Genomic DNA, 288,358 nt, shown 5'->3' on the forward strand with positions numbered 1-288,358 from the left:
TGAATACCTTGTGCGTTTTACCTCAGAAGGTAAGCGCCTCCCTACTTATTAACCCCAACGGATGTAACCACAAAACAAACCAAGTCACATTGAGGTCAGCTATACACTCACGTGACTACAGTATGACCCAGTGATAGATCTTCATGAAAGTATTGTAAGCAGAGAGTAGTTTGGTGAGTCCTCTCCCCATTTTTGATACTGCTGTTATCACAGGGCATAACAATGGTACTGAGTCACACACCTTGAGCACTGCTTTCTTGCTGACTCTCTCCAACTTATGATATACTAAATCAGAGAAATTATGACATAAAAGTTTTTTTTTTTTTTTTTTAATTATCTTCAATCTTTTATTATCAAAAATAGTCAAAATTTCATACTTCACATTCAATTTCACCCAGGAGAAATTACTATATCAATGTTACAATCAAACAAAACAGACATAAAATAATTGACCAAAACTAACAAATTATGCTAGAAAACAATTAGAAAAACAGAGACAAATATAATGCTGACAACAGTACAATACACGTCAAACATCTGTCTAAGTTCCCTCATTAGCTCCAGGGAATCAGAGCTAAAGAGTCAAAATAAATGAAAATCATCCTCTTATACTGTAGAAACTGTGAATTTTAAAAGTCAAACATAAATTGAACTGTTCATATGTCATACGCCTATATAAAGTGTTATACTAAGGCAATTCTATTTGCAAACATGTGTGCCCTCATGTGGTCTTTTAATATATTACAAAATACTTATGTCACCTATTCACATTGCGTTGATTCTCCCTCTCTTATTTTTCTCCCTTCACTGCGAGTGTAGATGGCAAGATAAAACCACCACAGGCTTGTTTGTCTCTGGCTCAGTACTCACCCAATTCCACGGCCTGAGTCTGGCCCATAAAACAGCATGATTATGTCCACATCTGGACCAATTCTAATGCATGCACAGAAAAATCTTCTGGCTGCTGGAAGATAACAACCAGACTCTATCGAGATGTTGGCAGACGATGTAGACATATGTTGGGCCAGAAGTTTTGTTTTGTCATCTTTCACAACTATGCAGAAAAGCTAAAATGTTGAAGACAGCATTTTTTTTTTTACCACAAATAATCATCATTGCCATAAATACATTTCTGCAGTATTAGTCTCTCTTTTCACTTTCTTTTTTTAACTAGATGTCCACTAAGCTTAGCCTCTGGTCTTTGCTGTATTATCAGTGTCAGATCAGACTTGCCCTTCTTTATAAAGTGGGTATTTCTGAACGTTGAAGCTAATTCCCCATGCTCCCAGTCTTTCTGCTAAGATAGGCTTGATACATGCAGGCGTTAAGTCCAAACTTAACAGGCGTGAAATGGATAATGATTTCCTCAGCTCTCAGAAAGAAATCAAATAACTGAATTTCCTAAGATACTGAATTATACCATTAACATCTGCTTATAATTGTCCCGTTTGACAGTAATGTGTTTTTGGAAACAAATGTCATGATGCACAGATTTCATTCATGGGATAATTTAGCTTCAAATATGAAACTGACATGACATTTTACAATGGTGACTCAGCCAGCGCTTTGGCAGATCCCTGAAATTAAAACAGCTAATTGGAATTCAGCCATCGTTCATTTTATTACTTCCACATGACATGTCAAAAAAAGCACATAGTCTGGATGGATGGGTGAAAAAAACACGTTACTTAGACACAGAAGACAAGTTCCTGTTACAGTAGTAAGCCATACTCATATAGACTACACATGTGGATGAGAGGAATTGAAGGGTAGCCATACTCTCCACAAGAGGTCCACACAGTAGGTTATCAAAAGCTGTCATTTTTATTTATGCAGTGCAGACTGCATCACGATAGGAGTGCACTAATATTCATTGTGTCCCCAACAGGCAGGGTTACAAATACTGATACCTCAAAGTCACAGATCAAAACTTAAGAGAGGACAATGCTTTTACTTTTTGAATGTTTACTATGTATTTCGACACACCTGCTTCGGCCAGAAGAGCCACAGTTCTTGAACAATCGGTGTAGAGGCAAATTTGTGCCCTCATTTTTTGATTTTTTCACAATAAGCTGCAGCTTTTCTTCCCGCAGATAGAAAAGCGACTCTAAAGCGAAGAAACATGAGTGAAGTGTGTGTGAAGCTTTTCCTGTTTCCATGTTCCCATTCCACTGGCTGTAGTTACTTCTTTCAACCACAGGATGGCACCAACTGCTGACTTTTGTAGAGATTGAAAACGGAAACTAAAGAATGTAAAAGCCTTTATCAGATGAGAGAAACCTTCCACTAAAAACTTGGTGAACTCTGACAACAGATGTTATATTGAATAACTCATCTGGCTGTGATGTAACTTGATAAAGAAATAAATCTATGTTTCGGTGTGTTTTGTTTTACGTAATTGAGTTCACTCACTGTTTGCACTGGTTTGTCAGGACATGATCTAACCTCCCTGCAGCAGTAGTAGGAACCTGCCAGATCATTTTATCAGTAGGACGGTAGGGGATGGTGGAGACCACCCATCTTGAGCCTTGCTCACATTCCAGCTTGGACACAGGGGACGGCCCTGTCAGTAACCTGAGAGTTGAGAAGACGACAGGCCATCTTTGATGTCTAAATTCAGGATGGAGTCTCCAAGATAGTCCATTTAACTGATTTTTGGGAAATACAGTGTGGAATACAGTTGGTACTAATGTAAATTAATGTTTTTGTTTTGTCTTATTTGAATAAAAGGATATAGGCTATACATGAGAAAGAATGTGTATACTTAAAGTGAGAAATTACATTTTGTAGGTAGTTTTGCCGTTGTAGCCATGTTCACCTCAGAGAATAGTTTAGTTTTCTAAATTGTGCCTGTGTTAAAAATAAAACCAAATCACTAATAATTGTGAAATCCAGGCCTCTTCAACATGATTATGTTTCACTGACATTTGGTGTAATAACCCCCTTATATAAAAGGAAAGCATTATCAGCCCCATGTATGTTTACAAAAGAGTTCAAACAAAGTGACTTCCTTGATTCCTTCATTTTGGACTCTTCCTTTTTAGGGAATGGGCTGCTGCCTTGCAGTCCCTCTTGGGATTCTGTGGGAATTCCTTAGCTGCTTTGCCTGGCAGTTGGTTTTCAATCCTCAAATATTGTTATTTCAGGGCGTGAGGATGGGACAGAGAAGGAATTGAAAAAATGTGCCATGCTGGTTTGGACAGTCTTGACAAAGCTTGGTCCGGTCCGGTTTGTTGTAAACAACTGTGAGGGGCTGGTGTTGGCTATAATAAGTGGTAGCCTATAGTAATTTTGGCTCTCACTGATGCTCTATGATCAAAATCCATTAAGACTAAAATACATGTTCATACTCTAGATAGTAATTCATTATTGAGTAATGAGTAGATAGCAAAACTGGTTCTGAGCAGCCTATATATCACATTTCCCCTGTTATGGGTATCTTAAGTTAAGTTTTCTTAAGAATTTCCTAATTTATGACGTTTGTTTTCAGAGTGGTCTGAAATCTGATCTCACGTCAGCCTACAGTAGGTGCCAACAGAGCCTGTCTGACTATGTAATTTACAGCTGCAGGAATCTACTCTTCGTGAACAGTAGACACATATTTCCCTTTTTAGGGCATGAGGATCTATTACGTAATTTTGGGAGCACTCGGATTTCGAGCAAACTCGCCTGTGTGGAAGCGGGAGGTGCCCGACGCAGAGTGGCACCCCCGATCGACCAATCAGACGCCAGGGTGCCTTGCCTTCCCGCTCGCTGATTGGCTAGAAGGCGGACGTAACCGGTTGACGTTTATGCTCCTCGCGCCCACTCTCTGGCTGGGAGCTCTTCACGTTTATGGTTTGACGGGAGTAGTTGTAGTTCTCACACCGGAGGGTGAAACTGTCCTGGAGAAAAGAAAAAAAAGCTACCGGGATTGTTTTTTAAAGGCTTTTCGGGAGTAAAACCGCCTTAAGTGGTCGGAGAGCTTATCTTTTCTCTCTTGGATAGTGGTCTAAAGTTGTCACCATGCCGGTTTTTCACACGAAGACGATAGAAAGTATCCTGGAGCCGGTGGCTCAGCAGATATCCCATCTGGTGATAATGCACGAAGAAGGTGAAGTTGACGGAAAAGCTATACCAGATCTGTCGGCGCCGGTTTTAGCCGTCCAGGCGGCTGTTAGCAACCTTGTCCGGGTGAGTAGCCTAACTTTGTTCCCTTTGGTAAAATAAAATTTAAAGAAAAAGGCATGTGGTGAAGTCCCAGCGTGTGTTGCTGGCTACCTGTCGCTCTTTGTCCCACACCGTCCGCTCTCAAATTAACTTAAAACACAGTGGGCTGCTACTTTACTTTAGTGCGAGTTTGTCTAGCTGCGTGATGTGTATTTCATTGCAGGGAGGATGTATGGATGCTATCAAAGTTTCTTGAAGTTGTTTGACTTGGGGCAAAGGGCAGTTACGCCCTTTTCCCCTTGAAAATATGCCCTGCCTCCTCTTGTAGCTGACTGCCATATCTTGACGTAGGCAGTGCACCGCCGCTGGTTTGTATGAGCCAGGTACCGGAGCAGGATAGAGACTATTACTAAACCACTACCACCACCCCGCACAAAAACCCACTGACCTGGCTTTTCTGTGAAATCAGAAGTCTGAATGAACTTCACAAATACACATCATGTTTGATTTACTCCAACCTCAGTTCATGCAGGAGGCGGGACAGTTCATTGCCCTGCAGGAGATTTGCAACACAAGCTTCCTAGCAGGCCCACTTACTGTTGCATGGGACTGTTTAAAGAATGGTCAAGCAAAGATTTATCACACAAGCACAGATCATAAATATAACACATTAACTGTCAGCAGTGTTCTGTTTTAAAGCTATAGCACAGAAACCACTAAATTAACCACAACCGATAACACCTTTTTGCAAAAAACCTGCAAACCCTCTTAATATAGGCTAGTATGCACAGTAGCTGCTGCTTTGAGTTACTTTTGATGCACTATAACAAGTGCTCATGCATTATTATGTCTAGCTGCTACCCATGGTGTTTTTCTCACCACACAGAGCACTTAAACTGTCTTTGGACCTATTAATTATGCATTTTTTTCCCTCCAAAAACATGAAATTAGATGCATCCCTCGACTAGATGCAGCTGCAGACTGCAGTTTTAGGTATTTTTAGAACCAAACTCAACCAAACCACAATGGTGTTCCTCTGAGCCACAATGTCGGTATCATAGTACAAAACTAAGGAAATGTCAAATGCAGTTCCTAAAAAGTATGTTGTCTAAAATACAGACTAGTGCATTGCAGCTTTCTCCTAAAGGAAACAAGGAAATATAAGGGACACGACGGATATTGTGGCTTTTAAGGATAGGAAGAGATAGGCTATATTAAGGCAGGCCTGGTTCCTGTGCTTTCTCCTTTCTATCAGCCTGGTGAAGCACACACAGTCCCTGGCAGTTGTTGGGGCGATAAATTTGGACGATTGCTCCGGCGTCTCCTGTCAGCAAAGGAATGCTTCATTTAGAGGAATTGCTTCCCATTGGCCCCCCGATTTATTTACCGGTAGTGGGTTTTCATGGTCCACAACCATTTCATGCCAGTACACTTCATTCTGCACCTTTTGTTTTGTTTGTAGGTGTGCACCCCTCTGTGGGTGTTATTTGTATGTCGACACCAGCCAGACTTCCTTCCTCTTAGGAAGATATGGTTTTGTAAGAGCGTCTTATGTGTATGTTTAATTTTAAATACAGTATGTTGACAGAGAGTCTTGTCTACTGAAACATACTTATTAATGTCAGTGTTTTTGTTTCCTTGGGTGACAGTGCAATAATACGGTAACATTTGGTTACACCTTGTAAAACATCTGATTCACTGTAAATCAGGGCACAGTCAAACAAGTTAAAATGTCATCAACAAAGAATACAAAGGCGTGGCTTGCTCTGATGTACACACAGAGAATTAAGAGCTAACTCCTATGCTTTACTGATATACTAGATATACTATACTTTGGATGCACATTTGCAGTGTTCAAATAAACCCCACTGTGTGCTACCTGCCCGGTACCAGTAACTAGGCAGCAAAGAAAGTAGAGGATATAAACAGCCAGAGATCAAACCACAGCTAAAAGGAGAGTGACTGTTGGACTTAACATTCATCAAGTGAAATCATGACTTAAAATAATGTTAATGTTAGCAGATGTGTAGGGCAAATTTCAGCTAACCCAGCAACATAAAAGGACGCTAATACGTCAGAGCTGGATGTCTGTCAGCATGTTGGAAAGTAACTCAGCCCCCAAGTGCCTAGAAACCCAATTATTGCATCTTTAGATACAGACACATTGTTGCAGACCAATTTATCATGAAAGCAGTGCTTGTCAACTTCTCCCGACACGTGAAAATATCTTTTGCAACCTCCGCTAGCTGGGGGTGAAATGATCCAGGCGCTCTGGACACTCTGAATTGTGATCAGATGTTTCCAACAGTGTGGCATGAATGAATGGATGGATATGGCTGTAATTATTTCCAGTTGCTGTAGCAACACTACAACATGGACAGTGTTATGAGTTCATTGAAGTTAAGGATGAGATGTAATTTCGTCTGGTTTGAGTCCCACAAGTTGTGTGAGTCATACATTGCGAAGCTCAAATGAGAAATCGTGGCTCGTGGCTCATATCTTTTACTTCTTTGTTTTCTGATGACCGTTGAATACTATCAGGAAATAAGCTTTTGTTTCTTTGCTTACTGTGTTGGTGTTGCCATTTTTGCCCATGCATGTTTCATTGTTTCCAAAAATGAATGTGCAGTAGTCAGTTTTTGCATCTGTTAAGTCACTTGCAACTAAACGAGTGTATTGGTGGAAAAAGGGATCATCCTTGGAGGGGAAAAGGATAAGGTTGTCTAATTGCATTTCACCAGACTTTCCCAGGGTGGGGCTGTGTCAGAAAAAAAGCTATTTACCTCATTGTGTTGCAAGGAAAACCACATGTTGCACAGACTTCCTGCTTTATGGATTCAGTTTAAAAAAAATCTCTTGAGATAGAAGCATAAAAAACAAGGTGGATTTTGGATTTGAATGGCCTGAATATCTGCCCAAAAGCCAGTTACAGATAATTGTACCTTTAAGACTTCATATTCTGTTGGTTGTGTCAGGTTTCTTCCCAATTGCCAGACAAAGAAAACAACGATGGGCTTTCAGGATGCTCTTGTGTGTGTAAGCCTGAGGAGATCTGGTGCATTCACTGTGATAAGTGTGTAGACCTTGTAAATTATTAATTTGAAAGGGCCTAATCTTATTATTCCAGATGCATGGAGATTAAAGTGTAAACTGACCCAGTGTTTTAAGCGTAGCACGACTGCAAAGCATTGTGAAGTAGTAAATGTGTTCAATCTGACCGAGACCCTTCACAAACCATCAGCATCTTAGACCTCAATGTTTTCAGACCTCAATTAAAGATAAATATGAGGAATGCGAAGAATTCCCAGCGAGCAGGAATGCATCCTGGCCTGATGGGGGTGGTGGGTGTGGGCTGAGCTGATCCTTTGAATAAAATATTGAGTAAGAATATCTGTGAGCAAGCGTTTCCTGACAAAAGTCTGAGTTCACAGAACAGTTCACACTAGGGTCTTTCATCTCTGTTTCAACTCTCAAGTAGCTGTAAGTTGGTATAGGGCTCTTAACCACAGGAAGTGGTTGTTATGGGTAAATGGTGTATTTGGAAAAGTATAAGAGTTGTTGTGCATGGTGTTGCTTATGCAATAAGCAGGGTAACTATAAAGTCAGAGCAGTTACCAAACTGGTGGCAGGGTCGGTTCAAAACCTTCTGAGCTGTATGTAGAGAACAAACTCCAGTGTTTCTCCATGCAGCAATGGAGCCTGGGAAGGCAGTTAGTCTAGTTTTTTTTTTCTCACACCTTTTGAGGTAGAAGTTTCAAAGTGAGAATGTGTTTCTGAGTCACAATGAAACCATTACACATTTAAATTTGGAGTTTAACTAAGTTATCGCTTGATTAAATGATAGTTCAAATATTTTCCTACTGGGATAAATGCAAGAACAGCACGCTATGTCAGTAGTCATTCCTTTGAGTTGACAAAACAGGCTCTTTTTTTTATTTCAGGCCTGTTGTACTTCATTATTTTTATTGCCGTTGGATAAAGAAAAGAATGCCAGTGATGTAGAGTCTTGGAACGGATAAAGTCATAAGTGTTTGTCTTCCTGTTTGCGCTGATCACAAGGCTCACATGATCTCTAGAGATGCTCCTGTGTGCAGATCACTAGGTGACTGTACAGTTGGTGCATTGCTGCTGCTTTTAAGAAATACCACTTTTTATGCAATAACACCACCGTCTTTTCTTTGGGTTTGTTCTGTGTAAGAGATGACTTGCATATCACTTGTTGGTCAGGAAACGTAAACAACACACTTGGAAATGTTCAACAACAGTTTCTTTAAAGTTAAAAATACACATACAGTAGAAACAGAAAAGCAGATGGATGGTTTTTAACGCTAAATTCTGGTAAGAGCTGTATTTGATGAAGTCATAGCCTAAATAGTCATCTCAGTCAATTACATGTTGAATCCATAACAGATGGGAAACAAATGTGTTCATTAAGCAAAGGGCTTAAGGGCATACAAAGAAAAGGCTTCCTATTACCTGGCACTCCAACTTCCTGTAATTTGTCAGGGGTAATGTTTTCGAAATGCTTGCCATTTGATTTTGTCACCTTGGTAACAATACAAGGACGTGAGGCATTTGTGTCGTTCCCAATGAGAGGAGATAATCTCATCTTTACAGAACGGATTCATGATGCATCTGAAGACTATTTTTCACGAGTTTGATGAAACTTTTATCAGACCGGGCGGCTGCCGGGGAGTGTTGAAATGATGAGGAAACGCCGGAAGCCAAGTCAGGAAGACCCAGCAGCTGTCGGCCCCTCTTAGGAACGGGAGTGCGAGCCAACGAAGGGAAACCCCTCTCCTTTGGCAGTGGGATGTTTATGGCTACAGGCCGTGACAAAGAATCCAATCCACTAGGGCTGTTGCTTTTTCCAAATATTAAAATGCCAAACTCAGATGAATGAGAGGTAACGAATGACGCTCCTCTGATTGGTGGTGCTCCTGCTGCCTCACAAAAGCAACAAGCTAACAAACACATGCCTGATGATTAATTTAAGCATATGAATTACTTATATGGGATATAAAATATGTAATTAATGTGCAGGATTAATCCAGAAATGTACCCCTGGAAACCTATTGAGCTTTCTGCAGATGGCTAGTTCATGGAGAGACTTTTTATTTTTCAAACACAAGCAGAAATCTAAGCTATTATCCAGCTGCTCTCCAGTTTGAGACCACAAATTGGACGACCCACAGAAACTGTACATTTTTGTTCTTCTCTTGCAGTTTTTTTGAACAGGAAGCTGTTTCCCAACAATTGACATACACTTACTGTACTGTTTTCTTAACACCAGTCACATAGAATATATCATGCCACCTGGAACAGTTTTGAGCAATACAAAATGATACTTCACACTCATTGTTCTTCAACTCTTGCCAAAGAGGACCAATGCAGGACTACATTTTTACCTTAATTAAACAGCTTCAGAGTAATTGTGATGGTTTAATAAATGACTTGTAACTTGTTACAGGGAGAATGGAGGCTGTCTGCCTTCCACCTAGCATCTCTTGGCTGAAAACCAACCTTGTAAGATCAGAGCCGCCGCCCCGGTGTCCTAGCTCCCGTCTCTGCGGCAATGCGACACAAACACGCTACATAATACGTAATCTCTTCTTTATGACAGATAAAACAACACAAATATACATATTGTAACATCAACTGCTCTATTGATTGAGTTCTCCCTGGCTTTGTTGTAAACAAATGCACATGGCCAGGAGGAGGGTTAGCAAAACAGCAGAAAAGCGACCAGACTTACGTAGTTCCCCTTTAAAGAGGTGAGCAATAGTTGAATTTACTGATAAATTTAAGATAGTTGACTCTATTGATGGGCCTTGGATCTGTTTAATGTAGGCAATGTAACATTATTTTCAATTGGAATAGTATTTTTTTTTTTTTTGCAATATTAAGGATTGACACTGATCAGGATTTGGATCTCTTAGAAATTCAACAGCCGTAAAAACACCTCAGTGGATAACGGAGTGTGATGTTCTTTCCTCCTCAACCCTCAGTTGATGCAATGAAAATAATATGTCTTCTTTTAGCAACCCTTGTTCTGGTGGATGACAGCTCATCTATGACCAGCCGTGTATTGACTCACTCTTCTTTTTAAAAGGGAAGCTTCCCACCGATGAGCGCCGCTCCCTAGTAACACTGTATGAGCTGCTAAGCTCCTGTAACATGAGATAGATAGTTGTGATATTATTCTCTCTGGCTGCAGAGCTTGTTTTGCCACGGCCAAGCAGGCCGTTTGATTTGTGACTTTTCATCACCCTGGACACCTCATGTGTAGCCGCTTCCTGAACCAAATTAATAAACCCTGTTTGACACCGCTTGACGGATGCATTATAAAGGTGTTGACCTTCAGAGCAACCTCTTTGCTGGCCCTGAGTCATGATTAGTCAAGAAGAGCTTCATGCTATCTCAGAACGCTGCACTTGCTGGATTTGAGATTATTGATCAAGTGTAGCTAATGGACTGCTGTGGCCAGGCACGTGCACACATAGGGCCCAAAGGGTGCTTGAGCCCCTGCCCTTTTTGCCTCGTATTAAAAAGTGCCCTTTTTTTAATGTTTTATTTTCAATAAATGCATTCCTGTTGTGCATGAGGATGTAAACAACCGCGCTGTAAAAATGCCACGGTTATCTACCGTACGCATTTCCTTGTAATATACACGGTATTGTGTACGTTGGTGTGTGTGTTGTCCGCTGCTGCTCCGCTCTGTCTCTCACTGAGGGGCGGGGCTGCCCCGCGGTGCGCGCTCCCTCACATGCACGTCCAGAGAGAGAGAGAGAGAAGTAGAAGCTGCTGCCTCATTGATAACTCTGTGTGTGCCGCACGTATGAGACGTGACAGTGGAGCGACTTGTGTCGAATCTTGTGAGTTAATCCACCAACATAACTTCCTTGTCGGTTCTGACAAGTCGCCGTCCACTTATTCAACGAGCTTATGAGTCATATTTCAGAAAAGCGCCCATTTGTGTTTGTTTAGCTGACTGCTTGTTAAGAGTTAAGCCCCACCCCGTCCTCTGTCTAACATCACCTGAATGTAGTGAACAACAACAGCAACAGGAGGAATCACTCACTCAGCTTGATTTCACTGACTATTTGTTTCCAGATATTGAGTTACTGGTAATTGTGACTTTGCTGTTGGTAAATATTGCTGCTGTTCTGAAATATGCACAGTAGCAGTCACAGTAGTCATTTCTTGGTTTTGTGTGTGTAGCCTGTAGGCTTAGCCTACTTCTATTTTGCACTTGCACTCACATGATTTTTTTTCTGCAATGTTAATGTGCACCCAATACCATATTAGCCTCAGCCTACCAGTTCAGAAGTCATGACTCTGCTTCGGGAAGTTGGGAAATTGGTCCAGCATGTTGACTGCAGTCCTGAAGGCGTGCAGGCGTTCTCTACCGACTAAATAGTAAATGTAATTTATTTTAATTTATTTATTTTGATATTAAGGCCTGAAAGAATTGTAGATACTGCCCTTTTCTGATGTTGAGCCCCTGCCCCTCTATAGTCATGTGCACGTCCCTGGCTGTGGCATCAAGTTATGACAGCATGTCTCATCGGGTTGCAGTGCAAAGTTGGGAGTAGGAATCATTGTGTCTGAGTCGCACTTTGAGCGATTACTGTAAACCTGCAAGCAGAGTAGCACGGTTTATTTGTAGGACATCGCTAAGGGCAGCGGTGACGGCACTTGCCAGAATCTTACCATCGTAGATCCCTGCAGTCGCCACGATTAACGCAGCATTGTGCTAAAACTGCCCAACATGTGAAAGGCAGGCTGTGTCTTGGCAGCCTTGAGGCTTTCAGAGTGGCCTTTCTTCTCCGGGGCAGAGCGATGGGCTGCTGTCAACAAAGCCAGGTCTGTTCTAAAGGAGCAGCCACTTTATCAAGCTACTTCTCAACACAGGGTTTCCACACAGCTTTCTTGGATGGTAAAAAGGACTGTCAGTGTTTTCCACTCCAGATAAAAATGGTAAAGGAGACTGTCAGCCAGTAGCACAGTATGTGTGAACCAAGCTTTAAAAGGAACATGGAAGTGACGCATTTGCTCGAATCTGTTCAAGGAAGGGGATATTTGTGTTGTGATTTGTCAGCCCCCCCTGATTAAGAACGAGCTGAAACTGAACAGCCTCACATCATCACTTCCTTTCTGGCTCCGTTTTCTGTCTTCACTATCATTTTATCAAACAAAGAAACCATGCCAAAATATTACTTATTTTACTGACCTGCTATTTTTTCAAGTTTTATATTATTGTAGATTGAATATCTTTGGATTTGGAGATGTTATCCCATTCTCTGGGAACTAGAGAGAGAGTCCTCTAAGATGTTATAGAGCAAACTATTAATCTTTTAAGCCCATAAAAACAAAACGCATGAATCAGAAGTTAAAAATAATCTCAAACCCTAATGTTGAGTCTGCTCAGTGTATCATAAGTACTGTATGTAGTCCAAAATCATGACAGAGGCTGAAAATAGGGAAGACGTCCAGGCACCACAAACTGCTTGACAACAACAGCCATAAACTTGGGTCCCTGTTCTATTTTTGCAGTGAATTGTTTGGATCGCTGTTCAGCTGTGGACTGTTTTTGAACTTCAGACAGCAGGAAGAGGCTCCTCAGGGAGCAGGAAAAGGAAGATAGCAGTGACCTGTTGAATGCCGTAAAGAGTCCTCAAGAACAGCTCGGGGTTTTAGACACTCTGCGTGATGCTCTAGGGGAGAAAATGAGTCAGCGCCCATTAAACGCTGCTCGCGCTTTAGCGTTTGGCCTCCACATTGTTCGCCTATAGCGCAACCAATCCTTCTTAGGTCTTTTGTTCGGTTTAGGTCACGTCTAAACTTGACTTTACTCTCATAAATCTTACTGTTGTCCCAAATCTGTTCCTACACGAGCAAGTGCGTTGAGTTTATCAGGCTGAGCTGCAGCACAGGAGTGCATATTGAGTCATTTAATCCATTGACTGTCAATGATATGGCAGTGCCTCAAGGGATTTGCTTCATCTGATCTAAAAAACAACAACTATAACCTGTTTTTACAGGTAATTAACCAAATGAGGCTTTCCCTGCTGTTGCAGTCCAGCCAAAAAACAATCCATGCATGCTGCAATAGGTTATAATCTGCAAATCTTTGCTATAGGTACTTGCAAATCAACAAATCAATGAAACAAGGGGCTCCAGTAGCTGTTGGGGTGCATGCAAAGGCAATTTTAGTAGTTCAGTCAGTGCAAGCCCGGAAAAGTAAAGTTCAGAGTTGGTTTCAACATTTTGCTTGGCTTGTGTGACAGTCACGGCCAGACGGTGGTTTTACTTTCTTGAAGGAGGCTAATGTGTGTGGTTTAAATTGTTGGTAAGGCTATAAGTTCTCTGTGTTACTTCCTCCCTCTCCACTTCTATTTACTTCTCTGTCTGTCTGTCTGTGCCCTATATTCCTCCTCTGTAGCCCTGGCCGACTGCCCTTTAGTTGAAATGGGACAGAACAGCTTTAGTTGTTGTCGTTGGCTTTTGTTCAGAGCCACTCATTGGGGGAATGTCAGGGTGGCATGTGTACACTGCCACTTCAGTCTGAGATGGACACCCTCCGCTCGGCTTTAGTTTTAGTTTAGCACAACCTTTGGCCCTAATTTATAACCCCTCAGTTACTCAGAGTCCCTCCGCTCTAGTGAAAAGAGAGTGAAGAGATGTGTGTGATTGTGTGATTGTATATATATGTGTGTGTGTGTGTGTGTGTGTGTATTCTCTGCTCCATTTCAGCCTCCACGTCAACTATCTGGAATGGCTCTGCTACTGCCTGTAGTTGATCAGATTGACGAGCACTCTGGGACCGCTCACCACAGCATCATGACTCCATAATAAATAACCAAAATATAAGCAGTTTCTACTTTTAAAAATAGTTTGAACTTGTGCTTTTTTGTTCTTTTTTTACCCAAGCCTACCCTAATGTTTCTTATGAATTGCTTGTTTTGTCCGACCCAGTATAACCAGTCTCCACCGTTTGTTATATTTTGCACATTTTGCACATTTCAAATGGTCTAAATGACTCTTTTGTCTTTTAGCATATGACGGCACGGCACATTGTAACATGTTCAAAATGTTGCATGTAGCTGAATTATGTGTGACAGTGAGGTAATGGCTCATGTCGTTTTATATTTGCTATAATCATAATGTGAAATGTAAAGGAATAGCTTTAACGTGTCCCTATTGGGCGGCGATGCAGCTCATTTAACCCAGTCGGCGTGATCCGTGTCCCGGTATGAACGTGTGCGATCCCTCACCCGTGGCAGCTTGACGTGGGTGAATTGTGTTTCCCTACAGCGCTGAGGTCATGGTGGGGGAGGTGAGTCATTTTGGCATTTGAAGGAGAGGGGGGCGTTCAGCTGCTTTACACATTACAACTGTGTCGAGGCTTGGTCCCCCCCCCTCAACAGCTGCCTTATTGAAATAATGGGCAAGTTAACAGGACATCATTCTGGAAAAAACTGCATGATTAAAGACCAAAAACTCCCTTAGGGGGAAAGTTGCGGTAACAAAGCTTAACTCATGCCCGTGATGATGCCGTTGATGTAGAAAATGTGTGCTCAAGTTGCATTAAAAACTTTGTAATGGATCTAAACTTAAAACATTGCTGAGCAAGCGCAACTGTGCCAACTCTGAAACTCAGACCGGAGTTTAAAGTGTTGACTGATACAAAATCCTCATGACTGATGAGCTAGTCATCAGGACAGAGAATGGGGCGGCGGGTGTGTCCGGTCTCGAGTGGAGTCCGTCTGTCAACCCCTGGTTCCACCTTTACTCATAACTATATATAATACACTAACTAAGTGGCTTGTCAATAATGAAGGAAGAATGTGCAGCAGATTTAGGTTTTTGTTGGACTTTAGGAGGCAAAGACCTTCGCCAGTCAACAGTGCATCATCATGCTTATGAAAGATCAAGGGGAGGGAAAGAGGAAATGGGCTTCAAGAGTTGTTTTGATAAGAATCACAAAAGCAAATGTGAAGCTCTAGTGCTACTTCTGCAGTTTCTGCATTTTATCCTTGTGCGTTGATTTGAAACAATGGTTAGACTCTTGCATACCTTCGACTATATTTGAGTTATGGTTGTAACTGGCTCCGCTCAATCAAGGTGATACACATTTCCTGTGCTAAAAGTAACTCAACGCTACAATGAGGCGTTCGAATCGATACAATCTCTGCATGTTTGATGGTGTATAGATAAACTATGGTTCACCTCTCAGTGTTTGTCTCAAGTCAAGTCTTGGTTGCACATTTGTCCATGGTGTGAAATGCATATCATTTAGCTTCACAGTGATAACTCCTATGAGAGGACAGATGGCTCAGTTTTGAGCATTGTCACTGCAAGCAAGCAGTAAAGTGTGTCACATCTAGTTGACACGCCCTCACTACATTTTCCTGGATTTCCTGCCACATGTTTTCTCCCACTGCTCCCAAAACTGTAAACTGTTTGTATGAAAAAGTGAGTGTGATTACACACTACAGGTTCTGTGTTGACACCGTAGTGGAGTGATGATCTGCACAGACATCTGGGCTCCGGCCTCCTGTGGCCTGGAAGGCGATGAAACAGACGGGTGGAGTCAGTTTGAAACTTACAGTACCGGAAACTTTGAAACTGAGTCAAAGTGAGCACCTGCTGTTGGACAGGTTCACAAAAGAAAAAGAAAAAGAAACATCTTTTATTTACATGTGTTCATTGATTTCGTTGGAATCAAATATTACATTACTTATGATAATGTTATGACTGATTTATAAAAAAAAATATATCCTAAGCTACCTAATTAATACAAATTATGTGAAATGTGTCAAAACATTGCTTACTTCTTTACTATGGTACTTATTTATTTACTCCTGGGTTCTGTTAACCCCTTATTATATTATATTAAATCAAAAATGACTGATTTTTACTCATGAAGTGTGTGTGTGTGTGTCTTTTTCCAGGTGGGAAAGGAGACTGTACAAACCACAGAGGACCAGATTATGAAAAGGGACATGCCACCAGCTTTTATCAAGTAAGCACAAGAGTGTCACTTTGCATAGCTCAAATCCATACAATGACAAAGCATCTGAGATGTGTTTTTGGATGAAGTGATTCTCTCTCCACAGGATGTGGAACCAACTAGCCTTTATTTGGCTCTCTTTCTCTCTCTTTATCTGCTGCAGTAATGGCTGGTTGTGCCCAAGCAAAGGTCAGACATGGCATGTTAAGTGCCTCAGAGCCTTGCCCTGGTGTAACGTAGATACTTTTTTTTTTCTTTGCCCAGGGAGGAGCTCCTTTATCCTAAAGGAGAAGGAACACAAACTCATACTGTACATGTTTTTTCTCCATAAGAGCCACTGGCTGCTTCTGCTTTCCATTACTGTTGAAACACCCACATACACACACAAAAGTGCTGTAGCAAAGAAGAGGTGTACGTACTGTATTTAACCATTGCATTTGTTTCCCTGGCTGACTCCACATCAGCTAAATCATTAACTTGTGCCCAGCTGCTGTCTGTCCGTGTCGCACAGTTTCACCGTTCCCCATCACACGAGAGACTACAGTTGTAGGAGGGTGGGCGGGGCCCCTGGAGCCCCCCCAAGGTCAGGGATGAAATGCATTGGCAGGCACAGGTCATCAGACTCAACACATTTGGCGCCTCAAAGTCACATCGTCACCCTGTCGTCATCCATCAGCACATGCGATGGAATGCGTCTCCTCCACTAAATATAGTGTCTGTCGGGGTCCGGTTAATGCATGGGCTGTTTCTCGCTGGTGCACGCTGAAGGACACTGCTGGCTGGCTCTGCAAAGACACACATGCACACACACACTCACTGTCACGTCAGCCTCGATGTTATGCACATATGTTAGCCTTTATCCATAAGGAGCCTTGCTCCTTCAGAAGAATGGAGACTGAGCTCCTCTTGTTCGTCTCCTTTGCAGCGCCTAAAATGTGGAAAATAGCAATAACGTTCCCATGTTTCCGCAGCAACGTTTGGCCCGTAGGCAAAAGTAGGAAGTACTCTGTGGGAACTACAACATGTGGTGGCCCTTGGCTCGTTGCCCGTTTCTTTGTGCAATATGGCTGTTATGATACTATGCAGGTGGCATGTATGACGATGACTCAGAAGACTGAACCCACAGATTTTGTAGCTCTGTAGTTCACTGAGTGCATCACGCCCAGGAGGTAACTATCAATCATTTACATTTCTGTGGAAGCAGGGGTGAAGTTGGGCCGAGGCCAGCTGCAGTGCTGAGGACTGCTGCTGAGGTCCAAGTCACATCCTGGGAGAACAAGTCAACTTCTAGGTCATGAGATAGATGTACTCGTATACAGCAATGCATTCAGTTATACTTTTACCTACAGAATATATTAGCGCAAATTCATAAATTAGGCTCATTACAGTGTGTTGCATCTTATATCTTTGACAAAAAAGAGAAAAAAAAGGGTCAGTTCAGATTTCGTCCAGTTGCATTTCCATGACAAAGGTCATGGAAAAAACACACTTAGTTCAAATCTACTTTTAGTCAAACTACTATTTAGAGATCACAATGACCTTTCAGGCTCAGTCCATCTGTTTTCTTCTTAAAGCCCCTTCTTCGGATAATGACAATACCACACCACATACACTCTAGATTGTGCAACGATCATGTTTTCATGAATTTGTCAATCCCTATCATTATCAAAAATGGACCCAAAACGTATATTTTCACCATGGGTTTGCAGCTTAGAGAAACACACACAGGAAACGTATGAAAAGCAACTTCACAATATCCTGTGTCTGTGAAAGCATGTCTACACCATTTGCTTCGGTTGGTGCAATGTTTTGGTGAAGTTATATGATCATTTGTGTCTTTTGTCAGTGCATGCTGACCTATAACTCATTGTGGACACAAGCTGCCAGCTGGACACAGTTTGTTATATAGAAAAGTTGTTCTTTGAAGCTGAAATCAGAATCAGAATCACATTTTTTTTTACCAAGTATGTGCATACAAAGAATTTGACTCAGGTTAATGCACTCACTTATACACATATAAAAAAGACATACAGAATGAGGACAACAACAACTGAGCAATAACACAATACAACAGAGAACACGTACAAGTACAAACATAGATAAGTAGTGGCAGGTGGATTAAGGTGGTCAGTTGGTAGTGCAAATAAACAATAAGGTAGTTATTATTAGTAGTAGTTATTTACAGCAGGTTTGTATTGCAATATCTACAGTAGGCAGGGTATGTTAATATGTATGTATATGTAAATATGAATATTGGTAATTTTATTATCTCTCAGTTACTTTTAATTTCCTTAAGTTTCCTTAAGTTCTTATGGGAGTTAATGTATGAGGAGTAGATATTTTACGCTTTAACATAATTTCTGTGCACAGAGGACTACCCCCTTCCTTATTCCCAGTTTAACCCTGTATAGAGAATGATATTCAAATATTTCATCTGACTCCCATCAGCTTTCACATTACAGTTTGCTTTAAATGTGATGAGGGGCAAATATAAGAAGAGAAAATGAAACAAAATCATGTTTAGACAGTAGTTACAGTGTGTTATGGCTACAGTAGCTGTATCCCCGAGCTTCCATCTGTTTTTGCTGCAGGCAATTTGCTGTTTCCATGTGTACTACTGTCCATCTGGCTTCTGAAGGGCATCAGCATGACCTGTTCTTGAGGTTGTTTTGTTTTTTTCCCGACCGGTCTTTAAATCAATCTTTTTGTGCTTCCTACAGAGTGGAGAATGCGTGCACGAAGCTGGTGCAGGCCGCCTCCATGCTGAAAGCCGATCCATACTCGGTTCCTGCTCGGGATTACCTCATCGATGGCTCCCGGGGCATCCTCTCTGGGACCTCTGACCTGCTCCTGACCTTTGATGAGGCCGAGGTATTCATTCATTCATTCATTCATTCATTCATTCATTCATTCATTCATTCATTCATTCATTCATTCATACATTCATTCATACATTCATTCATTGTACTGTATATTAGAAAATGTGTGAGGTTCAGTGTATGCTATTGCACCAGGATGTGTTGTGTGTTTTCTCTGGGGATCTAATGATATCGCTGGTTGATCGACATGTCAGTGAACGAGATATAAACTGTGGCTTTTGCAATAAAAGTAACATGTTTTTTTCCTTAGTGCATTGAACCATTTCATATACTGTTATTTACAGTGATGTGTACGTGCTTTTGCACCATTTACAAACCACAAAGCAGTTATTTTCATTCTTTTTCTCCAAAGAAATTAAGATGCATGCAAAAGCGATCGCTACAGTAGTTTCTACATATTCTGTGCTTTTTTTTGTCGTAAATGTTTGTAATAGCAGGAAACAGAATTCGTGATAAGCTGAAGACCGCAGTGCATGTTTAACTGTCAGATATCCTGCCCCTGACGTATCTCCTTCACTTCTCCAAATTTCAGTGGTTATTATTTGTTTATTTTGTTGTTAAGTAAATATTAGCTGTTGCTCTCTCTGTCACTATCAGAACCGTATTATTTTCACAAACAGTACTAGTAGGCAGGTTGTGAAAGATATGGGAATAGTCGAGAAGACATAGCTAATACAGCGTGTAACTGTGCTAACGGTTGTAGCATTGATTTTTAATGAGCAGGAGGCGAGCTGGAAGGGCTTTAATATCTTTTTAATGGACACATGAGTGAGGCAGAGGTCTGCTGCCACCGGCCCTTCTGGTATAAGGACAGTATCCAACTCCCCTGCCCTCTGGGGTACTGTAAGCCTTATAATGGGGACAGAGAGGTAGATAAATGTGGCAGACCTGCCAGTGGAATTTACACAAACTTCATATTTCTTACACAAACACTTCTTAAATCTTACACACCAGGCAGCAGGGGTATCATCCATCAGGCGCTTCCTCCCCTCATCCTCTCAGGGACGGAGAGCAAAATAGAAAAGTTGCACATCAGCTCTCTGTGGGCAGATATCAGGCGGGGCGGCCCGGCGCTGTCTGCAGCAGTCAGCAGGACTCAGCAGGACTCAGCAGGAGTCATCAGTCAGCGGTGCCATCATGTTTTCAAATGCAGCTCAGGGATCACTCTGTATAGTGGAGTGGTGACTCCAGCAGTCCAAATAAAGCTGGAGTGAAAGAGGCTGGAATGTCAGTAGGCAGCATTGTCGGAGTGCAATTAGAGAGCATGTGAACGGGAGCGAGGGATGGGGGGGGGGGGGAGGGAGCGGGTGCTGTGTTTGCATAATCACTTTTCTCTGGAAATGCAACGTTGTTTTTTGAAAATCAGTGCTTGATGTCGTTTTGTTTATCCCATCACTGTGACAGGTCCGCAAAATAATCCGCGTGTGCAAAGGCATCCTCGAGTACCTGACCGTGGCAGAGGTGGTGGAGTCGATGGAGGACCTGATCACATACACAAAGAACCTCGGACCAGGTCGGTCTGCTGCTGACACAGGGGCAGGATGATGTTGCTCAAGCCTTGACTCGACAGTATCTGACAGCAGCGTCTTAGTTCACACTTTGTTTTTGACATCTAAGCATTTATACTGCTCATTAAATAAAAATAGTTGGGATATGTGATGAAGTTTCCCCTGTGAAACTAATATAAAATTAATGTTACCATAAAAGCAACACCACCGTACTGAAAGCACAAGTAAACACAATTTTACACAGTGTTATTGAAGTTACATATGTGAAATTCAGTTCCAAAAATTAAAATCTCAACAATTATCAATTTGAGAAATTGTTTCCATCACCTATAATGAATTTATATATTCACATTCAGGTTTTGTTTTGTGAATGGCTTTATATAATGTTAAGGATAGAACAAATTAGTTTCATTTTGTATTTCCTCAACTTTAACAAATAAAGAAAGTATAATTACACATTATATATGTCATAAAATATGCACAACAACCCGAACAGTCAGACAAATGTAGATAAAAGTATTTACGAGTAGGAATTACAAAATGTGTCAGTGAGGTATGCGAAGAGTAAAAGTAAAAATTGAAATACTGAAGCACCATTGCTACTGTACATACATTCTTTGTTTAAATGTACTAAGTTTCTTCTCCGCCTCTTGTTTTCTTGTCTGTGTCCAGGAATGACAAAGATGGCAAAGATGATTGATGAGCGACAGCAGGAGCTGACCCACCAGGAACACCGCGTCATGCTGGTCAACTCCATGAACACCGTCAAAGAGCTGCTGCCCATCCTCATCTCAGGTAATCTTACACCACCTGCACAGGGAGGACATTCTTTCACATTGCACCTTTTTTTCCCCTCTAGATTTTTGTCTCTTGTTGCATCATGTGTCTGAGCTCTGTTTTGTATTTTTCAGGTATCAAAATATTTGTGACAACCAAGACGTCTGGCAGCCAGGGTGTGGAGGAGGCCTTGAAGAACCGTAACTTCACTGTGGAGAAGATGAGCGCCGAGATAAACGAGATCATCAGAGTGCTGCAGCTTACATCCTGGGACGAAGATGCCTGGGCCAACAAGGTACGCACTTTAAATTATATGCTTCTAATTGTGTCTACGGCCGTCAAAGTCACACGCACACTCTTTAGTTATAAACATAGATGAAGAAAAAGAGGCCACTTTGCTCTTTGAGCTGCTCAGAATGTCAAACCTTTTTTTTTTTTGAGCTTTCTTTGTGAATCACAACTGGAAGATTTATTTATAACAGCAAAAACTGACTTTTTGTTTTTTGCTACCCACTGTGCCCTCACGCACTCCCAGAATGCCTTTTGCAAGAGGCTGCAGATACGGAGAGATTATGAAGTGATATTATTCTCAGCCGGTGTATTTCAGCCCCTTGTCTTCACGTGGAATGACTTAACTTCGCCAGGATGACCTTTTATTTCAAGGTTGACAGGTGTGAAGATGCTTTTGCATTTTAGATACATATTTTACTTTATACTGTAGTTGGGGGGAAAAGAAAGCATGCTTTATCTTTCTCTGTGTCTCTGTGTAGCTGGTTAATATGTTGGCTTCTTTGATGTTTCTCTGCTCTGCACGTTTGGCTTCTCCCCTGTCCCAAGTTCACTCTCCAAACGGCTCTACCTGGCGCCACTGTTTTCTCTGTTGACACTTTTTTTTTTTTTTTGCGTTGGTCTCAGTTGGTATGTCCAGTTAAACATTTGTATTTATGTCGTTCTTCCTTTCTTTTTACCGTTTCTTTCTCCCTTCACCCCCTGTAGAAGGTAAGCCTTACTTCTCTTGCACCTTGGTTGTGCAGCAGCATGTCTGACAGATGTGTGTGCTGTCTTGTGCTTTGTTGTGCCATTGTGTGCATTTCTTTTTTTTATAGCAGGCGAGACCGCAGTGAGGTTAAAGTGTTAACTATCTATTAATAGGGTAGATTTGTAGTTAGATTATTGTTGTTATTGCTGTTGGAATGGTGTTTATTGAACGTGTTGAGCTGGGTGAATTTCTCAAATGTTGATCTGTGCAGTATGTTTCCTTTTTGTTCTGTTTTTGGGTTGTGTCTTTGCTGTATAACATCGACATTGTATCAACATCTGTGTGTCCTCCTCCTGAGTCATTTGAACCTCAGCATACGCGTGCCCTCAGCCTGTCTGGATATTGATCGAGCTGACTCATGCACTATTGATTTGAGGGAATTTTCTTACCGTTCATCTCTCTTTACTGTGATAGTCAGGTTTCTCCTGATCTCCACAGGAGGAGGACACAGAAAATCTGATATGGATTTTGATGAATGGCTTTTTTTTTTTTTTTATCCAACAGACTTTGCTCAGTTCACTAACAAATCTTATTTCCGTTATTACTAAAACTGTTCTCTCACTTTACATGATCCTCATTACTAACACCATGACCACACCCTGTCTAATTCCATTCAGTATCTGTACTGTAATGAACGACGTGCATTCGATTTGACTACAAAGCTCCTCGATCTGTCTGTATGTCTCTCACTTCACTGGTTTCTGCAGTCACACATACTCTGGTGGTAACTGACAGACAAAACGGCTGCACAAGTTTGAACAGCAAACTAATGCCGTCATGCTGATCTGGTGGCTGGTTACTTCACACCTTTCTACTTCCTGTTTTTTCTTCTCTACCTCCTTTTATTCGACTCTGTAACTCTACACTCACAGTTGTGCAAACAGACGTGCTCGTTGTTCTCTTGGGAACATTGCGAGCGCACAGGCGTGTTGTGTGATTATGAGTATTTTTAGCAGTGTGTTTGTCCTTACTTGGTTTAATTTGCTATAAAAATTTTCGCTGAACTCTTATGTCGGAGGTTTCAAGCTGCCTCATGAACAACTTGTGTTTTCTGAATTCCTATCATTGTACCACGGCAAAGCAAGCTCACTAAAAACCACTCATTCATCCGCTCTGGTCTCCTGCTTTGCTCCACGTCCTACAGGACTGCGCTTTGTTTCGCAGACTTCGACAATGAGGGGACTCATTGTCAAGTCGGGCGCTGTTGGACAGATTGTTGTATTTCCATCCACTCCGATTGAGATACAATGGAGAGTCGTTTGGCTTTTTATAACTTGACCTGCCCATTGTTGAGGATGGGAAAGAATGATGGAAACGGCATGCACTGCGTGGTTGTGTCTTACAGATGTTGGCAATGCTGCACATTGACTTTGCTGTATGTTTTCTTTTGCTAGATTAATTAGCGGGTTGGATTATACTAGTAATGAAAAGAACGTGAAGTATTTTTTCTGAAAACTTGGTCAGGAAAACAGTGAGTGAACAAGAACATCTCAGAAGAGTCACGACTAGATTTCTAAGCAGCATCACATTACATAGGAATGTTATCTTGACCTTAACTCTTAACATGAAAAGCTCCTAAATCCTCATGTAATTTATAGTAAGAACATGTATACATGGTATGACTAAGGGAATTGATCCATTTCCCCTTTAGTTTCCTTTGGGTTCATTGATTTACTTTAAGTTATTCATATATTCTATCTTTTTAAACCTAAAGGACACAGAGGCCATGAAGAGGGCTCTGGGGCTCATCGACTCAAAGATGGCTCAGGCTAAGAACTGGCTGCGGGATCCAAATGCTCAACCAGGTAACAAACCCGACCTCTACCTCAAATAATTCATTCTGCCGCTAATCACGTCCTCTCAGGCTGACTACCCAATTGAATACATTGACATTATTGAGCCGACCACTCACTCTGCGTGCTGTTGCGCTTCCAGGGGACGCAGGCGAGCAGGCCATCCGACAGATCCTCGATGAAGCCGGGAAAGTCGGAGAACTGTGTGCCGGGAAGGAGCGGAGAGATATCCTGGGCACGGCCAGGACGCTGGGTCATTTGACTGACCAGGTGTCGGAGATGAGAGCCAGGTACGGCATAAAAACGCACCGCATTGTTTGTCCATGTTGCAGCAACAGCAAGTGGATTCACCACATATTTCACACACTCCATATGACTTTCATTGACTGTCATGCTCTGTTAAATTTCTATTGGATCTTTGTGTTGATAAATGCTCTTCTTATGGAGTAGTTTCATTTTCCATCCTTAAAGGGTCGTGAGTGTAAGGCAGTAAGCATATAATAGGGGATTATGGTGTGTAAGACTGGAAGTCAGATCCCTCTGATATGAAATCTGATTGTCACCAGGGACCCTGAGTCATGCTACATTAAAAGCAGCTGCCTGGTATTAATCCCTAATCTACTTTAACCCCTGCTTGTAATTCTCCTCTGGAAAGAAGGAGATGCCTCTGAGCCTTGTATGGAAATAGAGGCTTTAACTGAGGAAATGCTGTTAAACAAGAGCATCATGAGGCTGAAGCTTCAGAGTAAACAAACATTTGCAGACCAGAGAGGAGGCGATGAAACGTTGAGCATGTGTGTGGTCTTAAAAACACATAGCGACTCTGCAGTTTGTGGCATCCATGTGTTCTTTGTGCACCCCAGAGGTCAGGGGGCATCCCCGGCCGCCATGCAGATGGCCCAGCAGGTCTCCCATGGGCTGGACGCTTTAACTGGCAAGGTGGAAAATGCCGCACGCAAACTGGAGGCCATGACTAACTCCAAGCAGGCGATCGCCAAACGGATTGATGCTGCACAGGTGAGTCATTAACCTCCCATGCAGTTATACAGAGTTTGTCTTTATATAAGACATGGATTCAAACCTTTTTGGGTTTTTTTTTTCTGTCTCTTTCCTGTTCAGAACTGGCTGGCAGATCCTAATGGCAGCCCAGAAGGAGAGGAGAACATCAAGTCCCTGCTCACTGAGGCCAAAAGGATCGCAGACATGTGTGAGGATCCCAAAGAAAGAGATGACATTTTACGCTCTCTTGGAGAGATCGCCGCCATGACTGCCAAGCTCTCTGATCTCAGAAGACAGTAAGTTACTGACCGTCTGAATTATGAGACTGTTTTATGCAGACTTTGTTCTTTTGTCTCCATAACCCTTGTGCTCTGCTTTCTCACTTTTTGTTATTCTGATGTTTTCTCAAGTGCAACTGTTTACTGCTGTTGCTAGGAAACAGTATTGGTGCCATGTATAAATGCAAAAAAAGGGAGAAATCTGTGCACGATATTGTGTATCAAGTTGGCCTTGAAAGTTATTCTCTGCGCATAAATCAGGGAGTTGTTTAATCACTTCCATTTGTTCTCCTCAATTTATCACTGACAATGATCGGCTAGGACTAAAGATCGTGTCACAACACGCACACACAAATTTTCTTCCTGTGGGAATTCAGATTTCATATTACAGTTTGAAAAGGGTTCCTATTCAACCTTGTGCAGGTGGGCTCAAGTAGTTGTGTTTGGTCTTCACCTCCAAGCTATAAAAAATGCTCATTTTACAGCATTTCTAGTGCTCATTTGTACTAAACACTCTGCACTCTGAAAGCACTCTGTCAAACTGATTAATACAGTTGTTACTCTACTCTACTCTCTATGTACAAATAGCTACTCAAGGACATAATTCCAGCCATATCTCCATGATAAAACACAGCTTCAGCCCTTTTTTCTTGCTGTTTTTAATTTCCTTGTAGGGGTAAAGGTGACACTCCTGAGGCCAGAGCTTTGGCTAAACAGATCGCAACAGCCCTGCAGAACCTGCAGTCCAAGACCAACAAAGCTGTGGCCAACAGCAGACCTGCGAAGGCAGCTGTACACTTGGAGGGAAAGATTGAGCAGGCGCAACGCTGGATTGACAATCCCACCGTGGATGACAGCGGCGTCGGTGAGCCTGGCCCCTACCTACCCCTCAACAACTTTTCCCATCACTCTCTATCTGTATCTTACACTCCTTCACATTCCTTCCACTGCTCCTGTGGCTAAATTGCAGACCAAACACTTTGTGTACTGTGAATGATGATTTCTACTGTACTTGACATACTTAGATGTTTACAACAAGGTTGTTCTAAGAAAAAATGTTCTCACAATATAATGGAGGAAACGCTTAGCTCAAAGAAACAGCATGAAATAATAGCTCCTGAGTGTTCCTACAAGTAGCTAGTAAAATACCCAGCAACCATTTAATAGGCAGCTATTTCCAGGAGGTGGCCAAGGTCACCACTGGCATAAATGGCAACAGTTAACTATTGCTGAACCAATTAACAATTTTCAATTTTTCATTCTTTTAAGTCATTTATTAAGGAAAGAAAACTTGAAAAACAAACATTATGATTTCAGCTTCTTAAATGTGCATGTTTTTAATGTATTAAAACTAGTGCTGTCAAATATTTCAAATTTAATTGCGATTAATCTCAGCATTTTTCTAAAGTTACTTACAACAGAAACTCAGTGTATTGTGTTGTAGCAATGGGAATGGAAACCATAAGCAACATCCAGCGGTGTAATACCGGTGGTATTTAAAAATCAGCACGAGTGAAGATGGCAGAAAGAGAGCAGCACTGTTTGGTCGACAGGAAGAACAAGTTCTGTAGTGTACTGTGTAGGAACATGAGGAGCAAAAACATCTGCAGGGTTTTCCATTATAAGACAGCATACTGCATAGAAATATTCATATAAAATAGAAGAAACACAAAAATGCTATACAAAGTCGTTTGTCTTATTAATCTGAAGTAGTAAGACCATTGTGCACTGGTTTGGGGCGACTAGATCACGTGACTTTGAAGCTATTGAAAAAAAAACTGTTTTTCATTAAAAATATTAATATAAAATGCATCAAGCATGACTTGGAAGCTATTGAATTGAATGATTATAATGCTACTCAGTGTTAATTTGAAGAAAGTTGATAATTTATTGTGAGTGTTTTACATTGATACATGTTTTCTGTGTGTTCCCAGGCCAGGCAGCCATCCGCGGCCTGGTGGCAGAGGGCCGCAGGCTGGCCAACGCTCTGCCGGGCCCCTACAGGCAGGAGCTGCTGGGTAAATGCGAACTGGTGGAGCAGCTTATGGCCCAGCTGGCTGACCTGGCTGCCCGCGGCGAAGGGGACTCCCCCCAGGCACGTGCTGTGGCTCAGCAGCTCCAGGAGGCCTTGAAAGTAAGACAGCTCACACTCAACAGCCTCATTCCCATTTAGACCTGTAGCTTTTACTTCAATAGATCAGGATTCATTCATGGAGACAGTCAAACAACCCCCTCTGCTGGTTACAGAGGGGTGGAGGGAAAAATGGAAAAACCTGTAAACATTGTTATGCTGAGGTGGGAAAATACTATTATGTAGGTAACTCAAGTAAAATCACCCATGTGTTTAATTATGAAGGCAATAAGACATTAAGAGCACAATTACATAATGTATTTTTTGTATGTGAAGTGTCAGATTTGTGATAATGAAAGAAAAGTAATCTGAACAGCTACAGTTTGGGACTTCCCCTGGTTTCAAACTGATTTAGAAATAATATGACGCAGTGTGAGAAACTTCTTTAAACTCTAAAAATAACAATTGTTCTGACTGAGAAGTTTTTCCTACTGTACTTCCCTAAAAGTCTGCACATTGTTCAAAATGGATCAAAAGTCTAGACAAGCAATGCATGTACCAACAAAGGTCATCAAATTAAATATGATCAAAGCAGTAAAAGGTGTAATATTCTCACTCACTATAAATTGTATAAAATGTAGACGTTGTAAGAAAACATTGTATCGTAGGTTTTATTTGAACATTTCCTCACTGCCCACACCTGTTACTAAAACATAAAAACACATTTATTATTTACAGTACAAGTGTTGGTTTCAGTTCCAGTTCTGAAACAGCTGCTGATTAATGTGGTAGTTGTCCTGCAGAAAATAGATCAACAAACATATTTGACAGCAATATTGAACTTTAAGCTGGTTCTTAAGGAAGAAAATCATCACTGTTCACTGAATATGTTTGAGTTCTCTAAAATACATCAATCTGACAATCTGCCTGACTTGTTGTGACATCTGTTTACCCCCCTACCTCTCTTTCTCCCAGGACTTGAAAGGGAAAATGCAGGAGGCGATGACTCAGGAGGTTTCTGACATCTTCAGTGACACCACCACACCCATCAAGTTGTTGGCAGTAGCTGCCACGGCCCCCCTGGACACCCCCAACAGAGATGAGGTCAGTGGTGCAGCCCTGCGCTCCCCTCCTCACTGTGATCTCACTGTGTGCTGAGCCTCATTCAGTGTTTTGTTATGTTGTGTTATGTTTATTGGCATGGTGTTACAGCTGTATTATTTTCCACTGCCCCTTTTGGTTAATTGTTTCATTTGATCATGTGTAGGTCTTTGATGAAAGGGCTGCCAACTTCGAGAACCACGCCAATAAACTTGGCACCACAGCAGAGAAGGCCGCTGCCGTCGGCACTGCCAACAAGAGCACAGTGGAGGGAATCCAGGCCGCCGTCAAGTCAACCAGAGATTTAACACCACAAGTATGTCACAGTTTAGTGTTTATATCGTTTCCGTTTGTGTCTGCCCTCCACTTTCTCTCTTGCTTCTCAAGCCAAGTCCTGAGAAGTTGCCAACGAACTGATAAATTACCGTGTGGAATTGTTTTTCAGGTGGTTTCTGCCGCTCGTATTCTGCTGAGAAACCCTGGCAATCAGGCTGCGTATGAACATTTTGAAACCATGAAGAATCAGTGGATTGATAATGTGGAGAAAATGACAGGTAACAGTGCGATAAAGATGCTGTAAATGACATCCAAACCATAACTCTGGGCATAATGTTAGTTAGTTAGTTAGTTTCATTTATTGTCCATGATGTGGAAATTTGTCTTTGGTCTCATAAAAAACAACAAGCAGGACAACAACAACAACAACAACACAACACAACAACAACACTTACACACAGACATCTTCAGGGCAAAAAGCAGGACAGCAGTGGCAGTTACATTAAAACACATCAACGGGACATGGTGTTCAGTGCCCCAATTGCATTAGGGATGCAATAATGTCAATTGCATTAGGAATGAAGGAATTTTTAAAAATATTACAATTTGCCCTTGGCACTTTGTAACGTCTACCAGAGAGAAGAAGTTCAAACTCCCTATTGAGAGGGATCGTTTGCTATTTTGACAGCTTTTTTCCTAAGCATTTCCTCATACATACAACTTAATTGTTTCTGCCTTGTCCCTATGATTTTTGAGGCAAGGTTTACTATTCTCTGTAGTTTGCTTCTTCCTTTTATGTTTAGATTACCATACCACATTGCCATGTTAAAAGTTAAGATGCCCTCTATCAGGTTCTTATAAACTGTTTCCATAATATGCTTGCTCACTCTGAAGGAGTTGAGCTTGCGCAGTAGGTGAAGACGTTGGTTACAAGTTTTAAAAATATAGTCTGTGTTTTCACTGAAATTCAGGTTACAATCAATATATGTACCTAAATATTTGAACTTGTTTACTACCTCTACAATTTGTCCCCTAATTATAAGGGGCTGCTCAGGGTCCTTTTCATGAAAGACAAGTTCCTGTGTTTTTGTTACATTGATCTCACCACTTCGCACCACTTCTGGAGAGAAGTGTGCGATTCATAATTCCTTATATTAACACATAATGGATCTTTAGGTTTGGTGGACGAGGCCATCGACACCAAATCTCTACTCGACGCCTCAGAGGAGGCCATCAAGAAGGACCTGGAGAAGTGCCGCCTGGCCATGGCCAACCACCAGCCTCAGATGCTGGTCGCCGGCGCCACCAGCATCGCCCGCAGAGCCAACCGCATCCTGCTGGTGGCCAAGCGAGAGGTGGAGAACTCTGAGGATCCCAAATTCAGGGAGGTGGTGAAGGCCGCATCCGACGAACTGAGCCAGACTATTTCTCCCATGGTGATGGACGCTAAGGCTGTGGCTGGAAATATCCACGATCCAAGTACGTACGCTGATGTTGCTCTCAGACTTTAAGATTTATGTTTGTGTTTTGTGTGGAACGGTGTGATTAGTTCGTTAATGTGCTTGTGTTGATCCCCAGGTCTTCAGAAGGGCTTCCTGGACTCAGGTTATAAGATTCTTGGTGCTGTAGCAAAGGTGAGGGAGGCCTTCCAGCCACAAGAGCCAGACTTCCCACCTCCTCCTCCTGAACTGGATCAGCTTACTGTAAGTCCTCAGTTTCTTTATTTGGAAATGATGACAAAGAAACTGCTAGAATCAAACCAGATATAACAGATTTTTTAAATAAATTTTTTTTATCCGAAACGACTTGTTAAAGGGACAACGAGGAGTTTTGGAAAAGCGAAGCGTTTTCACACTACATTTATGAGCCTCCACGCGCACCATGAAATTCTTTGACCGGCGCAAGACGGACTCATGTTTTCATTCATCAAGAATTAAAGTCAGAGGTTCGAAGACGATCAGATACCGTCGTAGTTCCGACCATAAACGGCGATTCGGCTGCGTTTTTCTCATAACTCGCCACGAAACCGAAAGTAAAGAAACGCTGGTCGGCTCGACCAGCATTTCCGCCACCACTAATAATAACAAAATAACGATAGAGACAAAACGATATATTTATCGAAAATGGGCCCATTAACAAGTGTGGGAAACATAGATTCATCCACATTAACGTGAGACTTTTTTATAACCAAATAGAAACTCCTCGTTGTCCCTTTAATTGTTCCAAATCATAAGACCACATACAGTATTACTCAATCACTTTGACTTGTTCTCATAGCTCAACGATGAAGCAGCACCTCCCAAGCCTCCTCTTCCTGAGGGTGAGGTTCCACCCCCCAGGCCTCCCCCTCCAGAGGAGAAAGACGAGGAGTTCCCTGAGCAGAAGGCCGGGGATATGGTGAACGAGCCCATGATGGTGGCTGCCAGGCAGCTCCACGACGAGGCTCGCAAATGGTCCAGCAAAGTGAGTCAACACAGACAATGAGACTTTTACTTTGAAGCCCAGTGCTAAGGGTATTGATTGTTTTCCTGTTGTATGTACCTCCCAGGGTAATGACATCATCGGCGCTGCCAAACGAATGGCCTTGCTCATGGCTGAGATGTCACGTCTGGTGCGCGGAGGCAGCGGAAACAAGCGCGCCCTCATCCAGTGCGCCAAGGACATCGCTAAGGCTTCTGATGAAGTCACACGGCTGGCCAAGGAGGTGGCCAAGCAGTGCACCGACAAGCGAATCCGGACCAACCTGCTCCAGGTCAGTCAACCGTGGAAAGACTATATTTGTCTCGGTGTCAGTTTTCTTAAACTCTGCTGACTCTCTGTCCTTGTTTCAGGTGTGTGAACGCATTCCCACCATCAGCACTCAGCTCAAAATCCTGTCCACGGTCAAGGCCACCATGTTGGGTCGTACCAACATCAGCGAAGAGGAGTCAGAGCAGGTGAGCAGAGTGTTTTTTCCCCCCATTAATTCCCTAAAACAGCCGTTTAAGAAGAATCATTCCAGTCTCTTTCATCACTAAATAAATCTATCTTCACTTTGTGTCCACCAGGCCACTGAGATGTTGGTCCACAATGCTCAGAACCTGATGCAGTCTGTGAAGGAGACGGTGAGGGAGGCCGAGGCAGCTTCCATTAAGATCCGGACAGATGCAGGTTTCACCCTCCACTGGGTCAGGAAGACCCCCTGGTACCAGTAAGAGAAGAGCCACTGTTCCTCTGCCTCACGCTGGCTCTGTCCAGCTGTCCAGGAGGACACTTACCGGACAGATTTATACTTTATCGGAGATATGATGATATCGGTGCCCTTCACCCTAATACGGGCAAAGTTTCTCTATTAGTCCCATGTCCTGTCTGTAACAGTTGCTGTTCTAGTAGAATGTAAACAATGGGACTATCAGTACGAGCTATGGGTTAGATACTTATTCTGGGAACGTCTTTTTTTTTCTAAAGTGTGTAAAAAAATGTATTTTAAAGCTTATTTTGACAAATCCCAGGAAAATATATATATTTTTTGATTAGAGGCTGGATTTCATATGATGTAAGGTTGATTGTTTTTGGTCTCTTCTGGACGCAAACCACAGTAAGTTAAATTTAAATGAGATTTTCTCAAGAGACATTTTTATATCTTTGTACTGATAATTTTATTATGATTATCATTCATTCACCTTTGCTAGGAGAAGCACATAATCTGTAGGAGTTGTTACAAGTACAGTATAGGCCTATGCTCAGCACACACTAAATATATTAAGTGGTATTATGTCTGTTTACACTATTCTTTATTATCACAAGTGAAAGAGAAACACTGTTCCTTATTTTACATTTTATAATGCAATTGTAATAATTGTTTTTTTGTTTTTTTTTGTCTTCAAAGTTCTGCCAAAGACAGTGCGCCATGATCTTTGAAAGGGCTAGTTATTTAGAAAAGCTAATTCATTCAACTACAATCTCTACAGCAGGTAAAGAGGAGAAGCGCTTGGAAGCTTGCATTCTACATAATGTTTTGTTTCACATGTTGCGTTGAGATTACGTGTAATAACCAGGCTTAGTGCAGGCGCTTGGGTCGCTTATGCCTCTGGCCGGCTCTGCCAACAGAAATAGATTTCGCTTTATCATCACGTCACGAAACGCTGTCTTTATTTCACAGAGCACAAAACTTTTCCCATTATGTCCGAAGTTGGTGCCTTTAAATAGGAAGAACTGTTCAGTGTCTGGAGGTAGAGGAGGGTGATGATGGTGGTGGTGGATGGGTGGTACTGAATATTTTAGGTTTTTCAGTCTGCTACATCAATTAAACAGGCGTGACAGGCTAACACTGTCTCTTCGGGCAGTGATGGACCTTTTCTCATTTCAACACCATGTGGAAGTTCGTTAATGTACCAGATTATCACGGTTTTAGAAGAAATGTCTGTGTTAATAAAGTTATTTTTGTGACATGACGAGAAAGTTCTGTGATAGATGAAATAAACAAAGTAAAGTGATCTATTGTTATAACAGGAAATATTTCTTGTATGAATGGAATAAATTGGTATCTTGTAAACATGAGTCAATGTCTTGTCATAATGTGAAAAAGGATCTTAAATGAGAAATGTTTCTTGTTATAACACTAAGATATTTTTTCTTCATATGCAGCAATAAACTGCTGCATCTCTCTTCCTTCTCAATCAACAAACAGATCTCAGTAAAATCATGGACTTTTTGTTATTTTTAACTGTCAAAACAAATGGTTTCAATAAAGGATGTACAACTAGATTCAGATTTCAAAAATGCTTTCTGATGCCAATCTTTGCCACAGCACACTTCATTGTCTTTTTCTGTCTGAAATGTCATTTGCAATAAATATAGCATTCATTATTTATTGTAATTTACTATTTTCTATACAAATTATGGTGCAATAATCTGATGTTGGATATGAGTTTATATTTTGGGACTTTGGTCAAAACTACTGGTTTTTAGTGAGCTGCTTAGAAATATGTGTGTCTGCATGTTTGTGACCTATTGGGTCACAAGGGCAAATGGGTTTCCTAGGTTTCGCCCATTTTAGACCACTTAAAAACCAGGAAATATCAGAGAACACAGCATGCTGTCTTTTACTTGTAAAATGTCCTTACATCCTGAGTGAATCCAGCAGGAACCTGGCTCCAATTATTTGTCACCCTGCTGACTGCAGGAGAGGGAAAATCACAGCCTGGAGGACTAGTATGAAGAATCTGGTAGAGAAGAAGATGGACATGAAGGACGCTAAGAAAGTCTGTGTAAAGGCTATGATAAAATACTACACTATACAGAAAACATTCTTGTGGAAACTCATGTGGACTTTGAGTCTGCAAAAGAAATGTTAATGTGGGTCAGCAGTTGTATGGATGGATGGCTCACTTGTCGTATGAGTTCAAATAATCTCATGCAAAACAACACAATAAAGATGTGTTGCTATATTGGACCTAAAAATTCAATGTAATTTTTATGTAATAATATCATGAGTCATGACTCTGACTAGTTTCACCTCACTTCACCACCTGTATCGTCTCACAGGTATTGTGCAGATTCTTAGATGACTCAGTTTGTCTATTCGACTCAGATACTTTCTCTCTTGGCTGGATTGAATAACCAAGGGCCCCTGAGACAAAAGTGAGCCCTCCTGTGGGCCTCCTGTTTTTTTGCACTCTCTGTGTGCATCAGGTCCTATCATTGCCAAATAGGTCTACCCAAAAAAAACCTAATTTCATACAATAGATCACACAGGACTGGTCCAATATATTTAAGAGACCCAGAAACCAAACACCACCTCTCTGTTGGACTTTAACAGAGAGGTGTTTTTGCTGTGTCAGTTTGTGAGAATTTGGTTACACTCATTTTGAATTTGCATTAGACGTGAAGGGGACTCAAACTACATTGTGTCCCATTGGAACACATAACGACAAAGTGTGGCATTATCTAAATTGCCAGGGAGCACAATTAAAATTGCCCTATTTTTGAAAAGAGTAGTGTGTTGTGTTTATTTGTTGTATTATATAAGCTGATTAGAGAAGATTATCCTGATGTGTCAACGACTGTGTTTTCCCCTGTTGCTGCCTAGATCTGTCTATTCACCCAAACCACAAAAACACATTTCCTCACTTTGTTGTGAAGGTAGGCCTATTACAAGGTATATTGTTGAAATGTGCTCTCTTTGCTTCTTTGTTTCTTTTGCTTTTATATCCTTATATTTTTCTTCTGATGTCTTTTGGGATGCCATTTTTGATGGCCTTTCATCAGACTATAGGCTACTGACACTGACAGTGTGGACTGACATGGAAACAAGGTGGAGAGAGGCGGGAATCGGGATGAAAGCATTAAACATCCCAGGCCAGGATGGAAATCACTGCATTGAGGAACCACTCTATCTGCTTGTGAATACGTTTTTTTTCTTCTTTTTTTTTTCTTTTTTCTTAATGAATCTTTCGAATCTTTTAGTCATCTGAATCTGCAAATTCAAATTGGGTAACTTCATGGTGTGATGCTCCTATTTTGTTGTAGAATTTATTTGGGAACATGCACCATGTTTATTGTGACACAAATTACTTGCAGGACGGGTCAACATCATGATTAATCACAATGAGGAATGAATAATTGCCAAATAAATATGCAATCTAGCCTACACAATGGATATTTGGCCCTTGAACACCTGGTGAGTCTGGGGGCCTGGTTCACAATAATGCAGCTTTGAGGGTCTCCCTGCAGCCATCCACATTGAAAGTTAACATCTGTCAGTCTCCTGTTTAAAAAAAAAGGGGCAAACTGTGAAGTTTATTTAGGTGGAACAGGTGAAAAGAGCACAAAGTCTATCAGATAACTAGGCTACTATTATCATTATTTCCTTTTTGTGTTGGGAGTCAAATGCACACATATAGCCTCAGCCAGGATGAGATAGCCTGAGTCTGGCACAATATCACTAGTTTTTTTTTTTTGTTCCTAGTAGGTTGCCCGCTGTTAACCAGTTCCACCATCATCACCATCACCATCACTATCACTAGCTCCATCCGTGTGGAAGGAAGCAAGCCGCAGCCTCTCGCCACTCTTCCCCCGGCTGAGAGCAGAGGTTTCCCAGCCTGCTCGGCGTCAACACAGCCGCTGAGAAAACAACACACACCTAATTGTCTGAGGAGGAAGAGCCAAGCAAGCATGTCGACAGGGAGGAAAATGACGTTAAGGTAAATAAATAAACCATTTGTGTGTGTATGTGTGCGTGTGTGTTTTGGGGTTGGTGTTTTTTTTTTTTTTTCTGAGTGGTTGGTTAGCTGCTGTGGCTAACCGTGGATGCACACACCGAGTGGCCGGTGGTAGTGCGACCTGCAGCGGGGAGGCGCAGCAGCAGCATGGGCGACGGACGGAGGCGCTAAACCGGTGAAACCTTTGAATCAACGCTAATGTTCAGGTGGAGCTAATGTTAGCATTTGGATTCACACAAGTGAGTGATGGGGTTAAACGGTGCTAACAGCAGCTAGCAAGAGAGAGAGGGTGGGTTTATCATCACATGACTGGGAGGAAACACACATTTATCCATTATTAATTCAACCTTTGAGAGAATAATAATTATATATATATATATATATAAAAAACATGACAGCTTGTGCAGCCTATTTATAATGTTTTACTTTTAAATCTCTACCTGGATTTTGACAGGAAAAACTTAGCTAAGAAGTTTTTTTTTTTTTAAATCACTGATGTTCTTCACCAGATGTAATTAATAAGCTGATAATTGGAGGAGTCGTGCATGTGCAGGTTTGCATGTTATTTAGCCTAAATTATTAACACGGTAAATTCATGTTTATTTATTGGAGGCTATAAAAAGAGAGCAGGCAAGCTTGTTGTGTAAAATGTACCATATGTCTTACAATGTCAACATCAGTCCAGCGTTTTAAATGTCACGTCTGTTTTCGTGTTGATATTCGTTATAAAACATTGACATTTGCAAGAGCTGGCAGTGAGGCAGAGCTGCTGCACTCTTGTTGATATTGGAGGGGGAAAAAACAGCAACAACACACACAGCTACATTTTGCATAATGTGAAGTGAATAGTGCAAGAGTGAGGCGTTCACTTGCCTTCAGGAAAACAGAAACTCAATTAAATTTTCCATATTGTGGTCACAACTCTTAAGTTAATGAAGTTTTCTTTTACATACTTTTTCAGCATGTTCACACAACTTAAACATGCGGGACATAAACATGCAGAAAATAAAACAATGGAAGGAAGGAAACAAAATAAAACTAATGCTAAAGGAGATATAAGAAATATGAGAGGTTTATTACACTTGTGCATGCAAATCATAAACGTATTGGCTTTGTCACACTGTCATGTCCTTTCTAAAACACAATAAGACAGATAAGAACATTATCTCAGTTCTCAGAAAGGCAGTGTAGGGGTGACAAATGAGATAATCATGGTCCTACAGTCTCTGGCCTTGTAACATATTCCTACTTTTATGTAACAAGAAATGGCAAAGATGCATGTGATCAGGTCATGTATTATTCCACCAATACATTACAACACAATACATTGAAGTTGAGAGTTTATTCCTAGAAAACCACATGTTTTGCACATTCCTAGTCCAGCACACCTCATTAAAATGACCACATGCAGTAATCGTGTCATGTATGTAAATTTGGGAACCTCCCATTTGTAAAGTCTGAGAACTTCATTAACTCATTACAATAAACTCATGAGGATGTGTAAGGCAGGTCCAGACTTTCCATTAGCAAATGTCAAAAATAATATACTTGATAAACTAGCATTTCTACTTATAAAACATATTGATTTAATTTGAAAGAAATGTTATTGGAAATATTTAATTGATTTTTGTATTACTTTGGATTATGGAATTTAAATGAGTTTTCTATACAAAACAACATCACTAATGTTATTGTTTTATTACTTTATTACTGGAATTGTAGACCACAGTGTGCTCCTTCTTTCCCAGTGTTCTCAAATGCAGCACAGAAAGCTTGATGGTATTTGGAAAATGTGTAGCCAATCATGGGCCTAGAAGAGACTAAGACCCGCCCACTTCCTCCACCGACCAGTCAGTGTTGTCCAAAGTGCTGCCTCAGTTCCTGTAGTCAAAAAGCACGTTGCTTTGACAGAGAGGAGGAAGCTCTTGGTCATTTAATCATCAGGTTAGGCTGCTGGGTTTTCTGACAACATGCCAACTGCAAGGTAAGAGCCAGATGTTGTCCAATGTCCCCACAGGAAACAATTATGCTTTTAGCCTTGTCTTTTTCATTATGTAGAAACATTACTAATACTGCAAGTCCTCCACTGATGCCAGGCTTTTAGGGATGAATTAACTTGGAATGGCTTCAGTGACTCTGCATCTTCTTTAACATCTATTATAAACCACGTGAAGGCTATTCTCATGTAGATTTGAAGAGGACAGTCAATGCATCTGTGTACTGTTTCTGAAAATTGGGTAACAAGTTATGAAGACTGTTGTCAGGACTAAACTTTGACCACTGTGTAGTATTACTTAAGTAGTATTACAACTACTACTTGAAGTAATCAAATGGGGGAAATGCTAGATTTGAAAAAAACAAACAAACTCTCCAACAAGAAATAGTTAGTTCCCTCTTTGACACATGCATTATTCTAAACTAAAGCATTTGAACGCCACACATGCGGCGCATGCCTGTAAATGAGTAGTGGAGGAAGTGGGGATCCAATTTGCTGAAGTGCCTGCTTTTCTTTTCTTTTTTTTCCAAATCTCCATTTGAATGAGGAAAAAAATAAATCATTGGTAGTTTTACCTTTCTCAGTGCAAACTGAAGAGCGGTTTCTTCTCGGTGCAAACTGAAGAGCAGTTTCTCCCCAAGTAATAACAGTAATTGGACATGTTCATGTTCATTGTTTGGGTGTCTGTTGCTTTACTTTCTCAATGTGTGCTCGACACACATGGAATAAGAGCTGTTGGTAAAACACATGATCCTCCTCTCATCAAGGTTTCAGTGATTAAATCCAGCAAATTAGAAACAGATGACAGTCTGTATGACAGCAGGTCATTTGTTTTGTCTGGTGTGTGTGGGAGTCTGGGTGATACAATATGTTTTCTGTCTCCCCACAGTGAAAACACGCTTTTTGGGATGGGAAATCCCTTGCTGGACATTTCAGCTGTCGTGGACAAAGATTTCCTTGACAAGTAAGTCCAGGCAGTGGGCAGGCCGTTTATTCCCACTGATATCTTCACATTTCTGTGTTTTATCTAACCAGCCCACACTCGCAGGCTTTTAATGTTTTTGTTTTTTTTCTATCCCTCCCTAAAAGGTTTGGACTGAAGCCCAATGACCAGATCCTCGCGGAAGACAAACACAAAGCCTTGTGAGTCAGATCTCCACTGGGACACCACATGCTTCAGTAGTGTAACGCAGAGTGTTAGAATTACGTGGAACCAAATATGGGCTACGCCAGTCATTTATACCCACTACTACCATCTCAACACTGTTAAGCTGTGCTCAGAATAGCCAAGACATAAATCAGGCCTCTGTAACTGGGAGCCTCAGAACTTGACACGCCCACGTTTTTTTGCTTTACTGAATTTGTGCCAAACTAAAACCAAGATATGTGCAGATTTACTGCTGCTTCAGTATCAGCACAGCTATTTGAACTGCATGCAATATAGGACTGATACTGGGTTTTTAAATAACAATTACTAATTTAGCCTATAGGTTTAGGTTTTACTAAGCATGCACATTCCTGCTCTAGACCCTCCCTAAGCAGGTGCCAAGCAGTAATGCTATAGCCTTCCTCGAAAACATGGTCATGTGTGACTGAACATAGTGCCTTGCTCACTTAAAACGTACCTGAAGGTAAACAAAACTAGAAGACTAACTAACTTACACTAAAGCAGCACCCACGGCCTCGACGACTGACTGACCTTACAGCGTCCTACTTACTTCCTTTGTTTGATAGAGTGCAGATGGTTTCCTCTCAGGGAATTTGTCTGTGTTAATCTCAGTGCAGACATAAAAAAAAAAGCACACCATCTGTAAGTAAGAAAATGATGAGAGGGAGGTGTTCTTTTGAAGTTTAAGGGATTAAATGATTTCATATTCATAATTTAATCATATCCTCCAAATTTGGAGCACAATAGGTAAACATTTGGTGCGTGCTCGCCTATATGAGTTTGAGAATGCTTGAAAATCATGGTTGAATCATGAATCACTTTGATGGCAAAACAACTACTGCCATAGTTGTACATTGCAGTCTTTTTTCAAGCTTTTTAACAGTGGCTTTGATATCAATGACTCTTATTTGGCACATTCCACACCAGACTGAACTTTTTCAACCAGATAAGAGCAGTAATTCAGGAGAGAATACAAATGTACACAAACCGAAACTGAACTGAAACCAAACTGAAATCCCAAATTCAGCTTTGCACCAAAAATCTATTGTTTCTTGGCTACTAGCCCAACTTTTCACCTATTTATGATATTAGAGGCAGTGAAGTTATTGTTGGAAAGCTTATTTCCCTTCGTAGTGACTCAATCATGACTTCACTGGTCAGTTTGCTCATGACCCTGATAACTTCCTCTGGACCTTAACAGATACTGCATGTATGTAAAGTGCACAAATGCTCTTTTACATGGACTCATTGCTCCACACTTGCACACTTCCACCTCGAAGCTGTCCAGTAAAACCAGTCATATCTGTTTGGTGTCAGATAACCATTCTCTTATCTAATGGTCTGATGGGAGTCAGAGGGCACTTATGCACTGGTATTTCCTCAACCGAAGTTCATCCTGCGGGTCTGCAGATTGAGAGACCATGACCTTCTGCTCACATCATGCAACTTTAAACTTTGAATCGGCAGTGGCGGCCCAGTTTACTGAATGAACTGGGATTTTTAATGGTTCAACGCGACCAGCACTGTTTTCATGATAGATGCTTTTATTTACATTCATAGATAAATTCATCAGTTTCTATGATTATTAGTGGCAATATGTGAAAGTTTGTTCAGTGAAAGTTGGTGTTAAGTTAAGACAAAGGAGCCGGTGAGTTATTCATTTTGATGCATTTATTTTTCATATCAAGCTGCATGTTTAACAAACTAGCTGTACTCGGACTCGGATGAAATCGTTTCCTCTTACAGAAATGACATTTTTAGAGGATTATGTTGGTTTAGAGGATGGTTTGTGCCCTGATTAATGATTTTAGGAAAGTGGACATCGATTTAACTATGTCCGGTGCTCGAGAAGGAATAAATTCAGTCGCAATGACTCGCGTATCGATTCCTCAGGAAATCACAGCGAGGTAACTGTAAAATTAGAAAAGCACTGGAGGGATGCGTAGAGACAGATCAGTGCATCGGATCGTCTGTACCTTACAATAGGCTACCTTGTCAGGTCTTGTTACTTGACAAAGGGACACATGTGACCTTGGGCGGCAGCAGCGGCACAAAGCAGCATCATCAGCAGTGTTGTTCTCCTCCAGCACAAAGGCAGCGGTGTTATCTTTAGCCCCGCAGACACCGTTCCCGCCACATTCTGCACAAGGTCAGGGCAGGATTAACATGCGGCTTTGGTGGTTAATTCCCAGCACAATGCATTTCAATGCATGTCCCCTGCATTACCACACACACACAGCAGCACACCCACCATCATGTCTATCAATATACATCTAAATGTACATGTCGTATATTTTTTCTGTTCAGATCTGTAGCGTTTCAGTGCTGAGATATGAACTGCAGTTTTCTTAATAATGTTGTGTAAAAAATAAATGTATAGGGGTCATCCACAAGGTCATTGGTCCATGGATGAAGAAGAACCTGGCTGGAGTGGTGTTGTGACAAGTAACGTTGTAACTAAAAAGGCCACAATAGACTTACAAGGCTAGTCAGCTAACACTATTGTTCCTCTGAATCTACAGAGTGTAACATGATTCATTTCTTTCCCCCATCACCCTGGTGGGAGAGAGATCATTGGATGCAGTGCACTGTGGCCATGCCTTAATTCAATTATCTAGTCACAGCAGAGCCCATATAATCCTGTTGTGGCTGAGAAATTGCCTGCTGTACAGTAGAAACCATCAACATCCCTGTTAGTACTGGCTGGGGACTTAATGTTTTTTTCTTTCCTCCAGTAAGTCTCAGCTGTGACTTTTGATGCCTTTTCACTCAGTTTTTAAAAGTGGAAACTAGAGCTGCGGGAGGTGATTAGTCGATCAACAGAGAACAGAGCGAATGGTTTAGCAAATTTGATCATTTATTAATTGGTTTTTATATATGAAACAAAAGTTATAAACGTGTGAGTCACATGATTCTCAAATATGAGGATTTGCTTGTTGTCCCTTTGTCATGTCATTATAGATTAAATAATGAATTAATTGATAATTGAAAAATAATTACCATCAATTATAATCTATTAAGTGTTTAAATAGAGAAACAATACAATCGCTGGTTTCCTCAGTAAATGTTGACAGGGAAATTATAAGAAATTTACAATCTTTGACTTTTGTAGCCTGGAAACCCAAGACATGAACTTAATTTATTGAATAAACATAAGATTTATAGATAATTACAATAATTATTTGTTACTTTATTAATTGGGAAATTGAGGAAACAATCACAAGATGCAGTGACGGAGCTGTACTGGGGGGAAATATTCCTTCATTATGATAAACAAACACAGGTATTGCTGTTTATATTGAATCAGTCTCCCTGCTGCTGTAAATATTTACAGGCACGACAAATGATGATGAATCTGCATCTGAGATTGATCCTCAAAGATGCACAATTGGTTCTTCTTGCTAAAAACTACAAAGTCCAAACAACACATAGGTTCTTTTAGTGTGTGGGTTGACTATACTGCAGACAGAGAAGAGGAAATCAGAAAGTATTAAGACAGCAATAGAAAGTTGATGTAGGGTTTTTTTGTGCGGTTTGTTGACAGGACAGGGTCTACTCTGCTGAATAAACATAAACTTCCTTGGTGTCCTGGTTGCCTTGTGGTTTAGGCACATACCACATAACCGCAATGTCGCCAGTTCGTTTCCGGCCTCAGACTCTCTCTCCCTCCCTCTCCCTCTTCATTGCTCCTGTATCTATCCCATAAAGACTAAAATGCCCCCAAAAAATTCAGTTCATAAATCATCCGGTGTCATTTCATTGCAAGAATCACAAACCCATGACCTCATCAGTCTTTTGCCCATATAAGGAGCTGCTGCTCCTCAATTCTTGTGGAGCGTCTACTACTGCGTAGAGCTCGGTGAGTCATGTTGCATTAAAACGTCAGTGTACTCTGCTGGAAGTGCTTTTACTTAGAAGACGTTTTTGTCAAGTTAGTGGGCTGCAATTGAACGAGTTATATTTAGAGGATGTCGGTTTTTTCAGAGGACACCGCAACTGTTTCGAAATCAGTATGTGAGAGCGGACCAATTAACCAAAGCACTGTCTGTAACTTCCTTTTTGCCTGCTCAGCTTCATATTGATGTAATATTGTCATAGCAGCCTTTTTTTTTAGGTCACTGCTGCCATCATTTGGCTGGAAATTATTAAGTGAAACAAGTTTTTTTTTTAAAGATATATGATTCATTTTTTGTGTTTATCTCACGTGATAAAACAAAATTGCTCGTATGTTAACTTGATGTTACTTACCAGTTTTGTCTCTTTCGAGTTGAGGCTGTTAGATTTTCTTTTTTATCATCAGCCTTTTAAAAGATGTTTGTTGTCAGTTGTTTTATTGTGATACAGTATGTTGACTTTCTCCTTTTTCATCTTTGAACAGTAGCGGTGCTATCTACCTGTCATTGGCCACCAGGGGGCAACAGTAGCCTGCTGTTTTCCTGTGAAGGAGTCACCATAGGAAACAACATGTCAACTTAATGAAAACATGCCTCTTTCTGTAGGAGATTATAATGTGGGCAAATAGACATTTTATTTCAGGATAACTAGGCATTACAGTTTTTTTTTCTTTTTTTAGAACACCCAGGGTTTCATAATATCCTATCCACACAAACCCTCTTGGGTTTGCTAACCATATCATATTAGGGCTAATGATTATTAGTGTCAAATGAGTGAGTCATTGTTATTGTAAGTGTATTGTCACCTCTGAGGGGGGGAGAAAAGATCAGCTGGCTCCTGAATATTACTGTCGTTCAAACATTTGTTTTATGACTCCCTCTGTCCGATGATAATTAATTGTTTACTTTCTCATCTCTGGATGATGGCGTGACTCTTTTCAGAGGTTGTTTGCTCACAGCAATTAAGTTCATCAGTGCTCATCCTCCTCCTCCTCCTCCTCCCTCTCCCTCTCGCCTCCCCCCCTACCCATCCCTCCCTCCCTTTTCTCTCTTTCTCTGTGCTAAATGCAGATTAGCAGCGTCACAATCGCATCCAGAATGAGAGTAAACTCCTCATTATGCCGTGTGACCCTCTGCTGCATGAATAATTCAGGGCTGCAGTGTTAGTGGCTGGCTGTTATTAGCATTCCGGATGGCGAAGGAAAGAGAGAAAGAGAGAGAGAGAGAGAGGGTGGGAGGCTCATATCACTGACAGGGCTGACTCAGGGGGATCAGCGCTGGATTGAGACACACATCACACACACATCATCACACGACACAGGAGATCAGTGGAGGTGCCTCTCCACTCACACACCCCGCTGTCTGTGTACATCTTACACACCCCTGCTGCTGCCGTGCAGCTCAATCTGCTTACTGGGAGGAAAACAACAAAGGCCCTCTCTCACTGAGTACATGCTAAACACTCTGGCTCCTGGGTGTGTGTGTGATAGATTCTGCTCTGTAAACACACTTGACTCTACCCTTTCTCTCTGTCTCTCTCCCTTTTTTTTATTTATTTATTTTATTTTTATGTTTTTAATATATAACGAAGCGATATCGTGAGTGCAAAAAGAAACCCCCAGCAGAGCAGAGCTATCCTGGTGTGTTAGGAGGAGAAACACTCCTCCCTGCGAGTGTGTGAGTGTTTGTGTATGTGTGTGTGTGTGCTCACATGCAAGCATGCGTGCAGAAGCTGCATGTGCTTGCCATGGTGCCACTTCACTAGATGCACTCATGCTTGACTGAGTGTGTAGACACATTACTACCCCCCCTTCCCTTCCCCTCCTCTTTTTTTTTTTTACTTCCCAGCTCCCTTGTCTGTTGCTGAGGCTGAGAGCTGTACTACAGTACTTAAACTCACCTCCGCCGGCCCGCTGGGGGTCAGAACAAGCAGCTCCCACAGCCGCTGAGGGCAAAGGTCACGGGCCTGCATCCATCAGCCGACCTCTGAGCCAAAGAGAGAGAGCAGAGATTAATGGCACTCAACTGGTAATTGAGACATCAGAAACATGTTCAGCCGCCAACCGCGCTGCTGTTGATGTTTTATTGATACGCATGAATCCAACCCATCTGGGGTGCTTGCATAAATCTGACATGCTCACCAGCGCTGTACTCAACTGTAAGAAATGTGGATCTAGACCTTTTGAATTATAAAACATGAAAACTTTTTTTTTTTTTTTTTTTTTCAAATAACTCAAAGGGGAGGGGGGGGAAATCACATCCTGTTCTGCTGTTTCTTTTCTTTCTTTTTCTTTTTTTTTGATGAAAGAGGTGAACATGCTGCGATGCGGGGTGATTGCCCTGCATTTAAAGCGTACATGCTGCATCATGAGAGATGGCTGATGCAATCATAATTAAGGCTCGGCCTCTCCGGAGCTGCAAACGCCTCTCTCTTGTTGAAGGTGGCTGCCAGCAGGTGGTGCCAGAAGGAAACATCACAAGTCAAAGGGAGTGGAACAAACATAATCCACATCTCTGTGCATGTGGGCGTCCCCCCACCACCGCCGCCACTACCACCACCTCTCCTCCTCTCCTCCTCTCCCTCCAACTCCCCCTTTTAAAGAGCATTTTATAATTAAAATGTGGGTGTCTCAGCCAGTACATACAGCATGTTCAGTTCAGAAAAGCATGCTCAGGGCTATTTTTAGTCGCTGTCCTTGTTCCCCAGCAGCCACACAGGAAAAAGCCACTGATGGCATCAGCCCTTATACATGTCGGCTAGTTAGTATCCTGTCTGTGCAGATCATTTCTCTACAACTAGCCCGCGCGGGGGCAGAGATGGGAGGCCTCGCTGGTGAGCAGCAACACTCCCCGTGTGTTTAAAGTTCACACTGGGCCATATGGTCCCCGCAGTAGGGGGTGTTGGTGGAATTATTCACACGGAGCTACTCTGAATCACCAAGATCCTGGTATCAACCTCCAAGATAAGGGGAATGTCTCAAAGGCTTTGTGCTCCGGCTTCAAATCTCAATCCTCAAGAGAACACCAGAAGCCCCATCCTTGCTTACACACTCCCTCTTCCCACTCTCTCTCCCCTCAATGTGTCCCTCTCTCCCTCTCTCTCTTTTTCATATCCTCACACACACACTCACTCAACACTCCCTCTCTCTCACATCCACACAGTACAGTGTGACAAACAACGCCACCCTCTGCAGCGCGAAGCCAAAAACCTGTGACATTTTAGAGGAAATAATATGAACTCATCCTCCATGACCAGATTTTGCCCTCGCCGCCTAATCCTTGAGTGCAGCCTAATTAAGTACAAACAGCAGTCCTCAGTTAATGCCAACAAATGGGCTGCTGCCGCTGCTGGATCGGCCAATTATTAAAGGGATGCACATTTGTTGTTTCTACATTCTAATGCAATTACTCACCCATTATGACCATGTAATTGTGCAGTCATTAATTGCGCATCCAGTCTATAATGTAAAAAGGCTCACTGTAAAGACTTGTGGTAGCTTTTTTTTTTCTTGCGCCCAGGGACTCGTGGCAGGTTTTTCTCAGCTGAATAGGGGATTTACCCAAATGGATTGAGATACCTGAACGATGGCGATATCGTAACGCTTTTGTGCAAATCAACATTCATCCCCCTACTGTAGTCTATTAGAAGATGTCAGAGGACGGGAACAAGGCCTCGCTCGCTGTTTGAATCATGACTCATTTGTGTTCAGTACTTTTATGCGCCTCATTCTTTGCCATCTATTCCCATCCTGCCCTAATGTTCCACTGATAAGAATGTCCTATTCATTCTGCGTTCCTCACCGGTTGCTACAAAGAGAGAGAGAGAGGGGGAGAGACTCTACAGGCATTGAATGAAAAGCACATCTATTTCTGAGGGGGAGCGTGAGCACGGTAGAAGATAATTATTGATTTGAAATAAGAAAAGATAAGACTCAACCTTGAGCAGCCCAGCGATAGCGTGCAGAACAGAATAATTAATGGGCCTGTCTTGTGTCGGGACAAGCTTTCACACTGAGACGAGCGTATTGATTTTAAACAGATAAACTGCGTAACCCTTTGTGAAGGGTTTGACAAACAATTTAATTGGGGGGAAAAACAACAATATTCCTCACCCTTTCCATCTCCCTTTCATCACGTCCCCGAGCTGTTTTTCCTCCGCCTGACCTATGGAAACAATTACTGTGCATCAGGACTTGTACTGCCTCCAGACTACCAAGGAAGGCATGGTGTAGGATGCACACGCTGATTGGGGAATCTAATCAGCGGTGGAACCTGTCTCCACTCCAGATGCCTGTGTTGAAACTGGGATTACTGGAGCCTTTTAGCTGTATTGCCCCCTCTCTGCTTCTGTCAGAGAGAGAGAAAGATGGATCTGCCTGTTTAAATGTACCTGCCTGCTCGAGCTGAAGCAGAGATAATTTACTGTTCCTGTACAACCCTCCTCCCTCCTAATCCCCGAGGAGAGCAGCAAAAGAAGCCCCAGTCCTCTCACTTCTTCCCTTACCCTCCCCTGATTAGCGATAGGGGCCGTTTGATCATGTTTCCCTGCCTGTCCTTGTGATTTGTAAGCTGTTTAAACGTGAACGAGGCAATTAAATAAGGACGAATGGCGCGTAGGAGAGTGGGTGCCACGGTGATCATTAGCGATGAATTACCCTGGTGTGCACTCAAACACTTGGGAGGACTTTCAGGCGGACCACTCCTGAGGATCCAGATCCAATCTAGCCATTGATTAACAGAGACTTGTTCTTCCTGTGAAATCACTCGACGAGGATTTTAGGGCACTCATCCGGTCTTATCGAGATAGGCTAACATCAAAGGCGAATGAAGAGGGATTGGGTAAATGGGCTCGCCTTGCCCTCCATGTAAGAGACTTAGAGGAGCAAATCTTGAATTATTGCCTCATGTAAATAATCTACTTGGCTTGTTTTTTGGGGAGGTGAGAGAGGAACTCATGAGTCACTCGGGGCAGAGAACACTCATAGTACTTTGGAAGCTCTCATATTTCCCTTGATGGGAATCAACGGTGGGGGCTCCATCTCCAGGAATGTAAACAACACGTTGTTCCTGACTTGTGTGATCTGCCCTAACAATCTGAGCGCGCTAAGCCGGAGAGATGTGGAGGTATTAGTTTTTGAAGGAGGACTCTCATAGCCTCTGAATACAAATATTGCATTCAGTGGCCTAATTCCCCTAATTTGAATATGATTTGATTTAAGCTGAATAAATAAGTGCCTCTATTAGTCTCAAATTGGAAGGTATGAAATTGAAAAATGGCACAGTGCCTTTAGTTAAGAGTGGTATTTAACCAGAGTGTCAGGGGCAGTCTCTTGTAAAAGCACATGTTATATAACACAGGCTGTCCATATATTAGAGGAATGCATGGCATAGTTGGAATTGCTCTTCCAGCGAACAACACCAGCGGGTTTTAAAAGCAGAGGTTACTGGCTGAGGACATTTTGTTCAAAACAATTTCTTTTTCTCTGCTCCCTCCCATCACCGAGTGAGCTTAGACTGCAGTAGATGGAAAGGGATTTTCTCTCCCTAAATGGCCAAGGGGGCCGTTTACGGTGTCACTACTATGGGATCACATGATGTTTGAGGGTGTAAAGGTCTCGAGGCAGCTGCTCCTTTTCGGATGGGATTTTCGAGGCGTCCAGGAGCAGGGCCCCATGCTGTCTGCACTGAAAGGTGGAGCAAATACTTCTAGGGAAGAAAAAAAAACCTAGCTGAAATCCTCAGTAGCTGTGTGTCTATTTGAAATGGGTTCTGGAGTCCTTCGGCTGCCTTCATGTTATAAACACCCACAGTGCTCAAATTCTTCCTTTGTCAAGGAGTCATAACAGGTGTCTCAGGAAGGAGTTTTTTCCCGGTTAGCATATTTTCCACTTGCATGGAAAGTTTTTTTTCTTTATTAGGAACATTCTGCCCTGGGTAGACCCCTTGCCTTGAGACATGATATGCAGACTTTCTTTGAAGCAGTAAAGGTTACTTTCACACTCGCTCAAAATTCGGCCATGCCTAGTTAAACTAGGTTGTGCTCAAGTATTAAACACCTCTGGCTGACATGTTGGTAAGCCATGATGCACTTTGCATACAGATTACTCTTGTCTGCAGCGAGTGCATTCACAGCAGATGCAACACATTCCTTGCTTCAGTCTTGAAAATCGGCCGTTCTAACCCTAAATGTACAACCTTTGACCTCCCCTGAGATGTTTTTGTAATCCTAAAAAGGAAATGCATTGGCACTGTGCAGCAGAGCCTTTACATAACCAGCGCCCCTTGGGATTTACACACAAGCATTTTCTCAACAACCCCTCTTACTCAGTTAATTTAAGGGTGGAACTACACATAACGCCGCCAGTGGGAATGGTATGGTGCACCTTGAACTATTTACCATGTCATTGGATTTTTTTCCCCCTGATGTAAATACACTTACAAATGGACAGTCTTCAATTTACAGCAGAGAGAGAGAGAGGGAAAAAAAGCCAAGGACCTCCTAATGTGTCGAATCATCCTGACTGCAGTTAGGTCAATTTCCTTAGCAGAGTGGACACGTTTATATAGCCACCCCCTGGGAGGCTGTTTGTGCGAACGACGAGGAGAATACGCATTATTCATGTTCGCAGTTCCCCAGATAAAGGCTCTATCTCACTGCATAGCCCAGCTTTGCATCACGTTACGCATAAGCATTGAAGCTATTGATGTTTGAAATGGCAGTAAGATGGGAAAATACAAAAATGATAGAACCGCCTTCAGTATTTCACTGTAGACCCAAGAGTGTTCCTGTGGTTTCTGTTTGAAAACTCAGCAATTGTTTACTCCCCATTCCCCAATGTCATGTCTGTTTTCTTGACTCGCTGTGTTTAGTCTGTTACAGTCATTTCTAAACTTTGCTGTATGGTTCAGACATCAAACATTTAATCAGATACGGTCTCTCCCTAAACAAGTTGTGTGACTATGAGACTATTGTACACAGGGAAATTGTAAAAGTTATTTTTGTAATTGCCCTGAAAACATATCTTATGAAATAAAGAATAGTGGTCCATCTCTACAAAGTGAAAGATGAATAGTTTCTTTTATTTCCCGCACCCCTTTGAGGAAGCAGTCCAGGTTCTTCAGAAATGACTTTCACTGCTCATCTTGCTTTAATATTGGATGGCAAACTACAAACATGTGTCGACAATGTTACTCTTTTGCTTTTATCAAGCTGACATTTAGACCCTAACTGCCTCTCTTCAACTCTTGCAACATTTGTGGTCACGTATCCCATTTAACAAAATCCAGCATTTGCTTGGTTCTTTTATAGCTGCCTGTTTTCCGTCAAGCAGTTTATATAAACAACTTTCACCTGGCATGTCACACTTGAAGGATAGTAAAAAAAAAAAAAAAAGTGTCCCATTCAAGTTGATTATCTTGAAGAACTGACATAACTGCTATGTTGTCTTTTATAGCTCAATAAATTTAAAAAACAAACAAACAAATTCGCTCAACCTGGAGGTAACCAGAACCAAACAGGGAGTCTTAAGATCAAGCCAAAATAAAAGACTACAAGAGTATTTGGGTAATTTAAACAAGTAGAAATTACATTTTGATTATAGAAAATATACTCCACATAGAGTAGCATCTAAATATCGTGTGATGGGGACTGAGCAGTTGGTCTAACAGTTAATTAAAAGTGCATGAATAGCTAGTTGAAATAGTTAAATAGTTTGAAAGCATTGTTGTTTTATATAGACTGATGAATAATTAATCCCATCTCTTATATTCCAGGGCTGTGGGGGTAAACTCAAAAACAATGTCCTCATTACACCAAAGAGTAAAACCAGCTGTGATTCTAACCCTGATAATACAGCATTTGCTTCCCACCGTGTGCTGCTGATCCTATTATGTCAACTGTACATGTAGCAACATTAGCATTCATTTAGAGTTGTGTTTGTGTCCTGCTAATGAACGCTAGTCCAGTGCTCACTCTGCTTTTTAGCTTTAATTTGGTTTTTGCTCCTCAGTTTATGTTAAGGATGTTCCACTGTGCTCGTTAAGACAACAGTTTGCTAGCTTACTAGCTTTTCTATGCATTAAACATAGTTGGTAATAAGGACTTCCTGCGCACAATCTTTTCGAGCCACAGAAAATAATATGTTCCCTGCAAATAGTCTGTTGTAATGACATATTTGTTATGATAGTGTAATATTAGCATGTTAGGATTAAGAGATTAGGATTCAAAAGGGTAAAGCTGGCATGCTTGGATGATACTGTAGTACTACTAATGACATGCTACTTATTGTATAGACTAGTTATAAGATGCTACAGTAAGCTGTAGCAGATGTAGATGTGTTTTAATGTGTTCTGCATGTTGTAATGCTAACAGTAGCATATGCATTTAGCATCAATATCAAATTTCATATCAATCCATTCAGTTATTGTTGAGATATTTATCTTCTGTCACAACTGCTCTCCATCTATAGGCCTGCCTGCAACCTTTTGTAATAGACAGTATAGATGATTATATAACTCGTGGTGCTTGTGAAATAATTTCTCATCCCTCCTCCTACACATGTTGTAATGTGACAGGTGTTGAGAAACCTGTTGTTTGCCAGTGTAACAAGTGGTTATATTTGGTGTTTACACTAAGCCTTTATCAGTCTGGTCAAATTCTCTCTTTGCTTTATCTCGGACATTGTCTTTTGTAACAACTCTTGTCCTTGTCTTTATTTCAGGTTCGAGGAAATTGTCAAGAGGAACAAAGTTGAATACCATGCCGGTGGCTCAACCCAGAACTCAGTGAAAATTGCTCAGGTTAGTCCTCTCTGGCCCTCTGCAGTGTGCCTGAATGTGTTTTGAATATACAGCGGTATGCTTGTAACCTTAGATTTGTCAGCCTGGCAGCCCTGGGAATACAGAGCATAGCTGCACAGCAAGTTGACACATTACAGTTTTAGGTGTTGTGAATTCATCAGACCTGCCAGGGAGAGAGAAAGGCGGGAAGAATTCATAATATTTGCAGTGTTATCTAGCTGGCCTAATTTCCTGAGACATATCAAACATCAATTAGAGAGAATTACAAGTAGATGCAATTAACATGTCACAACAAATTATATCAAACAAATGCTGATCTTCTCCCTCGCTAGTAGACATATTTGAGCATCTAAAAGAAATTGGTGATTGTCGAAATCTAAAATGGCAATCTGAACTTGAGAAGATTATTGACTAGATCTGTTTTTTTGTTGTTTTTTTAAGAAGTGACTGCAGTAAGTCTGTGAATTTGACATGCAGTGATTAACTGCTGATAAGGCTTTGGTCTGCTCACAATAAACAAAGAAAAGGCATCCAGCTGAAAAATAATTCTCTTCCAAGGAGAAATGAGTGCAGAAGCTAATTGAGAGGCTGATGTTTGTGAAAGCGCCGACTCCTTCTTGTGTGTGGGTTTTTGTTTGTACATGTCAGTGGAGTGTGTAGAGTTCGCATTTGTACACATGTGCTTGTGTATGCGTGTGTGTATTTAGCACAAGATTGATACAGAGAGAGAGAGAGAGAGAGAGAGGAAAAAGAAAGCAGGCAGGCCCTCAGGCTGCCACCATCTCCATGCTTTGGAGACAGTAAACATCCTTTAAAAAGAGACGCGGAGCTGTGCACCTCCATACAAACACTCTTTAATTATCAAGATCAGAGGCGTTTGCATAAACTTCAGTCACTCTCAGACATTAACTGCCAACTTGATTTTTTCTCTTTTTAAATCTTCTTCGCTTGTTACAGTTGGATTTAAAAAAAAAAAACGATGGCCTCACTTTTCAAGTCGAATCTTTTCCCTACCTTGAAAATTGTACTCTCAAAATTTTCAGCAGATTATTCCCCCTGTCTTGTCATTACGCTAGCTAAAGCCATGGGTTTAACTCCATGGGTCTGCTTCAGTTAAGACATAGACCTTGACAAGGGTTTTTCATGTTTTATTTAAGAAGACATTGAAGGAACTGCCCCAAGGTGCGTATCAACTCCCTTGTGAAATCAGATGGAGAAGGAGATTTTTATTGCCGGCCCTTCCCGGAAAAAGAGCCGTCATGGCCTCTGTGCCCCATGAGAAGCATTCAGTCAACTAAATTGGTCTTATAATGCCATGGCAGACCCCAGTCAAATGTTATTCTACTCTGTTTATTTGGGTATTTACCCCCTTCAGAGGGGAGATGTCGAGCTGATTCTGAAATGCTCAAGATAACAAGAGTGTTTTCGTCCCACACCCAGAAGTCTCAGAAACAGTTTCTGTCAATATATACCTTGAAGCGCTGACTTTTCCACATTTCACTTTCAGGTGATGGTGTTCTTTTATGAAAAATGTATAATGCATAACCGGCTCCCAGATTATCACATTGTAGCACCTGCAATATGTGAAACTTCAAACCCTGCTGTATTGTGGAAGCTGAACCTTCAAACACGAATGATATGCACTGCAGCACTGAATCCACATCAAAGGGCCCAGTGACTAAATGAGATGCTCGATCCAGGGCAGGTTTGCTCAGGAGCACCATCGCCGCTGGAGGAGAGAGAGAAGTGTTCAGAGGCTTTGCACAGGAATCGCTGCACACGCTGGGAAAACCCAGGGTGTGGGAGGATCAATGCCTTCGCCAGTAGAACTTGTACTTTCCTCCAAAACCCAGCCGCTTCATCGGAGGCTGTAATAGGTTAAATACTGCCGCTTCATCCCAGTTAAGATTTCTGCACTATCAAGGAGAACCTAAACCTTGGCTTTAAGAAGATACAGAATCAATGGTAATTGGATTTAGTCAAATGAGAATTGACCAAGCTGAAGCTTAGATGGATAAGTATTGTTTTCCTCTAACCGCCGTCTCTGGCCTGCTCTGATCGAAATCATCCGTAGCAGTGTTTTGCCAGTCGTCGATTGGTTGCACTCAGGGCTATCTATAGCACTGGGACATTACTTTTTATTAATTTCCATGCATTATGCCTCCTGTCACTACTTATACAAACTCAAAGCACACATCATGACAAACTACTAGTCCCAAGGTAGGTGTATTGACACATTTGTACTTCCTTAGCTGCGCACCACTACTCCTCTATAAGCTTTAGATCTGTTTGGATCAAGTCAGTGAAGTTGCAAGCTTGTATGCAGAGCTCTCTGGCTCTGATTCTTAAGGAGAGAGAGAAAAAAGTGCAATGATAGAAGTAGGTTAGAGGTTGTTGTCTTTGCCCAAGCTCTAACAAACACCATGCCCTGAAGGGGCATCTGACATAAAGGCTCACCTAGTGGATGTTGCAGGGCTGTGAGGTAACAAAAACCAGCCCAGCGTTGCTTGCTCACATACAGCCTCACACATCAAAGGGCTTCTGCTCAGATAGGGCGCGGCGGGAAACCACAATCATATTTTTTTCAGTCATTTACAAAGTTGAAGGGGATGGAAAAAAAAAAAAAAAAAAAGCTGTGGCCTCTCCGAGCATGTGATCCGGAATTTGGTACCACTGAGCACGCATGGTGTTTATCACAGGTGACAGAATCGGTGGGGGGAGTCAGTTGACTGGAGGGCTGTATCAAGAAGCACAGTCAATTCATTTAGACAGAACATCAAAGTCCTCCAACAGCTCCTTGGGGCCCTGAGATTGAAGTCTGAGCAGAGACAGGTTCATAGGGAGTTATTGCTGCTGCCAGGTAAGTAGATCCCACTCTGAGTGCCTCGTGTAAACCGTGCATTCTCATTATGATCATCACAAATCAACGCCATTGACATATTTTATTTCTTTTGCGCTGTAAGCAGCCTTTGTGCCCGTTCACCAAAGGGAGAAATTGCTTTGTATAAGTGCCCTAGCTGTGAATGTGTCACAAAAAGTTATGATTGAGTATGTTCCCTTTTCAGTATTTAGATTGTGTGTGATGTTTGCCATCTACATCATCAATTCACTGTGATGTCTTAATTATTGTTTAGAAAGTAAAGGCTTTTGAAAAATCTGCCGTCTCTGTTATGGTTATGATGCCTGTTTAACATTTCCTCAGACTTGGTCAGTCGTGGAAGGGGTGAATGGGGCCCAGACTTGGATGTTGGCTCTGAACTCTTAATTGGAAACGCATGTGCACCACACTGTTGAAAGTTGTATTTAAAAAACAGAAAAATCCCACAGCACTACTTGACTTCGAAAAAGGTCCTCACCAGCTCATATTTTGCAGAGGAATACTTAAACTGGGTTTGATGTCTCATTGAAGGCATTGACTTATTTCTTGGGGTGAAAATATTCCATGACCTAATGTTTGGCTTTTACAGCTCGTTTTGTTAAATAAATAAAGAACAGCAGCTTGCCTCCATTTGAATGGGCTAAATGAAGAAATGCCTACGTCTGGTACCACTTAGAGCAAAGAGGACAGTTAAGGAGAAAGAGTGGAGCTTTTGTGTTCAAACTATGCGACTGAACTTTCAGGAGGATGTGCTTCGACGCTAAAAGAAGGCATTTGTAATTTTACTGTTGCCTTTTTTTTTGTTTTCTCTGACTTTCTTCTCACACTTTTATGATTTAGCGTTAAGACAAACATTCTTTGTCTGTGACTCGGAGGGCTTTCGACACATTTTGTGATGGCGGATCGCTCTTTAGCGCCTGAGATCGACAGGCGAGCTCTCGGCTGCTCTGGTTTTGGTTTTTGATCACATTGAGCGAGCTTGTAGTTGCATAGATCTTGGCGCAGCTGTGCCGAAATGAGCATGCTAATGACCGATTAAAACCTGAACCCTGGTGGGCCTTTGAGTTGCACGCTGCAGAAATCAACCCTCTCAAGTATGCGCCTGTTGTTAAAGCGAAAGCCTCTTGTTTGTTTTAAGACAGGTTAATTGCAGAACCACTGTTGGCACCCACTCTGAGCCGTTTTTATGGCACCAGGGTCTTGCCGTTTCCTCCCCATTACGAAGCAGTGGAAGGTCACAGTCTGTTAAGCTTCTTGCGAGAGATGCATGAAACCAAATGGATTTTTTTCTCCCCCCTCTTTCCTTTTCATTCCCATTTCCACTCATTCTAGACATTCCAGGTGTGCAAGTGTGCACTTGAGGAGGGCGACGGTGGGAGGGTGGGTGGTTAGGTGGGGGGCTGCCATTGTTTTCCTCGGCACAAGCAGCGGAAGCTAAAGAACGCCTCATTCGCTTTGATGAGTGATGTGTTCATGCGTGGGCTTCAATGTCACCCGCCATGAGGCAGCTGTGAAGTCGCGGCTCACGTCTGTGGTGCCATTTACTCAATGATGAAGTGGGGAGCTCTCTGTTGGTTCCACATCCACCTCCCCTCTACACACACACACAGGGAGTCTGAGCATGTGACCCTCATCACCACCCACCCATCCACCCACCCACCCACCTCGACTGTATTGTGACTGTACGTCACAGCTAATACCAGCATGCACTAAATCTCAAGCTCTGTGATCACAGTGATAAAGGTTGACTGAGCGATTATGCAAGGGTTTCTCATCACAGGGATTTGTTAACAGCTGATGGCCCCCGCCGCGTGACGCCTCCTTTCTTGTGTTTCCTTGAATTTGACTTTCACTCGAAAATAATTTGTTTGATTTAATTTTCCCCTCAGATACACAAGCCGTGTGTTGCCCTGGTGAGAAATGGCACAGATTGCTGTATAGGTGACATATTACTGTCCCTGTTGAAGTTAATTTGCCGTCAAATTTGCGACTTAATTTAAGCTGCCAAAGGGAAGACATGGGGAGTAGATTGTAACTCATAAGTATGCATTGGAAAGAGTGTTGATTAACATTGAGGGCTCGAGAGACAGACTCACTCAATGTGTATCATCTGGCCTCAGAGGCTGGCAGTGGAATTGAATGTGATATCTTGCATAACGTGTCCTTGCTTTAAGTCCTTGGTTCCAGGCTCAGGAAGAAAGGCTGCACCATTGGCTTGCTTGCTTTTTTTTTTTTTTTTTTTTTTTGCTTGGCTGTTGTACAGTTACTCGGGCTCCAGGCGAGCTCTGAGTGAAATCTGAAAGGACTTGTGAAACAGACAGTAGTCTACATATCTGGCAGCATTCTCATGTCAAATTACAGAATGATATTTTGCACAGGACACTTGGTACGCCCGCCACGTCGCTGCATTCTGCAGTTAAAAGCAAGCACTTAGGATATTTGGTTCACAGGCAATGAAAAAAAAATGTGCTCACATGGCTGTGTAATGGTCTGAGAGCCTTTCAGACTGTAAACAATGGTTCATTAAACGAACTGTTGGTTGGAATCATCCACTGACACAGGTCAAGTAACTGATGAATGAAAGGATGATTGTGCATTTTACACAACTGTTCTACATTTTCATATGATTACTGAACGATGCCCCTCTCTCATATTTCCCCGCAGAATGTCTGTGGCAGTAGTATTTATTTGGCACATTCTCAGCATGCTCCCACTCTTGCGGTTGAAGTGTTGCATAGCAACTGAGAAAAACAGCTTTAAATATTTTGGTTAAAAAGGTTTTAAGAAAATAAAGAACAGCCTGCAATTACTGTTCATTTCTCCCGAGTTCATAAGTTTAAGGAGCCGTAGTATTGTGCCAAGTAATAAATGAAATACCAAATTAGGCTTTGTGTTTGCTTGGAAAAACTGAGAAACGGTATGTCTAGAATATTGCGTCCCCTTGTGCCAATTCAGTTATTCATCTATAGCGATTTTTGTTTATCGAATAAATGCTGGCAGCTGTCTGCACCTCCACTAATTCACAACTGTTTTGAAACAAAGCTCGCAGTAGTTTTGCAGAGTGCAGCTTGGCTCAGTTTTAAAGCCATCTGAGTATGTCTGTGACAGGATGGAAAATGTGTAGGTGAGTGCAAATTTGAAGTGATGTGCCGCAGGAAAAGGGATAGGGATGGAGCGATGGGGATGGGGGCGCATGTGGAGAAAGAGAGAAGGCTGGATGACGCACAGCAGGTGACAGACAGACACTAATAGTAATGGCTCTTATCAGTGCTTCGCTCGCTCCCTCTTTTCACATGGGCTCTGACATCCTCCTCCTACTCCACCCCCTCCATCTAGCAGGGGGTGCTGGGAGCTCGCTGGGTTGTGCAGCCCGCTCAGACGGAAAGAGCCTGCCAAACACCGGTCCCCTCACATATAAATTGCATCATTAACATCGCCTAGATTATTCCAAGCTCTCCCACCGGGTTTATGGCAGCACCGGCTCAACTTAACTATTTGACTCACTGAAGACATTCAGGTTTCCTGAGTGAGCTGTGCTCAGATCTGTGGAGAAATGCACCAGTTCTATTCTCTCTTAAGGTTTTAAACAAATCCAGAAGAAAACTGTCTGTTTTTTTTCTCAGACTGTCAGACTTATTATACAGTCTAATGTGCTTTATTTCCTATTGTGACTTGTCAAAACCAAAGTTGTGTGTTGTCATACACACCAAAGGAGGATACTGTGGTGTCAGTTAGCAGTGAGGGACATGGCTGAACTCAGATTTCATTACAGTGATCACAATATTTTCATACTCTCTAAGTATATATCATAAATGTTTCACTTATGATATAATTATATTAACTTTGATTCAGATTTTTTTTTGTATGATATGGAAACTTTGATCACGAATTTACACTGTTACATTACTCTCTAAAATAACAGTGACACAAAATCCTCATTTAATCTCATATCCACTGGAAAATGATGAACACTGACATTAAAAGGGATAGTTCACCCAAAATTGAAATTTCACTCATCATTATCTACTCACCCTCATGTCGACTAAGGGCTGGGAGAAGTTTATACGAGCAGCATGGATGTATTTGGATGTTTTTTGGTGTGTCTTTTTGTTACGAAGACAGTTGGTATCCATTTGCAACCGTTATATGGACATGCCCTGCTACGCCGAGACCCCTGTAACTCAGAGAAGCCACGGAGGACTCTGAAACTTCTCCTAGCCCTTAGTCGACATGAGGGTGAGTAGATAATGAAATTTCAATTTTGGGTGAACTATCCCTTTAATTATCACTCTTTGCTGGTGAAAATCCACTCCATGATATATTTTCAGACTTTGATGACATTGACGTATATGGCAATATAGACTTTATGTAAAATCACACACAAAATAACCAAATTAATATTTCCTGTGTCAAACAAAAACTTCAATAACTAATTTCATTAGCTTTTAGTTACATTTCTCTGTGAATCGATCATTTGGATAACTGTACTCTGTAAAACAATGACGAGATGTGATTCCATTATGATATGATTTAGTGCTGAAACGATTGGATTCAGAGTAATTGATTAGCCAGTGAAAAGAAAATTGAAGTGATGTATCAAGCAAAAAATGTCAAACAGTGTCTAATTCCAGACTCAGATGTGGGGAGAATTTGCCGCTTTTCAGAGCTTTGTAAAATGAAAAACATTGAGTTTGGACTGGCAAAAGATGTGATGTGAAGTCATTAGCTTAGGAAACTGTGATCACTATTTTCTTCCATTTTGTAGACTAAAATGCCCAATTTATGAACTTTAGCAACAAAACAAAAATCAACACATAGTATATTGATTTTGAATGTAATAATTACTTTCAGTCTGAGAAACACTTCCAAACGGGACGTTGTTATTATATAATGTATGTCTAGTCCTGATGCACTTAAACACCAAACCCCAGTTGACTGGGAGTGGAAATTGCCAGAAGCCTACAATATTATTACGATACTAAAGTCACAATACGTTATTATTGCTATTTTTCGATATTCTGAGAATTGCAATAACATATCGTGATACATTGCAATTTCAATACCTTGATGCAAAACTTAAAACTTGCTCCAGTTATTTTTATTCATGTAATATGGGACCGACTTCATTTGACTTTACAGACTTGCCAACACAGACCTAAAAAGCAGTATTGTAGTTACCAAATCGTTTAATGTTTACATAGATTTAATCATTAAAGATCAATACTTGATGTCTCTGAATCGATACAATATTGCTAAACAAAATATTGTGATACTATCATGTATCAAGTTTCTCCCCCCCACCCGTCTCTTGATTCTAAGCTGCTAGTTGTCCTTTTAAATTATTTAAGACAATCCATGAGCCGTTGCACCTCAGATGGAGGCTTTTAAGCCCGTTTGACATCTGCAGTAGAGCTGGATGGAGCTTCCTCCTCAGATCAGTTGGCAATTAACTCTGTAATTACTATCCGAGGTCAGGGTTAAGCTCTGAGTTAAAGGTTGGAGCAGCAAACATTTTTATATGATCCTCTTACTCTGTTATCCTTTCTCACTGCTACAAGGTTTTACCTCATGGGGAGAATACATTACATAAAGCCCCTTGGCAATTACTCCTCAATGAATATCCTCATGGTGTACAGTCCATATGATTAATCTGGAATCCCCTTATGCCCCTGTCCAACCGCAGGCTTGGCTCTGCTTACCATGCAAGTTTCATTTTCACCTGAACAAATGGCTCCTTTAGACAAAAAGTGCCAACCTTTTACTTTTACTGGCTGCTTGGGAAAAGAGGAGGGGGAAAAAAACAACAGAAAAAAAAGATGGAGAGCACCACCTTTTGCAGTAATAACAGATATCCCAACATGGAGAAAAAAGAGGGGTGGGGTCAGAGTAGTTGGTGGCGGTGGTGGTGGTGGTGGTGGTGGAGGTGGGTCGGTGAAAGGGTTTTTTTCTTTTTTTGGAGGGTGGGCGCTTAATAGTGTTGAATAAAAGAACATTTATTTTTGTGCTTCGGCCTGTAACAGCCTCAGGAAATAGCTCAGTCTCTTGATCGGGAGCAAATCCTATTAACTTACAGTGCTCTCACTCAGGGTAATGGGCTCCACCTTGAGACTTGGGAGAGCACTTTTCCCTCTGACACATTGATACCGGTGTCTGGAGGGCTTGGCGTAGGGTAGTCTAACACTCGGGCAGAGACTAATCAAGTCAAACAATCTGCCGGGCTGGAGCAACACGGAGTGAGGATGTTGATATCCAGCGAGCTCATTCAACAGGCCCCTTCACACGTTCCTAACCCAATACCAAAGGATCAGTGCACGGGATCAGTTCAAGATCAGGTTATTCGAGCCCCTGAGAATTGTAAAGCGATCCCCGAGCAGCTTTTGCTTTCTCAGGAGTGATCGGAGCTGTCGGCTCTGTTATAGACTGCTAGGGCCGGGGCCAAAGGGAACTCCTGGGGTCTCCATTTATTTCTGTCCAGCTCGGGAAGGACTGTGTGTCTGTGAAAGTGTTTGCACAGTATGTGTGTGTGTTTGTGGGAGAAAGTGAGAAAGAGAAACTCAATTTACAGTATGTGGGTAACCGCCGTCCCCAAAGCCAATTGGTAGAGAAACTCCAATATCTTTTAGCGAAAACACAGGGCACCTCTAGTTTATTATTTTCTGTCAGGAATCTGATGTTTCAGAAATGGCTGTAGTTAGTTTAAAGCTGCCGCATACTGTAATTAGCCCACTGCGAGAACCTCCGGAGAAATGGGAGCTCTCTATCAAAGCATAACTACTCCAATTAAGAGTCTGGAAATCGCCTTTGTGGGTGGCAATGGGTTTCTCCTCTGCTAAAAAAGCAGCATATTGCTCATTTCTGCACATGTTTTTGAGAGGTGACATCTTTTGAAAAACACCTAAATGTGACCATGTTTGATGCTTTGTGACTCTATTGATGGATCGCCTCAGCCCGGACCCGCTCATAAATCCATGTTCAATGGCATGTTCTTCTCCTGTCACCATTACCCCTTGTGCCTGCTGTCATCCGGCTGTCTTATGTCTGCAGAGTTACAGTGTGCACCTGTCAGGTACAATTTATGGCAAGCAATTTGTTGTGTACCATGGGACTTACAGTTCCCTGAGAACTTTTTTCTCTGTTTTTCTGTATTTGTTTCACATTATACATGGTTGTTTCTCTTGCACCACTTCTGACCGAGTGTGAGAATTGACTATCTCCAGGTTTTATGATTTTATTTTGTTCCCCGATAAGTCGAAGGATTACAAGGCAAGCCTCCCCTTTGGGGTTTTAGATTATCTAAAAAAGTGCATTGTCACTAAGCTGCAGGCAAGTCTGTTTTCCTGACTTCCTGAAGTGTTGACATTTCGGAGGTACATGGTTTTTCGGACTGCAAGTTTTGCTGTAAGTCGTCGAGTTAGTCATTGTTAATGGGCTTGTGATGAGCTGTCACCAGCTTTGTTTGATACAATAAAAGGAAATGAATGCACAGCAATTAGATGTTTGTTCTGTGTTATTGTTGCACGACTGCGCCACTGCTGCTTGTGCTCTCAGCTAGGATTATCGCCCCTAAGAGGGGGAAGCATTACAAAATGACAGCCTCTCATGTCGAACAAGTCAAGCTGATTCAGTGAATATTGAAGAGGTTCCCACCACATGTTCTCCTGCATGTTAAGGGAGCAGCGTTAACCTTGTTTTGATTTGCATCTCCTTAGCAATTAAGATAATATGTCGTAATTAGAATTTTAATGTACCGCTGTGAGATTTTTGATAATTATACAGAATTCTCTGCGGTGATTTTCTCTTTGCCTGCTTGTCTTCACAGATGAATTCATGGCTGATTAGATCACCGCTCTAATCAGATTTGAGTTACATTGTAAGACATCTTCCCACATGTCTCTGTCAAGCTGAGTTACTCAGTGGAACTGTGAAACAGTTAATGTGACTACACATATGTTTGATAAGGAGTTTACAAATTGTACTTTTTTACAAGCAGCAGGTTCCTCCACCACGGCAGCAGACAAAAGGCTGAGGTGAAACTTCAGTCAGTCAGCCAGTCCCATGTGATTAAGGATAATGGCTAGTTAGCTGAATACAGGGTTGAAGTTGTGCTTGATGTCACCCCCCCCCCTCCCTTCACCCATACACTCCTCTGTACATAATTAACATGCAGGAAGTTGAGATTTCGAATATCACTGACAGATGTAGCGTGGCAGCACATCCAGCAGTAGCCTTCTGTTGCATAATGGGATGCTTTTTTGCTGTTGTTGACAAACGTGTGCATGAATTCTTTACCTTTTTATTCCATTTGAGTGCACTACGCATCAGTTTTACAGTCTGGCAGTGTCTGAAGATGATGTTTCATAATCATGTCAATGTCACCTGTTAGTAGATAATGAATGAACCTTTTAGTCACAGTGGTTTAGTCACTTGTATGAAATGAACTGATTTATAAATCATAGGGATTTTGTTTTCACCTATCACAAGCTACTCAAATTTCCACTTCGGCATAACCAACTTTAGAGTCAGCTAACTGTATGCACATTAAATGCTAATCATGTAATCTTTGCTAGCATTGATGTCGGCATGTGATATACCATTGTTAATACAACATGTTATGCTAATGTGTGGGAAAATTAGCATGTTAAGTGCTAAGCATGTGCAGCATTAATGCTGTGCACGCTAGTGTTAATGCTACTGTTTTGGTACTTTAGTAAGTAAAAATATCATAATCATATCCAGCAGTTTCTCAAGGGCAGAGAAAAGTTGTTAATGATCGACATTGTGAAACATTGAGATTTCCAGCTGTTACATAGGGATTGCTGTAATTCAGTTTGAGCAGGCACCTCCCAGCCAATCACACACGAGTGTTTTGTGGCCATGAAATAATAGAAACATTTGCTTGTTATCAGGACTAAATTAGGTGGCACTGACACTGTCAAGAGAGCAGACGTGACCCCATAAAGCAGACGTTTGAATCTGTTTATTTTGTATTTCATTACTCCTCATTACATGACATGGATATAATGAAGGTATATTAATTAGAAGAATGTAGATTTCCGATTTAATTGGTGGTGTTTTAGTAGGTCAGGCTGGCTTTTGAAAATTGATGTGAAGGTTCTCCCGCTCAGATTTGTCTCGACACCCCACAACGATCATTCCACATAATGCATATTTCATTAACCTCAATACATTAACTATGGTTGTTTGTTGTGTGTCTGCTTGTGTTTTCACTCCACTGTTTTCTAGCTGCTTGTTTTTATTCAGAGCAAGACAGCAGCCAATATCCCCCTTGGCTTTTTCACTACAATTGTACAAACCAGTCAATATTGGCAGGAGAATATTTTCCTGCCCCAAGTTGCCATAGTATCAATACTCAAGGATGATAACAGTGGCCAGGGTAAATGAACAGAGATGTGCAAAGAAAAACTAAACCTGAGATCTCTTTGTGGTGCGAAATTGGCCACCACAAAGGAATTAATGACGGATCCTTCCAGCATAATTGTCTAATTATGCCGGGCAGATGGGGCACTGCTTTAACTAGGACACATTGTGCTACCTCTCTAGACTCTCCACAACAAAAGGCAAACCAGTGTGACAGCCTCTTCAGCAGCGAGTGGGAGGGAGAGTGAAAGAAAGAAAATGGAGAGAGAGAGTGGAGAAGAGGAGGGGAAAAAAACTGGGTCTGTCACTGAGCCATTCCTCCACTCGATATGTTACCACAGAAACAAATGTATGGTGTAAACACTGCGTGGATCACAGCTCCTTGGAGGTGAATCACTGCAGTGTAATGAGGTTGGTTTACATGCTGCTTCTCAGCTTCCCACCCGGGCTAACTCAATACTTAAACCCTCTAATTAAAGAGAATCGGCCACTCGATAATTGATCACATCGGTTGCCTCGGCATACGCCGTCACTGTAAGGCTTCACGCCACTGTTTATTAGAGCTGTCTGCCTGCTTTGTCTCCTGGGAAGGAAACGAGGAGGGAAATGCTACAGGGGAGGGGTAGGCAGGGATGATGCAAAGGTAAACATGTAAAGAAATTAAATCTGCGCTCTTGAAAGCATGCTCTTAAAGCAGCAGCGTGAATGATAAGTGGAATATCGCAGTTTCACAGTTTCTGTCTCAAGGGTCTTTCAGGTACTTCAGCTGTAAATGTCACTAAGTGGAAATGCTGCTGGTCTTTAGAAGCATTACCTCCTCCATCAAAAAGTTATTAAAGGGGCATTAAGTAATCTATGACTTGTATTGACCTCTATCTGCAACCAACAGGAATTACAACAACACTAAAGAGACACCATGTTCCACTGCCACTATGATTTTCTTTTTCTTTTTTTTATCCTATGAAGCAATGCATAAGGGAAACAAAGGAGCTCTTCACAGCTGAAAAAATGTAATCACATTGCAGATGGTGGCAAGACAGCTACAGGAAAACAAAGCCCGAGTAGTAAATCTTTGGAAAGATAATTTGTTTTCTTCTTGAGGAGTTTAATCGGCGGCGGTATTCCAAGTCATCAGGTTGATTGACGTATGTTGATGCAAGTATTACTTCCTGTTGGAACACAACAGAGGAGTGATTTCTTGCATGCTAACTGCTAGCATAATAACAGTGAAAATTAACACACTGTATTATGCACTCTGTCGTACTGGTAGGCGATTTGAAACTGGGAAAGAGGTCAGGTGCAGCTCGTGTTAGCCTGCAATTTGTAACAGGCATAATTGCTTTGTCATAAATTATGTAGAAAACTGTGTTTTTAAAAGCCTCAGATTTTGGCAGCTGTGTAGTTTCCTGTTTTGTTCTGTTTTTTTCACCACCCAGCTCCTCTTTTGCACTTGTGTCCGTCCTGTCAGATGGCTGTTATTGACCCGTGTTATCTTTACCACTGAGGTCCATCAGTGGGTTTTGAAACAGGCAGGCAGGTAGTGACAGGACCGGCTATTGAGCATCTTCAGGACCTCTGACTTATAGATTTCCTCTGCCTCCCTGTGGCGCGGGGTAATTGCTGAGTTTCAAAAATTGATTTATGGAAAGCAAATGTATCATCAAGACTCGGGCTGGGACTGGACTGGAGTAGATTGACATTGTAAGAAGAAGGTTGAGGAGACAAATGAAGACACAGAGGTGCGTGTCATTCCGTGGCATGTATTTGCGGTAAAGGCAACCTGGGGTAAATACCCAGAGTGCACCTGCAGAGCAGACAGAGCAGGGTATGACGTGCAGACCCGAGCAGGTGTGGCGAAGTCAACGGAAGATGCATGATTGAGCTAATTTCCTGTGAAAGGTTATCAGTCTTTTGTTTGCTTGACTTAATCTTTAAAGCACTATAGTCACAGCAGTGCAGTATCACGCTGCTCAACTGAAGCAGAATCAGTTATTAGTCATTTAAAAATAACACAAAATTACTCCTATTACGAATTAACATTAAATATTTGTTCCACTACTGAGTGAATGCCATTATTACCCTGTCAAAGGGGCTACTAGGTATGGAAGTGTGTAAAAATATGTAGAGGCAGGAAGCTATAATTAAGCCTTATTCATCAAAATGACTTTTTGAGTCGAGTCACCATTATTAGATTTGTTCTATAAGTTACATCTCATTTGTATTTATGAGCTTTACTCTGACCCGACCTCGACCTCCGACAAATAATTATAGTTTTCCTTGGCCTGATGTTTTTGTACAGACTGATCTGATCAGCCTGTCATGTCTGCATTGGCAGCCGACCATTTGGCACCTCACCAAAGACAAACATATTATTACCAAGTGGGTGTAACTTCCTTATGCCAATCACAAAGTGCTGGTTTGGCATTTCTGAATTCCAGTGGCTGGCAGCTGGTAGTGATTTCCCTGACAACCTTTTTAAAGAAGCCTGCTGGGGCTTTCCCATCATTAACAATTATAAAGAAAATCCTCTCCTTGTGTGAACACATACATACACTAAGAGGGAAAAAAGCCCGTACACTGTGATACAGCCTAATACAAGAGTGCTTTGTGAAGCTCTTTTGTAATTGTGGTTGGCACTGGTAAATGTTAGAAATACTCTTAAATAAAATGAGGTACAACATCACACTGCAGAGTTCAGCCTGAACACAAACTATTTAGTTGAAATAATAACACCTGCCTGAAATAGTTTTAGAATAATAATAATGATGATGATTAAAATAGAATATTTTGCTTTCTTTGCCAAGGTTTCATAATCCTCTTATCCCTGAAATATTGTTGTTTTTAAATATGTTTTTTTTAAATAATAGATGTTTATGAATGTGTTATTTTTTAACAGTATAAATTTTATCGGCATCTGGATCGGCATCAAAGCAGATCAGGAGAACATAGCAAGAATGTTCGATATTTAATTATGAAAGGACAAGTCTGATGATAATCTGTGTTTTTTTCTCGTTGCCAGTGGAAAAGATGAAAACCAACAATGAAGGGATCCAAAGTCGAACTTATTCCTCTGTGCCACGGAGCTCCATTGTTGTCCAGGAACTGTTCAGAACACACAAATGAGCCACATTGATGCTCTGGCTGACATGTTCCTTCATTACCATGAGCACAGACACTGCTTCAGAGTCTCTTCTGCTGCAGCAAACACTCACTACAGCATCAAACATGCTCATTTGCTACTGAAAATAGTGTCCAACAAACACAATTAACCTCTGTTAAAGTCATGTGTACTAACGACTACAGTTCCCAGTTGTCTTAGGACATTTCTGTACTTTTTTTGAAAAAACAAGATAAAAAATACTAGACTTTTTTGTTTTTTTTAAATGAATATCTTCACCAGCGAGCCTTGGACTGGGATTTGAGCCTTATCCTTTAAGAAGTCCATTAGAAGTTCCTGGAAGTGCACCAAACACAGATTACTTGTTCTCTGACTCATTGGCTCAATCAACTTTTCACCAAATTTCATTGAAATCTCTAACAAGATTTGCAGATATGCTGCTAAGTTGCACACAGACAGAAAAACAAACTCAACTCCACCAAAAGCAGAACCCTCCCTGTCAGAGTCGATGACAGGTTTAATAAGAGTAGCATGTTTTTATTCAACATGTGACTGTTGTGCTTTATTTTTGTGTTGTGTTGTTGGATTGAATTACAACTCGCAGTGCAGCAGTTTTCCATTTTCATGGTTATTAAGCAGAAAACTTAACGTCAACTTGCTTTCCTATCCTTCAAGATATGTTGTTGTCTTTCTCTCTGACGGCAGCTGTGTTACAATACATTTCCCCTGACAGAGGCTAGCATGTCTGGCATCACTCTGTGACATTACAACACTAAGACGGCGTTCATACCGAGGAAAAGCTTGGCTTTAAACAGCACAGGGAGTTGGGGCGGGGGGGGGGGGGGGGGGGAGTTGCATTTGCAAGGGTGTGATGTTTCAGATACCAGTGAGACAATGAAATACGATCCGGGAAGTCCAGTTGGGGGAATGGATTTACGTGTTTAAAAGCTTATTATGTGCCAAAACACACCACAGCGGTTTTACAAGTCTGGAAAGTTATCATGGCAGCAAATGTTTTATCTTTCGTCACCGCAATCTGAAGGTAAACAGCGGGGGCGCAGCAGCGTTCACGTTACAAAATAGCACGGGAAATGGCACGGACGCGATTGGCCAGCTGCTGGATCACGTCATGTTGCGTTGAAACAGGAGCTGAGGCAGATTAAACTTTTTCTGCCACATCGTTTTAAACGACCTCTGGCTCAATGGCCCCTCAGCTACATTAATGCTGCTTAGGTTGTAAACCACAGCCATTAGACTGTGGATATAATCAATGTTGCAGTGAAGGAGGTTCTGTCATGCAAACAACTGGTTTATACTTGAGTACCGCTGGAACATATGCAGTTTGTTAGCCTCTTGCTTATTTAGTTTTCTGCAGAGGTTACAAGGGGAAGTCAAGTTTATTGAATTGGGCATCCTCCTGCACTCATTGTTTTTTATTTCAAGGGTGTGAGAGAGAGAGAGACACAGCAGCCCACCCCCCCTCTCCGACCCCCCTGGCTCCGAGCGGATCCACTGTGCTGTGTTACTGTAGTGGTGACCTTGGTTCTTCTCTAAAAGCCTTCTGTCGGTGCAGATCCGTGCAGGCACACAGCCCTGTAGTGTTGAAAAACTCACTGACTCTGCTTGGCCAAAGCCAACAGGGTTAGAAGGGTGCAGGTGCTGCGCTGAAATTGGTTTGCTTTTTGCTTAAAAAGTAAAGTGTGCTTCACTCAGAATGGCTCTCTCTAAACAGCCTCTGTAACCAGAACCGGCTCCTTGTGCTCTAGTATGAGGGTTATGGTTTCACTGGAATCAAAAAGTCTGTTTACACTGCGCGAAATAAATATATGAATTGGATTCTGATACTAGTGTGTATATATTTGGGTTATGAAAACCGCTCAGACGGTGATATGTGGCCTTTCCAATAAATATTCAGTGTGGGTTGGGAGTTAGGTGAATCAGTCTTGGCCCACGCTCAGTTTTTTAAAGATTATTATGAGACTGTGATTTCAAGGAGAAAATAGTCTGAATAAGATCGAATTCAGTTTTTTGGCAGCAGGAAGGGCTTGTTGGCACGCAAAACAATATCTAAATAGAAATCAGATTTTTCACTCAAGTTAGATTTAACTGGAGTGCATTGTCCTCCTTTCTGGCTCAGAAACTTTACTGTCTAGAAATGTGAAAGTCGTAGCCGCAGAGTTTCGGTATATTAACATTATTGGCACACGGGGTGTTATATCTGGCAAGGAGAATCCATTTTGAAAGAGCCTGGAAATACTGTGTATGTAAAGAGCATCTGCCACAGACCTTAGTTTCTTCTCTCAACCTGCAAAGCGTTAAATAGGTCAGTAATATCCCCCCCACCCCGCCCCCCCCTCTTTTTCTGCGAGGTTTGTAAAAACGCACAGGATACAGGACCAAATCATTAGCATGGACGGAATCCAGAGCATTAATGGTAACCAGGCAGAGTCGAATGACATTGTTATTGCAGCCGTTCCCGGGAAAGTGAGGGGAGCTGAAAATTTATATTTGATTTATAGCAGGGTTTGAATTTATGTTCCAACTCTCAATAGGAAAGTAAGTGATCTTCGCCCGGCTTCTCACAGGAGAGGGCCCCACAGCATCTGGTGCTGGAAACATCTCTGTATCAGAAGAAGTTCCTTCTAGTTTCTCTTTGCGCTGCTTAACCACCAAGAATTTACACCTGTAGGGGATATAGTATTACTGTGTTTATTGGACGGGATTCAAGTCTGAGCCTTGAGAAATTATCAGATGAGTGAAATAAGCTGCTCTTTGTGGGAAACGTCGAGTAACAGGTTACGAGAAGCGCTTGATTTTTTGTTTTTTTTTGTTGATGTGCTCCAACTGATTCGCTACTGCGCTGCTGCTGCTCATGATTGCAAAGATGAAGCCAAGTCATTATTTACTTTATTTTATCATGTACTAAATGGTGTTTGATAGCTCGAGTGTCCGCTCAGAACTGCGGCAGTATGGCACAGATATAAAGATCTTTGATTTGCTCCGCTCAAGTGCTGTTATTTATTGGGAGTTCTTTCTCCAATAGCACTTTGACGAGCAGAAATATACAGCTCACTGTCACCAGGAGTGTGCTTTTGAATCCTCGAAACATCGTATCTTCACATTATTATCTGCTTGAAGTGATGATACGAATGCCGTTCTTTATGGTTTTGTAATAACTGCCTTATTTTTCATAGGGATGCAGAGCATTATTTATCACTGGCAGTGTTCATGGGGATTAATGATGCATAACTCTGTCAGAGTTGTCTGGCATACAGCACCAGCCGAAGAAATCTGGAAGGTTATCAGAGCAATAAATCCCAAGTTTTTTCGCCGTTGTTTGTCACGATGCACCGCGGCAGCCAGCAGTTATGATGGCTCCAGCTTGTTCGCCTCCTCTCCCTCTCTCTGTAAGCCGTCAGAGAAATAACACAACTTGTTTAAGCTGCCAGTTGATAAGGTGGAATTTGATCGCACAACCTCAAAGTTCAAAGCGGGCAACCGTTCTTAAATCTTCCCCTTATTACGTTGACTCTGTCTGCTTCCAGCTGGATGATGGGGTGCAGATAAGGAGCGCGCTGCACACTCTCTCCACCTCTGATGTTCGTTCTTGGCAATGAGAACACAAGCACAGTCTGTTCAGTCTTGCATTTTAACTGTTTTGTCAATTGCCGACATCCAATTCTGTTATGTCTATAAACTGAAAATTAAATTAGGTGTGCAGACTGTTACACAGGTTAAATCTATATCCGCCCAAGAGCAGCAGCAGTATTTCTTTCATCATGGCTTATTTTCCCTGTTTAATTTATTGAATAAATTGCCCCTTTAACTTGCCAAGCAGGAGGAAGCCATCCATGCATTGTCCATGATCCGGGCAGAGAGGAAGATTCAGTCTATTAGTGCAATGATAGGGCCTTTACTGCGGCAAGCTCACTGATTGAATGGCATCCTTCTCAAGGTCAGGCCGGAGCTAAGAGCTATTTTCTGCTTACCTGTGCAGCCAGCCGGCCACAGAATCTGCACACAAACTGCCTTTACACCGGTGAGCTTAGTAAGCGGAGAAGCTCATCACTGATATTTCCAGCTGGTAACATGAAGAGAAACCTCTTTGCCTGCAGAAAAGGACACAAAGGCATGAGTAATATGATAAGTGGGATCTTGCTACGGTGCGTAAAGACATTAGGAATGTTGTTTTTCGATCTGCACCCAGGGCCGAATCATATCCTCCCATTGTGTCCCCCCCCCCCCTGTCAAAGCAAAAAGCAGCGCGGTAAATGTGAGTCAGTGTGCGGCGAACGTGCAGACGGGGTCAGAGGTCAAGCTGGGGAGCACAGCTGTTTTGTCTGCCTGTTACTGTGTGAATCTGAGGCGTCTGCCGTTGCCAGCCAGCCTGTACGGTTTTCCTTGAAAACATAAGCGTTTGGCAGAAATAACGCAGCATGACCACCATTAACTTTTAAGCTGCTTATGCTCAGGGACCCACTTTCTATACATCCATGTTCCTATTAAACAAACGAATATAGAAATGTGTCAGCGATCCAACACTGGGGGTGTATACTGGGGGGGGATTAGGGTTAATAACGTCTGGGGCCGGGGCTGTTTTCATTGACGGATTTTGATCGTTGTTACATTGTCGCCAAACACAGTCAAGACTCTCATTAGAGCCCACTTCCTCGCAGCACCTAATGTTTTGAAGTGAATTTTCCGCACTGCCACATTGAATTTAGCCGGGGCCGACCTGTGCTAAGCCCGCAACCGGGGCTGTCATTTGGCATATGTTCCAAAAAAAAAAAAAAAATCTCTTCGGTAGCACAGATCACCCGTATCCGTATCCGGGGAGTGGGGAGGGGGGAGTCGGGGGGGCGGTGCCACCTCCACAAGATCAAAGCACCGTGGAAATCCACCATACTGCGTTACAGGGTGTAGAGAGCCGTGTTGTGGGGTGACATGGGGTGTGTGTGGGGGGGGCTGTGCAGAACTGATTCACCTGTGCAAGGGGCCAAGCACAGCTGCACCCCCTCACCCCCCCTAACCCCCTCATCCCCCCCACCCCAACCCCCAGCTGGAGCCCACGGACCACAGATAGGATTAGAGGCTTTAGCTGCAAAGGTCCCTCATCATCTCTCCGCCCCCGAAACCTTGTACTGTATGGCAACAACAACCCCCCTCAAACACAAATGCCACTTTATGATCACTTAATAACACCCCCAGCCCCCCCCCCCCCCCCCCCCACCTCCCCCTCCCACCCTCACTTCACACACACACACACACACATACTCAGTAAATCAGCTCATGTGCTTTTATAGCCACCATTGTCTGTGCAGATAAATAGGACAACCCGGCAGTCTGGGACTCCCAGCCCATGAATCTGGTGTGGAGGCATTTTCTTTCGTCAGCCCACCCCCCCTCCCTCCCTCACCTCTCCTTTTGCCCCCCACCCCCCCCTCCCCTCCCCAACCCCTCTGATAGGTATCACTGTAAAGCCCGCCATTGTGAAGCTGCTCCCCGGCATCTGTATCCCAGCTCAGCCCCTTCATGCCTGCCAGGTAAAACCCGTCTGCCTCTCTCTTTGCTACTGCGATAGGGGAGTTTGGCTCTGACTGACTGAAACAACATCACCTTGTTTATCCTGTAAATAATTCACCCCTCCCAGGCAACAGAAACAAAATCAAGGTTGTGTGTTTAACAAGGGAGGCCCAAAAACACAAAAACAGAAGAAAAAAAAAAATCAGGTGTTTCCTTTTTAGATAAACTTGGCGCCTGGAGACAGCGACACATCCCTGATTCCTATGCAGCGCGAAGATGCGGCAGTGAGATGTGTTAGGAGAAGTGTGTGTGTGTGTGTGTGTTTGGTGGGGAGGGGTGTGGAGGTGTTTATTTTGTGTGCTCACTGAACTTGCCCTTTGATAGCTCTCTGAAGAGGCTGCAGAGATACTGTCGGGGACATTCTTGTCGTGTTAAACATCAGAACCTATGGAGTGTGTCGGCGCTTCATCGAGTTTGATGCTTATCAACGGGGGCTGTTCCTGGGAGCTGTCACCTCCCCCCCGCCCAGCCTGCCCGCCCGCCGCCCCGTCTGTGACACACACACATGTGTACGGCGGACACGCGAGCTGAGCTGCCTTCGTTTGTTTTGTGTTGTCTAACATCACTCCCTTGGGGTAGTGTACCAGTGTCTAGCATAGACAGACTGTTTATTTCCCCCTCACTTGTAGCGTCCTCTCTGTTCTGGCTTTTTTTTTTTTTTTTTTGAGGTTTCAGACTTAGTTGGGACCATAAACGACCTATGAGTATTTGGACAGTGGTGCATTTGTTGCGTACCGTATGTTCATTTTACCCCCAGCATATCGGATTTGATATGATCCGATTGATTGATAGTTCAGGTTTGCACATAAAAAAAAGAAAATCATGCCAGGAAAATGTCCAAAAAACTGCACAAGTTTGAAAGAAAAGAAAAGAAACATCACAAAAGTTGTATCCTTTACAAAAGAAAAAAAACATGTGATAAATGCTGCCAAAAACAGATTCACAATGAATTTGTTGTACCTTGCTGTGTGAAACTTACATGTTACGCGTGAAGGATCAAACGTGTAAATGAATGGGATGTCGCAATTACGTCTATTTGACAGGGAAAAAGCAAAAGGTGAAAAACTGTGATGGCGTCATTGACTCAACCTCTTAGAAGCGACTGTCAGCGCACCATGTGGTCACCAGTGAAGGATGCGCGCCGATTTCCAACAGGTCCCAGGACTATCGGTGTTGTTAAAGCTCACACACGCACTTCGACCTCAGCTGTTAAATCTCAAATGCAACGCTGAGGTCGAGCCAAAACAAAAGGAAATGACACACTTTCTAAATACTTACAGATTGCACAGTACTTTTTTGAACACCAGTGGAGCATCATTCAGTTTTATATTGTCCTGCAGCCAGAACCTAAAGCTGCATGACAACTGTGAAACAACCATTACAAAAGCAGACTTGGAGTAGTGATACACAATCCTCCCCACCATGCTGGTGTGTCAGCAAGGGACGAGCCAGGCGCTGATCAGAAGACAACAAGGATCTGGGTATTTGAAGCTGATATTGGGCCAGATTCCCATCGGGCTACATGCTATGCCTCCCCTTTGAGTGTTGATTGCAGAGAGGAGAATGTGGTTGACTGATCTGAAAGGAAATTACTGGAGAGAGAGCTTATCCATGCCTTTGACTGATAATCAGCTCATTATCGTGTTGATCATTTACAGCTCTCCCTCTCGCCTGCTCTCTATTCTTTCAGCTGTGTCACTGAAGCAGAGCACAGAGACTTTTAATGGCTTGGCAGGGAGCCTGCTGTGGCGAGGCAGAGTTAAAACAACCATGCTAGCCCTGGCTAGTCTCCACTGTTGCACAGTACAGGTCCCCACCCCACTTATCAACCCTCCCAGGGACGAGAAAAAATTAAAGAAAAACAACAACAGCGACAACAACATATGCAACCCCGACGTGGGCAGTGCCCTAGCACCCCAACATGGCTAACTGTGCATGAAATTGAACTGATTGGAGTTATTGACCAGAAGGCTCCAGCCCCTGAGAGGACAGGGAGGAGTGTGAGTTGGGAGGGAAGCGAGAGAGAGTGAGAGGAGAGAGAGGAGAGTAGGGGGAGTGCTTGTGTGTTACCTGATTGAGTGAAAAATCCTCAGCCGGTTGCTTTGATGCCTGGCACTTTACAGGAAAGAGTGATTTAATGGAAGCTGCCAGACCTCATCAGTGTCAGCGCTCGTGGCGAGGGCCCTCCGCTCCGCCGTGCTTCATATAAAAGCGCTCGCCATGACAGGTCCTGATGGACAGATGTTTGCTAGTTGTTTTAACTGCACAGTAAAAAGAAACACGGGTATCAGCCTCCACCTCTGGCTCTAAAAGACAAGCTGCGAGAGGAGTGAGAGGAGGCTGTTACAGGCCACCCCAGTGTGCAGCACCCTCGCCCTCTGCTATTTTAGGCCTCTATAAATAGCCCTATTGAATTTTTTTTTGCCGGGGTTGATAAGCCTATAATTAATGTGACCATCATTAGGCACGGACATGTTCTTCTCAAGAGGAGCCCGCTGGTGAGGTGAAGCGAGGAGAAGGGAGACTTCTCCTCTTGTCCTTGTGTTTTTAAGTCTGAACCGAGCAGCGTGAGCGGGGAGGGGGGGGGAAACCGGAGTGACGACCAGCCGGCTTTCCCAGTGATGTTGCAGAAGACGCCACTTTGTTGTCAAGCTGCTCGCAGCGTCGTCTGTCAGCTCCCCGCAAAAGCCCACTGTGCAGCGTCTTCAGTAGATCTGAATTGCATTGGAATTGCATCATTAATAGAGCAGAAATGATTCCCAGCAACTCCGGGAGAATACATTGACCCCTGAGGGAGACTAGAAACAAGACAATGTTTTTACAGTGCGGAATATCTAACTAGAGGTCCCATTACCACTTCATCAATATACAGCAGCAAGTGAGTGAGGAGATAGAAGGGAGTGGAGCAAAAAAAAAAAAATGGAAAGAGGAATGTAATAGCTTATAGTGCTAATGGCAGTCTGAGCGCTCAAGTCCCAAACATTCAGCCGCCTCATCTCATCTGGGCTGTGTAATTGCCCTCCTGGAAGCTGCCACGCGAAACGTCTGCCTCCATAGTGAAGAGTGGCAGCTGCTGGATGTTGAGGAGCAGGCCTGGGTCAGCTCTCCAAGTGGGTCTCCTTGCAACCATGAGATGTCATAATTAATAGCTATCTGGGGGCCCTGGGGCCAGTGCTGGGTGTCTGGAGGGGTGAGGTTTTTTTTTTTTTTTTTTGGCGGTAGGGGTAAATGGAAACCAAACAGAAAGAGACGGCATACTTATTCTCCACTTAACATAATGTATATTTATCATCACTTTGCCTTCAGCGAGTACGTCTGTGCGGCATCTAACCCTCTGCTTTTCAGGGATATTTTTCCTCCCTTGTTTGTATTAGGTTTTTTCCCTCTGTATCTAAACGTACCTAGAGATATGTCGCTGTTGTGTACCATGGGAACTCCATAATCTTTGGGGACCAGCGTTCTCCCTAGTTAAGTAAATATACATGAGCTGCTGTGCGAGATACAAGCTCCCAGCACCTTCAGAAAAAATCTGTTACTTCAGCTCCCCTCTTTCTTCTCTTCCTCCTCCTCCCTCTCTCTAACATGCCACCTGGGGGCAAATCTCACTCTGTCTCATCTGCTGCTTAATTTCACTGGAGCGGCCCTCAGTAATGAAGCGCCTTGATGTACATTTGCCAATTTCTGCCTCTGCCACTGCGGTATAATTGGGATGTGACTAAGCATGAATACCCAGCGCAGGGTTGGTTGACCTCTCTGCGACCCCGCGAATAGCGCTTTTGTCATAATGGAGGTATTATCTCACATAATCTGGGAATGGAGAGGGATTGTCTGCAGGGTGCCAGGGATGGAAATGAATTGATATAACTCCTCGCTCCTGTGCGCCACAGAGGAGAAGAGAGGAGGGGAAAAAAACTGCAAGATATATTTTTTACATGATCATAATGAAGACATTTTCTTCTTATCTATTGCCGCTTTGTGTTTATTGGAGTAGGAGAGAAGCTCCTGGCAAAAGCAGGGGTGGATTTTTTTTTTAGCAAGGGAGGGAGTTTTGATGCTGTGGTACTTGAGAGAGAATTTCACTGTACAGTATGTGTGTGTGTCAGCTTTTTGCCTGTGTGGGTGCACTGTGTACTCAATGCACATGTTAGTGTATGTGTGTCTGTTAATGACCCTGTAAGATGACAAGCTGAGCTGGCCGTGAGAGCACAGCCGACAGTCAGAGAGAGAGAGAGAGAGAGAGAGAGATGGAGGTGGAGGAAGCCGGAGAATTCAGATGGTTGGAGGGCGGGGGTTCGGGGGAGGTGGTTGCACTGTGATTCACCATGCTGTCATCAGGGGGGACAGGGGCCCCTGAGTGGCCCTCTGTATTCCCACCTGAGAGGCCTGCAAATGGAGGGGCCATGCTGTCATTATTTACAGCCCGCAGCTCCTAACCTTGGATTCGGAGCTCATCACTGCGAAGGGAAAATCAGATTGGACTTGACGTGTACCCGAGCCAGTGACCTTGATAAGTGTGAGGTGCCTGCAGCAAGAGGTTAGGGAAGAAGAGCTCGCTTCTGTCAGCTTTCGCGGTGGATTTGCGCGTGCGTGTGTGTGTCCATGTATTTCAGCCAGGTGGGGAGGGGCGGCGGCGGCGGCGGCTGAATGACTGAACCATGACTCAAGATGACACGTGGTTAGGCCTGCTCACGGGCCGCGATACAGCAGGCATATGTGACATTATTACTGTTCATTTTGCAGGCACCAGCGCCGGAAGGTCGATGAATTGATCAGTCTGTTGACACAATTAATCAACCGACTGTTACTGAGATAAAACAAATGCCAAACATTTACTGGTTGCAGCAGCTGCAACTAAACACAAGCACTTATCACTTATCTCCTGTCTCCAAACTGAATACTTGTGGGTTCTGAACTTTTTGGTCATGAAAAACCCACAATGCGAGGATAGCACTGATGAAAAGTTATGATGGGAAAATATCTCATTATAAAATACAAGAAGCGCTGAAATTCAGAATGAATATTATTTGCATTCTTATTTATTTATTTATTTTTTTACCAGGTAAAATCTCCAAATCCCTCCAACATCAGCTGTGTTTGTAAATCGTCAGCCTTGGTCTGAAAATGCACCTGAGCCTTGTGTAAAGTAATGAATCTTTTCCTTGGTAATTTTATTTTTCGTTTTTTTTTTTGATTATTTATTTTTTCCATCTTGAACTAGTTACCTGGAGACCAGAGGGAGGGTGGAGGGGGGTTACAAAATAACAGAGGAGAGCATCTCAGGAAAAGGGTGATGAAAATGCATTTTTCTTCCCCTACCGAGATGCTATTTGGTCGTGTGAAATGATTAATTTCACACATATACAGGTCATCCCCGAAAGCAGCAACATCTCATTCACCAGGGCCCCCCGTCAGCAACAAAACAGGAGGCTGCAATAAAATGAGCAAACAGCAGCACGTACTGTACGTCAATAAATCTTTGGAGGTTAAACCTGAGCACTGTAGAATTTGAGCAGCCCCCCTCTCTCATCAGGTAAAAGTCACTGAGTACATCAGGACTGTCGAGACTAAAAAAAAAAAAAAATGGCAGACGAGCAGTTTGGGGAGTGTCCTGTGCTAGCAGGTACACACTCTCTCACACGCAGAGAGTGTGTGTTTGCATAAGTAGGATGGAGCCTTGAATTATTGGGTTTGTGTAAATAAGGAGATGAGACTGTTTTTAGCACACAGGGAGGATGGAGAGCTTGGATGAGAATAGCGGCTCTGTGTGGAGTGGAATTGGTCTTGGGTTGTTTACGACAGCTCGCAGCCCTCATATATCACAAGCAGTATGTTTGCTGTGAAGCTACAGTTTGTGTGCCATCTGCCTTAGCTGAACTTGACCCTTCAAACAGACTTATATTTTGTCAACTGAGCTTCCTGTAACTGCTGTTTTTTTTTTTTCTTCTTTTAATTTTCTCTTTCTTAGTGGATGATCCAGGAACCCCACAAGGTGGCGACCTTCTTCGGGTGCATCGGTTCCGACAACTTCGGGGAGATCCTGAAGAAGAAGGCCGAAGAATGCCACGTCGACGCCCACTACTACGAGCAGAATGTGGAGCCGACTGGTACCTGCGCGGCCTGCATCACCGGGGACAATAGGTTAGCCGTCTTTTACTGTAGTCACCCCTGACCAAGAAGTGACCCCCTAGCTCGGATTCGAAAGAGTCACTCCCGTTCATTTGTACATCCTCAGGCAGGCGTTTGACTCCTTGGGGCTGGAAGTCATAACAGGGAATCATAGCTCGGCTCACACATCAAAAGGAAAAAAGCGCAGCTTGAGTGTGTTTTTCCAGGCTCCCACTCAGTCTCTGCCGCCCCAGTGGGTTGTCATCCATCTATACGCTGACAGTAGCAATGTGTTAGAGATGGCTGGGCTATCCCAGCTCTCACCTGTCAGCCTTCTCGCCTGTAAAAAGGGGCTTTAGCCTCTCTGACGACTCTCACGCTAGCATCATCATCGGCACGTCTGAGGCAGCAGAGGTCAAAGCCCTGCACGCACACGCACACACACACACATACACACACAAATATCACTAACAGTGAGGGCTCCAGTTCATGATAGACCAGGTGTGGATCAATAACCTCCTTCTCTAAACACTCCCCTCCTCTGCAGCCCTTCATCCGCTGCTACCGGAGTTGTCAGTCAGTCAACGGCTGGACCCTGACCGCCCCGGGAGCCGGCCCCGCTGAATGGTCTTAGTGGGCTTGTTTGATGTGGGCTCTGACACCTGAAAAGGTCAGGTGCCGTGCTCAGGGAGACGAGCTCTGTAATATTTCTTACAGGTGTTTAACAGACAGCTCAGGAGGCCGGTAGAAAGGTCGCCGACAGGGCCAGATTGGAGGGGTGATGTCTTTGAAGGATTGGGAGCCAGTGTGTCACAGCCCCCGGCCTTTGATTAGTGCAAGTCTTCAAAGAAAATAAAAGTCTAGCTCTCCCACTCGAATCTAAAACCCTTTTAGCTCCAACATGTGAAAATACTGTATTTTCAATAATCACAATGAAGGCGTTAGTAAATAGTTTTATTTATGTCTTATGTACCAGTCAGGTCCTTTGGGATCTTAGAGTTTTAGTGTGATGCTTATCGTCCCAAATATGTAAACATGACTTTGCTATAATTTGTGACCAATTTAATATAGAGATAAAACGAGCTAACATTTAGAATATTTGGTCTCAGTTTTTAATAAGTACCAGCTGATTTGACTCTAACCTTCTGACCATACCGGCACCACCAACTAAATGCATAATTTTATATGTTAGTTTTGAAATAGTCCAATTTTATTAACTTTAATTGAATTGCCAACCAGCAAATCTCATTTGGAGGATCCACAGCCTCAGCAGATAAGTTGTTGTGGGGGAAACAAAGTCTCTTTTACAGTCGTTTCAGAAAGTTTAATCAGGGAAACTCGTTGTTTATATTTAACCTTGGTTCTGCTTCATACTATTTTTATGCAGAAAGCTTATACTAAGTAAAATTAGCAAATATGATTATTATTATTCAGTCTGACAGAAAAACACAAAATTGTATTGCAGACGGTGCAGATTCCTGGAGGGAATGACGAATGCGCTGCTCTGAAGTTCAACCCCTTCAACTTAGTATCTGTTTAGATTGAGCTGTTATTTGAGAGTGCTGTGATGTCTATTGCACTTCCTCACAGTAATGACACACATTTTGTCTGTCATGCTCGTTCTAACCTTTGAGTCCATTACTACAACCCGGGTCAAGTGCAGCGCCGATCCTGCTGTCACGGCGTTGCCTCCGTCCTCACACTCTGATCAACTTAGCACACTGTTACTCTTTTTCCTTGACACTAACCACGGCGAGCAGCTTTTCCTCCGCCGAGCGAGAGCAGATCTCTTACTGTGGCGGCACCCTCCTGTCATATGGTCGCCCCCTAAATAGCGATGATGGTTGCACTCATTTTGATGGCCGTTCATAAAGAGACAGCGAGGACCGGCTAATGAGCTATGTTACGATAATGCCACCTGCTTCACTTTCCGGCTCCCACCACTCTCTCTACTCGACTCAAGTGTTCATTTAATAATGCATTTCTGTTGTTTTCCCACCTTGGCAAACACCAGGTGATGTGCTAATATGAGTAATTTGGAGGTTGTTGTTGGCCTCCTTCTTAATCTTTCCTTTTTTTTGTTTTTTTTTGGTGTTTGTGATAACCCATTCCTTTAAAGGGAAGTAAAAATGAAGAGATCCAGATGACTTTATTTCACCTTGGTTCAGAGATTCTAAGAAACTATTATCATCCTTTTATATCATGAAAGAACAAAGGAAAGTCTGGGGCCCGAGTGTTTTTAGGGATGTTTTTGAGACAAAATTAAGATGGATGATAAGCGAGGCAGAAGATTTATGGGGTCTGTCTCGGCAGGTCCCTTGTTGCTAACCTGGCAGCGGCAAACTGCTACAAAAAGGAAAAACACCTGGACTTGGACAGCAACTGGGAGCTGGTGAAGAAAGCCAAGGTCTATTATATTGCGGTAAGTGAGACCCTCTCCATTCAAAATGACTGTTCCCCAACTCCATTGCCAGAAGAGGACAAAATGTTAAGAGGCTTTATTCAGGAAATGCCTCAGCGCGCCTTCTGCATTGTCAATATATCCATTCATCCTTTGTCAAGTGAAATGAGCTACGTTACCTATTGAGACAATACAGCTCCATTCTCCCTATTTGCAGCACAGTGTGAAATTGTTCTACATGTAATGCATTCATTCATTCCTTTTTAACGTGAAGACAAGCCAACAGGTGCTGTGAAAGTGTGAAAATTGATTATGCAAGTTCATTCGGCTTTACCCGCTCCTACACAGTCTTCCCCTTACAGACAAAACACACACACACCCACCCACACACCCACACACCCACACACACATGCACAGATTGAGGAGGACAGATGTGCACTCAGACGTTCACACACACTCAAGCTGCACCACTGAGGTAATGTCTTCACTTACAGCTTCTGGAGTAGGATGGCCTGCCATGCTCATGTTTCACTCTTTGGGATTATATTTAATTCCGGCAGATCAACAATTTCTCTGATCTCGAGTCAAAATGATAGCCCTGAAATCGCGCTGCATTCCACGTCTTTAAGCAGTTCATTATCGGCATAAATCAGCCTTACAGCCCCGGCTATCAACAAACTCCTTGGCATCTTCTCCCAAGTGAGCTCCACAATGCTCCCCTTTTTGCCCCCACAGGCCCACTCTGAACATGAGTGCATTGTAGTACAATAGTGATGGAGGTTTTCATAATTAGCTGCCCAGTTGCAGAAATACACATTAAAAAAAAAAAAAAAAAAGCTGTCAGTGCCCATGCCAGAAAACAGATCAGTCAGTCCATCCTCCAGAGTTTGTGTGGTCTCATTTTTAGCCTCTGCTTCACATTAGCAAACATGGCACATCCTCTGCAAATTGGCAGTTGGGTTTTGCCCACATCCGACAGTCTTGCGCGCAGGGAAAAGCTTCCGTGGGATTTGAGGGGGGGATAGAAGGGCCACAAATGGGTGTTTGTCAGTGCTCGGAATCTCAAACGTGGTGTTCAGCGTCCCTCCTGGGCCTCTTTGTCAAAACAGGGGGATCATTCGCTTTATTAGAGTCCCATTCGCACTTCTAAAGTACTTAGCCAGATACACTGCCACAGCTATTCCCACTTAATACTGTGTGGCGTGTCTAGACTGGTGTTCACTAAGGCCTCCTCTCTCCATTAACCTTGTCGAGAGCACTCAGATGTATTTACCCAATTTACAGCCAGATTGTACATTTTCTCCCCCTCTCTCCCTCACTGTACTGTACCAACCTCTGTCTTGTATTAATGCGCTTTGTTGGTTTCCATTAAACGTCTGCCACACCGTATACGCACCCCCTTGTAACATGCTAATCTGTAAATTTAATTACCAAAAAAAAAAAAAAAAAAAAGGCGCAAATGTGTGTATGTTAGCATGTTGTTTTGCCCCCGCACGTGCGCCTGTGTTTGTTGGAGCATTTGTGTTAAAGAGGTGATTGATGATTCCTGGCAGAGGCTCTCAAGGTGCCTGCTACTATGTGGTGTGATTGGATGAAAACAGAATTATTAGAGGGCTCCTGCAGCCAGTCTGGCTCATCCAGCAGCAGCGGCGGTGTGGCGGCGGCAGCAGCAGCAGGGCTGGTGGCAGACGCAGAGCAGGGAGGCAGCACTGCCATTTCTCACAAAGAGAGAGAATGTTGAACTCCTGCCAAATGTTTGGTGGCAGGCTGTTGCTAGGAAATCTGGGTCCTTAGGCAAATCATTGCACAAAGACCAATAACAAAGGCGTGAGGGGGAAGAAGGAATGGCTAAACGCATTTCAGGCTGACGATATCTCTCTCTCTCTCTCTCTCTCTCTCTCTCTCTCTCTCTTTCTCTCTTTTTGCTTTTTTCTTTTTTTTTCCTGAATGCCATCGCTGCTGCAGTGATGTTTACAGTTTCTTTCCCCAACGATTGTAAACATCAGAAATGGAGGGTGATGTATTGTGTGGAGGGGAGATGAGTGACTCTAATTGGTGGGGGTGATGTGTGCGCGCTGGCCCAGTTAGCCTCACCCCCCCTCACCCACTCACCCACCCTTTCCTTCCATCCCCATCCCCCGCTTGGCCCTCTATGGATGCCCCCCCCCCCCTCACTTCACCTCCTCCCTCTCCTTTTGCTGTCTCCTTTGCCCCCCCCCCCCCTCTCTCTCTTTCTACAGCCTCTCAGACACACACACACACACACACACACACACACATACACTTGCTGCTAAACACACACAGCATGCACGCACACATTCTGCAGCAGCATACCACTGGCTTGTTTTTCTTAACACAGAGCGCTTTGCCCTGTAATTTGATCTCCACTGCTTGATGCATCCTCCATGATGCCACTTTGAATTAACCTATGGCTCCACAGCTCTCCTTAGCCCCGGCTAATAAAATGGCCTGTCCTAACTTATGCCATTTACATCCAGGGAAGAAGAAGGAAAAAAAGAGAAGCACTCAGGCCATCTCCTGGTCACACGTGGTGGAGGGAGTAGCAGAAATAAAGAAGAAGGGAGACAAACAAGACAATTGACTGTGAAAAGGCCTGTTAATGACTGGGCACAGATGGTCAGAAATAACCCAAGGATAGACGGAGGAGACGCTCGCCTCTGCCAACTGGCCTGATACACAAAACTCACCCAACGAGACACAAGCTGCAGTGCTGTCAGGTCACAAACCCGATCACAGCTGTGGACGCTGTTTCGTTTACGCCCCTGAGCTAACGGCGCGAATCCCCGTTAGCCAGCGAGAGGCTACGGCCACGCCTGAGGAAAACAGCTAGCCCACCTTTTTTTTTTTTTTTTCTCTCTCTCCCTCAAACAGCGCAGCAAGTTGAAGTAGAAATGCCTCACACTGTTAACACTGGCACACTGCATATAGCATTAATTGGCAGTTGTGTTCTTGCCCTCGCTGCAGGGGAAAGCTGAGTTCAGCCTCAGTCACTGTAGCATAATATGCAAGAAAAAAAGAAGAGGCGAAGGGGAGGGCAAAAGCAAAGGGGGGAGAAAAAAAAGCGCAATACTGGCACCACAAGCAGCACGTCAGCTTGCTTACACCCCAGAGTGGCACACACACACACACATTGTTACTCCGCCCCACCAGCCCCTGCAATTTGCAGCCAAAAAAGCAAAGGGAGAGGTTTTCCACACACACACACACACACACATACACACACACACATACACACACACACACACAACTAACTGACACCTCATCAGCCAGCCGAAGGGCTGATTAGCACAGAGGTGACTGCGGCTGTGTCTCTGTCCAACTCAGAGGACCACGCTGTCCTCACGCTGACCTTGAGCCTCATCTCCTCTCCTCCTCTATCCTTCCCTTTCCTTTCCTTCTACTTCTCCCGCTCACCACTGCTTTCTTTTTTTTTTTTTTTTAATCTCCAGTCAGTGTTCCTCCTTTCCTCTGTCTCCATCTCCTCCCTCCTTCTCACCTCTCTCTTTTCTGTCTTTTCTCTCCCTTTTCTCTCCACTCTGTACTGCACCACTCTGCACTGCCCCTGTCCTTCCACATAGCCAGGGAGGGATCACGAGGCAAAATGCAGGCAGTGGAGAGAAAAGAGGAAAGGGAGGGAAGAGAAGTGGGAGGGGGGGAAGAGGAGGAGGGGGGGGGGGTGAAAAAAAACTGGCAGGCTCCCCCTTTGTCTGCAGGCGATCAGTTACAGTCTTGGTTGCCGATGAAATTTAATCCCCACCGCATTTACATGCCAAGTTTGACTTCTGGCAAGCCCTATTAAATAGATTTGTAAATCATTTCATCTTGATTAGAATCTGTTCTCAAGGGATCAACATTTTTTCGCCTTGCTTGTGTTTTGTTATGTGCACAATCTGTGCCCACTGGTGTTAAAATCTGAAAGTCAGCCTTTGGTGGCGGTGGCGTTTTTCTGTCTGAGTGAGTGTGAGCAGTAGGTTTAGGGGGACAAAGAGCGATGGGTGCCAAGTCCCGTCCGTCACCGGCCAAGCCACTGTGTCAGCATGTCTCCCATCTCTGGAGGTCATGTCGGTGGGCGAGCGACTGCTATGATGTGTCTTCTCTTTATTAGGCTGACACCACAGTGTCTTTAGCATGGAACAATGTCATTTCAAATTGTGCCTAATCAGATGGCATTTTGTAATTGCCAGCAAGCATCTTATGAATATGAATTCATAATTGTTCAATTACAAGCCGACTGCATCATATTTATTGGCTTATTTATTTTTTTCTCCCGCTGGCCTGGGCCAATTATAGGATTTCAATCTTGAGGCAATCAAGTGATAAGGGTGAGGCGTTTAGTGTTTGCTGTCACTATATAATTCTCTCGAATGTTAAACATCCATCTGGGAGGGCTGTATTTGTCAGAAGGCTGTGCGTGGAGGTGCACCTGCCTAATTGAGTGGTAATGAGCTGTCAGGAGTGCGGGCTTGGTGATTGGCTCTCGGCGGGGCGTCCCGTGCCAGTGGGATGTATGGGCTGGCCCGGCACTTCTGGAGGATCAGCCAGCTCCACAGCCCTGCAGGCCTGAGTGGGCGGAGCGTGGTAAATTAGGGTGGAGAGGCCAAACGACGCTGGCTGCAGAGACATCCTGTGGCTTTCACTCGACTAGGATTTATTTAGGTTGTTTACAATTACCCTCACTCCCGATTTGGTTTTACTACCTAATGTCAGAGGCGGAGGAAGACTTCAGATTAACTCAATGTAGAAATACTGCACTGCAAAAACACTCCATGAAAAGTTAAAGCCCTATATATTTACTTTTTGATTAAAGTCACCATGTATCAAATTATTTATGTTGATTGTTGAATATTCTGCTTGTTTGTTTGTGCATATAAGAAAAAGAGATGCACTGTATTTTAACAAAGGCGTCATTATTACTGATGATTTTCAATGCAGATGTTCAGGATGGATATTAACTTTAATTACATTATAAACTGTTATGGCCATAACAATTTACCATATGTCATAAATGAGCATATGCTTTATGTAAAATCATAATCCACAGTAAGAGGTAATAACTGTCAGATCAGTGTAGTGAAGTAATATTTACAGTGCAATAGTTTACTTTGAAATGCAAAACATTTACAGAGCACTTCAGAAATTATACTGTACAGCACCTGGGTAAATATACTTAATTACTTTCCCCCGACCGGTCCATTTATTTGTTTGTTTAAGTACAATATAAACACAGTCAGCACCAGAAAAGCAAATATGTTTGAAGTTGTTGTAGAGAAAGATCCCGGATGTCAGAGTTCACCTCATTTTGTTATTAAGTTCTCATCACACTCAGTGGCATCTATTTTTGTTTGGATTTGTGTGTTCGTGCGATTTATTTTTTTAATTTTTTGTATTTATTGTTAGAAATATGTGTGGAACTACTTAGAAGTTGGCAGGGCTGCACTGGTTTTATTTTGGGACGTTTTTATTTCCAGCATCCTAATTTGAACAACAACGAGGAAAAACAAAACAAAAACCGCTTTAATCTACTGTATCTTGAGTAATTGCCTCTTGGTGGGGGGGAGGCACACATTTTTTGGACTCTGGCATGCCTCCAAGCTGTAGTCCATATTACTCTACCAGCATGCAGCGACTTTGTCCTTGTACACCCACGTTACCTTGTAAAAACAGTTTTTCTTCTTCAGCAGGGAAAACACCATGTCCTTTCACCCCAGATTACTGTGTGCATCTGCTCCACCGGCAACAAGTCTGTTTTCCTCTGCCTCGCTGTAAAGGGGATGAAATAGTTCAGACTTAATGATATTTCTACTTTCCATCACCTTGTCCCCCCCTCCTCGCTGCCTCTGCATCAAAGCGCCCAGTGTGTGTGCACGCCTTTTTATTCATGAGACCAAGTTGTAAAACGCGGAATAATGTTTCGGTCCTACACTGGGACGTTGTGGCCATTTGTGCGAGTTCCACGGCTTAATTGAATAGACTGAGTAATTATTTGTCAAGTAATGCTGAGCAGAAAATAAATAGCCACTTTGCGGCCGTGAATTGTGCCTGATGGCCATGTGTTGATACTCTCACCAGGGAGAGTAAAAACCTGCTCTACTGGCTAAGTATCTGATTAAGATTCACATGATGGAACCGCAGACGCTTTAGGATAGTGTCTCTCCTGGGCAAAGACAGTGAGCAGAGTTAAGTGTCAGACGCTGTTATATTATCATGCTGGAGCATAAAGCCTTGACTGAATAAATATTGCTGGAATATTCTCCTCACCACAAACCATCCGCAGCAGTCGGGTCAGCTTGACAGTTTCTGACTGAAAGCGGCCTATAAAGAATCCCTGCAGATGTGCATCTCTGTGCGGCAGATGCTGGACACTGTTCTTTGAGAATTGTTTCCTTCTGCAAGCTTTCATTTTTTCCCCTTTTATGTTGCCTGTAATTTGTTTATGGTCTGTAATAAGCCTGTGCATATCTTCCTTCTGCCAGTTTGGCCCAGATCCAGTGTAAAGTGCCAGTAATATTTCCCCTCTCTCTTTTAAAAAGGAGACTAATGACTTCTGAGGATAATATAATACTTTGTAACGATTTGATAATTCATTTCAAGTTTGAATTCTCAAGATTTTCATTAAGTTAGACATCAACTTTTGTACTCAGTAGTGTTTCAGCAGTAGCCTAGTCATGTTTGTATTCTGTGATTGCCAGTCTGTTCAGTAGTTTCTATTATTAACGTCAGATTATGACATGTGGGATGGAAATTTGGTCCAAAAATTAATTTTAAAGGAGATATTTTTAAGTTTTGCCATTGCTTAGACAGCCAGCATTACAATTACTGGCTGTTGACTCACCACTCGCGCGCCAAGAGTTTCAGCCATTGTTACGTATTCGAGGCAAGAGGTTATAATACGCCCTCAGAGAAGCTCCACTTCTTCAGAGCAAACCGGCTGCCACAGCATTGACTCAGCATTAGCCTAACCCAGCCAGGGCTAGCTGCTAAGCATGCTAATTTCATTAGTAGGAAAAGACACGAGACAAGAAAGCTACTTTGCAGATAAGGGGATGAAGATGCCGAATTCATAATTTTTCTAATCTGGTAAGCAAAAGTTATGTTAATGTTAGCTATAACCCTAACATGTCTTTGGTTTGTCTTGTGTATTTTCCTGGTTTGGCAGTCTTAACACTACACTAACCACTCTTCCCCAGTCTTTATGCTACGCTAACCACCACTGTAGCTTTATTTACAGTGGGTAAACATACTCAATCAATTTCAATTTCAGTTAATTTTGTGTATTTTTTTTTGTCTATACAGGAAAAATTGTAAAATTGTCATACTTCTCAGCCCTCAAGTTTATACAAAATTATTTATTTTGCCTGCCCAGCCAGTGGTCCAAAGCCCCAAAATATTCAATTAGTGATGACATGAAGTGGAGAAATCACTGCAGCTCATTTGGAACCAGAGAAAACCATTTCTGCTTGATAAACGTCTCAGAAGATTAGATTTTGTCAATTTATTGAATTTAATTACAGTTGTGTAAACAATTAATGGATTCAGTGTTTCAGCAGCAGTAATACGGTTGCAAACGTCTTTTTTCCCCCCCTGGGTTTGAGTTAACATGTCTGGGGTTAGCATATGTGGTGGGAAAATGTTTATTTTTCATACATGGTGCCACTCACAGACATAGGCTAGTACTCTGACCTTATCTATTGTTTCTCAAGTGTATATTGTAAGCAGCTTTGGAGGCTTTATGGAGACTTAGCCAGCAGGGCTGCCGTTGCTCTGGTGGAACATTTGGACCTCTGGCAAGTGTCAGATTTTCAGCAGCACATTAAATCTCTTAACCCAGTTCTTTTTTTTCTCCCCTCCCCTTCCTCTCTCTGTCTCTCTCTTCCTCTTTCCCTCTCTCCCTGCCATGCTAACAAGCTGGCTGTGATTTATTTTTCATGTGTGGCGTTGTTAGCCGCTGCCGCCATTTTTTTTATTATTATTTTATTTTCCTCGGCATGCAAACTGTAGTGCCAGCGGTTAGCCTGGTGCCCGGGCCCTGAAGGGGCAGAGTGGAAACGCAGCCAGAGCAGCTGCACATCCGCCCTAACCGGGCAAAGTCCTCTAGTCGCACTGTGATGGGGAGGCCAGAGCCACTTTGATTAGCATGTCCGTCGTTATTGGCCAGCTTGAATGTCATGCACCGTGAGCCCAGTTGTCTAATGCTTCAGCTGGCCAACGGGGCTGCTCCCTGCAATTACTGATAGGGCTGCTTGTTCCAGTGTGGAGGGGGGAGGCCAGGGAGAGCGTCAAAGTGCCAAAGGATTGTCCTTGGTAAATAAAAAGCAGACATCTTCCTTTTTGATGTTCTATATGTGCGTGCCTTACTTTCAGATGCTGTGGCGCAATCACATTTGAAAGCATTTTGCGCTCCCAACATAACGAGGGGGGACCAATCAAAACAATAACTGCGGTTCCTTTTGACAAAGCCCTTGGCTCACAATTGTCAGAAGATGTAAGCTGACTCATCCACACAAGAAGGGCATGTATCCCTGGGAGCGAGGGGCGAAAAGCTATGATGAATCTTCCCCTCTGTGCTCTCCTCTCTCCACTGAGCCTGCATGGATTAATTACATGACTAGTAGCTAGTTTAGTCCCATTATTTATTTTTTTTCTAATGAATAATTTTACTCTCCCTCTCCGCCTAGATTTTATTCTACTCAGGACTTTTCAGCTCAACCCTGTGGAAATAAGAATGCATTGATTATTTTCCATCTAGCAAATATCCCACCAACTGAGGAATAACATGCCTTCCGCCTAATTGGTTTGTTTATCTTGAGCAACAGACTCTGGGTTTGTTTGGACTCTGGCTGGCATCCACACACTGCACCGCTCCTCAGCATGATTACTCACCTTGGGAGGAGGCTGCTGGAGCAAGGTTGATGTTCCCCGCATAGACATCAGGCTGTCATTCTCTCCGCTTATGTGACATCATTTGCCAAGACAGATTTGTTACAGGAAAAATAAATTCAGGCCTAAAAAGGGATTGATTTAAGGACAGGCGGTGAGTGGAAAAAGGCGACAGGAGGGATGGGGGCTCCCAGACACATTTCACCACTGAGAGGGCTCGGGCCGGATCCAAACAAGCTGCCAACAGAAGATGGATTCTGGCTTCATGTATAATTGATAAACTGTATGTTCTAGGTGTCAGCTTTAAAGAGGGAGCTAGGACTATATCAGGAAGCAATTTTTCCTCTCTGAGGCAAGCATCATTTTTATTTTGTCCTCCCCCGTTCTCTGGCTTATCTTCTCACTTCAGAAAGCCCCGTTGAAAATTATCGTTTTCTTTGAAGACGATGTTCGGGAAGTGCAGCTTTAAGAGCACATCCTGTTCCTGCACCTATTAGGAGTGCTAGTCCAGGGCAGATAGCCATCTGCAAAGTTGACTGTACATCCTGAGTTATCGGGATTAGCCATCTCACTCTTGACACCTAGCACATTAATATTAGCTATTGGAGACTCTATCCTACTGAAAGCAGCATAAAAGGATTAATGCAGCGCTTATCCTTTTGGAAATAATGCCCTTTATTGAGCGGATTTGACACTGTAAAGGCTAATGATGACATTGAATGGAGCCAGAATAAGTAATGGCGCATCATCCCGTGTCATGCAGCCAGAATAGTCGCTATTTGCATTCCGACAGCTCAAACTGTATTGATTTTGCTGAAGGGGTTCGGTTGTTTTTCCTCTGCAGCACTAAGAAAGTGTTACTCAATCATCACCGTCCTTTAGCTAATGACAGTGCCCTCACTGTAGGGCCCAATGACACGCTCCGTTCATCTTCATACTGTATGCTGCGATTTCACCTCTGAGCACTTTGCGCTGCAGCAATTACTGTACATGAAACACAATATGCCAGCACGTCCCTTGCCTGTCTGTCACGCAGAGACGGTGGGATTAATGTGGCTTTGGCCGCTCACTTTAATAGTGATAAATTTGTATCCTGCCAGCCGGATCTATGAGTGCTACGTGTACAATTCATCCTACGTACAAAGGTTTGACTATTTCGGTGGACAAGAGGAGGGTAAAATAGCAATTTAAACCCTGTCATTTCCGTTTGACACAGCAGTGAAGAGTGGTTTTCTATTGTGTTTCTTTTCTTATACAGGACCGGCCTGATTAATATTATTTTTCAGTATACCCCATGTGCACTTGACACTGAAAGAACAGGAAACGCGCCAGCATGGGGTAACCTGATCCGGCCGCACAGTGAGCATTTAAATCAAGCTGAAATGATTGTAATTCACTGGGTGAGAGTCTCCTTGTACCCTTGAACCCCTAACATGATTTGATTATAAAGAGGTTAAACAACTGTAATAATAAATCTGTCAAAGTTTTAATAAGATGTGCCATTTTGTATTGGGCTTCATAACACTGAGGGCCAGACAAGTGGCCATCAGGGCCACCTGAGAACATTTGCTCTGTTCTTTCTGCTAAATTGCCGCCTCCCCAAGGTGTTTTTTTTTTTTTTTTTTTTAACTGACAAGATAGTAACCTTATCAATCACAGCTGCTTCCCTCTCTCTCCCAAGGACTTGTGTTGATATGTTCTAAGTGTTCTTCCCTTTGGCTGTTTTAATGGGAATATTGCATGCTCATTTCAGCAATGCCTCCCTGTTTCTTAATGAGCTGATAAAGCTCCAATTATGGAGGCAAATCCTGATTTCTGATTTGCATTACCGACTCTTGTTTCACCACACACAGCGGAAATGTTCATGATTGAGGTGCTGGGATGTTGGTCTGCCTTTCCAGAGACTTACATGCTCTGTGTGAGTGTGTGTATGTGTGTGTGTGGGGACACAGGAGATGGACAGATTAGATTATACAGTAGATGCTGCACGGCCCCGGCCGTTTGTGCGTAGAATGTGATTTAGTTGTGAGGTTTGAGACGGGCTGTGGGGCTGCTCTGGGCTCTGTGATGGGTGAGGGGACAGACTGACAGTGACAGTGGGGTGGTAATGGCTCTGAATGAGGAGGAATGGCCCCTGTAAGGCCCCAATCCCAGCGGCAGAGCAGCAGCAGCAGTAGCAGCAGCAGAAGCCCTGTCCAAATACACTGCAAAATGAATTCTTCTTTACACCTATGTGGGTTTTTTTTTTTTTTTATTCCACACAACTTGAGATCTATTTATAGCCTCACCAATCTGAGGAGAAATGGTGAAAGAAATGGAAAATGCTACCCTTAAAGAAATCCAACCTTCACTTTTTATTAAGTATCAGCAGCTGCAGTAACGCCACATCCCATCAGATGTTAAGACATGAGGGGAAGTAAAAAGATGAGAGGATGTTGTATCACATTTGGAGGTTTTTTTTTTTTTTTTGAACAGCTCCCCAAGCTGATAGCCTACAGTAAGAGGGGAGACGTGAGGCTGATCAATGTCCTCAGGACCTGTGGATGTGTGATCACAGATATGGACGTATCAGTATGAGAATGATTGCATATGAGATCCCAGGTTTGTTTTCATACAGCCACATATTTGCTTCTCCTGCCCTCCGTGCCCCTTTTCGTCTCCGAGACTGAAACATCATGTCTAGAACTTTGGCTGGGGAGCTCTGCAGTTCATGAAAAATGCATTCACTCGGCTCTTTTTCTAACTCCTCGCCTCTGATACTCTTGTCATATCATATCCATGTCATGTCAGTGTGTGTATTAATTATGTAGCAGGCGCAGTTGAGGAGACGGTATTGATGCATCTCAACTAGACATCCTATGTATATTACTGACCCGTCATGGGGAAATATAAACAAGACTTAATTAAGGATGAGAAGACACTTTTAATATTTAGCCTTGAGAGTAAATAACTCTCAGTCTGTGTTTACAGGAAGCATTTTTTTTTCTCTCTCTCTGTCTGCTTCTCCCTCAGGGTCCATTTTATTCTCAGAGTCTCACTCCATTCAACCATTGTGGTCATTTTTTCCGGTTCAACTGAGGTGTTCGACCCGGTCATCCCGCCTGGGTTTAGTTTCTCTTTTTACTCGCAGTCGCTCAGCATATTGTGGACAAACAGCGCCCCGTAGCACCTTTTGGAGGTGTCCCAAATTACAAAGGTAATTTATTTCTTTACAAGCAGAATTATGCAGGAGTTAAGAGGTCATGTTGTAATATGGAACCGCTCAGCAGTTGCACACGAGCCAGTTCCTGCCCAGGGTTTTGTGTTCCTGTTTATGAGCCCCCTCTCTGTGCTGTAATCATATGGAACTGAGATAGCACTTTTATTCCCTCAGCAAATGAATATCAGGAGGGAACACCGCTCTGGATGGATCCTCTTGAAATACAGCTGTTCCCCTGCGGTCCTCTTCCTCCTTCTGTAACAAATGGTCTCTCAGGATTAAAAACCCACTACAAACACTTCACAGATATTAATCTTCTTCCAGGACCTCAGTGCAGAAGTTGCATTTGAAAGAAGAATAAAAAAAGAGAAAGACTGTTTAATGCCAAGACAGAAAGCTGTGTTCCTTGCAGATATAGATTATCTACATCATGCTATGAAAAGAAGACTTGAAGTTGGTAACTCTGCTGTTGCCAACAACTGAGTCAACATTGATCTTGTGCGTTTAGTAATGCTAGGATGATTGTTTTACAGCGTGGTGATTGCAGCGTTTTGGCAGGAATAATTGGAAGTTCAAAGCGTCAATCCGTGAGTGTAGCCTGGGGATAGATTTCTGGAGAAGCTGACACTTCAGACGTATTATGAAGCCATCACGTCTAATTTGCAAAGACCTCTTTTGTAATTTACCCCCAATTCAGGGGAACAGTCTCCTGCTCTGCCGCACAATGCACACTCTGCTTGCATTGTTCATGCTCATTGGAAGAGACAGTGAGTGAATGAGTCTTGGAGCTCAAATAATGTGCAGCACTGTTCCTGTCATATTTGTTGCTGTGTAATGGCTCCTGATTTGTAGTTTCCTGCAGCGCCTTTTCAGCGCGGTGCAGAGCAGACAGCGCCGCGCGGCGTACTGCAACTGTTTTCTGTGCATCCAGTCCAAGCAACTTGTTTACAACTCGCTGTTGAAGCAACTGCTTGACAGATAAAGGACTGGAGACGTTGTATAGTCTTTGAGAGAGGAGGGGGGGTGGGGTGGGGGGAGGAAACCTCTTCAGAAGGAGGACTGGGGTTTTCCACATGCCGCCCAGACATTCTCACACATATTGAGTTTGTCTGTGTGCATCTTTTGAAGATGCAAATGTGTCAACCACATGTAACCAACCACCCAGCGAGAAGCTGAGATGCTCAACTGCCTTTCTCACGGCTCTTAAATGGCTGCCAGTGATCTTCAGCAGCTCTGCGTGTCTGTGAAGCCTGCAGTTCCTTTTTAACGGACAGATTAGTTTTTGTGGGATATTGAATAATCTGTGCACATTTATCATTTAGGGGGGAAAAAAATGTCAGTATAACCACATCTGAGAGTTTTGACTGTAAAATTTTATGACCTCTCATGTAGCAAACTGTTACAGTAGATAGTGTGTGGAAGCTTTTTTTTTTTTTTTTTTTTTTTTTAATGATACAGAAGCCGTTAATTGGCCTGTAATGTAAACCAGAAGTTACACGAGCCAGTAAGTGGATTTATTAGTTTAACCTTTTCTATCTATTTTGCATGATAATACAAGTGTCACAGCTTTTATGTTGCACAAGCAGTCAATCCTTAATCAGGAGAATATTTATACCTCAAACCTGCCAGCCAGCTTTGACATGTGGTGTAAGGAGAGAGAGAGAGAGAAAGAGAGAAAAAAAGACAGCACATCATAGCTTGGCATATCCTGACAGAGGAGACATTCGTAAATTATTAATGTTTTCCCTTGCACTGTCACCTATCATTGCACTATCCTTCTACTCCCACGTTTTTGAAATGCAAGAGTAGTAGTCCTGCAGCGTGGCAAGTCATGTTTCTGGCTCTCATTTCAATATCTCAAGTGAAAGGTCAGGATGATATATTCTGTCCTGCCGTGATGACAGTGACTTACATGCTACTAGTTCAAGATGGTACACTTTTACGAGGGCCACCCAGCCTGTCGAGCAAACTGATAATGAATCAATCTGTGTGAAACATTTATGGGTGCCCCCCCCCCCCCCCCCTCCAACACACACACACACACCCTTCATTCCTTCCTTCCTTCCTTCCCTCCTTCCGTGAGGCCAATTAGAGCATCCTTGGTGGCCCCTGCTGTCTGAGTCAGGGAAGCCCCTTGCATTGTCATATCAATATTCCTCTGTTGATCTCCAGCTGAGGCGAGTCCGGCTGCTCTTTCCACACATTGCTAATTTGCATTCGCCAGCATGTGTGGGAGATGGCATGCTGGCTGCCTCTCCTCCTTGTTCCCAAACCTACTGTTGCCTCCCTCTTTCTGTCTTTTTCTACTCTTTTTTTTTTTTTTCAAGAGAGGGAAAGGTTTCTTGATTCCTGGCATGCCAGAGAAGGGTCCTCTGAGGATTACATTGGCTAAGCCCTTATCACTCCAGGAAATTCACTGCCTGCTTAAAAAAGTGGTAGGAGTAGAAAATCAAGGGGAAGTGTTATTCTTTTTAAGTTTCTCCCTATTCCCATGGAAAGTTATTACGGGTTTGAAGAAAAGTCCTTTTTTTGGCACTCAAGTTTTCTCGTAACTGCATTTCATATTTCACCCTCCTTTTTTTTTTTTTTTTTTTTCCAAGCGGCTGGTGGAATTTTAGAAGTGGAAAATGTGAAGGCAGGTGCTTGAGAGAGAGCGAGGCAGAGAGAGAAAGAGAGAGAGAGAGAGGGGAGGTTTAGGGAGGGCTGTGCTCACTGGGAAGCGATGTTAAACATCCAGGGGAAATGTTTGTTATTCTAATGGGATACCACCATGGTAACAGCTTTTAGAGACTCCCAAGGCTTTGTGCGGAGTATATGCACGCTTTCATCAATCTCGCCTAATTTCTTTGGGGATTAGCAAATATAATCAGTCCTTTCTCCAAGTCGTCACCTGCTTATCGACATGAATATGATGGTGAAATTTAGCAGAACACAGCCCTGTTGGATGTGGAGAAAGCAATACACGGGCCATTAATATAAATCACAAATTGAAGTGAGTCACTAAATGGATTCAAAAGTCATTAGTATTCCTTTTGTGCTGAGTGACATCCCAGACAGAATAGCTTACATTTTGCACATACCTACTTTTTTTTTAAATTTTAAATCCTTGCAACCGAGACCAAAGCACTTTTTTTTGTGCTCGTATTACATCTTCAAGTTAAACATGTTTCAGACAGAGGTAATGAATTATGTTATTTTCAGATTTAATACCTTTACGGGGGGTTTTAAAGGCAACGGAGTGAACTCATTTACAAGACCGGGTGAAAAAAGGAAACCCTGTCTGATGAGGAGCCTCCGTGTTTAAAAGGCTCCAATAACTCGTAAGCCCCTCTCAGTTTTATACCTTTTTCTCTCCCTCGACAGATTTCCTTAAGTGGCTTATGTGAATTGCAGTTGCCACATTGAAGCCGGCAGTATACAGAATACATTTCTTCCCGGCCGTGACCAGCTAACAGAGCATTGAACTTGTGCGTGTGGTGATGGAGAGGTTTCACACACAGCACTGCAGCGCCGTGGGAGTATAGCCTGACCTAAAGCTAAGCCCCCAGCCGGAACAGCCTTCCATCAAACTCACAACACTGCTCTCTTATCTACTGGCATTTCTGTCTGATACAAATAGCCAAGACGTGATATAGTTGGCTACATGTCATATCTGGCATTGTACTACGCTCTATCTGCTCCCCCCTCTGTGAAATATAATGCTTTTAACTCACCAGCTTTTTGCCTTGGCTATTTTTTCCATCTGTAGCAGAGACAGAGACCAGTGTGTTTGCTCGTCTTGGCCAAAGGCCAAAGGCTCTTTCTGATATAATCCCCACCATCGATCAGACTTTGTTTACTCTAACATGGTTTCTCTCCCCTCCAGCAATTAGAAGCCAACCTTCCACCTCCTGCTCCTCAGACCAGCTTTATACGTTTATTTTTCCCTTAAGTGGTAATTTTTCATGTTGCGGCTAAGCTCTAAGAAGTGTGGGTGTATATTAAGTAACCAGACTGACATGTTGGAAACCAAATTTTTTGTTAATGTCTCTTTGTCTTTGAAGGAGAATTCTCCAGTCACTGAACATTGGCACATATTGTACTGTACTATCACTATATTACGAAAAGATGATTCACACATTTCCTATGTAGCACTCCACTCACTGTGTGTTTCATTTAGGCTTCTCCACTTAGAAATCTCAAGCACTTTGAAATTTTAGAAAAATGGTGTGGCTGTAGAAGCTGGAGGATTACTCTCCTGTCCGTCTGAGAGTCTCTTGTCATAATAAATCAGGCTGTGGAGTGACTGGTCGTCTCTGTAGTCTTGGCTTAAGAGGTTTAAAATCCACATTTTGTTTTATTGTTAATGTTGTAATAACAAACCAAGTGACCAATTTATGCTCTTGGTTTAGTGCCCAGTACCTACATGAGAGAAGAGGGAGTAGAAGTAAAGTTAGTTTGGAGTTGTTGTATTTGACTTGGTTGGTTGCTTAGATCAAAAACAAAATTAAAGCAGCGAATAAATAAACAAGTTTAAAAAAAAAACAAAAAAAACATTGAAGGAAATTGTTTTGAAAGTTAGTAACCAACATTGCTGCAAATTTTCCCACACTTGCATGCTGCTTTGCTTTCATTTTCTGCACAGTTCACCACAAACCAACTGTATGTGGAGTTTAAGTCTGAACTCTGTGCTGCTCGTCCATCACACAAAGCTCTTGTCTAGTTTCTTTTCTTCAGGGGGAGTTTAATCAGACATAACCTGGAGGTGTGTTATGGGTCATCATGTTGGTATATCTATAGGCTGAACCTCTGACCCAGCAGTCTATCCTGCTTTGTTGCACACCCTTGTGATAAACCGCACCACTTCCTGCACTAGACAGTATCATCCTGACAGCACATCACAACTTTGTAAGTCATCAACAACTGTAGGAATTACATTAACTTTCAAGGCTTCATTTACTTCCATGAATCAATCGACCAGTTTTATTTGAAGCACAGATCACCATGCAACAGGGCACTAATGCATTTTACATTTAATTAAAAAGACATCAAGAAAAAAAATGAAATAGAATAAAAATAAAATAAAACAACTTCGCCTTCACTGCCTGGATATAAAATGGGGGAAATGGGGATTTCTTGATTTTTTTTCTTTCTGTCTTTCTTTCTTTCTTTCTTTTTTTAATAAACTTGCTTCAAGACTTTTTAAATTAAAATATGTGGTCGACCAAGTAACTGCTTCAAGCTGCTCAGCTCTTTTCATTGCAGCAGTAACTTGACAGAAATAGACAATGCTCACAAGGACACTGCAGTGTGAAAATGTGCTAACAAGTTTCACAATACCAGTAAAAAAAAAAAAAAAAAAAAAAAAGGAAAAGTAATTGTATTAATGCGACACTTGACAGGAGTGACAGAGATGTTAAACTAAGATCTGGTACACTGACATGTTGGAATGACACAAAGAAAAACATCTTGAGATTTATCATTCATTATGTTTCTTCTTATCCTTTTTGTCACTGATCAACAAGTGTTACTTATTATTACCATGGTAATGAATGAATTAATCATCCTTGGTTTTTGTAAGGGCGGTTTATCCCTGTAGATATCTCCATGAAACAAGTCCCTGATGTGTATTAGTCATCTATACTATGGAGAGTTAACGTCGGCTAATAAGTCTTGTAGTCTGAATTATCAAAGGCAAGCAGCATGCTAATGCCTCTGAACAATTTTAATTTAACATATAACACATTTCTTCACCCTGTTACTTGTGCTTTTGGCAGACAACCCTGACGCCTACCAACAGCATCTGAATTTTTGTGATTTTTTAGATTTCTTTTGATGCCTGAGAGAGACTCATAATATTTCCTGGCTGTGATTAGATCCATCTCGAGCCCGAGATGCTACTCTCACGTGGGAGAAGCTCTTAGCACACTACGCTGCTAATATTTGAGCGCTTCGAGGGAGTAAAGTGTCTGTTTAGCCCAAGTTTCACAATACGTCAAAGACAGAATGTAAGTGCTGGAATGGTGGCCAACTTTTAATGATATCATCAAGCGTTCACTTTTAAAAACTTGAAAGCTCCTTCAGTGTTTTCCAGTCTATACAGTAGGTTTTTAGATATTGAAATCCTGCCTGATGAGCTGTGCACAGGTAGGGACACTAGTATCGAGTTTATCCAAACTTTCTTTATTGATTTTTGCATAGAACCAAACAAGATGATTACAGGCAATAATGCTCAACAATCATAACCAACAATCATTCATGACAGGTTATTAACTCCAATTCCCTCATACCTGTCCCATCCCCGGCCCACCCACCCTGAATTACCATTAATTCCATTCACTCTTACTGCAGACATGCATAAGACACAAATCATGCAAAAACGAATAGTACATAAATAGACACAATAATAAATAGAGAAATAATATTAAAAATATATATATTATTAGTAGCACTACTCACAGGAGGGAAGGGAAACTAGTTTCAAGTTTAAGCAGGAACAGACTCCTTCTCTTATCAATGAAAATACCACAGCAACAAAAGAGTCCTTGTAGAACTTAATCTTGTATTGACGAGACTAGTAAACTTTCCATCGAGCGCCCAGTTTCTGCTCTTCGTCTTTGTTTACATCACCTGTGTGCACTCAGTATTTCTCCCTCCTTGGCCCGACTATAAACAAAGACAAGCAGAGTCGACTCGTAGCATCATCACAACACCGGGAAGATAAAAACATGGAGCGGATAAACAGGCTCTAAAGTTTCCTAGCCTTGACAGTATTTCTTACCAGTTGTCATTTTATATAGCTGTGTCGTTTTTTGCATAATTCCACGGTGCATTGGCTCGGCTTGATTTGATTTAGGACCTCCACTTTCAAGGAAATTGGGCTTAGGGTATGAAAGTTCACACTTATTGCCTCAAGGCAATTGAATTTTTTTTAGCTTGATTTTTAGTGCTATAGTAATACCAGTAGTGAGTGTTAGCACCATGTTGTGTCACCGAGTTCTGAAGACGCTGAAAGCGTGGTGACAGGTCGACATAATTTTAGACTAAGCAGGCAGAAAGGTGTGAGGAAATATGTTTGACTTTGACTTAAATAGACAGAAAATGTATAAACGAGTTATTTATGAAGGTGAAATACCAAACATTGACAATTTTCTCCAGTTTCTCCTTTTATAAAGTGAATATTTTAGACTGTTAACTAACCCTAACCCTAATTACAATCATTTTTAATGATTACTTTGATCGTTCTGTCTCATTGCAGCTCATATAGATCTGTAAAATGCAACTTCGTATAATTTATACATGTTAGAGCTTTTTATACTAAAGATATAGAAAAGCTTGAATGGATTCATGTTAGACATAGTTGGTAAGTTTTGTTATTTATTTTTTATTTTACCCAGAATGTTATTGAAACTAAAAATCTATTTTTCAAGAGTTTTCTGTCCAACATAAATCATTGAACACAAAATATTTAACAAGATCGGAGTTAGGGAGGCACTCTGATTTTTACTCATAAAAGTCAGTTTACTTGTAGTGAGGGGAACTACCTCAGCCTGTGAAAACAGTCGTATAATGTCTGTGGTGCGGGAGGAACTTGGCTTTGGTTATGATTTACAAATCAACCCAGAGCCTATGTTACGAAATTCAAGCTACAGAGTTTGAAAGTCACAGGGATTAACTTGGCTAGGCAGGGTTCAGTGAAAAGACATTGTCATGTTGCATTATGGGTAGTGTAGGATTGAGGATATTGAACTGAGCCACAAGGATATCAACTTTTCCTGCTATAATTCCAGCTGTTGTGGTTTCCCCATCTTTATGGAAGAGCAATAGAAACCCACTGGAGAACCTCCTTTCAAACATTTCACCTTAGAAACTACCCACAACGGCACTTTGAAGACACAAAGTATTCATGCATGTTTGGCAAAAAAAAGAAGAAGTCAAATTTGTGTTTGCATAGTGCAAATCTGCAGGATCTTTTTCCCTCTCTCTGCTCATTTCAAATTCTAATTTGACGATTAGGCAAAAAGCTGTTGATAGCTGTTGGTGTTTTCATCCGGGGGGCCATCACATTACACTTTCAATTAGATGATTTTTTTTAAACAGGCATCAATAATTAAAAGTTCCTATAGCCACGTGTTCTCCTATTTTGCCGGTGCTGAGCGCACACAGAAGTTATTATTAGACAGAATTTAAACGGCCCCACGTCCTCAGCTCTGAGCAGTGGGCACCGGGCTCCTGCATTGAGTTTGACAGCCTTCACACAATATTGTGCAAGGGCGCTCCCTTAGCTTTTCATGCTGGTTAAATGTAATATGGCAGATGGATAGTATTTGCAGGCAGAGCGGGGGTCTCACCCTCCCTCTCACTCATTTTTTTTTTCACCGTCTCTTGCCAGTACCTCAGACATTTCAAGGGGGAGAAATATGTATCAAATTAACTCTTAGCAACAGGGCCTCCGAGCTCCCTGCCCTTGTCTTTTCAGCAATCAGAGCTTTGTTATTTTAGTCTTTCAACCAAAACCAAACTGGATTCAATGGCTTCAGCAATTACCTGTAATTTTCCAACCTAGTGCGCTAGCTTTCACCAGAGCGACTGCGAACAGTGAAAGATTGTCTCCTTGGTTCCTCATTTCACTGTTCAAGTTAAGTGCACTAATTCATTTACATCTACAGAGTGGCACATTTGGAAATGTTCACTTCCCAGCAGCAAGAATGTCTGCAGAGATTCGGTTTCTGTCTGTGCACAACCTTCAAGTCACTGAAACTGGAAACCCCTCTGCAGTGTCGACACTCCAACACTGAACCTCTGCTTTATACATCTGACCCATATATTAATATGTCCTTTCAAGCCAGTTGAGAAGAGACAACTCTGAGGCCCCGACATCTGTTTTCACATCACAGACTTTTATCCCATTTTTCCATCGACCCCCACAAACTCTCCTTTCCTTTCCCCATCCTGCTCTCAAGTCGTGTAAGAAACTACAGGAGCTCAACTTGACTCCAAAAGTGTATATATGTATGTATGTGTGTGTGTGTGCCTGTGTTTGTGTATTTGTGTGAGTCGGGAATGATGTTTCCCCTTCAGAGGTACTGAAGGAGAGAGAACTGCTCACACTAAAATGCTAATTAAGTGCAGTGTGGCAGACAAGGACACTTGAGAGTGTATGCATTAGCAAATTTTAACTCCCTGCAAACCAAACAGTTTGTTCTGGGCTAATCTCCCAATGATGGAGGCAAGATTAGCATTGGAAACCGGAGAGCTCGGAAATATAGGTTTGCTTTTAGAACATGAAGAGAGTATGGTTTTCTTTTTCATTACCAAGATAACACAGTTTTAGGAGAAGAAAGCACCTCTTCTGGCATCGCTTTTGCGTTTCATCTCTTCACAGAGGTAACATATGGTATCTGTAAGGGAGAGCCAGTTTGTGCTCTGCGGTGAATTATTTTGTGGATTAGTATTGGCATTTAAATGCTCTTGGCTTTAAATCTTGTCTGTTTTAGATCTTAAGTACATTCCTTGGCATGCCGCGCTCCCGCTCAGGCTGGCCTCTTCCCCTGGCCAACACATTTTTGAAGCTGTAGAGCTTAACAGGAGAGCAAGAGGCAGCCATTTGAAAAGACCCTGAAGCTGGTCTCAAATTACTTTTAGTGAGATAACACTCAAATCAAACCAATTCTTCCAATGTTGTGATGCCAGAAAAACCTTAACCTCAAGTTGGAGTTAAAAAAAAAAACAACAAGCTTCTTTTTATATATATATATTTCCTGTGAAAGTAGTTTCCTGCATTACTTTACAGAGTGGAGGCGTCTGAGGTTAATGTAATTACAGTCTCTGATGGTTGTACAAATTGCAGGCTGGTAGTGTGACACACGCTCCCCTTAAGTGTTCTGTGGTTGGCTCTAATGTCTTGTTTTATCCATGCTCATTAAGATGACCTTGGCCAGGTATGTTTGGTTATCGGCAGGACCTCTTAGCTGCATCTCTATATTTCACATACACCACAAGAGACCTTCCTGACTTCGGGGAAAAATATCCGCTAGCTTGAAATGGGTAATATTTAAACCAGAGATAATGTTTTAGAAATAAATACTGCAGCTGTTAGTAAGTGATGTCTCTGCCCAGTTGTTAAATCCAGCGTTTGTGGCACATTTATGTTACCCTGGAGATCCCGGCTGACATGATAGCCCCCTTTCCCTCATCTCCAAGCAGCCTTTAAAAGCGCGGCCCTCCCTTCTGTTTCCAGTACAGTTGGCCTCCCTCCAGCTCCCTCAGAAGAAGTGGATGAATTCCTAGATGTCTGATAAGCTTCACCAGAACATCATTCTTAATGGAAGAGAGAAGAGAAGAAGAGGAGGCAGATGCTATCAGCGCCGTTGAATCGCCTCGCAGTCAGATCAAACATCCTAAAAGTGCAGGGAATGCTCAATCATGTTGCGAGGTTGTCGTGCATTTAATCTTCCCTGTTGGTTTAATTGAACTTGTTTCTAAATGAAAACCAACTGGCCGTTTTTGATGCAAACAAAACATCATTAGCATTGTGAAAATCCCAGTTGCTTTGTAGCCCCCCCCCCCCCCCCTCACACACACACACTCATTTTCATTCGAAATGAAAAGCCTTAAATGAGGTCTTTTCATCCTTGTAGTTTTTCCCCCCTCCACTCAAGGCACTTTGTGACACCATTAATCACTTACCTCTGTTTGTTTGTCCTCTTTCTTTCTGCTGTTTATCGAGCCAGAGACTGACACAGATTCCCCACACCCCCCATCACGAGTGAAGGTCTTGTTTGTCCCTGTGTGTTTGGGTGTAAAACAGCGGGACCTTCAGGATTGGGGAGTAAAATATATCTCGCAACACCAGCATAGCGTGCCAGAGGTGTCTTGATGGAGATGGAGTCATACTGAGCTAATGAAGCTCCAAACCTCAGCTATCGATCCACCTCGCAACGGTGCTTTACAGAGATAACTGAGGAGGAGAGCAGTGTGTGGCATCACGCGCGCTCTGATCTGTGTGACATCTAATTCTGTGTAATGAACCCTGTGCACCAGAGAGCATGATGGGGGGCTTTCTATGGTAATGACAGGGATAGCATGGCCGGGGCAGCTTTTGAAAAGCTTTGAAACACTGCCGGTTAGCTCACAGGGCTTTCCTGACAACCAGGAATTTATTACTAGAACAAATGCCTCTATACTTGAAATAAAATCGCCTTGCGAAATTGCACATATGCTATTTTTCAGTGAATACATATTGCAGCTCTATCACTGCTACTGTACATACACAACGTGCTACCTGTTTCTCTTTATTGCAACCATTGCTACTCTTCAACAGATGTAACTATTGCATGCCTCCCTCTACTCTATTGCTCTTCTTGAGGTTTTTCCTATATTTTTTCCCCCCCAATCTTACTTACTTTTTCCTTATCTAAATAGGGTTCTTTCGGTCACATTAACCCACCACCCAGTTACACTGGCCAACACTTCGCCCCAGAAAAGGATGTGATATGCTTTGTTGGGTGAGAAGCAGTTACTGAGCAGAACAATCGCAAATTATAAACAGTATATTAGAGCAATAATGTGGTTTGTTAGTCTAGTAGTGTGACATTGTGCTAAGCAGGGTTGTTATGAGTCAGTCTGGTGGGGTGTTGGTTGATAGGGACTCACTGACATACACGTGCAGGAAGGGGTGTGGTTCTGGGGAATTCTCAAAATTGGTGGCAGCTGCTCCCGAGGGAGAAGTCGTGTTATAGTCCGGAAGTAGGAAGAAGGCAGAGGCCAAGGTGACTCAACGAGGAGGAGACTGAAGTGACATCCACCACACCACCACTTGTTTTCTTTTAACCCACATTTAATGAACTTAAAGCAACTGAACCAAGAGCAGTCTGTCCGGGAAACCAAAGTCAAGGGAGACGGCCGGAGCTGACCCACGGACATTGGGGCGCGCGCAGTTCGCCTGGGTGAGGGAAACAAGACTTCACTTACACGTCGATGCATCACGCAGGGACTGGTAGGTTTATGTTAGGTGCTGGGCTAACCTTTGGGAGGGGGTTTTGGTTAGGTAAAGTCGAGGCGAGCCTGGCATCGTAACAAGGGTAACGAAACACAGCGACAATAATGGCTTTTATGTTCAAATGCAGTGCAGAAGTGTTTCCATTGGCCAAGAGCTGAAGAAAGGTTAACTACATAACCCATGAGTCGGTCGGAGTTTGCACCAAGACTTGAATCCTTCTATTCATCTGTTGCATTTGGCTGTATTGACATTGGTATAGCGCTGCATCAAAGAAAAACGCAAAGGGCTGCAAATGGTAAATGGACTGCACTTACGTATATAGCCCTTTATCGACTGCTCAGAGCGCTTCACACAACAAGCCACATTCACCCATTCATTCATAAAGAGGTTTTTTTTTTTCCACACGTACTGTACAGCGCTCAGTCATGCTCGCACAACGATGATAGATTGGCGGCAATTTGGGGTTCAATATCTCGCCCAAGGACACTTGGATGTGCGGACCGGAGGAGCAGACAATCAAACCAATGACCTTCCAATTAGTGGATGACCTACTATGGGTCTATGCCGCTGTGTTAACTTACAACAGGTAGTGAGGAGAAGATGAAATACAATGTTGGAACAGTCACGTCTCTGAAGGATAATGAGACGCCAAAACAAAGATTTTACAACAGTCAGATCTGATCAACCGCTGGAGTTTGTCTTTAATTACATTACTTTGTAAAACTTGAATCAAGTTTAGTTTTGTTAGATAGGCATTAGGGTTTAGTTTGTGTTTAGTCCCCCTCCCTATGCCAGTTTCATGGCTAAACACAGCTTTAAAGATGCATTCCTTTATTTATATATTTTGGAGCATTGCAGCATATCAATTTATTTAGTTTGAGCTACAAATGTTGATCCAACATTACATTGTTCTCCTTTAGCTGTTTTTGTTTTTTGGTCTTCATCTCCTCCTTTGGGAGCGATGTCCAGGAACCAGCTGATGAAAACAGCTGCATCTGGAAAGATTTGACTCTAAGAAAATTGTAAAGTTCTGGGTCATAACAGCAACAAAAAGAAAGAAGTTGATGTTTCTTTGTAGGTTTGTCACCACAACTCATCCCTTTCACAGTGATTTCATCCACTGTTGATATGAAAATATTGACGAGAACAGCTTTAAGGATTGATTGGATTCAGATTTTAAAGTCTTAAACTTAACACATGTGACTGCACAAATAGACTTGACTAAGATCTGATGAAATATAGTGTGATTGCAGTGGCCATAATTACTCTTTTCACGGAGGTAGTGATGGTTTAAATTCCCACTGTCATTCCTGAGTAATAGGAAGTGTCAAACAAAACCTTCATGACACAGTACTTTGAACACTCCCCCTCATCCCTGCAGAATTAAAATAGACCTGGAAAAAAAGAATCTCTCTTTCTTTTTCCATGACCACCTCTGCTGCTGGTGTAAATGAAAATGCCCTTCCCAAAATAGATCATTTTTACCCTTCAGATGTCCACTTTTATTTTAAGCCCGGTGACACCATGCCATTCATCACACCCAGCTTTTCAGATGTGAGCAGCCCTGGGGAAAACACTGATACAATGCAGGGGAAAGTGTGATAGCGTGCCGCTGCTGCTGTGTAGTGAGGACCTATGGTTAGATTACCACTAATTTCATCTCAGAGTAGCATTTAGACATTTTCTTTGTGTGAGTAAGTGGAAGTCATTCCTCTTTTTAGGGTAAACATTGAAAATGGATGCCCTGCCTTTCCAACTCTTCCCTCAAATTACCACTTGACACGGCCAAACATCGCTCCGCATTATTGTCTGCCAGGAAAATGCATTTCTGAATGCTTTATTGGATGTTTTGGCTGGGTGGAAATTGTACGAAGTGTACCCATGGCTTTGATCATCTTGACCTGGAAATGCGATAGTCACCCCACTTCACAAGGCTCTCTGACACCTGGGAAACTGGAGCTGGTATTCTCGATACATGATCTACACCGCAGCACTAAAGACTTAACTTCTCCTGTTTCGAAGTCGGCACAGACTTCTGTTGGGAACTGGAATTTCACATGGCTCAGATTGAGGCCCCCCCCCCCCCCCCCGCCACACAAGCCACTGGAGTCACAACATTTGGAGCCTGGTGGAAAAAATGGCTTGTATGATTTTTATGAACGAGATTCCTGCAGCATTACTTTGACTTCAAAAACAGAGACATGCACAAAAAAGTGGGTTGATTCAGAAATAATGATAATTTCTGTGCATCAGAGCTGATTAATTTTGACAGATGTTAATAAGCGTTTACACTGAATGACAGATACAGCCCTTTAGATTCCATGATTCATCAGCTAAATATTTTTGTTACTGTTGTATATTATCATTTCCTTCTTTTTTTGAGGGTTAGTTTACAGGGTTTCCTGCATTTTTTTTGTGCAGCAGAACTGGGCCTAACATTATAAAGATTTCATGAAACATTGAAAGTGTATGGGCAATATTCCACACAGCAAATGCCACATAACTAATGATGTGTTTAGGCTCACCAATAAATTGTTCATGAGAATAAATGCCAAAATTGGAGAGGCTCTCCGTCTTTGATTGAATGCATGGGTGTTTTCTTTCTAGATCCTAACCTCCACTCTTAAGTAAGATTATTAATAGCATGGATATGATAGAGGAATCAGTCACTGTATTTCAGCACTGACTTCTGTGCGATTCAATGTGATGACACTGGCAGTGGTGCTGAGGTTAAAAGTGAATTACACAGAGCCGGTGTGTGATTAGAGAAGCTGTGGCATGGCTTTTAAAGTTCACCACCCCTCCGGATATTTGATCGAGCCGCCGGCCTTTGATCAGCGTTAACATTACGGTAACCATGACAGTTTATTTTCAACTACCAAAAAAAGACCATTTGTGTCAGAAAACAATCTCCCCTTCCTCTGACACGTTGGCACACCGCAAAAGAAAAATGTCAGGGTCACTGATGGGCCATTAGCCCAGAGTGAGTTCCTTCTGTGCTCCCAGGCCCATTGAAAACACCTTTTTAGTTTTCAACAGATGGTACCATGACACAGCAACCGCAGGCACTGACCTGGGCCTTAACTTGAAGACATTTCCAAAAAACCACAGGACACACAGCACTGCAGAGGAATGACAATGTCTGCCCAGAGAGTGAATGACACCATGAATGTGTAATAAAGAATTCACCTGCTTAGCATGGGTGTATTGTAATGCCTTGTACATTTGACTGACTACATAGTCGCCCTCTATTCATCGGTATTATACCCTTTTCTTTTTCATGGAGGTCGCTCCTCCGTCGCTGCAAATGTCATAGCGCTTTAATGAGAACTGCACTGTAGCCCACAATGGAAGCTTTTCAACCAGATTAAATGTATCACTGTGCTGAAACTTTCCTCCCCCCTTGCCCCTATTGTGATACAGTGGTTTTACAGAGCAGCTTGTTGCTGAAAAACAAGGTTAAGAAGATCAGTATCAAAGGAGGAGTGTTTTTGTGTGGCTTGCAGGAGAGTCTCGCTTCAGGTTTCCACCTGAAACACAAAGGTGTTTTCTTACCTGATTTGTATTCATTCACACAATGAGTGGACCTGCCTCTCTTGTTTCCAAGTAAGGAGAGTCCAGACGAGACTTTTGTTTGCCCTATCATCGGATACGTGCATGTTGCTTCCTCCAGTACGCGCCTTGGAGCCCAGCCACAGGCTTTGTCCTGGATGGATTTTTTCCTGCCCTTTTTCCTCCTCTTTGTTGCTCAGTGTATGTTCTAAGAAAACATTTCAGATAAATGTTTGAGCTCTGCTGTTGCCTTTTTTTCCCTTTTTTTTTTGGCTCCGGTATTATTCCAGTATGCCTTGTCACCCTAAAGTTGCCTTGTCAGAATCCAAAACCCACAAATTAGTAGTATAAGTGTTTCAGTCCATAAGGGCCTGTGGTTCAGTCCATTCTGGCCAATGTTGTGTTACAAAAACACAGATAATGCAGCCTGTGCAGCATTACTGTACATATTAATTTGCTTGATTCCACTGAAAATATGATGTTAGTGACTTTGTTATTGTTTTATTTATAGGGTTTTTTCCTGACTGTGTCCCCGGAGTCAATCCTCAAGGTGGCGAAGCACGCCTCAGAAAACAACAAGATCTTCTGCATGAACCTCTCCGCGCCCTTCATCAGCCAGTTCTTTAAGGAGCCCTTGATGATGATCATGCCTTATGTTGACATCTTGTTTGGCAACGAGACGGTAAGTGAAACAAGGCATTTTGCCAATCCATTGTTCTGATGAAATTGTACAGTACATGTGTTTTGTGTTTACATACGTTGATGTCAACAGAAGAGGTTATGTTTTCAGTCATCTTTTCCTGGTTTATTTGGATAACTCAATAACCTGAATTCAAGCATTGCAAATTCAAACATAGCGAACGTTTTTAGCTGTCAAACCCACCACATGGGTCCAGATTGAAAATGTCAACAACCAATGGATGGATTGCTTTGGACTGGACTGGACCGGACTGACAATCATAATCCTAGAAGATGACTCCTAATCTATAGTTTTGACTGAAATATCCATTTATGAACTGCAGTCACTTTGATGCTCCCTTGACATTTCTATCCATCATCATTATCATCATCCGCCTTATTCTGCTCAACAAACAACCAATACCTCCAAAAAAATATATATTCCCATGAGCCTCAGCTGTACTTACAATTTAGTGCTATTTAAGCATTTATTTAGCATGCTGACGAGATAAACTTGGACAGCGAATGTGATAAACATTACACCTGCTAAGCATCAGCTTGATAGCACTGTCACTGTGAGCATGTTAGCATGCTGACATTGGCATTTAGCAGAAAGCACTGCTGTGCATACATAGGTAGTGCCTTTAAAATTCACTTTGACTGCTGTCCAAACACGCTGTTGTTCTACCCCTGCTCTTCCCTCTTTTGTTTTTTTATTCTTTAAGGCTTTCCTAACTGTAAATATAAAATATGTATATGTAAATATGAAAGGCTGCATAGCTGCTGCTTCTGGGACATGATTAATTGAAATGGCTTTGACTCAGCGGTCATTAGTTTAGCTTGAACTTAAATGTAATTCATCCTCGTCCGAGCCTTAGTGTTTCTGTCAGGATTAAGGGTTTCCGTCTTTCTCCTCGGTATCAATTTAACTTCTCACTCATCACCGCGACATAAAGAGATGAATGGGAATTAGCCCTGTAATCGTTCATCTCAATCGCATCACCATTTTCATGCCGGTTAATCTATTGATTTCTCTCGGCTCTGTGGAAGTGGAGTAGCCGGTTGGAGGTCAAGCTGTGGTCACACACCGTGGTGCCGCTGAGAAGTATCCTCTAACAGGCCAGCTGAGCTCGAGGCAGAGGGGCCGCCTGGACAAACTGCACCTTCAGACAGGGTGGGGGCCGGTGGGAGGGGGGGGGGGGGGGTTGTACGATCATTGGCCTGAACTCGCCTCCCCACTGCTAAAGCTACTAAACAGAGCCCTGTCTTTGGGTAGAGATGGGGTCCACAGACCAGGACAGATCTGGAAGGAACTGCTCAGCATTTGAGGATTTATGGCTGTTGCTGACTTCAGCTTTTTCCTCTTTTCTTTCCTCTCCCAATATAAAACCCCCCTTTTACATATGCACCTCTCTCTCACTCCCTAATTGCTGTGAGGAACGATTCTGTCTTCCTGAACCACGGTGTACATTTTGCAAGCGTTATGTATTTTCGGGTGGGTGGTACTGTAACTGTTTGCGTAAGAAGTTTGCTCACACCTCCAGTCATTACAGTTTAATGACTCTGGATAATTGCAATGTATGTTTGTTGAAGGAGATTATCTTTTGGAGACTCTGTCGGGGCTTGCTCTCCGGAATTGAACCCGGCCGAGTCCGCCAAAATAAGAGATTCACTGGGAAACAGAGCTGATATTCACCACTCGGCCGCCTCAAGCCGTGAGGTCTTCCAGGGTCTATATAGGACTAATGCCTGTCCAGAGTGTTTTGACTCCTTTTGGCCTTCCTCTGTGTTGGCTGCTGGGAAGAGGGAGTGGGGGAATGACTGCTCATACAGTCAAGCCCCAGACCTCCCATTGTGCACAAGCCAGACAAGGTTGGCGGTCATGCAGCGGTGCATGGTGAGTGACAGGCAACAGGGCCGCTTCACCCACGCTCACCCCCTCCATCCACCCCCGGCCCTTCCTCTCGCCCCGACTTCCACCCCCCAAAGTGATGGATCAGCCTCAGCCCGTGATGCTTTCATAACAAGTCAGTGACAGTCAGGATCATGCAGACTGACTCCTATAGCCTTGCAGAATGTGCCATAAGGGAAGGCTAATGTGTCTGCCTGTCTCCTCCTCTCTCTCCCACACTCAAACTGAGTCACGATACAGAGCGCCGCCGCACACTTGGGGGAAATATGTTTAAAGCAGCTGTTAAGATCTCATGTTTTGAAAAGCGACCGATACAGTAATAATTTTAGGCAAGATTGAAGTTTTTGAGAAACGAGCGCTGGGTTATTTGTCATGACTGGGATCTTATTTCAGTCGGATCACAATTCACTTTTGATCATGTGAAATTCCATAACAGCAACACCACAGACTCCAAAAAATGTCAATAGCCTCTGTTTCTTCTCTTGTTTTTTTTGCCTCCTTCTGATGTTGAAATGCGCCTGTGTTTCTGACTGAGTCTACCCTGGGTAATTCTGCTGTAACTCGATCCTGCTGGTACTTGTTTGAAACCTGGCATCAGCAGGGCCCTGCCTGGCCTATCAGCAGCTTTGCACTTATATAACAGTCTCCCATCCATCCTGTAATTACTGCCTTTTTGGGGCATAGTGTAGTGTCTGTCTGGGGGTGGAGGGGGGGGGGAGAGAGGCTATAGCGACGTCGCTTCTCCGTTGCCAGGGCCTCTGAGATGGTGCCGACGGAGGCACATAGACATCAGACGCTACTTCACTTAATTGGCAAACATGTCGTGTGATAACCTGGGAACAGCACAGGCCTAATTGAGTCCTCCTGTGCTGTCCTCCTCTGACTACCTGACATGGAACCCTGGGCATTACATTTCTCTCCATTTAATGGCTGCAGTTAATTAGGCCCGAATGAGGGAATCATTACTGCTGGAAAAACCACATGCCAGTGGATTCGCCGATAAAATTAGCCACAATTTGCTTTTGCTATTTGAGCATAAGAGATAAACCACACAATGGGGGGGAAAGGATTGGACCATTACTGGCGGATTTGTATTGTGGAATTTTAGACATATCATAGACAAATGGAACAATTAATCAAGACTGAATTAATCACCCTGACTGATGTTTTTCTAAGCCAGGATTCATGGCTTTCTCAATTTAGATCATTTCATGTGCTTGGGTCTTTTTTTTAATCTGTACAAATGGTTTAAAAATGTGCTTCCTTAATAAAACGGTACCACAGATGAGGAGCTTAGTTTTTTTTTTTTTTTTTTTCGCCCCACAGCCAATACCCAACAACCTCCTCGCTCCTCTGCCATTAACATTATATACCACCCCCATACAGGAGCTCCACATGTCTTCCATTGCTGTCCAATGCGTTCTGCAGCTCCACACTCAGAGGGAGCTTATTTATATGGGTCCCAGCCCCGTCTTCCAAACGAGAGACAGCCATTGTAATTGAATACTCAATAGGTGAGCCATTTAACAAAAGTGGAAATGGCATTCGGCTATGTATTAATGTGCTTTGCTGAGGCAAAAGGAGCCATCATCATTTCAATGTTCAAGCTGTTTTAAAAGAGCATTTAGCCTGCCATCTCTCCAGGCCATGAGAGCAAAATGACACGGATTTCTTCCTCCTCTGTACTTTGTGTGAATGTTCCTCGCCTAATATTTTGTATGGTTATCTCACTTATTTTCCCATCCATCCCTCAGCACCTCTCCGTGATCTAGGTGGAGGGATACAAGCAGCTCTACAGAAGGTTATTGTCATGAAAAGCCCCTCAGGCGTTTTGGCTCTCAGCCCTGTTTTTCTACATCTGCATGCAGTGTGCGTTTGTGTATGTGTGTGTATGTGTGCGCGCGCGTATGTGTGGGGTGGCGGGGGCTCTAATGATTTTTCCAGGACAGGCTGTACAAGTGTATATATATATATATATATATATGTGTGTGTCTGTGTGTGTTTGTGTGGATGGAAAAACAGGCAGGCGGAGGAGATACATGGGCAATATGGCGTCATTTCTTAACATCTCTCCAGATTCGTCATTTGGCTTTGTTTGTTTGATAGACTGCTTGGAAGCCTTATCTCTGTGGTGAGGCCCCTGGCTGTTTATCGCCTTGGTGACGTGTGCGGGACCGTGGAAGTGCGTGCTCCCTGCTGCCAGTATGTGTGGGTGATGGCAAGTTCACTAAAGACCCCTTAGGGTATGAGGGGTGTTCTCACTAAAAAAAAAAAAAAAAAAAAAAAGGAAAGAATAGGAGATAGAATTTCCCCTTGACAGCTCACCCACAGCGGACTGGAGATGTGCTTCTCAACTGTAGCTCGGGGAAAATATCCCGTCTCACTGCCTAAAACAAAGAGATGTGAGAGCTAGATTAGCGTATTACTGAAACAGCTTTCCTTTTAGGCTCTTCTCTCTCTCCTCCTGTCAGAGCTGTCTGCAGAGAACTGGGAAGAACATGAGACATTAACCTCCATGTGTTTATTCACAAGGCCCCACAGGCCAACTGGGAGGATGAACACAGAACCATCTCTAAAGCCGGCGAAGCGGAACAATCACAATGTGTCATTGGAGGAAAAGACATGAAGTATTAGCTGCTGCTCTCCTTTGTGTCTTTCACAACTGAATTTTAATTGAATGTGCTATTTCTGTGATGAGTCACATGCCTTCCGTTCGGCGCCAGAGTACTTTGACCTTCAGTGTGGCGTACAGTCAGTGAGTTGTATGATGAGTCATAGCGCACATTAGCTGTGATGATTTGCTTAATGCACAATCTGCCTTGTTTTATTTTTTGCTTCTTTTTATTTATTTTTATTCTTTGTCTAATACGAGATCAGTGGTTCCCAACCCGGGGATCAGGGCAATCAAAGTGATATGCAGTGTGATTCAAATGACTGAAAATGAGAAGAGGAAGAAAAGAACATTATACATTACTGTATAATTTATCATAATATAATTTTTTTTTTCTCTAATCACACATGAGTTGAGCTGCTTGTAACTCGCACCTAGTCACAGGCCGCAACACTGAACTGAAGTGTACTGTAGCTGTGTCCAACAATTTCTGCAAGTTTTCAGGACCGACGATGTGATATTGACACCCACTTCACACCGCGATTGACCAGCGGTGTGCAGATGTGAAAAGAAGCTGGGGATTGGACTCCTCTCTTGCAGCTGCTCTTTTATTTGCAATTGTCACACAACTATTTGTGGCACTTTTCATGTGAACGACAGAGCACAACAGTACGAATGTCTTTCTGGAGAGTCTGTCTGAAAGTGGTGGCCATTATCAGTTGTATTCAGACAATACCACATCGCACACTTGCTCTCTCTGCGATGCCTTTCATACAACCTGAAAGTGTGGCCATTCGCGGTTTTCACTCGTCTGAGAAACTAGCTCTGACAGACCATAAACTGGCACTCAAAACTCAGGACCTCCTTGCAGTGAGGAGATAGCGCTGCCGCTGACCACAACAGAACATCAGCCTTCAGTTCTAATTCACAAAATACAGACTAGAAAAACAAAAATACAGCTGGCTCTAAATGAAATGAGAAGCACTGTGACAAGAGATGAATCAAACTTTTAAAATATACTAAAAACAATGCAAATCTAATGGAAAATGTTTCACAATATACTGTAACATGTAAATGGGGAATATGCAATGGCTGCTTTGCTGAAAATCCCTAAAAAAAAATTAAAAATGTTTTATTTTTTTGACAGGGTTGACCCACATTTGTGCGACCTACTTAGAAATGACCCATGATCCACTCTCAGGCCGCAACCCACCCATTGGGAAACACTGAATTATATCATCATCATGCAATCTGATGAGAGCGAGCAGAAGAAGCCTCCAAGAACAGCTCTTGGCCGGCTGGCAATTTTGGCAAAAGTGGTCACAATCAGAGGTGCAAGTCACACAACATCCGCTAGAACCAAAAAATGTTTCCCCATACAAAACAGACAGTGAGAACGATAATACATTTTTTTCCTGAGCATCACAAACACTGCAGAATTACAATTTGCATTGAAAATTACAATTTTAGCCAGAAGAGGAGTCGTATCATTTAATTATTTTTGTGCAGTTCATTTGTACCGCAGCCACCAAGAAAAGTCTGTCGACTCAGCCCAAGAACAACTCTGCTCTGCTCATGCATCGGGAGAAGCCTGTAAAACCTTTATGACAATGTTTACCTCCTGTTTAAACGTGTGGGCACAGTCGGCAAACTTGACTCACGGATCAGTTTATGCAGCGACTTTAACCTAAACATGTAACATTAGCGAACATTAGGGTTTGCTTTTAAATGAAAAATGTCATTTGTAAGTGTTCGCTCTAAGCAAATTGGTCGGGAACCACCACTCAATCACATAAAGTGTTGCTACAAGGGTTAGGGATTCTGCAACTCCTACAATTAAACCATTAGCCCGTTCCTTTCTGTATACAGGCAAGAGAGAGAGAGAGAGCGAGGCTTCAGTACAGAGGAGGAATGATCTCTCCAACATTCCTCTGTTTTTCCTGGCCTGTCTGTTTGCGAGTCATGGTACTTTGGGAGCCAGCATGGCTCCACCAGAGGAGTCCGACTAACCACTGTAATTGTGCCGTGCCGAAGCCGCCTTCCCCAACCCTGGGACTGAACCATGAAATATTTGAAAATGCCGGGGTTAAGAGAGGGGGGTCTTTGGCAGTGCAACGCGAAATGTGAGACCATAGAGCATCTTTAACAAGGAGGCGGATAGAAAGCCAGCCAGGCAGTCGGGCAGCCAGGGCACACGGTCCTCTGAAGGAGAATAATTATGGATGTAAGAGGAGATATTGCGCTGGGAGCAGATCAATAGTGCCCACGTTCTGCTGGCGCTGAGGCCAGTGTATTTCTGTCACAGTGGGAGAGAGCGCAGGGATATCAGCTTGTTGCTGAAAGGACTTGCAGAAGTTTGAACCGGCGGTGCTTCCCAGATACCCTTACAACCCTCATGCCTATCCTCCCCACAAATCACTGCTGCTCCGAGTTTGGCTGGTTTGTCGTTGCCCCCCCCTTCCACCCTCCATCCCTCTCTCACCCCAGATCTACAATCCTCTTATCCACACAGAGTTGGCGGGAAGACCAAGCTTTGTCTACTCATGATTGTATTCCCACCGTCCAGGCTATACAGTCATGTTTTCCAGTTTCATTTGGAGAACTCCCTGGTTCTCCTCATGGTTGGACAATTCTGGAGAAGAAAAAAAAAGACAAGATATAATCAACAAGCATAATCTACCCCCCCACCACCCCCCCTCCCCGAAATACCAAATCAATTTGCCTCATGCCTTGGCTAATGGAACCTACGGGCTTATTTTAGAAATGTTGGTGAGCTCAATCTGCCCATCGCTCCCACTTTAACTGAATGAAATATTTGTTTTTCTAATTTGCTGTGGGTTTTCTTTTAATTGCACCATGCCAAGTATTTCCTTCTAGAGGAGCCATGTGGTTATTTGTCTCTCCCTCCAAACTCTATCACATGATAGTCGTAGGCATGCATGTGAGACGATTTAGCCTCCCGGTTGAAGGGCAGCCGTCCTCCATCGTGCTTTTTCATCTGGCAAATGGCCATCTTATGCCACATCAACAGATAACGTGTTGGACATCATCTCAATTCTTCTATGGCCAATTTATTCAGACAAAGCTCTCATGTCCCCTGTGCCCGCAAATGGTTTGAATTATTCTGAGAGCTTTTCTTTTTTTTTCTCTTCTTCTTCTTTTTTTTTCTTCTTTCCCTGGCTTATTCATTTTCTGAAGCATGCGAGTCCCTCCAGAGCAGATCTTTGTTTCTCATTAGGAGGTAAATAGAGCAGGCCAAATGCTCATATGTTTATTATACACAGGAGGGCATGGTCACTGTTCTCAGCAGTTCAGAGCAGAAAAAAAGCTGCTTGCTTTCTTGACCTTTGTTTGCAGGGCCTGCAACCAAATGTCTGTTGAATTTACTGGGTAATAAGCTGCAAGGAACTGATGGACTGCAAGGAAGTTGGGTTCAACCTCATCAAAAGTTCTTTTTTATTGCGTGTTTTTCCACAAAGGCTGTTTGTATCCAGAGTGAAAAAGTAAATGTAGGATCGTAATTGCCGTCACCATTCGCAGTTCATTTTTTGAAGCAAAGTTCACACAGAATAAAACAGCTGCACATATTCCCCTCAAAACAAGAGAGTAACCATGTTGGATTACACAAACATGACGGCACAACAGTTAAAAACAGCAACCAGCAACAGCTCCGTGGTGATTAAATAAACAGCAATCAAAATTAAAGTGAGAAAGAAAATCTTCAGCTTCAGATCAAAAACTCAAAGGTGACTCAATCAGGACTGCGTGGGTGTGTGTTGTGATCAGACTGGATTCATTTGCGGCACGAGAACGTAGCTCAAAGTGTTGTTGGATTTCTGACTGATGTGTGGAAATAACCCGGCATCACCTTTTTCTTCCCACTTGAAACCCAGCGAGAAGAGCACACAAATACGCGAGTCTCTCGTGTGAAAAAAAAAAACTCAGGATGTTATTATTAATTTGGCTGAAAATAACGTGCTTATGTAGGATCTCATCAGTGATTAAGAAAATACATCTTCAAGGCCGTCAGCAGCAGGTTTATGACTGGAGGGCATTCGGAGAAGTGAAGCTCCATGGCTGCCTAATTTACTGTTTCACCCAAACACATTATTTCTATCGCTTAAATTTTTAGACAATTCGATGTATTGACCCTGAAAATGTGCCCCAAAGAGCTGGAATCAAAAAACGGCGTTTCAGCTGCTTTCTTATGCTCGACTAAGAAACAATAATCTTCTAACTTGTTGAAGTCCTGGATTCCTGTAAAATTCAATCAGGTGGACCTTGACCAAACAAGCTTCCAGACAATCAATAAAAAAAAAACTTACTGGAGCAAAAGTAAAACTTCACTTGAGAACAAAATGAGCTCTCAGTCGTGTCAGCAGCTCATATTTCCTCAGATAAATTATTCAAAGAAGTCTGGCAGCCCTAATTGCATTTTCCTGATCACTTTTTGACCCCAAACTAGCAAGAGGGTTTTAGTCAAGTTGAGTCAGGATAACTGCGTTCATGATATAAGCAGGAGATAACACTTTTATGATACAAAATTAATCTTGAAAATCTCAAAATTCTTAAATGTGGATGTCTGAGTGGAGTAAGAGTTGTAAGAACTGGATAAAAAAAAAAGCTGCAGCATGAGCTCTGCTTGTTGAGCAAAGCAGTTCATCCTCCACTTTTCCTTCATCCACTGTTGTTCTTGTGAGATAGCCAGTCTCTGGTAGTTTGACGTCGCTCACTGACCCCTTGTTAGAGCCCAGAGGTGAGATGTGTGATAGAGGCCCTTAGTGCTGATAAGGCCATCAGTCTGATAACTAACTCCCCCCAGCACAAAGCTGCTACTGCTGCTGCCACGGCTTCCATTAGCCCCACCAGACCGGCTGAATGCCTGCCCGCTCCCTCCTGCTCTATCTGAGGTTACATCCTCTGTTCTAAGCCCCTTATGCAAACCCTGCTTCTCCCGAGCTGAGATCGCTATCAGCGGAGATATTTATGTACTGCACATGTTTCCGATTGTTTAACCTTTGGACCTGTGCTGTAGGTGCTGCTGCTGTCCCTGTGGGCTTGCAGAGAGACCTCTCCCCTGCCCTTGTAGGCAGACTCAGTCAGATGAGAGCAGAGGCTGTTGCTAGAGGTGTGTAATGGATTGGCAGGCATGGGCACTGTTGAAATTGGTCACATGAAAGCTCAGGTCGACTCTGCACCTCCTTTCAAGTTTGGACAAATCCTGTCGAAATAGAATTTATTTTGATTATTTCCTTGATCCTGGTTCTATTTGACATTTTCCACTTACGCAGAGCTACAGTAATTAATTGGCATAATTTAACGCTGCTAATTCTGAGTAAATGTCAAATACTTGTTTATCAACTTCATGTCTGAAGCAAATTCTCTAAATATGGTTATTCTGAATCGAAGAGCAGAATCAGAATTGGCCTTTATTCCGCTAATCCTGAGGTTTTTCCAATCTGTTTGCCAGCTTTTAAAAAATGCTCCATTGCATTCCCTTAAAGAACTACAGCTGCAGTGTCGAGAATGACTTAACCACAGAATACAAAGAAAGAAATGAACAGCAGACAGCAGACTTAACTAGAGATATGACAGCGAGCAACAGTCATTTTCCATCTACAGTACTTCTGTGGCATTTTGCAGGTGAACCAAAACCTCTAAAGAGCTGCTGTCAGTCGGAAACTACGAATGAACTAAACTATTTTGCTCATGAAGATGAAGAGAGGCTGTTCAAATCCTGTCCAAATCCTACCGCAGCACATCCACACGGGCACGCCTCTTCCCCACAGAAAACAAAACACAACAACACACTAAACAAATCATCATAGGAAAACATGCAAACTATGTTCCCTTAATGTCGAGCCATACGGCCATCAAACACGTTTAATTGTAATGTAGGTGTAGTGTAAGCGATGCATCGTGAAGCTGTACTGACAGGGAAACGACATATGAGTAATTTAATTGAATGTGATTATCAGGTCAACAGATACTCAGTTGAAATGGATTTAGATTGGAAATTTAAAAAAAAAAAAGAAGTGATCAAACAAGGCTCATTTCTAAGCAGATGCAGTTTACATTATATAATGAACATAGCTTCAGGCAAGCACAGATTTGACTGAAGTAGAAAATTAATACCATCTTCTGCACTGCAGAAGCTATTGCAAATGTAAAATGCTCCATCTCACAACAATATGCCATCTGGTGAACAGTGGACCGAGTTGCATAAAGCATAGGTGGAAATAATGGAGTTATTTTGCAAAAAAAAAAAATCACAATTGCTAGCAGGTGTTTTGTGTAAGTGATTTTTCACAACTTTGAGAGGAAGACAAATTTGAGGTAATGCATTTGGGAGTTTAGAGGAAGCCCTAGTTAGGAATCCAGCTAAACTGTCTGTGCGCCGCAGATGTAAATCTGTCACTAACACAAAAACTGATGTGCATATTAAAACCGTGCGATCTGCACCCTAATGTAAGAAAATAACTAGGTAGAGATGAAACATGCCACTTAATGGCTCGGTAAAAAACTAAAGTGAAATTCCATCAGTAGCTGTTGAGTAAATTCCCAGAGGCAGTAAAAAAAAGCGACTCCTGCCTCGCTGGAGTGTGTTATTCCTGCGTGTGTGTTTACCCTCATGTTTGTGACATGTCATGCTTGAGCAGGATTGCTACATTCTCCTGGGAGCTTTAGGAGGGCTCGGTACAGGTGATTTATTCCTCCTAATCTGTCCTGCACAGTAGCAGGCGGCGCTGCCTTGCCTTCCACTCAGCGTGAGTGAGGCGCTATCATCTCGCCCCGATCGTATTGATAATCACCCGCGGTCGTTATCGGCCCACGCATCATCACGGAGGTGGCAGCTTCCTGTTCAGCGGCACCTGGACTCACGCTGGGGGCTGACGTCCTGACATCCAGGAGGAGTCATGTTTGTGACCCCGAGGCCAATTCAAGGGCGCTTACAACCCCCACTGATGCCATCGCCTCGATCAGTTATTCATTTTCCAACCCCCCCCTGTAATGTATGCTGCAGTAATCTGGCTGGAAATGCTTGAGTTGAATGCCAGATGTTGTTTTTACTGGGCATTTATGAAAAGCTGTCTGACTCGCCTCAGTGATGTCATACGCTCGCATTCAGGGAAGGCGGAAAATGTCATATGCCATTGTTATATATATCTGTAAGTAGTGATAATTTGCTGAATTATTTGAGGTGTCGTGACCCAGTCATGCTCAGTTTAGTTTAAAAGGTTTCTACAGTAAGTAATTTGTCATTTCCAGCTGATCTATCCAGACCTAATAATTTGTTCTCCTCTGGTTTTCACAGTGTGACGACTAAACCAGTTTAAAAAAAACACAAGATTTCTACAATGGTTAAAGTTGGTTTTCTCCCACAATGGTTCGAGGCTGAAAACACTCATGTCTTTGAAATGAGCTCTTATTGAAATGCCCAGAAAGGAAGAAGAAAACAGGGGGTGTTGTTGTAAATAACTTATCAGGGCTATACCCTGCTCAGTACTGACAATCACCTCCTCCCAACACATATACACACACGCACACACAATGTACCATACAATACAATTCAATTTCTGCCTCGGCATCAGCTTGGGCTAACACGGTCAAGCAAATGCCTATTTTCTGAATGGCCTGAGGGAGTTACGCTTTTCAGCTCATCAACTTTTATTAACCTTAGCACTGAGGTTTGCTCTTTGATTTAGATTCTTTGGGAAACACTGAAATTGGATTTTTTTTTCCCGCCCAACTCTCACTCCTGCTGTGACATATGCTCAACAACTTGTTACACAGAGGAGACAAAAGTAAATGCTTGCTTTGGTTTGTTCCTGGTGATTTTTTCAGTTTTTTTTCATGAGAGCCCTTAACTTCTATGGTTTCTTAATATCATATCTTTTTGCCGTCCTTATCTACAATGTAAACGTGCAACAAATGTTATGACTGGAGATCCAGAGTAATAAAATCAACAGGCCCAGTTGTACTGAAAGTATTTTTAGCCACTGTAAATTTGCATTTCAAATTTTCCTGTGACATCGACATTCCCCAACAAAGCAGCATGGTATAATTGAACAATAGCTTAACAGTCTTACTTCATGTATAAAGCCTTTAATGTATCTGTAATATGTCCATTTTGATTCAAAAATAATCTAGTAATAGGTCTGTCTTAAATAAAAAAATATATATATATCACCCAACTATTTAGTTTCCCTTATCTCTGTGGAGCTTTTATAGTAATTTTTTTTTCTTGCTCAGTTCATTTTTATTCACTCGCACAAGCTTTCATAGTGCAGCAGGCAGCCATCTTCAGTGAAAAAGCTCTAAAAGCCCAAAGTACAATACAACCACAGACCCAATATTACAGAGGTATAAAATTAGCTTGTGTGTCAATGTAGTGGAGCAGCTAATAAGACAGATGAAATATTTTCCTCAGTTGGCTGAGACCAACAACAGAGCTAAAAAGAGAATTATTGCTGAACTAGCATTAGCTTGGTAGCTAGGAACAGGGTAATTTACTTGTGTTGTGTTTTCAGTTTCAAAAACAAATGGATTGACCCATACCATGAAAGTAGTGGTAGTAGTGAAATTAGGAGGACGATCTACCAGGTTTTAAAGAGGAACTATGCAGGATTTTTACCTTTACCTTAGTAATTGAACAGCTTTGGCGTGATCGTGATGGTTAAATAAATGACTTGAAACCTGTTACGAAGGAGAATGGAGGCTTTCTGCCTTTCACTTAGTGTCTCTTCGCTGAAAACCAACCCTGCAAGATCATCTCCTCCGACCTGGGTTCCCAGCTGTCATCTCAGCTGCACTGCGACACCCCATAATGTCTTGTTTATGACAGATAAGACTTCACAAATATACACGTTGTAACATCGTATATGATATATAACATATGTTATCCACTGCTCCGTGGATTGCTTTCTCGACGGCTTTGTTGAAAACAAATGCACATGGCCAGGAAGAAGGTTAGCAAAACAGCAGACATAAAAATGGACTTGCATAGTTCCCCTTTAACCACGATAGTGAATGTTTTTAACCACAGTTCTCTTTGGGAGTTGTAGTTGAGTTCATTCCTCATGTTTGTTTGTTTTTTGTACATTATAACAGTGTTCCTCTTAGTTTGAACTGTTGATTCAACTGGGTGAGAAGTTCCCCAACCACAAGTCAACTCACATTATCTATGAGAAAAAGAAAAACAAAAAAAAACATCTTTCCTTCCAGAACGCTCACTGCCGTCTTGACTCTTCTATTCATGAGAAGGTATTAGATAAATACTGAATGCAGATTCAGCGTTTTAGGCTCATTAAAAAAAGAAGAAAACAGCACGGATAACTTCACCCAGAATAACAGCACACTGTGTCTGCACAGACTGTCTTTAAAGCAGGCCTGCTAGGCTCCTGTCACTTATAGTGTCAAGGAAAACAAAGTGTGAAGCTTTGAAAACTGCCCTTTGCGTGAAGTGTGTATTTCCGCTTTCATTTTGCTTGGCAAGAAATTGTAGACTCCCCCCCCCCCCCCCCCCCCCTCCGACTGGGCTCTGGATTATTAGCTTAAGCTCTCTAAAAATATCCCTTTGACTGTTTAAGCCTCTGACAGCAGTAACATCTCACACATTCTGATAGCTTTATACTAACTATGGCTGCAGCGGGCTCATGCACTCAGCCCGCCTTGTTATCTTTTACCTTGTTTGCCCGAGGAGGAGAGGGAGGAGAACTTACTGGCCCCCCCGAAATCTGCAACAGTCCTCTCTCCTTTCGGAACCATCAAAGGCGAGTATGCAATCACAGCAATCTCCGAACAAACGAGATGCTTTTTTTGAGCACGAGGAGGATTTTTGCCCAGATGTCACTCGAAGCACTTGTCATTGTTGCGACAGCTGTAGAAGCACATGGGCCGTCATTCGAAAAACCGTCTCCCACAACATACCAAAACAGCACCACGTCAAATGTGAAACACACACAGCCCGAAACACAAGATTTTTGAATAGTAATGCTATAAGCCCCTTAAGGAGCAGTGACTTTTATTGCCTATCATTTCATTTTTATTGGCCTGCTCGTGTAGTCTCGGTAATTGCATATTTACCACCTTACACTATTTATCATACCAATACATTAGGTTTAGCTGAGCTTCTAATACCAAATATTTTTGATGTTGGCATCCATAACAGCTCATAGAAATTAATAAATTCCTAAAAGGGATTACACTGTACACATGTGGCTCGTAGACATTGCTTCAATTATCTTTTCTTCTAACACCCACTCTCTCTCTCTCTCTCAAAGCTTTTCTCACAAATATTATAGCTGCTAACTAGAGAGAGACGGAGGGTGAGATAGAGGCATGCGCGGCTCGACGGCACCATCGTTATTCCAGCCTTCATTCATGTGTCTCTTTTTTAAATGTTATGAGATGAAATATCACTGTTTTGACAAGACATTTTTCTAAGCTGCTCGTGTCCCTGCGAGATGCCTCGTGCCTCGTCTGTGACGGAGCGTTCCTGAGCAGGGAAAAGTCAATATGTGGTTGTAAATAAATGAAAACAAATGTGAGACCTATAAGCCCTCGATGGATTGAAGAGGCAAAGCAGGGGAGGGGAAAGAGAAGAGAGAGACTACACACCTTTACTCATTATGAAACCCCCCTCCTTGACTATACAGTGGCTAATTGACTAGCCTCTCACCCCTCTGTGTGTGCTGGAGAAGGAGGGGAGGGTGATGAACTGACATATTGCCGGTGCTGTGTGATGTTGATCCAAGGCAGAGAGCCATGAGGCTGTTTCCTCCAGGGACCAGTAACCTTATTGTTCCATGTCATCTCCTCCCCTTCTGTTTGAGGACCAGGTTGTCAACCTCTCCCCAAGGTCACTCAAACACCAGCCCCCCTCCTGCACATAATTGGATTATTTAGAATCATAGCATCAACTTATTGCCCCGTCTGGGGTCAGAAGTGAATTTAGTGCACGAGGGGTTGTCTCTCATGATTTGTGGCATCGTTCTGACCTGACAAGCAACAGCTTCTGTCGTCAGTTAAAGGAGCGTACCGCTGGTTTTGGCCTATTTACTGCAAATCAGATCACTGCGCATCACGGCTAACCACATTTCAAACTAACATGGGTGAGGTTTAGATATTTGGACGTAGTAATTCCCCCTGCTATTCCAAGCATCCATTGGTTTCGTTCATGTCTGTCCTGTATGAGAGCCCAAAAGCACTGGTATAGTATCATTTTCTTTTTTTGGATGATGACAACATTGTAAACACCCACTGTCTTCCATCTGTTTCTCCTCATTTCTTTTGATGAGAAAATCAATTAGGAAACTCTTGAACATTACCACGTAGGAACATTTATTAATTGTGTAACCACACTTAAGACACGTTTATGCTGAAAATGATGAGATGTATGCATTGTACAGTGATTTAGGATGTATTACTTTCTAATTTCTCACTGACTCTTGAAACTTGTCTGAAAGCATCTTTACAACAAATAATTTGTGCTTTTTTGTTGGTTGTTTCCAAATGACTTCTGTGCAGTTTTATATATATATATATATATATATATATTTTTTTTTTTTTTTTTTTTTTTTTTTTTTTTTTTACATTTCCGGGCATCCATTGATTTCCATTTATTTTTATTACAGAAATACACCAATATGCTTTTTTCTCATACTGTCCTTTTAAACATATTTTGACCTGACAGGTTTAGATTTGACTGACCTTCACCCCAGATAACTGATAACTAGTAAATTTTAAAAGTCTACTTATAATATCCATGGTTTTCAGTAATCAGTGGAAATCAATGGCTGTTTGAAATTATAAACAAAAATAGATATGAAATTATATAACTACAGCATGTATTTGGTAATAATGTCATATATTATTTGATAATATTGGCAAAAATATCAAGTTTGCATGACGTGTTGTAAAGAAGCAAAAAGTTGCATCCTTTACAGTGCACCTGTTAGGAAGCTACAGCAACATACTGTATAGTTCAGTGCTGGACACCTGCAGTGTTGGGGATTCCCACATTCCAGCACATATTCATGGTTTCAGTAGTGGTTTCATGGCTGGAGGCTGACGTGGTGTTATCTCATGCTGCTATGGTAAGATGAGATGAAGTGGGGCAATAGATTAAATGGGTGGGCTGTATGCCTATTAAATCAGGAGTTGGCGGAGCAACACTAACTCGGGTTACTTATTCTCAAGTGACACGGCCTCACATGTGAGGAGCGGTGTGAGGCGAGATGGCTTTACCTCCATGTCTAGAGTGTGACATTCTGCTCTGTTTGTGACTCTGTAATTAACCACTCATTTGTGTGTCTATGTGTGTGTGTGTTTTTTTTTAAATCTTTTCCAGGAGGCGGCCACATTTGCCAAAGAGCTGGGCTTTGAGGTGAGTTGACCAGCAATTGCACACTAAACAGATCCTAAAGGTTTATTTTTGCTGATAATGAAGTTCTTTTTGGACAGTGATTGATGTGCTATTATACTCTCCAGGCCTTGCAGCAGTTGCTATGGAAACCTGGCAGTCGTCATGGTTTCTTTGTTCAGCCAGCTCTCTGTTATGACGCACTCTGCTAGGTCTGCACCCAACATCGCCTACAGATGTTATTTATTGAATTTTGAAAAGCCTCTTGGGAAGCTGAGAAGTTGGGCATGGTTTCAAGCCTTTCTCTGCAGGCTCGGGGCTCATCAGGTTGCCTGGTTAAAAAGCCTCCTCATTATCTTCATTGCACTCAGGGATGATACTGTATGTCTTCTCTTCACTGCTATAGCATTACACCACACTAAAAACACACTGTAGTCTTTAAATAACCAAATTACAGCCACCTGTGGTTTTATATTATGAAAATGAAAATTACAGTGCTCGTTACCCCATAGAATATACACTATGTATAAGCAGGGCTGCCTTGTAAGTGCGAAATGGATGCACCCTTGCTCTATTTTCTTTCCTGTTTTTTTTTTTTTTTTTTGCATATTCCTCACCCTGCTATTTAAATGTGAAATCAAAAACACAAATAGCCAGTGTGTGTATGTGTGTGTGAGTTTTTTTCAAAATGGGCTCAGGTATTTTAAGTGCCTTCTCTCTTTCAAAGGTAGAGCTGCCTTGAATATGGCTCTGCTCTGTGTGAATAATTGTCATCCAGAATCACTAACGGTGTGATCAACGTGACTGGAATAGAAATGCAATCCTGATGGCAGTGACAGGTTTAAGAGAGGAGTAGGGATGAAGGCAGGAAAAAGGAAGGGGGGGCAGGCGGAAAGGGGGGGGGGGGGCTCAAATGAGAAAAAAAAAAAAAAAAAACCACAAAGGGCAAAGTGTAGACTCTCCTAGTAGTTACAATTCTTTGACATTTTCCATGTCAACCTGATTTGCCAGAACACTCTGCAAAAATTGTATTGGATGAATGTGATTTCTCAGATAACATCGGTGGTGTGTACTGTACTTTCTGCATTTCTAGATGGATGCAGTTCAAAGAGGCTTTCTTCACAGTTGTTTTTTTCCCCCCATCTTGTCGTTTTCTGATGACAATTTTCCTTGCATCGCACAAGCGGGCACACATATCTTAGCTGTACACTGACAAGTCTTCAAAAATATCAATAAATCCGCCATACAGTATAGCCTCCTGCTTTAAAACAGGAAATAGGATTTCAGGACATATGTTATTCAAACGTCCTCCCAATGCAATATTTGTCAGGGTATTATTCCAAACCTCGTATAGATAAATGTGTGTATGTGCACAGGAATCAAAAATCACAGTTATTGATCTTAAAAAAACATTTGCCACTCAATTTTAACTTACTGGGATTTTTTTGTGGGCTTTCAGACACATCACATGGCTTTGGAGTTTTGCTCAGTTATGATGGAGAGAGTTAAAAGATGTGTCTTTTGCATCACATCCAACAACCTGTTATCACGCGAATGAAATTATGTGGAAAATTATTGAACCGTCCCCATGGCAACCGAGCAAACTACGCACAAGACGTGGCTGAAAGCTCCCGAAATTTTCCAGTAAGTGGTTGTTGTTTTTTGTGTGTCAAATCGAATTCATGTGAAATTCCATTTGTTCAAACATCAAACACAATCCCACATTTGTACAAACAAGAGTTGACTCTTTTTTGACAACATCCTCCACAATCAGTCACTCAGAGATGTCTAAAATTATACTTTAATCAAATCATCAGTAAAACGATTCGATTACAAGGCACTAAACAAAAGCTGAGCAATGTCATCCAGCTGTAGTTCAAACAGACTTTATTGCATTACATCTGGAAAAAAACAGCAAAAAAGAAAGAAAGAACGACTGTCACACAAACCTAATGCACAGGAGTGTGTGGTCCTTCTGGAAGGGGCGCAGCCTGTGATTGGATATTGTTGTAGCTGCACCCCACTTGTCAATTTGTGATTCCAAAAACACCGCATGATGCACTTTGGATGTATTCTAAAACACTGTTATCATCACATTATGGATGACTAACAAAAGTGACAGCAGCACTTCTTCAGTCTAAATACAAGATAAAAAGCCTGTCCTCTCCAAAACAGCAATCAGCAGATCTGAACACACTCGCCTGATTGTGATCTGTTTCCTTTAAATGCTCAAAGAACTATCTGCATCGCAGCTCTAATTGAATCTTTCCCTGGCAGTGTGTCTCAAGCAGCCTGCAGTGCAGACAATCAGTTTCTCACTGGCTTCAACACAGAAGCACAATTTAACACCCTTGTAAAGCTTTCATATTTCACGCTTTGTTGATTTATGTCTGATCAATTGCCTCACAATCGTAAATATTGCCATTTGTCAGCAGTAAACCAAATTGACCATGTCATTTGTCGATTCATTTGTTTTGCACTCAACGCCGTACGTTATGTCTCTGCATTATTTGGCCATAGGAAGCCGCCAGGTAAGTACAGTGTGTTTCTACCAGGCTAGAAGCAGGAAGTTGCCCATATGTGTGTGTGTCTGTGTGTCTATGTGTGTGTGTGTGTGTGTGTAGCTTGCCCTGCTCAACAGCCATGATGCTAACCCTGCCACCTCTGGCCCTTAGAACCTCAGTAGAATAGAGCGCCTTTTTTATGTCAGGGAACATAAAACCAAAGGGTGACGATGTGCCGGAGCCTTGTGTGGTTTTGCATTCAGTGTCTGGAGGAGTGCTTGTGGTTACATCCAGTCACAGTGACAAATTGCCTTTTTTTTTTTTTTTTTTTCCGCTGTCGCTTGCTAACAGCCTCTGTATTAACCTCACCATTAGCACTTACTTAGAGTGTTACACCCATTTTTCCTCGGCCCAGGGTCTCCCCGGACCTCTCAGGGCTGATTAAAGGACGTTTGGGAAGCATTTAGAGGTGTAAAAGCTCATTGGTTTGAGTGAGCCAGTGTGGCTGGTGGTATTGGGCTGGAAGCCTATCTCTCTGATTACTCCCATAACCACAGTATTTGCTCACCCCGAAGGTGCTCCAGTGTTAGCTTTGATACAAAAGCTGGAGGCATCGACGACCCCTTAATGCTACAAGCTCCTCAGTGTGTGCTGTGTTACAGAAAAGCAAGAGTCCACCCCACTGTGAGATGGCGATAAAGACATTGCACCTGCTCATAGTACATCATGATGAGTTAATAATAAAGTAGCACTGACAGGTGTGGGTTTTTTTATCCCTCTCATGATCAAAGGCAAGCACTCTGGAGAGTTCTGTCGTCTCCAGGCGAGAATATCCATTCTGTGCAGATGCTGAGGAGAAATGGCCTGTTTCGGGGAAGAGAACGATACAGTACACGCACCACATATCCCCTCAGCTCGCAGAAGTAGCTTTATCTGACAACAGCATATCTTCACACGCTTATTTTCATCTCACTTAGGTAATATGACATTCTAATACTTTGCAGTTCGCCTGTAACTGCGAGGAAGCGTCATCGAGCGCTTCTATTGATCTTTTTTTTTTTTTTTGCAAAACGGTTTCATTGCCCATCTGGTTTCATTATCACTTGATCCATTGGCCAGACTGGGAAAAAAAAACTGACCTCTCTCATTCACTACGTGTGATTGTTAAATAAACTCCTCACACCTGGTTCCCTATAATGCAGTCATTCAATTAAACCTACAGTACTCACCCAGTGGTCTGATTGTGTTTCTGTGTTTTTTTGTTTTTTACAGACAGATGACATCGCAGAGATCGCAAAAAAGACCCAAAACCTCCCTAAGGAGAACGCAAAGAGGCAGCGAGTGGTGGTCTTCACTCAGGGCAAGGACGACACTGTTGCAACTGTCGGTAGGCCATTTTTTGTTTTCCATTTCTGTTTGGCTTATCTGCACATACTTTCACTTAAGTACCACTCAAGGCAATCCCAACTTTGGCCCCTTTTGGACATCTTTACCCTTCATTTAAACCTCATATCTCAAAACGGCAGAACACAGCCTTAAATAGATGCTCAATCGCTGACTGAAGAGAGCCGAATGCTATCAGTAATTTCTTTGAAGTTAACCTCCAATATTGACACCAGATGTTAAAAAAAAAGAATGCTTGCACTACATTCTGTCATTTCAGAGCATAAAAGAAGTGTGGGGGATGCAGAGAGCAGGCATTGATTTGTGAAGTACTTCTAACTTTGTCTTGGACAGACTCCAGGCCAGTCCTCAGCAATTTTTAATGCTTCATCTCTTACATCCTGGCTTTTTTTTTCTTTTTTTTTCACTGCAAAATGCTGCCAGAGCGACCTTGGGGAGAGGTTGACAAAATCGGTCTTCAAATCAGTCCAATTTCCTTTGATACAGGGGCATATATGTTAGTGGGACATTAAAAGGCACTGTCATCGTAACTGAGCAGTGGTTGCAGGTTGAAGTGGTGCAGGGAGAGATGATGGTTTCCGATTACTGCTGGGAGCCTTTGCCTTTGTTTGCAGCCACAGGGTGCCTCTCCTCATTGCCCTTGCAGTTCAGACTAGTCGTGCACAGGCAGAGATGGCCTCAGGTAAAGACTCCAACATATCACTCATCACTGGGGACTGCAGCTACAGCAGGACTGTTAGCACTACAGGGCACAGTCTTCACATGTGTCCAGTGTCCTCAATTTCATACAGTTCTGGTGGCAAGAGTATTTACAAGCTGCAGCTTTGTACAGTGCGACATTGATGGTGTTATTACACACAATCAATAATTAATATGATGGGAATTTTCTGTATATTCTTATATTGTGATGGTTTTATTGCCTGCGAACCGTGCTGCCATTTTGACCAGGGCTCTCCAGAGATTATCTTGGTGTAATAAAGGTTAAAGTGGGAGTACTCAATATTTTTATATAAACAATGGGTATAATAACAAGGCGTAATGTGAAAAGGGAGTGATGAACTAAGAATTATTACACAACTCAGCAGTTGTCCTCAGCTCTGCGGAGGTTTTTCACATCACTTAACGCAGTGTTTTGGTTTTTACAGCCCCACAACCTTACAGTTTATTTTTTCTGGTTCACTCTCATCAGCACCATTTACAACCACAGTAGGCAGCTGTTTTCAGCAATAAAGCTCGGATAAACTCACTGTAAGCTACCTGTCCAGCAGTAAACAGCAGACAAAGCAGACATAGTGGAGAATTCAGCTGATAAAGAGCCTGATATTTCCCTCAGGAGATGGTGGAGAGGAACAACAGGTTGAAAGGAGAGTGAATGTTGGAGTTAAATGCATCAAGTGGCCAAAAGCATGACTCTAAAACATAAAATCAGTTCACAATATCAGCTTATATAAGGTGATAATGTGTCGGAGATTGTTTCTCTAACAAAAACAAAACATGTTAATCCAGGTTTAAATCATATTAATTCACTGTGTAACATAATGCCATTTTATTTTCTTCTTTATTAAAGCTGCCTGACATGGCTAAAAATACTATGACATATAATACATGACATGATAATACAAGATTAACACTGTGGATAATGATATTTTTATATAATGCTCAATTTAAATAGTAGAAGAAAATCGACGTGCAGTTAATTGTGCTCCAGTCAACACACACACAAACCTTGTGTTGTATATCCATAGCAGTCACACTGCGCGCACACATGCAATCATGATGTAAAATTCAGGATATGTGAATCTGAATAACAAATTTTAATAGAATTGCAGATTTACTGGTGCATCTCTGCAAGAAAAAAACTACATTGGTGAACCACCCTTCAAACTGCGATAATGTATGTATACCCCTGCGGCTGAAAAATTAGGCTAACATGGAAACAACAAAACCTGCAGTACCTCGAATGACCACTTGACCTTGGCTCCAAAAGTGAGTGAATCACCATTGAGTCCTGTATTAAAGGGACATTGTGTAACTTCTCCTGTTATCTTTTCATGAAAATCGATCATTTCATTCAAAAGTCTGTTTTTCATTCATCAGTAATCCCCCCCATCAACAAACTGAAGTGTTCTGGTAAGCTCTGAATTTGCCGTTCATATCATACATGGAGCGGGTAAGCTCGGTGCTGCTGCCATGTCGTGTTGCCATGTTTTTACGTTCAGTGGCAGCGTGACGGTAGGAAACCACGGAAACTCAGCGGAGACACCGGAGCTGTCGGCTCAGGTCGAGGTGGCGTCTGTGAAAAGTCACCGCGGTAACGCATTGAGGAGGAATGGAGCGGACCACTTGTTTACATAGAGGCTTGTTTATGCCGTTACGTGCAGCGGCTGTTGTCCGTCTGCCGTCTGCCCAATTTCACGTGAATGCAGCATGAAAAATACGATTGAGTTGCTTGCAATATACAACCGCAACGCTAGATGGGAGTAATTAATTCCTACACAATATACTGTACCTTTAAATTGACCAACTTTATAGGCAAAAATAACCATGTTTAAAGCCTGGTACAAAAAAAAATGTTTTTAATTTATATATTAAATAACTCTCCCATTAAAATGTTATTATGGTTTAAAGTTGTGCATAATTTAGGCCAAGCTATTGTGAGTGACAGGTGTGCTACAAACCAGCACTGCTCCACCCACGGTCCACCTCTTTGCACATTTTTGGACTAGTAGGGAGTAAATGCACTGCCAAGATGGTGAGAGTGAAGCAGAGCGTCTCAGTATGTATGGGTATATGTGATGTCACAGAAGCTATGCGCTTATTTAAATACAGTCTGTGGAAGTTGCCTGTGCATAGGCTTACGTAAGGTGACAATAGGCACAGTGGCTCTGTTGCACTTTATATTGCTACTTGTGTGTGCTGCTCCTCATGCATTACATCAGACGAAATGCTTGGGGCTTGTAAAACCGAGGCCGACTTGCTTGGAATCATTAATTCAAGCCACAGAATTTAGTAAAAAGAGGGTGATGTGATTATATCATCGCAATAGGATTCAAGCGAAAGTCTGTAAATGATAAGTAGCATTTATTTTAGCTGAACAAGCTCATTTGAATTTTCATTATGAAAGTGGAATTCCTGGAAGTGAGTTTCCTTTCATGAGAATTTGAAAAGAAGTGTTTAAGCAGAAGCCCAACAGTTAAAAAGAACAGGGATCCATCCATTGTGCTGGAGGTGATGGATAATTCCTGCCTGCTCCTCTCATTGCTCCTGCATGAAGACAGAGCAGCGCGCCGCAGTGAACTTTATATAAAATACATGATGAATGCAGGCGGGATGAAAGACAATGTGTTTCAGATGTCATCTACAAAGGCAAACATGATAAATGTCATTGAGTGTTCTATCATTACAGAGGAGCAGTTACAGTAGTAGGTGCAGCAGAATTGGTATGTGTGTGTGTGAACATCACCGTTCATGCCAGCCAAATAAATGTCAATGTAAAAAGAGAATTAAAGATTTTCATTTCCCAGAGGCGGCGCTCTAATAAACTTGATCTCTCATTTTGTTTGCAATTTGTCCTCCTGTCAGGATTTGATCATTTGCCAGCCTCTGCATGTCATGTTAAACCATTTTATAGTGATTAAGGATGGGAGAATGCCTTCCCCCGTGGTATAATTCTCCAAAAAGAGATGTCAATTTGTTATTGTTCTTCTTTCTTTTTTTCCCCCCACTGCCCTTCATTTGGAGCCTTTCATCACACCACTGCTTTCAAACATGGCTTTTAAGAGCTGGGAGCACAGGAAATGGCCCTTTATTTAGCTGCCACTGACACTGCTGAACTACACTGGGCTTTTGCTTATACACCCATTAAAGAAGTAATTAAGATCATTGTGCCCTGAACCTTAACGGTGAGGAGATCTAATAAACGATCATTCAGCAGGGGTTGCCGCTCTAATCGCTGATAAGGACTTGATAAAGCCTGACTCGGCTTCTCTGTGGGTTTTAGAGCTCTCAAGGGGGCAAGGCAGGCAGATTTCAACTTAGAAAAAAAGAGGACCTGATCTATACATGTTAATCAAATGAGGTAGAGAAAGAAGTGAATACTGGATAGAAGACAAAAAAAAACTCTTTCCTGTTATGTTTTGTTTTCCTAAAAGATATGGTAATTTGTCACAAAGTTAAACTAAATGTTGCAGAATTATTTAAAGAAATACTCAAAGACATTTTAATAGTCTCTTTAAAACGCAGGATGTTTATGTTCTGTACCTCATAATAGACAAGTCAATTAACAGCCTGTGCTAAGAGGGAGACCTCCTCCTTTTCCCTTGGCATCTCACGCTGAAGTGTTTTCTTTCATGTCTCTCTGAAAGGATATTGGTTGGCGATGATCTTTTGCCTGTGGTTACAGTAATTACAGGCATATGTATTTTTTTTTTCTAACTCAGTTGTGAACAAAGATGCTGGTTATGATAGGGAAGCAGATTGAATGTCAACTTGCTCCTAACCTGTCGCGGTTGCCAAGAAAGCGGTAACGTTTTCCTCTCCGAAGGCTCAGAGTTTGGCTGAAACGCAGCAGGAAACGTTCCAGGAGAAGTATTCTCGGGCAAGTTTCTCACACAAAGATGTTGTACTTAAACTCTGCCGAGTACTTTTCGCTTATGCCTTTTAGCAAAAATAGTTGTGTAATTGAGCCACTTGGCAGCTCTGGCTTTTAAAAAACGATGTATTAATTGTTTTTACTTGTGTAGATGATCAAGTGTGCGTAAATCAAAGTTTATTTTAATGACCTGCCAACTATTTGATCCACCTGTTTTCTGTCAAAGCGACAATATTGAGCGCTGGAACGCCACCAAGTGAAGCGTGTCAAAACAACGCTCCATATGCTCATCTTCCAATAAAGGCGAGGTCATCTTATTTGCATGTACAGTCTCTTTTTCTACACAAGAGCATTTTCTCAGTCAGTGTTGCGCTGTGAATTGGCATTGTTCAAAAGAATAGTCAATAATAAAGGACTTAATTGATACTCATTTCAAAGAGACGCCTGTTGAAAGAATTTCTCAAGTTTAATCACCGCCGTTCAAGAGTTGTAATGAGGGAATTATGAAGAGCGAATTAACAAAAGCACACAATTATAGCTTACTGCATGGAAGTATTTGAATTCCTTTGAGTTTCTTCTCACGTTTTTTTTTTTTTTTGTCCGCTGTTGCAGGTTACCTGTCAAAGCACAGCCATACTACACTCCCACGTATTCACCACCAATCTGTCGCTTCACTCATTTTTATTTAGCCAAACCAAGAAAGAAGAATACTGTATGTTAATGAAAAAAACAGCCAAGTTTTATTCATTGAAAATAATATTGACAATGTCGGTACAGTTAAATATGAAATGAGTTCAGTAAAGTGATGTTTTCAGACATTGTACAAGCCAGCAACAACAGAGTCAGACTATTTTGGCAGGAGTTTTTTTTTTTTCATTGCCATTTCCATGACATATTTTTGCCAATGAGATCTTTGTTACAGATGGCTGGGGGATTGTTGGCCTGTAACTCGAGTTAACATGTCAGTCAAACCTAATAATTCGGATCAGTGAGGTTATGTGAACTTTCCCCCAGCTAGGGAGCAAACTGAATGTGATAAATAGGCAAGAGGAATATACCATTTCTGTCGTGCTGTTTTTATTGAGGTGCCATCAACCATCATGCAGTCCAAAGTGGACTAATCAGTCAGGAGTGTGAAGAGGGCGTCTCTTAGGTGCTGAAATTCAAATTCACATGTTCACATCTGCATGTTTTACAAACAGTTCAAAAGGCTTTTGAAAAAACATCTCTCTGTTGTCATTTTCAAAAGACCAAAACATCAGAGTACAAGCCCAGACACATGTCTCCCAGATCTCAGAGTTTTTTGTGAGTTTTTGTGAGTTCTGTGATGTTGATTTGTGGTCAAATCGGGGTTAAAGATTGAGAATGTTGTACAGATTTGTAGGAAATGAATTACGCAATATCTTTGTTTTTGTTTTTTTTTACTTTGCTTTGTAAAGTCTGGGCTACAGTACCTTTAAAATAGGGTAACATTACATTGCATGCTAACATGCTCAAATGTTGACATTCAGTTTGAATGTTCAACATGTTAGCATGCTAATATTTGCCAGGAGGAAAATGGACAGCTGGGTCTAATTGGAATTTATTATAAGAACTCAAACTTAAGTACAGGGCAAATGTTTAATTGTGGCCTGATGATGCCACTGCATGAAAAGTCAGTGGGTTAGCAGAGTTATTACAGTCCATCCTCTGGGACCATGAATGTCTGTAAATGGCAATCTGAGATATTTCAGAACTGACCAAATAGCTGGAGCTTCAGTCAATTTGTTTATACGAAATTTCGACAGTTAATAAATTGGGTGGAAGTTGGATTATGTAGATTACAAATCTTTTAAATATCATCTAGTTGAATTTGTCAAATAGCGACTTTTAAAAACATCAATACAATCATCCCAGATTACAATACAGAGTACAATAAAAGTGCTGCTCGACAAGGATTTTTAAGAAGAATCCAAAAACAGAGCTGTTAATTGCTACCTGACACCTCTGGGTGCAGTGTTATCACAAAGACGAGCGTTAACCTAAGGTGAGAGGTTACCTGATTGCAAACTGCCTTACTTAAAACAACACTCTTTTTTGTTAGGTCTGCACCGGATAGAGTAACTGTTTTTATTTTAGCTACTGTCAACATATTTACACACAGTTGTTTCCGTTTAACTCCTTGGCTATAATAAACAGCAGAAGAACCTGTGCTGAACAAGTGCAGCAGCTTACAGATGTTGTAGCATGCAGGTTTTATAGCCGCAAAGTGCATCGCGTGAGCACGACCCGATCTAACGACTCGAGTTCCTTAACTGTGGAGTAACTGACGAACTGGAATTTATTATTGGCACATTTTTTTTATGTGCGGTTAATCATTTCAAGGGAGAGGAGGATTCTCAGGCTTCTCTGTGGCATTAATTAAGCAAAGTCGTTATGTTACTAATTAGCTGATCCTAAAAGGATTCTTGTCTTATTGTAATTTATTATCAAAGTGACAATCAGCTGCTTTGCTTTAAAGAGAAAATGTGTCTTTATGGAAACACAACCTAGCTCTTTATCTGATAAATCTTCAGTACCTGACCTGTAATGCATCCACATTCTGCTCTTGTGAGATGTCATTTTCAACCTCAACTTGAGTTTCGCTCACAGTTGGTGTATTACAGTAATTTTCTTTGACATCAGGTGTTCAACATATGCTCAGCTCTAGGTTGTGTGTCTTTTGCCCTGCAGGATGAGGGCAGAAATGTATTCAAAGATTGGTATGGTGGGGTGTCTCATCTGCAGCTCAGATATTCTGTGAACCGTTGTTAGATTAGCAGGGAGCCTCATTAAACAACTTTTTTGTTGATTTTTTTTTCTCATGTTCTCCTTAAACTCCCAACCTTTTTTTTTTGTCAATAAGAGGTCTGTCAGCCTCCTCATGTTCCTTTTATCCACATGTCAGTCTTTTGTCTCCTGCACCTTTTTGAAGGTTCACATCGGCACCAGATCCTTGGATTGTTTGAAGATTGTGTGAGTGGTTTAGATTGTTCTGACATAAGTTGCTGATTAAATGTCACTCTACACCTCTAGACTTTGTCATCTGGTAGATTTTTGTTTCTCTACCCCCCCTCTCTCCTTTAAACTGGAAGTCCCTTTGAAGTGCATATGCTACTGATAATTGAAGCAGTATAATCCACTGAAGATAATAAGAGTCCCTCATTTAATGGATTTAGTTTTGAACTGGAACGAGTCACAGTAACTACTTTTGCATTGTTTTTAATTTGTCAGAGAACTCTTTGTATTTGATCATCTGTTGCTTTTTGCTCATTTATTCAAAGTCAGTACAGGACAATGCACCATATTTATTTACACAAATGTCAAAACGACAAAACAAAAAAAGTTGCATCAAAAATGTATTCACCAAAATAAATAAAAATCACTCAGGAAAAAAAAGAGCACACATTCACTGGTGTTAGCTTCTCAGATGCTACGATTAGCTGCTATTCTACATTTTATGTCCTTTCAACTTAATATTTCTGAATAAATAGTTTGAGTTTATAGCTGTAGCTATGCTAGCAGCTCTTTCTGACCACACTTGGTCTCACAACTTGGAAATAAAGGCTAACACCAGCATGCTAACACTCACAATGACATAGCTCATTATATTAGTGTGCCAACAAACATAAACCAAAGTACTGGGCAAATTTAGATTTAGATGTTTAAAAGTTTTACATGTTGACCTCCTTGAAGACTAGCTTTGAATTCCTTAACTGGCACTGAAGATTAAATATGCACAACACAATCTTCCATTTTAGCCTACGTTGTATGCTAAAGTGCTTAAATCAAATGACCAGATATTACAAAGCCATGCTGTGTAAGTTCAAAATTGCTATGATAATATGACATTACAATCAAGTAAATAATGAGCGAAACTTTGGGGGGTAAAAAAAATGAAATTAAAATGCTAATGTTCATCTGTGATTAACAGTCTTCCTGTGTCCTGTCCACAGGTGAGAAGGTGACCATGTTCCCTGTTTTGGACATCGACCAGAATGATATTGTGGACACTAATGGTGCAGGCGACGCCTTCGTGGGAGGTACGGCATGAAAATTGTTCTCCACACAGCTTGACTTCTGTGTACATTCCCAATTAACCTTTGATTCTGGTCAACTATGTAACGCAGTAATGTCTCCAGATTATATGAGCGTGACATTTAGCCCGCTGTTTTCACTCTGTACGAGCTCATCATAGCACCACATAAAACAGTCATCATCTGGGTCCTGTTGTGGATGAAACAGTGATGTCCCTTTTTCCAGAAGCCATTAGTACCTGGCTCATATTAGTACTAACTGCTCCCCAAACTATTTTGGAGGTGATGAATGCTCACAGGTTTGGCCTCTGCTCCTCTTGTCTACCCAGGATTTCTTTCTGCCTTGGTCCAAGACCAGTCGTTGGAGGAGTGTATCCGGGCCGGGCACTACGCCGCCAACGTCATCATCAGACGGGTCGGGTGCACCTTCCCAGAGAAGCCAGACTTTCACTGATGCATCATCGGAGCACTGATCATTTGTCTTTTCCACCAGATACTTGGATATGTATGCTTCTTCAGGATTTTCTGTACATTTTTTTTCTATTTACAGTGACTGACTGCATGGGACTAAGTGCTGCAGCTTGGATATTTTGTTAAGCTCAGATAAGCAGCTCAGATGTTTTAATACAATTATAACAACGTACTAGTATCAAATGTTGGAAACAGTACAGTATGCGCTCAGTAAAAGGAGAATTCCACTGAAAATCTACTTTTTTGAGTATCAACAACTCAGCACCTACAAGCAGGAAAGGTGGAAACTTTTTAGTCTCATCGTTTCTTCACAACTGAGCCAAACACTCACTTTGAAGCTTTACAGGAAGTTGTATATTTAATGACTTATTTGCAGATAGTTTGGATCATAGTATTGAAGATCTGATTATCCTGCAGGACAGGTTTGAAAAGTTTCTGTGGACATGTGGCTCTAAAACGTTTCTTGCTCCGTCATGATGGAGTTCCAATCGATTGTAATGATGACCCAGAGTCAAGGCCAAAACTAGCCATTGAGACGCCCATAGAAACTTCTCAAACATCACTGCTGCTTCTACGCTGTTGATCCTTATGCTCAATATGTTTCTAATTATTAATGCTACACCAATAAATTGCTAATCATGCCACTTCCTTTGGAGCTTCACAGCTAAAAACCTTTTAGAACTTATTTTCATGCCTGTCGGTGCTGAGTGTTGTCTGTGTATACTATAAAATAAAGTTCATCTTCAGTTGAATATTCCTTTATAATTTACCTGTAATACTGCAAAAAAAAGAGCATGGATGGGGTGCCATTGTAAGTGGCTTTCCATTTTCCACAAATGACAGTTTTAACAGGGCAAAACTGGAAATAATGTTTATTTGTTATTGTACAAATAAAAACGATATTTAACTCATCCTATCGAGATACAACTGATGAAAAAACAGTCATTTTCAACATGTAATATTCTGGTTACGTGCTGCTGAAATTTGTCTAAATTGACACACACACACACACAAAAAAAAATCAAAATGCAAAACAATGTCATGACACACAGGGTTGTGGATTTCCCCATTATTTAATCAGCCAGAGGCTCGCTCATGCTAATCACTTTTGGACAGCTCAACACCCCCCTATTATGAAGGGCACAGAGGATGGGAGGGGTAAGGGGGGAGTGAGAGGAGGGGAGGGGAGGCAGGACCAGCATGGTGTCCTGGCTCCGCTCAGTCACCCCCCAACTTGTGCTCATTGGGTCCTAACTGGACTCTCGGGGTCTGGAGCCGCTCTGCAGGGCTGCAGGAGATCATTTTTCTCAGTTTAGGGATTAGTGGTTGCTCTTGGTGGCGATCATTAGAGGGACCTGAAAATTAGGCTGATCCTCCAGACCCAGCTGTGCTGTCGCTGGGGGTTGGAGACAAGGATCAGAGGGTGGCCCCTCCTCCCGCTGACTATGGGCCAGCAGAAGTGTTGGGCAGTGTCTCAAGTGTTTTGTGGAAAACAATTCAACACCCATCAGTTCTACAAAGAAGTGAGATTGAGGAAAACATTTTTTGATGCCCTAGAACAACCTGTTACATCACGTTGTCTTTTATTTTCTCAGAGCGTGTCAGCAGGAATCCAATTTTTTACTCTCGCCGCACCAGAGCTCAGTTTTTCTGTAATGAGGCATAGTTTATGCATCTATGCTAATCGGGGCCATCTAGGTGAAAACATTCTCCAGCCAAAATGTTATTAACAACTTTGAGACACTTTTTTTCATCAGCATTTTTTAAGGTTTCACACAGATGCGCTTTGAAAAGGACCACATTTCTGATTGGGCAAGATCACACTCCATGGCAGCTGGTTCATTTGCTTCTCAAGATGACAGATGGCAAAACACAAACACAAAAAGAGGGAGCCATGATTAAGTAATGAGAATGCCTGCCACAATAAGGAAACTACTAAACATACTTTTCTCACTTTTCCTGGAAAACTTTTGCTTTGCTCAATGAATGCAATATGTAAGAAAACAAACATAGAATGTGTGCATTTAATTTACATTTTATAATACTATGCTATCTGTTTTGTAAGATAATGAGCCGTAGGCATTTGGAAAATGTTTAATGCCAGTTTTATTGTGTAGCAGCAATCCGCAAAATCTCGTTTCATTTACTGTTTTGAGTTCAACACAATGCTGTAAACAGTTTTGAAGTAGGGGAAGGAAAAACCTTGACTTTGTGATATTTGTCTACAAAAGTGAGTTTACAACCAGAATATATTTCTCTGAATGCAGGCAAAGGAGTAACTGGGGCCCTGGCCAGTGTTTTGCCCCGCAGATGGGCAGCAGTGTTTGTGAACACCAGTGTGGCAGTTGGCAGGGATTGAGGGGGGGGATGGGCAGATTGCAATGGCACATGCTCCAATTCAAATTATCCCTGGACCCATGCAGCAGTGGAGGACCTGCTGGGGCCCAGGGTGGCATTCATTATAACCAGACACAGGCAGGTTTGGTCAGTGCCTCCATCATGACACCAGTCCGACATGCATCATATCTGAACCCTCTTTCAGCTGCTTTAACACCATCACCTCAGTGCAACAACACTTTATTTGCATGTATTTACAGCAAATTGCCAGTTGATGGATTGATTTAAATGTCAAGGACTGAATGGCAGAAAGATACTGAATGCACTGAAACTGTGTAAATGAGGTGAGCAGGTAAATAGAAAGCATCAACGAGGTGCAACTGATGAAGACGCAGCATATTGATACAATGGCAAGACTATTAAAACGTGAATTAAATCAATCCAAATCAAATTACACACCAAATATGTCTTTCCAAAAGGGGAAAATGTTTTCATTTGAGATCTTTTTAAAGCTGCCTACTGTACAGTATGTGTTTGTAATCTGATGGGAAGTTACCAATTATCTCTCTAATTATGTCTGTATTACTGCATGAAAAATGAGCTTTCTGGCATTTCTAATGCTGCTAAAGAGTTGGTGAATGAGCGAGGGGAGCGCAAATCCAAAGACTGAAAATTTAATGATCTACATTATTGCTAACAACTATTGCTCTTCCTTGGGTATGGTGAAGTTAATTAGCAGATTAGGGTGTTGGTGTATAATATCCCATACTGCCCTGGGTTAAATTGGCCAGTGCAAAGAAATCGCTCATTTGGAAGTAAAAGTCTGGATTTATGTGTTTATGTCACATTGAATCACACATGATCTTATATCTGCTGCACATCATAGGAATTTAAACATGCCCATAGGGAGTTAATGTTAATAGGAGTGTTATGACATAAAAATGTTATGTAGCCTGCCGAGACTAATCCACCAGAAACATGAAGTGTAAAAAAAAAAAAAAAAAATGTTCCTCTTGGCTCATCACTGGACATGTTGATGGAGGGGGGAAAAGTGAAATTGACAATATCATTGTAGGAGCGCACTAAAGGGGCGACGGTCCGCTCCACTACACTGAAGTAGGGATGTCTACAGTGGAAGAAGAAGAAGGGGGAGGGTACCACTTTGTCACAGGCTGCTATGTAGATTAACCTTTCAATTAGTTGTTATCAGGTCCTCTCCGTGTCTCGGCGCAAGCTTCTCAGCCTTCGTTTTAAGAGATCAGATCCCACGAAATCGCTCGGATATGTCGCTGCACATTTATCCTTCGACGTTTCCCCGATAATGAAGAGGAGTAACCGAGGGGGGGAAAAACTTGAAGAGGTAAACTACCAGCAAATATTTACGGTAGCCTGTGCCCGTCTTCTTTATTTTTTTCTTCCTTCTTTCGTACTACTTATATGTTTATCCTTGCATGAAACTTGGCGTTAATTTGTTGTGCCTTCTCGCCCACGGTGGCGGCAGATTACAGATAGGTGGGTCGGTTTGTGTAACATCTAACAAAACGGCGTGGAAAAATATCCGAAGAGGCTGTGTATCATTTCCCTAATATAATATGGGAAAAGCAGAGCGGAGCTGAAGCTGAGAAATGGGAGCTAAAAGAAACTAGCGATACATAATTGAGAAGCAGTGATGAAGGAGCTGCTCTCCCAGCAGTCGTGTTAACTTGTATTCCCCCCTGAACCTCTCTTTTCCCTCCAGGGCTCACTATTTTTCCTCATTGGAGATATTTGATAGTTAATGGTGATAAAGAGGTCATGCCATCATTGCACAGCGCAACACAGGACGTTAATAATTTCGCTGGCAGACGTGGAGCGAACAGAAAAAAAAACCTACTTTTCAGCTTGGCGGAACATTTATTTATCGCCCCCCAATTTAACGTCATATAGTTTAAACGTTAAACATCGGGAGAATTACGGCTCCTCTCGGGAAATAATGAAAAAAGGGGGAGGAAGATAAAGACGAGGAAAAGGCGATAGCTTAGACACATTTAGCCTGCAGGAGTCTTGAATATGCTACCTGGAATTTATTTCTTTAAAAGAAAAAAAAAGAAAAGGAAAATAAAAAAAATGAAATGTGTTCCACTTTAAATCGGAGCTTGAGCCTTTGCAGGTTTTATGCAAACAAATGATAGATTTAACAAACAGCCAATTAAAGTCTAAAATGATCCAAATCACTTTCAAGTGTAACCAACTGTTTCAAGGAGGAATCCAAGTAAAGGTGGGCCGGTGTTAAACGCTTTGCAAATGAGGTTAAATATTTATGTTATTTAATTACTACTCAGCCAGTTTGTGCTTGTTATGGTGTATTTATAACTTAAAAAATCCTGTCGCTGCGGTGGGACCCGTAAGTTAAGATATTATGTGCGTTGGAGGTGAATGATATCAATTCATCACTGAAGGCACCTTAAGAGGCGGGTCAATTGAGTGAAGTGACAGATCATACAGCCAGTGCCGTGCCTCTTAGAGTGAGCTCATACATAAAGATTGACATGTGCTTTATCAAACCAGAAATCGGATCTTGTCTTTACAGCCAATATTGAAGTTGCTAGGGAGGGCACATTAGTGTAGGTAAGGTTTAATGAGACTCCATTGGATTGTAATCAGCGTCATGTCGGATTCATGTAAACTACAACATTGTAACAAAATGGCGACTGTTTAGGTGACATCAGTAAATGCTGGCAACACTGTCATTTATCTGCTCAACTCAGCGGAACACAACTCTAGGTTTGTAACGTAGTTATTACTCGGGTTCTTCTCGTCGTTAAACGGCTCGCTGTCGCTCTGCAGACGTGCCTGTAGCGTTTTTTGTGTAATAAGGGCAGCTGTCAGGAAAGTGAGCATTGATTACGGAGCTGTCATTAAAGCCTCGCGCTGCTGATCAGTTTGTCTCGAGCGGACGTCGAGCTGTCAAAAGTCGCGTGCGGACAAGTAACGGTTAAACTTTACGTACGTTCTCCTCGTTTTTTCCTCCCTTTTTTTCCTACTTTGTTTACGTGTTGTAGACTTTGAAATGTTGCGGTGACATTTTGGGAATTTGGCGCTACGGATATAAATGGCAACTTTATGTCGGAAAGGCATTCCGAAACCGAAAATATTCATATGTGGAGGAGGGTGTTTTTTCCAGAACTCGGTAGAAGTTTCTATCTACCTGTCATAGTGTGAAAACTTACTTTTCTGTAAAAATAGTCTCTTTTGAAATGGACATCTCGTTTGGTGTGTGGATTATACTGTCAGACTATGGATTAAGTCTAATTTCTTTAGCAGCCATGACAGCTCCTGCATCTGTTTTTATCCATCTGTTTCTCATGTTTTAGCACATCTTAAAAGTCCTGCATTCCTCTGGCTTAGTCTTTATATCCATCTGTCTGCTGTAACCTAGTTTACAGAATGTGAATAAGAAAAAATAATTACACTGGAGGTTTTTTGTTTTACTTAAAAATGACCGATTTGGTTTTCTCTCTTTCCCTTTAGGTTTGATCTTGGATTGAATGAGTAAAGCTCCAGGTCAGCTGGTTTCTACCACTGTGGAATTTACTAGTGCCAACTTTTCCTCAAGTTCAATGTCAGACACCCAGGATTGAGAAGAAATATGTGGATGCTGGCGTGGAACATAACTTTTTGACCTTATTAAGGATGTGGATGTACCCAGTGTTCAGCAGCAGAAAGGGGGAATCTGTATGGATCATCACATTTTTGTGTGTCTAATTGTTCAACCATGGTAAAACTTGCAAACCCTCTGTACACGGAGTGGATTCTTGAAGCAATACAGAAAATTAAAAGGCAAAAGCAGAGGCCCTCAGAGGAGAGAATTTGTCATGCGGTGGCCACATCACATGGACTGGACAAGAAGACCGTCCTTGAGCAGTTGGAATTAAGTGTTCATGATGGCTCTATTCTCAAGGTTACAAATAAGGGGAGCGCCTCCTACAAGGACCCAGGAAATCCCGGGAGAGTTGGATCAATCCCACCTGCAAACGTGTCTGTGCCATCAAAGGAATCTATATGGAATTCAAGCGATCTGCGCCATATCGATTGGAATAAAATACTTAAGAGGGCCATTGAGGGCCTGGATGATACCCATGGCTCCTCACTAAAAAACATAGAGAGGTATCTGAGGAACCAGGACGACCTCTCCATCATCGTTGATAACCCTGCTTTCCGGCAGAGGTTACGGCTGGCGGCCAAGCGGTCAGTTAACAACGGCAGGTTGTTAAAAAACGGCCCACGGTACAAGCTCAGCCACGGCAGCGTGGAAGGAAGAGGCTCCCGGTGTCCGAGCACTTCCCCCCTGGTCCTGTCATCAGTGACACTCCTCCCCCACGAGCGAGACCAGGTACACACACACCCTGGCCTCTGTGTGCGTGCTGTCACTCCTTTTCCTCATGCTGAGCTGATTCTCATGTCGCCCTGACCTTTGCTGCGTCTTGCGTTTCTGTTGACCTAAAGGGACACACCCCCAGTGACCACAGTAGTAAAATTCCTGCCAAAATAGACTAGAGGTTATTAATGTGTCACCGAGTTGAAACGAACTAAGGACTCTTTGGAGCATAAATGCTGGCATTTCCATGATACTACTACTACCCAAGGGGGAGGGGCAAAAAGTTCAGGACACCACTAACAGGAATTTTCTTGATTGGACCTTTACAGCTGTGGTCGTAATATTTGGTGGTCTTAATAACACTCAAACTTGGCAGATCAGAAGCAACGCCATCTAGAGTGTGTCCCTTTGGGGCTGTGTTTCTGTTGGTCTCCATAATAAGAGAGCTTGGATAATCAGAAAGTCATGCTGACAGTGTGTGGTGGGCAGTCTGCTGTAGGCTTCCCACAGGTTATGTAACTCTAGCCTAATGACCTTAAGGGATGTGGCTGGCTGTCTTGTGAGTTTTGAAGCATTAGTGAATAGAATTGGGACATTTTATTGCTAATTTGCAAGGGCAGGAGCATAAACTAGCTTCCCCCAAAGTAGAATTGAGAAACTGGGGCTGAAGTATGTGTGGTAGGGCAGAATATTCACAGACTACATGCAGCTGTTATGACCTTTGTGCTAAATGAGGTGCCCCAGAGAGGAAATAAAACCGTATAAACAAACTTCCAGGTTGCATTGTTTCCGCTGCTTTGGCACCTCAGGGGGGTGGTTTTTATTTTATTTTACAGAGATTTTGTCTCTATTACTCATGGTGAGCTATGATGCATGCTGCAGATAGAATATTACGTGTAAAATGACAGCAAAAGCTTGCTGTCTTTAAGAAACACAGAGTAGTGTGTCATGGAAAATTGTGTTCATTGCGTGCGGTGTACAGTCATCTAGATAGTTTGTTGTGAAGCCTTTTTTTTCTCTTTTTTTTTCTTGCAGATTCTGTGTTGAGGCTTATCAAGGTGAAGTGTGGTTAATAGTTGATGCACATGTTTTGCAGCTAAAGTGGCGAGCAGCATCAGGCTGTAGAGATGTCACCCTGCCTCCCCACCAGTTTCACAGTGAATAATCAGGAAGCGACACCTTGATACTGCAGCCACAACTGTGACAGTGTCTGTGGTCTGGCCAAAAGTGAAACTGAGAACTGTTTAGAGACACAATGTCCTGCAATGGTTCTCATAGCTGAGGAAGGCCTGCTGTTTTCCATTTGGAACATTTCAACCTATTGCTCCCGGCCTGATGACATCACCTAGCCCAGTCCAGGTTTACCATTCACTTCAAAGGATGAGACATCTCTTGCCTGTTCAGTTGTTGAAGCACAGGGAGCGTGTGTGCATGTGTGTGTGTGTGTGTGTGTGTGTGTGTGTGTGTACGAGAGTGTGCGTGCGTCTATGTGTGTTAAGAATAAGAGAAACTTTGAGGTAAAAAAAGAGCAGTCTTGGTTTAGAGTTTATTAGATTCTGAAGAGACTCTGGCAGGAACAAAGGCAAGGAATGAGAGTTTTTTTTCCTGCTGTGTTATGCAACCACTTGAGCTCTCTCTCTCTCTCTCTCTCTCTCTCTCTCTCTCTCTCTCTCTCTCTCTCTCTCTCTCTCTCTCCCTCTCTCTACCAGCTCTGTTCTAATAGGACCCCACCCCCTCACTCAGGACAGCCTGCTCTTTTGAAGCAGCATAATTTCCTGTAATGTACTTAATTTAGAATCCCCAAGTAAATCATCAGCATCTCTTCAGCTGTGTTTGTTTCTCTATTTTCACATTTTTTTTCTCGCTGCACAGATTGCAAATTGCTATTGGTTTTAATCACCAGGCCCAAGAATATTTTCTGATGGAAATTAATTCTCCAGTTCCTGGATTAGACTTCATAACTCAGTCAGTGGAGACTACTATGTTATGAACCGAGGACTTACACACTTGCCTATCAGCTCTGAGCATTTCATCAGCAATATGCACAGGCTGCACATTAGCAATGATGTCTTATTAATTTCAGGCTCTTTACATGAATCTTCTCCCTTGTATCTATGACTCTCTTGTACAGAGCATGTTATATTTTTTTTGTTCACCTAGAATCAGAGTTCAATAGCTCACATGAACCGCTTCAACTCTGTGATTTTCTATCTGCCTCTCCAGGCCACACAGAAACATAAAAATGACACACAAGTGCTTTTTGTACATAAACAAGGAGTAATGACAGCACTTAGGCCTTGTTGTCAAATGCTTCTGGCTGCGTCTTTCAGCAGCGATAACAGAATGACTCGTGATCAAACTGATCAAAAGAAACTTTAATATTTCTCTCTGTCACTTTGCTCTGTGTGAATGTGAGTTAAACTCTGATGAGCCTCTAGTTAACAGAGTGTGTACTGTGGGGTTATATGTAGGGCTGTGACTTCCTCTTGTTTTCGCAGTTGATCAGTGCTTTTGATAAGACTATGTACAAGCCGTGGGAAGCCATTATCTCACCTTCAAATGGCTTGTAATGTCACACCAACAATGCAAAATCCAAACCTAGTCTGTTTCTAGTGATATAAAAGAGACAAATCATGTAATTTAAGACACTTAGAGGAAAATGTTTTGCTGATCATCTAATTGTTTGTGTGCCTTTGGGATGTAAACATCAGTTATAACCAGGATGCTTCAGCATAATAGTTTGCAGTTGCAGGTGTTTCTAACTTATATGTGAGCTGGATGTATTTCATTTTTCTTCTCTGGCATGAGACAGAATGAAAATCCCTGATTACATCTGAGCCTCGGTGTTGTATCCTGGAGGTGTAGCCTCATTGCTCAGTAGCAATTTGATGTTTTTATGTCCATAATCACAGCTGTGTGTGAGCAGAAGTCAGCCCTGAGTGCTAGCGCATGCTTTCAAATATTGACCTGGCAGGTTGGAAAATAGAGTAATCATTGATGTGGCAGTAAACTGCTTCCCCTCACCGTAGCAGCTAATTGATACAACAGCCGGGAACAATGACCAAATTCACACTGAATCCCTGCTGCATTTCCCTCTGGGGTTCATTTAGATGCTGTGACAGGTTGAAAGGATGCCATGATGCTCCTGTCTTGTGTTTCGTCGATAGAAGAATGAGGAAAAAACAACATCCCCCTTTAGTCGAGCTGTTGATCGGGAGGTGATAAGAACCAATAGAGATTTGGAGGTTGCAAACTTGGTTGAGGTCAGGATGCTGTTCTGCGTCATAGAATCCAGGAACTAATTATGGGCATCCCCAGAGTGCCCTTCAAAGCTCCAGTCAATTGACGAGGCCTTAGTGTGTAAACTGATGATGAGGTAGGTTATTTATGGTCACACCCTGCGAGTGTTATTTTCCGTTAAGAAATTCCTGTTAAACAGGAAAGGAGGCAGCAGCTTGTTTGATGCTCCTCTCGAGGCTGGTGCATATGATCTAACATTTAAAGGGACACCTTATGAAAGCTGCGATGTGTCAGCCCGACTTAAGTCTGGTCATGATTTAGGTTCAGGTTTTGACTGGCAGCTGTATGAAGAGATGACACTAAGTATCTCCCAGTTTCCTCGGCGAAGACAGCCTCTCTCTTCATTCGGAGTCATCAATGAGGAAATCCTCTTAAACCTTGAGCTCATATTTTACTTCTTCTGAACTTTTCCATAAGCCCTTAAATGAGTGTTTGTTCTGAGACTTGCAACATTTACAGTGGATCATGGCAGTAACAATGAGAGCATGTGTTATTATTGAGGTAATTTGATTACATGCTGGTTAATCCTTTCAGACTGGAGTGCAAGCTTTAAGAATTGGATTAAGCCCTTAAACTATGATTACTAAGATCACTTACCCCTTCAGATGTAATGGATAAAGGAGGTGGATCTCAAACGCAGCATATCTCTGAGGATGAGAGTCATTTATTATTCATTTCTTGTCTGTGAGAACTCAACTCGGGTTTTTTTCTTTCTTACTCTCTGAGCTTATGCTTCCAGTTCATATTTTCATGGCTGTTTTCATTAAATCCACACACTGGTTTTTTATCTCCTTGCCTTAACCAGCAATATGTCTACAGTGATCTCAAAAATCCTGACAAGATAAAATGTCCGAAAACAAACACAGCCTGTGCCTGCTTCTATTTTTTAAACAGTTTGTCTCTGTTTGTGTTCCCACCCAGCTCCGGGTTGACCCCATCCCAATATGCAGTTTCTGTCTTGGAACGAAAGAGTCAAATCGGGACAAGCGGCCAGAAGAGCTGCTGTCCTGTGCAGACTGTGGGAGCAGTGGTAAGTCGCCTTGTGTAACACTTCAGTTATTGGGTGTTCTCACTTGCCATAACACACTGTAGACTGGACTAGTAGTATCTTAGCACAGCTCAAAAGCAAGACTGTGGATATATATGAGGACTTAGGGTGGGGAATACAGTTAAAATCATAGTTATTTGATATTAGTGTATGACATCTTTTCATTTCTTTTAGTAATAATTGGACTAAATATGTGCACAACTGAAACATGGCAGCACAAATCCTACAAATTCAATATTTCCGTAGAGCAGCACATCAATTTACAGCATCTTCTAACACATTGAGGCCACCTCAGCGTGATTTATAGAGTACAAATCTGTGATTGTTGACAAATTTCTGTCATCTCACAATATGAAGTTATATCACCCAAGGCCTGGTGGCACTGGTTCTCAGCAGCGGTTAAACAGATGTCACATTCTTCCTCCTCATTTTTCACTTCCCTTAAAGGGATTTATTGGAAGAACAATGTTCAAATTGAGCGGCTGAAGGGAACCAAATTGCTCGCAACCCTCAGTGGGCTCAAGAAGGGCAGATGCTCCATAAGTGGCCATTAGAATCTGAAATCATTTTCGCTCAATTCAGATTCTTCTTATAGCGCTCACCAGGCACAGTGGATCAAAGATCAACCCCTTCCTCCGCTGCAGATTGGTGGCATTTCCTTTACTGTTCTTTTGTTCCAGACAAAACTGCTAACCCCCCATAAAATTACCTCTGCCAAGGAGTCATTTATGTTTGAACAATTATTTTAAATGCCGTAAGGAATTGTTCTCCTGGTGACATTTTTATAGCTCAAATTTGACTAAGTAGCGTCGAGGTGGTTTTCATTAACCGCTCGTAGTGTACACAAATTGTGCTCTCACTGTAAAACAGCTGTTTTACAACCATGAGAGGGAGCAGGGTGAGAGAGAAGGCGAGCTTTTACATGACTTTCATGGATCGGCCTCCATTAGAATGAGTGCTGCTACTGTTTCTGCCTCATTAAGATCAAATTATCTGTAATTAGTGGCTCAGATGTTTGATCATACTGTTTTTAGACACATCTTGCGGCAGGGTGGGGGGAAAGTGTTGCGGACATACAGGCCCGCCATTGTTTTTTTGATGATGTAATATGTTAATATTTAACCTTACTGTGTGAATAAATGGAAAGCCTTGTCTGTTGCTCTGTGACACAGTCAGTGCCGGTAAGAATGCGTCATGCTAAAATGCGTTTTTGATTGCATCTGAAGGGCATCCATCATGTCTGAAGTTTTCCCCCGAATTAACCTCAAATGTGAAGAGATTACGGTGGCAGTGTATTGAATGCAAAACCTGCAGCTCCTGTCGAATACAGGGGAAAAATGCCGTAAGTATAATGTCGCATACATCTTAACACACACCATTTTCACTGCTGTTGGCTCGGAGGTAGATCCCATTTTGTGCATCCCTGAGGATTTGTTGGTTTTCCCTCAGATTTGTAAAGCCTCTCTTGTGCTCAATTGGGTTTATTTTTCCAAAAGACTTTAAATGACGGGTGGGTGTTACATGTATGCAACAGGGACACCCCTTTTTACACATGCCTGCTGTTTCCTTTCAGGATGAGATGCTATTCTGCGATTCATGTGATCGGGGCTTTCACATGGAATGCTGCGACCCGCCGCTTTCAAGAATGCCAAAAGGTGAGCTGTTTACACTGTCTGGCTTCTCTGTTTCCCGCTCCGCTGTCAATTCAAAGCCTTTTCTTCACAGACGGCCGTTTGGGGCTGTCACTCAGCGCACAGTGAGGCAGCGGTGGCTTATTAGGAGCTTTGCATGCATATCAAATTATTCCAGCATCCCCGGGGAGATTTGCTATCTCTGGATTACAGTACTGACCCTACAGCGAGGCTTGTAATGATGGTGCACGTACTGTAGTAGGACATTTGGCAGGCAATTCATACAAGTCACATAGCTTTGTTCAACAAGCTGACACGAAGTCTTTCTCTCTGGACAGAGAATTGACCCAATGTTTTTCTTATGGATTTTCGCTTTGTGCTGAGTAATTGATTGTCATTGTGAGCTGGTGGGATTCTCGCCAGTTCTCGGTATTAAAGGAGATGTTTCAAATGAATGTACTGTATGTCCTCTGAATTGATGATCCCACCCAAACGCTACTCTCTGTGTTTGGACACCCTCCAGGAACCTGGGTCTGCCAAGTCTGCAGGCCGAAGGAGAATGGGAAGAAACTGCTGCACAAGAAAGCCGATCAGATCAAACGTCGATATGCAAAGCCAATCGGAAGGCCCAGGAATAAGCTCAAACAAAGAATGTGAGTGTGCAATAATCTGTAAAAGGGAAACTCCGGTTGAAAAATAATAACGCAGCGCTCACTCTGAGTTAATTGCAAAGATCTGGGAGCACAGCAACACTGCTGAAAAAGAGTTCAACGGGGCCAGAAACACAATTTTCAAAACAAACCCCCAGGTTAGCCCAACAGTAAAATTATTACCCAAACATCCATCACAGTTTACAAGCTGACTCTGAGGTTCAGCTTTGACCTACGCTTGGTTGTGTGCGACGGCTGTGTGTTTCCAGATCCGAGCAATTACTTTGGCGAGCACAATGTTATCACAGCAGAGAAAAAAAAAAACGACAGTCCAACCTATCAAAATAAGACACTCACTGTTATAAACTGGAATTATCCTTTCCAGAGAATAAAAACACAACCAAGGCAATACTAAGTAAATGAAAGAAACTGTAAAATCTTCTCTACTAATTGGAGTTGGTGTTTACTGTTTATTGACTCCAGTTCTGCTCAACTGGAACTGCTCTGGATGCAAAAAGTGTCCGTTGTTCCCAAAAAAACAAATAAAGAAGAACTTGTAGAGAGGTAATTTACAGTGGTCAAAGATATGCTCAAGAAAAGTAAAAGTAACAATAGAATAATGTTTAAGTACTTTACCATAGATGCCAATATTTGTGCTTTTTGTTATGATGTCTAAATCTGTAAACCAACGGCTAGCTGTATATGTTAGATAAATACAGTGGAGTAAACAGTACAAGTCAGGTAGAAGCATGAAGACATAATACACATACCTCAAAATTGCACTTGTGTAAATGTGATATTGGTGATGTGACCGTCTACAATCCAGTTTGTCGCTCTTGTCTTTGCAGATCTGTAACCAGTGGTGACGGCTGCATGGTAGCACTTGGAGGAAGGGGGTCACCTGGTAGGGGTCAAAAGATTACCGTCTGTTCCACACCTTCATCTGGTCATGCTGCATCTGTGAAGGACGCCAGAGACAGATTGGCTGTTGCAGACCCCTGTTGTGCGGTCGACGCCACCCAATTCACCACTTCCACCCCCACCTCCACTCTCCCCCTCACGCCCACCTCCACCCCAGCTACACTCACCGTTAACAAGAAAACCAAAGGGCTTATCGATGGGCTTTCCAAATTCTTTACCCCTTCCCCCGTGGGCCGTCGCTCGCGAGCTGTAGCCGTAGACTCGCCCGCCGAACAGTTAAGCTCTAGAGACAAGCGTCCGCCCAAACTGTCCAAGCCACCAGAGCCGTTTGCCTTCGCTGCTGATGCCAGTCAAAAGATAACCCCCTCGTCCTCTGCACTTCCTCCCGCCCCCACGTTGCCGGGTCTTAGCCCGCCCTCGCAGGTTTCCAGCAGCTCCACCTCTGCTAACTCGCCCCAGAGCTCTTCCAGCCAGTCTAGTGTTCCTTCCCTGAGTAGTCTCTGCAATAGCAGCCAACTTAAGGGACTATTTGACGGACTTTCTCACATATATACTACTCAGGGACAGTCGCGGAAAAAGAGGCTACCTTGCTACGCGCCGCCTAAGCGCATCATGCACCATAAGCAGGATTCGCCCCATGCGTCCAAAACGGGGCCCCAGCACCTTGGAAAAAACGAGTTTACTAAAAATAGGTTACACTCCACATCTGCAGGGCCGGGCCGACCCAGAGGACACCCGTTTAAGATGGTCAGTCGTTTCAAACGTAATCCCTTCCTTAAAAAGCACAGGACACTAGGCAGGCTGAGGTATAAAGTGAGCCCTCAGAAGGGAGCCCCCTCACCAGGAAAGGGAGACTTGACAGACGGAAGAATTAAGCCTGAGAATAATCATGGTAAGCAAGGCTCGCAACTCCAGCCAAGACCTGCGTCTCCACACCTTTAAGTTTCTTCTTTATTATTATCATTTTTTGTTAAAGCTTAACACTCGCAGTTATGTTTTTTTTTTTTTTTTTTTTTTTCAGACTAGAGCTAATATTTTCTTTGAGAAGACACCCTCAACATTCTAACAGACTACTAATCCTCTGCCTAATTTGAATTCTTTTAGTTTCTTAACCCAGTTTCGTTGCGTTTTGACTTGGCTGCGGACTTTACGTGGCTTCCATCCTCTCGCCCGTTGGCTTTTTGTCATAGTGCATGGCCCACTAACTCCCTCATGTTGCTCCTTGCTCTGTTCTTGACCCTCTGCGGTAGTGCACACACTGTGATCGCTACCTAGTAGAGGCTGTAGTCACATCAGCGCTCTCCCTCATCCCACCCTCACTCTTGAAATCACTGTCTCCACTCAGCCTCACTTCCAGCGGACATTAGACACATACAACCCAGTGATTCACCCACCCAAGTTGACTCAGAGCTGACATGATGATTATAGCCAGAAGTGCAGTAACCCTTACATTTCACTGTCTTGAGGAGTGAAGTCACAGTTTAAAAAAATAACACATAGGAGAAAAACAAACGGATATATGTTTCAAGCAGCTCCAAACACTATACTGCACAAACACTACTTACCCCAGCAGCACATTTCCATAAATATGTTAATGACACATCACTTCCACTTGTAATGGGTTTTTGTTTTGGTGGTTAAGTCATAGTGTTGATGTCTTTCATAAAATTACTGCCTGCTTTCCAACATCAGTTGCTTTTCATGTCGACACTCGCTCTCTTCACTGCATCTGCTTCTTAATTCATGGGAAACTGTCTTGGTGGATGACTAAGCACATGAAAGCGGTTACGCAATTAGAGTGATTTAGTTTCACTTCATTACATTAGGGATTTTCATAAAAACATGCAAAGATGATACATTATGAAATTCCTCAGAGACATGGCCTCAAACAGGCTCAGCAGCAGTACTCACAGTATAAGCACATTTGCATAGAATGCATTTATGAGATTATTCAGCCACGGCTGCTTCAAACAGGCCGGTGCTGATGTGCTATCTGATGTGTTGATGTTGTGTTATTGTGCCTGTAACAGGCCACAACGGGGAGCTGCGTGTGAAGCAGGAGACCCAGTTGGACTTTGCGGCCATGTCCAGAGACCACGTCACGGAAGACGACATTGAGACGTTCACGCGTGTCCAGGAGCTCTCCACGCAGGTGAGGAGGGTACGAGGGGAAATAGCTCAGCGTATTGAGCAGCGTATTGAGCAGCTTTACCAAGTAGTTGCAGCTGTTTTTTGAGTTAAATACTTATCAGCCTCAGTTATGTCAAGGTTTGATTCTCTCTCATGACAATTTAATGGACAGTTGAGTTAAGTGTTAAGGATAGGGATGAGGGAGAAGGACACTGTTATTATATTGAAAGGAATCTTGTGATTATCTTGATGTGTATGGTAGAATTTAAATATATTTTTGCCATTGATTAAACCATATTTTCTAATATCCTACCAAAAGAAAATTCTCCTGCTCACTCTTTAACTGCCCTTGGTTCCTGTTGCCTTGGAATATTTAAGATTTTTAGCAATAGTGAAAACTAATAAAACCCTTTGAAAATGCTTTAAGTACAAAGAGCTAGTGAATCAGGTGTAAACCCAAACTGGATGTTATATATATTCAAGTATGTAAGTCAACATTAGTGACAGATTATGGTTAGACTTAGCATATCTTTCGTTTTGACACGAGAACATAACGGCAGTCTTGCCTATGTATAACACAGCTATATGAACCAGTGAAGAGAGACACTAACATTGAGTTATCTGGGTCACTATATTTATCTGTTTGCCTTTTGTTAAATCTTTTCACAGAGAACTGGATCTCTGATGAGCACAGACTCGGTGCGATGCCCCGCCGTTATCGAATTCGGGAAGTATGAGATTCAGACCTGGTACTCGTCGCCTTACCCTCCTGAATATTCAAGGTATTGTTGACTTAACACCACAATTAATGTCAGTCCCTTTGTTACTGGTGTTGCATATTATTTCAGTGTCCTTTTGAAAAAAAAAAAGCCTTATGCTGAACTACAAACCACAGCTCTCCCTTTTGTCTTCTCCAGATTACAAAAGCTTTATCTGTGCGAGTTCTGTCTGAAGTACATGAGAAGCAAAAACATTCTCCAGAGGCACACAAAGAAGTGTGGCTGGTTCCACCCGCCAGCCAATGAAATCTACAGAAAGGACGACCTTTCTGTATTTGAGGTCAGCCTCCCTTTACAGCAATAAAGCAATAACTGTATGCTGCATGAGATTCCACTGAATGGGTTTCTGGGAGGAGGAGGAGGAGGAGGGGAAAAAGGGAACTGTTTGAACAGTGTCCTCTTGCTCTTTTTATTCCGTGTTTAGGTTGATGGAAATGTCAGCAAACTATTCTGCCAAAACCTCTGCCTGTTAGCCAAGCTTTTCCTGGATCACAAGACCTTGTATTATGATGTGGAGCCTTTCCTCTTCTACATACTTACAAAGAATGATGAGAAAGGCTGTCATCTTGTGGGCTATTTCTCCAAGGTAAGAATTACAGAGTGATTATATGGGAAATGAAGGAATACCGCACATCATTTTTGAATGGTGATACTGATACAGAGAGACCTGTCCTTTTTTTTTGCAGCATGGATTGAGTTTTTATTCACAGTTGTACTTTAAATGATGAGTCAACTAATCACTTAGTCAGACAAAAATGTCAAACGCTCACTGGTTCCTGTCTCTGACATTTGATGATTAGCTGCTTTTGTCTGTTTTTCATCATTTTTAGGTCGACTGTCTTTTTATGATGAGACTCTGAGCTCTGATGCACATTTGTCACCATTATCTCACATTTTGTAAACAAAGCAATTAATCAAATAATCCAAAGAATAATTGACAGCATAATTAAACAACAAAAAGATAGTTATTATTTATTGTAGCTGTAAATCAGAGCAGGGATGCTTTTTTGTGTGAGCTCATCACTCTACTGTGTGCGCGGCGTGCACGTGCACGTGCACAGCTTTAGACAAGGACAGTGGCAGGTGCAGTAAATTGCCAGCTTCAGCAGAGCTCTGACATACTTGATCTGTTTCTCCTTCCCTCAGGAAAAGCTTTGCCAGCAGAAGTACAATGTCTCCTGCATAATGATCATGCCTCAGTACCAAAGGCAAGGATTTGGAAGGTTCCTTATTGATTTCAGTAAGTTCCTTAATGCTTTTTCAGACCGCTGGACTGGAGTCTTTCCTTTTTTTCTCGCTGGTCTTTACAAACAATTTCAGATTAAGGGGTGAATTTGTTGCTTGTGGCAAGGTGCTGTTATTTGGTTAAGGCTTTGAAGTGGCCTAATCAAGAGCATTCATGTTCAGTGCTTAGGCAATCACAGAAGATTAGGAGTGAGAAACATTACATTCTGTCTGCATACATCATTTGATGGCCAGTAGTCTTTCACCAAAGCATTGCCTGAAGAGCTTTTTCATCGAAAAATGGCCCCAATTCTCTCTCCTTGACTTGTGATGAAGTGTAGATGCTGCTTTTATGTTTTAGTCCAGTAAATGCAACACATACAATATTTAAAACCTTGCAGTCCACTTATGAAAACAGTTGCTGCCTTGAGTGGATTTCTGTGTTTAGGCAGACAGCGTTTTTTTTCTTTCTTTCTTCTTCTTTTCTTCAATTTTTTTGTCATCATAGACGTTTTATTATTTTCAAGAGTTGTCTCTTTGACGAGTTTGTGTGTGATGAAGAGAGGGAAAAGGAGCGAGTGTGGGGTGGGCAGGCGGTAATGGAGCATTTGATTTCCTGTTCACTTTGGGAGACATTGAGACACAGAGATGCGAGAGGATCTGTGATATTGAGAGTGTGCTGATAACAAAGACAGGGATTAAGGGAGATTGAACACAGCTGAGTTCTGAGCTCTTTGAAGGCTTTATTGGAAAATGTAGCTTTGGAGCTGGAAGTTGTTTAGATTAAGATTTTCTGTTATATTGGACTGTATTAGAGGAACACTTTGTCTCAGGTAGCTGAGAGCGAAGCATTAGCCTGTGTAAGAAAAAAAATGTTCTCTTTCAAATAGTGATTCAAAGGATTCAAAGTCGCTCTTTTGTTTTGTTTTATTAACGATAATATTCTTGTAAAATTACACGGAATTAAAAATTTTCAATTAATTTATTTAAATATTCATTGCTAAGTGTTTGTTATCACCGGCTCTTCTTCTTAGCTTTAGTAATGAATATTGTTATGATTACTGGAATATTATGTGTTCACTGTTTGGTGATTAGATTTGCTTGTTTGGTTCTCGGTAGTGGGTGCACATTAAAAGGCATTAATTAATTTCATGCCGCTCATAATGGATGACCCTTGACAGGGCTGTTATAAAACTAATTACACACAGATACATATTAGTATTAGGTTTTTTTTTTCTTGTTCGTTATCTCTCCTAAGTGCAGTCTCTTGTGAGCAATGACATCCAGCTGCTTCTCTGTTTCGCTCTGTCGCTTTGTTTCCTCTTTACTACCCTCTTTCAACCTGCTTTGTTGCCCTTGCCAGCATGTATCATAGCTTCTGACAAAGGTTGAAGGAGAGGAAAACTGATTGCCTCGCCTCCCTTTATACCATTTGAAGGTGAAATCCTAAACAGGGTTCAGTGTCACATCCTTACATGAATATGTAATCCATAAGGGAGAGGAGGGAGAGAGGGGGGGTAGGGATTGAATTGCAATCTGAAATAACGCAGCAGCCGCCTCCAGCTTGACTAAAGCATTTTGTTTTTGTTTGAATCGTGTCTTTTTAGGTTACCTTCTCACCAGGCAAGAAGGACAAGCCGGCTCCCCGGAGAAACCGCTGTCAGATCTGGGTCGCTTATCCTACCTGGCATATTGGAAAAGTGTCATACTGGAGTACCTTTATAAGCACCCAGATAAACACATCAGTGTTAAAGGAATAAGCAGGGCCACTGGGATGTGTCCACACGACATCGCCGCTACTCTCCAGCAGCTCGGCATGATTGACAGACAGGATGGCAGGTCAGTTTCCGAGCCGCAGTCTCCTTCAGCCTGTGCTGCCGCTTCTGTGTGCCGTCTGACTTATCCAGGCCAGTGGGTATTTTTAACAGCATATCCATTAATGCCGCTGAATATTGACAGAAGTAAGTCAGGTTAAGCACCCCCAAGGACACGGAGCACCTGCTGTCCCAAAGAGCTCGTCTTTGTGCTCATATTTAACCACACATCACCTTCTGTCTACCTTCTGTCTACCCGCGGCTCGTTGGTTTTGTGGACGTGAACTCATGAGTTTCTCTCATTATGACCTAGGATCGTGTTGATAAGACGAGAGAGGCTGATTCAGAGGCACACGGAGAGGCTGAGGGCAAATCCGCGTCAGAACGAGGTGGACCCCGACGCCCTTCGCTGGACGCCCTCCACGAGTCTCAACACCGTCCTGTCGGAGGAGGAGCGGGAGGCAGAGATGGATGTACGTTTTTTTTCCTCTGTTCAGTCGGCTCGTTATTTGGTTACACATGCCCGCCATGCTGTTATTGAATGTTTGTTTGATTAGCTGTGGAGTTCAAACGGAGGGCATGAATGGGAAAGGCATACTCGCTGTCAGCAGGCATCTAATGTTGTGCAAAATTGCGCTAAATCAGTTCACTACATAATTGATAGTACTGAATATTCCATGAAATGCAATCTTTCCACGGTTACTATACGGAAATGTTTCATCCGTGACGGGGCGGACATCCAATCAGCGCGCTGCTCTTATTATCAGGAGAAATCAGCAGTGATTCATTTGTCATGATGTTAATTCCAATCTCTTGTTTTCCCATTAGCCTCATTGCTCAGATGTAGGAGCCGTGCGTGCGCCTTTTCCCAGAGATAATGCGTCTTGTCTGTTTAATTACCAGGCTGAGCGGCTGAAGGAGCAGGCCAGTTGCTGGGAGAAGGAGGAGAGAGAGGGCTACATGATGACTCACGGTAGCAGACAGCCTCTCACAAAGGTCCACTGCAAGGTTCCCTACAGGACCTACGAGCGCCGCCACGCACCGTCCTGGACCAGGCGCATCCAGCAGTTGGAGGAAGTTAGCGATGACGAAGCCGACGACGACGATGACTCCGACGGCTCCGACGGCTCACCACCCATCCTGACAAAAGCCCATGCGATGCTCGCAGCCAAGAGAAAGGTGACTTTTGTTGTTTGTTGGTATGAATCATGTTTCTTTTGCATCACCACAGCTCAGCCTCTTTTTTTTTTTTTTTCTCCCCCCTCCCTCTAGTGTCTGTTTCTGTATCTTGTTGATCATCTGGAATTTTTTATTCCGGGGACAAAGTGGAATTGAATGTGTATCATTAGATATTTTCCTTCGTTAGAGACCATGTTGTGTACTCTGCTGAGATGGAGAGGTTTGATAAATATTCATGAATTCATTGGAGGGTTCAGCAGCTTCCTCGTGTCATCTGGAGCCTCCCCGTGTGCCTGCAGCTGTAGATAATAGATTGTGTTTTCACTGCTGGTGTCGAGACTGCGCGGGCTAAAACTTGTACTATTGTCAATGGTCATGGTTAATTTACTGCCCTCCTCTGTGCTTCTCACATCTGTTCCATCTATATGGCACTGCCCCCTTGTGCTGGAGTTAATATCACAGCCAGCTGCGTGATGTCAGGGAGACCTTGTCAGCAAAAAAACAGTATGGAAACCAGAAAAAGAGTGACAGTGGCTGTTGAAGTTTATTTAGTGCATTAGTTACAGTATTGATTTCACATTCTTCCTGTGAAGGATTTCGGAGAGAAAAGCGGTTGAATCGCAGGCAGCTGGTGGGAAACGACTGGAGAATGTAAAATATAGACTGTGGTTTCTCCTTACTCTGCCTGTCTCATTTGTGGTTTTCCACAGTAGGCTGCATTGCTCAAACATTTAGTCTCACAGTGTGGTTTTGACATTTTACATTTAGCACAAAAGCCTGAATGAATTTCTGCTCTATCCTTATAGAGGTCATCCACCTAGTGCCCTAGTTTTTTTAGTTTGCAGAACAGCTTTGATAGGATTTTACTCCGTTTTCACCGTTTTTTTTTTTTTTTTTACGTTCCAGAGAACCATCGTGCTGAAGAAGAGAGGGCGCAAAAGAAAGAGAATAAACAGCAGCGTAACAACCGAAACCATCTCGGAGACGACCGAGGTGCTGAACGAGCCTTTCGACAACTCGGAGGATGAGCGTCCCATGCCCCTGCTGGAGCGCACCTGCAGAGTGGGCGAGATGGAGGAAGACGAGGAGGAGGAGGAACAGGAGGACAAGCAACCAATTATACCAATGAAACGGCGGCGAGGTCGCCCGAGGCTGGAGAAGAATGCACGGAAAGACAATCTCGAACACTGGAGTGAAGGTATTTGCATCTCGACTGTTATAACAATCCTCATTATTACACCATATTGTAACTGTTGTTCTTCATTTTTTAATCGTTGATTGTTCTATCCCTCTGGCAAAACATTCAAATGTCCTAAATTATTTATTTCTTTTGCTCTGCAGGAGCTGACATCCTCTCTAAGAGACCTGACAGACCCCGTCCAGTGAAACGGAAGAAAGGCTGGCCCAAAGGAGTGAAGCGTGGCCCTCCTAAGTGGAGGCTAAAGAACGAACGAAAGATGGGCTTCAAGCTCAACCTGTACACGCCCCCCGAGACCCCCATGGAAGCAGAGCAGCACCATATTCAGACCGAGGAAGCGAAGGATGAACCGGACCAGGACATCGTCAGCGCGGACGAGGACAGCAAAGCGGGCAGAGGCCCGGCCAGTCCAGACATGACGCTGGGGAGGCTCCCCTCCGAGCCCCCGAGTCCAGCCGACCACGTCTCCCAGAAGTCGAGCTCCCCTGAAGGGTCACCGGTGGCCTCTCCGGTCTGCTCGCCGGTCTGCTCGCCCGCTGCCTCTCCTGGGGCCTTTTCACCCCGGCCCGAGGACAGATGCGACTCCCCGGAGCCGCCGGAGGATGAGCAGCAAGAGAGCGAACACGAGGAGGAGTTCCCGGCCAAAGACGCGGAACACGGCACGGAGGGAGCCGTAACACTGGAGAACGACAACGAGGAAGACGAGGAGGAGGACGAGGAGAGGACTCAAATAGAGGACCAGGACGCGGACGACGAAGACGACAGTCACAGGAAGGCGGCGGAGCCTGAGAGCAGCAAGGGAGCGGAGTCGGAGCAGAGTTCGAAAGAAACGGCGGAGTGCACCCCACCTTTTTTAGATCCAAAAGAAGACAATGACTCTGAGTTGAGTCAGCAGGTTTCTACAGTTCCGTGTAGTGACGAGGAGCCGGCTGCGGCTGCGGAAAGCATCCCGGAGGTTGTGACGGACACAACAGTAGCAACACCACCAGCTGAAGCAGAAGCCGTGGCTTCGGTAGCAGCCGTGGACTCTGATAACCCTGTGGACTCTGAGTCAGAGGAGGAAGAGAGCGCGCCCAGTCCCTGTCCAGATCGCCCGCCTCCTCAGCCCGCGGAGAGGCAAACACTCAGCCCCGTGCTGAGGGAGGATCCCCCGATCTGCACAGAGATTGACTCAGAGACGGCCCAAGCTGTTCAGTCCCTGACGCAGGAGACCGAGCGGGAGACCGTGTTTCAGGACTGCGTGGAGAGCCAGGAGCCCTGCAGGAGCCTGCAGACGACGTACGCCCACGTGGCCCAGAGCCCCCAGCTCACTTCGCTGGATGACTGCCCCCAGTCGGACCACAGCAGCCCCCTCTCCTCCGCGCAGTCCCACCCCAGCCAGTCGGTACGCTCCGTCAACAGCCCGGCCGTCTCCATCCTGGAGAGCAGCTACACTCAGATCAGCCCCGACCACAGTGCCATCTCGGTGCCCTCGCTGCACAACATGGAGACCAGCCCCATGATGGACGTGCCGTCGGTCTCGGATCACTCGCAGCAGGTGGTGGACAGCGGCTTCAGCGATCTGGGCAGCATCGAGAGCACCACGGAGAACTACGAGAACCCCAGCAGCTACGACTCCACCATGGGGGGCAGCATCTGTGGGGCGGGCCCCACCCAGAACAGCTGCTCCTACGGCAGCATCCCCCCCAGCGGCCTGGCCCAGAGCAGCTGCGCCGTGAGCCAGCAAATGGCCGCCGCCGTCAACCCGGGCAGCTGCGGGATGATTCAGCAGAACAGCCTGAGCTCGCCGCCGCACTGCAACGTCAAGTCGCCGCAGGGCTGCGTGGTGGTGGAGCGGCCCCCCAGCAACAGCCAGCACAGCCAGCACAGCCAGCGCAGCCAACACAGTCAACACAACTCTCACAGCAGGCACGGCCCACACAATCAGCACAGCCAACACAATCAGCACGGTCCTCACAATCAGCTAAGCCAGCACAGTCAACACAATCCCCACAACCAGCATAGTCACCACCACAGTCACCACCTGCAGCACAATCAGCTCAGCCAGCACAATCAGCACCCTCAGCATAGTCTCCACAATCAACACAGTCAGCACGGCCAGCAGCAGCCCATGGCCCAGTGCGCCATCCCCACCAACTTCACCACCACCATGCAGCTGGCGGACATCCCCGAGTCCGGCAACCCCAACTTCGCCTCCCACCTCTACGAGAGGATCAACCACCAGGGGGAGTACGGCGGCGGGCACTACTCCCAGTCGTCGGGCCTCAGCCTGGCCAAGCTGCAGCAGTTCACCAACACGTTCATCGACCACCCTCACTCGCTGCCTTTCAACCACTCGGCCTCGCACCCCATCACATCTTATGCAAACACGCCCTCGCTATCGTCGCAGCACTCCAGCCTGGTGTCCCTGTCGCAGACGGCGCATCGAGTCCCCAACCCGCAGGTGCAGGCCACCATGACCCCGCCCCCGAATCTCAGCTCCCCTCCTCCCATGATGCTGCAGCGCAATATGGGCATCTCGCCCTCGCAGCGGATCCAGCCCCAAATGGCCTCCAAGAGCCACATCTCGACGCGCTCCAAGTCGGCCCCGCTGTCGCACCACCAGCAGCAGATGTACGCGCGGCCGCCGCAGACCGTGGCCATGCAGGCGCCATCCAGGACGCTGGCCGCCATGCCACGCATGAACATGAGTGTGAATATCATGCCGGCGCCAGCCTACAATGTCAACTCCATGAACATGCCCTCCCTCAACGCCATGAACGGCTACAGCATGAGCCAGCCCATGATGAACAGCGGCTACCATGGCAACCATGCCTACATGAACCAGTCACCCCAGTACTCTATGCAGATGGGCATGATGGGAACACAGCCATACCCCCAGCAGCCCATGCAGGCTCCACCACATGGCAACATGGTGTACACTCCAGCTGGTCACCATGGTTACATGAACACAGGCATGTCCAAGCAGTCCCTGAAGGCGCCTTTCATCAGGCGGTAACTCTCCGCAGGACTGAGCTGGTTCTTCTCGTGTGCATTTTGCTGTTTAAAGATGCACTGATCTGGCCTTGTTTCCTTTCATTTGGTGTATTTTTTTTTTTTTTTTTTTTATTGTTTATTACTTAAAAACCAGCAGCAGCACTTGGAAAGAATGCAAAAATTTTCATCAGTGAGTAAAACTTTGAAGCTAATGTTAAAAAGTATTTTTGTTCCTCCAGATGGGAAGCCTTACATCATTACGATGAAAATCTATTTAATTAGTGTTAGTGTCTCTGATGTGTCTTTTTAGAGCAGGCGGGTTCAGAGCTCAGAGGTAGAGATTTCATCAGTGGTCTTGCAGTCGTGTAGCAGCCTCAAATGAAGCCATTTAATGTGCCTGCTACAAGTGGAGTTAGTGGCTGTTTGAACCTGTTCAGTGTACCTGTCTAACAGTGCTGACAATTAGTTTGTACTATACTCATGCCTTTGTATATTTAAATTATTGTACTTATTTTGTAAAGTGACAACTAGCATGCTTCAGTCTCTGTTAGTGACAGTGCATTGAGTAGTACTGTACAAGTGTTGTGCTTAATAGCAAGCCATTTTAAAGATATCTGGCCTTTATTAGGTTTCCCTTCACAGGGAGAAAGATGAAACTATATTTTGTTAATTCTAATAATGTAAAAAAATGTAAACTTAGTCCTGATTTCTGTTCGGTTTGAGAGGTTTTATTGCTATGTATGTATAATTCTGAAGTCTTTTGTAACAGATCTCCTTGAGGCAGCTTTCTGTTTAATAAAGCAGACTGATTTCTGTCAAAATAACAAAGCATATCTCAGTGTTTGTACCCTGAAAAATTCTAAAACATTTCAAAATGTCCAGAAGTGTGGCAGAATTTAAAAAGAACTAAATGATTATAACGATGAATAACAATAAAGAAAATATAAATTTAGTCCAAAGTTGATATTTTACATAATGCCTTTAAAGCTACGTTTTCATTCCATCTGTAGATTTGTTTTCTATCTTTATAAAATGTTGGATTTATATTTTACCGAAGTGTAGAAGAATAGAGCCTGTGAATAGACCAAACTAAGCTAATGGATTGCATGTAAAACGCAACTTGTACTTGTGTTTTTGTTTATATTGCTCTTTTGTAGCCTTTGTACCTGTACAGAGTTGCTGGTAAGAACAGGGGGGAAATACCTGGCTATGTGCACAAAAATCGGACAGAATGACATTCTTGTATTTATGACTTTTCTCCTTTTGTCAGTCACTTAAAAATGCTGTACATTTTAGCATAAGAATAAATTATGATTGACCATGTACTTGATTGTTCTCCTTTAATTTCGTAAAACATTCGCCGGCCTGAGGCGTGTCGCAGAGTGAGAATGCACAGATAATCCAGGCAGCTGTTTTCTCTGCAGGAAAGTATTTTAAAATGAAAAAAGCATCAGTAAAAGAGGAAACTTGACTCAGACTCGACTGCTCTGACATTTGATTTACTTGAAATTTCACTCTAAAAATTGGACTTGACATGAAACGTAGCTTTTTACATTTCAACTCTTACTCCAGCAGACAGGCTTTGAATGACAACTCACACTGAATATTTAATCATTATGCCTATAATAAAAATGACTCGATCTCATTAGTTTATTAAAAAAACACGAGAGAATATAATTTCCTGTGTCATAATCATGGTCAGAATTCACTTGCAGATTCAACTTGAACTCAACTTGAACCTGACTTTTAACTTGACTTGTGATGGTTGAGACGAGGCTTGACGAGGTCTTGTCTAGATCTAATTTGATTAAACTTGGACTGTTCTCCAGTGACTTGCCATTTAACTAGAACTTCTTTTTAAATGACTTCTGTCTCGTCTTGAATCTCCAGTTCCAGCTACTTCTGTGACTCGAGGCTTTCACCCACGAGTCTCAAAATCAGCTCTGCTCGGTCGAGTCTCTTTCCTCCAGGAGATGCATGTCCAGCTCTCTCAGCTGTTTCAGGAAGCCCCAGTTCGGGATGATGCGCCTGCGTTTCTTCACGTGCTCGATGGCGTCCACCACCGTCATGTTCTCGCAGATCATGAGGTACGCGAGGAACAGCGTGGCGGACCGGCTCCTCCCCATCACACAGTGCACCAGCAGTTTATCTGCAGGCAGGACACACACAATGAAGAAAACAGCTGCGTCACACATTTTTGTGTTAACTTCTCAAAGGGTGAGCTCACCCAAATGTTTAAACTCGAGTGGCCTGTCTTTCTATGACTCAGATTTCTGCAGCCAACTTTCATTTGTGGTCCTTAAAAAGAAACATTGTCTGAAGTAAAAACTCTCACAATCCCCATGAAAACAGCAGTATTGAACTGCCCTTCTGAAAAACTGATGGAACAAGGTCAGTAGATATTCCTTAGAAACCAGGACAGTGCCCCAAGAAAAGAGTTTTTCAGATTTGGTTTTGGCTTCACAAACCGAAATTCCTTTCACTAAACAGGCAAGGTAGGTTTAAAGGTAAAAGCACAGCTTGCTACTACCTCAGTAGGATAAAGATGGATTAAGTGTAATTTGAAGTTTGAAAAGCAAGATTTTCTTTGGTATTTTTCAGCACTACTAACAAAACTTTCTCCTTTTTTTCCTCAGGTGGTGATGGATTTTCTGTTGAAGACCATAAAGTCAGTTCTGCAATTTGGCAAGTAAGTATCTGTTCTCTCTCTTACTCTGAGGATTGCTCAGTGTCTCTTTTATGAACTGGGCCGCAGAGAAGAAATACTGGCTGAGGTCAAAGGTGTCGACATCTTCCGCCACCACCCCGTAGTATACGACATCCATGTCGCTGTAGTAACCAGCGCCCGTGTCCACATTATTCCACGTCCCCTCCGCTGCGTTCAGGATGTGCGTAATCCCCAGCCTCTTCAGATTGTGCTTGTCCTTTGCCGTCTCCCTGCAAGATGATTTAGCCTGTGTGAATATTATTTTAATCCTCCATTATTTTATTCAGTTTCATAATTTCATACTTTTTTACTCACTCGTTCCCAATGTAGACATTAGGCCAGACCTCGTTGACATGAGTGTAAGCCACACTCCCACGGTTGAGGATTTTGTCCAGCTCATAGCCCCCAGGTGTGACATATTCATCCACTGGACTGGATTCCTCCACTGCCTTTGTAACATTTATCTTGGTGCCAGTCTTTGACTTGTGAGAAGCCATTTTCTCACTGTGGCTTCCTTTCACACATGATTTATTAGCTTAAGGGGAAAAAGAAATACCACACTTGCTTTTTTCTTTCTTTTTTTTTTGTCCTCCTTCCACTTTTCTCCGTCTACAATCATTACAGAAAATACAGGTTTTGTTGTTTTTGTGTCTCTCACATGCATCTCCAGCTCCACTCACCGAGAGTTCGGAGTCCTTCGTTTTCCTGCTTGAACGTTTTGTTGTCATCATTGTGGCAGCTTGTTGTGAAGCCGTCCTTAAAGGCAGAACATGGTAAGGTTTAATTCTGGCAGGCTCAAGTCAGGGCACAGATTGTATAACCGCTCTGTGACGGGCATCAAATGCAGAGGATATTTTTAGGGCTGTGATGTGGCGGGCCCCTGACCTTAGCTGCCACATTCTGTGCCTGTGGGGAAAACTTCCACCCAGCCAGTCCCTGCCATCCACTTCTAAACACACAACTTTAATCTCTGCTGCTGGCAGGAAGCTGTGCTTATCCAAACTTTGCATTTGCCAAAGGATACCCATATTCACTGGAGTGAACAGGGCACTCTGAGCTTTTGCTCAGCCGTGTGAGCAACTCCTGGAAATTGTGTCAGTCTCTCTTAGCCTTTCTGCATATCTACAGACGCCGGGAGAAAGCGTGTAAAGCGCTGCCTCACAACACCCGTTAAGGATGTTCTGCATCTTCTGGAGCCTCTCGGGGGCCAGAAGAGAACAGAAATGTGTCAGACTGTTAGACAGATGAGGTTTTTCACAGGATGGCACATGTCTTTGATTCGCCGTTATATGATATGCATGGTCCATTCAGTGATCTAAATGCAAGCCCCCAAAGTGAGAGTGTGATGATGACTGTATTGCAGAATGGCTGGATGAAGCTGCTAACATGTCAGACAGAGTTTTCACACCATCAGACTCCTTTATTTTTCCCTCATATCTTCATACTTTGCCATCATTCATTCTGACAGTGAAATCATTAAACCTGTGATATCCAATTCCTTTTATTTTGACAGCATCTCTCTCACTCTCTGTCTCCCAGCGTGCTCTGGAGAGCATCTCTTATTAAGATGGCTTCAGCGTTTCATCTCTTTTCAAAGTCTGACCTGAATCTGTATACACGCTCAGAACCATGCTGGCATATTTTTGTCATCTTGTATCAAGCCTCTTTAGACATCACAGTTTTAACTGTACGACGCTGGATTGCAGCAGTTAAGACTCGGTATTTTGAGAAATGTGAATAAATAAGTGGAGCATTGTTTATTTATAGGCAACCACTGTCTTTGTGTTGTTCAAGTGCAGCGTGGGGCTTTGGCAGTTGTGCCACATTTGTTTTAATGGGCTCTGTAATATTGATTGCGCTGTGTATTAGACACAAGCTTAAAGGACGATTCCACTGCTTTTCTGTGTTGCAGCTCCTGAACTGCATCATTTACACACATTCGACTGCTTTCAAATGCACAACCTACATGTTTCAATCATTTTCACACAAAATAAGAAACCAAACCTTTTTTTTTTTTTTTAAGTTATTTCGGTATCCGTGGTGACAGGTCCAAGTCAAGTCTGTCACAGCAGTCGCAGCAACATGCTCGTCTTTCAAGTCTCTGACTGCTGACGTTTAAAATGACACGACATTTGAACATGTTCCCCCTCAAAGCAGTTTTTAGCTGCAGTTTATCACATCTAAGGAGAATTCCTCTCAAAGACTGCCATTGTCATTTAAAGCGAAAATATATAATACACTGTGGCTTGTTTATTATTTTATTTTTCTACTTTTTCAGGATTTTATCAGGTCAAATTAGACAACAGAAAGTGTCAAGGCAATTCTGAAATCCTCATTTTTTGTGAACTAGACTTGAATCCAAGGCTTTGCCCAAAATAATATTCTATTCACTACATAGACCTCTACACTATTTGTAGTCCTAGCTGAATGTAACGAGCTCATTGTGTCCCACAATGCATCCTGAAAAATAGTGTACAACCAATGGTAACTAACCATGCAATATGTACCATTCACAGTGGTCTTCTACATTGAACGCCCTGGAAAGTGAGTAGGGAGGAGTGAATGGGCGAGTGATTTCAGACACGACCCAAGTATCAAGTTTGAAGTGTACAGCTCTATTGAAGAGGCTATTTAAACCGGCTTGACTTTAATTTAGAGTTTACACTTATTTTCATCCGAGGCTTTGAGGTTACACAGTGCAGACTGGTAAAAAGCATCTCACATAATGTGTTTTCTGGCTGGGTTTAAATATATTTGGGAATAAATGGAGAAAATAAAACACTGGTGTGGGCTGTTGACATTTATATATTCACACTGGACAAAAGTCGTGCCCATGGCTCTTGACTCCACTTTTCCCATGGCTCTTGACTCCACTTCTTGATGTCATGTTGTTCTCCTCTGCAGGGCCAAGGTGGAGTCCAGGTGACGGAGCTGATTCAGAAATCCAACATTGGGAAGAATGTTTCTGTGTTTGCGCACAACCTCAGCTGCCTGCACCAGGTTGAGTCTCTCTTTAATCATGAGGAAGGCCAACACCAGAGTCGCCGAGCGGCTGATCCCTCGGGCGCAGTGGACGAGCACCTTACCTGCAGGCAAGAGAAGGTGACACCTCAACTCTGGCAGTTTAGTTATACTCACTCTGGCATTTTACGGTATGAAATTCAAGATAAACAGAAGTTCTCTGCCATCATTTCTCAGATTTGTTCAACATTACAATCCAGTAATGCATATTGTCAGATTTCTACACCCCCCGTATACTGAGCTATAGGACATACAGTATTATTACACCCCTAGCTTTATGTCTTCATTTCATTTTCTATGGCTCAAACTGGCTCTTACTGTACCTTTCTGACTCAGAGCGCCATGAATGAAATCAGCCGTCTCAGTGAAGAATGGGCTTAAGTCGAAATCTTTACAGTCTGCTGCTCCTACTCCATGATACAGTATGTTGGTGCCTTTGTAGAAACATGGCCCCATGTCAATGCGCTGGGGGCCATCTGCAGCGTTCACTACATGTGTTATTCCCAGATTCACTAACAGGGTTTTATCCTGAGCCGTGGCCCTGTAAACAACACAAGAGATGATACCAGAAATGCAGTTTGTTGTGATCCCTCTTGCCCGTGCGAGCAGCATATGTTTGTGAATGCATTACTGGTGACTCAAATGCACAGATTCTATATCAGTTGGACAAATAGACGACTTGTTTGCAGCGACACTTTCACAATCAGATCACCATATTGCCGCGAGGCCCCGAAGTGAGAATGTCACTCACGCGTCTGCGATGTAGAGGTTGGGCCAAACCTCGTTGACAGCTCCAGTGGGGCGTCTGTTCTTCAGCAGAAGGCTGAGCAGATCGCAGGTGGGTGGTGTCTGATACTCTGGCTCCTCCTCTGGACGCATATCTGCATCTTTCACTTTGGTGGTGGTGGTGTTGCCATATGATTATCACAGATTACACAAATTAAAGTTAGACAGCCTCCCCCAAAACACTCAATGTTCCTGGATGGAAGACTTGTGAAGGTGCCGCAGCCGTCCTTAATGCTCCTGTTTCTCCTCCTGTTGGCATTTAGTAAACATGAAGCATACTGGTGCGGCTTGCTCTGTTTTCCATCTGAACTGGATATGAGTGTTGTTTAGAGGCTGAGCCCCGCTGGAATGAGACAGCTGAAGATGCCAGAGTCTGGGCAGGAGCAATGTGGACTATTTATTCCTCAGATGACTGTGACAGAAGCCAGGCAGCTTGTGTTGTGACAACTTTAACTACAGAACCACAGCAGTGCTTACAGTTGTAATGTAACTCAAAACATAGAGGGGATATTTTTTTAATTCGGCTTCTACACCGAGCCAATTCAAACCACATCCATTTGTACCTATACAGGAAATTTTAGGCTAAATGCTGAGGTTATATCTGTTTTTAATTTGAAACAACAAATGGTGTGATAAGCCAACAATTAATTGATTTTACAGACACAGGGACATGGTGTATTGTTACCACTGATGAGAGAAATAACCTATGCTGGATTAAACTATAGTGTAGCTCAATAAATTAATCTTGATTAAATCATTTCAGCTCCAGCTCCTCTCAGTAGCTGTTTTTGGAGCTTTCTATGAAGTCATGATTCTGTGATAACAGATTTATTTTACCCATTTGTCACGGCTAATGTTTTCTATTTCTATTTCTCAGGACCTTAAAGGTGACCTGGGGAGTTTTTTCGTCAACAAGCAAGTTTACTTTAAGCGAAGGTCTGTATTCTAGAGGTGAAACAAAGATGGTCATGTATTTGCTGATTTATAAAATGCTTGCTAAGCTAAGACTTTTTTTAAGCTTGTGGTCTTCTTCCCTTCCTGCATTACCACATCCTCTCCTTACTGCCACCTACAGTCAGTCAATGGAATACAATGAAAGCACCGTGGACTTCATGGTCCCTGTGCTTGCATTGCACAGGCACATATATATATATTTTTTAAGTACCAGTGAATCTCCATGGCTCTTTTCTGTATTTTTTATTGGTTTCTGAATGATAATGGAGTAATATGTCTAGACAAACACTACGTATTACTTAAAGATAAATCCATGAAATGGTTTTGGTCTGAAAACGAGATTGTTTATAACAATAGAAAAAAGAACTAGAAGCCTATCTTTAAAATGCAGTTTAGGAAAAAAAAAAAAAAAGTAAGTTGGAACTAAAATACTGGCAACATGGTAATGCACAATTATGGACTGAACTCAAGTCCGCCCATTGACGCTGCTGCTTGCTGATGATCCTTGGTAGTGCAACTGTTTATCCAGCTCCCTGAGCTGCTCCAGGAAGCCAGCATTGGGTGAGACGTTTCTGTTGGCGCTGACAGCTTTAAGTGCATCCACCAGCGTCATGTTCTCATGGATCATCAGATAGGCCAGGACCAACGTGGACGAGCGGCTGAGACCCATCGCACAATGGACGAACACTTTACCTATAAATCAGTGGAAACAAAATCTCAACATCCATTTCCTGTGGATCATTTCAGAGCTCAGCTGGTTTCTGCTGGTTCCCCGTCTGTATTTACAACCATGCAATGACTGGATTATTGTGCTGAACTTTATTCTAACTGTCTAATTTGTTACTCGGCTGTAGATTAAAAAACCATGCACATCACAGAGAAGAGTACTTCTAACTCCTGACTAAAAGTTTTCAACAATGTTGCAACAAATGTTTCTACACACGGTAATCCCTGGTTTCTTATCGGGCCTGAGGATTAGGGCGCAGAGGAGCGCGTAATTGAACTGTCTTGGCGTCTGTGTATTTCTGCCGGGGATTACTGTAGGCACCGCCACACACTGGAGCCCCCGATCAGCCAGCATGTGAAGGAGGAGGCCTCATCTTATTACTGTCATGTCAGATACTGACTTCACTTTGCATAACAGGCCAGGCAGGCACAGGCCACAAACATAATTGTGTAATTTCCATGTCCAATAAAAGTGTTGCTTACAAATTACCAGGGCAATCCATTTAAAACCAATTTTCCTGGCCAAGGTCTGAGCTTATGAGAAGATTACCGTGGGGGAAAGATATTAGCTTGATATTATGTTTAGTGTTTGATTTGCATTTTAATGACTAATACAACTGGGGGCTGCTGTAATGGGAATTGACTGACAAATGTTTCACTACCTTACCTTGCAGAAAAAAATGTCTTCCCCAAGTTAATGTGTAAAAATGATGAGGAATACCTTGAGCACAGTGAGAGCTCCTCACCTGTGGGCGAGCTCAAAGCCTTCTTGATGAAATTGGCTGCTGAGTAAAAAAAGGGACTCAAGTTAAAGGACTCCATGTCAAAAGCTTCTACTCCATGATAAGTGATTTTGGTGTCTCTGTAGAAGCTCTGCCCCGTGTTCACGTTGAACTTCCCATCAGCAGCGTTAAGTACATGGGTGATGTGGTGAGCCTGAAGTGTCCTCTTGTCTTTGGCTGCATACCTAAGTAGAGGAGGCAAAGCCTGATTATCTGCCAGTGCAGGTAACTGAAAGAAGGGTTGGTTGTCTCTATGAGCACAGTTCATGAAAATAAACAATACATATGAGCATTATCTATAAGGAAAAGTAGGCCTAAATACACAAGTTGTCATATTTATGATGAAATGTAATGTGTAGCCGCCCTTATGTAGTATTTGCTTTGACGAGGAAGCAAACAGTGAACACTTTTAAGTTCCATGTTAACCAGGGTGTCATCCATTACCTTAATGACCATAGCGTGAAGCGAAGACCGGATAGTGAAGCAACTTTTTTGGCATCCTGGTCAGCATTTGTTGAAGCAAAAATGCTTCATTTCACTTCTCTATCTGTGGGTTTGTATCATATGATTTGGTCCAGCCTAGACTTGTAGTTCTTGAGACCGGTCTCAAGACCACTTTTTTTGTGGTCTTGGTCTTGTCACAGTCTCGACAGTGTTTGGTCTCAGTCTTGTCTCGGTCTCGGGTCTCTCGGTCTCGCAATGTCTCGGACTGGCAGAACGGTCTCGAAGGGATTTGTAGCCTACAATATCCAGGTAGCCATGCCTTTTTTTGGATATCATTATTTATACACCCTCTCAAGTGGTACAAATCACATGCATTTTGTGACACAGACGCGTTGGCGCTCGTCCTCTCGCGTTCTACAACTCATGCGGAATAGCAAAATATGGAGTAACTAGTTGGGTTTTTTATTTGGTCTCGTTCTCGGTCTTGAGCTCAACTGGTCTTAGTCTTGACTTGGCCTGTCTTAGTATTGGTCTTGGTCTTGTCTTGGTCTTGATACTCTCTGGTCTTGGTAGTGTCTTGGTCTCAGTTCAGGTGGTCTTGACTACAAGTCTAGTCCGGCCTGTTAGCTATTAGCTGACAGGATAACACAATCACGTTCCAATCGCAAGTGGGCGAGCTACATGAGGTGACCATAAACAATTTGTTGGTGAGCAGTTGGAAAATTATGAAGGTTACATGAAGCAGCACTGCCATTTATTTGGACTAGGCTACGGCCACCCAATGAATGTAGCCTCCTTCCAACTGTCTTGCTGGATCTTCACTCCATTAGCTTGTTGCTAACTTCGCTATTTGAGTCTAGCAGGTAGCAGACTCGTCATTTTTAGCCAGACATGTTCCATAGGGCTTATGGCAGACACAAGTTTTTTCTGTGTGGTCTTCACTACAAACAACACTATTTATGTACAAGTGATGCATTATTAAAACTACTGTAAATCCTTTATAAGCCTCACTGTGTAGGAGCTCACTGGAAGAAAGTTGGATTGTTTTGGGTGGGGGGTGTTTTATATTTCAGTCTTACATGTCTCCAATGTAGATCCTGGGCTGAACCTCATCCATGTGGTTGCTGGCCCCTGCCTTTGTCCACATCAGCCTGTGAAGCTCTGAGGCCGGGGGGGTCTCATACCTGCCGTTTGACCCCTCAGGGCTTGCCAGGCAGCTGAGGCCTTTGGACATGTCAGGATACTTGACTTCTGCTCCTACAACCTGCCACACAGAGTATATTCATATTCCAACAGACAGAATTTGTTATCACTTTAATATTCTGACCTTCTTGAATGTTGAGAAATCATCAAAAAGGTCCTACAGGTTGTTGTTGGGTTTTTTTTCTTTGTTTTGCTCATTAGCAGTTTAAAAGGGGAAATGTAGGTACAGTACCATCTGATTTTCCTGTTAATGCAAAATAGCTCCACTGATAACTTCTAATAGGCTTTATTGAAGTGAGGGCATCATCTTAGGTAGCTATAAATACAATAAATACAGTGTGGGATTATAGCAAAGATTGTTAATTATAACGTTGGGCCACAGGCTTAGAGCCATTAAATATAGACTATAATCATGCCAGTAAATGCACTCCACAGCAGCAAAGGACCATAGGAACACATAATGTAACATGACCTCATGATACTCTCATTATTTTATCTACAGTTCAGTAGCACTTGGTAGATTTATTTATCTCTAGAGATACAGAAAATTGTTATTCAAGGCTTATAAACATCAGCTTTTCATTTTCTGCAGGCAAGTCTAACCTATGCATTTACAATTTACACACTGGGCTTTAGAGAGACTTATACTATGCATACTGTATACATTAGCATCCATTTAAGCAGCTGTGTGATTCTGCTCCAGGCTGGGCACGTACAAGTGTTGTGTATGAATTGTTATAGTAAAGAAACCAATGGCAGCTCAGCTAATCATTTGCATTCTGCTGGTGTATGGAGACATAATGTGGCACTCAGGGTTTGGAGACCTATTGTTGTGTCCACGGGGATGAGTCATTGAGACCAAATCTGTTTCGGTGACCTTTTGTTAAGCTGCCGTGGCATATGGAGGTGCACTCAAACATCATGATGGCTTTATCCATCTCTGCAAGTGCATGGTTGCAAGTGTGTCACTCAGGGCATGTGTACTGTATGCAAGAAAAACTGCATCTCACCCAGCTTGCGCTCCATGCATATGAGTGTATGAGTCTTGAAGGCAGAGCAAAGTGTGTCTTTGCACAAGTACAACATATGCCCAGAGTACCTGGAGGCTCTTCTTTCTCCTCATTGATCTATAAGTACAACCCTTCCCTCCCTCCCACAGTCAGGGCAGAGAACTGATTTCCCTGGTGCACATGTTGAAGTGCAGCGCTGCTTTCATAGCCTCCCCCCTTAGGCTAACCTGTCCTTCCTGCTCTACTTCTGTGTAATTAAAGATGCTATGTATGGGAAAGTGCCCACGGTTAACATGGAGGGCAAATAAAAATGGCTTTTTACCTCCTCCGGGCCTCTTCTTGGTGGTTTATGAATTACACTTCCCTGTTTAGCCTTTTGGTTGTGGTTTGCCTGGATTTGTGAGCATATTAATGACAGAACAGAGTGTAATCCATTGGGCAATACAAGCATTGATAAACATGTTTACCTTGCAAATAAAGGTACACAGTACAAAAGATACATACAGTACAGTGTAATTTATGAATACTGTACATACAAAAACCTTTTGCAACATGGCCCTCTATCTGCAACAAATTCGTAAGAAGACATTGTTAGTAGACACTTGCCTTGGCTGGAAACGTTGCTTTTTCAAGGTCTCTCTGTAGAGCTACATGTAGGTCGACAGCACAACTGTCTGCGTTCTCCTTGGTAATCTACCCTGCAACCTTTTTTGCTATTTTAACATCTGAATCTCAGCCCAAAATAATTCTGGCATCATCTTCTGCATTCCTTAAAGGTTACCCGATCTGCCAGCACAGGAGGGAGGATAGGACACCGCTTTTTCAATAGCAAGAGAATTAGATCAGTGCTGCTGTGCTGCAGCTTAAATCTGACACAGTCTTTACTGAGATCCTTCTCCACAGTGAAATGTGTTTAAATCGACACCTGGACATTTGGTTGTCAGGGGGGGATTCTGATTTCTTTTACTTTAATATGGATCATCAAAAGTAAAAGCACAAAGAGTCACTTAAAATTTATCTCACCGGGTTCAGAAACCTGCCAACTTTTTAAACACATAGGAATACTCAGTCTCTATAAAGCATAAGAAAAATAATTAGACAAGTGTAGAAAGATTAACTTTTTTTTAATCATGTATACTTCATTCTTTTCCAAACATCCTACAGTAAATGTATTGTGTCTCTTGTAACCAAATAATATACAGACATGAAATTAAAACTGGACATCTGCAATACAGAGCAAAATATAAATCGTTTCACTTCAGTCAGTGTGGGTTTTCACATTCTACTATTTCTTTATCATAATAATCACACTTTTTGCAACAAGCTTCTCATTTAAGCCACAAGGAAACATCATTCCTTTCAATTTACCATACAGTAGATGCATGTGTCAGACATTACAGATGTTCTACACATCATGTCAGGGACTGTTGATGTACAGTAGCAATCAGTTCAACTATAGCAAAACAAGGAATTTTAAACTGTGAACAATGATGGGTTGGTCTTCTTAAAGACGCACATGCTGTGGATTGATTCCCATGTTGAAGTTTGAAAGATCCTTTGCAGAAATCTTCTTTTGTGAGTCATCTACAGAGTGTTTTTTTTTTTTTAATTTTTTAAATGTAAGGCTTTGTAAAAAATAAAAAATAAATGTCCATAAGACATTTGGTCCATTGTGCTGTATGTGCTGAAGAAAAAGTCATCTTACAAGTTTGAGAGGTAAATAATTCAAGACATAAATAGTCATTAAATCTCGATATCATTAGTGCTCTTGTCTCCATTTTCACTTCACATTACATTAAGTTTTAATTCGTTCCACAACCAAACTGTCTTTTTCTTAAGACATTCGTTATCATCAAAAAGAAATAAAGTCTCTAGCCATGTTAGCGGGTCCATGAGGAGGTAGTAAAGCTCAATACAAACCAGACAACAGATTTTGATTTTAGTGAATAGATCATTTTGCAACTCATTGATAAATCCACTCCACAAATTAGGTAAAAAAAAATTGAAAAATTTGCCTGAGGGTGGTGCCAGAGGAGAGGTCAGGTTGTTTCTTTTGTTTGCACAGTTTATCAGGCTCAGCTGTCAGATTTTGTGCAACTTTCTTAAGGTTTTGAAGTGTGAGTCTCAGCTGTATAAAGGCTAACCTGTGTGTGTATCCTGCTTCCAACTAGCTCATGGGTGTTAAGATACTATTAGCATTCAACATTTGCAATAACATGATGGCCTGTTAATCTGCTAAGGTTAGCATGTATGGTTTAGAAAGTTAACATGTTAATGCATATAGTTAGCGTGTTAAGATGCAAATGTTTAACATGCTAATATTTAGAATGAGCTGTGCTGCAACATTGTCATATTGGATTAGAAATTAGAAATTTGTGTGTGCAGATTGTGCTCAACTTTAAACTGAGGGATAAGTAATTGAAAGGCAGTGCAGTTGTGCATGAAGGTTTCTCGTTCATTTTCTTTCTTTCTTTTTTTAAATGTTTAACATGCTAATATAATATATATCTGTGCTAATCTCAAAGTACAACTCTGAGATAAATTCCCTCATTAGCTGAACCAAATTTCACGACAGTCATTAGCTGTAGAAATATTTCAGTCTGGATTGTTGCACAGAGGAGCTGATCAGCATCGCCATCCCTCAGTGTGTGGCTAAATAGTGTGAATGTCTTGATTAGAGGATCTGACAGGTTTTCTTTTTTCTTGTCAGATGAAGATCCAGGTCCAACAGCAGAGCTAAGAAGTTCCTGTTGGGGTAGATGGCTCTCTTCTGGATCAATTTCTGCAAAGCCTGTTTGAGCGGGAGGTGACGGTAGATCATGAGGTACGCTAAGACCAATGTCGATGACCGGCTCATTCCCATGATGCAGTGCACCAGAACCTTCCCTGAAGAACAGACAAGATGAAGGGAGAGAGCCGTGTGAAGGAAGGATTAGTGAGAGGCCTCAGTCTTATTAATATCATACATGGCTGCCCATCTCACGCTGTGGCCTTTCTTTTCTCCTGCTGTGAGCTAAAAATAGTTCCCACAATTCATCGCCTTTGTTCATTTAAGGTCCCTTTGCAGTCGGGCCCCAACTGTCTCTTTAATCCCAACTCGTCCTCTGCTTGATAGGTTCTTTGAAAGGTGCCATGGTCACATTATAGACTTAAATTCTGCAAGGTAAGACCCTTATTATTACTGCTGGCTGAAAATACACTTACATGCCATTACAAGCTGGGCTACATTGCGGTGACAGGTGACATTGAAAGGACAGCACGATGACAGAATTTGAATGGATGGGTCTATAAAGGATTTATGGAGGGAAATAAAACATTTTATGTGCAGGAATTTAAAAAAAAAAGACAATATTTTTGTAGGAAACTATTCAGTTTTTATCGCTAGCAAATTGTGTATAAAACTCAATGTGCAGAAACACCATAATTCATGTGAAAAGGAAACCTTACCATCAGGTGCCTTCAGAGCTTTATGAATGAAATCAGCTGCGGGTTGGAAGTAAACATCTAGATCAAAGTGTGTCGAATCATCTGCTGGAATGCCACAATACAGAAAGTCGTGGCCATAAAATCTTTGGTTCCCTATGCTGCCTCGCTTGGAGTGAGCAGCGTTTAAAACATGAGTTATACCTAACTTCTGCAAGGTAGTCTTGTTTTGGGCTACTGCCCTAGCAAGACAAAGAGACAGAAAGAGGTTCAAGACTTATGTGAAAGCTAAGCATCAGAGCACAATGTTTTATAGCAGAGTGATACAATATTTGGCAAGAGCTATGCAAAAGGTAATGACCTTGGGATAGTATTTAACATTAAAGGTAAGAGGTTTCACATTTCCTTGAAAGGCAAAGTCATAAAGTCAGGTTCAAGATTGAAATAAAATGTATACTTACACATTCCCTATGTATATGTTTGGCCAGACTTCGTCAATTTGACTAAGATTTAGTTTACACGAGTCCAAAACCTTCTGCAGATCCTTCACAGACAGATATTCTTTTCTCTTGTCTTCCAGGGCTGACATTTTGAGTCCAAATTCCACGTCTTGGATCAAATCCTGCTCCAAATGTTTGTTGTATTAAAGTTGTTCCCGTCTACTCCGGCTCAGGGTGAGCTGTACGAGCAGGTGTTTATCTGCTGTCACTGGACAGTTACCCAATTTAGTGCTTAACCTAGCGTGTAGTCTTTCACGTGCTGAGGGCAGAACAACAAACAGAGCAGCGCAGGCTCTGCTTTTCACACTGCTGTGGGACTCTAATTTAATAAGCCTCATACAGAGATGAATCATTCCATAAAGCAGTGATAATTGGATGTAATTATGTTGAAAATGTTTAAGTGCATTGCTTATACTGGATGAGGGGAAGTGCACCATAATGTTGCATTTATGGAACAGAAATGCTGTAACAGCCCCATGCAACTAGTTTACTGCTCTGACATTAATATCTTGTGAAAGCAAATTGGATGAAAAGGGAAAAAACATTAAGCTCTGCCGTCGGCTGCACATGACATCAAACAGCACTCTCAGTGCTGCAAATGTCTCTTTTAACCCTCCTATTATGTTGCAGGTCAATTTCACCCATTGCAGCTTTTAAATTGAAGAAAAACATAATTAACCTCTCTTTTAAGCCATGAAATGTAATGACACTTCCTCGTTCGGGGTCATGAATGGGTATGCAAAATGTGGGCGCAATGATGTGTTCTAAAATGTCAGTGTTGCTGTGCACAAAAGCAGTCAATAAAGGTCTCCAGGTCATTTTGACCTGGAGTCAGTTATTGATTGATTATCTGAAGAGTTGCTTCTGCTTATTGATGAATAGTGTAGTTATGTGTGTGTGTGGGGTGAGACCAAAACTCAGCAGGATATGTGCATAAAAACTGGGAGAGTATGACGATAACCTGCTGGTGGATGTGTGTGCGGAGGTTTGGCTGCTACAGTTGGTTTGCATTTGAGAAGCTGTGTTCTGATCATTTTGTGCACATAGTTGTCTCCAAAAGAAACACTTAATAATGCACTCCAGAAGATTCACTAGGCCATAAGAATTATATTTTACTCTGTTATAATAATAATACGATGTTTCTGAGCTCTGGGCTCTGTAATCCATTAAATTCTGTAAAAGACCACAGAGCTCTCAAGATTGTCAAGTTGTCATGGTCACCTTCACAACAACAAGGCCGGTACGGAAAGTGAGATTTTTTAAAATGCATGTATTCCTTGGGCCTGCGAGCTTGTTTCTGTGCTGAAGTGCTGAAATGCGTTACATAAAATTGACATTTGAGCTCTGAGAATATAATACTGGAGTGTGGTTGGAAGGCACTCATCATTCCTGACAAGGCCGACAAGCTCTTGCTCTAAGATCAGATGCTACTGTGCAAAAATGTTCAAGCTGGACCACCCAGACCCAGACCAGAATCAGATCTGGAATCGGCCACTGGAACCATGAGACACACTGGCAAGACAAATGACAGTTGGTGGGTTTTGCCTCCTTAAGAGGACAATGAAACCAACACCACATGTGGAAAAGAGTTTGCAGCTGCGCTAGCCACTCTGTGAGGTTCTACTTAGTCACACAAGTGTTTAATAATGTACTCATCAATATTTTACAACCTCTCCTATGAAGCATCCATCACCTGGCTGTGTATAAACAGTTAATAAACACGTGGAAATGATTTACTAGCTGTTTAAACACATGTGCAAATAATCCACGGGCAAGTTTAAAACTGTTAATAGATGTGTTCACAACTAATGAAAACATGTTACACCTATTATGTAATCAGACACTGATTATCTGTTTACATACCATTTAGAGATGCTTCATAAAGTGACTTTATAATGACATTAATAATCACCTTAACTCTAATTATTCCAATGTGTTACGAACTATCTATTGATCATATGTTGCTCATAAATATTTGAGGAGTTAAAACAAACCAGGGGGAGCTGACAAAACATACAAAATGTAATCAATAAATTGCAGTGTTTTCTTATTAAGTAGAAACGTGAACTATGTTAAATGTTTAGAGGGGTTTGAAATGAAAGGTTAATGTTTTGTGCATGGACACACACACAAAATAAGTTTCAAAAGGTTTTAAAATGAATACACCTCTCAAGTTTGACTCAGAAAATAATGCATATATTTTTCTTCAACATAATACAAAAGGTCATCATGCCTCATTTTCAGTTAAAAGAATTATTCTGCCTAGGGCCGATTACACTTATCTATTAATATAAGGATCAGTAATGTGTGAAAAAGCAGTATGATTCACATCAAACGCAGCAGCAGAGTCAAGGAAAGTAGATTTGATTCAATATCGTTCTTGAAACAAACTAAAATCAAAGTACAGCATCTCCCTCCACTGGTAGATACTGAATCATTCATTTGTCTTGAGGAAAAAAACAACAAAACAAAAAACATTTGAATCTTTGGAAGTTAGAATATCAATCCATTACGGTATTTCACTCAGTGCTCTTGTGATGCCTTGCGTAGTTTCATATCCAAAGCACAAAGCTGTTTGAGAAATCCTCTGTTTGGGAAAATCCACCTGTGCTCTTTGACCTTATTGATGGCCTCTAGTAGGGTGTAACGGTGGTAGATCATTAGATAGGCCAGGACGAGAGAGGCAGACCTGCTGACTCCAACTGCACAGTGGACAAAAACCCGTGCTGGTAAAGAACAAGATTACAGTGAGCCTAAAAGCATGAGCTGAATGTGAGATTTTATTCACGATGATGAGACATAGCAGAGAATCCTGCTATGAAAAATGAGTGACATTAAAGCAACATGATAGGTATTTACCGCCAGTGGTGTTAAGTGCATTCTGAATATAGTCAGCAGAGGGAGAGAAATAGCGAGAGAGGTCAAAGGATGGTGAGTCATCTGCCGGCACTCCATAATAATCCACAGTGGATCCATAGAAGTCATGACTCCCCTGACAGTGCATCCTCCCATGAGCTGCATTCAGAACATGAGTGATTCCCAGCTTCCATAGACTGTAGCGATCATTGGCCACTGACCTGTGCACAAAGGAAACAGGAATTACAATAAGAGACACATTAGACGATTACAGAGCCTGAGGTTATTTTTGTGCTATAAACTGTCTAGACAAGCAATGCTGTAGTAGACTTACATGTCTCCAATGAACAGGTTAGGCCAAACCTCATCCACGTGGTTACCAAACCTTTTTCCTCCATACAAAACCTTCACCAGTTCTTTGACAGAGGGGGAACGATGTGCACTATTTTGAGGCTGATTATTCATTGTTTCCTACATAGATAGATAGATAGATAGATAGATAGATAGATAGATAGATAGATAGATAGATAGATAGATAGATAGATAGATAGATAGATAGATAGATAGATAGATAGATAGATACTTTATTTATCCCGAAGGAAATTCTATTTCTCAGCTGCACAATAAACAACATCATTCACAGCAAAGCAACAGGTCAGTTCATGTGCACATTTATAATTGCCTATAGATCTGAAACTTTTTTTTTTTTTAATTAATTCTACTAACATTTCTTTCCAATCACTGTTGAGACTTTACTACAACCTTGTTGGTAGGCCTACTGACAGGGACAGGTGCTCCTGGTCTAAAATTAAAACAGTGACCTATATTCTAAATCTTGATCAACCTGACACTTTTAAACACCTTTAGCCTATAGAGTGAAATTTACTTCCTACCAGGATTATCTCACGTTGTGGCCTTCAACTGCATCGAGAATTAATCGCTTTTCTACAAAATAATCTCAACACTGCAGAATTAAAGACGCTGCAGTTCCCAGCTTCTACCGGTAGGCGCCACTGTTAACGAGCTAGACTGGATAGAGTCAATGTAGCTGTAGCTTTTTTTTGTTTTTTTTTACGTGCGCAGTTACTCCGGACATTACCGCCTTGTGTTGTCAACAGTCATGCTAACCAGCGCGAAGCCTGGGAGAAATGATTTCCAACAAGCCCGCGTTATCGCAGCAAACGTTAAAACGCTTTCTTCAGATACCTGTGAGATGCCGTACAGCTAGCTAGCTGAATTAACACGTTTCCGTATCCTCTCCTGTTAACATCTCAGTCCGGGGTGAGTGAGCAAGAAAGGGGCACACACACTACAGCGACGCGGCTAACAGGTAGCATAATAGCTAATGTAAAGCTAACACTGAATTAGCCCCCGCCTGGGGCTGGGTTTGTTGTGATACAGGAGGAGGATGATGCTCTCGTTTGCGTCCATGACTACCTCAGGCATACCGATAGTGATCAACACTGCCCGCTGCTAGACTGTCATGTTGTCTTATGGGATAGTGAGGGGGAAATTAGGAGTATATAATTAGCTCCCGGGCCTATCTTAGTGATAGCCGGTGATGTGGGTCACTGCAGGTGGATTTGAGTAGCTGTAAATCACGAATGCCTCAGTAGTTTACTATTGCATTGTGTACTTAAAACCTCTAATATGAAGAAACACCGAGAGTCAAGTGAACAAACTAAAGAGACGAGGTTGAGCACACATCACTGATGGATTGTGAAGTTAAGATAAAACATGTATTATTCCGTACACTGTGTAGGACAGCGTCAGTCAATAATTAGATTAAGGATAATAGCCGTAAATTAATCACCCATAATTAGCACAAGTGTCACAGTGGGTGTCTCTAGTCTGCACCTTCACCTACTGTACATTTCGTAAAGGCGCGGTTTCCATTGTGTAAACTTATGGCAAACCCTTGCCATTGTTTGCCTCATATTTGCTTACGTTGTGAAAGCTCAAGTTGCCTGTGAAACTTAGGATTTGTCTTATACTTGTATATCATCTGTAATTTTTTCACAAAGTGAAATTATATTCTGCCTATGTTGCACTCTTGCATGGTGCGTTTGGAGTTGATGGTGCTGATTCAGTGGAAAAAGGTGTGCCTAATAGAGCCCACTTCTCCTTAAGTTTCCTTTGTTTAGTGGGGCAGAAGTCAATAAGGAAGTGATATTGGTGGCAAAGGGGAGCTCACTTGTTTGCGTTGGACTAAACGGTTTGTCCTGTATGTTCTTTTCTCCAGCCTTCAGAGTGAGGAGGAAATGACCCAGCTGAGTGTCCGTCGCTGGACGCCCAAACATGTCGCCAAATGGCTTAAGGAAGAGGGTTTCTGTGATTACGTGGACCTGCTGTGCAACAAGCACCGATTGGACGGAACCAGTCTGCTCGCCCTTAGCGAGTATGACCTCCGCTCACCGCCTCTGGAGCTCAAGGTGCTGGGGGACATCAAGCGGTTGATGGTGTCGATCCGCAAACTTCAGAAACAGAACATGGACGTGTTAGAGGAGCTGGGTCTTCCCTTTGATGGCCACTCTCCGACAGGTTCTGGAGGAAGTTTGGATTGGTTGTGTAATGGAGATTCAGGCAGAGACTGTGACAGCACTGATACAGCACCAGTGGGAGAGGAGTATCACCAGTACACTAACGGAAAGTACAAGCAGCAGATGAGGCGTCTGGATCCAGAGTATTGGAAGACTGTGCTCAGCTCCATCTACGTGGTGTTTGTGTTTGGATTCACATCCTTTGTCATGGTCATAGTACATGAGAGGGTGCCTGACATGAGAACTTACCCTCCACTGCCAGATATTTTCCTTGATAGGTGGGTGTGTGACAGCTCACGTTAGACATTATTTTATTCAGTGCCTTAAAAAAAAAAAAAAGAAGTCAGCAGTGTAATGACTAAGACAGCATGAAACTAAAATATATATTTTTTATCAACGGATGGAATATCACAACAGATGGTGGACAGTATAACTGTCCTAGTTCCCTGTAGCATGTTTCTATTATTGTCCTCACATATTCCTGATGGGCTAGCTTTGGTTCAAAGAGATCTTTGAAAGTTTTTTTAAGTGACCCACTTTGTAGTGTGACCTGTTGTTTATGACCAGATTTGAGCTTTTCATGGAATGCCTTAGCTTAGTGGGAAAGGTGAGTTCAGGGACATGCTGGTATTTCTTTGGAGAGGGAAAACATGCTGAGGCCAGATATTCACGATAGTAACAAATCCTCCAGATTGCCTCAGTGATATTGGTAAGAGCATGACTGAATATTTTGCTTTTAGAATCAGTGATGGGAGTTGAAATTTTAAATAATAGGAATGGGATCCTGAGAAGGTAATATTTAAACTTTTGAAAGAAGGTTTGGCATTTTGTGTGTACATAACAATATTTTTAAATGGTTTTTGCAAATATAGTAAGTAAATATATCAAGCAGGTTGATAAATGAAGTATTCTATGATAATCAGTTTGTGTTCCTTTTCAATAGCGTGCCTAGAATACCATGGGCCTTTGCCATGGCTGAGGCATGTGGAGTGATCCTCTGTAACATCTGGCTGCTTGTGCTGCTGCTGCATAAACACAGGTAGAGTCCTGACAGTCCTTTGCATCAGTGCCGTGCGGTGTAGTCACTGCAGGGATTGTTCTGTGGGACACCCACAGTGTGGCCCATAAATCAAAAAGACGGAAGAGACGTGATGATTATTTCTCATGATTTGTAGGTCCATCCTGTTGCGACGCATGTGCAGCCTCATGGGGACTGTGTTCATGCTGCGCTGTATCACCATGTTTGTCACCTCCCTGTCAGTGCCAGGACAGCACCTGCAGTGCTCAGGAAAGGTAACGCTAATCTGTTTTGCATGTACTGTATCGTATCTCAAAAAAATTACATTTCTGCCTCTTGGAAAGATAACAGTTTCCCTCTCTTTTCTTCTAGATTTATGGTGACATGTGGGCCAAACTGCAGCGAGCTGTGGCCATCTGGAGTGGTTTTGGGATGACCCTGACCGGAGTGCATACATGTGGTGACTACATGTTCAGTGGCCACACCGTAGTCCTCACCCTGCTCAACTTCTTTGTCACAGAGTGTGAGTAGCTTGTGTTGACACAGTCTGGAAGCTTTATTTTACATTCACTGAGGAACAGAATCACTTAACCTTATACTTCAAAGGCCCTTTAAACCCGTTATGTTAATATAATGGTGAAACTAAGTTGGAATATTGATAATAATGAATAGGAACTTAACACAATTTTTAAAATGCCATGTCCCCAATTAATAAAATCTAACCTCAAATTAAGTATTTGGCCTCTCCCCTAACATTGCAAGTTAATGGCATGAACTTGATTCGGAGGTGCCAATAAATCTTGTTTTAAATTTGTCTTCATTCTTTTTCAATTATGAACATCACAAGATATTATGAACTGGAGTTGTGAAAACAAGGTTAAATACAAAAAAATGCAAAATCTGAAGTGACCATATTTTTGAATATTGTCCTTTTGTCACCACACAGTGGTGGTTTTTGGTATTTCAAGTGAAATTTGGAAAGGAGACTGCTGCAGTTTAACCTGGACAGAAATAATCTTCCACACATGAATATGCTATTCAATGGTTGGTATTTTATACTTTCAGCTAAATATTCACAACTGCTCCTTCTGCTTCCTCTACATAGACACTCCACGAAGCTGGAACTTCATTCACACCTTGTCCTGGGTCCTCAATCTTTTTGGCATTTTCTTCATCCTGGCTGCACATGAACACTACTCCATCGACGTGTTCATAGCCTTCTACATCACTACCAGACTCTTCCTGTATTACCACACTCTCGCCAACACCCGGGCTTACCAGCAGAGTCGACGAGCTCGCATCTGGTTCCCCATGTTCTCCTTCTTTGAGTGCAATGTGAACGGGCCAGTGCCCAATGAGTACTGCTGGCCTTTCTCTAAACCGACTATGATGAGGCGGCTGATTGGATAAAGAGTGGGAGCAGCCGCGGTTCTGTTAGACATTACCAAACCTGTGCTGTTTTGTCTGCTTTGTCAAGTTGCCAACTGAGGTCATGTGCGATATCCTCATTAACAAAGTCGACTGATGTCATCCTGTCAGCACCGAGGACTGATGGGATACACAGAGCCATACCTTCTTGTATTTTGGGACGTAGCCTCTAACGTACTTCCTATGTCTTCATTTTTATGAGGATTAAGTGAAATCCACAAAAGCTTGTGGAGTTTCTTAAAAGCCCTGTTAACACTCTTTGCTTGATTTGAAAACTGAGTACAGTGGGAATATGTCCCATTGATTGGTTGCTTATTTTTCTTCTAAAGGGATCTTATTTTATGTAGCTATTGCATTTTTCAGTACCTCCCATCTTAAGATAAACTTAGTATTTGGAGAGCACATAACAAAACGGAGCCACATCAGACAATTCTCAGGCAGCAGTGTACCTAATCTTTCCCAGCAATTAACAATTACTTGTGCAGTTACAATGCCTAATCATTTCAAGATTTGGATCTTGATTCTTGACTGAAAGTTTTTTTTATATCCCACTTTGCAATTTACTAAAATGTAACTGGACCACAGGTAAAGCAATATGTAAAGATCTACCTTACAGTAATGCTTTTCCACCCCCTGTATAGCAGTTTTTCATCACATTGAAAAGCAGATATTACAAATGTCCTCTGCATTCCTTGAGACTATGCTCACAGCAAAATGCTGACAGAGAAATTGATGGCTCTACGGAAGATAAACTGCAACATATATTGACTTTGTTGTTTTTTATTGTTCATGCAGCCTGATCTTTCTTTACCAGTCCTAAAAAAGATGCATTTAAGAAATGTTTATTTCAGCCAAAAACCTGGAATGAAAGATTTTTTTTTCAGCTGTCTTAAATATAATTCCATTTGCCAATTACCTTGAGTGTCACGATAGGTTTGTCTGTGTAGAAAGGTCCCAAATCTATCATGTTTACTGTTGGATAGTTGTATAGTGCTTTTTTAAATGGTCATAACATGTAAATGACAAGATCCAAGTACCATTTGAGCTTTCCAGGATATTAATCCTTTGACATTAATCTGTGGTAATAGTTCTTTAAAAGAACACTTCAATTTGTAGGTATTTGTTTATATTAATTTATTTCATTTTGTAAATGTTGATAGGTATTTTTATATTTCATGTACAGAGTTACAGCAACATGCACATGGAGAGATATGTTTACAGTTGCTATTGACTATGTATTTGTTTGAAACACAATGTGCTATTTAAGTGTAATGTTGATTTCAGATTGGCCTCTACATTTCATGGAGTGAAACTTGCCACTTGTGAAAGATGTCATCGATTTGCTCATTACAGCATATTAGGAACATCAGTATTCTGAATGACACAGACCTTTCATCGAGGAAAGATGCTGTTGCATTCATTGCTCATGCAAAGCCACATAACTTGTTTCATGTCTTGTTAAGTCATTTCCATCATTAAAAGAGCTGAAATCAAAGACAATATTCTTTTTTTTTTTTCTCTTATTACCCCTATATATAATGAATGTGTGGTATGTGGATGCTGTGTTAATGTCCAAGCATAGAATATAGTTATTCATCAAGTTGAGAGCTTTTCTTCAATAACAAGCATGTGATGGTTATTTGGTGAAACTTGAACCAACCAACCAATACAACCATAATACACATTTAATGATTACACACAATATATTATTTATAAATAAGATTAAAACAACTAAACTAAAAAATAGATATGATCATTGAACAGGGATTCATCATCGATCGGACCCCAGGAAGAATAGTTGATGTAAACTACATCAGCTAATGGGGATCCAAATAAATCAAATCAAATCATAAACTACAAAACCGAAATCGAAACGTGAAATACCAATAGATGATACTTCTGTTCTGTCTAAAAAAAAGTTTGAATGGACTCATTAGGTGAAAGTATTTTTTTCTTTTTTTCTTTTTTAACCTCCTCCCATTCATTCTGGAAATTCACGTATACTTTCTTGGTTGCAGCACCGAGTATCTGTGGTTGCACCTTTTTTATACACAGTTGCACCTACAGTCTATGGTTGCACCATATATCCATGGTTGCACTCATCATAGCTTAGTGGTTGCCATGGTGATTTCGTAGTCCTTCCGCTTGCCCGTGTGGTCGCGCACGATTATTGCAAGAAAAATATTTGCATATTTGCAAAAGAAAATAGTCTAATTCGTTGCTGCCACGGTACAGTAAAATACCGAATAACCCGGTGGAAAATAATAAAATGATTCTCTCGCTCAGATTTCAGACAGGCACAGGATAGACAGCCATAGTTTGGGGTCCTGGCGCCGCCGAGGTCAGGAGGGTGTTTGTTGCGGTGTCTCCTCCATATCGTCCTACACCTGTCTCTGCCGCTTTTTCTGCGTCTTTTATAACCTCATTAGTTGACAGCACCATCACCACCACCAACTCTAATCCTAGTAAGTAACTAACCATATAATCAGTCGTATTGTTCATGTTGTGTTAGGTTGTAATGTCAGCAAGATGGCTCTCAACGCGTCCCGTTTGCTTGCTAGAAAACGCCCCCCACCACAGTGTCCAAACTCCTTCATAATACACCGACTGTCACTGTGAAGATAATATTTCTTTTCATGGGCGAGGATTCATTCTTATTTGAACAGTAATTATTACAAAAAAGCAAACTACAACTACACGAAACGCTTCTGATTTAAGTTAAATTTCGATATCAATGCGCACAAGCGACTTTATCTAACATTTAGTCTTACAAATGACTTTAATATACATGCCGATCAAAAGATGAATAGTGGAGACTGTAAGCAGACAGGTGAAGTATTTCAGTCTCCAGTGTACAGTAACCTTGACTGTGAGGAGTCGTGACTACAGAAGCACAGTAATGGAGACCGTAGTGCAGGTGTCAAGCAATACCAATGTTTTACACTTAAAGGGCTTCAATATGCATATTTCTCACCTGTGATAAACAACCACAATTTCAATTCACAAGAGCATTTATGGACATTTGTAATCATATATACTAATTTATTTATTTGTGACAGGCATAATGGCAGTTCCTCCAGCATATGCAGACCTTGGAAAATCAGCAAAGGACATCTTCAATAAGGGATACGGTAACTGGAAGCAACATAAAAGGCACTTTTCTAAGAGCACATTTGTTGAATGAAAGAGGACATGAAGGCTGTTTGTAAATGCATTACCAAGCTGTCACTGTCCCCTGCAGGTTTTGGACTGGTTAAGCTTGATGTGAAGACAAAGTCTACAAGTGGAGTGGTGAGTTAAACTGCTACTACAAATACACAGGAGTTTGCTGTAGGTATTATAAGCTAATTTCCAGTTACATAGGGTAAGTATTTAATAAGTAAGTGCTGTTGAATAGAAGACTATGTATGAGGTTATTTAGTGAGAAAAGGAGAGGAAAATACAACATGGCATACAACAACAACCTGCACTGTTTTCAGGTAATGTCTGCTTGTATTCACTTTAGGAATTCAAAACGTCCGGCTCATCCAACATAGACACCAGCAAGGTCACTGGAGCCCTGGAAACCAAGTACAAATGGTCTGAATATGGGCTGACATTCACAGAGAAATGGACCACAGAAAACACACTTGGAACAGAAGTCTGTGTTGAGGATCAGGTAAATTGAAAACCCTGATGTTACTCATGATGTTATCTCATCCGGGAAATGTCTTTCTAAAGTAGGTGTAACCATTGGAATGACTTTCTTTTTTAGATCACCAAAGGGCTGAAACTTAATTTTGAGACTACATTTTCACCAAACTCGGGGTAAGTGACAGTTTAATTGAAAAAATCATGAAGTAAATCCCTGCTGAACCACCCATCGAACACTTCTTCATTTTTCATTCACAGAAAGAAGAGTGGCAAAGTCAAGACAGCTTATAAAAGGGAATACCTAAATGCTGGAGTTGATGTAGATCTAGATTTTGCTGGTCCCACTATCCATGGAGCAGGAGTGGCTGGCTATGAGGGCTGGCTGGCTGGCTACCAGATGACCTTTGACACGGCCAAATCCAAGATGACCCACAGCAACTTTGCAGTTGGCTACAAGACTGGGGACTTCCAGCTGCACACTAATGTGTATGTTTTAGGATCAACAAATATTTGAAGCAGACAGGATGAGCACGGAAACACGAATAGCTTTGCAACCATGTGGTATTTTGTTAGGTCAAACTTTTTGAAGGATTCTAACATGCAAGCCTATTCTGTCCTTTTTTCGCAGAAATGATGGTGCAGAGTTTGGTGGATCCATTTACCAGAAGGTCAATGACAAACTGGAGACTGCTGTGAATCTTGCCTGGACAGCAGGCAGCAACGGCACTCGATTTGGAATCGCTGCCAAATACCAGTTAGACTGCAGTGCCTCCATATCGGTAAGTTCCTAAGAAGTTACATTTACCTTTCTGTTCCTGCAGGACATCTGAAAATGTGGTCGAATTTTGGTGTTAAATTGGGTCATGGGCTCAGGAATGGTGATTATCAACTATAATTATGTGTTTTTATGGAGCTTTGGATCCAGATGTGCTCATTCAGTGCTTTCTAGTTAACAAACGTAATGCCTTTCTTCAGGCTAAGGTGAACAATTCCAGCTTGGTAGGAATTGGATACACCCAGACTCTGCGGCCTGGTAAGACCCATATCTACTTTAATATAGAATTAAAAACACTATTAAACATCATAGACCTTGATTTCACTTGCTATATTGTGTACCATTTATACGTCAGGTATGAAACTCATCCTCTCCGCACTGGTGGATGGGAAGAATATCAATGCTGGTGGTCACAAACTGGGCCTGGGCCTGGAGTTGGAGGCATGAGGATCTTCTCTGCCATTTCATCAGAAGAAAAGGAATATCAGCTGAATCTGACCCGAGTGTTACTGTCTGGTCAGCAACAGACATTATAAAGAGATGAAGCCAAAAAAACAACAACACAAGCCGAGTTCTCAAGCACTGTTAAGATGGAAAGCTTTCCAGTAGCCTCCCTTCATCATCGTTAGAATAAATAACCATGTTTCAGTCACAACTACTTTTTAATAAGTTACTCCCTCTGCCAATTTATTCTCCATAAAGAAAACCCTCTTCTGGGTGTTGAAAGTTGGCTTCCTTAGTTTGACAATCCAGGAATGATTTAAAAAAATACCAGAACCTTGTTACATTACTGAAGTGTGATACTATAGAATGTAAATCTGAGCCGTTATTTTGCACAGTAGAGTACCTACTTTTAATTAAGCTCCTTCTCCTTCGTTTTGTTTGCACATTTTATTTATTTTTGGTAGTGATGTTCTGCCTATTGGCAAGGTTATGCTTATCAAGACTGGCTGCTCTTCACTTATCTTCTTAGAGAAGCTTAATTGTGCTGTGTGGTGCGTTTTAGACCTCCACTTCCTTAAATAGCTGCTATTAAGTTGCAAGAAAATGCTAAATGGATTTTTTCCCCCTCAGTGTGACATGAGTGAGAGACTATCTGAGTGTATCATCCATTTTCTTCCCATTTCCCAGGACTGTGACACTAATCTGGAAACAGTTTGTGTGTTTGTGTGCGTCTACCTTTGCAATAAAGTCCTGAAATTAACCATGATCCTGTCCTGTAATTTGAATACAGTACATAGTTAGGCAGTGTGAAGAATGGTTTGACCCTTGTTTGGTTAAATAATGACACACTCAAAAAGAAACTGCATCTACAGTTTGTTTCTACAGTTTTTTTAATCAAATCACTCCCTTTCATTCAAACACTGGTTTGTTTTGTAATAAAACTGACATTAAAATTAGTTGAAAATACAGTGTTTGAAGATATTTGCATTGACATGAGCTCAGCCATGTGTGTTTCAACTACTGACACATTTCAGTACACTACAGTGCCCTAACCCACATCTTCCAGTGTTAGTTTGCAAAACTAATCATTGCACTCAAAAGGCACCTGTCCTAAAGTTTGGTAGCAAGTGTGAGCCCATCTCCCACTGTGAGCATGCTCAGGCTGACCCGAATATCTTTGTGCAGCTTCTTGTTTAGCTTGTCGATGGCTACAGTGTCTGCATCATCAGGAGATGGATTCAGCACCTTCCCACCCCACAGCACCTGCAGAGACAATGTGTTGCATAGGATTAGCTGTTATCATACTGCTAGAAGTCACACTAGTCTTTGGTAAAAAATAAATTAAAAAAGGCCTTACGTTGTCAATAGCAATGACGCCTCCTTTTCTCAACAGCTGCAGAGACTTTTCATAGTAGCTGTCATAGTTCACTTTATCTGCATCGATGAAGACAAAGTCGAATGTTCCAGCCTGGCCAGCAGCAAGGAGATCATCTGAAAGAAACAAGAGGAAAGAAAGGGGACATTTATACTAAAGGTGACATCATGTGTAATAGCTGTTACAAAACATCTGTCTGCTGCTAGTAAAAAGAATCCCCACTGCTAGATGAGAAATATTTAGAGAGACCCTCTCAGATTTTGAATGCAAATGTAGTAAAATAGTTTCACTCTAAATGATCCATCATTTTAACTCATTACCAAAGAAACTATAAAAAAAAGCAGTATTTCTCCATGAATTTTATGTTGTAGCTAAATGTGACACTGCATCGGTTTTATAGCTGATGCGGCTCCATAAATTTTAGGGAAGTGATGTCTTTTTTCTGAACATATGAATTGGATTTTTATATCTCCACGCTAACAAAAGTGATTTGAAATATTTTTGGTCCCCACAGGAAAAATATGTCAGTGTACAGCTTGAGAGCAGCTTTATGAATCCTTCACAAAACGGTTCAACAGTAAGCAAATGCAAAGGTTTTTCTGTGATGTTTGGATGATATGGATGCTGTTTTTTTGTGATATCTGGGTAATATGCATTTCAACACTATGGATAAACAGACAATGTGATTATAATTTGTGCAAATGTGAAATGTGTTAAATAGATAGATAATCTTTTATTACGGACTCAGGTCCATTATGGGGAGACAATACAAAAACACATACAATACAATAAATAGCCTACATGTAGGCCTATATAATGTACACAGAGACTATTATGTAATTTCATGACTGATACAAAATGTAAGGTTTTAGCAAGGATCTTGAAATCATGCTTAATCAATGCTTAAATAAATTAAATTAAATAAAACAGGTTATAATGTAAAATCGTTAGGGCTAATTAGTCCTCTTCACCACGATTTATAACACCTGACGTCCCCATACGTCGTTACGCACACTCCGGCTTTTAGCGTAAAAAATGGGTTAGATTTACGGGGTGGTGGTGTAGGGGAGTTTGACTCTCCACATTATACATTGGACCTGCCTAGCAGAGATATATAAAAACAAACAAAAAAACGAACGTTTGAAGGCCGAAACCTAAATATCTCCGTCTCCTTCCTGTAGTTGTAAATATTACAATATATCTCTCATGTCCATGCCCTGAAGAGTCTTTTATTTCCCTTGTATTTCCGGGAACCCCTAAAGTGGACCATACCACTTCTTGGTCAACGCCAGAGCGATTCCCGCATTCAACCTGTTGTCGGCCACCGAGCGTCGTGAAGAAGTTTGTAAATGTAAGTAACCTAACATTAGCTAATTGTTTGTTCCCTTGAATACTGTACTGTATTTTATCTCCAGAGTTTCTGAATTAGATTGTGACACGTATGAATGTGAATGAATACTATTAGCTAGTTTCTAACTTTTACCTCAAGTGGCTGTTAGCGCGCCCTGCCATTTTCAGTGCTAGCTTGAATTTTTGCAAACATTTTTGTGCTTATTCACCCTCAGTGAGACAGTGAAGGATTGCTTGTTGTCGAGGTGCGTATTGTTGATAGTATGGTGTATTTATTCCACTTATACAGACATTTCTACAGAGTAGCTCTGCTGGTTTTCACTGAGGAATTCATGTTTTACCCTGTTTGCCAGCTAACACCTAAAATGAATGTGTTCTTAGGACAGTCATTTAGTAAATTTTTTTTTTCCAACCATTGAACTATCCTTATATATTATGCTACTTCCAACCAATTACATTTTCATTCTACATTACATTGTTTACCCAAGCAAGGTCTGTCCTGAAGGAAAAGTTGACCCCCTCTGATTGTACCTGTATCATTACACTCCAGCCAAAATATCAAAATAATAGTACTTACTGTAAGCTATTTCTTAATTCACCTTTGCATTTTTACAGATAGGATCAAAGGATGGAGGGACAAGCAGCAACTGGATTTTTTTTGGAGGAAAATCGGAATTCAGGTATTGATACAAACCTTTGACACTGTAGTATGTTACATGTTGGTCAATATCATGGTATTATTTAGTAGCAGACAGTAATTTATCTGAATGGGCTCAGCTGCTTAAATTACTGACTGCATGTCCTTGCTGGCACATCTTGTGCCTGTCCATTTTACAGTACATAGTTGCTATTAGTTTGTCATCAACAGTAATCGCATAGTGACTTGAGATAAAATTAACATGTTAATAACATTTATTATTATTTTTTATGTTGACAAATACAGATCCGAGCTGTAGAAATTTGAACTTTATGTCGTCAAAAACCTGTTTTTAACTACTGATATAGTGACCTCTGGTGGTCTTTAGGTTGTTTCTACATGAAATGGAGACTGATTTTAAAGGCCTATAAATGTTAAACCTCTAGCTATGCCAGTGACAGTGCATTAACGACCCAAGAGAGATTGGAACAGTTGCGGTGTTAAAATACCTTTAATCGCACTGAGATGAGTATTATTTCTGGAAAAAAAGACACAACCCGCCTGGGAGGCTTTAACTTCCAAATCACAAAATTGTACACCTGTCAAATTAAGAACAGTGAGCTATGAACAGAACAGAGATGCATTACCCTACCGAGAGTTTTCACCGCAGGCTGTAGGCGTAGATCAATTTTTTGCTCGACTCCAGCCTGTCAGAAAAAAATGGAAAAAACATAATTTTGAGTAAAAGAGTGCAGTGTCTGTCTTTTTGTGCACTTTCTCTGCTCATACTCGTATATTGACTTATTAACATGTAGTTAAAATCTGATATTGTGACTTCCTTGACACAATAGTTGTTGGTAATTGTTTTGTGGTGTGCTGTAACCTTCGGTGGACTGGTATAATAGTTGTTTTTGTTAATATCACGCAAAAGAATCCACATGCAGATGCACAAACTTGTGTCAAACAGAACTCCGGCAGCATGTCTATTACCTGTGGAGCATGAAAATCCTCTGCAGTGATCAGTGCTTTGCAATATGGGAATAATACAGCAGTATTATACAGTATGTCATGTATCAAAACCCACAATATTAACACTGCTTTGACAGTGAATCATTAATGTGAATTGTACCTCTTTCCAGAAAGGTTTTCCAATGCTGGTGTACTCTTCACTGATGTCACATGCCACGACTACTCCATCGTGGGGCAAAGACAGTGCGATGTTCAGTGTGTTGTAACCTGTATATACCCCTGCAAATGAAAAGGCAACAAAATCAACATGAAGGATGACAATAGAAAGGACAGAATGGACACTTTTACTGTTGGCTTCTGATCTAGGGATAGAGAAACGTGGCTTTCCTTAGAAACCAGTTTCTTGCCCACACATACGGGTTTCTAATCAGCTTTTTACATCTGTACATGATCCCGATGTAGACTAAACTACTGCATTATAGATGGTGGTGAAGTGATGTTACCTCTATGTAAGAAAATGCATTTGACATTTTAAAATTAAAAATGCCGTAAAAAGTATACAGTATATTACAAAGTATAAAACTGACAAAAACAGACAAAATGTAGAGGCATCATGACTGGTATGGTAGTGTATCGGTGAATCAAACCTAACTGTAAAAAAAGATGTAAGGTGACAAGAGTAGATTAAAAAGCCTTTCTAAAACTGAAACAGATATCCAATACCTGAACACTGGACCAATCTACTCATAAAATGTGCATTGTAAGGAACAACCTGCAGTATTTTGCATCACTGATTCATGTACGTAGTAAAACATTTAAGATATGATAAATTAAGACTGAGTAAAGATTTGTGGAACCAGGATCTATGTGCATGCTGGATGTGATGTTAAATCTTCCATCCTTACCGATCTCTAACGCTTTCTTGGTGTTTATTAGTTTGGCCAGATTTGCCATGAACTGTGACTGCTCACAGGCGACCATCATGATGTTCCAGGAGTCTTCCATTGTCCTCTGTAAGCAACATATGGAAACCAGTTGCATTACTTTAAACAAATTACACTATGAAACATGATTATGTGTTAGGGCAGCATTATTCCGGATATCCTTACCAGCCTGAGTTTTGTCAGAACCGGATGCTCCCTCATGGAATGATTGAGGACGTACTGCATCAGTGGGTTGTCTTTTCCCCCGCCATGGCTTTTGGAGATGCTCATTGTGGAAGATTTCCTTCTCCCTGAGGATGAAGATGAACAATGAAGTAAATTATATGGGCCTTAAGAGCATTATGATGTCTTGAGACCTACCATCCAGTTTATACATCTCTCAAGGAACTGAAGTCTGGCTGCTGTACTTAATGCAATTTGGGGATTAGATAAGATCAAACTTTAATGACTTCAGTGAGTAAATGCAATCATTGCAGCAGAAGTAATGTATATAGACAAAGAAACTATTGTTATTTTGAGAGATTGGGATTGAATCAATCTGGACTGACACTTGACACACAAGTGTCCCTATTTTAGTGGTTTGCATGTGCACTATATGATTGCAGCATTCACTGAGTAGTAGCACTAGTGTTTATACCCACTATGGGACTTTGCAGTTGATATTTACATTTTGTTTTAAGCCTTCATAGTTTTGTAATTACTGTTATGAGGGTAAATAAAATCTGGAAGGGGACTTTGAACCGAACAATTCTGTTTATCTAAACCTGCGTCAAACATCTCCGATGAGTTCTTTTTTCTACTGATAAAACACAGGATTTCACTCCATACTGGTGTGTTATGTAATCTAAGCTCATAATGGTTCTTTGTTGACTCAACTGCAGGTCACTCCCTGTATTGATTTGTTACCATAAACCTTTGTTTATAATCCTTATAGCATAGTTATAAAGATGGGCTCAAAAAGTGGTATATTACTGTATCATAGTTCAAATGAGGAGAAATATTGGCCAGTTGCAATTATTAAAATGTATGCTAGATTTTGTAGAAAACTCAAAACATGAAACAAAAATATTCAAAGGTTACTGAATTCACTTTCCCCCCATGATCCAGACCACATGAACTCACAGTCTAAAACCTACTACTTAACGGGCTGGATTTTCACTTCAAAGCAGTTTTTAAAAATGAAATCCTGTCATAGGACCAGATCATAGACCAGGTCATAAGACTGTATTAAAACAAATCTACCGCTCTTATAGAGTAAAAAGAAAACACCCAACTGATCCCTTACTGCCCTCTGCTGATGCAATTCACCCAACACACTCTGTTGGTGACAGGTGAATGAACTAGTTGCTATGAATAAAAAAAAAAGCTTGTAAACGACGCCTTCTCACCTAAGTAATAGCCGGTGACAAACACGGCTCCCAGCGTGATAGATCCAGCCAGTGCCTCTTTGGAAACACAGCGAACAGCCATGACTTTGATTCCAAATGTGACCCCACACACGATTACAGTGATTCAAGCTGAAGCACTTCCTTGTTGGCAGAGGACTAAACCGTAATACCACAAGTAAAGGCGACGCTCCGAAACCAGGGCGATATCACCAACCTGCGGAGACTCTGTGATGCGTTCACGTCGGTACAGTGCGAGTTTAAGAGTCTGGATGCAACTATCATGTGACTGCCAGTGTGTCGAGCACCACGACTTCGAGGAAAATATAAAACAAGCAGTGCAACTACTATACTATGACCACACATGCCGAAAAGGGTGATGAAATAAACAGTTGATGAACCCGAGGACCCCGACAGATTCATCCAAAAATACGTTGCACAGCAAAGACCCGATTCAAGAAATGAAGCCCACTTAACACCTGTAAACAGCTGCACGACAAAACCCACTCACCTCAGAGTTGCGTGTTGCGAGGATCGTCTTTTGGGCTTGGGAGAGCGATTGAGTGAATTCCGACTTCAGTCAAGCCTAAAAATTCGGTTAGTCATGTGCAAAACGAGAGTCATATGATCAGCGGCAGCCCTCATGATAGGGCTATAAAACGGACGCCCACTGTTAAGACTCATAGCTGCGTGCAAAGGCATGTCACTTTTCATTGGAAGATGTCAGGAAATGTTACTGCACAATGCATTGTCTTTTTTCCAGCTGAGCAAAGCGATTACTGTATTGTTGGCTGCCAAAAGTAAAGGATGGAGCTGAGTTTAGTTGCTGAGAATTTTGTGTGTAATCTACAAATTTACAAGAAGGAAGACATGAGGGCATTTCAACAACTCCAGCATTTAATGTATAATGCCTGAAAATGTGATAAACATATCATATGATTTAGATTTCAGAAATGAATGTAAGTGTATTTAAATGTTGCCAGAGGTGACCTGTGACAGTACTTGTGAAGTGTGTGGGTTTTAAACTGTTGAATAACATATAGCTCAGACTGGTATCATCAGAGTGAAGTTTTAACAGGAGGTGAAAATAAGCACCAATTAGCAGCAACAGTACAACTAGTAATTTACAGTAGTATTTACTGAAAAGAATATGCTCTATTGAATGCACATATTTGTCTGTGGCAGAAGTTAGACTATGCTCATATATTTATGCAAGCACTATGGATTTCATCTGCATATTTCACTGATATTACTTAGTAGCTGCACCATAACGAGAATGTACTTAAATCTCTGCCACCATATTCAACTGTTACTCATAGTGCATGTTCCAAGATGATGTACTGTACTACAACTGATACCACTACTGTTTCTGTTTAATCAATTTCTGTTTATTTCTTTTGTTGACATACACCAATTGTAAAATACACTGAACAAAAATGTGAATGCAACAATGACAGTTTTGCCTCCATTTGCATCACTTGAAATAAAAGATCTAAGACTAAAAGTAAGGCGTCTTTCTCGTAAATGTTCACAAAGTGTTTGAATACACGTCTATAATTTGATTAGAGCAGACAGAGTAGTGTTTGTAAATCTATACTTTCTAATAACTTTTTAAATATATAGGCTACCATTCATATTTTACCTTGATTCTAGAGTACCGTAAAACGTTTAAAGTATTTAAATTATCTGTAAAAAAAAAAAAAAAAAAAGTACCTTACTGTACTCTCAATACATAAACATGGGAATGCACAGAAATGACCACTAGAGGGGGTTATGGAGCCACAACAGGTTCTTGATGCGTTTTAATACTCTTTCTTTGGGACTACTAAACAGTGAACAGTATTTTTCAGAGACACAAACAGTTGCAACAGTTCCAGTACAGTGCATGTATCCTCCAGTTTATCCTGTGTGAAGAAAGTAGTGTTTATAATCACAGAGAACAAGAGTTGGAGAAATTGCTGTTTTCTAAATTACACCTCCCATTTTACCTATTCTACCTGGCGGATAAGTTGTTTTCTGATAAACCCTCTGCTGGACTTCAGAGGTTTCCAGGCATCCCTGGCTCTTTGCCTGCTGCTGCTGGTTACTGACAGTCTGGACAGCAGGGGAGGACAGATTATTCCTCCAGGGGGCTGGGACACTTACAGCTGGACTGCTGAGGTATGGGGCTTGCAGCACTTGACTCAAGTCTGCTGTCTGTCTGCTGTATGTCATAATCAGACCAAACTGGCATTTTAGTTTCACTTCATTATTTGTGCTTCATGTCCGTCCTGTGTCATTTTCTGTTAAGCAGAAGGCAGAAGCTGTGGTTACAGAATTATGCAGATTTGTGAACTCTGCAAGTGTTACTTTGCAAATCTCTAATAATTGCACTTTATCAGGCACTTGTCCTAAAGTTTGATAGCAAGTGTGAGCCCATCTCCCACTGTGAGCATGCTCAGGCTGACCCGAGTATCTCTGTGCAGCTTCTTGTTCAGTTTGTCGACGGCCACAGTGTCTGCATCACCAGGAGATGGATTCAGCACCATCCCAGCCCTCAGCACCTGCAGGAAAAATGTGTTTCATACTGTAGGATTAGCTGTTTGATACTGCTAGAAGTCACACTTGTTTTTGGTTTAAAAAAAAGGCCTTACATTGTCAATAGCAATGAGGCCTCCCTTTCTCAACAGCTGCAGAGACTTTTCATAGTAGCTGTCATAGTTCACTTTATCTGCATCGATGAAGACAAAGTCGAATGTTTCAGCCTGGCCAGCAGCAAGGAGATCATCTGAAAGAAAGAATAGGAAAGAAAAAAGAAAATTATACTTGAGATGACATCATGTGCTATAGCTGTTACCAAACATCTGTCTCCTGCCAATAAAAAGAATCCCCACTGCTAGATGAGAAACACATTTGGAGAGACCCTCTCAGATTCTGAATGCAAAATAGTTTCACTCTAAATGATCCATCATTTTAACCCATTACCAAAGAAACTATAAAAATGCGGTATTTCTCCATTTTAGTCGTGTTCAACTTTAAATATTTTTGGCAACAGCTTTAGTGAAGTTGTTTTTTTTTTTCCTGAATTTTTGAATTAGATTTTGATATATTCATGCTAATAGTCATTTTAGCAAACATTTGTGCTTTGTCACTGTCAGTGAGACAGTGAAGGATTGGTTGTTGTTGAGGTACGTGTTGATAATGTATTCAGAGCAACTTCTGAGTAGCTCTGTTGGTTTTCACTCAGGAATGTTTCCCTGTTGGCCACTTTATCACAGATTATGTGTGTTTAAGACAGTAATCGAGTACATTTACTCCAGTTTTAAAGTATTTACACGCTGCTTTATACTTCCACTCAACTACATTTCAGACTGCACAGCTACATTTCTTTGACAGTGTTATTCATACAAGACTACTGCATACTGCATTGGGTTCCCTTTTGACCCCCTCTGATTGTAGCTGTATAATTTGTATGTTGAGCTAATCATAGTGTGTCCTTGTGTTATTTAGTAGCAGTAAGTAATTTACCTGAATGGGTTCAGCTGACCTGCTTAAATGACTGACAAACTGACTGCATGTCCTTGCTGGCACAACTTCATTTTAAAGTATATGGTTGCTATGAATGGACCCTGTCATTTTGATATTAGAGAGATGATTACAGATAATGACAAAGTGACTTCAGGTGAAATTTCACATGGTGAAAAATTAAACTTTTTACCATAACTATCTGAGCTATAGAAATGTAAACTTTATGGCAAAAACCTCTTTAACTACTAATACAGTGACCATTTGTGATCTTTAGGTGATTTCTGCATGAAATATGAAATAGACTTTTTTTGACAGGTTAAAGGCCTATAAAAGTTAAACCTCTAGCTATGCCAGTGACAGTACAACAACCCCAGAGAGATTAGAGCAGTTGTGGTGGTAAAATACCTTTAATCCCACTGAGATGACTATTATTTCTGGAAAATTAAGGCACAAGCCACCTGGGAGGCTTTAACTTTGACATCACAAAATTGTACACCTGTCAAATTAAGAACAGTGAGTTAAGAACAGAGATGCATTACCCTACCGAGAGTTTTCACCGCAGGCTGTAGGCGTAGATCAATTTTTTGCTCAACTCCAGCCTGTCAGGAAAGAAAAAAAAAAAAAAATTTTAAGTAAAAGAGTGCAGTGTCTGTCTTTTTTGTACATTTTTGTACAGATATGGTTAAAGACTCCTCATACTCATATTTGATTCGTTAACATGCAGTGAAAATCTGATATTGTGACTGCCCAGCTTGGCACAATTGTTGTTGGTTATTTGAGTTGGTAATTGTTTTGTGGTGTGCTGTAAGTTAACTCTGACTGATATAATAGCTGTTTTTGTTTTAATCTTTCAAAAGAATCCACATGCAGATGCACAAACTTGTGTCAAACAGAACTCCGGCAGCATGTCTATTACCTGTGGAGCATGAAAATCCTCTGCACTGATCAGTGCTTTGTAATATGGGAATAATACAGCAGTATTATATGTCATATATCAAAACCCACAACATTAACACTGCTTTGACAGTGAATCATTAATGTGAATTGTACCTCTTTCCAGAAAGGTTTTCCAATGTTGGTGTACTCTTCACTGATGTCACATGCCACGACAACTCCATCGTGGGGCAAAGACAGTGCAATGTTCAGTGTGTTGTAACCTGTATATACCCCTGCAAATGAGACGGCAACAAAATCAACATGATTGATGACAATAGAAAGGACAGAATGGACACTTACTGTTGGCTTCTGATCTAGGGATAGAGAAACCTGGCTTTCCCAGTTAGATTTATTGTGGAGAAACCGGTTTCTTGCCCACATCCACATGCAAGTAGGTTTCTAATCAGATTTTTACATCTGTACATGGTCCTAATATAACCTAATCTAACATCCTTACCGATCTCTAACGCTTTCTTGGTGTTTATTAGTTTGGCCAGATTTGCCATGAACTGTGACTGCTCACAGGCGACCATCATGATGTTCCAGGAGTCTTCCATTGTCCTCTGTAAGCAACATATGGAAACCAGTTGCATTACTTTCACAAATTACACTATGAAACATGATTATGTGTTAGGGAAGCCTTATTCCGGATATCCTTACCAGCCTGAGTTTTGTCAGAACCGGATGCTCCCTCATTGAATGATTGAGGACGTACTGCATCAGTGGGTTGTCTTTTCCCCCGCAATGACTTTTGGAGATGCTCATTGTGGAAGATTTCCTTCTCCCTGAGGATGAAGATGAACAATGAAGTAAATTATATGGGCCTTAAGAGCATTATGATGTCATGAGACCTACCATCCAGTTTATACATCTCTCAAGGAACTGAAGTCTGGCTGGTATACTTAATGTAATGTGGTGTTTAGATTAGATCAGACATGAATGACTTCAGTGAGGAAATGCAATCATTGCAGCAACATATAGAAATAAAGATATTATTTCCGGAAGTCGTGAGACAAATTGTTTATAGTCCTTATTGTATAATTTAGGTACCACCCCCATTGAAGTTCACAGTATAAAGGTGAGAATGATTATTGTCCAGTGTTAATTATTAAAAAGTCCAATGCTAGATTTTATACAAAACTCAAAACAAAGATATCCAAAACAAATGAATCCCTGGCCTTGAGACCATGTAAAGAACAAATCTGCACGTAAAACCCGCTCCCCTAGAATAAAAAAACTTAACGCTTATTGCCCTCTGCTGATGTAATTCACCCTACACACACTGTTGGTGAAAGGTCAACTAGTTGCTATGAAGAACCAAGGCCAGGGCGATATTACCAGCTTGGAGAGACTCTCAGATGCATTCACGTAGGTACAGTGTAAGTTTATGAGTCTGGATACAACTAACTGCCATTGTGTTTAGCACCAAGACTTGGAGGAAAAGGCTACAGCTACTATACCATGACCATACATGTTTGTTTGTTTATTTCACATATCAAAAAGTTAAAAAAGATATAACATATAGAATCCAAGACAATGTGAAGGAAAAATGGCCCAAAAAAACCCAGGGGCTTGTAGGGTGTCATTCTCCGACTACAGTTCTAAGCTAATGTGCATACATTTGTGAAGTACAAAAACCGTTTATACATAATAAATACAAATATGGTTTAACATGATTTAACATTGTACAATGCAATACAAAAGCTTGATAAACATGGTAAAATATATAAAGTAATTGTAACATGAGGAAAAAGGTGATGAAATACACACTTGATTAACCCAACGACCTCGACAGATTCATCCAAAAAAATATGTTGCACAGCAAAGACCCGATTCAAGAAATGAAACCCACCACCACCTGTAAACCGCTGCACAACAAAACCACTCACCTCAGAGTTGCGTGTTTAACCCTAACCCTTTTGGGTTTTGGAGGCTGAGTGAGTGAATTCCTACTTATACCAACCATTGAAATTTGTTAAGTCATACCTATATTTGCACAATGAGTCATATGATCTATCTCTTATGATAGGGCTATAAAACGGACGCCCACTGTTCTGCTGCATGCAAATACATTTCACTTTTCATTGGAAGATGTCAGGAAATATTACAAATCAGGACAATACTCCCCCCCCCCCCCAGCTGACTAAAGTGGTTAAACTGTAGGCCTATTGTTGGCTGCTAAAATAAAGGATGAAGCTGAGCTTCATTGCTGAGAATTTTGTGACTATTATTGGTGTACATTTACATGAAAGAAGACATCTCCAACAACATCTCCAGCCTTTAATAATGCTGAAATTAGCTAAGAATATAGTTTTCTTTTTATCAACATATCATATATTTATTTTGACCTTTTATTGTGAAAATCTCACTCAGTTCATACAAGATGACGAACTACAACAATTTCTACTGTATATTAATTTCAACAAATTTCTTTTGACAATACATAAACTGTAAGATATACTGAACAAAAATGTGAATGCAACAATATATTTCTTGCCTTCATTTACACCACTCGAAAGAAAAGAATAGATCAAACATTTTTTCCAAGTACACAAAAGGCCTCTCGCTTAAAAGTTCACAGTTTGTTTAAATACTGTTAATGAGTACTTTTCCTCTACCTAGATCATCCACCCTTCTGAGGCATATCAGGATGTTGATTACATACCATTGTTGACAGGTGTGCTTTTTGCCTCTCGTTGCCGATTGGCTATGGTGTTATCGGTCTTTGTCGAATTCCTATTTGCAGAGCCAGGGCTTTGTAGGGAGTTTGGATTGTTATTCAGCACACAAACACAACATACAGCAAGAAATGATGAATATATCCTGAAAGTATTTTGGATTAGAATTACACACTCAACCTTTAATTTACGGTACCAGAAACACATTTTTTTAGTTTTAATACTAATGTGTAAATTAACCTTCACTGTGTTTGTACGCCTACTCTGTACGGATGTCAAGTCTGTATATAAGCCTATATGTGTAGTAGCTATGATAACAGAGGGATCAGTATTATGAATGGATCATATGGATAATCTTTCAATGTAGTCTGTCTGAATAAATATTGCTCTATGAACAGCCAGTTACATACTCAAACAAAGAGAAAAAAATACTGACTGCAATGTCATGTAATGTATGCATCCATACAGAGGAGGGCAGTGTTGTCATGCTAATGAAGCTCATTGATACAATTTCCACACATTTTGGTTTTGTTTTGAGTAAATGATACTGATGAAATGCAGAAAATAGTTTGGCGTTCATTGGTGCCAGCAGCATTCAGTGTGTCCACAAGTGGATTATGCAGGTGACCTTTTGTATTGGTCTCAGCTTTATACATTCATATCACCAAACAAAAGGTGTTTTTTTTCAGGTCAGTATCAAAAAATGGCACGACACCAACTTAGCTCCCTGTGAGTTAGTGACCATGTGATTGGGTTACACCTTCTGTGTGAGACTTCTTAGTTGTTGATATGGCTACATCACCTGAGAGACATGAATATGGGGTCAGCTGCAGTTACACATGAAAGTGCTGGAATAAGCTGGTGAAACACTTGTCATGTTTAAGGGTGAAAAACCTGCCACACAAAGTAAATACTTACATTTTGTTTGTCAGATAATATAAAACATGACTACAATAATTGTAGATAAGTATAAACCTTCTGTACATTCACAAGGTGTGTCTGCTGACAATGACAAAGCTGAATACGTGGTGTATTTGTGATGGGCAAACAATATTACTATGTATTAGTGATAAGAGATAGTATTTGGAGTGGTGAACAAATATCAGTACCTCAGTGACTTGCGGAAAAAGAAAAGAAAAAGAATTCATCATCTCATGATTTACATACTTGGGACCACATATATCTCTTAAATGAATGCCTCGAAACTTACCATGACTAGCATAATATAAGGTCAGTCCACTTGAATGAAATTCAAATTAATACAATCCTTAATTATTGTAATTAGAGTAAACCAAGCAGTGTTTATAAATGTATACTTTGTGAGAAGCCATTCACATTAATTCTTGTGTAAAATGTTGAAAGTCTTTAAATTAAATGTATAAAATGTATCTCAATTCATATGGGAATACACAGAAATGCCCACTAGAGGGGGTTATTGAGCATCAACAGGTTCTTGCTGCATTTTAATACTCTGTCTTTGGTACTACTTAACAGTGAACAGCATTTTACAGATATATTTCTGAGTAGAAAAAGTGTCTCAGAAACAAAAAAATGGCAACAGTTCCATATTCCAGTGCATGTATGCTCCAGTGTTTCCTCTGTGCAGAAAGTAGTGTTTATAATCACGGAGAATAAGAGTTGGACAAATTGCTGTTTTCTAAATTCCACCTCTCACTTTTCCTGTTCTACCTGGTGGGTAACTCGCTTTCTGACGATCCTTCTGCTCACTGATCTGCAGGTTTCCAGGCAGTCCTGGCTCTTTGCCTGCTGCTGCCGGTTACTGACAGAGTCTGGACAGCAGGGGAGGACAGAGTATTTCTCCAGGGGACTGGGACACTTACAGCTGGGCTGCTGAGGTGTGGGGCTTGCCTCGGGGTAAGCCTCTTGTGTGAGTAAACACTATAATAATCCAGCAGAGTGACACACTCCTCAGGTCCGGGAATTTTCTCGTATGCCAGGACAATGTCTGACTTTGTGTATGATGATTGAATTTTATAGGCCAGCCTGACTCAAGTTTGCTGTCTGAGAAAAGAAGTGTTTTATGATGTCCCATACCACCAAGATGATTAATATTCTCTGAAATGTGTAGGCCCTCTTTGTATATGATGATGAGTCAGTTTTTATCACAGATCGTAAGAGTCTTTATGAGCGTTTCAAAGCATTTGTTGAAATTCAAGTGACCCACTGTATCAATCACTTTATTACTTAGCAAACATGCCCTACAAATTTTAAACCAGAGCTGAACTCTGCCCGTCAGACTTCTCTGCTCTCCTAGACAATGACATGTCATGTAAGTCTGCTCCTCTCAACTCTTGAATTTGACTTTGGCAGCAGTCTTTCTCTTTGACTGACAGATGAGCGAGCGATACGACTCCATCAAAAAGTGCAGCCTGACAGTTTGATTTGACAGCCCTCTTCAAACCAAATATACTCCTTGTTCCTGGCACTGCATCAACTTGACAAGAAGAAATGTGGTAAAAAAAAAAAAAAAAAGTAGATATCCATACAGAATAACAGGACAAATGTGCATAAATGCAAAGTGTAGGCCAGTCATTCTTCCCTTCATGTTATCATTTTCAAGCTGCTACACAACACTTAACGGCTGTCAGACAAATAGTCACACAAGTGTAAAATGTCAACAGTAACAAACTATTTACCTCATAATCAGACTGAATTGCCATTTTAGTTTCACTTCATTTGCTGAGTGTGACATCATGCTCACATTAGGGATTATTGTTTTAGGGGAGGGTCGGTCAGTTTGTCATCATTTGTGTTTCCTGTCTGTCCAGTGTCATTCTCTGTGAAGCAGAAGCTGCAGTTGCAGTCACAAAAAGCGGATTAACCGCATGCTTTTCAGGATGATGTAAATTTGTGAACTGTAATGTAACCTGTAAAGCTCCATGCATGTTGAACCCTTGGAAGTTTTAATCAGTAGGCTGCTTCTAGCCATTAGTGACATTTGAAGTTGAAGATACAGTATGGGCAGCCGTTCAAAGAAGGGCCAAAGCAATTGGATATTTGGATATTCATAAACAAAAGTCTTGGTTCCTGCTTCTCTGTTGTGAATATTTTCTGGTTTCGTCGGGCACTGTAAATTAATGTTGGGCTTTGGACACTCTAAGTTATCACTGTGGACTGTACCAAATTATTTATTAGAATTTGATTACACAACAAAATAAATGATTAATGACATGACAATTAAAATAACCATGTTAACTGTCATCAACATTTTGTCTTATAATAAATTAATCTCAATATTTATATGAAAAAAAAGCTTCCAAAGAATGTAACATGAATGTATAGACTATATGATGTGAAGGACTTTGTCAGTGCCGGATCTTAAAGAACTTTTAAAACCTAAGGCCTATGGGTAAACATGACCCTTTTATAGCCATTAAACAACGTCTTTTGTCAATTATTAAACAATATGACTTGTTTTCTGCCATTAGCAGGGAACCTACATGGAGTTGCGATCGAGTCACTAAATATTCTTGTGCTTGCGCTGTCATCACCCGAGTGTGTAGGTCCTCATCATTGAGATGTGCCTACACTCTGCTCTCCCATTTAGCTAATAAAACGCATAGACCTAAATGATTCATGGCAACCATTTACATAATTCATAATTAAATCATAACCCGATGGCTTGGAATTTATTAATAGTGAAAATGCATGTGCCGCCATCGTAATATACTAATTAATATCTTTAGTTATCATTGGCACATTGCTCACTCGGCTGGGGTCTGGTTATCGGGCAGGAATAATGCAATGCAACAACAAATTATCTATGCATTTAAGTGGGAATGTCTCGTAGTGATGGCCACAATATGCATTTGCCTTAAGAACTTAATGGGGAATCTGTTTTATCGGAGATGTCACATGTTCTAGCTAATCATTTTGAACACTGTAAAGATTAGGGCTAATGCATTTCCCTCCTCTAGCTCCAGTGTATGACTGCAGGGCATCTCTAATCGCACTGTACACTTTTCCCACAGTCCACGAAAACATATGCCACACACGCTCTCAGTAACACAGTTTTATCTGAAGACAAAGGAAATAACATTGAAAACAGCATCCCTCTTAAAGCAAATAGATTTCTTGATTAATCACTAAATTGCTTGTTGTGATGGAATGTCAAGTCAAGAAATTAATCAACCACAATTAGTTGTTTGTTATTTTTCATGTGAAATTATAAAATATTTGCCACTTCACACCAGCTTGAAAGCCTGTCAACATGTTTACATTCCAATCCACCTACAGCACATACTTATCTTTAATACATTATTACATCAATATTTTGGACCACACCCATCTTCAGTCTTGGCCTTCGTGTTGATTTCAGCTACACGCCTGTGATGCTTTTTTGTGAATGCATCTTACACAGTTGTGGTGCTATTGCACTGCCAAAAATCTCTCCACAGACAAACATCAAGCTGGTTACATTGCAGCCTGTGACAACAATAGATTGCCTGTGTTTTGTCAAAAAAACAGGAGGCTGATATGACCTCATAACATTATCCCACTGCTTTCAAAAACACTCAGATCAGGCTAATGAACTCGTGTCACCAAGCACCTTTCCTCCTTCTCTTTATGAGCTCAATGTATTCTTAGTTTAGACAGTTAATTCAGAAGTGAGCATCCACTAACTCTCTCCACCAGTGGACAAACAAAGGGGTCCTCTTCACTAATGGTCCCTGAGGCTTCACCACTATCTATTGATCTCCTGTCACCCAATTTCTCCGTGACTTATGCCCTGCTTAATTCCCATTACTGTGCACACTGAAGCCTTATCAGGGAGAACAATAGGCTTGTTGTCACTGAGGGCAAAAATATGAGCAGGCCTGTGACAGTGTGAGCGCAAACCCATGACTTCAGCTCCTGGAGCCCTCTCGGTGACCTCTACGCTCATGTAGGCCAGTTTGAGGCTCGGCGTCAGAATACTAAACTCAGTCCGGACCGTTTGCAGATGAATCAGAAAATTGGATCTTGCTCGTTTCATAAAAACGAGCCCCAAAAAACAGAGGGCCGGCTCCTTAGCCATAAAACTGTCGCCGTGATATGTCACTAGCAATGATGATTCTCTGTTCCTGCATGCCCCCTCTCCGGCTTCTCCATCCGCTAGCTGCTATCTCTTCCTTTCAATTATATGTTTCTCTGCTCTTTTAGACAAAGAGTAATAAAGCTATAAATTGTGTATCCAGCAGAAGGTATGGACATTCTGTCTCTGAACTGCTGTTGAAACTGCCATAAACCACCCACAAAGTCAAAGATAAGGATTTACAGTTATTTAACATCATCCATGTCCCCTAAATCACACTGATAAGAGAATTAAGTGATGGCTATAGGTTCTTTGTCCTCTAGCTATTGATTTTTTTAACAGAGAGGGCCAGCGCAATGTTTTTATTGAGCATCCTATTTGCTTGAAGCTTAAGAGTGGAAATGGTGCTATTTGGATTCTTTTATTGAACTACACAATCAGCACCCTGAATTAATTCTATCTGATAACTGAACCGTCTTCTTGTTTAACTTCCTCTCACACAGTGGGAATGTTTTTGAACATAGGGTCGGAAAACATGACCAAGATGTCGCTAATAGAAATCTGAAGTCAAGCCAAGCTTGCCAAGCAGAGATAAACAGCCTCCTTGATAACCCAATGGAGTGATTTATATAGTTGAGGTATTTATATAGTTAAGGACAATTCAGTCTTTATACCAATTGTTTTTTGGTAGGGTACGATTATTACGCCCTTCAGGCACAAGGACTGAATACGCTGAAATTAACCAGTCTAAATAGGAATGATTGTTCCTTTTTGGCCGCTCCAGACAAAACACATGACTTGATTTACAGGAAGACATCCATCTATAATAGTAATTGGTATTAATATCAAATGTGGCAAATAATCTGCTTGTTAAAGCGACCATTGTCTCACCAACCCCGGAGTATATGTCCCTCCTAGTGCGTAATGTCCCAGTTAGAACAAAGATGTGTTTAGCTTAGCGGAAGTTAGTCACTCGTTTCAGCATGAAAACACAGTGCCTTCCAGTCGTCGAAGCTGTAGCCGTTCACATTTAATGATTCAAGTTCACGACCCCGGAGCTATGATAAATGTCAAGCGCAACAACATCTCGCTAACTAGACATGCCACTGCCAACCAATCATCTTGTTATTGACTGGAAAAGCATAAGGCGCTGTAATGTGACTCTAAATGCTACGTTTCAGCGTATCTAAGTGTGTAAACCATGTGGGCCAGTTATTCAGCCTGATTCCCGAGGCTCCGAGCACCACTGTCAGTTTCTACCCTGAATCACACGACAGGCGTTAAGGCAGTTCTCCCATTATATGTCAGTACTTTCATTAATCATGGAAATATCCGGGTGGAAGAACGGCTATTCATTTTTGAAAAGAGCCGTGGTCCACTAAGGTTTTGTGATCCCAAGTTGATGGAGAAATCTTTCTGTGTACAGCAGCGATTTCCAACCTTTTTAGTTCGACACACATGGACACTACTTACCATGTTACATGAAAATTTGAGTGGAAACTGTGCCTACTTCAACTGTTGATTATGTTTCATTAAATTAATAGTTTTCAAAGTCTTAAAAAACAGGAGCCACATTCCCCTACTTTCTTATAACCTCAATGCTCTCTTAGTTTAGAGTTACAGTTAATTATGCTAATTATGACTCAGTCATGGAAACATCAGCCCTGCCACATACATCTCTATTTGTTCTGTCTGTCATTAAGCTACAATATATTCTTCTCTAAGCTCTCAGACTCCAACAGCTGTTAACTTGTTTTAGAAATGACATTGTTCATACAGCTTTGTTGAAAGCTGTTAATTTTGCCCGGGTGTCATCTCCTTTAGCTTGGCCTTGGATTGATGTGATGACAGCAATTAATGGATGTAATCCTCAGTATTAAAATAGCCCCGTGTGTGCGTCAATGGCTGTTCCACATATCTTTCACATAAGAATAATGTGCTGACACTGAGGCCTAAGTTGTTGACGAACTTGTCATTAATGACTGAGTTTAAAGTTTGACAAATGAAAAGTTCCACTTTGAAAAACTAGAGCGAAGTGATACTTAAATCAGAACTTCTCCATTAGTAACAAAATCTTCTGATAATCTCAACACAGCAGAAGAACCCATATAAGACACAAAGTCACTGATGTTGAAAACCTGTGATCTGTTGCTATGTATTATAAACAAAACTCTTCAAGTAGTGGTAAATAGTAATACAAACTAGTTTACTTTTTTATACGAATTTAATTTTGTGAAATGATTATATACCATGGTCTTATTATACTGTAGCAATCATGTTCAAGTAAAAATCATTTTGGAAAAGTTTGTTATATAAGGATAAAATCAACCAATCCAATGTCTGACTCACCCACCAGGAAGTATTTATGACGGCCTTACTCCGTCATGCTGTTACCATATATCAATCTCACTTCTATGTATAGACCAGCTGGGTTTTATTATGGCAGAGGGTCACTCCATTTGTACACAGACCCCCCAGTCAGTCTTAGTATAGTGCCTACTGATGAGGCGGTTAGCAGGTGTAAGATGGTAACAACACTGACTGTAATCCTTGTTCTGTCATTACACCATGCTTCTTTTAAACAACACTCACAGGAGGAGAGAATTAGGAAGAACTCAAACTATTGTCGGATTTATTTTAATTAATGTAACTGCATGTTGTGCTAATCTTGAACGTACCCTGTGACCACCAGAAGTGGTATGCCGCCATATGTTTTTACTACTACATTTAGTTTGCGTCATGTTTATAGGCAGGACAGCACATGTCCAATTTATGCTGTTCTGTTGTTTGTTGCCAGTAAGACGCAGGGAAGCATTGCTATGTTTGTAGAGAAGAAAGCTCCACAGGGTGTCTTTAATTTCTTCACCAGCAGGTTGTAGTTGAATTGTGCAGTCGTGTTTTGGAGAGATTTCAGTTCTCCTGCTCTAAAGCCAAAGTTTTGTATATTCAAAATTTCTGCCTTTAAGCAGTAATGGAAAACAGTCTGTCTCGTCTTATTCATGATCTTGAGATTTTCTGTTGTGTGATGGGTTTTGGAAGTAAGTCAAACTTCTACAGAATAAAAGAGCTGGACAGTTTCAGAAGATGTGGAGACATAAAAATGCAACATTGACAGTGACAGCTTAAGTTATTGCAGTGTAAACAAATCAAACATTCCCTGGTTAGCAATTCAAATACAAAAGCCTCTTTACTTGTTGCTGCATCGTACAGCGTCTTATAGCATATACATTTTGTACCCACTTAGTCTGTCTTGATAACATGAAGAGAAAATTATATACAAAATAATTAATTAGTATGGGAAATTGAAAAATCATTAAGGAAAATAATCGTTGCAGCCCATGTTGCTCAGCTATGATGATGCACAGCTTAAATCCATCACCTGATCAAGAGCAATTTATTTGCCTTTTAGAATAATTTTAAATGCATCATCATGTCATGTTTTGGCAGGACCACATCTCAGCATCCCTGACTGAAATGCACTTGGAGATGACTCGTGGTGCCCTCCCTCATTAGTGAACTACTGGGAACAAATGACACGGAGCAGAAGAGTCCAAAACCCACATAAATACAGCAGAGCGGGAATTATGCTCAAATGTAAAACTCCCAAACAAATGAGATTGGAAAACTCTCCGGGGCGTCTTCTAAACTTTGCTGTTGTCATCAATCAAGAATATTGCCATGCAAGTCCATGCAGGACTTGGACAAACTGCTACTTTAAGCATTTCTCCGGGAGGCATAAAACTGTATTTATGGTCACCACAGGCAGGTGTAAAGGAAGATTGGCAAACATGAAAATCAAGTTCTCTCCCGGGTGCCATTGAGGCGTGCTCGGCTGTGTTAAATCATAGATGGAAAGAACAACAGTCTGGTGGCACAATGGTCCAGTCTTACAAAGCACTGCCTTGGGCCTGCGTTTTACATTCTCTCCAAAGCCCATTATTGGAGTCAATGTTTTGTCTTCATACCTGTTTTCAGCTCTGTAATGAACTTCATACGTCTTATTCTGCACATCAATGACATAATATACACTTCATTTTAGTGTATATTACCCAATGCCAAGATTTAAGGCCGCAGAAGATCCTGTTTCTGCACTTAGCTGATGTGGGATTGATTTCCTTTACAAATATATGAATCACTGGGGTCATTACTGAGCCGGACTCTTTCATTAAATTGAGCTATATCTCCTGGTTCAGCACTAGGCCTTCTGAGAGCTCTCCACCAAGAATATACTGTACCTCCATGGGCTAATGCAGAACATTGACCCTCGGTGGAGAAAATAGGTGACAACGTCGTAGCCTTTTAATAATTCAGATGTATGTTGGGGGGGTTGTAAATATACTTCTAAGTGGATCAGTTTAATAAATGGAAAAGCAAAGCAAAAATCTTTCTGGTTATTTGAATGAGTAATATCATGAGTGGTAGAAAATTATAAATATAATGATACACAAGTGTACTCGTATACATGCCAGTGTACCTTAATGCTTTCCAAAACCCTTTTAATTGGGAGGCTTATAACGGATCACTGCAAGTCGCTCCCCACTAGAATATTCCTCCGGCGTGCACACACACACACGGGCAGTATTGACTTTTCAAATAAAAAGACATTAATGCAGATAACGGCCATTTTGAATCCTCATTAGTCACCGGTAATCTAGAAACATGGGCGATATATTAAGAGTGGTGTTCGCGGCTAGTCATTAAAGGAGAAATAAAAGACAAAATAAATCCAATCTTGGAACGCCTGCGATTAATCATGTTGGCCACCGCTGGCTGGCTGGCTGCTTAACAGTTTTATTGACTCATTTATGCTGGTTTTCCTGATAATCCATTTATTCTGAATAATGCCTCCCTTCATGCTCAAAGTGCTGTGTTCAGGTGATACCACCACAAACTGTAGATTTTTTTTTAGCTCCTTCCCCCTAGACAAACATATATTACAACAATTACACGTAACGGTTGACAGAAGAAAGGCCACAATTGCACATTATTCAGGGAGGCTTTTAATGAAAGTGTTAATTAAGTATATTTTCAATTATTCCTTAAGGGGATCACAAACTAAGATAGTATCATGAATAATTTACTGTGGAGTATGTAATTAGAAGAATGTTAATGTAATTTTCGCAGCAGGGAATTACTAAACAAGAGCTGCAACATATGCAGAAAGGTTCGCTGGTGTCCCTTAAATAGCACACGGGGCTGCACATATAAAGTGTCATGTGATGTGAGACAATGGAGCGATAAGTAATGATTAAGATGTTCACACACAGTCGCCATGGAGTGTAATTCCTCCATCCACACCCCTGAAGTAGCTCAGACAGATGTGCATCAGCACCTCTGGAAGCTGGCAAGACCCCGGCCGCACCTGACCCTGCAGTGATGAAGCTCCTCTTCATTGCCCCGATGTGTACGTTTACACAGGAAGGCAATATAGACCGTTTTTTTTTTTTTAAAGGCAGCTCTGTCAACAGCATCATCACACCTGGCTGGAGAGTGACAGGTCAACACCTTAATCAAATATGAGATAGAGCGAGCTGTTCTAGGGTCCAAGGTTTTATCATAAAACATAATCGTTTGTTTAGATAACTATTGAATAACCTTCCATGACCTTTAATACCTGATCTCTGGCCCAGTTCTCCACGTTTTCAGTGTGCAGTGCATTCAAACTGCAATAATTACAAATGAATATACAAAAAGAAAAATTGATAATTTAATAAAAACTGGTCACTGTGTCCCACATCTTTACTAAATCCATGCAGTATCTACTGCATTATTATCTTGGACTCTCAGCAGTTTATTTTCAAAAGCATCCACACACCGGCTGATATAGTTTTATACTAATAGGAAATGATACAACAAGTGTTGGCTCAAAAGTTCTATCAACTCTGGAGAGCTATTAAACTTCAGAGACGTCAAAATGTTTTACCCTAAGATTTAATGCTTAGTATTAGTTTTCCAATAATTTTATGGAACCACTTCACCACCATCCACAATTTATTTTTATTTTTATCAGCTGTGAGCCATTTCCTTTATGCATTTCACAGTGGGAGAAAAGAGTCCATCAACAACACGCTCAAAAGTCAACAGTATTTAGTCTGCATGTTGTCTAATTATTGTTGTGGAACGCATTTATTTGAACACAGATGTGCACAGAAAATATACTGACGTATGAAATGCGTGGCAGGTAACTAGTTAGGTCAGTAGTGCATGAGAAAATGGCAACAAACATGTATTATTTTGCAATGTTGTGCGATTAAAACAAATCCATTATTCCAACATTCACCAGATTCCATTGAAATCCTGTTCCCTGGTTTTTGACATCTCCTGTTAAATTACAAATAAAGACAAGGCCAGAAACTAAAAATTTTGCAGCCGGGGGGTGAAGATCGAGATTCTCGAGGATTATCCCTTTAAGCATTTCTAGAAGCTAAAAAAAAAAAAAAAAATCCACAGCTGCTGCATTTCAAACCAATCGTGAGCGGTCTGTTTCCATTCAACATTAGTAGATATGTGGCTGTGTATATATAGTAATGAGGATTTTGAGTGTTCTCAGCAGCGTCTCCGGGGACTTTCTCACAAGGTCTTGACTGAAAGTCTGAAGCCTATCAAGTATCCCACACAGCACAAGTCCTAGCACCTGACGACATGGTTCTGTAGGGAGTTTCTGCTGTCACAATAAATCAGACACAGACAGGATACAGTATAATCATGCCGGTGTCCTGTTTCTCTCGGCCTCTGTTGAGCGCTTCAGCAAAATCCAAGCTGCTCATGGTGGCACACACCACCGCGACTGCATATGTTGCCATACCCACAGTGCTTGATGGTTGACTTGAGAGGAATAATCCATTGGAGATAACATACAAAGAGCTGTTGATGGTTTACAGTACAGTATGCTGCGGGTCTACACAGTGATGCACTGTGCTGCTAGTAGCTTCCTTTATTCTTAAAACCAGCCCTTACTTTGATAGTCGATGGAAGCCTTTGAGGGGAAATAAGAACCCTGTTTAATATCTTAACATGCAGCTCAAACCTTAGAGCCGAGGCATCAAAGACATGTGACGGTGTTTGAAAACAAAGCGTTCCACTCTGTGACGGTATGAAACCTATACTTCAAAAACCAAAGTAAATTGAGATGTCGAAGCTATCAGAGCGGGGACCCGTGCTGTGTGCTTATATCTTGAGCTTCCCTCTCTTCATAAAGATGAATCATAATGTCTAATTCTCACAAATTACCCAAACATTATGTAGCACTCTCATTTCCAACACTGTTTAATCTGTGTCTGGAGTATTCGCTGTCACTTCATGTTGCAAACACTCCTCTCACTCTGGCAGTTCATTGTCTTTTGATGGGCCATAAAAGGCTCGGTTTGATGGATGATAACTCGGGGCGTCTCTCTTTGTTGTGGGATGTGACGACTGAGTGCACGTGAGATGTGAGGAGAAAGACGCGGTGTGAATGGGAGATGTCATCGATGTCTTGCGCTGACACCGAGGCCCTAAGCGCGGGCTTTGATCTGCGTGAAGGACTGCAAAGCAAACACAAATAAAAGATTCCAGTGTTACAGTTTCCAGGGAGAAAGTTGAACTGTTTTTTTCTGAGCATTTTTCCAAGAGGTCTCCTCCTGATTGGTAATGTATTCCTACAGTAAAAGTAGAGAGGCCTGCTGGTCGCGGCTCTGCTAGAATTTAGAGGTTGACAAATTGGAAAAGGTGTTTTTGGAAGGTAGAGCGTGCGCCGGCTTCTACCTGTATGTAAAATGTGATTTATCAAGAGAGTGGACAGCTCATGTCACTGCCTTCTGATCCAGTCTAATAAATACTGAACGCTCTATAGGCCCCGGACTCCCCGCTGACCCTACAACATCTGCTCCGGCACTTACTACTTAATACATTAGCTGTGAGAACAGGGCAGGTGTTTTCAGCTGGAGCCAGAGAACATGAAAAACAGATTGTGCCTCCGGTTCATGCAATTGAATTAAAATGAGTCACCCTCAGCTTTTCTCATAAAATAAAAACACAAATAATGTTATGGCATGAAGGACAGGTGGGAATATTTCATCAGTCCGCTTGAAGGTAGCAAGAAAACCCCCCAAAATAATTGAGTGCAGCTCGCATAAGGAATCCATTATGACCTGAAGATTCCTGAGATAGATATATACGTATATATAAATCTCCCTTAATGAAAACAAAGGCTTACTATGCAATATAAATTGCTTTCCACCATATTATAGCCATAGTGCAGCTCTTTGTGGTGTTTCTTTGATGTTTACGCAACCAGCTGAGCCTCATTCACGTCATGGCCTTTACATTGTAGACTACAAAAGAAACACTCGAAAGGTCAAGTCATGATAGTACTTGGGTACACAAGTAAACATTTTCCAGCTATAAGCTCTAGAAATTAAAGGAATTGGGAATAGATTTGGGAGCAGAGTCATTAAGTGAATTCCCAGGAGGCAATGGGAGAGGTTGACCACACTGATTACAAAGCACATGATAAATATGAGCTGTTATGTGAGATATGCTGATTACGTTATACTTAACTGGTGGTTTGTTTTGTCCCCCGGAGAATTTCATTTGTGATCTTTATACAGTCGGTGTTTTATTATACCGTGAAACTTTTGTGCAACATTGGTCATGTTGCATCATTCTTTTTAAATGTCCATTTCACCCAAATTATGTAAAACAAAACAAACACTGGCGATCTCTGTACTTACTCTTGGACTGTAACTGACCTGATTAGACTGAGTGTGAATTAGACCTAGCATGACTTGGCTCCCAGGACCGGGGGAGATGACGAGGAGTTGAGAGGATCTGTGAAAACTGTTGGTGTTTTGATTGTCAGAGAAATGGTTCAGGTTTTGATAGATCTGCCTCTAATTTCTGTACACTCCAGTGCAATGTGCAAAATTTTGTTTGTGTTACTGCTCATTGAATGAAACAAGATGAGGTTTTTTGACCATGTCAAGAAGGAGGTTTCTTCCTTTGGAGAGTTGCATTGGAACATCTTTCTAAAGAACTTATAGACAGATATTTTATAGCTCAAAACACCAAACCTTCTGTTGACAGGAATTGGGTTTGGACCTTCTGACCGTCATCGCTATCATCATGGCTAGTATGGCTACACATGAACATTTATTGTTTCCAAAAACAAAGATGTTTTTTAGCCAGAGTGATGCACTTGGTTTCCTCTTTATGATGAACAAGGGCATTTTAGCTCATTTTGAAGCAGTCCCTCTTACACTGTGCTGCTGCGGTACAAATACTCATTAGTGCATATAAAATTGTCCCCAACAAATGCACAATGCACTCTTGAGCAGAGTAGCGTTTTGTCAAAACTCCACTGCCCATGTTGTTTAGGGAAAGAATTTAGCCTTTTAAAAATGATGGTATATTTTTGAGCTGTCTGGAACTAAGTTGGAACAAAGCGATTTGGGACTTAGTGGTGCAAACATGCTGACTGAGTCTGAGAAATGCACTGATGTGTTGTTAATTTTGGCCTTTTTTTGTTTTGGGCTTTGTAGGCGGCAACAAAATGAAGCCAGATATATATCCTTTAAGTTCTATTATGAAAGAATTATCTCATTGCAACAACTCATCAAATACACTTAGGCCAAACACATGCAGCTGATTTATATAAGAGCTGGTGTTGAGTTTGGCAGTGGACCAGGTAAAAAGTGATTTGGTTGTTGCAGATCCAGGCATTTAAAAAAAAAAAAGTTTCCAACATTGTGAGATATGGTCAGCGACTCATTTACTTCATCTTGACTGTTGCACTTTTGTGAATGGGAGAGGAAAAAAAGAAAGAAAATCAGACACATGTATCTCATTACTGTCCATCACTGATTATTTTGATACAGATCTCGGTCCCAATCCAATATAAAGAAATTTTGTCATTAATATACAAAAAATGATATTTTTCTGGAGCCTCACGAGAGGTCTAGTTCCAGACTGGAGTATATGTAGCTATGACTTTGGAGTTTGCACTCAAGCTCACCTGTGTGGGTGTAACACAGACTGAAACCACATTTAATTTCTCTTGTCTGTGGAGTAATGTGCTGCGGATCATAACCTCGGGATAAAGTCATATCAGACGAAGTATTTGAAGCATATCACAAACCCAGGATACCTCAAATTGAACCCTGTCATTCATTTCCTTCAACAATGTATGCGCTTTTTTTTTTTTTTTTTTTTTTGGGACTCTTGTGTCTTTCTCTTCCATATGAGCTTGGCTTTATGTTATACACAGCAATGCTCAGCCATCTGGTTTTCATTTCCTGTGAGGTTCAAGATGGTTGGAGAGTTTAACAAAAGGAGCCTCGTTTGAACCGGGGGCTAATGTAGTCAGGATGGAATCTGTCACTCAGTCTATTGCATGTTGATGACTAAGAGCAGTTTCAGCTGTAAGCAGTCCATGATTTATGGACACTGAGTGAACTCTTGTAAGCAAACGCCAACTAGGAGTTCACAGCAGCAAGTGGGCCCTTTTTTTTGGCCGTGGCTCGCCTGCATTTTCTTTCCATTCATGCCAAAGTATTTCGCACGGCAATTAGCTCCATCCTCATTTGGGTCTGCAGTCCCACAGGGTTAGCGAAGCCATTTATCATCCTCAGGGCTTGGAACTCCACAGCTCCATCTCAGGTAGTTTCTGTAAACAGTCATCGGCCTGGCTCTTTCCATTTCACTAAATGAGAAGGAGATACAGTAGTTTTGAGGTCCTGCTATCCATCCATCTGTCGATTGCTTTGCTTTTTCTCTACAGGTGTGAAGGCAAAAGGGAAATGTCATTTCACATGGCTCATTTGTCATATGGTAACTACATAGTTAGAGTGAATGGAGTGATGACAACAAGGCCCCCTTGCTTTTTTTCAGGGGGTCAACTGCTTTGGATTTTGAGTGTAGAGTGCGGGCATGACTGAAGACTGTTCTGGCTAATGAGGAACACGCTTAAAAGAAAAAGGACACAGTGTCTTTTTGCTTTTAGACATTATTAATATTAAGTCTTGTAGTGAGCAGGATTTATAGAGTTTTTAATAGCAGACCTGACATTTAATGCATAATGTTTACATGGATAAAGATGTAAGATATGAAACCTTGTTAGGCACACATTAAAGAACTAGTCATATTTTATTCTGATCTATGTGAATTGAGTTATATTGAAACATAAGTGTTGGCTCTGCTACAAGGATTTATATAGCTTCCAAATGCCTGTGGGGCATCATTAAAACACATATTTGAGCAGGCAGAGCCATAAACATGTGCTGGATGCAGTTTTTTTGTGTTCCTAGCCCAAATATCTTCAGAAGCAGCCAGGAAAATAATTGAACTACAATATGTGCATTTTTCTATTTTCACATCTATCCTTGGAGAGCCATTAGGCCTACTCTACAAAGAGCCTGCCAACTGATTCCGAATCCATCATTTGTTGAACCGATATTTTGTGGTCTCTGTCGCCGCTATGTCTTTATCAATCAGAATTAAGGAATTAGATTAAGCTCTTTGGTTTTCTCCTCCTTCAGTGGAGTCACGCTGCAGTGCAGGCCCAGGGGTTACGGGGAGTATCAGAGGGGACTAATTGTCAAGGTTATGTCTCAGCGGATGATTGATGTGAGGCCAGGCTGTTTTTGTCAGCCTGTCAGGTGGCTGGAATGTTTAATGTTCTCATTATTGGTTGCTCTGTTGTGTATATTTCTCTGTCAGCGCCGCTGAGCCATCTGAACTGCCAGAGCACTTCAAAGGCCTGCAGGTCATCCGTCTTCCCCCTGACGCCCTGAATGTTCAGCCTCAGCTGAGTGCTGGTGATTTGTTATGACTTGAGAGCCAGCTGACAGACAGGTCTCCTATAAAAAAACATGCACCCATTTCCCTTTTGTCGTGCAGAGAAAGCATCGCTGCTCCTGTAACGTGGTGGTGGGGGGGTGCACACGACTGTCACAGGAGGCTGACACCTGACAGTTGTGTCATCTCACTAATTTGCAGACAGGACAACTTGAAGTATTTCTTCTTCTTTTTTTTGCCTCAATGTGGATTTTTGGTTTTGGTGTCACACACTCTCATGGGTCACCATCTGCTGTGAAGCGCCACGAGGAACAAAGCTGAAAAGGGATCTCTATATTAAGGCACATTTTCATATTCATCGTTAGTCCAAGGCTTTGTATGCACCATGTGATGGCACTGAGCAGAGAGCATCATGGGAAGAGAACAACACTGATGGCTGCAAAGCCAGTCTTGTAATGAAAAGTGAGAGGTGAGACGCTAAAGACAAGAGAAGGGGAAAACAGAATCCAAAATCTCAATTCTTTTCCCAGGCCCTTTACAAGATTGATTGTTTTCTGCTGATCTAATTTTGGATCGTATGAAAACAGTCCATTTGTCTTCAAGAAAAATGATGTGCCACATGCTGCAGATGGAATTTTTTTTGAAAGCTGAAAAAGATTAAAGAGAAACTCTGCTCCTCAGCCCTAATCACGAGCTGTAGATTACTCTGCCGATTTAACCAGATGGCAGGCTCGATTCTGCAGGCTCTCCTGTATATTAATGAACAGCAGTCTGTTATATTTGACTTAGGTAAGTGAAATGTCCATCACCTGTAATGGTCTGCCAGCTGGCATTATGCATTTTGCACCACTTTGGGTCCTACGTGGCATTTTTCATTTCGCCGCGCTCTTGAAGGAATATTTTTGTTCCCTGCTATTTTCCATCATTGTCACTGTTCTGGTAAATATTTTTCTTTCACCAGGAAGAAAAGTCTCCAAGTTGTGTCCACAGCTAATTTCCTCTCATAGGTCAAGGCAATAATTCTGGCACTAAAACTGTCGCGCCGGGCGAAGCACACAACTTCGATATTAACGTGATTAAGTTAGCCTGTCGACATGACTGCAAACATGGCAACACACTATGTTAACAAACCTAATAATAAGAAGTGGGGGAGATAAAGTGGAGAGAGATGGCTGCACAATCTCTGGCCGCTGGTGTGTCTGGTACACGAGCCGCTGACCTTAAAGAACGGCTTGTGCGGCTTTTAGTCTATTGTTAGTTGGTGTGCGAGTGTTTCCTTTGTCTCCTCTCTCTGCTGCGTTAAATTGTTTTATTTACTTGTGACTGTATCGGCTTACCGCTCGCGTCTTTTAAAAGCAGTCTGCTAACTGTCTTCGTCTCAGAATGTCAGGCTGACGGCACTGCAGAAAACTTAAAGAGGCAATGAACACATGTTTGCCAGCCCGAGCGCCCAGAAACTCCATCCCATGAATATGCCAAGCCTAATTTTAAACCAACAGTGGGGGGAACTTTGGCTCGGTTTCCTAACCAAAGAGCACGAACAGCGAGGAAGAACAATGCCAGTGTGTCATACATTTAAACACTGTTAAATTAAAGGCTGTTTACTGTTCGCAGAGGCCATTCATCTTGCTCAACGTTAGTCTGCTTCTTGCAAATTTGTCAGTAAGAGCTTCCACATGCCAAGACCAGGAGGGGGGGAAAAGCTGGGGTTATCAGAGGAGGGTTTTCATAGCGTGTCTCTTCAGTCAGCCTGTAGTTAATTAGCCACCTCCACACAATAAGGCCATAAGTCATTAATCACCCGGACCCTAGCAGAAGTCAGCTCGCTGTGAGCAAGACGTTGTGGAGACAAAAAGTTTGCCGCCTATGACAGACTTCAAAATGGCCCCTGTCAGTGGTGTGTAAATTATAGGGCATGTTGAGTGCTGAAAGACAAGGGCCCACTGTTTGACTCACTGTTGCTCTTTCCTTTGCTTTGTGTGTTGACAGACTCTCTTCGAGGGAAAATTCCCCTTTTTTTCCTCCCTTTCGCATTGGCTGGCTCGTTACTGTAAAAGACTTCATTGTGAGTATACAACAGCACACACAAACAAGTTATCCACATTAAGATAATCTCAGTCCACCATGCTCACTTCCTTGGCTTTATGATGCCTCGCTGGAGTTAATAGAAGAAGACAAGCTCCAAAGGTCAACGGCTCAGTAAGATCCAGCCTCAACTTTGTATTCCTACCGTTTACTTTGCTTGTCAAAGGGAGGAAATGATGGAGAGATGATAAATATGGGGCTTGTTTGGAGAAGCAAAAGCCTTTCTGCTGTAAAAATAAACCACCACGTTTCCCGGCATGATGGGAGACACACTTCTCAGCTGATTGAACATGCAAAAGGTCATTGTTTTTTTTTTCCTTGTGTGTCTGTAAACAGAGATCTGCCTGCCTTTCCAGTGTACATAAGCACTGGAGGGGAGTTTATTCAGAGAAACAAAAGTTTATGAAAGACGGGGAAAATCTCGTGATTGGGTCTTTTAACATCGGTGACAAAAGGGTGTTAAATTCATTATATGACTGCAACATGTTTAACAAGTGTTTGAAAGCTGGCTGATGTGTTTCTGATGCATGAACACGTGTGAAAAGTCCATTTCCGTACACGACCGTGGCCGTTCTGAGGGGGGGGGGGGGAGCAGCTCAGCATAGCAGGCATGACATCCACGGCCTTCAACCATAACACAGCATAGAGGGCTGAACACATGGCGTGCAGCTGTGCAAAAGTGACCATTTTTAACATCAACATGTGTCTGCGACAGGCCGCGCTGTGCCGATCTGTTCTCCCCCGCAGGTGAAAAGGCCGTGGGTCCTGCTCACGCTGCAGTTCAAGGCAAGAACAGGTGGGGCCGACCCCGTGATTCAACATGGAGTCACAAAGCCGTCCAGCGTCTCATCTCCTGACAGCATTTTATATTCAAACATGTGGGAAAGACATCCTCTGTCACGGGGGAAAAAAGATTGATAGACTTGAGCATGGTAGGATAGATGCATGTGAAGCCCACTGGGCCAGCTAATGTAATAAACAGAGACCTACCAATTACCTCTATCCATACCATGCAGCACGTTCCCCCCTGCAACTTCTACATCACCTAAATTATTTTCTCTCCTGAAGATAAAATATATCGTGAGAGTTCAACTAAACCAAATTTGAACATTATTGATGCAGTACGGCAATATAAATACTGACTTCTTATTGATTGCACAACAAAACTCACATTGAGCAACTTGCTAGTGTTGGAGCTAACCTATTTTTTTTATGTCGTTTAGATTAGCATTACGGTTACATTATACAGCATTTTTATTTATCTGGCTCTGTTGTTCAGGTTGACAACATATTTAAGTTTTTGTCTTTAAGCCAATGGTGGCAGATTAAAACATAAGTTCTTATACCAACACGACTGCACTTTAATACTGGGATCAAAGCAGCATGTTAACTTTAGAAACACTGTACCACTTCACCACACCCAAACACATAATAATGGAGTTGGATGCAGACATTACTGTAGGAGATGTGCTTGAAAATTTACAATATTTGTCAACTTTGTTTATGACAACACATTTGACACATGTTTTAATATATAGTCACTTCACAATCTGTTTAAACAGCAGGCCAAACGTATGGCTAAAGCCACAGGTGTGTTGTAGCCTGTAGTAATAAACTTTTATATCTGCTTACAACATCTAATAGACTATTACAAGGCGATATAAACGTTTATCAACCATTTTTACTCTTCTTATAAATACTTGATGAGGTTAAAGTAAAGTGTTACAGGGACGACATTCATTTAATCACACTGATATTCCTAACAGCATGTGATAGTTTTTATATCTGTCTGTCTTAGACATGGCTGATAAGTGTCATTTGGGATCCTGCGTGTGTGTTTGTGTAATTCCCATGTCTGTCATGGAAAAAACTGATTTTTTTAAGCAATATGCTTACATTATATAACCTACATAAAAGCATAATATACTTTAAATCCATTAAAAAAATGAGCGATTAAGATTTCACACAAGAATCAACTTGGCTATAAAATCAGATGACTTTACATGTATCATGTATCATGCATTCATCCCTACAATGTATCTATCATCTCATACTGATAAGTTAAATCTGAGTAATTGATTGGCTGGTTCATATGTCCATACACGAGAGGATGTGCGATGTTAATACTAGTGTCACACACACATCTGGTAAATGGCGAGAAATAATGTTCGCGGGTCTTAATCCAATTTGTTCACATCACATTGTTGTGCTGTTTGTAAATGAAAAAGGATGCATGACATATGATCTACGCCGACTTCATGGCTGACTGGCTGCAGTGCTGAATTGTGGGTTTGGGGCTTTGTTACCATCTATCACTGAGCTATGTTTAGGACTCATCTACATGAAGGATGGGTGGACTTGATGAATATGACGTCTGACCATTAACGATGGTGATTTTATTGCTGGAGAACAGCCTGATTTAGAGAGGACGGATAATGACACTGTTGAGTTGATTTGTTTTAAAATGCTGATTAAATAGTTAGGCCTCGCTTTATTTCATGCCCTCCGCTCCATGGCTTCATTACAGCGATCACAAAAGCAGTGGAAAACGTCCCACATCTGGTGTCATCGTAAATCTTTGTTTAGGCCAGCTCCTCGCTGCTATCAGTGGCTCGTTTGTCTTCGTTAATGAAACAATAATGCATGAGCTCATGATTGAGAGGATTCAGCATGTTTTGATGGGCCCAAGAGATATTGCATCTCTGAACACACACACACGCACACTGTCCATACTGTGGCTGCAGCACTGAGGCTTGTGAGTGTTTTTGGCTTCCTGTCACTGCAAGTTAATAAAATAAACGCTCACAGAAATCTAAAGAAATCTTGTTTCTGCGTCAGCCTCACACCATGACAAGGACCCACGAAGCTGAGGTTGTAAACAAAAGGAAAATGTGTTAGATTCTACCATGAGTGTCCACAATAAAACTGGATATATGGTTTTATGTGTGTTTATGTTTACCACACCCTCTAATGTGGCTCAATTAAATAAATTAATAATACACATTTTAAAAAGCATACACACACAGTAACCTTTCACAAGCCTGCTGTCTGAAGCTAAAAAAAAAAGAACTGAAAAAATGTTGGAGATAAATTCCTCATTAAAACTTTTTGACCTTGTTAGAACTGATAACTCAATATAAACATTGTAGTAAATTAGTTTAAAAAAAAATAATCTCCTCTATATATAAAAAAAACGACGTTGTGAGAGCTGTCTGAGGCGTTAAAAATGCCATCCAGGTATAAACGGGCTTCATCAAACGTTTGGCTCCCCACAAAATAAATCGAAGTCAATACTGAAGAAGCTGCTTTCATTGATTTTCCACGTCCATCACTCTGTCAGGTCACGCGGCACAGGCAGCTCTCTAACGCGGCGCAGAATTAAAATAACTTTTTCAAAGAGTAGGAAGATTAAAATCCACCATTATCGCTTAATGTTTTTTTTTTTTTTTTAAGGATAAAAGAAAAAACAAGTTATACAGGGAAAGAGTTTTATGGATGCACAGCAGGAAAACAAAACCCAATATTCTCCCCTGTGTAAAATAATGCACATTGAGGCTTTTCAAAGTTATATTATAATTATTTTTTATTTTAGTCACGCTTGAAGCTATCGCAAATAAATACAGTGATCCCCACATGGATCCAGTCCCTGCATGAAGTACAATATAAAACTCATTGGGCCTAAATCTCCTTTATAAATGTATAATTCTTTGTCTCTACTGGTATCCTAAGGCCGAGGCTGTTGTCAGTCTTTGTCCATACAAGGCGTAGGGGGAGTAGTAAGGCCCGGTGGCAGCGGGCACCGGCACCGGGGCCCCGGTGGGCAGGGGGCTCTTTGAATAGGGGTGATAGCGGCTGCTCAGTCCGAGGGGGTGGTGGGGGCCCCTGAGGGCCAGCGCGCCGGGGCTGCCCGGGCTGCCGTTAGGAGGCATATGCATGTGACAAGCCATAGCAGCGGCGGCAGCGGCGTTGGCCAGAGAAGACGACCCCGCGTACCCAGATATCAACTTCTCCGTGCCGGCAAAGGCCGTGTGAGTCCGCAAGTGGCTGAGCAGCTCCTCGGAGGAGGAAAAGCGCTTATCGCAAGGTCCGTTTGCAGACACCCAGTTGCACACGTGCGGGAGGGGGTCATTGGGCAGCATAAACCCGTAAGGATACAAGGGATGTCCGCTGAACGACGGGGCCGAGGTGTGCACGCCGTGTAGCGGGTGCGTGGGGTACATGAGCTGGTATCCAGATTTGAGCGCATTGGCGGCCGCAGCGGCAGCCGCAGAGTCATGTGCGCAGTTGGCGCTGGACGCACCGGACAAATGGCTTGTGCAGTGGTAGCTCAGGCAGTAGGGGTCTCGACACAGACTGGCAGACATTAGAGACGGTGGAGACGCTCCAGCCAAGGGACTCGTCCCTTTACTGCATCCCAGTTGGCTGGCGAACTGTGCGCTCAACAGCTGGCTGCTAGATTTGGTGGGGTCAAGGGTCATTCCGTGAGGGAGGAAGGGCTGCGGGTAACCTGCGTAGGCACCCGCTAAACTTCCAGGGTATGAAATACCAGCAGGTGGCAAAGGGAAAACTGTATGGCCGGGCTTATAGGGGGAAACGGGGGCCACCAGTCCAGAGCCGAGCACGGAGGAGGAGGTCACAGATGGAGAGTCTGATGTAACAGTCTTGGATCCAGATGTGTTCTCCAGGTGCTGGCTGCCATCAGAGGTAATTCCACTTATCCTATGGTTACCGTTACTCTCCGTCGTACTGCTTTTATTGCTATCAGACTCCTTCTTGTCCTCCTTGTCCCCCGCTTTGCCTTCAGGCGGCAGTGGAGAGACTGAGGTGCAGGAGCTGGGACTGCCTGTCCTGGGGGTGAACGGCTGGCAGGTGGCGCTAGGAACTCGGAAACTGGTTTTATCTCCACTCAGGCTGCTGCTCGAGTCCTTCTTCTCTGAGGATTTGGAGTAAGGTTTGAAGCTAGACTTGTCTTCGTTACCGATGTCGCTCATTTTCAGCGGACCGGATTTGGTCTCCTTGTCACTAGATCCATTGGAGGTGACGGAGGACAGTTTGGAGGAGGACGGCGGGTCCGGTTTCCCGATCTGAGAGCACGTTTGAGCCAAAAGAGCCAGTGGACTTTTCTTGGCATCCAGCTGTGAAATAAGACACAAACAAATTAATAAAATTGCCATAAAGCATTCGCAGATATTATCTTTAGGCTTATTACGCACATGGAATCTCCGCATATTTGCGCATAAACTTATCACTGGATCTAACACAACAACTCAGCATAATGAAGAGGGAGCGTAAGACATACACACACACAGAGACACACACATACACACACACACAAGCGATTTACACGCGACACATTATAAGATTGTACAACTGCAACACGTCCAAAACCATCCCCTTACAAAACAACAATACAAAATGTTATTGATATTTAGAAGCGAGTCCAAATTCTACGCCTCGATCACTTTATAATTTCAACGCACAAAAAAATAAGATGAGGAAAAAAAATCAGAGAAACGAACTCGAAACCAGGTTGAGAAATTTGCAATAAAAGAGTCAATTCAGAGCCACTGGATACAATCTTTAGTTACTTTGTCCACATGAATTCACTGATCTTTCTCCGGAGTCCGGTGGTTTCGGAGTCAAACACTCCGAAGCGACTGGACTGGACACCCGTGTGCGCAAAAAGAGAAAAAAGAACAAACGTTTTCACAAAAATCACAGTGGTGCTTACCTCGATGGGACTGACCGGGGTGGACGGTAAAGGTTGGAGGTATTCCGGGTGTAAAATGTGTCCTGCCCGAGCGGTAAGCATTTTCAAAACCTTGATGGGAAGACGACTGGCTTGGCGAGAAGGGTCTGCGGGAGAGACGAAGTTGTGGACGGATAGGTGGCTGATCTTCACTGCGCCCTTCTCTCCCGTGGAGCCGCTCTCCCAGGCTGGATTCGTGCTATTTCTCAGGACAGAGATCGTGGGCGATGTGATCATGACCCAATTCTCGTGGAAATGGTTGAGAAATACATGTGTAGAGAGTAAAAGAAAGCCAAAACGGGTTTAAAAGCAGAATAAGAGTAGGAAGAAGAAGACGCCTTCGCCACAGATCAAAAGAAACAATGTTAAATCCTCAAAAGAGACGCGGAGACGAGTGTGTGTGGGCAGAATCCGTGCGCTTCACAGCCGCATTGCTTCATCCCCAGCGTCGCTCTGACAGTAGTGTGGCTGCGGGTCCGAGAGCGGACTCGGTTTACTTGCAGCGAGGAGGGGGGATCACTCCGCCTCCTCGCGAGCAGCATCTGAATTAGTCCGCAGATCACAGCCGTTTACCGCCTCCCAATCAAAAAGAGATCCCGAGGTGATCGGAGGGCTGAGGCAATGTGACGTCTCCTCTTCACACGGCTGTCTATTTCATACCTCACCCACTCCTAGCGCTTTTAATTTTGACTTTTTATATATATATTATGCGTCTCTGCGTAATTGGGACTTTGACGCATGCGCCGCCCCTGCGCCTGTGTGGTTTCTTGGATAGGTGGACCACGGATAACCAGAGGATGGAGATCACCAAAAACCCTTGTTATGTCACCTGAGCACAAGATGCATTAAAAAAAAAAATCTATGCAAACTCATCCAAAAGAAAAAGCAAGATATAGAGCAAAGTGACAGCTCTGGACACATTTACGCTAATTGTTCTAACTAGAAATAAATGAATCTGGGCTCATTTTCATTTGCGTAAAAGGACTGCAGGTACCTCCAGCCCAGAATGCCTCGGTCTTTCTATAAATTTCTTTGAAAAATAACTAACGGAGAGCTCTTCTGCTCACATATTCGCCCCAACGTGCACAGATATCCATCGCCTTGTTTCACATTTTCTGCAACTTTCTCCTCTCTGTCACGCAGCCTGTCATCTGTCAGTTCCCTGTCCTGCACGCCAGTTATCTGTCAGCTGTCTGCACTTTTTTTTTTTTTTTGCCTCTTCTCAGTCAGATTCAGGTCAACTGCTATACAGTGAATCCTTGTGAAGTGGAAAGAAGAAGCGATGTCTCTCCCTCTCACTCCTCCATCATCATTTAGGCCTGTTATAGTTTGTCTGCTCTGGTGAAACTCCAAACTGTGATTTGTTTAATTGAAGATAAGAAGCCCACTTCTTTCCCCTTTCGCAGTTCTGCTAAAGACATCTATTTAATATCATGCCATTTATCAAGTGTTTTGTTTTACAGATTAAAAATATTCCTCCACATTTCCGGCACATTCAAGCCAAAAAAAAGAAGAAAATCATCCTTTTTATTCCAAAAGTGCTTAAAAAAGCCTCTTGTGGCTGCTATTAATCATTAAAGCTTCCACATTTCTTCCCATCGAAATAGACCCACTTATCTTATTACTCAATAGCCTATAAATGTCTTGCTGATCAGGCGAAAGTTAAACATATGCAAGTGTTTTTTGATTGATAACAGGGGTGCTGTTTTCGGCAACGGCTGTCAGGCTCTGACACAGCGCTTTGAGTTATTAGGGCAGAGAAGGGCGACCATAAATTTCCACCGTCAGGCAAAAACTCCTTTATTGTGGACGTGATGGATGGCTCGCCGCGGCAGGCACCAAATTCTCGGCTTTATCCTTAAATGGCTGCACTTTTTTTTTCTTTCGTCGCCGTAATTCATTACTTTTAAACAGAAAAAAAAGCTTGAAATCTCCCGCAAGTATTTTCACACAAGGACACGTTTATGAATCACCCCAGAGTCCGTGCAAATAAGTGTTTACAAGCAGGGCTGGGTACCTCAGGTCGCTGATTATACAGGAAACAAGCTTCTATCTGTATATTGCATTTAAAGATTAAGGATGAATATTTTCGTTTAAGGACTATAAGCACTGTGTTTTTTTTCCCTTTCTTTTAAAAAAGTCCCCCAGAGTTCACATCTTGACACAATTTCAATAAAATGATGCCCAAACTCAAACTTTTCTAAATATTAAAAAAGGAAATTAAACCTGAGTGAAGGAATTTCACTTTTATACAACATTTCTTTATTAAGCGAAACCAGTGCAGTTCAGTGTCCAAAATGCAACCTTTTCTTTTCATTCCCCAGAAATTATATATTTTTTATTCATAAAAATGTCAAAATGTCTTCATTAGCCACACTTTCAATAATGACCTTTACAAAACTTTTTATATATATATTTAATTTTATTTCTTTGTGCAGAGTTGCACTGCTGGCTACTGACTGTTTTATCTTTACCCTTCTGGACAAATGATAAACAAAACACCATGAATCTGGGTCTTGAAAAGACAAGGTTATATTTTTTGTTGAAGTATTTTCTTTGAATTTATTCAGGATCTTAGAAAATCTGAATGAGCTAAATAGGTGGATGATCTTGCACTCCTTCCGCAATACTTCTTCTTTGTAGTTGTTTTAAGGGTTAGTCTTGGTGTATGAACTGTGCACCATTAACGTCATACGTGTTAGAGACATCTTCACAATTCTGAAGGTGAAGTCACTGTGACAGAAGCTGCTTCTGTTACTGTGTTGTATAACGTTGTATAACAGCTTTCTAATGGTTAATCTGCATAACAAGGTCATTAGACAAAAACATGTACATTTGATTGTATTTGTTTTGAAACAGACTCTTGATCTGTTTTATTAATTTGTCATATGAATTCATAACTGATCTCTGAATGAAGTCAATACTTTTGTGTTTTTCTTTACCAGAGGTTGCAGGCCAGCAGTGGAGGATTTATCCATGCAGCACGAGGGTAAGTCACAGCTTCACTCTTTGTTATTCTGCTCTCCTTAGACCTGCGCATGTACATTAAAAACACCACAAAGGACCTGTAACTGAAACTATTAAAAGGAGAAAAAAAAGACAAAAAAATTCAGGTGCAAAAGCCCCTGACATATAGCTTTCAGAAAAGGATATGGTCGATAAATGCGACATTATAATGTCAGGCAAATGGAATAAGAAATTCCCCTGACATGACATGAAAATTCACCTTGTGGCAGGCGGCACAGGGCGCGCCACGTCAGCAGCCAGACAGGCCGACTGGATCTGACAGGTAAAAAGGGGAGATGATGGTTAGAAGGTGCTATTGTTTCATGCCACTTTCTTGACCTGTCAGGTCCTGGCGCACAGGCCTGGATGGAGGACCTCCTTGTCACATGAAAACAGTCTTAAAAGGCCGTTATCCAGACTATGGTGATTGCTCCTGTTTAATTGATTTGCTTTGCACTGAGGCCTGTCACATTAATAATGGTTAAGTACAGTCCCAGCGTGTCACACAGAGTGGTGCGTCTATCGGGAAATTAACAGCCTTAACTAACTGCTGTCTGTGAAGCAAGAAGTGTGGGATCATATGAGATGCAGCAGTTTCATACTTGCGCTGAAACTCTGGTTTTGCTGCTCTCTGTTGATGTGCAGCCGCTGTTCATTCTCTTCCTTTGTGACCTCTTCATTTAAGCAGAGATATATACATGGCTATATTATATCCCCTTCTCATTATGGACTACCATCCAGAGTAAAACAGAGAGCCACAGTGACAAGTAAGTGGTGTTGAGTGAATAAGAGTCAGATTACACTCTCCACCACTTCACAGGAGCCTTTGACAGGTCGCAGTAGACATTAAGTCTCTGATATTTCCATGACTGACTGACAGTTTGAAATTGCTCCCATCACCTTGATAGCATGGTAATGCACCTTGCATGTGGACTGTCTTTAAAGTGCAGGAAATTAGACTCCTAGTTGAGAGTCGCCTTTCAAGCAAATATGACAAGAAAATAGACTGCTTTTCTTTAGCACCCAGAGAAGCGGAGGGGAGAAAAAAAAAAGACCCCACAGAAGCTGGCGCAGAATAAGAGGTTATAGGAGAATGTGTCAGGAAGTATTACAGATATTGTGTGTTTAAGACAGGACATTTCAGATACTTAGAAGTCATACCCATTCCCCTTGACTACACCCAAGATATTTTTCTGCACCACCCCTCCTCTCCCCCCTCCCCCATCCCTCTCCCTCCCCGTCTGTGTCAAACACTGTAGCGTTGACTTCATTTGCAAGAGCTCAACTAGGAGCTGACACGAAGAACTTACACTATCTCGCCGGAAGTCAGACGACAGGAGCACAGCATGACAGAGAGAGTTAGAAGAGTTGAGGTGCTGCCAAGATCGCGGCGGTGAAGGGTCTTTTTCACTTTGTCTCCTCAATTAGTTAAAGCTGGTCAGGAGTAGGAAGCAAAGCCTATGGAGATTATATGCTGTCGTCCACTTGCCGTCAGGTGAGTGGGGGATCCTGGCGCGGCTGTAGTCATGCTGTAGAGAGGAGTTAACTTCACCTACGCTCCCTGTTAGCGCTGGAACCAGTGGCTCGGTTCATCCTGACAGCTGCCATATTACTGGTAGAGGACTCTGTGAAAACTTCAAGAAGCTACAGTAAAACCCACTGTACTGTCATCATGACATCCAAGTGTGACACGCGGGACTTGAGTTTGCTCTTTTTTTTATTACCATTAGGGCCCCCGAATAACGATTCTTCTCATCATTGATGAATTTGTTCATTACTTATTTCATAAACTGATCAGTTGTTTGTCAGAAAATTGTGAAAAATGTTGTTTCAAACCCAAAGATCTTGAGTTTACAAATAAATGAAGCAGAAAAAGCATCGAATCCCCTGCATATTCTTTTTGCCTGATGAATTATCCATTATCAAAATAGTTTCTCATGAATTTTCACCTCATCCACTAATGAATTAATCAATTTATCAACCGTCTCACTTGCATTTTACATTAAACCTCAAATGTGTTAAAAAACACACCACAACCCGGTGCATTTGTTTGTCAGTGCACAAGCAATATTCCCCACATCAGTGCACATGCAGCACTGATCCCTCACATTTACTTGTCTAGATTTAATTTATGGAGCCTAAGCCGGGGTGAAAATGTACAGGTAGCGTGTTATGACACTGGAAGCACTGTGCAGGTCGGGATGAATGTCTGTGATGGGCAGATTATTCAGACTAAAGTAGGCCTAAAGAATGATCTTGTCACATTTCACAGGCAGGATTAGGGATACACAGGAGGAGCGCTTCAGTCAGGAATTAGCGTCATGTGGTCGGCTGGAGACAAGCATGCAAGGTATTCGCCGAGACAGGCTTGGACACTTACTGCTCCATTTGTCTACTTAGTAATCAAATACCGAGGTTGATGGTTATTTCGCTGTCGTTTGTGGTTTATGTGATATGTATTCATCTCCAAGTTGTGAAATTGTGTGGATTTCAGAGATCGGAACACCCCGTGGACATCCAGAACCAGGTTCCTTTTTTGTACCCATCTTTATCCATATATTACATGCCATTATAAACACAAATTCACACAAAAAACAGATAATCAGATTCAACACATGATGCCATCACAAAGTGTAGCCCATAGCAGCACCTACTATATTTGTGGCTTTGCATTTTAAATGGGAGGGAGTGTGAGTGTCTCCGGGCTATCAGAGTGAGCTATTACCACGATGATTGAAGAGTGAGGGAGCAAGTGAGCTAAAAGACAAAGTAGAAGCAGCCTGACAAATGAAATCAAACTTCATAAGACCTGCCAGTGGTGTCAGTTGTTATCCATATCTCAAGCGCATTATGGTACTGCAACGCAGCATACTGCCTTCTCATCTGTCGGCTCAAATTCATCACATTCTCGACTGTTTCTTTTAAGTCACAAGTGTCAGTGTGAAGAGGAGTCTTAATTGACAACTGAGTGGCACAGACGTGGACCGCTGCCTTTATTTTGGTGCCAAGAAGGGTTGTGTTGTTTTGATGAGTTATTATTGGCAGAAGCCAGTAGCAGATAGCAGCCGGCCTGGATATGGGAAGTGACATCAGACAGAGAGGAGCTTGTCATTGTCTTCAGGCGAGTTCAATCTAGCTGTAAGTTAGGAACAGCCTGTTGAAATGTCACTCAAAACACTTTCTTATCTTCGGAGGGGAGAAATTGGGGCTGATTTGGTGAAATTTTATCTGAAATTATTTAGACGTTTGGCATCCGTTTTTTGAATAGCTAAAACAGGCTGGCAGGGCTTCAAGAAGATCCTTTCTGCTAAATTAGACTTATTATGTCGAACACAGAAAGCTATCATCAGCCTCCAGTCTTCATATGCGGCACATTTAAGATCTGTAACCTAAATTTGCTGCAGTGTTTCTCAACATATTATTTATTTGTCAAATTTCACCAGAGGACTGACTCTCTATCATAACATTTGGTAAAAGTAAACATAATTAAAGGCATGTCAGACAACTCCCCATTCCTGCCTTAGCTACACTGCTACCAAAGCGTGCACACATAATTTTTGATCTATGTGTTTTGAAGAAATTCATCTCATAAAAATGGGGTATTTTTAAGCGGATTCAGTGAAATCTATTCACAGTGAGCTCGTGGATCATTCAGGGTAACTAGGACATTGTTTCTAGAAAGTGATGCCGCTGCTGAATTTTTAAATGTATTTTTTATTCATGCAAGCACCGTGGCTCCGGGGATGATGCTGTTGGTTTTCTCTGTCGGCGGATCAGTCTTTAGGTCCACTGCTTTGGTCCAGACTGAAATATCTAGTTCGATACCCATTCATTTTCATGGTCTCCACAGGATTAACCCCACAGACTGTACATTTAGTGCTAATTGGTAAATGTTAGCATGCAGACTCAAAATGACCGACAGGATTAACATGACACTGGTGTAGCATTAGGAAACGAGCCTTATTGCATGCTGATGCCTGGAATTTACTGTAGCTCTAAGCAGAGAGCTGTGCTGTAAACACTACATCTGTTCGCCTCCATTGTACGAGGGTGGAGGCAGCGCTCTCAGGAATGGATGTCTGAAAACACGAGGGAATAAAACAAAACTATACGCATAGATTGCAGTGGAGCTGCGGGTGAGGGAGAAAATCTGTTTGCATAATTTCGTCAAACTGTCCCTTAAATATGATTTGAGGACCGTATTGCACCCGCCATAACAACTAATGTAAACTGTTGTTCTTGATACTATAACCAGCACTCGGAGCACATCTGGCATTTATAACCAGCTCACAGTAAATCAATGAGGCGTCTGTAACGTGGAGCTCAATAGATGCTCTTCATAATCACAATGTTCTCCTTTGATATTCACTCAGCTGGAGTACAGTGTAAATAAATAGCTCTCAGCGCAGTGCGTCTCACTGTACATTGATCACGAGCACGAGACCCCAGGCAACAATGCACAAAAGAAAAATGGCTTCCTTATTTTCACTCATCCGAGGCTCCGTGCAGCCCCTTAATAGACAGAATCAGAATGTCTGCTGCGGTGTTGCAGGCTTTATGAGACCATTACCGCTTTTTATTGTGTATCCCTGGACTAATGGCTTTCTATAGTTCCTCTGATTTACGGCCTGTCAGCTTTGTGGCTGTCCATTAGAACGGGAGGCTGACATCAAGCCAGTGGCTGAAGTGCCCACTGTTAATAAAAATAAGGAAGTCATGTCTCACACATAGACGCCAGGCTGCTTAAACCTCAGTTATAACACACATTCACGGCTGCTTGTTTTCCAGCCTGTTTCTGTCTTCTTTTTTTTTTTACTTCTTAGGTGCTTTTATTAAGTCATTTACTGCGGACAAATATTACACTGTTGCTGAGTGACATAAATGACATATCTACAGTTAGCAGGAAAAATGAAAGTCTGTCATATCCATTAACACTAATGTTTGGAGTGAGCTGCATTAAACTGTGATCCTCGCACTTAAACACATCATTAAATATTAGTTTGTCATTAGGATTTCATTTCGAGCCTTGATTTTTCTGTGTGGTGTGTTAATGGAAAAGGTGTTTCTGTAACATATGACTCACTCACACACACATAGACGAGGTTTACTGGTGCTGACATCAGTTATACTGGGCAAACACCTTTAAAATGAAAGGATAATTCCAGTTTATTACAACTTGTGTCTTTCGGCCATTATTTCTGAGTAACAAAACTAACATTGTACTCAACAAAGTCAACGCTGAGATCTGGAAACATGGTGACATCGCTAAAACGAACCACGCAAGGGCAACAAAAACAGATTTTATTTCATTTTTAAAATATATTTTGGCAGGATTTTTTTTTTTTCAACTTTATTTGACAGCGGACCAGATAGATGCTATGATTATATGGTCAGTATTTCAAACACGAAAGCCACCAGAATGACCAACAATCAGATTTTAAACAAACCTCCCTGGTTAGCTAAATTTGAAGGAGAGAACAAATGCGAACAGTAAATCTTGACCTAAAATAGCCGCCGTAAACATTCTGTGGTTCAACTTCGTCCCGTGATACTTACTGTTGTTGTGGTTGCCCAGTTTTGCTGCACAATGATGTACTGTATAAGTACCAACATTTTTTTACTGTGCTGTTTCCTCCAAGTAAAGTGCTAGCTAGCTAACTGTGTTGTTGTGGCTCTTCGCTGTTTTGCTGCATTCCTGTATCTTTGGAAGTGCTCCGCTGAGTATCACAACTTGATAGAGGCGATGGCCAAAGCAAAACAGTTTAAAGAGACCAATGTCATAATAAACCAAAATAATCCTTTTAAAGAAAATGTTTATGTTCTCTTTGGAAGAAAGTACTATAATGAAACTAGGGAATAGGCCTTTTCACAGAAGACGTTTTGTTATTTGGTTTGATGGTCCAGCTATAATACATGCCGGCTCATTGGCATGACTTCCTGGGACTCTTGAAGAGATTGAACCGTCGTTAATGTTATTAATCAACAATGTAATTAGTTTCACCCGTGCTTTTGAAGCCATAACTAGTCAAAAATGTTTTGATATTTAATATCTGAACCTTTGATCAGAGCCGTCTTTAAGATAAGATAAGATAAGATAATACTTTATTGTCAGATCACTCTGAAATTTGTCTTGCGTCCCATGACGTCCAAGTTTCACACAAATAATAACAAAATACAAAAACACACATTTACAAAAAGCATAAATGTTACCCTCAAAGGTCACATTTAAATTCAGAGCCAGACTCGACTCGGATGGTAATGAGTTCAGACAAATCATTTGCGTGCCCGTTTCCAGGGGCATATTCCAAAAAATCGGAAATGCAAAGATCAGAGATGTGAAATCGAACATTTACCTGCTCTGTGTTACTGCTGCCAGCCAACGTGAACACATGCAGACAAACAGGAAAGAATGTTTAATTTAAAGGGGATCGTAAATGGATCACTATACAAGAAAGCAATCTCAGACTTTTATCTCAGTTGGCTCTTGCATGACCTTTCATACTGCATTTTTTTATGTACAGCTGGACTAACTTTAAAGCCCGTGGAGTCGCAGGACAGCGTTCTTACCTCAGATAATCTGTCCTGAATCTTCCATAAACCTCATTTTATTAGCTCATACACAAGGATCATCCATGTGGAATTAGAGCGCAGAAATTTTAACCGTGACAATTTAACTTCCTTCAGATGTTGCTGACAGGAAATCACGTTGTGCAAAACACAGTCGGCGGTTGTTGTACACCGCCGCATGTGATATGACATAATTAGCGAAATCTACTCTGAAAACCTCAGATATCTCGTCAATACTTCGCTGTCTCTCCCCTAATTGTTAGCGCTGTATCAGAGCCACAGGCGGGGGGTTAGGCAGGTGATCCCCGATGGGGGTGGAGCCGGTCCTGCTTCACACAAAATCAATTCTGGCCTTTGGTGTTGGCAAGCCAGCAGGGTTGGGGGCAAGGAGGGGGAACACATGTCTGACACCTCCTGACTTTTTCATGAGGTAGTGTTTGAAGTTTTAAGCCCCCACAGAGGATTCTTGGGGCGATGAATATAAAAGGGGGTTCAGCTTAAAGCTCAGGCATATTATCATCAATGAAGACCGTTACCCAGTTTGATGAGGAAAGGCAAATATTTTTTATATTTTTATTTTACCATCGCCTCTCGTTTTCAAGACCTCGAAAGATGACTAACAAATAATACGCCCATCAAAGTCTAATTGATGCGAATGCTTCTTCAATAAAGGAAAGCATGTTCTTTCATGATGGACGTGCCTTCATTATAAGCTCCTCTTAAGTCGTCCTTGTCTAGAGTGGTTCTGTTCTTTCTCTGTTCACGCGCTGTGGTGGGCACAAAGAAGAGGAGCATGACCTCAAAGCATCTTTTGTTGCAGAGGCAGTGGAGGGTGGTGGCTGTGATTCATGTGATGGGGTGAGGAGGTGTGGTAGGTACTGAGGAGGGTGGGCCGACAATGACAAGCTCGAGTTCTGCCGTCCCGGTGGTCCTGTCTTTCAGCTGTCCTCCTAATAACTCTACTCTGCACGACTTCTGCAAAAAATGTTTGATAACAGCGGACATGCTCATCTCCAACTATGAGAGTTTGATGTGTGTTTTTGTTTTTAATGATGAGGTTCTTCTTGCCCCTTCGATACAGCTTGGCAAACAGGAAACGTTTCCACTGCTGTTTATTTCTAAAGATATCTCAGAATACAATCAAAAGATTCAGTCTTTGGTATGGATCTGGGTCAGACAGAGTCACTGTAGCCTTTTATGATGCTCTTTACTTTTGGTGCATAACTTCAAGGGTATAACTTTTTTAAGCACCAAAAAAAAATCTTCTACAAATAATAAGGATACTCCCCATCTAATAAATAAACAATTAATTTATTCTAACTAATGTTTTTAATAATGGATAATGAAATGTTTATAAATGCTGTATATACTGTATATTTCTTTTTTTGTTGTTGTACTTTTTAGTCCTCTGGTTTAGCAGAAAAGATGTCACAGGTTATAAAACCTTTATACAGGGTAAGTTAGCAGTGTTGGACACACCCATTTCTCTTCAAAGTGTTTCAGATGTGGTCTGTTTAGCATGAATTGGCAGAACAAATCAATGCAATGAATGATGAATGACATATTAGATATTTAAATGTAGTCATGTACAAGACTGAAATGTCCTGCTATTACTACACAGTAGGATTTTTTTAAAGAAATGACAGCAGTCAACTGGGTTTTATATGCCGGTTATATAAAACATAATAAAAAAAAATCATAAAATAGAGAGACTTGTACATTCCACATGCTTTCCAGTTTTGTCTATTGATGAAAATACAAGCATTCCCCCCCCCCCTTTTATTAAATTTTTCTCTTAACCTCACAGTAATTGACACACATTACATTCAACAGTGCACCAAATCCAAAGAAGTGTCATTTGCTGACTTCCTCTAACAGATGCTGGTGCTCGTCTCATGGAAGTGCAATGTCCTGGATCTGGTGGCGCTGCCATATAACTGCTGTATAAATAGATTCCTATGACAGAGCCATTCATCTCCAGCCATGAAAACATCAACATTAAAAGACAGCTCGCCGAGACCTCTGTGCTTGTTAGGGCAAGATCAGCAGTCCAGATGCCCAAGATGTAAACTCGTGAAGGGAAGATTAATTTATCTGTCATCCCCGCCTTTGACAGGAGTTATAAATCTGATTTAGCTGTTGAGCAGGGGCCATGAAGAAGGGCAGTTGGACATTAAGATTTCAAAGGACTGATATCAAGAAGACTAACTCGTGACTCACGGCCTGCCACAAACGGGTCAAAAGTTCTTGTGGGATGTGGCGTGCATGTGGTGTGATGTTTTGCAATTTTTTTGGGGGAAAAAAAAGGGGCCTCTACTCATCCCTCTTTCTTCCGTGTATTATTTTCAAAATGGTGGCGATCATGTGAGGCGCCTCGGACAAAAAAAACGGGCACGGGGTGTCAAAGGAGCTATTTACTGGTAGATGGATGGGAACAGGCGATACGAGGTGGTCACATCCTGTGACCATCTGCACGGGAGTCATGCTAGTTATTCAGATCGGACACAGATGCTCGGGTATAACATGAGCCTCTATGCAGATATTTGGATGCGTGACAAAATGTTTAGTGCACCAGTTCATGGAATGTCAAGCGGATATTGACGTGCCAGAGTTTTCTACAAGTTCATTTGTGAATTTAACATCATAGCTACTTTGTTTTGCTGGTCTGAGCGCTTAGTATTTGTCCTATCATGAACTCCACTTTATCCTCATCAGAACTTAAAGTTGTCGATGTGAACTCGCAGCATTTCTGTTTTTGAGCCTCTAATTTTAAGCCGGGCCTCTGGCGGTGTCAACGTTATCATGCGTGTGTGTCTCTAGGACCTTTTTTCTTTTGAGACTAAACCCTATCAGAGGGTTAAAGGAACTGTGAGGCATTCGCTGCCACTGAAATCACTGCATAACACACTGCTCTAAGATGCTTAAGGTGGGGATAAAATGCCATACCACATTAAACAGCTAAATGACCTGATCACAGCGATGTGTAGGTGTAGCGTGGGTGGTGGGAGGGGCGACACATGATGATGAATCTCTTCCTTTGAAGCTTTTTTTCCCCTTTCCCAGCGCGTCTGTGTTGCTTTCACTCAGATGAAACCACATTCTTTGTATGGTAAACAAGACGCTTTTGTGACAGGAACAAAGAGTGAATAGAGGTTTTTAAGGGAGTCTATTGTTGCTACATATGGATGTCAACTGGAAGGACACTGAATACACTCAGCAGCCACACATACTTTTGTAATGTAGTCTGCTGCAGTGGCGGAAAGAGAATACATAAGTGCTGCATTTAAGTGCAATTTTGAAGGACTTCAGGATTTCCATTTCATATTATTCAATATTATAAACTTATACTAGCTTCACAGAGGATATTCTATTTCTTTATAACAGTGACAGAAAGAATGCAATTTTGAGATAATTGTACTTTGGTATTTTATATTTCTTTACTCTACACTTGTACTCAATAAGATATCAGATGCAAATATTCACTTTTATTTCACTACTTTTGCTGCTTTTGCAGATTCAGATTGTGAATACAAGTTTGATATAAACCATATATTATATTGATATAAACCATATAAAGTGGATCAAATTAGCCCCATCATTACCACCTGCTATGTTAAAGTAATACAAACATTAATGCCTCAATAATCATAATGCTCCAATAACAAATGATGCATAATGTATAAAGGGATTTCTCACGTATGAGATGTGAATTCTTCTTCCAAGGCAGCTGTATAAATATAGTGAAATACACTTTTCACTCTACACGTATTTGACAGTTATAATGTAATGTCTTTGCTACTGTCCAAGCTCCTGTCAGGCCAAGTCAGGCCGTAGCTGTGAGACCACTGAGTCTAATGAATGTAGGAAAGGTGACTTTCATTGCTCATGAATTTATAAATGGAAGATTTGTTTTTATTTCGTCTTTCAAAAGTTCCACAGCCTCGCTTCAAAGAAAAAGTCTGAATCCAGGACACTAACACGTAGGCTTCATGTAATGGAGCGTTTTACTTTTATTTAAGGAAATGCTTTGAATACTCAATCAATCGTGGGTCCGCTGCATTTTTTCATCCTCAGCTCCAGTAACTCACAAACTGTTAATAAAGGAGATTTCAGTGGTCTCCTCTCCCCAATAAATTCCCATACGTTAGAGCACAAAGTAAGTCATAACATACTGCTGACTTAAGTGAACCTAATTACATTAATGATGGCATCAATTACTCCACTGGTGTGGTTTTGGCCACTGTGGTGCATTTTTCCCAGCGCTGTGGCACATGAGGACAGTGAGAATTTTGACATGTCAAAGCATCCAGGGCCAGAAGCAGGATTAATGGCCGCCTGCCTGCATCCAAGGTCCTTCAGCAGTAATTGCAAGCAGAATCTGACTCTATGATCTCAGCAGCGGTATGCAACATGCCAAAACAGCCTCCCTTTGACAGATTGCCTTCCTGCAGTAATAACTTAAGCACGTTCGTTCTCTCAAATTAGGCACCACACGCCTCCCACAGGAGCAGCGACGTCTTTCCACTTCCTCTGCATATACATCCCAGCATATATAACCCCCTCCACTCCCACTCCCACCCCCTCCTTCACCAGCGCTTTGACAGATCTGAGGTGAAATCGCTTTCTAGTTCACAAAATCTGCTTTTGTTGGCCCCGCGTCGCTTCACCTGCCGCTGACAAGTGTTTGGGATTAAACTTTTTTTGAATAAAAGATGTAATATTCATCTCTCGCGAAGCTTTGCAGAGCAGACCTAATGAAATGCTCCTCCAGAGTCACGCCACAAACGTCTTCGGGGCAGCCTCGCCGGTTTAGCCACTCTGCTATGTTAGCCTCCAGGCCTGTGCAGGAATAAATCCCACTGTGCTTCTTCTACTCCCTCTCTCTCTCTCTCTCTCTCTCTCTCTCTCTTATTCTCTCAGTTGATAGTTTGTGTCCAGCCTCAGGACAGAGGGACTCCTATGTGCTGCTCTGTGGTGGGTTGTGTTCTCTGGAGCAGTTAAAAGCCTGGCAGCTCCACCCCATGACTGTCCAAACACAGTTGACTCTGGGCATCCACATCAAACACAGCTCTCTGCAAAGCCCATTGGAAAGTTAACCACGGGGTGCTGAGCTTATTTATTTATTTTCCACATATAAAAAATCCATCTGGCTTTAAATTCCTTCCTTTTTTTCCCCCTTTCTTTTTTAATCAAAATTTACTCATTAGCGTTTGTAATTGACGGGACAAAACTGTATTTGAAGAACGGTTTTGACACTGCAGCCGGTTCTACTCAGCTCCTCTGGATCGAGTCGAAAGCGAGTAACAAGAAAAGACAACTTAATGAAAGATCCTTTCAGTCTGCTCCTCAGCGCCACTCACAACGGACATGTCAGAGCGAAATGAACTTTCTCGGCAATGTGTGTTTTAGAGCGCATGCACCGCGATCACTAATTCATCCCGCCTTGTGATCCCCCCCTGACATTGACATTCGAGGGTAGATGCTATGTGAAAATGTAAATAAACTTTAGAGGAGCTTTGGGTCAGTGTGGGATGAAATTTATAGTTTTGGCATTTACTCTGCAGTCATCATTCATCCCCCTGTCGAGAGCAAGAGGCCTTGATCAGCAGAGCCTCCGTTGGCCCTCAGATGACCCGCAGCCTATCTGACCAGCTGTGGTTCAGATGCCTCAGTCTGAGATGTTCACATTACTGTAATAACTGCAGCTATTAACCCCTTCTGTGCTGCAGCAGCCCCAGCAGGACATCATCTGTTTGTCCTGTCCGCGGTATTGAAATAACTTATGAGAATGAACATTTGCATCATTGGAATAAACCTCAGAGGCATACACACACACACACACACACAAACATACACAGTGTGTGTGTGTGTGTGTGTGTGCGCGCTTCAGCTCTAGGTGCATCTACTTATTGGTTTCATGCAATGACAATTTGAGAAATCAGCTGCCGAACATTGTGTCACTGATGCAACAGAATGGAAAACAAATTTACCCCGATTCACCTACACACCTCATCTTTCTATTTTTATTTCTATTGAATTTGTAGAAATGTGGAATTCAAATTAACCAGTGGGGTTGTTTTTTTCCTTCTGGATCAAGATGCTGCTGTTAAAGTTTTTGCAAATTTCAAAGCATGTATTAACTTGCATTGGAGCGATGGCAGAAGTCTCAGACTGATATCTCAAAGCCTTGGCACATAAAACAAAACTATGCACTATGATCTTCTGATTTTAAGTGAACTAACCCTTCAAAGAAGAAATAAGATGTCCTCACTGTAACCTAGATTATAATGGATTTGGCAGCGGCACTCAACTCTGCAGGGCATGTGCACTATGTAACGGAGTGTACAGCCTTGTAAAAGCCAAATCAAACTCTAATAATGGGAAGGTGGCCTTCAAGCAAAGTGCCAATTATTTTAAATTGCTCTATTAAAGGCGGCAATCACAACTGTCATGTTTGCATTTGTACATAACGGCTCACTTGTGGTGCTCCGAGTTCACGTGGGTGGAACTGCGGCGTAATAAACACGCACAGTTTTACATAACCTCATGAAGCAAATGATTTTGTTTGCTGACTGCTTGCCATAACACATAACCGACTGACAACAGGAAAGCTCGATATTTTCTCACCTCAGCTCGGGAGAACAAAGCCCCTCTGTGTTTTTCCTCCTTTTAACAGGTGAGCGCTCCAGCTATTAATTTGTGTAGGGCCACCTACTTTAATTGGTCTTAATCTGGAGTGAGTGGCTTTGATCTCTCTGACAGTTTGACTGCATTAGCACGAGTGTGCGGGCTAATCCTTTGCGTAGCTTGTTCTTTTGGCGCAGCCAGAGGCCTGTCCAACGATAATATGTCAGCTGAGGGATAAGCCCTCATCAAACAACCAGGTCTAAGCTTCTGGAAAATGGGGGTTGAAGGGCCACCATCATGCTGTGCTTCAAACAAAGATAGAGACATAAACCAACTCCGGCTCGCACTTGTAACTCTCAGCTCAAACCTCCAGAGGGACTTTTTTAAAGGTTTCCGAGGTTCGTGTCCTTTATTTTTTTTATGCAAACTTGTTGCGTCTCGGCTGCGTCGTCCATCCTGTGACTGCACACTTCCTGTTTTATGATAAACACTATTACATGCTCTTCTAACCTCGAGCGAGTCCCCGGGCGTTACGGCGAATTCAGCATTTCCATCATCTCGCCACCGTTCATACACATAACTGCATGCATGATCCACATGTCCAAACAGTGTCTTTATCTGTGCTGTGTCATCTTATTAGAAAGCAACAAGCGTATGAAGTGTTTGTCCTGAACTTGCGTTGAACTCTCATGAATTATGATAACCATCGCACAGTCAACAATATCTGCTTTCAGGAAAGGAATAGAGAGATAGTGTTTGAAACGGAGAAAATAGCAGCACTTGTGCTTCCCGAGTGATTATATCACACATCATGGTGATTTACTTATCACGACTGGCATATCTTGTCTTCAGTGGATCTTTTGTTTTTCTGTTCTGTAATGGAGGGATGTTAGCCGCGCTGTCTTCAGCGTTGCATGTGAAAAGGCCAAATGTGTCACTTAATACTAATTCAGAGAGGACAGTTAGAAGGCAAATGGGTTCGCAAATATTACTATGTTCATAAATCAGTGTTAAATTCGTTCCTTTTCTTCAACTTTTACTGCCTGTAAGTTCAGTATTTGCAAAGCATTGACATTTATTGGGTCTGTTTCTTGTTGGCTGAGAACATGTTGTTCAAGCCTTGAGTGAAGAATACAAAGACTGAATATAAATTCAAAACAGATTTTCCCAGTTCTTTCATAATACATTTTACTTTTAATGCCTTGAGCCGAGTCAAATCTGTGTTTTGAAAAAAAAAACCCTCTTTGAATTTATCGTCCGTGCTATAAGATAGCCACAGGACATGAATTAATTTTTCCCAAAATGTAAGTGTGGTTTGGTATTTGTGATTGTATGTGTCTTGTGACCCTCTGATTTATCTCAGGACCCCTTTAAGGGTCGTTGAACCACTGCCATGAGACATATTTGAAACCCTGTAGAGCAGCTTAACTCTCTTTCTTATGGTAGAGTTGCTCATTTTTATGCAAATACAATAAAATATGAGAAGAAATTATTTTACGTAGCATACAACATGCCCTCTCCAAATCTTCTCAGCTCACTGCCTCGACTCACTGGAGGCCACCTGTAAGTTGTCATCTGGTTTCATTTGTATTTTGGGAACATTTGGCCGATCTGTCATCCGTCAGAAAATGGCAAAAAAAATGAAAATATTCGGTACACCAGGGACGCCATTGGAAGGTGACTCGCCAGTCATGGGCACAAGGTAAAGATTAATCAAACGTTATGTGTACTATCACCAGCTGGCAGCACCAGCCTCTAAGCTTTTGAGTGAGTAAGTCCACAGAGAGGCCTGTGGCACAGCTGAGTTTGTCTTGTAAAAGTGCAGCTGTCCAAGACATGACAGCTACAGCATTAGCAGGGCCATTAAGAGGTGTAGAACATTTCCAGGGAAACCATTTGAAAAATGACAACCCCCAGCACTGCTGAGATATTAATTATACGCAGCACCCATGGAAAATAAGCGAAAACAGTTGGTAAGACAAAAGACGCCTTGTGTTCTCACAAGATGCCATGTTTGTGCATTGAGCATTTAATAAGCAATAAAAACGAAGGAAGGAGAGAGGGGAAGAGCTAAATTTTAACCATTGCCAGTAGCAAACAGTTTTGAAAGGCGGGTGGCTAGAGTAATGACTAATTACCAATTGGCTCATTTTCTAAAATTAAACAAGAATTCAGTTTGAGAATTAAAGATGTTTCCTGAGGAGAGCAGTTTGAATGCAGCTTTCTTTTAAAGAATTTGCTCTTAGGAAAATAAAAGTAGATAAGTAGATGCAGTGTGAAATTCTCCTGAGAGTGTCAGTGCAGAAACACCACTGTTAGATTTGATCAGGTGCGAAACTACAAAATCTCCCTTTTGCAGAAATATATATTGTTGGAAACTAATGTAAACTGTTGTATGTAAGAGAATAATGGGTTTTCTTTATGAGCTACTGTAGGAATAACTTGATTTCGGGTTCATATCTGCAACAGAGCCATTTAATAAACTAAATGAAATGTTGAAAGGCTTAGAAGTTGTACATGTTCCTTTACTGTATGTCAGTCTGGGTGTTAATCTTTCCCCTGGCTATTAATTCTCCTGATGTCAACTTGCTGTTTTGGGCATGTAGGAAAGCTGTAAAGCAAAACGCAACATTCTTGTCATGCATAGCTGATACATGCGCCGCTCAGCTGTACAGGTAGTAAAATTGAGATGCTGTTTTGGGGTAAAATAAAGAGTCATTTTACCATAAATCAACCTTGCGAGGCAGCTCTCAACTTGTTTTGCAACGTTACAAAGGACAAGACGTGGAGGTCAGTGGGAAGCTGAACTTGTTTTGGCCCTGCAGAGGCTGCACAGAATGGCAATTAAACTTTTTAAGAATGCAATATTTTCATCCCTTTATGCAGAGAGCAGTTTCATAATGACTAAATCTGCCCGTAGTGTTAATTGGGGATTAATTTGCTGTGTTTTCAGTAAGTTGAAGGTATTAACAAGGATCCAACAAGGTGCCTCCTAATTAAAACTGCAAGTCCCTGAGAGTGTTATAATTCCCAGAAGAATGTAGTCCATTAATTGGTCATAACTAAACCCTGTGTGGACTTGATTACACTGGTGGTGGTGAGCCTAGTCAGAGCAAGTTAAACTCTCCAACTATTGCATATAGAGGAGCTATTTCCTGTCCTCTTCTCAAGGGAATGAGGGGAACTGATGATGGCCACATAATGTCTATTCGCAGAGTCTCATAAATAAAGAGCTGCCCCTGAGTGCAAACTATGTTTATTATAGCCGCCTGAACCTCCGTGCCAGCCCTTGGAGTTACTTATGCAGATAAATGCAGCACCATTCATCATCACTTCTATTCATAAATAGCCAATAACTCATCTCTCTCCATATGGAAGATTAGACCTTGGAAATGTGACTTAAGCACAGGAAGTATTCAGTTCATGAAAAACATGAGTGATCGCGCGCGCACACACCCATCTCCCCTTTACTCATTATATCTTATTCTACATGTCATTTCCCTGCTCAGCTATCATCTGCGAGGTCCATAAAGAATCATACGAGGAGCTTCTCGGTGGTATGGTGACTGAGAGCAGATGAGGTGTTTTTTTTTCTCTCCCCCCTCTTTCTTAGTGTGCTGGTTTGCAGGGAAGAGGCCACAGAGGTGCATAGACTGATGAGAAGGGATGATATATGTAGCGCCGGTGTCCCAGCTCTCCTCTGGCCCATTGTCATTAATCACGGCCATTAGGCTCCCCCTCCACCGCTGCTCGCCTTGTCTGCGCCCAGCCATCACAGCCTCCCTTTTGTCTCATATCCATAAAGGGAAAGGCCGTATACTTTCACCTCGCCTCCCACTGCAGAGATGCAGGGATGCTGGGATGCTAAAAAAGGGCGCTAGCATGTGTTCTGGGGAATTTAAAGTTATAATTCATCTCATTATGACGTCGAAGAGGTTGCTTAATTCAGAGGTTTATCATTCTGCAGATTTTTTTCCCCCCTTTCTCCACCCCCCCGATCCCCCAACCGCCGGCGTGCGATTTACTATTTTATCTTGGAAATAAGTCGAATTGTTCTAATCTGCGCGCTCGCATTATCACGTTGTTGTCGCGGCGGGCTAATCAGCAGTCAGAGTCGCTCTCCTCTCCTCTCCTCTCCTCTCTCCACAGTCTTCACATCGTTAAGTCTCCCCCCATCCTTCGTGTCATCAAACCCAAGAGGTCTGATATGATAATATGTGTGAACTGAAATGTGAAAGCAATTCATATCACTTTCCAAGGGCTTTGAATGTTTGATTTGCATAACTAGAGAAAATGATATTAGATGGGCATATTGATTTAATTTCATCCTAGAGCGCTGTTAATTATGGTATCATAAAAGTGTCATCTCTTTATTATCGGGTTCAGAATAGGGGTTGATAGCTAGTGTTGGCGAAGTACTCGCATTGCTAGGGGAAGGCTATCATCTTGATATTGTTTAGCATAATTTTACATTCTTGAGTCTGCGTTACGATACGGCAGATATAGCCTTTTTTATTATCATCATCTCTCGATCAAACTCGAGATTTGGCTTTAAAGGATTAGCTGTATCTATTCTTACTTTGTTCTTTGATATTGGATGAATACGTCTTCTCAATGATCAGTTCAGAATGTTTTACATCTGCTTCACTTTGCATGCCTCCCCCACCAACCCATCCCTCCCGTGTGCTGGCGTCTTGATTTATATTCCATATTTTTTTTTACAGTATTACATGTCGAACATCATACGAGCAGAAAGGGAGGACGTTCTTGCTTTCAAGTTGATGAGTAACATGTGTCTTGCATATGGCCTTTGTGTGTGTTTTCATATCATAAAGGCTCCGATCTGTATGGGATTATGGGAGAGGTGCAGTACCTTTCCCTGCGTATGGCTGCACACCCAGTGATGGTTAAAGGGGAGGATGCAGAACAAATGAAGTATCCCCTCCTCTGCTTCCAGCTGAATTCAGATCTTTACAAATGGATTCCCTGAGTGCAATTTATCTAAATGAACAGTAATCATTATTGTAGATCTACCCCATCCTTAATGCTAGAGCACTATTGAGCAGATATCTCTTTAAACACAGCAAATAGGTGGTCTGGGCTGAAGGAAGGCTGAGTGCATTCATTACTTCTTGTCCCTCTTTTTTTTCTCCTCAGGAACACAAAGCAGTGCATAATGTGCAATCTGATAAGTGTTCTCCTGCGCACGCCAGACCCCCCGCCCCCTTCCAAACACACACTCACACGCGCACATTCATCGTCCTATACATCACTGGCCGGCTCAGCTGCGGTTTGCGAGAGGAGAACTCTGGGATTGGTGTGGCTGAAGTTGATGAATAGGCCTGCGAGGGTGAGAAACTCCAGGGCCAAGCTGTAGGTCCATCCCCATGGCATGTGATGCTGATTGGCTTTGTCCTGTGCGGCCGCTCTGGAGAAGCGGACATTAAGATTAAGTGATGCTGTCGTGTCGGGGAGCAGTGCACTGCATCATCCTGGGGAAGAGACAGCTGCGGTGGTTAATCCTTCATCGCCAGGGGAGCGCTGCCAGAGCAGAGATATACAGCCAAAGATAACCCTCCATAACTTCTGCTAAAGATCAGAAACTTTGAGTTCGCATCCATCTGTCCTCAATCCTCACTTAAAAATGAGGAATGAGCAGAGGCAGAGCTGCAGACAGTGGAAAACAAATGGAGCAAATAACATCAAGATGAGGTGAATGTTTTAGTGAGAGGTAATGGCTCTCTAACTAACGGCGAGAAGAAACCGGTCATTGTGCGGCGCGTTCTGGAGCTTCTGCGAGACGGCGGGGGTAGAAGAAACAAGGGCAAACAAACAGAAAGCCATTTACACAGCTTCTGCAATCGCTCTCGTGTCAGCGGCTAACGGACACAAGTGTACTCTATCACACGTCCTGGGCTGTTGGAATTTCCAGTAGATGGAAAATCACATTTAAACAGAGAAAAAAGCCACTCAGAGCAGAGCCAAAGTGCTCTGTATTTATGTGTCTGCGTGTGGCATCAGCATATTTTAGATTGCTGGGGTTTGCATGTTTGTTGTTGGTTTGATGTAGCTGTCATGATGTGATGGATGAACACCATCATGTAAAGAGTAAAAGGAGAGGTCTGAGTCGCGAGAGGAAGCTGACGTGTTATAGAGCCCGCCATGGCCTTAGAAGACGTTACAGCGGGATCAGTCTCTTTCCATCCACTTCACCTTCTCTGACGCCCAAAAGCCCAGCCTGCTTGAACTTTACCATTTACATTTTCATACCACTTGTGCTCTCACATTTTTTTTTTTTTTCTGAATATGGTAATTTGGTTGAGAAAGCCTCTGAGATCCTGTGGGATGATATATTTTGTATGGCGGAGGCATACCTGCAGAGAGCACTTGTGACAGTGACATATTAGTTACGGTGTCTCCTGGAATCTGATAACTTCAAATTTGCCACCTTGTTAAGTTTTGATTTATGTGATACCATTTCACTAAAGTAATTGGCCTGGCCTGTTGTAGAAAATAATCAGCCTCTCTGCAGAACAAATGCTGGGCCATGCTAATGAGGCAGCCCGAGTGCTGAACTGATGCTGCCGACTGACAGTTATTAATGATTGTTATGATATACAGACGAGTCGAGATTGGACTGAGTTGGGTGGGGAGAAGGAAAAAAAAGTGACATTTAAAAAATACGGCATATTGGGAAGTACTAATGAAGTAATATACTGCTAGGAAAACAATCATGTGCGTTGTCAAGGCAATGTGTAATTACCCAACAGCCACCCTGGCTGGCTGTTTGGCAGGCAGGCTGGGCTGGGGGGGCAGAGAGGGGGGGCGAGGAGAGAGCTGAACAACCTGGCCAGTAATGGATAGAGCTCTGCTGGCAAGGGGGCTAAAATGCACTAGGCAGTGACAGAGGTGTACAGATTGATGAATTAATTGGGTCTTTCTTGGGACATAAGGGGAACCGCTGCGGCATATGCTCGCCTTGTTACTTTGGAAAGTCTACTGACCCTGAAAGTGAAGCCATCCCACGCAGGGAGTTGTGGCTTCTTTTTTTTTTTTTTTACTGCTCTTTTTCCTGGGGGTTTGGATTGCACACACTGGAGTGTAGTCAACTGCAATTTGTCGCAATTTTATAACGGCATCCTGTTAAGTATAGTGCTGAATTGGGCCGGGTGATAATTCAACACTATCGACTTTCAGAGGAATTATATTTAGACTATTTGATTATGTTATATGAAGCTTATAAAAATGAATGATTCAGTGGAATGAAGCTGTTATGTTTTACACATTTCAATGTTTCCCTGTCATGTAAGGCTGGAGTGTAGTAGGAAACAAATTCAACAAAGTTCTGCACACAAACTCTCTTGGTCTTACTAAACCCCAACCCAAACAGGGTCGGACTGGTCCCAGCGTCTCTAATGTGAGGACTCGATGTGTTTTGTTTGATAAATATATGGAGTATCTTTGGGTTCGACCTGTTTTTTGTGTCGAAAATTGGCAATTTAGAGACATCACCTTGGGCTCAGTGGTAGGTTTAATTTTAATCTAGCAATTAATTGACAGATTTAATCATAACAAAATGAATCATTAATTATCTTTGGCAAGTTAAGTGAAACTTAAAATAACATGTACAAAGGCAGAAGGAACATTTAACTCGGTGGTAGGTCGGTTTTGTGAGGTTTCAACGCTTCAAAACAGTCAAAGAAAGTTAAATAGCAGTAATAATAGACTATGCTGGATGCAAACCAAACTCATGAAACGTGGATCAAAGAGTCCCGTAAATGACATCACCATCCTCCTGACCTCCATCATCCACCCGCAGCCACTTGCAGAGGTCTGCACATAGTTGCCATTTAATCACGGCGCTGCGACACCCCTCTGTCAAACCTCTCAAACATTCTTACTTAGCGCTGACTCCCGCTGAGTGAGAATGAAAGTTCTCACAGCTGCTAACTGTCACTGTGGTCTTACTTCAGCAAGTGCCCATTGGCTGCGATCGCTCCCCCTCGCTCATCTCCCATCAAGCCAGTGCATTAGGGCCGACTGCCGACCGCATCAGTGGGCCTCCTCGGCCCACAGAGAGTCCCAGGCCCATCACCGCGAATTAAACCAGAGGCTCTGGTAGTGGTGCTGCTTTTGGTGCCACTGAGCATTACACTGATGCAAATGCTGAGGATCTTTGTCAGCTATTATTTCAATACATGAATGTGTGGTGCCTTGTCCATCCCAGTTTCTCTGAAGCTCACATATCCTCCTCCTCCTCCTCCTCCTCCCCCTCCCCTTTTGGAACAATTCGCCTTTGAAGTAAAGGACCTAGCCCTTGGATATTGATAGTTAATTAACCTCATTTTATTTGTTCTTTATGAAGGTGTTTCTGTATGTCATCTCACTGTCCGCCAAGAATGGACTCCTATAGAAACGTAATGAAAGATTAGTTTCAGTTTAGTAATAGCTTTTAAAGTTATAGTTAGTTATAGTAAAGCTATAGTAATCTGCCTGACTTTAACCTACACTGTTAAATGTCTTTGTATTGTTTTTATTCGAGAAAGCTCAGTTTTTAATTAGAAAATAGGGGAATTTTCTCAAATATCGTGACTTTGCAATGTTTCGAAATCCTTCCTGGATCCACACCAAAAACAAATCAGTTCATTTCTGGCCCATGGCCCAAAATTTTCCCACATTTAATTGCGATCTGTTAAGTGTTTGAAATAATAGTCTGACAGGCAAACAGATGAGGCTGGAAAACACAACCTCTTTGATTTGGTGGGGGTGGCCTCTCAAGGTGTTGTGTCCTCCAGTTCATGAAGTGTCTTTTCTATATACAGCCCTGCTGTTCCGTGTGACGCCCGAGACAAGATACTCCGCACTAAACATCCCTTCCCTTCTTCTCTTTCGCAGCCCTCTCCATCTCCCTCCCACTTCCCTCTGCTCAATCTTTACGCTTATCAGAAGAGACAGGTGAGTTAGTGCGCGCTCAACTTCAAACTGGCGTAATTGTTTTTCATACGGAATGAGATCCGCAGACTAGACATGGATTGTAGAGGAACAACAGGACTGATTAGCGAGGGTTAGATTTGCTTGCTGGACCATTTTGACACCTGTCTCCCCGCTTTCCCTGGAAGCTGGACCTGATCCCTCTATACTGTCAGTCACACTGGTGGGCAGAGAGAGAGGAGAGAAGGTGAGATAATGGACTGAATAAGAGTGGGAGACTTTTCCCCTTTCAGTCAGGACCGTAATCACAGCTTGTCTTGAAAGTTCCCGTGATGGAGCTATTATACTGTACTCGCCTTATCTATGGCTCATATTCTGGAGACAATAAAGCTTGGGAGCAATTAAGTCCAATGACTTTTCTATCCCATTACTGTAGTCATTGACGTAATGCTATTCTTAGATGGATTGTGCGGCGTCAATGAGGTATAAAGTTTGTTCCATTAATGCACTCTCATCATACATCACAAGCTGTAACAGTGTTTTAACAACATTAATATTAGGCTTATTTAAAAGTGCATTGAATAGCTGTGTGCCCTTATGGTCTGGAAAACTAATGTACAGTATTCAAAATATGCATCCCATCTGGCTGCATCTTGTTTACAGAACACAGTGGCAGCTTGGGGTTATTAATCATGTTTGTCTTAATTACCCCGCATAGCTGCTCCATCCCCAACTCCGCATTTGACCTTTTTTCTGGATCCTTTCAAACCATTAATCATGCAAAGATCAACGCCAGCCAAATAAGAGTAGATTGCATTGCATTGCCTCAGCTCCGTGTGGAGGCGCAGAGTCCACTCGGAAAGTAACTTATGTATAATTATCTCCAACTATGAACTATCAGCACAGCTGGTTTCTTTTTCACCACTTGCATTTAAAAAAGTAGAGTTAAGAAAAGTTTCCCAGTAGAAACTAAGTCGTCGTATAGGGTAATAAGAAAGTCGTCTTCTTCTGTAAGATAAACATAGTTGTCCCCGTACGCCTCGCTTGCTAATGGTTCTTGATTTCTGAGAATTAATGAGCGTTGACATTTTCAGAGACAAACGGTTCTTTCTCCAGGTAGGCGCTGTTCCTGTTCTCGTGCCATATGGCCGGCAGCACAGTCGCTCCTAATCTTAATCTGACAGGTAAATGAGAGTGTGTGTGTGGTCTATCTGTTGACGAGGGACAGTTTAGTCCTGTGGGCTTCAATGTCCTTGCCAGAAAGTCAATACAGTTGAAGAAAAGTCTTAACCCAGGCCGTTTTTTATTTGTCGCCACTAGGCTGTCATTAAACAAATCACAGAGTGACCACTGTGTATAGAGAGGAGACAAGAGAGACAGGCGGCATTAATTTTTATTTCAATAAATACATTTTAACCGGAAACATTAAATCTGACTACCTGGGAAGGGGGATGTGCTGGTTTTTTTCTTTACCCTCTCATGTGGAGTGTTTTCAGTGAAAGTCGTGTCATTCATCATTCAAGTTGACCGAGCGGTGGCTGAAATTTGCATCACGCTGTGCGGCGCTGTGATATGGAGGAGAACTCCCTTTTCCACTCCCCCTCACCTCCAGTCAGTTAAACAGATGAACTATTGCAGGACAGAGATTAAACAGTAGCTGGGGGTGCCGCAGCACTATGTGAATGGGGGCTGACAGACATTTTATCAGTAAACCAATTAACATGATTTATGGTCGGGGGTAACCATGAGACTTGCCCATAAATACAAAGGGCTGGCCAAGCAGCTCCTTCTAAAGCGAGATGTTATCAGACTCCTCTCCATTCCGCTTTGCTGGCATGGAGTCAGCATGCATTTGTAAATGCAGCTACTGTGCATGGAGCCCCCCCCACCCCCCTCCCTCTGATGGGTCAGGAGTTCAAAGCCCAGCCTGAAGAGTTGAAGAGTGGGGCGTGAACTCCCGACCTCCTTAATGTAACAGGGCGATCGGTGGAAAACAAGCCTAGTTCTTATCAAGCTTCTCCCCACCCAGGTGCTTCTCTGTTCCGTCTGTCCATCCCTGATCCTTCAGATCTAAAATTGAAATAACTGGAATTCCTGGTGTCATTTCAAGATGCCCCACACAAGAGACCACAATCCCTTCAGGTTCCAATGACTAAACTCTGTGAGGAAAATGCAAGCAGCTGACTCATCTGTCAAGAGACTGACACGTGGTTCGCTGCACCAAATATTCACTCTCTGGCTGTGTGGAATTTGGGCCTTTCCCGTGAGTTCAGGTGTACTGTTTGCTCTGGAGAGATTTACTGTTTCCCAAAAACACGTTAATTGGGCTCTTGTCTTTTTCTGCGTGATGTACTGTTTTAACTCACGCAGTCAGAGGTCGCCGGGTCATCAACGTGAGCTAACCTCATTTCTAGGTGGCACATTTTGACGATAAACAAAACCTTTGTCGCCACGTCAGCTTAAATTTGGAATGGAGTAGACAAGGTTTAGTTTGATTGATGTAAGAAAGAATGACCAAAGAACCCAAGGTTACATTTTCATGTTGCTTGTTTTGTCCAACAGACAGTCCAAAACCCAAAGATTCAAGAGACTTGCTCAGTGTAGGATCCTGGGAATGTTGGGAACATTTACTGTATTTCAATCACATAAAAGATTGGGAATGTAGAAAAGCCCAATCAGAAGCTATAGCTAAAGCTAATGTTTTCCCATTTTTAATCACTTCATGGTTGGTTGGTTGGTTGGTTGGTTGGTTGGTTGGATGGTTCCACCACTTTGGGGCCCATATTGGTGAATTCTACTGAATTTGTCCATTCCCTGACTTTTCACCAATCACCACCATTGTACTAATGAAATATCAATATATGTCAACATTGATTTTCTGTTAATTGACTAATCATCTTATCATTTCACCATTAATTTAGATAATGGAGAACTGTAAATAAGGTATTGCGTATATTCCGCTTATTTGCTCAGAAACACATCAACTTAAACTTAAACGTCCCATCATATTTTGGCTTGTAAATGATAAAGTCAATTTGTTGAGATTAAAATTAACCGTGTGTGTGTGTGTGTGTGTGGGGTTGCATTTTGATGGTGACAGTCCATGTTATGAGACAAAGTAATGATGAGCTTCTTATTCCCTCTCACAGATCAGTGTGATCAAGTACTTGTGATTAATCATGGCCGAGTGATTCTGTGATTAATGTTTGTACTATCCCTAAAGGATGTGCAGGACACACCCTCACATCCTTCAGCGTGTTTACAGTTTTACACCTATTATGAGGGAAGATGGAGAGCTCCATTTACAGTTCACTAACCTTTGTGACGGCGGTCTCTCATCTGCATTTCATTTCCTTTTTAACACTTCGAGTGATCTACAAATGTCATAATAAAACATGCCCATGAAGTCTTCAGCCTCGGCTTTTGAAAGAACAACGCTCTTTGATTTAGTCGAGGGCGTTCCACTCTCATTCCTGTTTTTATGAGCCCTTTTAATTTTTATTGAAGGACGGTGCAAAGTAAATGGTTCCTCATCTAAGGAAGATTAAATGGTCTTATACAATTTACAGAAACACGAGGGCATGAGGGACAAAGGCCTGAGATGAGCTTTACAGCACATGTCCTCTAAATAATGTGAAGGGAGGCGGAGGCGCACAGGGAGACGAGCTGCGAGGAGGATGTGTTTCTCTGCAGACACATGTAAATCAATTTCTATTGATCCAAACAATACAGCCAGCAGCTCTGCACATCCATTGATTAAACAATTAGATAACTGCTTGATCTATCCAAATAGAAAATTATATTTGATTTAGCTAAAACGTGACAGTCTTATGTGCCCTCAGACCTGCTTGATGACGATGAGCTGTTTTTTTGGATGGAGAAATGCTATATCCACTTTATTTGATTAATAATTTATCCTTCTGTGGCAAAAACTGTAAGATTTATAGATACTGGTTTAAAAATATATATATTAGCACCAGTCTTAAACTAGCCCCTGATGTATTTTCTGTTTAATTGTAGAACATAAAGTCCTTTTTGAGGTTGTTAAAACCTTCACAGTAGAGGGCAAAGCCATAATAGTAGCTACAGCCCTGATTACTTACATAACTATATGACATTCTTATGGTTATGATGCATTGATATAGAATAAATGAATGTAATGTAGGTAACTACAACCAAGTTCAACATAAAAATGCTGTTTGCATGGCACTGTATTACAAGCATGTCTTGAAAGGCGTCATTCTGCACAACATTAACTTTTAATGTGGTATATTTAGCTGATCATGATGTGTAATTTGTACACAGTTTTTTGTACTTTCACTTAAGTAAAGGATCTGAATACACGTTCCGCCACTGGAAATTCACAGTAGAGCCATCATAAATCCATCTAATATTGTGACTATCATAATGTTTATTACCATGGTGATCGCTGAATGGCACAACAGTTTGTGTTTCTATTGTACTCCGCCGCACCCTCTCATATTTTTCAGATCTTTGGCTGCTGTGTGCCTTTTTTCTTTTTTTTTTCTCTCCATGTGTCTTTCAGGGTTTCAGAGGGCCAGTAAACCATCGCTTTCAATTCCCCTGCTCTGGTGTTTTCACTCAGGAATAGGAGTGATGAGCAAACGCTTTCAGACTCAATCCTTGAGCAAAGGGCTGTGCTGACAGGGATTATTATTTATTTGTCATGGTGGATGTAATAAGCTGTAGATACAGGATGGAGGGCCTGTGATTTATTGCTCTGTCGACCGCCACTAGCAGGACGTGCGCTCTAGCGTGCAGGATGAATACCGCACTGTCAGTTCTGTCCATCCGTCACCATCACCTCTCCCCGCCGCTGCCTCTCTCTCTCTCTCTCACACACACCTCCCATTTCATGCCACGATACATAAACAATCTTTCATTATTTTGATACCTCCTTCTCCATATTTGTTTTCTACCCCGTAACCGGGGGGCCTCAGTTTTATGTGTCCCATTATTTTGATGCATTAGCTTGAGTTGTGCACCTTGGAATTATTGGTAAAAAGGTTGACGTTTCCATCGACTACTCATCGTTATGAGAATCAAACCGGTTTCTGTTCACATTCCGGTGTTTCCCACACTCTTGTTTTCCCATTTTTGAGCAATTGAATTAACGTTTTTCTTGCACAAAAATCCCCCCCGACTCAATAATAAGCTTCTTTTCCTTCAAAGATGGGCTTTGCAATATCACATTTCATAGCTACTCACATGCAGCCTGCCTCGCTATTGTGAACTGCATGGCTCCGGCCACTGGGAAGGTTGTACTTCAAGTAATTATGGCCGTATTTTGCTGCTGCTTTTAATGTTATTGAGCCGCATCTCGCAGAACGAGTGACTCTCTTGCCTCTTGGTAGGTCATGTAATCTTGTTAAAAGCCTTCATGGTTTTAGGATTATGTTATTGAAATGTCACTTAATTGGATAAACATTTTTCATGCCGTAAACACGCAGCACTAGGTTCTGTTTAGTCGCCGTGGATATTGTTTACATGGCAGGGGGATTTGCTTAAGTGGAACTGACTCTGTAAACAGCAGCTCCCACTAGAGGCTTTATGTGAAAAGCAGGCTGAGAGTGAGGCATCAGGGAAAACACTTAGCCCACATATCAGAGCTGCGGACATGTGCTTGGCGAGAGGGAGCGAGCACGTCGGTGACAGCGCTTAATTAATATGAGGAATTGCCTTTGTGTCCGGGTAAACGACTTGAGCAGGAGCCGCTTTGTTGTTTAAGCTCACTCAGCTGAGTGTTTGGTGGGGGATTTTTTTTTTTTTTTTTTTTGTGTGTGGAGTAAGCTGTAATCTGCAAATAACATTACACCGTTGCATGGGAAGCACCGGGCACATGAGAGCAGCCAAATATTCAGTCCTTGGATCAGACTTTGTATCAATCCTTCCTCTTTTTTTTTCTTTCTTCTATTCAAACAGCAGCCACTTCCTTTTCTCTCCAGGCCCCTCAGATGTCATTTACCACTACCCAGCTTGGTATCTGTCTTATTTAAAGGCTAATTTTTCCTGGGCAAATTGTTATTTATGGACTTTTGTTTGTTCTCAGGCGTCATTACCAGTGGCGTGCACAGACTTTTTGAAGGGCAGGGGCGAAAAGGAAAAAAAGGGGCACCTAATAGCGCGTCCTCGCCACTGAAGAGGGCACTTAAGCATGCGTTTTGGCTTCCCTGAAGGCCCTTTAACACGTGTTTTGGCTCCTAGATGTGGCTCCTAGAGGGCACTTTCAGGGCTGCCAAGTTTCAGAAAATGACAAGAGTGAGACTGTAGCGACATTTTTTGGCCTTTTTTAACATCGATTTGGCCTGTTTTAATATCGATACCTTAAGAGTAAAAAAACGTCGATTTGGCCTGTTTTAACACGTGTTTTGGCCCCCAAGAGAGCACTTTAGCACACGTTTTGGCTCCTAGAGAGCACTTTAGCACACATTTTGGCTTCCAAGGGGGCACTTTAACACGTGTTTTGGCTCCCAAGAGGGCACTTTAGCACACGTTTTGGTTCCTAGATGTGGCTCCTAGAGGGCACTTTCAGGGCTGCCAAGTTTCAGAAAATGACAAGAGTGAGACTGTAGCGACATGGTGCGTTTGGCCAGCGACCACAGGTCGGCGGCGAAAAAAATTTGGCCTTTTTAAACGTTGATTTGGCCTGTTTTATAATATCAATACCTTAAGACTAAAAAACATCGATGTGGCCTGTTTTAACACGTGTTTTGGCTCCCAAGAGGGCACTTTAGCACACGTTTTGGCTTCCAAGGGCACTTTAACATGTGTTTTGGCTTCCAAGAGGGCACTTTAACATGTGTTTTGGCTCCTAGAGGGCACTTTAGCACACGTTTTGGCTCCTAGAGGGCACTTAAGCACGCGTTTTGGCTCCCAAGAGGGCACTTAAGCACGCGTTTCAGTTCCTAGAGGGCACTTTAGCACGCATTGTGGCTCCTAGAGGGCTCTTTAGCACATGTTTTGGCTCCTAGAGGGCACTTTAGCACACGTTTTGGCCCCCATGAGGGCACTTGAGCACACGTTTTAGCTCCTAGAGGGCACTTTAGCACACGTTTTGCCCCCCATGAGGACACTTTAGCACGTGTTTTGTCTTCCTAGAGGGCACTTTAACGCGCGTTTTGGCTCCCAGGGGGCACTTTAGCACGCGTTTTTCAACAATTGGGCCACAAGGGGGGGCGACCGCCCCCCCTGCCCCCCCCCTGTGCACGCCACTGGTCATTACTAACAATACAGTTAATAGCAATCATTTGTTATTTGGCGTTGGTGCTGATGCTTGCAATGGGGGCAGTGAAGTGAGAATACTCATTTGGAGGTTGAGGAAAGTCTTGACAGGGCCCATTTATAACAAGATCATTTTGCAAAGTCCAACCTATTAATAACCCTCCATTGCAGTCTAATTAGTGCTCCCTGATGTAAACGAGTCTGAATCATGGCGTTGTGTGTAGTCCGCCCTGTAAAGATCATTGTTAGTGTCATCCATGTTTCGTTTAAACAGCTGAACTACAGAAACACAGACTATGCATTAGACCACACTCATTCTGTTGTAGTGGATGTCTGTGTGCCTGATAATACCTTTAATCTGAAATTATATCAATCGCTGTCTTTTTTTTTCTTTTTTTACAGCTTTCAACTTCTTTCATTTCCAGTCCAGTTCCAAGTTGGTGAAATGAAAGTGAAAATTAAAATGAAAATAGGTTTTGAGATTGAGTCTTACAAATCAAATCTATCATCACCTCTCATTTTTAATCAACAAAAAATAAAATTATTTGCAACTTTTTTGTGAACTTTGTAAATACTGTTTTGACCAAACCATAAATGGAAAAAATAAAACAATGATCAACTTTTAAGCTCATGTTTGATTATGATACCCCCCTAGAGGCTCCGTTGGTGTCCAGCCAATCAAAAATGTGCAATACGTGCAAGTACAAAACCTTCATACAATACATCACTTCACTACAACTCTATATTTCCGCTGTTTGCGTTTGATCCTGATGATGTAAGATGAAATAGAAAGTATTTTGGTGTCTGAGAAGCCTTCAAAATCATGAATCTGTGACTCAAACTGGACTTTCTAAATCCAATTTCATGTCTCACCATTACCTGTACCACATCTCCACCCTATCGCCTATCAAATAAAGGCACATCCCCCAAAAATACATGGGGAAAAATAATAATCAACAACCATACTAAGAAATGTTGCAAGCTAAGGATTCAGATATGCAAAGCGGATTCAATACTGAATCTTGCTGTAACAAAATACCATCAAACCACACAGCTTTAGATGTGTAGAAAGACCACTGAAGCCTCCATGAGGAATAGCTGACTCCCTCTCCTTTTTTTCCTCTTTCGCTCTCAACAAAGTACAGTTGACTCACTGCTTATTAAGCCTTAATTAGTGATACATTTTCTACCCGTGATGTCTATTGATGTATTTGAGAAGAAAAGGCAAATTGAGTTGTGGCCTGACCCGAGAACCAATCCCTCTTGAAAACGTTCCCCCTCTTTACCTCCCTGCCTCTCTCAATCTCACCTCATTCCCTCTCCTCCCTGTCTCTCTCCCTCTCCCTCTCTCTCTCCTTTTGCCATGCGAGGCCAGGAGCGGTCTGGAGAAATGAGGTGCAGCATTAGTGTTTTTTTGCTTGCCTGTGCAATAGAAAACACTGCACGTCAGGGGCCCCGTCAGCAGATCGGGGAGATGCAGATGGGAGGTGAAAAAGCTCCCCGGTGGCAGTCGGGCCCTGCTCGGATGTGATTGCAGCCGCCAGGATGAAGTCAGCACTGACAAAGTGCGCCCATTGATGGATGGACAAAGCCGGGAACTGGATGTGAGAATGGATGGGGCCGGAGTGGGAACTTAACACAGACAAACAAAATGAAAGACAGAGAGGAATTACCTGCTAAAGCATTCCGGCAATACAAATCCCAGAGCAATTTACTTGCTGCTAACTGAGCACAGGAGGACTGTTTGCATCGGTACAAGTGCGGCCGACAGTGGGAATGGCTTTCATTCAGTTGATAGAAGTTGCCTGATTTTACACAATTGTTTTATGATTGCCTGTTTTTCACACATAGTGCAAGCACACACTCCCTGTCACATAGTCCTGCTTGTATACAAACACACACATACATACACATACAGACCTAAACACAGACTCGGACAAATCCAGTCTATACAGCTGCAGCCTCAATAATCTGTCATTTAATTTTACGATTTATCAGTCATTTGTTTTTTGTTTATAGATTAGTAGTGAAGAGTGACCACTGCAACCGACCAAAACCTGTTTAATGTTGTCATATGAAAACTGAGAAAAAGCACCAAATCCTCACACACACCAGGATCAACCTCGTTCCTGCGGTATTTCAGACTCTGTTTAATGCTGAGTAAAGGAGCTTTACATCGTCTGTGTGCTCAAGCACAGTTTAATTTGTCCTTCCTCAAAGTGGACTGTAAAACACAAGATATTTTAGGTACCTCATGGCCTGAAGAGAACTAATAACCCCTGAAATTCAGGGCCAATAACCTTCCCAAATCCAGGACCAGTGTGGGGGGTAGAAGAGTTTGCTCCCATGTTGGGGAATGAATTCTCATTACTATTGCACTAGCACTACATTAAATGTCAGTGTTGCTGCTGGATGGGGCTTGGAAGATTAAGACTAATGCTGTTGGCCTCAGGAACTCCGATTAGAACTATTCTCATTAATCAGAGTCTCAGAGATGGAAGCAATTTAAAGCCCCGGTCCTTTCTGAGCACGGGGCAGGGCAGCACCCTGTCACCAACGAGGGGCGACGCACTAGCACCCATTAACTATCCCTTCATTACGGCCGCCAAGGACATGAGAAGGCCAGTCACCCCTCGATCCTCGTTTCCACTTAATCTGACCACGAATGATCTCCTTTCACTCACAAACAGATAATCAGATCGGGGTAAATAAAACTTTGCTTTTACTTCGTACCTGCATGATGCAAGTTTCACACAATAGTAAGCCCACGGTTCAGCACGATACAAAGTACAATACTACAACAAAGTGTTGCTTTTATAGTCTGTACGATGATTGCAGACAAGTTAATCTTTATCTGTCTTTTACTTCAAGCAGACACCTTGACTCTTCCCTAAATTGGTATCGGCACTAATCCTTATTTTTTATAAGAACAATTTTTCATCTGACTAATACTGTACATATAGTATGAAAGGGATCACAAACCCACTAAAAGTTATTACCTAACTCTGCTAACTCTGCAGCTTCCCTCAGTCCTATGACCTTTTAGTGTATTATAGGCATCACCACCTTTAACAGTGAGGTTACATTTTCACCACATTAATCTGTCGACAGGATTTGGGCAAAAAGTAATGAGCCTACTTGCACCAAATTTGAAGGAGGGAGGTGGTACGAGCCTGAAAAGACACATGGTGCCTATCTGGTTAAAGGGTTGGATCACTTTCCTTAACATTCTCAGATGGGACATTTTGTAACATTTTTGTCAACAAATTCATGGTGCTGATTAGTTTATAGATGCTGATAATCTGGAGCTGGTGGAAGAAAATGCTGAATTTGCTCAACACACGTTTACTTATTAATACCAAGTAAGAGAACATATGGCACCAGCCGCATTTAGAAAATGCTTACATCAGCATTTCCTTTGACATGCAACTAATAAAGTTACACAATAAGAATAGCTGTTGTGACAAAGCAGTGAGACAATTCACACGGCTGTAAACCTCTATAAGTTGTATAACGCTGACGTCATCATTCCACACCACCGGTCATTAAACCATACAGCTGGCCTGCGTAAAGAGTAAAGACTAAGAACAAATAAAGCTATTAACGAGAACAAAGGATGTGTGTAGGATTGTTTGGCCTTGGTGGAGGTGTGTGCATGCTACTGTCTGCCATTATAGTTGGTTTAGTTTTTTAGCCTCATACATGTTACTATAGGGTAGAGTTAGGGTTAGCGAGGGTTAGGATAGGGGGAACATTTACAAATGTTGATGTTGTACTGTCAAATACAGTGTCATAATCGATTTTTTGTAGAATTGTCCTTTATTAATTTTCTGATTCTGTGATAGAAAGAATCTCCAAATTCGGAGCGTCCACACCCTAAAATTTTCCCATATGGAGTAAGAACAGTTGACGGTCCCCATAGAGGACATTTATTCACTATTTTTAAAGGGACCACGAGGAGTTTCCGAAAGCTAAGTGTTTTCACACTACATTTCCCATGAGCCTCCCTGCGCACGGTGAAATTCTTGGACCAGCGCAAGACGGACAAAAGGAAAACATTTGCCAAGAATGTTTTCATTAATCAAGAATGAAAGTCGGAGGTTCGAAGACGATCAGATACCGTCGTAGTTCCGACCATAAACAGCGATTCAGCTGCGTTATTCCCATGACCCGCCGGGCAGCGTCCGTGAAACCGAAACTCGGAAATGCTGGGTGAGCCGACCACTAAATAATAATAACAAAATAACGATAAAGACAAAACGATATCTTTGTCGAAAATGGACCCATTAACAAGTGTGGGTAACGTGGATTCATCCATATTAATATGAGACTCTTTTATAACCAAAAGCAAACTCCTCTGGGTCTCTTTAACGTTTAAACTAAAAAAGTGCGTTTTTGGAGCCATATCTGGTCAGCTATAGTTAATAGTTTCATTTTTTTTGTCTTTTAGTATTGTGACACATACAGTAGTCTTATGATTAGTATCTTTGTGCTGGTGGCCAAGGTTACCCAAGCCGGTGAGGAAACAGGAGGGCAAAGAGAAAGCTCTGAGGTTTAAACTGGATGCAGCCAGTGTTTGGTTCTCAATTAGCACCTGTCACAGGAGACGAGCTGCTGGGCTCACGCTCTCTGTGACACCCAATAGATGGGCTCTTGCTTTGTAAACCACCGGGGACGGGTGCAGCTCCTCGGCGGGAGTCAATGTATTCTGTAAACAGGGAGGCAAACCGGAGTGGATCTCTCATAAATCTTGTGGTGTAGCGGTATCATTTCCTTCAGCTGACCTTGGCGAGGTTGCGGGATGGGAAGCCTGGGTGGCGAGGAGGTAAGAAAAGAAAGAAAGAAAGAAAAAAAAAGCATCGTACTGTATGATATACGGCGAAGTGGTGCGAGGTGCGCCATGAATCAAAGCAGCTTGTGATTAGCTGTGAAATCTTACACATGTGAACACTCGCTTTGGCGTTGCTCATCACCTGGACTATTTACTTCCTACCTCTTTTGATCTGGCCTCGCTGCCGGAGTATGAAAAGCAAATCTGATATCAGTTTGTGGTAAGAAAAAGGTCAGAGATGCTTAGAAATATGTCCGTCAGTACTGTGGAGCAGGATCATCGAGCACATTTCTCCCCCTGCCCCATTTGCGTTTCAAACAAATACTTACCAACAGGCCATGAAGTAATCAATGGGGATAATCCATCTGGGAGCCTGTCGATATGGTAATCACTCTGTCTCATCGTTATTGCTACACAGCCATAAATCATTTGCTTTACCAGAATGCTTAGCAGCTGTTGCAACAATCCTGTGCTTGTGTGGAATAAAGTGCTGCCTTTTGTGATTAATGCCTCGGCATTGTACTGCGCCGCACGCTGATTGTTTTCAGATTTTGTAAGAAAGCTGGACGGATTGTATATCAATAAACCAAGGGGGCGACTAACACAAAGGTAGGCTGCAGGTATATCACTCTCAATTAATCAATGTTTCTGTTATGCTTTGTTGACAGTGCATTCATACGTAGTCACGCCAGGTAGGTATTAAAGGAACAATTCATGATCCAAATGTAAACAAAAGAGCCGCGGCACCGAGCTTCCCGTCGCTCTCCGATTGACTGACAGTGCACACATGATTAAAGTTATTAAATGTGTTAATATTTCCCCCTGTTAAAGGTTTGATATGAACAGTACACAAAATCTTATTCTCATCTTTAACACAAACCACTCTTTAAAACATTTGCAACCTGCTGTTCCTGTAAATGCTGTAGTTTGATAACATGGACGTGTCTGTACAGTACCTTTCTCCTTTATCACCACTGCCTCCTGAAAACCGCACTTACATAAATTAACATGTTACATCTCATTAGTTTATTCTGTACAAAGGCTGACGAGTAAAAATTACACATTATCTTTATACATTGGGCTACAAGGAGTTTGGCCAACAAATAGATGCAGCTAATAATCACTATAAAACCACATAGTTTGCAGTTTTAGAGCTGAGCTGCTGCGTGCTGTAGCTTTATATTGAGTTTACAGACATTAGAGAGTGGTATTGATCTTCCCATCTACCTTTCAACAGTGTCACAGAACATTTCCTTCAAAACATTTCACAAAGCAAGCCGGTAGTATGTAAAGATATTTTGAGAGAAAGAAAGAGCGCAGCACTGAAAATAGCTTGTTTTAAGGGTTATTTATTGAAGAAGAGGGTCATGTGCGAACACTAATAATATTTACATTACACTCATTTATTTGGTCAGAGAAATTAAGTCATCACAGATTTCACCTCTGATGTTTTCCTGACAGTCTGCAGATCCCATGAACTCCCGGCAGATGTGAAACATTTACAAAACATTAGAGTTCTCGTCCGCAGTCATGTCGTACAGCTTGTTCGGCCAAAACTCAGACTGAACTTAATTTATTTTGGCCTTGTGTTCCAGAGAGGCAGGAAGGAGTTGCAGGCGCGGACTGAGTGAGGGAAGAAAGACAATTAAAACTGATAGCACTCGTCCACATGAATGTCAACAGCAGCCAGGATGGAAGCAATTTATTCAACCAGTCATCCAAGTACATGAAGTGCGCCGGTGTTCTGCTGCCGCTGCTGCTGCTGCTGCTGCAGTGGGACGCTGGAAAATGTGATAGTTGTTTCCTCCCTATGAATCACTAGAGGCAGGATGCTCGTAGGACCCAAAGTGGATTGTTCAGTGTCCTGATAACAATTTAAATCCTGTTATGGATAATGCCGGGTAATGCCGTCCTGAAAATTGAACGTGACACTCAAGCAATTTGTTATCTTTGTGTTCTTAACCTTGGATATCGGATTGTTTGTCCAACCATATCCTTTTGATCCTCTGGAAAGTGCGTGCTCTGGATACGGACGTGCATTTTTCGTTGCATGTAGATTGCAGTTGTGAACAAACAGATGAAACCAAGTGAGAGAGAGATGGAGAGGAGATGATGTATGTGTCTACAAAAGTACAAAAAAAAAGAAGGATGGTGAGAGTTACGCTAAATGGCGCTAAAACGCTTTCAGATGTCACACAGAGCAGGAGATATGCTGTGTTTGTCCGTGGTGAAATAGCGCTGCATTATGCCACGAATGCTGTTTAATGTCGGAACAGTTAAATCTTTCATGATGCAATTTATCACGTCGTAATTTTAGCCACAGGACAGTTTCAGAGTCAGACAGTTTGCAGATGTGAGGCAGTTGTGGGGGTAAGAAAACAACAGCTATCAAATAAATCACTCCAACAGCTTTTTCAAAGCTTTCTTGAATGAACAAAGCCTGTAATCATTCTCGACGCGTTACCTCGTTAAACTCGTGCCATTCGTATGAGTTAGTGAATAACCGATAGTTCCCCTTTTACCCAGAGGCATGTGCTCACGGCTTTCATACTGTAGCCTCTTTCTGTCCAGCTGCTTTTTCAGGCCCAGCGGGTATTTGCCAAAAAATCCACAACAAATAAGCCTCCCTTCAGCCCCTCCTCATTGTTGTGGAGAGTTTCCTCCCCCTCTGGTCCGGAGCTGACACCAGGCCCGGCCTTTGGTCTGATTTAAGACCCTGGCCTACTGATGACCCTGCTGGCTGCTCTCTCCCTCCCTCTGCTCTATCTCCAGCTCTAGTTTAGCTTGACTTAGGGAAATGCTTGCTCATTCTCTCCACCACTCATTAATCTAGTGAACAATGAAAGGAGCTGAGCACAAACACTGTTGTGCGTAAATCTTTAATGTGAAGCTTTTACTTTTCTGTCCTTTGTTTTACGAGGCCAGGGCTTTTGTCATAAACAGATTTTGAAATATATTCTGTGTCTGAAGCGGCCGTACTCCGAGGGAACAGATTATTGCTTCCAGTCTTTCAGAGTTGTGTTAGCACATTATCTGTTTTCCTGTCACAGGCTGGGAATCACAGTGATCCTGACTTTCCTGCTCTTGACTCTCTGACATCAGGGTGCATGTTTGATGATTCATGCTCTCCAAATTAACGTCATTACTTTAAGACAAATGACCAGCCCTTGACCTTGACACTAGGATTCTTGCACTGGTTTTTTGGACAGAGATGTGTAGCCTGTAAACACATAAATATATTATTTATGTGTGCTTAAGCTACTGCTATTGTTGTCTCAGCGCATACAAAGGCCAGAGCTGTGGCCTTGGGCCAGGCGACAGCACACTTTGTCATGGTTTTTCATTCTCATGCATAATTAAAAAACTTAAATTACTTGCCATGTACAAAATTATAATGCTGCAGGAAACGGACTACATGAAAATTTATTTTCTTTTCGACGAGACTGACAGGAAATCAATTAATGCTGATGTATTATTTTATGCTGGACAGGCAGTGGGCTCCAGGAGAGAGAGGATGGAGATTGGCTACAGCTGTTCTCATTGGTGCAGCCATATATTATACGCGGCATGTGTGACAGCTTCTGAGGAAAATGGCTGAAGGGTATCAGCCAGGTGACTCGATTGTAAAAAGAATAACACTATGGGATACAAACTGTTTTTAGAGACTGATATAAGATTTGTGGTGGTGAAGTGGCACTTTATGCTGCGCCGTGTGTACTGCAGGTTTCCCCATATTTTTTCCAACAACGGCTTCCTGTCACTCTTTATGATGAAGCTTTCTGTAGCTCGTGTCATTTTCTGAATGTGCGCCAAGAGTTGTTGTCAAACAGCTTCTTTGCACTTTCTGGTTCCACACACACAGGCTTAAAAAAGATTGAGTCCACCTCCATTTTAGTTTAGTTTGTATAATTGAGGTCAAAGTTAACATTGGTATGTACAATTTCCTAAACTTGTGTTGACCTTAAGGTCTTTACTTAAAAAGTTAATGCCACAATGATAAGTATTCGCTCGCCTAGAAATAAAGGCTGGTCTAATGCAGGCCTATAATATCAGTATCCAAACTATTCGCCCACCAACTCCATGAAATCATGTTTACCAATCACTGTTAAGCAAACTTCCCAGCATGCATTGTCTCTGGGTTTAAACTTTCTTCTTCTGCTTGTTCTTTTGATCCACAGACAGTGTTTATCTCATTTCACAGCATTTGTTTATACACATAAAAAGTAAAATGGCCGACGTGAAGTCTGGCTAATTCAATATGCTAATCTTTTACATGAGGATGTTCATCTAAAAATGATACAGCAATGGCACTTACAAAAGTATTTGCTAACATCACACCAAAAGCTGATACAGTATGATTAGGCTGGAAAGATGCTACAACTACAACAAATATTTAAATTAACAAATGAACTAGCTACCTTGAGCTAACAGGTAACTTTTTTACAGTGTAAATCAATGCAGTAAAGTTGAAGGGTGCCATAAATTCTCATACACGTGTTCTTGGTGAACATCTGTACTTGTCACTCGTGAATTTACATCTTTTATTATTTAAGGACAGTTTGTGCATAAATGTGTCAGTTGTAAATCAAAAAAGAAAGAAAACATATCTTCTGCTGAGATATCTCATACCTCCACCTCTCCCTAACCCTCTTGTTTGTGAGATATGAAGAGCAGTTATTCATATTTAAGGCAAATCTCCTATGTCAAATGGAGCAGCTTGTAATAAATGCGGCAAGTCACTGGTTCACCAGTTGCACTACAGCATGTGATTGGTTTATCACCCTCACTTCTTGTTAATGGAGCCATTTTATGAATGAAGGGAGATGCAACCACTCGGTTCTTGTTTGGAGCCAGATGATACATGCATTTACTCATCTCCCTATATCATGGCTGTCAGAATATTGAGCTGTAAATTTTATTTTGAATTCATCAAGGTTACAGTTGGTTCCTAATAGTAACACATCATGCCTTCATTGGTTGTAGTATCTCCCCATAAAGAACATGAAATCAGTTATTCAAGATAAACATTATTTGAATTAAGTGATTCTTCCAGTTGATCTGCTTCCTTAAAACAATGAACAAACAAATTATGTATCATTTTTATTAAGATTAATATTTAATATGATAAAAGTATTATCTCACAAAAATGTATATGTGTCGAATTCACAGCCACCCACTGGGAGTCAAATTCAAAATGTCCTGTGAGGTGTGACATATGAGGAGACACACACTAGATAACACAACGCAGAGTCCTGCAGAGGTCAGATAACACTTCACCCGTGAACCAGGTGAACCGTGACGTCCACACACAGCCACAATATCAGTGAAGATGAACACACTGCTTCTTTTTTTTTCTCCTTTGGGTTAATTCATTAGATGAAACGTTGTGGCACATGATGTGTCATATACAGGTAAAAGCCAGTGAATTAGAATATTTTGAAAAACTTGATTTATTTCAGTAATTGCATTCAAAAGGTGTAACTTGTACATTATATTTATTCATTGCACACAGACTGATGCATTCAAATGTTTATTTCATTTAATTTTGATGATTTGAAGTGGCAACAAATGAAAATCCAAAATGCCGTGTGTCACAAAATTAGAATATTACTTAAGGCTAATACAAAAAAGGGATTTTTAGAAATGTTGGCCAACTGAAAAGTATGAAAATGAAAAATATGAGCATGTACAATACTCAATACTTGGTTGGAGCTCCTTTTGCCTCAATTACTGCGTTAATGCGGCGTGGCATGGAGTCGATGAGTTTCTGGCACTGCTCAGGTGTTATGAGAGCCCAGGTTGCTCTGATAGTGGCCTTCAACTCTTCTGCGTTTTTGGGTCTGGCATTCTGCCACCTTCCTTTTCACAATACCCCACAGATTTTCTATGGGGCTAAGGTCAGGGGAGTTGGCTGGCCAATTTAGAACAGAAATACCATGGTCCGTAAACCAGGCACGGGTAGATTTTGCGCTGTGTGCAGGCGCCAAGTCCTGTTGGAACTTGAAATCTCCATCTCCATAGAGCAGGTCAGCAGCAGGAAGCATGAAGTGCTCTAAAACTTGCTGGTATACGGCTGCGTTGACCCTGGATCTCAGGAAAGTGTAAAGTGTAAAGTAAAGTGTAAAGTTTCCACCATCAGTGATGGTTTGGGGTGCCATGTCATCTGCTGGTGTCGGTCCACTCTGTTTCCTGAGATCCAGGGTCAATGCAGCCGTATACCAGCAAGTTTTAGAGCACTTCATGCTTCCTGCTGCTGACCTGCTCTATGGAGATGGAGATTTCAAGTTCCAACAGGACTTGGCGCCTGCACACAGCGCAAAATCTACCCGTGCCTGGTTTACGGACCATGGTATTTCTGTTCTAAATTGGCCAGCCAACTCCCCTGACCTTAGCCCCATAGAAAATCTGTGGGGTATTGTGAAAAGGAAGATGCAGAATGCCAGACCCAAAAACGCAGAAGAGTTGAAGGCCACTATCAGAGCAACCTGGGCTCTCATAACACCTGAGCAGTGCCAGAAACTCATCGACTCCATGCCACGCCGCATTAACGCAGTAATTGAGGCAAAAGGAGCTCCAACCAAGTATTGAGTATTGTACATGCTCATATTTTTCATTTTCATACTTTTCAGTTGGCCAACATTTCTAAAAATCCCTTTTTTGTATTAGCCTTAAGTAATATTCTAATTTTGTGACACACGGAATTTTGGATTTTCATTTGTTGCCACTTCAAATCATCAAAATTAAATGAAATAAACATTTGAATGCATCAGTCTGTGTGCAATGAATAAATATAATGTACAAGTTACACCTTTTGAATGCAATTACTGAAATAAATCAAGTTTTTCAAAATATTCTAATTCACTGGCTTTTACCTGTATATAAAAGACAGGGCATCAGTAATCTCAGCTCAAGGGCATGGATAACAGGCAGATAGACATGTGAATGAGATGGAGAGAGGTAGGTGGGTGTGGGGAGCAGCGACTCATCCCTTTCTGCCATCGCCACGGTGAAGATAGTGGAAGATTTATGGGACATCAGGAAGCACATACTAGCTGGCTGACCATCCTTTCATCCCTCCCTTCAATAACCATCCATATTGTTTTTTTTTTCTTTCGAAAAACCAAACAACAACGCCATAGCATTCAGTTTACACAGGTATTTAGAGATCGGATTTGCTTCCTGCCTTGTGTTTTTTTTGCCATTGTTAGTCAGACCTTCGTCACCCCCGATGCCTTGTACTTTTTCCAAGCACAAATCCAAATCTGTGAGAGGGTACCGATAACTGATTGGAGTTCAGTAGGTTCCAGGTCATTGACTGACACTGATAAACCCTCATGACGGACTGTGTTTGGGCGGCCTGACACATACATCCGTCTTGCGTTGTGTGGTTTGAAATAATCTTAGAACAACCATCAAATTTCTCCAGGGATTTTCAAACAAAGAGCCATAACACAAGCATATCTGATGTTCAGGATATCTGTATTTGTTTTTACACATTAGCAACGCATTGACGTTTGATAAACACAGATGGTTTGGAGCCCGTCCAGTTTCCAAAAGTGCAGCACAAAGCACAATAGTCTTACGCATTATTTAATTGCAGTCATCAGTAATGCTGTCACCGCGACTCCACCTTTGTTGCGTGGCACGGAGCTGAAATGCAAAAGTCTCGCGTGCAAAACCTGTGTGACAGAAATTAGTGACAGTAATGCGTTTACATTTAAATTGTGTGCGATCGCCGGAGTAGCCCTGTTATGGCCTGTCTGATGGGATGTACTCTGATCCACAGATAATCACCGAAGTACACGCCGCCATCTGATGATTTCTCAGCTTTCCTGGAAGACAAGTCATCACATCTGCCTCACAGGTCACAGTTGATTTCTGAGGATCACAGCTGGCGCCCTCCCTCGGGACGCATTTATGTGTTATCATCCGTCATTACAAAGAGTCTTTATAAATTAAATGTTTCGAGTCCCTTTGGGTGTATCAACTGCACCATACACAGCAGAAATATCCTGGAGTGCTCTTAGATTTCAAATTAGAAATTAGGACGTGCTGCTTTAGTGAAACTACAAGGGAGGAATTGTTTTTTTATTTTATTTTATTTTATTTATTTATTTTTAGCTCTAATACAATTTGGCGGAAAGAATGCACAAATCAGCACAAACATCCTCAGGGAGCAAGAAGAAACCATTGCAGATAGTCTGTAGAGCAGCCAATAATTTCAGGTGACAATTTCAGAACAGGTCGAAGCCCCTTCAGCACAGTTATTACTCGTACTTTTTTTTTTTATTGTTGAAGACAAAAAGCATACAAAGTGGCCAAATGCTTAATCTCCAATAATTCAATGGGGCCTTTTTGTGTGCAGTGTGTGTGTATGTCTGCACACACTGCACATCAGAAGCAGTAAATCACGATGCACTTTGGATGTTCCCTTTGGCGAGGAAGTGCCATCTTTCACATAACTCTGCTAATTGACCAAAGTAACCGATGAGAGCCGGGTGAATTATAACATCCACAGCGAATGCTCACTTGTTACATAGCAGTTTAAGGAATCTTGTGAAGGACTATGAACAAACTAAGTAATCCACACCTTTTTTTCCCCCCCACAATTGATTCGGCTGTGTGACGTTGCATTTAATCGTTGTGAGCGAGCATGTTCAGTCTTTACTTGGATGACATCTATGGCCTTGTGATATGGATTGCAGTCGAGGGAACAGAAATGGGACAAACCGCAACCTCCCTGTGTATCAGGTTGCTTGCCAGGAACTATTGAACTTTCCTTCGACAGGTCATTCAGACTGTGACAGCAGCGAAAGGACAGTGGGATCAGCTTTAAAGCTGGGAAACAAAGTAAATGCGGCGACTCTTGCCTCTTGCATCTGATCCGCCGCAGATCGCCCTGGATGGCGTTCACGTACCTGTCAGCGGCAAATGAGTGGAAGGAGCACATGGCCGTGTTCGTCGGGGGATATCCTTCCTCTCTGCAGCGGCGTGGGAGAACGCCCTGCTCACACAAAGGGTAGCCTCACTCCTTCGCACTGTTTATTTTTAGTCATAACATCCACTACAATTGAAAGTATGGGTCAAGGTGAGGCTAGGACACTTGTGAGGGGGGGAGGGTGCCTGAGGAACAACAAACAGATGTTCTTTGATGATAATTGCAGAGAAGGGAAAAGGAGTGTGGACGGCGGGCTCGTAAAGCGCTCACTTGTTGAGGCTGTCCCTGCAGCCCCCTGCCCCCTCTGAAGCCCCGTGGTGGTATGTTGTTTAGCCCCAGGAGTCAGAGTGGGCATGCTGGTGTCATTACCCTTACTCGCCAGAGGTGACATCTGTTCACAGTAGCGGCCACAAATTTGAATGCCAATATCCTCGCCTTGCACCGACCTGAAAAGGGGAGAAGCAAAAAAAAAGAAAAAAGTTGGTGTCAGTCAGTGACAGTCTTTCTTAACATGAAAGGTTAGGGAGCCAGACAGTGTGGCTGTCGGCAGGCGCCCTTTAAAATGGAGCTGTAAAGACAGGCTGCCAGCGTTACAGCCGATGAGCGCTAGTACAGGATGATTGATTTGTATAAATCATTTTCTTTTTTGCTCTGTCCCTCTCCTTTACGAGCATCAGTAGCGGTGCAGGATGGTGAGGATACCATCATGGGATTAAGTATAGCTCCTCTAGGCTGTCCTGGTGATTAATGAGCTGCCACAGCATTCCCAACTGTCACTAAGAGGAGCATCGGTTCAAACCATGTCTAGACTGATGATACCGAGGATAAAAATCAGTTGTGTCATCATGTCATTAATGTCCTGTAGTTCTGGTGTTGATTTAGCAAGTTGCCAATCAGCCTCAGGGCACTGTGCAACTCCCAAATCCCTCGTTTCTGCAACATCATCATGGATAATTTCATATTGGAACTATTGATTCACATTAGTTTATCATGCAGCTTAGCATTTTGCTGTAGCACCAGTTTAGAAGAGTGTCTTGTTACTTCTATTATTATTGTAGATTAGAGGTTACAGGAGCATTAGTTTGGTTATTATGGGTAATCTGTAACCAAAACAGAAAAATCTATCAAACTGGTATATTTTTGGTGATTCCTTTCATATTATGAAGAATTTACAAAATCATTTGGTCTATTCTAGCTAGAAAACCAAATTCAAATTTTGTATTTGCATTACATTTCATTTTCTCATTTATCATTAGACAAAGACAGTACTATATCAGTGGACAGATAAGGAAAATGAAGTGAAGCATAAAAAGTGTCACATAGAATTGCAGAAATGAATTAAAATCATTTATACCTTTAGCCTCTTAGTCAGACTAGAAATTCAAATGTTTTAGTTCAAAATTTCACGGGCGGCAAGGACAGGAAAAAGCATTGTCTACATACTTCATGGACCCCCTCGAAAATGAGATGGCACATCTCAAGGGGCTATCCTGTAAAATAAAGTATAAAGTATACTAACTATCAAAAGCGTATTCTACAAGTTATCATCAATTTATCAAACATTTTATTCTCTTCATTCTGTTTCCATGTCTGTGAAATCACTTTCAGCTGTCACCGTCTACTGCTTTCATTCTTTTATTTTGAAATACACAACTGAGAACATCTGGTGTCACGCTACTTTTCTGGATCTGAATTTGGGCAGTTTGGACTTGAAACCACACAAGGTGAATTCAACTGGTTGGATCACAGAGTGAAAGACCTAATAAGTCCTAATGTGGCCCTAAAGTGCCAGACCTACTATAATATTCATAGTCTCCAACTTCTTCTTCTTTTTTTTTTTTTTTTTTTTTACACATGCCAGCAAGTGCTGAATTGTAAATGGACATTGTCTCATCCTTGCTTGTTATTTACTGCTTTTAATCTCAGACATTGACAGAGATGTCAGTCTCTGCTAACAGTTAGCTGTCTGTCTTGTTCTTCACATCCTCCAGGGGATTCTTTACATCTTGTTTCTAAGATTGTTCATTGCAATGTCGTCTTACCTTTTGCATTGAACTGTGCAGAGAGCTGTGAGGAGAGCCAGCGAGCGAACAAGCAAGAGGGAGAGCGAGAGAGAGGGAAATTGAACCACTCTACATCTATCCCCAAGGAGTGTCGTGTTTCTCTTTCCACCATTTATTTGAAAGCTATCATTTCCTGGGATTCATCGCTGAAAAATGGCATTGATCCTCCGGATGATAGATGCTAAGTGTCTTTCTATCGACATGCCTATTGACAGGCCTGTGTAAATTCTGCATCTTATTACCCCCTCCCCCCGCTCCGATAAATGATACACCTTGTGAACGGGGAGGATGTAGCTCAGTCGATGGCGCTGTCTGAGCATCTCCTACAGTGGTGGATGTCACTGCTGAACAGCGTGATTCATTCTGTCAGAAAACACCTTATCAGTCACTGTGCTGAATAATTAAACATAATAAGACTGACGCGAGATAACGTCTCTCTGCCAAGCGCGCCCGCTGTGAAATAAGACTGACTACAGGCTTTCATTCAGCTGTGTGCTGCAGCTACTGTAGGAAGGTCAAGTCTTAATCTAAAGGTATTTTTTTGAATCTAATATCCTTGTCTGGAAAGTTTGCTGTAGCATTAAAATGACTTATGTAAAGCCTTAAACCCACTGCATGTGCTGTGAAGCAACTCGTTTCTTTACTGCGTTGTTTACAAGGGCTATTTTTCTTTGACTCCGTGAGGTTTATTGCATCTTAATCCCACCCTTTTGTAGCACTGCCTGCAAGGACGTTAAATAATGTCCCACTGCCAACCGCTTTCTCCATCTCAATTTGTTTTATAGTAATACACAATTTAACCTTCAGAATAGCATTTGCAGGTTCATAACACTTGGAACAGGTGTAATTTTTCTAACAAACGGCGCTGCAATGTGACCCTATTTATCTATGTTTCTTTATAATGCATTGTATTAATCTGTGGGCCATTCATGACCCATTATTTCAGCGGTACAATAATTCACTCTTATTGTTCAGCCTTGCTACTGAAGAAAATCTTTCTAGTCCAGTTGTGTTTTCGTGTTCCACCTTGCAGCTGTTGTGTGAGATCTGGGGGAGTTTGGCTTTGAAGCTTTTTGCACAAGAACCCATGAACCATTATAGGTTATGGGGAATGAAATGGGCTCTTGTGATTCAGTCTCTTGAAAATGTGAGTTTGTTGGTTTGATTGCTCTCTGTGATTTCTGTTGAAGGCTTCTGATGGCTTTTTGGAAAACACACGTACAAGGCGTTATCAGTACTACATGACATTACACAGACACAACTTTAAAATACCAATAGTTTGTATAATCCAACCATCCATCATCCATCAAACACCATTCATAATTATGTTATTTCACTGAGATCATTTAAACTTTCTGATTGGAGTGAATGTGAAGATGTTTACATAAAGGCTGCAGTGTTGAGCAGAGCTGTACTGTTTCTGCAAGTGTTGAACCTCTGCGCCAACGTTTCTCCCCCTTGTTCCGAAGATAAATTAGCAGCTTCTAAATAATGCAGTGAACCCTAATTCTCTTTGATTAGTAGTGAGTTAGATGATGGCGACCCACTGAAATTGGTCATCAGCATAAATAACGAGCGAATGAACTGATAAAATGCAAAGTCCTCGGCCATCATAAATCAAATGGAATCCACTGGCCATGGAAGCGGGTGGAATTAGAAGTCCATGCTCCTATTAATTATGTTGCCTTGTGAAGGCGACAGCGTGATAAATCAGCGCTGAAAGGCCCTTCACTGGCTGAGCCTGAGGAGTAAGACTGCCTGCAAATTGCTTTGTGTATGCTCCTAATTGTTTCTTAAATAACCCACCTTTTTGAGGCAGGTTGGAAAGGTAGTCTACCGAGAAGGGTCAAGTAAGTTGGAGCTGCCGCCTGTCTGAAATAACATCATCTAACCATCTCTCTTTCTCCACTGTATAACACAACAGACAACAACGCAACGTACAAAACACAGAAAAACGTAATGTTAAAAATTAGCAATTCGAGTAGTAAGGAAATTAAAAATTTATTTCATAAAAGGTAGGCTATATTGCATAAATGTACATGCACATTAAATTATGGACTAGACCTCATTACATTCTTGTTTATCTTTCTAATTTCGTACTTTGAAATAGCATTCTCGTCCCTGACTGACTTGAACCAATACATTAACCCATTTAAAAAACTCACTTAGCATTATTAGTCCATGACTGTGTCTTTCGTATCAGTTTTTGGTTCGACTCATTGAGAATCGTTAAGAATTACAATGGTATAAAAATCTGGACAAACGTCAGTGTTCTGAATTTAGTAGATTGCACATTTACTTAGGTAATTTACGTCTTTCCCTCTTCTTATGGGCTTCAGAACCACGTGCCAACGCTGTTTTATAACTTGCTTTTATGTGAGTCCACCAGAGTCGTATCTTTTATTTTCATCCCTCTTGTGTAATATTTCCCCACAACTGCTTTTTTTTTGGTGGCCAAATGAAATCAAATGGATTAAATTAAATTACTTTAGCTTTTGAGGCATGTAATGACAATCAGACCTCTGAGGAGCATGTAATTAATGTGAACACTGAGGCAGTCATGAGCTATTGCTCATTAAACTACAAGCAACTATAAAACTGTGAATTTGGCCCATGCAGGAACCTAATCTGTATTTGTTGAGCAGTGGGCATCGTCTAGCATGAAATGTAGAGTTTCCAGAGTATTTAAAAGGAACCTGTAGTTAAGTTAAATTGCGTGTGCTGCCTAAAATGCCAGTGGTCATGCGATGTCAGTGCATGGCTTTGCGCCCGTGTCGGCTGTCAGTATATAAGTGATGAAGGGCTTCGGTGCTTTGAGCGCTTTGATCCACTGACAGTTCTGCTGTGGAAAATATGTGTGTATGTGTTGTAGGGCAGTTATTGGACGTTCAATTCATCAATCACCAAGTGACTTGTCAGTCCCAGAATTCCACAGGTTTTCTGATTGTCAGTGCAAAAATTATGAATACAAAAACTGGTAGCTATAAAATAAATAAAGAAGCTTAGTGATCGTCATATCTAAGAATTGTGGACCTATGGACCTGGTTAGTAGGAGTTTCTGTTAGCTGCTAGGCTACAGACTAGCTAGCTAGCCAGGAAGTAGGACAATCTTATCTGTTTTTCTTAACCCAAACGTGAGATAACCATGGTGTTTTCTATCATGCCATGTAGCACTGTAAAATTCACCATGTGCTACAGTAAATGGTTAGTCTAATGTACTGTATTACATCAGTTTAGACTTAATAACTTAACCATCAGTACTGACATGTCCCTGGGGGCAAGCATTGTCAGATAACAGGGGTTATGAAAAAGGTTTTCTGGCATTTTTACATTTGAACAAACAGTAGTGTTGCGAAAATTGATGTGGTTGGATATGTGATCGTTTTTGTGATTGCCAGATTGTGAAATTGTTTGACAATTTAATCTGAACAACAAATCCAAATCCAGACTTAAAGGGATAGTTCAACATTTTGGCAAATTCGGTTTAGGTTCGTTACCTTTATTTGTCGGTGTAAGCTATTTTTAGAACGGAGGAGCGGAGCGGCAGGCTGTTCAGAGCTACACTATGGAGGCTAATGGAATTTCTTGGTTTCCCTCATCAAACTCATCAAATACAAAATCCCAAAACTCCAAAACGCTTTCGTGGACAAGTTGTGACCTGCACAATCACCACGCTATGAGATAATAATGGAACGTTACGAAACGGAGCCGTTTTCGAGGTAAATACAGAGTCTGCTTGCTGAAAAACTGTCCCTGAACGCAACGCGCATCAGCGGTTTTGCATGAATTTACCTCTAAAACAACTCTGTCTCGTAACGTTCTATTATTATCTCATAGCGTGGTGATTGTGCAGCTCACAACTTGTCCACGAAAGCGTTTTGGAGTTTTGGGATTTTGTATTTGATGAGTTTGATGAGGGAAACCAAGAAATTCCATTAGCCTCCATAGTGTAGCTCTGAACAGCCTGCCGCTCCGCTCCTCCGTTCTAAAAATAGCTTACACCGACAAATAAAGGTAACGAACCTACTGCTATGACTATAGGGATTATGGCAATGGGCCAATTTGCCAAAATGTTGAACTATCCCTTTAATTCAGTTCAAAATTATGTGAAATGAATGAATGAATTCATAGTTGATTCTTTTGTCTGAAAAAAGTGTTTAGTTTACTATCAAAAAACCCCAAGGATCAAACATCACAGCACTGTTTTCATCCGTTCAAAGCAGGCCTGTTCAGAATGGCCTGTCCCTTTAAATGCAAATGAACCACTGCTTGCCCCGCCCCGCCCCTTCTACTGGTACCAGGTAGGGGTGGTATTATGCAAATTTGAAAACTAGTTGCATCATTGCCAGACAACTGAGGGAATAGCTTGTAAAACCACATGGGTTTTAACCTCAGGGGCCTGAAAATTACAGATTTTATTTGTCAAATCTCACATTTTTGGGGCCCAGAAGGCAAGACAAACACCTAAATACATATTAAAGAGCCTTCAAAAAGTGATATTTCCATAATATGTCTCCTTTAAATTAATCTTCTGTTGATCACCTAATCAAATAATGAGCTGAATGTGGTTGCGGCTCTAACAGAGAAAAGCTGAAAATGTTGACATCAGAGCAGCTGGATTCAGAGAGCGCCTGATCTTTTCGCTTGCTACGTAAATGGCTAGAAGGATGAATTGATTCCTAATATTGTTATGTGTTCATTTTGTGTGAATCATCTAATTGTCTCAGCACTAATACGTGTGGGTGTATGTGGGTGCGCGTGTCCGTATACTAGTTGTACAAAAACAGATGTGTGTGGTGTGTGGGTGGGTGCCCTTCCGCTGACATTCAGCCCCTGGTATATGTTTGAGTTTAAATAATGCTCCTGTGCGGTCGGAGGAATAATGGTGTGGACTTTCATGACATTGCGTCAGTGCCAAGGTGACTGACTGGAGGACTGATTGCTCCCTCTGTCTCTCTCTCTCTTTCTCTCTGTCCGTCCCCCCTTCTCACCCTGTCAATAAGCATCCTCTTGTCTGATGGAGTCACATCAGGGCACTGCAGCTGACACCATGGTGTCTTTATTTCCTGCAGCAATCCTTTTACAACACACATCAGTGGTGATTAATACACTGACAGCAGCCAGGAGGTTAACCCCCTGCTGCCAGCCAGCTACTGTTACTGACAAACACACACTACTCACCTTACATACCTAACAACACCACACTGCACTTTGATATATACAGTGTATAATCAAAGGAGAGAAATGATAGTGCAGGATTCCACTTGCTTGCCCACCATTGTACACTTTAGACTTGATTGATGGGAGCAGATGATACTTGGTATTCCAAAACTGTCTTTTACATTAAACCAAATGGTTGCTCCCACTTGCAGCTGTCTGCACGGTTATTAAATTGGAGGTCTTCCGATTTAAATTTATGGCATCCATTACTCAAGAATTTACATGTCCAGGTGTTGCATCTTTTTGGCTTCAGGTAGGGGTCACTTTGATTTATTAATATCCACGGGTTCATCTGCTAGACAATCACTGACATATTGTCACTTAGGGCAGCGTGTCTCTCTGTTTTTAACAGCTGTGACAACCTGCGTGTTATTAGCTCCCCGGCTGATTATGCAGACGCACATAGCGAACATGTCATCGTCTGTAGGGCGAGATTACACAGCGCACTTAATGCTTATAATAGCCAATAAACAGCAAATCATAGACTCCGGGCTGAATGAGGATTTTCCTCGTTAGATCTTATCAACACCTGCTTAATCGCTGAACATCTCAGAAATCTCATGATAGAAGAGATAAGTTAACAGTCTTCAGGAGTGATCGCGCCATCTGGGTCATTCAGAGCCATATGTTCCTACTTTGTTATTCTTGCACAGGTTCAGGAAAACAGTTTGTTTTGTTAGAGCTCCGTGGTTACGCAGCTTTTTTTTTTTTGGCACAAGTCGCTGCTGGTATGAAGGAGGGTGCATTAGTGCTGAAACAATTAGTCACTTAATGGATTCGTTGATCAGCAGAGAGTTATTATACAATAACCTTCATACTTAATTGGACTAATTCTAATTGGCTTTATGTATAAAGTCTGAATTTGATACTTTTCAAAATGAATCTTTGCTGTCTCTCTGTCACCATGAGGTCTGGAAGCATTTCTCATATTTCCAATATTGTAAATCTTACAGTAATTAAACAAATATAATTGATATCATGATCAAAATTGAGTCTACTGATCAATTTCTTGCCCTCAGACTCTTTATATCCCACTGTAATATTGGATTATAACCAGAGCTCTTGTGATCGCATATGATCTTAAAAGACAAACAGGACACTTGAGTTTTAAATGTCACTTGTTAACGGTTCCATCCTTCATGTAAATTCTTCCGACCCGTGATCTGCGTGCAAACTTCCAGCCAAGACAACTATACTCCATGCAGCAGACAATCAAGATACAAGCGGGGGGGCTACAACCTGGTCTGGCATCCAAACATCACTGTCTCTCCGCTCACAGTGTGTGTCAGCAGGATGCACCACTGAGGGCCATAGGTGGCCCAGTTGTTAGGACACAGCAAATGTCACAGGCTGAGGGAGAGAGCGTCCCCTCGAGTCCCCCAGATGCTGCTCCCACCTCTCATCATTAACTCTCACACTGAGATAGTAATTAGGGCTCCTCGCGGCATAAGACAGATTCTGCATCAGACCAAATTTTCTAAGCTGTCATTCTAATTATATAGGCCAGGGCAAGATGGATCAGCTTGGCCATGTGGTAGTATTGATGTCGGCTAATCATGGCGACTCGGCCCCAAGCCACAAGACTCTCTGCTGTGTGTCCATGTGAAGGTACAAAAAGACAATAAGTTTGCACTAGATCTGATGACGCCCCGAAATGTTTACACCAACTTTTTTTTAAGCCGAAGACGTTCGGCTGTTATCAGTTGTATCTCACAGCTCGTAGCAAACAAATTATAACCCCGCTAAGAGTATTGTGTCATGCCTCACAGTAACAGTTAAGCTGCTCATTTAAGTCTGACTTTAGCCCCCGCTTCTCAACCAACTGCCAAATTATAACCTTTTCTCACTGTGCAAGCGAGGACATGTTAATTGGATTTGACAAGGGCATATTATGCACAACAAATATGCATAATTTGGCAAAAATGGAACAGAAAATTGGAAATAAAGAAGAGAACAAAGTAGATTTACATGGTCGGGTAGTCTGAATGTCTGGTATCATATTCTCTCCTGCCGCCTGCATAAAAAGGCACAGAACTGTAACAATGGGTATCAGTGGAAAGTGCTTTAAAGTTAAAGCTGATGGATGGCTTGTCAAAAAAAATAATTGCACTGGTTGGAAAGTGGGTCTGCGTGCTTAGAGGGGGGAGAGCAGGATCTACAGAGAGGATGATGGGAAGTGACAGTGGTCTGTCAAGACGCAGGGGCTGCCCAGAGTAGTGTGAAGCCCCAGCTAGAAGGTGGCAGAACAGAGCATGCTGTCAGAGCAGGAAAGTGCCTTTAATACATTGAAAAGAAAAGGAATCCGCCTGTCAGACCTGTTCAGCCAGTCGAGGGAGGAAGAACGAATATGGTGGAATAGGTGCAGATGTGGCGGAGCTGGGTGAAGCCGGCGGGGCCACGGGGCCGGCCACAGGTACAAATCACGCAGTCGAATGAGACGCATCGTCAGCCGCTATGTGGCTCCTACCAGTTACAACTGGTTCCTTTTGCTGTGACAATTCATTAATCAGTTTGACAGATCTGGTCTTATTACATGGAATATTTGACACTTCAGCAATTGGATTGTCAAATACATCCTATTATAAATGCAATTCAGTGTGAATTTTGCATCTCCTGTTATCTTTAAGGAGTCCTGCATTGACCTTGGGAAGCAAGTACTATATGCTTAAATTTAGGCATTATTAGTGAATATACATATAAAAACCTTAAAAAAAAAACCCAACTATACGCTGCTCGTGTTCATCTTCTTGGTCCCTGCTCATGCATGATATAAAAGTGTCAGGCTTTGATTGGTGGGATGATGTATAGACTGACCTAACAAAGGATCAAGTGCCCAGTAAGACAGACAGCTAATAGATAGAGAAGCAAGAGGAGCCTCATTTAGAGAGGAAGGGCTGTTTGTGCTGCCAATATGACAAAGGGGAAGTCGACAACCATTGATCCATGCTCATGGATGACAGCTTAAAAATTCAGCAATAATCATGACAAATGAGGAGAGGCACCACAGCCAGAAAATTATCAATAATCGGCGGCTGAGAAGAAATGCCAAGGTCAGAGAGAAAAGGCTACTGAAGTTCTCTTTGTATGTGGA

The 288,358-nt window shown here is 42.0% G+C and overlaps 13 protein-coding genes across 24 annotated transcripts; 5 read left to right on the forward strand and 8 right to left on the reverse strand.

Annotated features, from left to right (window-relative positions):
- Positions 1-3,827: 3,827 nt before the first annotated feature.
- On the forward strand, positions 3,828-33,710 carry LOC311002426 (vinculin). The gene is made up of 21 exons (XM_083993790.1): positions 3,828-4,173; positions 16,107-16,177; positions 18,886-19,036; positions 20,449-20,557; positions 21,225-21,347; positions 21,464-21,624; positions 24,083-24,173; positions 24,304-24,451; positions 25,025-25,178; positions 25,281-25,456; positions 26,113-26,303; positions 27,373-27,572; positions 28,485-28,613; positions 28,777-28,926; positions 29,056-29,164; positions 30,063-30,365; positions 30,465-30,589; positions 31,164-31,349; positions 31,435-31,638; positions 31,718-31,822; positions 31,934-33,710. Exons 1-21 carry the CDS (start codon positions 4,006-4,008, stop codon positions 32,078-32,080), a joined length of 3,201 nt encoding a protein of 1,066 aa, XP_083849916.1. The 5' UTR covers positions 3,828-4,005; the 3' UTR covers positions 32,081-33,710.
- Positions 33,711-36,041: 2,331 nt separating this feature from the next.
- On the forward strand, positions 36,042-140,317 carry adkb (adenosine kinase b; the record flags this gene model as incomplete). Of its 2 annotated transcripts, none has more annotated exons than XM_083993761.1 (11): positions 36,042-36,070; positions 38,974-39,048; positions 39,174-39,227; positions 51,866-51,944; positions 78,867-79,039; positions 81,320-81,428; positions 109,548-109,718; positions 126,590-126,625; positions 130,378-130,492; positions 139,075-139,161; positions 139,485-140,317. In XM_083993761.1, the coding sequence occupies 11 exons, from the start codon at positions 36,042-36,044 to the stop codon at positions 139,607-139,609; spliced, it is 1,053 nt and encodes a 350-aa protein (XP_083849887.1). In that variant the 3' UTR covers positions 139,610-140,317. The 2 variants fall into 2 exon arrangements, with proteins under 2 accessions (XP_083849887.1, XP_083849886.1); XM_083993760.1 differs by lacking the exon at positions 36,042-36,070 and adding an exon at positions 37,977-38,072.
- Positions 140,318-143,073: 2,756 nt separating this feature from the next.
- kat6b (K(lysine) acetyltransferase 6B) lies at positions 143,074-166,495 on the forward strand. 6 transcript variants are annotated; one of them, XM_083994539.1, is made up of 17 exons: positions 143,074-143,323; positions 145,474-146,335; positions 150,542-150,650; positions 151,895-152,010; positions 152,242-152,323; positions 152,823-152,952; positions 153,798-154,762; positions 155,901-156,022; positions 156,670-156,782; positions 156,918-157,059; positions 157,204-157,365; positions 157,926-158,019; positions 159,611-159,842; positions 160,131-160,290; positions 160,721-160,996; positions 161,903-162,194; positions 162,338-166,495. In XM_083994539.1, exons 2-17 carry the CDS (start codon positions 145,718-145,720, stop codon positions 165,190-165,192), a joined length of 6,468 nt encoding a protein of 2,155 aa, XP_083850665.1. In that variant the 5' UTR covers positions 143,074-143,323; positions 145,474-145,717; the 3' UTR covers positions 165,193-166,495. The 6 variants fall into 6 exon arrangements, with proteins under 6 accessions (XP_083850665.1, XP_083850667.1, XP_083850664.1 ...); XM_083994541.1 differs by having other exon boundaries at positions 143,126-143,347; XM_083994538.1 differs by lacking the exon at positions 143,074-143,323 and adding an exon at positions 144,601-144,726.
- On the reverse strand, positions 165,260-168,714 carry dusp29 (dual specificity phosphatase 29). The gene is made up of 4 exons (XM_083994544.1): positions 168,558-168,714; positions 168,193-168,412; positions 167,884-168,107; positions 165,260-167,319 (listed from the first exon to the last, which is right to left on the reverse strand). Exons 2-4 carry the CDS (start codon positions 168,372-168,374, stop codon positions 167,108-167,110), a joined length of 618 nt encoding a protein of 205 aa, XP_083850670.1. The 5' UTR covers positions 168,375-168,412; positions 168,558-168,714; the 3' UTR covers positions 165,260-167,107.
- A 1,362-nt stretch (positions 168,715-170,076) lies between these two features.
- LOC311002391 (dual specificity phosphatase 29-like) lies at positions 170,077-173,017 on the reverse strand. The gene is made up of 3 exons (XM_083993743.1): positions 171,650-173,017; positions 171,222-171,439; positions 170,077-170,963 (listed from the first exon to the last, which is right to left on the reverse strand). The coding sequence occupies exons 1-3, from the start codon at positions 171,775-171,777 to the stop codon at positions 170,761-170,763; spliced, it is 549 nt and encodes a 182-aa protein (XP_083849869.1). The 5' UTR covers positions 171,778-173,017; the 3' UTR covers positions 170,077-170,760.
- Positions 173,018-173,051: 34 nt separating this feature from the next.
- LOC311002497 (dual specificity phosphatase 29) lies at positions 173,052-177,546 on the reverse strand. 2 transcript variants are annotated; one of them, XM_083993884.1, is made up of 5 exons: positions 177,410-177,531; positions 177,126-177,194; positions 175,670-175,854; positions 174,111-174,331; positions 173,052-173,331 (listed from the first exon to the last, which is right to left on the reverse strand). In XM_083993884.1, the coding sequence occupies exons 3-5, from the start codon at positions 175,822-175,824 to the stop codon at positions 173,105-173,107; spliced, it is 603 nt and encodes a 200-aa protein (XP_083850010.1). In that variant the 5' UTR covers positions 175,825-175,854; positions 177,126-177,194; positions 177,410-177,531; the 3' UTR covers positions 173,052-173,104. The 2 variants fall into 2 exon arrangements, with proteins under 2 accessions (XP_083850010.1, XP_083850011.1); XM_083993885.1 differs by lacking the exon at positions 177,126-177,194 and having other exon boundaries at positions 177,410-177,546.
- A 545-nt stretch (positions 177,547-178,091) lies between these two features.
- LOC311002753 (dual specificity protein phosphatase 13A-like) lies at positions 178,092-180,950 on the reverse strand. 2 transcript variants are annotated; one of them, XM_083994222.1, is made up of 4 exons: positions 180,688-180,950; positions 180,431-180,468; positions 180,251-180,286; positions 178,092-179,689 (listed from the first exon to the last, which is right to left on the reverse strand). In XM_083994222.1, exons 1-4 carry the CDS (start codon positions 180,813-180,815, stop codon positions 179,478-179,480), a joined length of 414 nt encoding a protein of 137 aa, XP_083850348.1. In that variant the 5' UTR covers positions 180,816-180,950; the 3' UTR covers positions 178,092-179,477. The 2 variants fall into 2 exon arrangements, with proteins under 2 accessions (XP_083850348.1, XP_083850347.1); XM_083994221.1 differs by having other exon boundaries at positions 180,251-180,468.
- Positions 180,951-183,025: 2,075 nt separating this feature from the next.
- On the reverse strand, positions 183,026-184,053 carry LOC311002312 (dual specificity protein phosphatase 13A-like). Its single transcript, XM_083993641.1, has 3 exons — positions 183,917-184,053; positions 183,586-183,803; positions 183,026-183,452 (listed from the first exon to the last, which is right to left on the reverse strand). Exons 1-3 carry the CDS (start codon positions 184,045-184,047, stop codon positions 183,250-183,252), a joined length of 552 nt encoding a protein of 183 aa, XP_083849767.1. The 5' UTR covers positions 184,048-184,053; the 3' UTR covers positions 183,026-183,249.
- A 328-nt stretch (positions 184,054-184,381) lies between these two features.
- On the forward strand, positions 184,382-190,000 carry samd8 (sterile alpha motif domain containing 8). 3 transcript variants are annotated; one of them, XM_083994546.1, is made up of 6 exons: positions 184,382-184,585; positions 185,825-186,400; positions 187,066-187,161; positions 187,298-187,415; positions 187,513-187,663; positions 188,246-190,000. In XM_083994546.1, exons 2-6 carry the CDS (start codon positions 185,844-185,846, stop codon positions 188,548-188,550), a joined length of 1,227 nt encoding a protein of 408 aa, XP_083850672.1. In that variant the 5' UTR covers positions 184,382-184,585; positions 185,825-185,843; the 3' UTR covers positions 188,551-190,000. The 3 variants fall into 3 exon arrangements, with proteins under 3 accessions (XP_083850672.1, XP_083850671.1, XP_083850673.1); XM_083994545.1 differs by lacking the exon at positions 184,382-184,585 and adding an exon at positions 184,666-184,863; XM_083994547.1 differs by lacking the exon at positions 184,382-184,585 and adding an exon at positions 185,235-185,681.
- A 900-nt stretch (positions 190,001-190,900) lies between these two features.
- LOC311002940 (non-selective voltage-gated ion channel VDAC2-like) lies at positions 190,901-194,175 on the forward strand. The gene is made up of 9 exons (XM_083994550.1): positions 190,901-191,033; positions 191,628-191,699; positions 191,810-191,859; positions 192,074-192,226; positions 192,323-192,375; positions 192,460-192,687; positions 192,830-192,980; positions 193,177-193,234; positions 193,332-194,175. The coding sequence occupies exons 2-9, from the start codon at positions 191,633-191,635 to the stop codon at positions 193,421-193,423; spliced, it is 852 nt and encodes a 283-aa protein (XP_083850676.1). The 5' UTR covers positions 190,901-191,033; positions 191,628-191,632; the 3' UTR covers positions 193,424-194,175.
- A 112-nt stretch (positions 194,176-194,287) lies between these two features.
- LOC311003258 (catechol O-methyltransferase domain-containing protein 1-like) lies at positions 194,288-200,743 on the reverse strand. 2 transcript variants are annotated; one of them, XM_083994970.1, is made up of 7 exons: positions 200,592-200,743; positions 198,861-198,985; positions 198,657-198,762; positions 197,912-198,030; positions 197,435-197,489; positions 194,778-194,911; positions 194,288-194,683 (listed from the first exon to the last, which is right to left on the reverse strand). In XM_083994970.1, exons 2-7 carry the CDS (start codon positions 198,963-198,965, stop codon positions 194,531-194,533), a joined length of 672 nt encoding a protein of 223 aa, XP_083851096.1. In that variant the 5' UTR covers positions 198,966-198,985; positions 200,592-200,743; the 3' UTR covers positions 194,288-194,530. The 2 variants fall into 2 exon arrangements, with proteins under 2 accessions (XP_083851096.1, XP_083851095.1); XM_083994969.1 differs by lacking the exon at positions 200,592-200,743 and adding an exon at positions 200,084-200,337.
- A 1,727-nt stretch (positions 200,744-202,470) lies between these two features.
- LOC311003259 (catechol O-methyltransferase domain-containing protein 1-like) lies at positions 202,471-205,288 on the reverse strand (the record flags this gene model as incomplete). Its single annotated transcript, XM_083994971.1, has 6 exons — positions 202,471-202,623; positions 202,714-202,847; positions 204,132-204,186; positions 204,638-204,756; positions 204,981-205,086; positions 205,184-205,288. 6 exons carry the CDS (start codon positions 205,286-205,288, stop codon positions 202,471-202,473), a joined length of 672 nt encoding a protein of 223 aa, XP_083851097.1.
- A 24,488-nt stretch (positions 205,289-229,776) lies between these two features.
- Positions 229,777-232,288, reverse strand: LOC311003220 (zinc finger protein 503-like). Its single transcript, XM_083994905.1, has 2 exons — positions 231,825-232,288; positions 229,777-231,228 (listed from the first exon to the last, which is right to left on the reverse strand). Exons 1-2 carry the CDS (start codon positions 232,077-232,079, stop codon positions 229,807-229,809), a joined length of 1,677 nt encoding a protein of 558 aa, XP_083851031.1. The 5' UTR covers positions 232,080-232,288; the 3' UTR covers positions 229,777-229,806.
- Positions 232,289-288,358: the final 56,070 nt, after the last annotated feature.

Source organism: Trachurus trachurus (assembly GCF_905171665.1).
Source record: "Trachurus trachurus genome assembly, chromosome: 19".
Taxonomy (NCBI): Eukaryota; Metazoa; Chordata; class Actinopteri; order Carangiformes; family Carangidae; genus Trachurus; species Trachurus trachurus.

Bases quoted from the DNA above. Each gene is read 5' to 3' on its own strand.
- LOC311002426 (XM_083993790.1), top strand. From the start codon at position 4,006: ATGCCGGTTTTTCACACGAAGACGATAGAAAGTATCCTGGAGCCGGTG. The intron at 21,348-21,463 runs GTAATCTTACAC...TGTATTTTTCAG, and splicing joins GCTGCCCATCCTCATCTCAG to GTATCAAAATATTTGTGACA. The intron at 31,639-31,717 runs GTCAGTCAACCG...TCCTTGTTTCAG, and splicing joins TCCGGACCAACCTGCTCCAG to GTGTGTGAACGCATTCCCAC.
- dusp29 (XM_083994544.1), bottom strand. From the start codon at position 168,374: ATGGCTTCTCACAAGTCAAAGACTGGCACCAAGATAAATGTTACAAAG. The intron at 168,108-168,192 runs GTGAGTAAAAAA...ATCATCTTGCAG, and splicing joins AATGTCTACATTGGGAACGA to GGAGACGGCAAAGGACAAGC. The intron at 167,320-167,883 runs GTAAGAGAGAGA...TCCTGCCTGCAG, and splicing joins GACACTGAGCAATCCTCAGA to ATAAACTGCTGGTGCACTGT.
- LOC311002312 (XM_083993641.1), bottom strand. From the start codon at position 184,047: ATGAATAATCAGCCTCAAAATAGTGCACATCGTTCCCCCTCTGTCAAA. The intron at 183,804-183,916 runs GTAAGTCTACTA...CTTTGTGCACAG, and splicing joins AACCTGTTCATTGGAGACAT to GTCAGTGGCCAATGATCGCT. The intron at 183,453-183,585 runs GTAAATACCTAT...GTTCTTTACCAG, and splicing joins TGCACTTAACACCACTGGCG to CACGGGTTTTTGTCCACTGT.
- LOC311003258 (XM_083994969.1), bottom strand. From the start codon at position 200,165: ATGGCTGTTCGCTGTGTTTCCAAAGAGGCACTGGCTGGATCTATCACG. The intron at 197,490-197,911 runs GTACAATTCACA...TTTTTCTGACAG, and splicing joins GAAAACCTTTCTGGAAAGAG to GCTGGAGTCGAGCAAAAAAT. The intron at 194,684-194,777 runs GTAAGGCCTTTT...TTGTCTCTGCAG, and splicing joins GCGTCATTGCTATTGACAAC to GTGCTGTGGGGTGGGAAGGT.
- LOC311002497 (XM_083993885.1), bottom strand. From the start codon at position 175,824: ATGTCCAAAGGCCTCAGCTGCCTGGCAAGCCCTGAGGGGTCAAACGGC. The intron at 174,332-175,669 runs GTAAGACTGAAA...TCCTCTACTTAG, and splicing joins AGGATCTACATTGGAGACAT to GTATGCAGCCAAAGACAAGA. The intron at 173,332-174,110 runs GTGAGGAGCTCT...ACTGATTTATAG, and splicing joins GGCTTTGAGCTCGCCCACAG to GTAAAGTGTTCGTCCATTGT.
- LOC311002940 (XM_083994550.1), top strand. From the start codon at position 191,633: ATGGCAGTTCCTCCAGCATATGCAGACCTTGGAAAATCAGCAAAGGAC. The intron at 191,700-191,809 runs GTAACTGGAAGC...TGTCCCCTGCAG, and splicing joins CATCTTCAATAAGGGATACG to GTTTTGGACTGGTTAAGCTT. The intron at 192,376-192,459 runs GTAAGTGACAGT...TTTCATTCACAG, and splicing joins ACATTTTCACCAAACTCGGG to AAAGAAGAGTGGCAAAGTCA.
- LOC311003220 (XM_083994905.1), bottom strand. From the start codon at position 232,079: ATGATCACATCGCCCACGATCTCTGTCCTGAGAAATAGCACGAATCCA. The intron at 231,229-231,824 runs GTAAGCACCACT...CTTATTTCACAG, and splicing joins CCCCGGTCAGTCCCATCGAG to CTGGATGCCAAGAAAAGTCC.
- LOC311002391 (XM_083993743.1), bottom strand. From the start codon at position 171,777: ATGCGTCCAGAGGAGGAGCCAGAGTATCAGACACCACCCACCTGCGAT. The intron at 171,440-171,649 runs GTGAGTGACATT...TGTTGTTTACAG, and splicing joins AACCTCTACATCGCAGACGC to GGCCACGGCTCAGGATAAAA. The intron at 170,964-171,221 runs GTACAGTAAGAG...TCTTGCCTGCAG, and splicing joins TGGCGCTCTGAGTCAGAAAG to GTAAGGTGCTCGTCCACTGC.
- samd8 (XM_083994546.1), top strand. From the start codon at position 185,844: ATGACCCAGCTGAGTGTCCGTCGCTGGACGCCCAAACATGTCGCCAAA. The intron at 187,162-187,297 runs GTAGAGTCCTGA...CATGATTTGTAG, and splicing joins CTGCTGCTGCATAAACACAG to GTCCATCCTGTTGCGACGCA. The intron at 187,664-188,245 runs GTGAGTAGCTTG...TCCTCTACATAG, and splicing joins CAACTTCTTTGTCACAGAGT to ACACTCCACGAAGCTGGAAC.
- LOC311002753 (XM_083994221.1), bottom strand. From the start codon at position 180,815: ATGTCAGCCCTGGAAGACAAGAGAAAAGAATATCTGTCTGTGAAGGAT. The intron at 180,469-180,687 runs GTAAGTATACAT...TTGTCTTGCTAG, and splicing joins AACATATACATAGGGAATGT to GGCAGTAGCCCAAAACAAGA. The intron at 179,690-180,250 runs GTAAGGTTTCCT...TCTGTTCTTCAG, and splicing joins AGCTCTGAAGGCACCTGATG to GGAAGGTTCTGGTGCACTGC.
- kat6b (XM_083994539.1), top strand. From the start codon at position 145,718: ATGGTAAAACTTGCAAACCCTCTGTACACGGAGTGGATTCTTGAAGCA. The intron at 154,763-155,900 runs GTAAGCAAGGCT...TGCCTGTAACAG, and splicing joins TAAGCCTGAGAATAATCATG to GCCACAACGGGGAGCTGCGT. The intron at 156,023-156,669 runs GTGAGGAGGGTA...ATCTTTTCACAG, and splicing joins TCCAGGAGCTCTCCACGCAG to AGAACTGGATCTCTGATGAG.